General features: G+C 46.4%; 2 protein-coding genes across 3 annotated transcripts; one reads left to right on the top strand and one right to left on the bottom strand.

The window, feature by feature from the left end:
- The first annotated feature begins 12,555 nt into the window (after nt 1-12,555).
- Nucleotides 12,556-239,705, top strand: Med13l (mediator complex subunit 13L). 2 transcript variants are annotated; one of them, XM_059249610.1, is made up of 31 exons: nt 12,556-12,661; nt 52,758-52,995; nt 137,955-138,039; nt 148,071-148,154; nt 187,079-187,224; nt 190,110-190,304; nt 190,550-190,738; nt 194,059-194,224; nt 196,503-196,607; nt 199,878-200,609; nt 201,487-201,712; nt 202,613-202,718; nt 203,005-203,129; nt 205,823-205,922; nt 210,367-210,587; nt 210,887-211,092; nt 213,871-214,808; nt 218,511-218,690; nt 219,159-219,382; nt 221,203-221,395; nt 222,187-222,580; nt 223,201-223,420; nt 224,431-224,619; nt 225,108-225,331; nt 225,443-225,612; nt 228,092-228,250; nt 229,249-229,425; nt 230,365-230,522; nt 232,753-232,914; nt 235,449-235,561; nt 236,964-239,705. In XM_059249610.1, the coding sequence occupies exons 1-31, from the start codon at nt 12,590-12,592 to the stop codon at nt 237,094-237,096; spliced, it is 6,630 nt and encodes a 2,209-aa protein (XP_059105593.1). In that variant the 5' UTR covers nt 12,556-12,589; the 3' UTR covers nt 237,097-239,705. The 2 variants fall into 2 exon arrangements, with proteins under 2 accessions (XP_059105593.1, XP_059105594.1); XM_059249611.1 differs by having other exon boundaries at nt 225,470-225,612.
- LOC131898447 (NADH dehydrogenase [ubiquinone] 1 alpha subcomplex subunit 1-like) lies at nt 76,550-76,983 on the bottom strand. The gene has a single exon (XM_059249612.1). It carries the CDS (start codon nt 76,879-76,881, stop codon nt 76,561-76,563), a length of 321 nt encoding a protein of 106 aa, XP_059105595.1. The 5' UTR covers nt 76,882-76,983; the 3' UTR covers nt 76,550-76,560.
- Nucleotides 239,706-287,502: the final 47,797 nt, after the last annotated feature.

Raw genomic sequence — 287,502 nt, forward strand, 5'->3', positions numbered from 1 at the left:
GGTATTGGGGTGAACGCTGAAAGATCAGAGAAACAGAACCAGCCACAGCCAACCTTACCTCGCCAGTTCCTCAGCTGATCTCGTTTCCTCAAACTGGAAGCCTCTGTGTCCTTATCTGAATGGATCTCAGCTGAACTGCTGCTCAAAAGCCTAAAAGCTTAACAGACTCTAGTTCCTGGTCCTCACGCCTTATATACCTTTCTACTTCCTACCATCACTTCCTGGGATTAAAGGCATGAGTCACCATGCCTGGCTGTTTCCAGTGTGGCCTTGAACTCACAGAGATCCGAATGGATCTCTGCCTCCAGAATGCTAGGATTAAAGGTGTGTGTGCCACCATTTTCTGACCTCTATGTCTGTCTAGTGCCTGTTCTGTTCTCTGACCCCAGATAAGTTTATTAAGGTGCACAATATATTGGGGGACACAATATATCACCACAATGAGGACCTGAGTTTGGATCTCCAGAGCCCATGGGTGATGGTTGATATTAAATGGTATTAATTAATTGGTATTAATGGCCATCTTGACAGACTCTAGAATCATCTGGGAGAAGGGTCTTTGGGCACGCCACTGGAGGGATTATCTTGATTAAGTTAGTTGAGGTAGAAAGGTCTGCTCACTGTGGGTGACACCTTTTCCTTAGGCTAGGACCCAAAACTGTATGAAGAGGAGGAAATAAAGCTGAGTGAATGAACTCCTCACACCCTGCTTCCTGACTGGGAATGTACTGTGACCAGCCACTTCAAGCTCCCACCATCTTCATTACAAACTATAGCTGAAATGCCCTTTCTCCCCTGAGAAAGGTCTGTTGCATCTGATCACACGCAACAGAACGATCTACTAAGACACTACGTAAAAAGCCAAATATGGAGGTGTACTCTTACAAGCCCTGCTCTGGAGATTCGAAGCCTGGCTGATTCTCAGGGCCTGCTGGCAAGCTACCTTATGCTACACAGTGAGCTCCAGGCCAGTGGGAGTCCCTATTTCAAGAGAAAGATGGACGACACCCAACGTTGGCCTGTAGCCTCCAAACACACACACACACACACACACACACACACACACACACACACGCACACGCGCGCACACACACACACACACACACACACACACACACACACACGTGTATGTGCATACACACAGAAGAGTACCCACACAAGCATGTACGTGCATGCGCATGGAACTCTGCTAAATGTTTCTGAGTTATTGCATAGTTAACACAAAATAGACTCTGCTTGCTGGAGAATCATTTTAAGGGTCTCCTTTTTTAAAATAGGGGAGATGTTTATGGAGGGTTTTGTGTGTGTGGAATAAAGAAGGGGTTTGTCTATGCAGCAACCATTGTGAAACACTCACCGCCAATCCCCACACCGCAACTTGCTAACATTTACAGAGGCGGTTGTGATTAAGTGGGAAGCAAGCTACTGAAAAGCTACACACACACACACACACACACACACACACACAATCAGCCAAGTGAGATCAAGAGACTATAAAGTAAACAATCTATAGAGAACAAAATGTAATTTATTTCCTGGGGGAAGCCGTCTAAACCGACGGCAGCCACAGCAACTCTGTTCACAGACCCTGTCCCTCCCCCACGGTAGCCTGGCGCAGTCAGTGCGTCTGAGGATGGAGAAATCAGCAGACTTGACAGACAGAACCATCTGATGATGTAACTTGATGGTGGCCTCAGAGATGGGCACTGGTGCCCGTCGGAAAGGGGTGAGGAGTTACTTGCCTCACGCTGGCCGGGAACTTCTGTAACCCAGGTGGCGTCTGAAACCCAATGAGCCTGTCACCCAGGCAAAGTGGAGACAGGAGGATGACTTGAGTTTCACGTGGGCTGGTTTTTAATCACTGCCAAATTGCTGCCCCAGTAAAGCCTAGACTCCATCTAAAGGTTGCTTTTAAATGATCTGTCACAGAAAGTTAGGTCTGGCCCCAGGGCAGGGACCCAGCCAGCACACCTGTGCTTGAGAACAGGAAACATCTTTTCAGGCCTGGGTTCTGAAAGTGCCAGATAGCTAGGAGGGATCTGTTGGGGTCCCCCGGGGACGGGGGGCCTTTGTCTGACATGCTAGGACTTGGATGTGAGCACTCCAGGGCTGCATGGGCAGGTGCCGTGACTAGAGATCAGTTTACCTCCCCACCTGTCTGAACCACTCCTGAAGTCCCTAACTCAGGGCAACAGGGAAAAGATGTCGGTCTTCCTTATAGAACCTTCCAGGAGCCTGGCTGCTTTCACTGGGGCCTGGCCTGCAACACAGAAAAGTGTAATGGGCAAGGTGAGTTGGCAGGGCTGTGGGAGCGGTTGGCACCTCTCCTTCCAGAGTGCAGCCTGGCTCTGGGCCACCTGGGCAGGCCCCGAGTTCCTTTCTTCATGAGCCTTGAGTTCACACTTGGACAATCTGGACAGGAAAAGTTTTCAAGTGGTTAATGAGTTTTCCCTCTCTGTTACTGTTTGTTTGTTTCATGTAGCCCAGGCTGGCCTGGAACTCACTATGTAGTCAAAGATGAACTTAAACTCCTGGTCCTTCTGCCTCCACCCCCTGAGTGTGCACCACCATGCCCAGTGTAATACCTTTTAAAACTTTTTTTATTTATTTAGTTAATTATTTTGTGTGTGTAGGTCGCCTGAGTGTGCATGTATGTACTACCGGTTAAACCAGAAGAGGGCGCTGCATCCCCTGGAACTGGAGTTCCAGGCAGTTGTGAGTTTTCATGTGGGTGCTGGACCCAAAGCAGAGTCCTCGGCCAGAGCAGCCAGTGCTCTTAACTGCTGGGCTGTCTCGCCAGCCTTTTTTTTTTTTTTTTTTTTGGTTTTGGAGACAGGGTTTCTCTGTGTAGTTTTGGTGCCTGTCCTGGATCTCACTCTGTAGACCAGGCTGGCCTCAAACTTAGAGATCCACCTGGCTCTGCCTCCCGAGTGCTGGGATTAAAGGCATGCACCACCACCACCTGGCTGCCAGCCTCTTAACACACTTTAAAAACCTGGTTTTGCTCATTCAAAAGCTCAAGCTGTTCATATAAAATCATACAGCTTTCTCCATGTGTGTCTCTGTGTGTACTGTGCATGTATACGTGCGCTAAATGTGTATTGTATAAGTGTATACATTCGTATATTGTTGTGTGTGTGTGTGCATATATGTATACCATATGTGCTATTCCCTCGGGAAACAGAGGCAGGTGGATCTCTGTGAGTCTGAGGTCAGCCTGATTTTGCACAGTGAGTTCTAGGTCTGCCAGGGTTCCACAGTGAGACCCTGTCTCCAAAAGAAATGCAAAGATAATATATTATTTAGGGTTACTTTCACATCACAGTTCATCATCAAAGAAAGCCAGGACAGATCACCAAGCAGGGTAGGAACCCAGAGGCAGGAGCTGATGCAGAGGCCATGGAGGGGTGCTGCTCATTGGCTTGCTCCTCATGGCTTGCTCAGCCTGCTTTCTTATAGCACCCAGGACCACCAGCCCAGGGGCGGCCCCATCCCGATAAACTGTGTCCTCCTTCACCCATCACTAATTAAGAAAATGTCCTAGAGACTTGCCTGAACTCACAGAAACACTTTCTCAATTGAGGTTCCCTCCTCTCAGATGACTGTAGCTGGAGTTGACATAAAAGTAGCCAGCACAGGTATCATGCCACAAAATTCAGTTAATGTTACAGGGATTAAATATTATTTTATTTTATTTTATGTGTATGGGTGTGTGTCTGAGTTTAAGTGTTGCACCACACGCATGCAGTGCCTGTGGAGGCCAGAAGAGGGCATCAGAGCCTCTGGAACTAGGCTTATAGATGGTTGTGAGCTGATTTGTATGGGTGCTGGGAACCGAACCACGGTCCTCTGCAAGAGCAGGAAGTGCTCTTAACCGAGGGTCTCACGGGCCAGCCCTTCATTGCAATTTTTCTTATAATAGTTTTTTTAAGATTAATTAATTAATTAATTAATTAATTAATTAATTTTGTATACAGTGTGCCTGTGTGTCAGAAGAGGGCACCAGATCTCACTATTGATGGTTGTGAGCCACCATGTGGTTGCTGGGAATTGAACTCAGGACCTCTGGAAGAGCAGCCAGTGCTCTTAACCTCTGAGCCATCTCTCCAGCCCTTCATTGCAATTTTAAACAACTCAAATCATTACTAAATTATTTCTTTGGCAGAATTTCTTCAAGTTTAATTATTGCCTATGTTTCATTCAAAGGGAGGACCCCGGGGATTTCATGTTAATAGCTGACATTTATTGAGCACTTACTATGTGCCTGGCACTCACTGAGTGCACACAGTAGTTATGGTGAGCACACTTGCATATGCCCTTGCTTTCGCAGTGAGGAAACAGGAGCACAGAGAAGTCAGAGTTCAAGGTGGTCAGGAGTAGGTGGCGGAGCTGGGACTTGAACCGGGTGCCCAACTCCAAGGTTCATCCCTCAGTCCCACAGTTTTGACTCCACTGGTCATAAGAGAGAGGTTGGAATAATGAGGAAATCTTTTCCTGGTCATGAGCAAAGCTTCTATTGCCCCAAGAAGCATCGCTTGATTGGTATAGGGTCTAAAAATTGAATTGTGGAAGTGAAGGAATGAAGGCCGCCTCACGCAGGGAGCTCAGAGAATCTTTATGGAGCGATATCAACAAATTGTCTTGTCTGTGCCAGACTTCCGTGCCAAAGAGCAGTCACGGCCACCATGCAGATCTCATCATGGGGCTCCCTGGAGCCTCGGCTGCTCTGAGCTGCTGCCCGCAACAGCCAAGGACTCCCGAGGAACTGTGAGTGGCCACGATGGCCAAGAGAGGCTAAAAGAGATCAGCCTTGCTTGAGTTCTGGGAGCGCACACTCCAACAATGAGGCCATTTTTTCATCAGGTTGGCAAAAATGAAAAAGTTTGGCACCACGCAAAGGTTGGCAGGACTTGGAGGATCTGTAGGTGCTATCTCCCTTCCCCACCCCAGCCTCTGTGGGAAAGTCTTCTGGCCTTGTTTATCATCCATTGGTATGTAATTTTTCATTTCGAAGACAGGGTGCCATGTAGCCTAGGCTGGCCTCGAACTCATGATACAGCTGAGGATGCCCTTGAACCCCTGCAGCTTCCTCTTCTATTGCTTAAGAAGCGCTGAGATCACAGGTGTACATGGGGACTTTTTATTTGATGCTGAACCCAAGGCTTCCTGCAAGCTAGACCACCAGCTCTCTGCCAGCTGAACCATGTCCCTAGCTTCTGGATACATTTATGAATTCTTGCACCATATTTTATTCAGTAATAACACTAATAACAACAATAATAGTGTTATTGCAACTAGGGGCTGGAGCAACAGACCCATGGTTAAGAGCACTTCCTGCTATTATTATAATGTTATTATTGTTGTTGTTATTATTTGTTTTTCGAGACAAGGTTTCTCTGTGTAACAGCCCCGGCTGTCCTGAAACTCACTTTGTAGACCAGGCTGGCCTCGAACTCACAGAGATCTGCCTGCCTCTGTCTCTGGAGTACTGGGATTAAAGGCGTGCGCCATTATGCCTGGCTATTTAATATTATTATCCCCCACTCTTTCCCTCCTTCCTCCCTCTCCCTCTCCTTCACTGCCCCCCACCATGTTGTATGTCAGAGGACACAGGGTGAGTCCTCTCACTCCACCTTTTCTGGGGTTCCAGGATCGAACTCAGGCCACCAAGCTTATGCGGGGTGTGTGTTACCAGCTGAGCCATTTAACCAGCTCTCTCTTTTAGCAATACTAGGGATTGAACCCAGGACCTTTCATGCTCTAGGCAAGCACTCTGCTTCTGAGCCATACCCGGGATCCTGGCTGTATTTATGAACAATAAAAACATATATTTATTAACAATAAAAAAAGCAATCGTATTTGGGGAACTTGATTCTGAAGAAATAAAAGTGTCAGTCTGTAAGGATATATAGATAAAGGATATTTACAATACCCATTTCTTTAGAGTGGGGGAAAAAAACTGGAAACCTCACTGAATGTTAAGGAATAGGGGAATAATTGGATAAATTACGGCCCAGGTATTCTATGAGACATCACATAACTAACAAAACAGTGAGTTAGATGCAGATATATAGGCCTGGAAGTGTGTTTGTGATAAATGATTAAGTGGGAGGAAAAACTGATTGTAAAGTAGTATATGTGCCATGATCTCATTTTCACAAAAAGTAAAAACAAAACAGAAAACAAAACTCTAAACCTTAGAAAAAGAAATGTATCTTGAGGTTAGGCTGGTTGGTCTAAGTATGAAAGGAAGAGAGTCCAGATTCTTGGCAGGGAGTGAGCCTTGGGGTACAAAGGTTGGCATTCCCTTTCTAGGGAGTGGTGAGTTTGCTTTTTAAAAGGCTTGTTTTTTTTTTTTATTTTTTAAAATTATGTGTATGTGTGTGGGTATATGCACATGTGAGTGCAGTTGCCCCTGGAGACCAGAAGAGGGCGTCAGATCCCCTGTTGTTGAGTCACAGGCAGTTGTGAGCCTCTATGTGGGTGCTGGGAACTGGCCTGGGGTCCTCTGCCAGTGTGACAAGTGCTCTTAACTGCTGAGCCATCTCTCCAGTCTAGGAGTATGCTTTCAGAATCTTACTTTCAGTGTGTGTAGGGTGTGTGTGTGTTTGTTTTTGTGCATGTGTGCTTGTGGGCGTGCATGCACACCTATGCATATGCTTCTAGAGGCCCAACACTGTGCTGTGTCCTTTCCTGCTATTCTCTATATGTTTTGGGGTTTTGTTTGTTTTTATTTTTTGAGATAGATTTTCTCATAGAACCTAAACCTCCTAATGGGCTAAACTGGCTGGCCAGCATGCTCTGGGGCTACCCCTCTACCCTCTACCCTCTACCCCTTAGCATATAGGCTACAGGTGGTACTACCATACGTCACTCTTCTGGAGGTGCAGTGGCTCCTAACTTGGGTCCCTGGGCTTACACAGCAGATGCTTTACCCATTGAACTGTCTCTCTAGCCTGGAGTATACATTTCTACAGCAAGACTCACTGGAGTTGGCATTCTGCGCCTCCATAATTTGCCAAGTAATCTAACAAAGGCACAGTAAAGGAAGACAAAACAAATCAAAACAAACTAACCATCTCCAAATGATGTGACTGGGTGACACATTCTCTTGTCCGAGTAGGGACAAATGGCTGGTGATTGTAATTTATTGATTACTGCCTCTGCCCCCCCCCCCCCCCCCCCCCCCCCGCACTGTTCGAAGTGCTTTCCCTGGAGTTAGCACTCTGGGACGTGGAATGCTTGGGAATAAAGGTGGGTCACAGGGGTTAAGTGACCTGCACAGGGCTGAATAGCTAGGGCGTGGGCAGAGCTGAGGATTGGAGCCCAGGTCCCCAGGGGCTCACAGATGGCAGCGCCCCCCACCCCCCCAGCAGCTTCCTTCTCTTTTGTCTTTCTAACAGTCGCTTCCTCCTCTGGTCCTGTTTTTGTTTCCACTGTCTCTGACACTACATTTGGTAACTGTGAAAGGGAACTGATCTGGCCTCTGGCCTCCTCAGAATGAGACCCGGAGGTCTCTGCACACAGTGGGACTTTTATTTCCTGTCTGGGCAGCGACTTGTACTTGGGGAAACTAAGTCACCGGGTGCAGATGAGTTGCCAGCACCTAAGGAACCCGAGCCAAGTCCCAGCCCAGCTCCCTGCTACCTCCTAGGAGCCTGTGGCTGACTTGTGTTTTGCTTTGTGTTTATCTTATCTCCAGAGCTTTGCCGTCAGCTCCCCGCGCTTTCCCTCTTGAGTAAGAACGCGGAGGATTGTTATCACTAACCTCAGCTGTACAGAGAGGCCACGGAGTTCCCAGGTAGGGCTGACCTGAAGGCTACCCCGGTGCTTGTCCAAGGAAACAGGCTGCTCCCCGGTGCAGTCGAGACCAGTGCCCACTTCCTCCCGGCTCTCATTCTGAACACCTGTTGCCAGGACACGCACTGGCAGAGGTCTGAATGTTTTCCCTTCCTCTCTGGGGCCTCAGATTTGACAGACAAGAAAATCTCTTTGAGTTTGGCCTGCTCGTTTTTTTGGTCTCTCTCTCTCCTCTCTTTTTTTTTTTTTTTTTTTTTTTTTTTGACAGGGTTTCTCTGTGTAGCCCTGGCTGTCCTGGAACTCACTTTGTAGACCAGGCTGGCCTCGAACTCACAGAGATCCGCCTGCCTCTGCCTCCCGAGTGCTGGGATTAAAGGCATGTGCCGCCACCACCACCCGGCTTGGTCTTGTTTTTATTTCCCCTCCTCCTCCCACTCTTTTTTTCTCTCTCTGTTCTCTATTCTTCTCCCTCACATTTTTGAGATAAAGTCTTCCAGTATAGCCCAGGCTGACCCCAAACTCATGAACCTTCCACTTCAGCTCCCTCCTGTGTGTGTGTGTGTGTGTGTGTGTGTGTGTGTGTGTGTGTGTTGGGGGTGGGGGTGGGGTTCCACCGTGCTCAGCTTTATTTTGCTTTTTAATTTACCTTCATGGTGCCTTTGATTGCATTGTCTTCAATTTTGTTTATAGATGGACTTTTGTTGTTTGTTACTTATGGAATGGATAGGTGATATATGCACTTTGTATTTTAAAAGAAGGAAAAAGAAAACAAAATGATAAAGTGAAAAGTAATTTCTCTCTCTACCCCACCCCCCAGTCCTCTGGCTCCCCTCCCTAGAGGTGGCTGATGTTACTGGTAATGTCATGGTAACCTCCTAGGGACCATCTCAGTTAATCCACACGTCGGGTCGTTCTCTTTGAGAACACATAGCACCAACTCATTATTTTTAATGGCTGCACGGAATTAAATTATTTTGTTAGTTTTCCCTGATGGATGTACGTGGGGTTGCTTCTAGTTTCTGCCCTACAGGCAACACAGCAGCTCATAATGCTTACATTCCAGGCCTTTATACACCTGTGTACAAGTCGGGACTGCTCAAAGGAGGGTTACTGGGTCAAAGAGTGCATGCGTGTAAATGCCCATAATTCTTTTATTATTTGTAGTTGGAAGTTTTTCTGTGTCCTGGACGGCCGGTGGTCAGGACAAATCTCACCCACTTGCATCCCCTAAGTAAACACACAGAGGCTTATATTAATTATAACTGCTTGGCCATTAGCTCAGACTTATTACTGACTAGTTCTTACACTTGAATTAACCCATAATTCTTATTTATATTTAGCCACGTGGCTTGGGTACCTTTTTTCAGTTCTGCCTTCACATCTTGCTTTCTCTTGTGTCTGGCTGGCGACTCCTGACTCAGCCTTCCCCTTCCCAGAATTCTCCTTGTCTGCTTATCCCGCCTGTACTTCCTGCCTGGCTACTGGCCAATCAGCATTTTATTTATCAACCAATCAGAGCAATCACAGCATACAGAACGACATCCCACAACAATTATTTATTAAAAATTCTTCCAAATTTATTTTGTGTGTGTTTTGCCTCCATACACACACACACGCATATATATATATATGTGGAGGCAAAAGTTCATATATATATGTATATATATATCTCCTCCTTAGAGGCGGCTGATGTTACTGGTAGTGTCATGGTAACCTCCTAGGACCATCTCAGTTAACCCACACGTCAGGTCGTTCTCTTTGAGAACACATAGCACCGACTCATTATTTTTAATGGCTGCACGGAATTAAATTATTTCGTTAGTTATTCCCTGATGGATGTATACGGGGGAATATATGTTCATATATATGAACACACACACACACACACACACACATATATGAATGTGTATGTGTCTGGTGCCTGTGGAGGGCAGAAGAGGGGGTTGGAACCCCCAGAACTGGAGTTTCAGATGGTTACGGGTGCTGAGAACTGAACCTGGTCCTCTTCGAGAGGAGCAAGTGCTCTTAACCAGTGAGCCATCTCTCTAGCCCCTCTGGATAATTCTCGCCTGGACATCCACAGCCACTATGCTACTTTATATTCCCGCTCTTCATACTCGAGGGCTCTGCTTCCTGCTGTGTGTGTAAAACCTGAGAATACTGCCAGTACATATGGTTTTCATTTCTGGTTTTCTTCTGGGATACCTGAGTTTGAGCTGTTTGCACTACGTTTCTGTAGGCTGAATGTCTTAAAGAACGGAAATTTATTTTATACCGTTTTGGAAGCCTAAGCTGAAGGTACTGACCCATTTCAGTCCAGTTGGGGGTTCCCTTCCTGGTACCGTTTTCCTATGGCAGAGAGGAAAAACAAGTTTTCCTGGGTCTCTTCTGAGGGCACTGATCTCCACCGTCATGTTAATTACCCTCTCCAAACTCCATGACTGTCCTCTGTAGGCTTTCAATATGAATTGAGTGTGATTCAAACATCCAGTCCTGCAGCAAATGAAGCTGAAACTGAGCTTTTTTTTTTTTTTTTTTTTTTTGGTTTTTCTCTGTGTAGCCCTGGCTGTCCTGGAACTCACTCTGTAGACCAGGCTGGCCTTGAACTCACAGAGCTCACTCTGCTTCTGCTTCCCAAGTGCTGGCTGTGATTAAAGGCGTGCTATACCACCGCTGAGCATTTTTTTTTTTTTTTAAATCTGTAAACTGTCCATGCGTTTTTTTTGGTTCATGTTTCTGTTTGGTTTTGCTCCAGGACTGCACCCCATCACCTCCCTTCTTTTTCCTTCCCTTCTAACTATGACCAGCTAGTAGGCTGCAGTCTGTGTGATGAACATGTGTACACCGACTCTGGATGTCCTGCTGAGATTTCAGCAACACCACATACATGGCTGGTGTCTGGCTCCCCCTCCCTTCCCTCGATAGCATCATAACGGGAATTCGTGACCTTGGCTCGAGGTCAGCAGGTCAGCAATTAGGATTTGCTTTGGACAGATTAGGAAATGAGAGACAGAGTTAAACTTTGCTGAGCAGGGTCACAGCTCGGTATAGCAAAGCCAGTCTCTGGCATCCTTTTCAGAGCCTTCTGAATTCAGATACTCATGGTGTTGAGCCCCTGGGTAACTGAGACCTTGGGGACATCACTGCACCCCTCTGAGCCAGCTCACTTAAGGCAGTTCTGAGGATCCTGTGAAGTAACCTATGTGTATGAACCGCCTTCGTTTTGGGGTTTAAGGTTTGTGATAGTTTTTAAGCTTCATTGCTATGTCAGTTTTGTGTCCCCCTTTTTACATCCCCACCTGTCTCTCCTGCATTTTACCTTTCCTTTGTTTCTTTGAGACAGTGTGTAGCCCTGGCTGGCCTGGACCTGGCAGAGATCTGCTTGCCTCTGTCCCTGAGTGCTGGGATTACAGGTGTACACCACCATGTCCCGCTCATTCTACCTCTTTTCTAGCCAACTTTCCTTCCTCCCTATATTTTTGGGTCTGAAAACTGGAGGGTTGGAAGATAAGTGTCCAGTATCAGCACTTCTCCCATTACTCTGAAGAAGGAATGCTGGTTATTGAACGCTTAAGAGCTGGAGGAAGGGCCTGCTCCCCCATACAGCGCAGTGTGAATGTGGCACATAGCAAGAGCGCTGGGGACATTTATGCAAGGAATGCCTGCCCGCTCGCAGAGTGGGCGCCAAGGGCTCCAGAAGCATGTGTGCTTTAGGAGCTCAGCGCTCAATAGGCAGCGAACCAAGCCCTGGCTTCGCGGTGCCCGGGTTCGAATCCCGCGACCTCGGGCAAGCGCCTCGCTGTCTTTTGTGTCTCCGAGCCCCACTCCTCCGCCCGGTTCGCAGCGGCCGGTGGGCGTGAGGTTTCGAGGACACTCCTCAGCACGGTCGGACAGGCTCGCCCGGCCCATGCCGCGCCCCAGGCCCGGGCAGCTAAGCTACCGGGGGGCTCGGAGGCCAAGCCTGCAAGCCGCGGCCTCCTCGGCCCGCGCCCGACGCGCGCCCGCGCCCAGGGCGGGGCGTCCACGCAAGCCCCGCCGTCCCACGGCGGCCCGCACCTCTTTCTCTCCCTCCCTCGCTCCGTCCCCGCTCGGAGGAAGGCCGCGATCGGCTCAGCAGCGCCTCCCGCGAGCCGCCGCCGCTGCAGCCACGGCCGCCGCCGCCGCCGCCGCCGCCGCCGCCGCCAGGGCCGCCGCGGCCCCTCCCCCGCCCCCCGCGCGGCCGGCGCCCGTCACGTGACGCGCCGCAGCCAATGGCGGGCCGAGCCGCGGTCGGCGGCCGCCATTGCTGTCAGAGCGAGCGAGCCCGGGGAGGGAGGAGAAGCGCGGCCGACTGGGGAGGAGGGGGGGGTGGGGAGGAAGAGGAAGGAGGGGACGGCGCTCGGCTGCCGGGGTCGCCCGCTGGCTTCGTCCGCACCCCCCCCTTCGCGGGCTCGCGCGGCAGCGGCGGCGGCGGCGGCGGCGGCGGCTCGGGGGGCGGCTGCGGGGCTCGCGTGCCTCACGCGCCGGCGCGGCCGAGGGCGAGTCGCCCGCCGGCTGGAGAGATAAACAAGGCGGCCGACGAGGCGGCGAGGCGGAGGCGGAGGCGGCGGCCCTGCGCGACAGAGGCGGGCGGCGTTGCCGCGCCGCGCCCCCCGGCCGCCACCGCCGCCACCACCACCACCACCACCACCACCGCCGCCGCCGCCCTCGGGCCTCCCGCGCGGGCCTCGCGCCCCGGTGCCCGCGAGCCGCCGCCCGGCCCGGCCCGCTCCGACATGCCCCGCTCTGGCGGCCGGGCTCGCGGAGGACCATGACCGCCGCGGCGAACTGGGTGGCGAACGGGGCGAGCCTGGAGGATTGTCACTCCAACCTCTTCTCGCTGGTGAGTGGCGGGGCTGGGGGCCCGGGTGGGGGGCGCGACCTCCCCGCCGCGCAACTTTCTCCTCCCGGAGCCCTGGCGGCGTCGGCGAGCGCGGCGCCCGGCGTGGACGTGCGTGTGGAAGTCGGGGCGCTGCGGACGCCGGGGCGCGCTTCGGAGCGCCCACCTCCGTGGCAATCACACCCCCCTTCCCCTCCCCTTCCCCCTCTTTTTTTTTTTTTTTTTTTTTTCTTTCCTCCTTCCCGAAATGTGGAAGGGCTTAGAATTCTGCCTTGTGCAGCCGCCGGCGCCGGCGATCTGCAGGCTCGTCCTCTCTCCCGATCGGATCGGCCGCTCTCCCGCGTCTCAATTTTCTTTCTTTTCTTTTCTTTTCTTTTCTTTCTTTCTTTTAAATTCCACAATGACACCTGCGATTTCGCCCGAAAACAGTTGATGGAAAGGCGATTGTGTCAGGGAAAGGACTCTGGCGGCGGAAGCTCGCACGGTTGTAAACACGGACAGCCGCCCGCCTCTCGGGGCTTACTACGCCGGAGAGCGGGAGAGCTATTGCTCGGAGCCCACGGAAGGTGGAGGAAGCTGCTGCTTCTCGGCTCTCCTCCGCTGCCTTTAAAAACTGTTTTCTCTGCCCTAACAAGGAATACACACCACACACACACACACACACACACACACACACACACACACACACGAGAGCAACAAGCTGGGCGGTTTGATAACATCGCTTTTATCTTCCTTCGCCTCTCCTCTCTCCCGCTCTCGTCTCTCTGATAATTGACAACTTTTGCTTTGGAAGTGCAACGCCTGCCTTAATCTCGAAGCATTTAGGGTGTCAATTGTTCTCCTGGAAGCCTGGCACCCGGCGACGGCGGCTCGATTCATCGAAATTAAAAATGTATAGGGCTCCAGCAACTCTTTCCTGGCGGTGGCAGTGACATTTGGTGGTAAATGCCATCTTTGCTTTTTATTGGGTCGTATTACCTAGCTCTGAAAACATTCGCGTTGTTAAACCTGGCGCTTAGACTGATAATGGGAGTGCGTGGTCTTTAAATACGCGCTTTGTGCCTGAGTTACTGTATGTGGAGCTATGTGCCCGGGAGAGTACGAATTTGTTTAAATATTGAGCAAAGATTTGTAAACAGATGTAAGGCAATTACGTTTCAAGCGTAGAATATAATTGGAAAATTGGTTGAACGGCTTATTTAATTTGGCCTTAAAAACTAAACTTACTTAGAATCGTGTGTCCAATTTTTTTTGGGGGGGGGTTGTTGGGTAACTCTGCCTTTTGGAGAGCGTGCATTTATTGCAAATTATTTGCTGGAACCCCTGCTGTAGATCGGAGCTTTATTTCCTCTCAGTCCTTGTTTACACTGGATAAATAATTTAGTGTTGAAATTGTAATTAGTTACATTTAATTATGGGTGGCATAGATGCTTTTTTTCTCCCCTTGGAGACTAGTGGAGAAATAGAAATTCTTGCCAACTTTGGAAGTGTCATTTTATTTTCGTACAGATAAAGAGATCAAGCCTGATTTTGGCCTACAAAGACCTAGTGACATAGTGCTCCTGCTTCCACACATGTAACAGCAGGCTGATTTCCTCTCGCCCTGAATTTTATCTAGAGGCCAAGTCTTGAGGTTAAGTTGGAAGTTGGGGTTCTTCCCTTCACTACTGTGGTAATTCACCCTTGACCTTTTGATGTGAGGATAAAACTACTCCTCCCCCGCCCTTGTCTGTCATTTAGTATTAGATTCAGGGACCTTCATAGATCATCAAATGTATTGATTGGGGGTATTTAAAATGGTTTTGTTTGGCGTCTGGGTGACCACATTGACATATTTACAGGTAATTAAAATAACCAAGTCAACCCATATTAGTTCGGGAGAGCTCCCAAATTACCATACATCATGCTGACTAGTAATGGCTTGTGTGCATGTGGCTAATTTATACACAATGAATTGTGTGGGCACATGAAAGGCTGTTGGTGCACGGTCGAGCTGTGGGGTCATTCCTTATCTCTCCGAGCTTCAAGGGGGTGATAGTGTAGAGATGAGATGTTTGAAATTCTTTGTTGAAGATTCTGGACTGTGATTTTTTCCGGCCTAAGGATGCATTCTGGGTATTTCTCCCCTAAACATCTTTAAAACAAAGAGTTGACTTTTAAATGTAATTTAAACTACAGTTAACTTTTTGGGTAACCCCTTTGAAATGCAGAGATGCTTAGATTGGTTTAAAAATGTAGAATGTTTATATTTCCTGGTACCTGGAGATGGATAAATGCTGTTTATTCAAAATGACTTATTTATTCTTACTTTATGTGCATTGGTGTTTTGCCTACATAGATGTCTGTGCGAGGGTGTCAGATCTTTTGGAATTGGAATTACAGACCGATGTAAGCTGCCATGTGGGTGCTGGGAATTGAACCCAGGTCCTCTGGAAGAGCAGCCAGTGCTTTTAACCCCTGGGTCTCTCCAGCCCTAAAATTTATTAAAAAAAAAAAAAATCAAACTGCAAATTGTCCTTTTTTCTGAATCCAAATTGAGAACTTTTCCTGACCCTATCATGTTAAGAATACATTGCCTAAAGAACATAGTTGATTCCAAAGGGGATGCAACATTACCTTCTCAAAGTCATATATTATATCCGAAGAAGTAGGTACTTAGCATTTTGTACTTTTTGACGTTTTGGCCTGCAGTTTTGTTTGTGAGCAGAGAAGAGTTATTACTTTTAGAAAGTGTACCCACACGCTCAGGTTATCATAGATGGAATTGCAAGCTCAAGTAGAGCTGTGTGGAAACAGTGATCCACCACTTTCTGTTATCCTGAGGTCATCAGCATGGCTTAGCAAAAGTTGGTTGAGCAATCAGGCACCTTAGGATTTTTGTTTCTAGTCTTTTACTGGGTTTGTTTTCTGATACTACCCAAGTCCTCTTTCCTACACTTTCTTTCCCATTTCCACCTGGTTTCCTAACCTGTGAAAAGCATTGGATGTGTATGATGCGGGTCACTGCTCTTTCTTCCTCTCCGACTGTGAGGTTTGTAGCCATGGCAGTAAGTTCATGCCTCGCTGTGCCTTTGTGACACAAACTGTTTTCTCCTTCTGTCCATCAAGTTTTGGGGTGACTCTTGGTTTATTCACTCACCTCTAATGTAGTTAAGTGTTTAAATCTTCCTTTTTTGGAGAATGTAACAGTGTGCCCTGTGGCTGTGAACTCACCTTTGAGGGAAGACACATTATAACTTCCAGATGCCCAGTGTATCTTTTTGTTTTTTCTTTTGAGATAATGTGGAGAAAGTGACTTTGTGTCCTTTAGGCTAGACTTAAGTATGCTGGGTACTGGGACTTGAGGGAGCTATTTCTAATTCTTAGATGTTTGTTCCACATTCATGTTTGATTTGCTTAAAATCTCCCTGACTATAGATAATTGGGTAATGGTGTCAAATTCGCACTGAATTAAAACACATGTACACATATTAGTACTTCACTTCCTACTGAGGACCATTCATTTTGTATTTGAAGCTTTTAGGGTAAATTGTTGTAGACCTAATTTCCTTTTGTCTTATGAGAATTATTTTCCCCTCAAGACAAGGAAGGTAGTTGTAAATGTTGAAAATCTGAGATGTTGAAAACTTAGAAAATAAGTAGGGAGGACTGTCGGATGGAAGTGAGGAAAGAGGGAGATTTTTACTGTTTCAGAGTGCCCCAATACTGCACACAGTTGTTTTTTTCACCCCAGTTTGCAGTTTTAATATTTAAAATAAATATACATTTAGAGCATTTTTTTTCATGATGCTTCCTTTTCTTTAATGAAAATATTTATAATATGCCAATGTGTTTTCTGTTTAGCATTTGTTGTTAGTGGCACATGGCGTTATAGTATTTATATTTTTTTAATGGCAATAATTGCTACCCGGTAATGGTTGCCATATTAACCTCCAATTGCTAGTAAATATTTTTAAGTACATAATAGACAGCAATTTAAGGCATAGTGCAGCAGTTTACTGGACCGTTTTAAAGAGCCATTTGTACGTGTGATGGGTTCATAATTTAAAGAGAAATAATGTACCTGAGATCTGTATGTGCCAAAGGCTTTGACATGCTCATTGGGAAAGAAGGCTGGGCCCTTTCCTCTCTTTGTGAAGAGAGCGGGCAGGGTTGTGTTCAAGACAGGAAGCGTTGGGTGAGCATTTGCAGGTGCTTTTGTACCTGGTCATTTCTTTGGCCTGTCTGGTCATTTTGTCATGAATATGTTAGATGATTTATATTGAAACAAAGTCTCTCAAGGCATTTCTCTAAATATCATCGACTTAAAGTTGTGGCTTATATTAATTAGTATGGAAAATTGATCTTTTTTTGTTCACTAGCTAATTTAGCTTAGTTAATTGTGAGTTAATTGTATTCATCAAACACTTTCAGAGTTCTATACTGTGAGATGAATAAAGACAGAATTGAGATGAAACTCTGTCTCAGTGTGCACAGAGATGCCGTAGATTATCTGAATGTTTTTTATGAATAGTTAATTCAGCTATCAAAGTTTGATTCAGAGGTAGACTAGATATTTTTGAAGCTTTGACTTATTTTTCAAGAGAAGATAATGTTATTTAAGCTAGTACAAGTACTGATTTGCATTCCTGTGAAAGAGGATGATATGTTTATTTCACAGGAGCTAGCCAGTGAGAGAGATTAGATAAAGTTTATGAGAATAGGATGTGATTGGATAGTAGGTGTGATTGGTGAACTGTGCTTTATAATCATTTATTAGAAACACAGAGAGCAGACTCTCCTACATTGCTGTTAGTGTCCTTTAAGACTCACTGCATGTGGATGTGCCTGATAGACTGTGTGGAGCCATTTACCAGAATCTCTGTTTGGTCATTTTAAAATAATTTTGTTGTTGCAAAGAAATAACATTCAGTGCATTGCAAAGAGAGTTAATTAGATATCGTAAATTAGATAGCCTATGGGAGTAGCTTCCCCCTTCCCCCCCAAAAAAAAACAAGAAAATATGAAACATCAGCACACATTTGCCTCTTAGGACTTAGAGTTTTAGAATTAGAGACTCAATATTTGTAAGTGTTCTTGGAATGTCCGACTTTCCCTGCTGATGGAACTCATCCTTCTGATCAGGTCCAGATAGTTCCCTTTTCTGCTATATGCCTCTAGTGTTTATTTGAAAGCTTTGAAGGTGTTAGCTTTGTTCTGTTGAGAATTTACTTCATTACATAGGGGAGGTGATATTCCATTAATCTTGGTAAATATTAACATAAATGAGGAATTGTAACTTCAGACTCATTTGCATGAATGAAATATGCATGCTTGCCCATTTTTTTTAGTATAGGCATGTGTACATCAACATAGTTTTCTAGCTTTGCTTTAGTTGATTGAAAATAGTTGTGAAATTTTCTTAAAATGCTGTAGTCTGTTTATTTTATGTTACTGTATGTAAGGCAGTAGGAGAGGAGACCACTCCTTCCCAGCTGCTGTGGTGGCCTTCCATCTCTAGGGAGCCCTGCCTCTCTGTGTGATGTATTGGTGATGTTTGTTGGACAAGTCTCCTTATGAAGTGTCTTTTAGACTCCATTTGGGTTCTAGTCTTTCTAAAAACCCAAAGATGACTGCTTTCTTTCCAGAGGAGAGTTGGGAGTGTCAGTTTCCTTTACCGGTGTCTGTGGATGTTTATTTTCTCATTCTGGGGGAATTGTGGTAGGATGGTCTTCAAGCTGTATTTGTATTACTTCACAGTAAAGCATACAGCTTTCTACATTTTGTACCTTTTTCAAGGTAGTGAAATTCCATTCCTGTTAAAGGAACTTCCTGCTTATTATTTGGAAGTTTCACTTTGGCATTATTTTGTATAGCTTAAATTGTAGCTTTAACTTGCTGGATGAGGAACTTTGAGATCATTCATTCATTCATACATTCATACATTCATATTCTCTCTCCTTGTCCTTCCTTCTTCCACTCCCTCCTCCTCCTCCTCCTCCTCCTCCTCCTCCTCCTCCTCCTCCTTCTCTCCCTCTCTCTCTCTCTCTCTCTCTCTCTCTCTCTCGTTATTTTTGAGACAGGGTTTCATTTTGTATCCCAGGCTAGCCTGGAACTCACCAGAGATCCCAGGCTGGCTGCAAACTCAAGGTAATTAGAGGCCCTGGCAAAGGTACTTGACCCAAGTTCCACATCCAGAACTCTCACAGTGGGAAGGAGAAAACCAGCCCTTGTAAGTACTCTGACACAGAGTACATGTACACACACACACACACACACACACACACACACACAGGCACATAACGATCATACACCCACATAAATGTAATGCAAATCTTTGTTAGATTCTTTTGGCTATAATTTATTCTTAATTTATATAAAATCACTGCATTAATTGGACATTTGACATTTGATCTTAAAATTAAAAGTGAGGAAAACATTTGTTTCAAATAAAGTAGATAATTATGAAGAAGATTTTCATAATACTGTTGGAAATTTTAAAAAATGACACTCTAACAGCTTTTTAAACTTTATGAAGATGATTATTTGAGACAGGGCTGCACTGACTGGAGCTTGCCTGGGGCCTGCGTAGGCTTCCTGTCTCTGCCTCTGCCTCTGCCCACGAGTGCTAGGGTTCTAGTTGGCCACACCAGGTTACTCAGCTGTAAAAACTTTTGCAGTACTGCGTCCTCTCTAGATCTTTCCCTGGTTCCTACGGGTAGAACTAGTAGCTCAGATTCTTTTTTTTTTTTTTTTTTTTTTTTTTTTTAATTTTTATTTTGCAATACAATTCAGTTCTACATATCAGCCACAGATTCCCTTGTTCTCCCCCCTCCCGCCTCCCTCACCTTCCCCCCCCAGCCCGCCCCCATTCCAATCTCCTCCCGGGCAAAGCCTTCCCCACAGACTGAGATCAACCTGGTGGACTCAGTCCAGGTAGGTCCAGTCCCCTCCTCCCAGGCTGAGCCAAGGAACCCTGCATAGCTCATCTGCTTCTCAGAAGCGGATCAAGAATCTGAGCTACAGGTTGAAACCTGTAGCTCAGATTCTTGATCCGCTTCTGAGAAGCAGATGAGTTTTTTTAGGGCAGTGACCCTGTTGGAATCATCTTGGTGTCACTCACTTTAGACATTCCTTCCTTGCTGTTAAACAATTCCCCTCATTCCCAAAGGTGTCTGTGGTGCTTGTTTGGGTTCTGATTGGAAGGATGCTATTAAAGAGTTTGGAGTTGGGCCTGGTACCATATGCCTTTAATTTGACCACTCAGAAGGGAAAGGTAAGCAGATCTCTGTGAGCTTGAGGTCAGCCTGGTCTATATAGAGAGTTTCAGGATGCATAGAGAGACTCTGTCTCAAACACAAGTGTGTGTGTGTGTGTGTGTGTGTGTGTGTGTGTGTCTGTGTGTCTGTGTGTGTGTGCGCGCGCGCGCGCGCGCGCGCGCGCGTTCACACATCACCACCACCAGTAATAACAAAAAACCAAAAAACAAAAATATGAAGTAACTTAGTGGATGATTGTTCTGTTTTCTGAATTTTGTTAGTGAGACTGAATGCACTGTGATTGACGATATCCTGGATTGTCTAAGTTTGCTGACCTGGAGTTTTGTGACCCTTTGGGAATTAAGTCTGGGCTTTGACCCCAGAGTCCTTTGCTTTCGCTCTACAGGTTGTGCCTTTCGTTACATGGTCACTTTTCATGAGCCCAGTAAAATGGGCAGTGAACTGGAACGGGAGCTTGAACCAAATTTCATTTCTTTTTTCTCTAGTAATTAGGCAAATAGGTTGGGCACAATCTGTGAACTTAGTGGAAATACAGAAAGCAAGGTATGTGAAAAAAATCTGGAGTACATCTCATTTGTTTTAATAAACAGTTCTCTGGCTGCTTGGAACTCACTGTATGACTCAAAGAGCTTCTCTAGCTTCTGCCTGAGTGCTGGGATTTCAGGCGTGCCCTGGAGGTCTCAAGCACACAACCTGGCCCTAGTGGCTAGGCAGGCACCTGGGAGGCTGAGGACAAGCCTCAGTCTTGACTGTTGGTGAGGGAGCAGGTTGACTTGCTCCTGCCCGTGCTGTTCTTGAGGCTTCCTCACAAGTGAGCTGTTACTGAGAGGAGGGCTTTGAAATCCATCTTTGCACGTGGCTTTGCTTTTCTTTTTCTTTTTTTATTATTAAGACATTTTCTATTAATTTTACATACCGACCACAGATTCCCCTCTCTTTCCTCCTCCCGCCCCCCAGTGGCTTTTCTTTTCGTATGTAACTTCCCTGTGAACGAATTTAAAGTGCAGGAAGATTCTGCTCTGAGCTGTAACTGGTGAGACTAGGAATTGAACCCTGGTCTTACTTGTAGTTGATGGTTACTCCCTTGGCAGCTCCGGAGTGCCCTTTGACCTTACCAGCAAGTCTGTTACCATTTTGAGATTGGTCTCTGAGAACGTCAGAAACAATACCTGATAAATATATTGTTCTTCTACACACCACTCACAGTAGCCTGACAGGCCAGTTGTCCCTTTGCTGTTCTGTAGAGAGAGGAGTTAAGGGCTGCCTGGTTTCTGATTTTCCTTGAACCGCGCATCTCAGAGCATTCCGTTAGCACCGAAGGAAGGACCTCACAGATCTGTAGTCCCGCTGCCTGTGAAGGGTGCTGCCTGTGAAGGGTGCCGTCAGCTTTACTGTAGAACTTGAAATTGCTATGCAGGTGTGCGCCATAGTCTATCTACACTGTTAGGTAGGGCTCACTGGAGGTTTGTTTTCACAAAAAGCCCTCCCTGCCAGGGGCTGTTGCAGTTCTGCTGCTGCCTGCTGCTGCTGCTGCCTTGTGCTGCACTTAATGCTGCGCAGTAGAGAACACTCACTGCCTTTCCTAGCGTTCTCTTGGGACTGATCCCACAATGGGAGTGCCAGCAGCAGTTTCCCTTAGCCTGTTGTCTGGGCCTCCTCTGCCTTGGGCAGTGGGAGTGTGTGTCCGAAGTGGTGGGCCTGCCCTGCTCTAGGTCCAGGAGAGGATTGTCGGAGGATGCTTGAAGTGTGTGGAGAGGCCATGGGTGCAACAGAAAGAACAGAAGTTCTGCACCCTCCCCCTCCGTGTGGCTCTCCCTGCTGGCACCCTCTCATTAACATGTTGAGAACATTGGCAGGTTCTGTGATGTTATCAGGAGAAAAGATTTTTTCTTTACCTAAGCTCTTCTGTCCTTACACCGTTTGAAAGACAGGCTTTTTGCTTGCTGTTTTATGTGGTAAATGAGGACTTCTGAGACCCAAGGAGATGAAAGGGATTTGGAGGTGAGATTGGATGGGATAGCCAATAAACTAATATTTAGAAATGTTAATTTTTTGTATGCTGTGTTTGAGAAATTTAGGATATGTATAATTCATTTAGGAATAATGTACATCAGAAATGATTAAAATCTAGCTAGCACTTACCAAAGGGCTAAGGGTCTGACGCGTGGGGAAAAGACCTACATGTACGATTTAATTTCAGAGATGCTGTATGTCAGGCCCGGAGGGAGCTGCATGGCCTGTGTGATGCCTTGAAGCTGGAAGACCAGAGGGAGCTTTAAACTGGCCTTGGGAGGGGCAGAGCGTAGGCTGGGGCTCCTGGGGAGTGAGGAAGGCGGACTGTGGGGCGCAGTTCACAGCTCTTGAGTTTGCTGGGAGACTTTGCTGAGGTGGCATGCAGAACGCTCTAGTTTATGGCCCTGCTTCTTGGCTTCCTTTTAAAACAAAGCACCGAAACTTACTGAGGTGGAATTTTTATTAGGTGGAAAATTTGAAGTGTGGGCAGGCCAGTTTAGATTAAGAAACGGCGATGTTAAAATAATCTTCAGCTTTCTAAAATAATCCAGCTCTGAACTTTAAGGAAACAGAGCTGCATTGTGCAAAGTGCTAATGACTAAAGTGACAAATATTTCAGAAACTGGACAGACGTGAAATCTTAAATGAGCAGATGGGACACGAAATGAGAATGGGAGATAATCCAAGACAATATAGGAACTATTAAGAGAAAGGAATTGAGGAAAAGCAAGTGTGTTAATGGTATTACATGGGCTGTGTGTGTCTAAAAGCCTTTCTAGGACTGCTCCCTTCCAGAGACAAATCAGAGTTCTTGAACCACCCTCCTTCAGATTCTGCACTTTTCACACGGTAGTTTCTGGCTCCTGATTACTTCTCATGGAGTGACCCTGTTGCTGTGGGTGGATTTTAGTCTTGAGTGTGTGTGTTAGGTAGACAGTGAAATTTGTTTTCTCTGATGTGAAAGTAAACAAAGAGGGCAATCACAGTTTTTAAGGGCTGCCATGGATCTTGAATGGCAGGCAAGGCTTGCTGTCAGGCCGCTTAGTGGTTAGTGACAGTGAGGGTGGAGTCTGTGTCCTCATGGGCCAAGGGGATGGATGGACGGCCCTGAGCCAGCCTGAGTCTCGTGAGGGAGTAGGAAGAGCAAGCTCCCCAAAGGCAGGTTTGCTTTTGTAGATTAGGAGCAACAGAGGCAGGAAAGGTGGAGGGAGATGTCATCGGGTGGGTTGGCAAAATCTTGCTGGTGTGCCTGGGAAGGGGCCTCTTAGAGATAAGGATGTGAGACTATAAGAGAGGAGTAAGTGTGGGGGAGGCAGGCCGTCTCACTGCAGCGTGAGTGTGCCCTGAGCCCAAGGAGTTAGAGGATGGTCTTTTATTTTTATTTTGAACAAACAAAATCTTAAAATTTCTGCCTGTTAAAATTACGTGTGTGTGTGTGTGTGTGTGTGTGTGTGTGTGTGTGTGTGTGTGTGTAGAAGTGAGGATGGTAGCCACAGGTATGTGGAAGACACAGGACAACTTGTGAACAGCAGTTCTCTCCCACCTTTCAGGTCCTGGAGACCGGACTCAGGACCTAGCTTGGCAGCAAGTACCGTTCCTCACTGAGCCATCTCACTGACCCCCAAATAATTTATGAAATCATAGCTAAAACTTGGGCATTTCTATGTTACAGTGGTTCACAGCAACAATCTCTTTATTTTTTGTTGTTATTATTTATTTATTTATTTTTGGTTTTTCAAGACAGGGTTTCTCTGTGTAGGTTTGTGCCTTTCCTGGAACTCTGTAGCCCAGGCTGGCCTCGAACTCACAGAGATCCACATGCCTCTGCCTCCCAAGTGTTGGGATTAAAGGTGTGCGCCACCACCGCCCGGCTTGTTATTTTATTATTATTTGTTTGTTTATTTGTTTTTGAGACAGGGTCTCACTGTAGCTGTGGCTGTTATAGAACTCATATGTAGACCAGGTTGGCTTCGAACTCACAGAGATCTGCCTGCCTCTGCCTCCCAAATGCTGGGATGAAAGGTGTGTATCATTACACCCAGCTTAACAAGTACTTTCTTTAAAAATTTTCTTTTAATAAGTGATTTGGGCTTGAGTACAACCCCCAGGAGGAGCTTGGCTTTGGCATTGGCATGCAGCTGTGGGCGTTAGTAGTGAGGAATTCCTGCCTCAGACTGGTGGGATGGAAAGAGTGGATGGGCTCCAACATACTGAGGGCTGTCCTCAGGTCTCCACGTGTGTGGGGGCGTGCTTGTGCACGTGTGGAGGCGTGTGGATATGCATGCACATACACAAAATGAATGCATTCCAGGCCTGCTGGATGTTTTGTCCTCTCAAACCCTAAGTGGTACAGTGATCTTTGTGTTAAGTGGAGGTGGGCGGTGGTTGGCCTGGATAGTGAGTGCAAGTGTTGGCAGAAGACGCATCGGGATAATAAAATACCTCAGAAATAAAGATGTCCTTTGCATGGTGTTGCATGGCTTTAATCTTACCACTGGGAGGCAGATTCACAATGGATTTCTGTGAGTTCCAGGTCAGCCAGAGTGGCATGGTGAGACCCTGTTCAAAACAAAACAAAACAAAACAAAACAAAACAACATAATCCTCCATCCCCCCAATTTAAACATTTTCTCAATTTTAGGCGATGTAGATGGTTGTGTGTGTAGTTCTCCCTTTGAAAATACTTTTCATATTAAAACATGGAATTAAAGTCCTATAAAAATGTGATTTAATCCTAGAATAATTGACACTTTAAGGAAGTTTAGTTATATAATAATTACCCTAAACTAAGTTAGGTACTTTAAAATAAAAAAACATGTTTATCTATTTTGTATGTGTGCCTGCATGTGTGAGTGTGTGAAAATTAGAACTGGGAGTCAGTCTGTCCTTCCACCGTGCTTTTGGGGACTGAACTCAGGTCGTCAGACTTGCCAATAAGTGACTTTACCCCTGGAACCATCTTGCTAGCCTGTGGCAGTACTTAAAAAAAAATCAAATTCATGTAACACCTGAGCAGTTTATCATTTAGAATTTATGCCAGAGCACAGAGCTAAACAATGTATTTATCCTACCATTCAAAACTGCAGGTTCTTAGCTGATGCTTAAGGCACTCAAAACAAGGTGTGTTAGTTTTTATAGAGTAGACCCGTCTACACAGATTGAGCAATATTGGGTTCCCAGGTCTCCATTTATGGCCTTTGGGATGGCACAGATCTCAGGACACTTGCTGCACACACCTCATGATCTGAGTTCCAGCTCCTGGACCCCAAAATTATCCTCTGATCTATAGGTATGCATACACTCACATATGCTTGCGCGCGCGTGCGCGCGCGCGCGCGCGCGCGCGCACACACACACACACACACACACACACACTGGGCGGTGGTGGTGGTGGGGAGAGACTCAGTTCGTTGTGTATAAATTACTTGAGATACATGTTCAAAGTATAAGTTGTTGGTATTGGTGCTCTGATGGGGAATCTGGGCTTTGCCACCCTGACAGATGGTGCTATTTTTGAGTCTGTCTGTAGAATGAATCCTTTAACATTTAGTTACGTTGTAGATACTTGTGAGCATCCATGCTATGGGCTGTGAAAGCTAACAAACAGACTTTTTTAGTAAATTTTATAAATATGATTTGAAGTAGAATTGTTTACTTGTATTCGGGAGATTTTTTAATGAAGTTATTAAGATAAATGGCTTGTGTTGGTAGTTTATGTGGTAAACTCCAGTTACAGTCCACGTGGAAAGTGAGTGGGACTAAGACAGGTGTCTATATGCTAAAGTAACTGAATTATGCTGTCAAACTTTCTTACAAGGTAGGTGTGCGGCACTGTTAAGATCTAAAAGAGCTGACTTGACAGTTCCCAGGAAGTTATGAGGAACGGAATGGTAAATGTTAACATCTATTTTTAAAGATGCCTTAGATTTTAATATTGGCACAGAGCATAGAAATATTTTAAACAGCCCAGTCGAGTGTTAGTGTTCTGTGATGCAGCTTTATCTAGCTGTTTGTAAATGTTTGATCTCGATGATAATATTGTATGGTTTTGATGAATGAATTTGTCAGCTACACACATGTATAAATAGTATACTAGTTGGCTATAAAGCAGCATTTCTAGGCCTCATTGGAAATAATTTATTTTATTTAATGTCTGCTTTTGACTTGATGGCAGACAGGACTAAGAGATGAAGGTTGGATCCTAGGAAGGAGTTAAGTACATTCTGTGTTTCAGGAGGCAGTCTGAACAGTTTTAGAGACACAACAACAATGTGGCCAGACTTGTGTTTTAAAGAGAAAGCTCATACAGGTTGTAATAAAGGTGAAATAAAAGATGAGGGGAAAGGCCAGGCGGTGGTGGTGCACGCCTTTAATCCCAGCACTCGGGAGGCAGAGCCAGGCGGATCTCTGTGAGTTCGAGGCCAGCCTGGTCTCCAAAGAGAGTTCCAGGAAAGGCGCAAAGCTACACAGAGAAACCTTGTCTCGAAAAACCACAAAAAAAAAAAAAAAAAAAAAGATGAGGGGAAAGGCTTTTTTTTTGGTAGTAGTGGTGCACGTTAAACCTAGGACCTCACACATGCTATGCAGGCACCCTCTTACTGAACTGGACCCCCAACCCAGGGACGGCTCTTAAGAGGATTCTAGTCATAGGAAAATGCAGAACCAGCAGGAATGAAGAGAAGGGAATGGATTTAAGTAATATTTTAGAGGTAGAAGTGACAGGGTGAGGTGAGCAATTTCCTAGGGGTCAAGTGGTAAACAGATTGCGGTTTTATGCCATTTGCATTCCTGTGCATGCAAATGGAGGAGGCTCCGTTGGCAGCATCCCGGGTTCTGGGACTGCTGCTTTGAACACAGGTGTAGGAAGCACTTACCAACCCTGCCTTCCCAAGCCTCCCAGAACTGAAAGAACCCTCAGCTCGGGAGAGTGAGTGTGTGGAACATCAGTGCTTACCAGCTGCCTATTCCCAGAACAGTAAGACTTAGGAGGCAAGAGAAGAGATGGCAGGAAGGTGGGGGAAGGAGAATGCTGGATGGCTGGTGGGTACGTAGGGCCTTGGGCAGGAGGGGGGTGTTGGTGGAGTGTGGAGGCGTGAGTCAGACTGTTCTGGCAGAGGAAGAACTTAGGAAATTCAGTTATCAGAAATGGGCACAGAGAAGCCCTGACAGGAAGAGAGGAAGTAGGGGTAGGTGTGCTTCCAGCAATGGGCTCTCTCAGCCTGGGGCACCTAGTACTCTGCTGGGAGCAGGGCTAAGCTGGGCAGATCAGGTCCGTCCTTCCTGTGTGCAGCGGCTGTGGGATGTTTCTTACCAGCTTTGTCTGTACTGGCTCCCTGTGAACTTTAGGACCGTGTGGTTTGGCAGGAAGGTAACATAGACTGTCCTGCATTCTCTCATGCTGTAGTAGCGGGTTGCTTTGGGTCCCAGTAGACGGAGGAGAAGTGCATGTTGGTAAAGACTGTACACAGTTTATGTATATGGGCACCTAGTCCTCGTTCTGATCCCTTGACGTCTTCACTCCTACCATCCTAGTCTGCGCTGCCGTAGTTTATTTAGCACGTAGCTTTCTGATTGTACAGGTTTGGTGTAGTTACTTGGAGTGTCATTTTGCCATGCCAGTTTTGCCTCACATATTTGGAAATTTCTCTTCCTCCTTCTCTGCTCCCTCCTTCCTTCCCCGCTTGCCTGCCAGCCCCTTCCTTCTTCCTTTTTCAGCACACACCTGGCCTCCTTGTGCTCTGGAGCCTTCTGTGCACTACTGTGCTGTGACTTGGCAGCTCCTCGTCCCAGTCAGCACTGAGGTGTGCAGGCGTACTGCAGAGCTCCTGATGGAGCCCGTGGGTGGTGGGGCCTCTCCACTTGTCTCGAGTGCACTTCCTGGCACAGCGCGAACTAGCCCTTGTCACTGGCTGTGAACTCATTCAGCCTTCCCAGGTGGGCACCTGGAAGCGAGAGTTGGCTCTCCTGAAGTTGTCATGTTCCTTTAATTTCTCTCCAAGCGAGGCAGTACGAATGGAATACAGAATATTTTCACCAACTAAAACTTCCAGGAAACTGAAACTCTGAAGATGACGTGCGCCTGAGTCAGTCCATTAGCTGAGACCTCCCCAGCACTGTGTTCTCGTCAAGGGTGCGTTCCTCTGCACTCCAGCCACGGTGCACACAGCAGCCTTTATTCAGCTGTATTCACCAACATCTTCCATGTGCTTACAATTTTCCTAATTATAATTTTAATGGAAAAGTAATTTCTTTTATAAATTAAATAAAATATTACTTAATTACTCTCAGATTCAAGCAATACGGAAATGGCTAACATAAACTCATAAAGACCCTCTTCTCCCTGAGGAAGACACCAACCAGGAGTTTAATTTGTATTATTCCCCCCCCACACACACACCAAGTTCTCGTATATGTGTGTGCACTCCTGCTCGCGCAGTCTGATTGTCTTACTAGATTTCTAAAATCGCACATCGAAGTCACACGTGAACTGGAACATGTAGCAAGCTGCTCATTTTCAGCATGAGCGCCCCCAGCCCGCCCTGATGCTCTCTTCCTGCTCCCCTCAGAGTGACTCTGCCCCTGAGGCTTAGGTGTGTTCCACATGTTGGTAGGTAGTCATGCTGTGTTCTTCTCCTGCACAGAGATGCAGCTGTGAATCGGTCTGTGCCAGTTTCTGTGCTCTCTCCTGATGACGGGTGATTGTAGCTTTAAAAATTAGAGATGGGGGAGGATGACTGTCACCTTTTCCTGTAACATGCTTTTCCACTGTGTGTGTGTGTGTGGGGGGGGAGTGTAAATGTAGACGCACCTTTTCCTTTTCTGTTGTTTTGTTTAACAATAACATCCTTTCTCCTAAGATGATGTACTGTTGTGTGCTTAACCAGCAATTATGAGGAGCATTAAGACACTTTCATTTTTTTCTGCAATAATAGTTCAACAGTAGATTTTGATAGACACAACCACGAGCTCTTCAAGAACATGTATCAGTTTACATTTCTGCAGACAATGCATAATTCCCATTTTTCTATCTTAACTATCCTGGAAATTGCTCAATTCATGTTTTGCTTCCTTGAGCAAATGTAGTTCAATATTTTAAGTTTTGGTTTTTTGATTTCCAGTGAGATTCTGGACATCTTGTAAATATTTCTGTTGAAAGTGTTTAATCTCTACACAGGCCCCTTTCTTCCCTGAGCCTCTGACCTGCACTAGGTGGGACTCTGTATTCCAAGGCTACCCTCCCATGCCGCGCATTTCCCCAGCTTGAGTGCTTCTGAACAGGAGCAGTCACGGCCTGCTGCGGCAGCTGCTTGCCAGCCTGCACAGTCCGCTCACCCCACTCCCCTGAGCGAGGGGAAAGCCTAGGCAAGAACCTCAAGTGCCGGAGCTTTGTGAAGCCTGTCTCCCGTCCCAGGCCTGCCAGGACTTCTGGGACACCTCCTAGCTAGTCAGGTTTTTACTGCTGCCTGCCTTTTTTGAGCCCTTAAAAGTCAGCAGTGGAGACCCTATCGTTCAGGCAAGTCCGAGGGTAGGAATCACTGGGGCGGATAGATTTGCCTGAGATTAATGGGCTGATAATACAGTTTACATTTTTAAAACAGTTTCATCAGAGATTAATGGAGTAATAATGCAGCTTGAGGTTGATTCATACAGATAGGTAATAGTCTTTTTCTCTTAGACTTTATTCTGAACGGAATCATCTAGAAGAGGGAAAATTAGGATAGCTAATTGTTTTGTCATGGCGAGGAAGGTGAAAACCTATGTAACTGTATAATCTGGACACACCTCACCAGCAGTCTTTTAGTTTGTACAGTGAAGAGCCTGTCACTCAGCTCCTCACATCAGAAGTGACTTACTCCAGCCGCACACTCACGTGCTCATTTAAAGACACCTGACAGCCTGGACATGAGCAGGACACTTGGGGGCAGACATTTGTCCTTTGACTGTCACCCGTTGTATAAGGTCCAAGACGACCGTTCAGACTCTGCTCCTCATGGTGGCTCTGTGTCAAGGTAGTCCCTGTGGAAAACTTCTGAGCGAGGATGCTTGAGTGTGCATTGTTACCCTGAGCAGTGTGGAGGACCGTGTCTGCTCTCAGGAAAAGGAATGGATGTACTCAGGATGAGTCCTCACTGGAGAGCCACCCTGCAAGCTTAGTTCTCATGTGTCACAGAATTCTCTTTGAGCTAAGTTTAATAAAACAAACACTCAAACAAACAAAAACATTGTTGCTATATGTGGTCTCCTCTCAACACCCCTGTACATAGGGAGACCTTGTCTCAAAGGAAAAAATGAAAACACCTAATGATGAATTAAAAAAATGAAATATAACTTTACTATATATAGCCCAGGCTGGCCCCAAGCTTGTGGTCCTCCTGTTTTCTTCCCAAGTGCTGAGGTTACAGGGGAAGCCAGTGCTGACCTGTGGTTAGGCTCACAGGCACCTTAGAGGTGTACAGTCTTCTTTTTTTTCCCCCTCCCGGGAACAGGATTTCTCTGTGTAGCTCTGGAGCCTATCCTGGATCTCGCTCTGTAGACCAGGCTGGCCTCGAACTCACAGAGATTGCCTGGCTCTGCCTCCTGAGTGCTGGGATTAAAGGCATGAGCCACCACTGCCTGGTGGGGTGCTCCGTTTTTGAGATTGCTTACTTGGATTACTGTACCAACACATGAACTTTTGAATGTATTTATTTTTAATTTTTATAATATTATTTTTTTATACAGGAAATACACCATTTAAAAAGAGTACACTTTCACGCATACCAATACAACAGCACATGCTTTCTTGTGCATGTGAGGAGTGCGGTTCATGTGAGGTGAGAGGGGCTTCGGTGCTGCAGAAGGCCCCCACATGCCCTTGCAGCCAGGGCTCCGAGTGCCAGCTTTTCCCACCCTTAAACCACACATCTGCTGTTATAAGTCAATACTTTTGCCTTTTGGATTGTTTTTGAAACTGGAACAATATATAGTCTTTGTCTTTATACTATTGTTTAAGCACAGCATTCCTTTCTATTCTTTTCTTTTTTTTCCTGCACAGTTTCTGGAATGGATATACCACAGTTTATATTATGCATTTATTTATTGAAGGATGTGAAGGTTAGCATACTAATTTTAGTGTTTTTATTTCTGTGAGAAGCAGTTTCATTTGGTGAAGGACCGCCAAATTTAAAAATGGTCTGTTACTTGACATCCCTGCAGTTCTGCATATCCTGTACTCGACCTGCAGGCTCGCTTCGTAGAGCTTCTTACTGAGCTCCTAAGACCGTTACACAGTCTCTGGACCAGCGACATGGCTGGGCTCGGGCGTGGCCAAGCCTGATGACTTGAGTTTAATCCCCAGAACCCATCTAAAGGTGGAAGGATGGAACTTACTCCACAGAGTGGTCCTCTGCCCTCCACACACATGCTCGGCACACCCACCTCTCTCTCATACATACACACACTCACACACACACACCAGTGACAATAATAATATTTAAAAATTAGGCTCTTTAGAGGACAGTAACAGTAACTGATTTTAATTTGTAATTCACTAATAATTAATGAAATGTGATGTCTTCTTGTCTGCAAATTATGCCACTTACATATCTTTTGTGATTTGCGTATTGACAAATCACAAATCCCCCCCCCATTTAAAAACGAAGCCATTTTCTTGGATTGTAGGGATTCCTGAACTATCCTGTGTTCATGTCCATTGTCTGTGCTGCACGTATTTCTCCTGCTTTGATTTTTTATTTTTCACCTGTATTCTTTGAAGAACAAATCTCAAATTTTGAATGTAATTTATTATTTTCTTTTATAATTTATACTCACTTTGCTCTATTTAAGAAATCTTTGTTATAATAATAATAAAAATAGAAACATTAGTGTATGTAGAGTGGTCACCCAGTGAACCATGGATGCTCACTCCCATGGGGTGAGGACAGAGTTGAAGCTTCTCTGCCTCTCCCTAGGTCCCGTGGACGAATCTGATGGTCTCAGCATCATGGGGTAGAGGCTCCTGTTGCTGAGCCGCTCTTCCCTGGGCTGCAGGCTGGCCTCATCTCTCTGCCTCCCTCAGGTTGCTGTGACTGAGCTTCAGCCTGGAAGACCTTTGGAGACTTTACAGAGCGTGTAAGCCAGCAGACAGCATTATGGCTCTTTTCAACAGCGTGCGTTCCCCTCCTTCCTCTTCTCTCCTCCTCGTAGTGCCGCTCCCCCAGACGCCTTTACCCGAACACTTGTTGCGTGCGTGTGTGTGTGTGTGTGTGTGTGTGTGTGTGTGTGTGTGTGAGTGTTTGGGGGTCCTGGTCACCCCTTGACACTGTTGTGCTCCTTTCTGCTGTGCGCTGCACAAGTTCCTGTTGTACTCATTAGTGGAGATTTGTAGTGTTATCTTGATAGCAGGGTAAATGCCCCAGCTGTTCTTTTTAAACATTTTTTCTTTGTAATATTTTATTTTTAAAAAAATTAAGTGGCATTTTATATGAATTTCCTTTTGATCGATCCTCCTTCCCATCTCCCTGGCTGTTGGCCTGCTGTGCACTTCTTGTTTTGTTTTGTCTTAGGTGGATGGTATTTTCCTGCATTTATGTGTCTGTGTACCAGATGCATGCAATGCCCAAAAAGGCCAGAAGAGGGCATTGGATCCCCTGGGACTGAAGTTACAGACAGCTGTGAGCCACAGTGTGGGTGCTGGGAATTGAACCTGAGTCCTCTGGAAGGGCAGCCGGTGCTCTTAACCACTGAGCCATCTCTCTAGCCCTGCTGTACATTTTTGTCCTCAGTGGTCCCTCTTGCACTTGGTTCTGTTGTGTTCCCTACTCCCTTCCTTGAGCTCCCCTCCCTTTCCAATCTCATGGACCCTTTCTAGTTTCTGGCCTTTACCCACATTTATTCCCAGCTGGATACTCAGATTTTACAGGCTACAGAAGAGAGAACATGCTGTGTCTGTGTTTCTAAGCCCGGGCTGCCTTGTTTAATATAATGGTTTCTTCCTTCTATTTTCCTACAAATTTCCTTTTCCTTTTCCTTTTCTTTTTCTTTCCCTCCCTCCCTCCCTCCCTCTCTCCCTCCTCCTCTCTCCCCCTCCCTCCCCTTCCCTCCTCCTCTCTCTCCTTCCCTCCTCCTCCCTCCATCTCTCCCTCTCCCCCTCTATCTTTCTCTCTCTTTCCCTTTTTTATTTTCTAGACAGGGTTTCTCTGTGTAGCCCTGGCTGTCCTGGAACTCACTCTGTAGACCAGGCTGGCCTCAAACTCAGAGCTGCCTGCCTCTGCCTCCTGAGTGCTGGGACTAAAGGCGTTCGACACCACTGCCCAGCTTCATTTTTCTTTATGGCTGGATAAAATCACATTGTGGGGCCTAGAGAGGTTATCGCTGGTTAAAAGTATTGGCTCTTCTTCTAGAGAATCCAGGTTTGATTCTCAGCACCCATATAGCAGCTCTTAACTGTCTGTAAGTAGGGGATCTGATGTCCTCTTCTTGCCCCTGGGCACCAGGCATGTACATGGTGCACAGATGTACATGCAGGAACATACCTTTACACATACAATAATACAAAAATCCTGTCTCGCTGTGTGTGTTCCACAGTTTCTTATTCTTTTTTTTATTTGGTTTTCTGAGACAGGGTTTCTCTGTGTAGCTTTGTGCCTTTCCTAGAACTCACTTTGTAGCCCAGGCTGGCCTCAAACTCACAGAGATCCACCTGCCTCTCCCTCCCAAGTGCTAAGATTAAAGGCTGTTCATCTTTTGTTGGTCAGCTGGCTGATTCCATTTCATTGCTACTGTGAAGTGGAAATTATTTTGTCTGTTCTGTGTAGTTTGCCTTTCTGTGTGTGTGTGTGTGTGTGTGTGTGTGTGTGTGTGTGTGTGTGTAATGCATACACACATACACACTTTTTTTTAAAAGATATGTCTTTCTATATAGCCCTGACCATCTTGCCATCTAGCCTCGATATGGGATTTTATTTAATCACTCTTTAAAAGTTTGTGCTTGAGATTGAACCCTGGACCTTCTGTTAGGTAAGCACCCTACCGTTGAGCTGCCTTCTTAGCCATTTAGTATGCCTTCAAATCAGTCTGTTCATGTTTAAATGTCCTTTGTATATTTTGATTGGGATTATATTCAATATATAGGTCAAATCGATGAGACTGTATTTATAATAATAATTGAGACTTCATGAATATGATCTAGTTCTCTCTCTCTCTCTCTCTCTCTCTCTCTCTCTCTCTCTCTCTGTGTGTGTGTGTGTGTGTGTGTGTACGTGTACGTGTGCAGTGCACTTGTTGGAGCCAGAGGGCAACCTACTTAAGTTGCTTCTCTCCTAACACCATGTGCTCTAGGGATCAAACTCAGGTCATTAGGTCTGAAGCAAGCATCTTTACCCACTGAGCTAGCTTGCTGACCCCAGTTAAGTTTTTAAAAATTCTTAGTTTGTTTAGTTTTAAAAAAACATTCATGATTGTTGAATTCTGTTAATTTTGTGTGCGTGCGCATCTGTTGAGGTAGTTTTAGACTGAGTCCTATTGGTGGACTTTAATTCCCAGATAAACCTGAGTTCATGGTATATTGATTGCCATTGCTTTTTATGTTAGCTTTGATTTGCTAGTGTCTTAATGCTTTTTGTATTCATGCCCATGAAGGATATTGGCATACAGATTTTTTATGATATCTTTGTATGGCCCAGTGCCACAGGATTGTGAGTCTTAGGATTTGTGTAGAGCCTTCTTTCTTTATTTATTTGTGAGACGGGGTCTCACTCTATTGTAGACCCCGGCTGGTCTGCAACTTAGAGATCCACCTGCCTCTGCCTCCCAAATTCTGGGATTAAAGGTGTGCACTATCGCACTTGGCTGTTCTCTGAGTTTGTCTGCCATACATTTTTTTTAAATGGGAAAGTTTATTGTTAACTTTGTAAATATTGATTTATGTTTTTGTGTGTGGAGAAGACCCATGTGTGTACCATGGTGCATGTGTAACACTGGAAGACCACATGTGGAAGTCATTCTTTCCTTCTCCCAGATTTGTCCAGGGATTGAACTCTGGTTGCCATGGCTAGCAGCAAGTGCCTTCTACTGTGCCGTCTCTCTGGCCCCCCTGGGAAAGTTTGAAATTATGAATTTTGGGCTTTTCCTGTGTGTATGTGTGATAATTTTTTTCAAGAGTCTTGTTCACTTGACTGGCTGCCTTTATTGACATAAAGATTATCTGTAGTCAGCCCCACGTTTCAGTGTTTGAGTTGTGCAGTGATGTGCCTCCCCCCCCCCCCCCCCCCCCCCCCCGTCCAGAAGCTTGTCTTTCTATGCCCAGGATCTGTCTCATCTACAGCAGTGGTCCTCAACCTTCCTAGTGCTGCCACCCTTTGAGACACTTCCTCATGCCGGTGACCTAATTTTGCTACTGTTATGAATCATAATGTAAAGATCTGTGTTTTCTGATGGTCTTAGGTGACTCCTGTGACCACAGCATATGAGAACCATACTGGTTAGAGAAGATTTGTCTGGTTTATGAATCTTTCGAAAGAGCCAGCTTTTTATTTGGCTGCCTTTCTTTTTGGTCCATTTCTTACTTTCCATGTCATTCCTTCTCTTTACTCTTCTTAACACCTCTCCCTGTAAGTCCTGGTTATGTCTGTCCCTTTCCAGGGCGAGCATTGAAAGCTAGAGCTCTTTGCATACTCTTTAATCAGATTTTACACATTTGATGTAGTAGAATCCGTCATCAGCTCAAAGTTCTCTGTTCTTTGTCCCTTGAGGTATTTAGAAGTTTAAGTTCCGATTTGACAGAGAGTAAAGGAGTTCCAGATTTTTGTGTTGTTGTTAATTTCTAATTAATTTTGTTCAGAGTTTTCAGTTCTTAACAACATATGAGTGTGTGTTTGATGGTTCAGCACATGGTTCTTCTGGGTGAATGCACCATGTCATTTGAAAACGAGTGTGTTCCTCTGCTGTTGGTGGAATGTCATGAATGTCAGCGCAGCGTTGTTGTAACAGCACTGCTCACATCTCTCTCCACAGTGACTTTCTGTGTCTTGCTTTGTTGCTGAGGAGAGACCATTACAGTCTCTTCCTATGTGCGCGTCTCTCTCAGCTTTCTGCTTCCTGCCCACCTCTGTTAGGTGCTGGCTCACTTGAGGTTTTTTATTTCTTCTTGTAGTGGTGACTTTGTTATTTTGAGACAAGGAATCTCTAGGTAGACCAGGCTTGGCTTGATCTCCCTGTGTGGCCCGGATGACTTTGGACAGGGGCTCCTCCTGCCTTTCCCTACTGCTAGGCTTGGAGGCATGTGTCATCACCCCAGGCAGGAACTGACGTTTTTATTACTGCACAGTTTCCTCCTTTGTCCTAGTAATGGTCACTCTCTTGGAGGCACTTTCATGTCATTTAAGGAATTAAAGCTCTCTTACAATGAAGATTAATTTTTTTCTATCATTTTACTGTTTTTATGTTTATTGTCTCTTTAAATTTATGTGTTTATGTATCTGTCTTTCTGGTATTGGATGTTTTTATGTTTGTTTGTTTTTTTTTAACCTGAGGAACTTTTGAAAAAACATATTTATTCTAGTGTAGCCATATTAAATTTTGTTCATCAAAAAATTATTCTGTATTTTACCTTCACTAAAAATGTTTCATTTTATATTTTAATTATGTGTATGTGTGTATATCCTGGGAAGGGTATGCGCACGTGAGTCCAGGTGTCCAAGGGGGCCAGAAGAGGGCATTGGATCTCCTGGGGCTGCAGTTACAGGGTTTTGAGCTGCCTGATGTGTGTGCTGAGAACTGTAGGAGCAGAATGGACTTTTACCCACTGAGGCATCTCTCCAGCCCATTTACCTCCACTTTTTTTTTTTTTTTAAGGCAAGGTCTCACTAGGTAGTGCTGGCTGGAGATCCACCTGCCTCTGCCTCACGTGCTGGGATTCAAGGGATTTGTCACTACACTTGGCTCCATTTACCTTCATTTTTAAAGGAGATATATATTTCTTAATCTAGAATTACAAACTTGCAGGACTTGATTATTTATCTGTTTTTTCCTTTTTAGTATGCCTTTCTGGTTTTGTTGTCTCCCTGACCCCTTTCTTCTGGGAATGGACTCCAGGACCTCACCAGTCCAACTGCTCTCGTAACTGAGCCCCAGCCCTAGCCTCCAGCTTGTATATCTTCTCATTGCTCTGCATTTAATAATAGTATTTCTGTTTTCTCCTGTGCAAAATTTTCTTGGACAGCTTTTAAGAATTTTCATTTATCATTGTTTATTTTAGCCAGGCAGTGGTGGTGCACGCCTTTAATCGTAGCACTCAGGAGGCAGAGGCAGAGGCAGAGGCAGGAGGCTCTCTGAGTTCAAGGACAGCCTTGATTTCTATGACAATCAGGGATACACAGAGAAACCCTGTCTTGAAAAACAAAAAAAACAAAATAAAAAACAAAAGCAGTTTTCTTCATGTATGCTGCTTATGGTTCATTGACCTCCTTGAATTAGAGATTTGTTCTCATAAATTTGTAGCTAACCTGCTTCGTTCAGAAGTCTTGGGTGCAGTTTCCACTGCACCCCACATTCTGTGCCCTTGATTCCGTGCTGTGTTAGGGTGCTGGCTGCTGTTCCTAGGCTTTGCTCGGTAGTTTTGCAGTTTGGTAGATTCTCTAGTGTAGATAGTGGTGTCACAGGCTTTCAGGCTTCCTCGTGGCTGTCAGTACCTACCCAAGCTGCTGGGGTTTGAACCGAGGCCCTTCCGCACCCAGACAAGTGTCCCACACTGAACTCCATTCCTGTGCCCAGCCCCCTAACCGTCCATGCATACACACATTCTGTGAGTTTCTCATTTCAGACTTAGTGTGTTTGACCTTTAGACACTGAGTTTCCTGTCGTATGTTTATATTTTTCTTTAAATTCTTGACTATATTTATAATAGCTGTTTTTAAAGTGCATAGACAGCACTTTATAATTACTTTATTATTCTCATCTTTGGCTCTGTTCATTGATTTTATCCTAGTAATGGGTCCGCCCATTCGTCTGTCTGTCCTCCTTCCCTCCCTCTTTCCCTCCCTCCCTCTGACTGCTACACAGTGTGAATATTTGGCTCTTGTGAGTCTGTGCTGTCCTTTCCTTTGGTGACTACATTTGTGACTTACTGTTTTCTGAGGCTTGCCTGTTAGGGTACTATTAGTGTAGACTTTGTGCTAGGACTTCCAGCATATGACCCCTGCCCTTCTGAGTCTCTGGTCAGTGTGCACCGTGGTTAACTGTTAAAGCCCAGAGTGGCCTCTCTAGTCAGTCTTTGGCTTGTTGACTGTTGTAGTGCACAGCTCAGTGCTTAGGAAGTTTTTGGAGAATCTCTGTAATGTGGATTTCCTACATAATTATCTTCTTCCTGGTTATACTCCACATCACAGGGACTTCTCACTTGTTTGCCCTCTGTTAGGGAGCCTAGTTCTTCACTGCCTATTGGCCAAAGCCTGAATATGGAAATTTTATCTTTTTGCTCAGTTTTCTACTTATTTGTGGAAGGGAGCAATTCAGATTAATCTTACTTTAAATTTAATTAATTAATTATATATATGAGTGTTTTGCTTACATGTATCCTGTGCACCATGTGTGTACCCTTAGAAGCTAGAAGTGGGCATTCTATCTGGCTAGAACTGTCCTTACAGTTATAAGCTGCCATGTGGATGCTGGGAACTGAACTTGGGGCCTCTGCAAGAGAACCCAGTGCCCTTAGCTGCTAAGCTGTCCTTAGCCTATTTATATTGTAAATGATTCATTTCTTTGTGGATGTTATCTTAGTTCAAAGGTTAGCATAGAGTAATTATTTCAGGTTGTAGTCCGTTTGGTCTCAGTTACAGCACTGGCTGGAGCATGAAAGCAGCCAACAGCAATATGTGAATACATGAGCATAACTGTGTGCTAATAAAACTTTATTTACAACAATAGCAGTCAGCTGTATAGGCCACAGTTTGCTGTGGTGAGCAGATCTAGTTCATCTTCACATCAGTCTGTGGAACTTCAGAGTCATCTCAGCTATTTGTCGGGTTCACTCAACTCTTTCTTCAATTGTGATTTATTCTTTACTCTGCTGTCTTAATCTGCTGGAGAGGATTGCACTCAAGGACATGGAGCCTCTACCCGTAGAGAGCGCTTAGAGTCCTCACTAACACAGTCCTTCACTTAACAGCTTATTCCTTTTTGGCTATATTCTTTTCGAAGTGTGGAGCTAGGAGTTAGTAGTGTCTGGTAAGGTAGAAATGTTGTATAGAATCTAGACACTCTAGTTTATTAATGTAGTTTAAAATGACAGATTTTGGCCAGGTGAGGTGCTGTGCACATTTAATCCCAGCATTCAGGAGGCAGAGGCAGGCAGCTCTCTGAGTTGGAGGCCAGCCTGGTCTACACAATGAATTCTAGGACAGCCAGGGCTACATAGTAAGAGTCTGTACCCAAAAATAATTATTTTAAACCATTTTTTTAAAAGTAAGCTTTTAGTTAACAAAAAACCTTGTTTGGGCTAGAGAGATGGCTCAGTGTTGAGAACATACATTGCTTTCCCACAGGACCCAAGTTTAGTTCCGAACATCTTCCTTGGGCAGCTTAGAACTGTTGTAACTCCAGCTCCAGGGGAGCTGATGCCCTCTTCTGGCCTGTGTGAGCACTGTACATGTGTGCACAGATACACATACAAATTATTAGAAATGAAATCTTAAAATTTGTGTTGACAAACAAAACTTCTGAACTTACTTCATTTACTTATACTGCCATGAATCCAAGGCCAGCCTTAATTCAGGGCTCATTGGTAAAGTGTTTACTTTGCAAGCATAAAGAACCTTAGTTTGATCTCAATAACACACATAAAAAAGTCTGGCCGTGATGCAAATTTTTAATCCCAGCCTCACCTAACTGGTACCAATGTCAGGTTTCAGAAAGAAGAAAAAGAGATGGATGATGCCTGAGGCTAATCTCTGGCTTCTACACACATGTGCACACCACTTTGTGCATGCCCACACATACCTGCACACATGCAAGCACCTGACTACACATACATAAACCAAAACCAGACAAATTAGCCTTTTGGCTTTTAAACACAATTTATGGGACATTAAGTTGTTCTTAAGCTTAGGGATTTATCTATACTAAGTTTATAACTCTCCTTTTTAATCTTAAAAAATAACATTTTAATCTATTTATTTGTATGTATGTGTGTATGTGTGCGTGCACACACAAGTGTGTATAGAGATCAGTGGACAACTTGTGGGAGTCAGTTCTCTCATTCTGTGTGTTTATTTTCTGGCTCACACCTGGGTTATCGGGTTTGGTGACCAGCACGTCTACCTGTGAGTCCTTATATTATTATTATTTTGAATTACTATTGGCAAACTGAGGGATTAAAAAATTATAATGAAGGGAAAAGTTATAAATCAGTAAATGTATATGCTAGAAATCAGTTTTTCAGGCTGGAGAGATGGCTCAGGCGTTAAGGGGATTTTCTTGATTCCCTAGCACCCACATAGTGATTCACACCCATCTGTAATTCCAGTTTTAGGGAATCCAGTACACTTCTGGCATCCACAGGCACCAGGCATACACATGGTGCACAGACATACATGCAGGTATACATACATACATATATATACATACAGGCACTCAAACATGTATGAAGTTAAAAAAGACATGACTTCTTTTTTTAATGCCTAATTCCCTATTGTATGGAGCGATACATTGCATTCTCAGGAACTAACCAGTCAGATAGGAGCTAGCTGTCTTGTCGTCATATGCTCTGAACAGAGCGTCCTTGGCCAGCAGCAGTGGTATAGCTCCAAGTTTGAGCTTCTGCCTGGGAGGGAGCATGCAACTACCAGTGTCCGTTTGCCTGGGTGGGTTTTCAAAAGGCTCAAATGGAGGGAAATGGACAGCAGTATCATATGATGGATATACAATCTTTGAGGCCAGGAGTTTAAAGCACAGGCCTTTAAAATCAGTGTTCCAGAATCCAAGGGAGGAGGATCGCTGAGTCTGACAGTCACTTAGCGTACAGCGAGTTCCAGTCAGCCTGGGCTACTGAGATACCAAGGGCTGCAGCGATGACTTAGTAGTTCTGAGCACTTGCAGCTCTTGCAGAGGACTTGGGATTTGTTCAGATCTCCACACTCACATGGCTCATGTTTTTACACCCATATGTAACTGTAGTACCAGGGGATCTGATGTCTTCTTCTGGCACCAGGCACACCAGGGGTACACAGACATATATGCAGTCAAAATACCCATACAAATAAATCTTAAAATAATAGCAGTAAATTAGTACTTTTTTGGCTTTTGCATTACAATTTATGGGACACTAAATTATTCTGAAGTTTAAGGATTTGTGTAGAATAACTTTGTAAAATCTTCATGAACTAACATTAGTAACTTGGCATTAATTATATTTCATTATCACATTTTAATTATTTTTATGTAAATTTTATTTTCCTTGTTTCCAGGCAGAGTTAAATTTTTACATAACGATCAGACTGGGTGCACAGGTGCTTGACCGAGGCGGGAGGATTGAGGCATTCTAAGCTTGTGTGAGCTGCAGAGTGGTTCATGGCCAGCCCCAGCACTTGGCAAGAGCCTGCCTCGGAGTGCAGTCAATAGCTGCTGGAGTGTAGCTTCGTGGTGGGGTCTTGGTTGGCACGAGGTCTTAGGCTTGGCTCTCCAGATAGTTGTGTGAGGTGAAGACTTGCGTCCCAGCTCCCGGCCCTGTCTTACCTTCTTCTGAGGCAAATGCTTTTCTTCTGGTTCCTTAGTATTTCTAAGTACTAATTAATCCTCCATAATTTATCTCATTCTTTCTACTGTTTACAGAGAGACTTGCCCCTTTCCTCTTCCATCTTACCAACATACTTGCACAGTATTGGTTTAGCGTAGATTCAGTGTTAATGTTCTGTTCATGTCATTAGATGTCTGAACTATTTGCCTTTTGATTGATTGCTTTCCCCTTTCCCCTTTTCTGTGTCCCTTGAAGATGATAATTATCTTTTTTTTCTTTCTTTTCTTTTTGTTCTTGTTTGTTGTTTTGTCTAGACAGGGTCTCACTATGAAGTCCTGGCTGCCCTGGCACTCACTTTGTAGACCAGGCTGGCCTCCAATTCATAGAGATCTGCCAGCCTCTGCCTTCCAAGTGCACCACTACACCTGGCCTTTTTTTTCTTTTTAAAGTGTATCTCTATGTATCTTAACCCCAAGTTTTTAAAAATTTCCCCCTCTCAATTATATTTGCCAGAGAAACTTTTGCATGGCCCTGGGCCCATAGCTATGTAAGATAGGTATACAAGCCAGACATTTACTGGTAACTGTAAGAAACCTTAAAAACTACTTTAAAATAATTCTTTGGTATGCTTATAATTTTACTATTTATTAAAGATGGAAGCAAATTTCTATACTAATGAGGTGGAGTCTTTTTTTTTTAAAAACACAAAGACTTAAATCTTGGCTGAATCATTTGATAATGCAGGAGATTGAGTTGATTAATTTTTATTTTACAGTTGTCAATGCTGAGAATGCCACTTTGCATAAATATGTGGTACAAAATGGCAGAAGTATATTTAGGAGCATTTCAGAAACTGTTGAGAATTTCATCCTTAATCCCAAGACAACATTTGATGGAGGGAAACGGACATTAGCAGCACTGGACAGCTGGTGCAGCTGTGAAGGGCCAGTGAGTGCTGCCCGTGGAGGCCTGGAGTTCCAGTTCCAGCCCCAGGTCAGGTGGCTCCAGCGACCCCTGACTCCAGCTCAGGGTCCCACGGCTTCTCCCTTGCTCATACCCACACAGACACACATACACATAATTAGAAATTAAAAAAATTCAAAGCAAAAGAAACTCTGGGACTGTAACAGCAAGTTTTAAAGTCAAAACAATGTAACCTAGTACAATAGGGAGTGTCTTAGGGTTTCTGTTGCTGTGAAGAGACACCATGACCACAGCAACTTTTATAAAGGAAAACATTTAATTGGAGCTGGCTTACAGAGTCAGAGATTTAGTCCATTATCATCATGGGGAGAAGCATGGTGGCATGCAGGCAGACATGGTACTGGAGAAGGAGCTAAGAATTCTACATCTTGATCTGAAGGCAGAAGGAAGAGAGAGAGACAGACACTGGGCCTGACTTGAGCATTTGAAACCTCAAAGCCCATGCCCAGTGACTCACTTCCTCCACAAAGGCCACACACACCTCCTAATAGTGCCACTCTCTAGTGATTAAACATTCAAATATATGAGTCTCTGGGGGCATTCCTATACAAACTACCACAGGGAGGTAGACTGATTTGATGCATGTTGAGGAATGATGGCTAGACATCTTTGAAAGTGCTTGTTTCAATCGTCATGTGTCTGTGAGAGCAGAAAGGTTTGTGTGCACAGTTGGAACTGAGCTGAGGTGTTGTAGGTAGTGTTGGTTAATGTTGTGTGATGTGGCGTGTGCAGTGCCAAGTACACATGCCATGTAGTGTTCAGAACAAAGGCTGTGGTGAAGTCATGAGATACAGTGTGGTGAGGGTACCTGAAACACCTTGGACTCATACGATGTTGATTTAAAATTAATTTTTGATCGTTGCTTGTTCAGAAACCTTTTACCATTGACAATTCTTTCTCTACCCTACACGGTGTCATGTCCCACAGTAAGAAGCTGTCTTAACTGATCATCCTTCACCCTTCTTGTCCTCAGTTAGGTTGGGGATCTCACCAGTAGTTCTTTCTCTGAATCATCTGCCCCGATGTGGTCACGTGTGCAGACAGAAGTTTCTGTTCCATGTGGTCCTGCAGCTGCTCAGTCCCAAGTAAACACACAGAGGCTTATATTAATTATAAACTGTTTGGCCTCTTGCTCAGGCTTATTACTGACTAGCTCTTATGCTTAAATTAACCCATAATTCTTATCTATGTTTAGTCACATGGCTTGGTACCTTTTCTCAGTTTGGCATTCTCATCTTGCTACCTCTGCATCTGGCTGGCAACCCCGTCTTTCCTTTTTCTCTTCCCAGAATTTTCCTAGTCTGGTCACTCCATCTTTACTTCCTGCCTGGCTACTCAGCGTTTTATTAAACCAATACGAGTGACAAATCCTTACAGTATGTAAGAGCACACGTGATTCATACTTAGCCTGGAGCTGTCATCCCTGTGCTTGGAGCCTTCTGTTGCTCTCCCCAGTCTCCTAACTTCTCCCTCCTTTGTGGCACACACCCTGTGTGCACTGGAGAAGAGAGAGGCTTCTTCACCTGGGCAGAACTGAGTGTTTGCTGTGGCTTCCTCCTGCACTGTGTTGGTAGTTCTGTGCGGGAGTCTACTCTCGCTGTCGTCCTTCCCAATTGGTCTGAGACACTGGGAGGCATGGCACTTGACATCTTAATCACGGAAGCCAGGGATGCTCTCTGCACACCAAAGTTGAGGGGACCTTTTCATGAGTCTCTTTTAAATGCTTAGAGAGCTCTTTTCATCTAGTATTCCAATATTCTGGAAAGAAGTTTTCACGTATTACTGTATTAGTTAATTCCTCATTGTTTTATTTTTCTGAGAGCTTTTATTTCCATAGTGGAACCCAAGGCCATATGGTCACTGGGCACGTGCTCTGCATTGAGCTCTGGCCTCACCTCTAGGAGCCTCGTGTTGGTGTTTCTTGGTTAATTTAATTTCCATCTGTCCCTTCCTGCCCAGTTTTTATTTTGTCTATTTTTTTTGTGTGAGTTCCTGAACTTTATCTTCCATGTATTTTACCGAGTTTTCTTTTAATCTCTTTTCCTTCAGCCCCCTCCATTGTCCCCATCTCCACCATGGCCCCCGTCTCCACCATAGCCCCCGTCTCCTCCATAGCCCCCCGTCTCCACCATAGCCCCCCATCTCCTCCATAGTCCCCGTCTCCTCCATAGCCCCCCATCTCCTCCATAGCCCCCCATCTCCTCCATAGCCCCCCATCTCCTCCATAGCCCCCCATCTCCTCCATAGCCCCCCATCTCCTCCATAGCCTCCGTCTCCACCATAGCCCCCCATCTCCTCCATAGCCCCCCATCTCCTCCATAGTCCCCGTCTCCTCCATAGCCCCCCATCTCCTCCATAGCCCCCCATCTCCTCCATAGCCCCCCATCTCCTCCATAGCCCCCCATCTCCTCCATAGCCCCTCATCTCCTCCATAGCCTCCGTCTCCACCATAACCCCCCATCTCCTCCATAGCCCCCCATCTCCTCCATAGTCCCCGTCTCCTCCATAGCCCCCCATCTCCTCCATAGCCCCCCATCTCCTCCATAGCCTCCGTCTCCACCATAGCCCCCCATCTCCTCCATAGCCCCCCATCTCCTCCATAGCCTCCGTCTCCACCATAGCCCCCCATCTCCTCCATAGCCCCCCATCTCCTCCATAGCCCCCTGTCTCCACCATAGCCCCCCATCTCCTCCATAGCCCCCTGTCTCCACCATAGCCCCCCATCTCCTCCATAGCCCCCCGTCTCCTCCATAGCACCCCGTCTCCTCCATAGCCCCCCATCTCCTCCATAGCCCCCTGTCTCCACCATAGCCCCCCATCTCCTCCATAGCCCCCCGTCTCCTCCATAGCCCCCCATCTCCTCCATAGCCCCCCATCTCCTCCATAGTCCCCGTCTCCTCCATAGCCCCCCATCTCCTCCATAGCCCCCCATCTCCTCCATAGCCTCCGTCTCCACCATAGCCCCCCATCTCCTCCATAGCCCCCCATCTCCTCCATAGCCTCCGTCTCCACCATAGCCCCCCATCTCCTCCATAGCCCCCCATCTCCTCCATAGCCCCCCATCTCCTCCATAGCCCCCTGTCTCCACCATAGCCCCCCGTCTCCTCCATAGCCCCCATCTCCTCCATAGCCCCCCATCTCCTCCATAGCCCCCCGTCTCCTCCATAGCCCCCCGTCTCCTCCATAGCCCCCCGTCTCCTCCATAGCCCCCCTGTCTCCTCCATAGCCCCCCGTCTCCTCCATAGCCCCCCATCTCCTCCATAGCCCCCATCTCCTCCATAGCCCCCCATCTCCTCCATAGCCCCCCATCTCCTCCATAGCCCCCCGTCTCCTCCATAGCCCCCCTGTCTCCTCCATAGCCCCCCGTCTCCTCCATAGCCCCCCATCTCCTCCATAGCCCCCATCTCCTCCATAGCCCCCCATCTCCTCCATAGCCCCCCATCTCCTCCATAGCCCCCCATCTCCTCCATAGCCCCCCATCTCCTCCATAGCCCCCATCTCCTCCATAGCCCCCCATCTCCTCCATAGCCCCCCTGTCTCCTCCATAGCCCCCCATCTCCTCCATAGCCCCCCATCTCCTCCATAGCCCCCCATCTCCTCCATAGCCCCCGTCTCCTCCATAGCCCCCCTGTCTCCTCCATAGCCCCCCATCTCCTCCATAGCCCCCCATCTCCTCCATAGCCCCCGTCTCCTCCATAGCCCCCGTCTCCTCCATAGCCCCCGTCTCCTCCATAGCCCCCGTCTCCTCCATAGCCCCCGTCTCCTCCATAGCCCCCCATCTCCTCCATAGCCCCCCATCTCCTCCATAGCCCCCCATCTCCTCCATAGCCCCCGTCTCCTCCATAGCCCCCGTCTCCTCCATAGCCCCCGTCTCCTCCATAGCCCCCGTCTCCTCCATAGCCCCCCATCTCCTCCATAGCCCCCCATCTCCTCCATAGCCCCCCGTCTCCTCCATAGCCCCCGTCTCCTCCATAGCCCCCCATCTCCTCCATAGCCCCGTCTCCTCCATAGCCCCCGTCTCCACCATAGCCCCCCGTCTCCTCCATAGCCCCCCATCTCCTCCATAGCCCCCCGTCTCCTCCATAGCCCCCTGTCTCCACCATAGCCCCCCATCTCCTCCATAGCCCCGTCTCCTTCATTGCCTTGCCTTCTCCATTGCTTCTGCTTTATTGTCTTTGGAGAATTTCTTCCTGTTCTTTGCTGGGATGCAGAAGGACCAGCAACTAGCAGTGTGCAGTTAGCAGTGTGCAGTTAGCAGTGTGCAGTGGGAGCGTGTCTGGGTCTCTGGGCCTGGTGAGCAGGCTTCACCTGTTGCTTATTGTGTTCCTCCTCTTCTCACCCTCTCAGATGCTCCTGTCTACAGCTCCTAAGGCTAAGAGCACTCTTGCCAGTGCCTGTCCCTGGGGCTGCTTGCTCAGGCCCACGTCTCTGTCCTTGCTGAGCACTGGCTTCACAGCTTTTGAAACCCAGATGCTCTTTCTTATTCCCCCTACTGTTGTGACTTTCTATTTAAAGGAGAAATCAGCCCAAAGGAGCAGACCCCTTCACTGGCGCTTGGTGTGTTTACAGAGAGCAGAAGCAGACGTGTGTGATACTCGCCATTTTTGCCTGGAGTTGATTAGTTGTGCTAAACAGAAGCTTTCTCTTATATGTGCCATTTGTTTTTCCTTCCTGGGTTTGATCTGAGAGGTGATTTAATATGTTTACTGTATTTTCCTAGTCTGCTACAGTTGTAATTCTGTCACAGGAGGAAGAGGGCAAAGGCACACTGGAGACTTTCTAGGGCACTTAGGTTGGCGGTAAGAAATCAGTGTCCGCTCCCTCCACCATGGCCTTGCATGTGCTAGGCAAGTGCTGGACCACTGAGCTCTACCTCTACCTTAGCACAATACGTTTCCTAAATCTGAGAATCTTCTGGAAATATTTGTCACTGATGGTTCTGAGACATCTAAGGTTGTGTCAAGTTGCCTTTGTGAGTGAGGTGTAATTAGTTTGAGGCAGGAGACTTGAGCTCATTTATAGTATGTAGGTCAGCTGTAGCACTTTATAGCTCCTAAAGCTGAGGCACCCTGGGGTGGAGCAGGCTTCCTAACATCATGGAGTGCATTGTGGAGAAAGCAGGCCCACAACTGCATTTCTTACTGCTGCCGCTCTGGATGCTAAATCTCCTTCAGTCTTCCTGGCACCTCGATAGGTTTTATTCTCTTCAAGACCACTGAATCTAGTTTGAACTCGGGGGCCACGTTGTAAATTTATGGTGTTGGCCATGAACCACCTAGTGTGAAAAGCAAGAGTTATTTCTACACACAAGGAATAAGACTAAGAATCAGTAACCGATCTCCTGAATAAGGTGTCAGGAAGAGCATTTGTTTTGATTCTGTTTTAATTTACTTGTTTAGCATTGTTGTAAACTGACTGTAGTGGCCTTCTCTTCATGCGGGCAGTTCCTGCCAGATGAGTTCATTGTTCAGAGCACCCTGCCTGGTGTCTGACAGATGCCAGCCACTCTCGAATAACGTTCCTCCATCCCCTCCTGTTAGATAGAGTAGGTAGTTTCTTTCCAAAACATACATATCCTCCAAGAAGGATTGTGTAGATGGTCCAGTGGTGATGTGGAGATGCCTGTGGCAGTACATCCTGAGTCTCCTGACTCTGGGGATGGCCAGCCACTCTTAGGACCTAAGTTGTTTTTATTGTCCCAGGAAGACTACCGAAAGAGCCATGGACTTACTTAAATTAGAGAGCATGGCCGTGAGCTCTAGTCATTGCTAAATTGAGCCCATGACGGTTTCTTTGTGTGATATTGTAATCCTCCAGGGCTAATTTTTAACATTAGCCCTATAAAGGAGCATGGCAGAATGGAAAGAATTTATGTTTTAAATTCAGTTGTAGTTTAGATCTAGCTATGTTTGGGACCTTTCATTTGCCAGGTTTATGGTTATGGATGAATTATTTAACTGTTATGAGTCTTCTTTAGTTGTGTGGTTGAAAGGCTAGAGCCATGTGGGGAGAACTTTTGTGACCAGTGTTACTTAGTACACCATGAAGCTGGTGGTGGTTCAAAGGTGAATACTCTTTTTTGCTCCTTGAATATTAAAATTTTATCTTTTAAACTTGTATTTTTAGTACTTATATATAATTATGCATTTGTTTATTCTTTTTGACATAAATGCATATTTAGGATAATTTGAATATAGAAATACTTTGAAGGTTTGCTTCAAAATTTTTTTTTGGGAGAGTCGGGGGTTGAACCTCTGGCCACATATGCTAAGTGAGTGTTCTCAGCCGGCACTGTTTTCAGCTCTTGGCCCAGAGTTCCTGCCTCCACAGAGCTGCATTGTGTCGCTAGGCTCAGTGCCGATTTCAGAGTTGGAAATAAATCATTAGATAGACAAATTTGAGCCCTAGATTTATGCATTTGTTAGAAACAGGGAAAACAGGGCCAGCGAGATAGCTCAGCAGGTGAAAGTGGCTGAGCCTGAGAGCCTAGTTCAATTCCTAGGACCCCTGTGGGTGGAGGGAGAGAACTGCTCCTGTAGTCGTTGTTCTTTGCCTTCCCCAAGCATTCCTACACAGTAAACAAATACTAAATGACAGAGAGAAGGAAGGGAGGGAGGAGGAGGGGCTGGAGAGTTGTCTTAGCAGTTAGGAGCACTTGCTGACCCGTATGATCCAGGTGCCCTGCACCACGTGGTGGGTCAGAACTATTTATAACTCCAGTTCTAGGGGAAGCCGTGTCCGCTCTGGTTTCCGTAGGCACCGGGCTTGCAGGCAGTGCACTTCCATACACGCAGGCAAGGCAGTCATACACACAAAAATCTTAAAAAAAAAAAAAAAAAGGTAGGGAAACCAGAACTTAGAGTGGAGTTGACCTTTTTTTTTTTTTTTTTTGAGACTTTCTGATAGTCTTGCTGTATATCCTGGGCTAGCCTCAAACTTGTGATCCTCCTGCCTCAGTTTCTCCAGTGTTGGAATTGCAGGTGTATGCCACTGTGAGTTTTAAGTAGATGAGACATTTTTAATCTCCATTTGTGATAGTATTCCTGCCACCCTCCCGAGGGAAAGGTTTGTTTTGTTTCCTTTCTGAGGTTTCTTCATTTTGCTCCATTGCTTCAGGACTGAGGAGGCAGAACACTCCCGGCTTGGTGAGCAGAGCTGGCTTCTCCCTGCTCCTGGGGAGCAGGGAGGGGTTTTTATTTCCCCTTGGACAAAGTGTTTGAGTAACTTCAGCTTTCCTCTGAACAGACACTAACTCAAGATTTATAGCAAATTGGTTCTTCATTGCTAATGCTTTTCAATAAAGACTGGTATAATACTTAATTTTGGCTTTAAAGCAAAGGAACTCAATGTTTTAAAATCATTCGAAGTTTTCCAGTCCCTTTGGCTTAACTAGTTACAGTTTGTGATTGTGCTATGCAGAGCTAACACTCCACTGCTGGTCGGCAGCTTTGTAAAGAGCACAGCGGGTGACAGTGGCTTCCCTTTCCACCAGAGCAGAGACACAGGAGCTTAGTGCCAGGGCCAGGGTTAGAGAACCTTTCGGGATCAGCCAGTGTTTGCCTGCTGAACTGTGAGGACGCTGTAGATGCAAGTGCCTAGTGAGTGAACCGCTGTGCGTGGCTTTCCTGGGGACAGACTCAGCCAGTCCACAAACCTCTAACGTGTCTTAATTTTCTAACACTTGAAACATGGTTGCTGTCATCACAGTGATTGGTATTATTGTTGTGTTTGATGTTTTCCTTCTCTTCCCGCCTTCCCTGCCCAGGGTTCTTGGACACAAAACAGTGCTCTTGGCTTAAGTGATGAGTATTCTCTGTATCTTTTCTGATTTGAACTATTTTGTTTTTATTTTGCCTCCTTCTTTGACATTTATTTATAAATTAATTTGAGGCTTTCTGACTAGAGCACAGAGACATTACTTTACTAGAAGAAACAGAGGAAGTTGAACAGAAAACTAGACAAGGGGGTGGGCACAGCAGTGAGCCGATGAGAGCAGCCGTGGTGGTCACAGTCACTTCTGCAGGGGAGAGCCGGGAGCGCTCACACAGCTGTCCCCATCGTGTCATGCAGAGATTGCTTGCCTGCCTAGCCTCGGATACCCAGGCAAGGCCTTCCATAAGTGTTGTGTTTGCATCTACCTAAAATGACTTTCTCCTAATAGCCTAGCTTGTTCCCAGATTCCATCTGCCTGGTACAGTGTAAATACTATGTAAATAACGGTGAGACCATGTTGCTTAAGGAGAAATATTTCAGGTATGGTGTCCCATACCTGTAGTCCCAGTACTTAGGAGGCAGGTGGGTCTTTGTGTGTTAGAGGCTAGCCTGGCCTACATAGTGAGTTCAAGGCTACATAGTAAGACCCTGTCTCAAGCACAGGCTCTCTCGTGCCCCCCTCCCCCAGTTAGGAAAAGAAAAAACCCTCTTAAAAAGATTAGCTGTCCATATGTCTGTCATAGAATAACAGGTAGGTATCTGAACTTAAGACAGTAGTAGCGTGGTTATTGCTTTTGTAACCTTTCTTTTGAGTTTCTGTGTTTTGGGATAAAGAACTGTGTGTATAACCCCCTTGAATGTCAGTCTGCCCTGTAAGTATCCGATGAGTCCCTGCCGTGTTGCAGAGGAGATGGCTACTTTCCTGCCCTGGGTGCTTCTGTGATGAAAAAAATTTGTACATAAAAATGATTGACTTTGTGGGAGGAAATGAATGGTACGGTTGGGGACACATGACTGTTTGGTACAGGGCCATGGCTGCTCAGCTTTGCCCTGTCCAGTCCATGGTTCCAGTTTGTAGCTACCTTAGGCAGGAATCCTGCTCTCCTTTGTGTGGAAGGAAGTGTCTTTGATGTTCAGTTCGTCAGACCCAAACTTCTGAAAGTAGAAATGTGTGGAATGTGTAGCAGCATAGCCTCTGCTTGCTTCTTGAAAGTTCCCGAGTTTTAAAATGTGTTTAAAAACCAAGAGGCCTGCTAAGGAGTCAAGGTTCCGTGCTGCATGTTAAGTGACACAATCGGTTTTGGTAGCAGCTGCTTCCCCGAGGACCTCTGGGTTCTGTGCTGCCCCGGTAAACACTCTCACCTCTTGAACTAGCTGCAGAGGTGGGGGAGCGGGAAATTCCTTGGCAGAAACAATGTCTTCTATAGGCGGAGAAACTCTTGTTCCCAGTCCTTGGAACCAGATGTTTCTCAGTGTAGATCTCCAGATTTGGGACTGTTGGCAGATAATTCAGGGGCTTGCCATTCCTAATGTGAAGATGTGAAGTCTCGAACACTTCCAAGTGTGGATTTAGAAAGATTTTCAACGTTAGATTTTTGTGTTAGGAATGGTCAACTCCCCCCTCATCCCCCCTACCCCCCACCCCCGTTTTTTGAGAGAGTCCTTCTATGTAGCTCTAGTTGTCCGGGAATATAGACCAGTCTGGCCTCAAACTCACAAAGATCCACGTGCCTCTGCCTCTTGAGTGCTGGGATCAAAGGCATGCGCCGCCACACCTGGCCACTTATTTTTAAATCTTACTTGTTTTATTTATTTACATTAAAAATTTAAAAAAAAATTAAAAATGTGTATGAGAGTCTTGCCTGCATGTATGTATGTTACTGGGTGTGTCCTATGCCTGTGGATACAAAGAGGACACTGGTTCTCCAGGGATTGGAGTTAAGGAGGGTTGTAAGCCACCGTGTGGGTGCTGGGAATCCAACCTTGGTTCTTTCCAAGAGCAGCCGGTTCTCTTAACTGCTGAGTAATCTCTCTAGCCTCTTATTTGGTTTTAAAATAAGTATAATTTGTGAATTGAATAGGGAGTAATAATTGAAAATAGTTTTTAAAAAATATGGGTACTTTATAGTAAATGCTTAGGCAAATAAAAATTGTTTCAACAGCACATAATGATTGCCAGCTTGCTTTATTTTGGTATTTAACATGATTAGCTATGTAGAAGTCTTGATAGAAATTATTTCCACACCTCTGTCCCCAAACCCAGAAGGGCTGATGTGTATTCTTTATTTAAAGAAATCTTACAGTGTGAAATTGAGTATAAATGCTTATTTTATCAGCTTTCTTTTCTGTGGGAACTTGTTCTTAGTAGTCTATAAGTAAAAAGAAAAATCAAAACTATTGCAAATTTCTTGTTGTTTTCCAGGCTGAACTCACAGGAATCAAATGGCGTAGGTACAATTTTGGAGGGCACGGGGACTGTGGACCCATAATTTCAGCCCCAGCCCAAGATGATCCAATCCTGTTAAGTTTCATCCGATGTCTGCAAGCCAACCTGCTGTGTGTGTGGCGTCGTGACGTCAAGCCAGATTGCAAAGAGCTCTGGATATTCTGGTGGGGAGATGAGCCCAACCTAGTGGGAGTAATACATCATGAACTGCAGGGTAAGGATTTTGTTTTTCCTTGACAATTATTTGCATCATATGTTTTTAAACAAAGGTAAATTTTGAAAAGGTTTAAGAGTTGCTTAAAACAGATCATAAGTATTCAGTAAACAGTACTTTTGTCAAGTCACTTTCCTTTCTCCCTGCTTCTGTCCCTACATTTCCGTCCCCTAAAGTCTCTTGTTCTTCCCCAGGTCATGCTGAAAATTAGAGTCTTGTCAGATCACTTTAAAATTATTTACTATTATTTAAAGACAGGAAGTCACCATGTGGCCTTACACTTGCACTTCTTCTGGTTCAGCTTCTTGCATGCTGGGATACAGGTGTTTGTCACCTTGTCCTTCGGGCCTCTGAGATTGCTACTGTTAAAGCATTGTGTACACAGCCTGCTGTGTTGGGGTGGAGACAGCCTATGGCCACTGTATCTAAATAATAGTGAATTGTGAGTAATTAGGAAAACAGCTATATGAACAGAACTTTTTCCCCCTTGCACTTTGCCAGCTGAGCTCTTGGTTGGCCAATTGAAAACAGAAATTCAATGCAACCTTCATTGGACAAATTGCTTATTGACCTCCAGTAGTGTTTTAGAGAAAGATAACTTTCTATAAAGTGTCTCAGACTATTTTCCTCGAGTCATTTTTCATGGATTCCAGAAATGCTGATTTTTAACTTACTAATTTTTGACTTCATTTTGCATCTGACACCTGGAAACTGAATTAATACAAGGTATTCGTTAGTCTGAACTACTTTTTATATTTACCATACATTTACAGTAGCAGAAAACATTGTCAGTAACTTTTGAGTTCTGGCAGACATCTTCACTCTAGCCAACAGTTTCTAGTTTATATCCTACAGAATTTCCTAAGTCACGGGAGATTCCAGCATTTGTTTTGTTTTTGAGCCAGGCCTTTGGTGCTGCTCGAGCTGCCCTTGGACTCCCGAGTGCTGTGGTACAGATTGCTCACCGCGCTTGGCCAGCCCCCATGGCAGTGGAGAGTGCCGGCCCTCCTGACCTGAGCTCCTGCAGCCTGTGTAACCTAACTACTCTCTAGTTAATTTGTGGGTGAAAAATTGCAGGCATTGATGAGATGTTTTGTTAGTTTATGTTTTTATTATTTATTACAGGAAGACATAAAACAAACTTCAATGTATTCTTGTGGGTCTGTTTTTAAGGTTCCAAATTTGCCTAAAGGATTTCCTGCCAAATTCTTTTGAAACTTGTTGGCAGCCTTGTTTTTTTTGTTGGTGGCGTCTCCTGCCACAGCAGCTAGGGGGCAGTACAGCACAGTGGACTAATTGAGCTAACTCCTGGGCTGCAAGCCTCCTGCTGCTAGGGTGTCTGTTCTATGAACAGACTCTCTCTAGGCGAGACTGCTTACTAGTGGGCTCCGCAAGCAGAATCACAGAGTTTACATCCATCTCCGAACCTGGCGTCTCGGCACCTGGAGTAATCAATACAGGATGGAGGTGAAGTTAGATCTTACACCACCTCTGTCTTGGTTGTTCAAGTCTCTAAGAGAGCTTCTAGGTGATCCTTATTACTTTGTGTTTGTTTGAATATCAAAATATTGCATTAGTTTAATTTTTTTTACCTGTGGTTGAATATAGTTTTTTCTTGAAGTTTTCTCCTTTAGTTTTTATTTTTTAAAAATATTTTAAAGCAACATTGATTGATTGATAGGTCTATTGATCTATTGTGAGTGGACATGTACCCTGGGATATAGTTGTGGAGGTCAGAGGACAACTTTTGGGAGCTCACTCTGTCTGTCTGTCTGTCTGTCTGTCTGCCTGCCTGCCTGCCTGCCTGTCAGTCCTTCCACCATGAGTGCCCTAAAGCTTCAACTCAAGTAGCTTCACTTAGTGGCAAGTACCTCTAACTGCCGAGTCATCTCCCACCTCCTCCTTTATTTTTGGTGAATATTCTGGGTTTTCATCTTTTGTTCCTCCTTATGGACTGATCTCTTGATTCATTTTACAACAATTTGGAAAGCAAACCGACCTAATTATGGAGTTGTTTGTTCCTGACAGCAGAGTGAGTGCTGTTCTTGGAGATGACTTGGCTAGCCGCTGAACTGAAAGGTGGGCTGCTCACCTTCCCTAGGCTACTTCACATCTCACATGTAGTTCATTGCCTTGATAATTTTTTGGTAAAGAATTAAGAAAAGATTGATTTATTTCTAAATAGTTTTTTATTTTTATTTTTTTTAAACCGTAAAAACATTACTCTCCCCCCCCCCCCCAAAACCAAGGTCTCACTTTGTAGCTTTGGCTGATTTGGAAGTAGTTATGTAGACCAGGCTGGCCCCAAACTCAGAGATCTGCCTTCCTCTACCTCCCAAGTGTTGGGATAAAAAGTGTGCACCACCACTCCCTGTGAAAGCACTGCCTTAAAAACACCAGACCGTCAGGACAAACGGAATAGCAGATGAGCAGCTGGAGGAGTTGTCGTTTGTGTGTGCACGTGTGTGCTGTCTGAGCACCCTCGTCCTTCCCTTCCCGATGGGTCGCTTCCCTCCCCAGGGGAGTGGCAGCTTGTTTTCACACTCTTTCCTTTGGAAAACTGGGAAGTGTGTTCCCGTGCTAAGCAGCTGTGACATCCTTGAGTGTCCCCTTCGTCCAGCATACTGAATGTTGGGAAAGTTACTGGAGCCAGTCACACAAATTGTCCACTTTTGTATGTGTAAGTAGCGAAAGAGTACTGTTCTGTGCATCATGTGTTGGGAAATATTTGAAAGTCAGTTAGAAAAGCGAGTGACTAATGGCAGTGAAGGTGGCATGTAGAGTGGTCGGGAAAGCAAGCAACAGAGGGCTGAGAATATTTAAGACTCCCTTTTCCGGGGTATGTAAAAGTTACTTTACTTTAGGTAAAATAAGCTTTAGCAGAGTCCTGCTAGCAGATGTGAATCTTCTGCACAGGGTAGCAATGTTGTGACTTCACAGGGATATTGAAGCACAGTTGTGCTTTTTGGTTATGTTTTAGAGTTTTCCTGTCATAGTGTTATACTTTACAGCATCCTGCTGACAAACACAGCGAGTACCACGCTGCCCGCCTTGGTGTACACATGTCTACATTAGTAAAGGAGCCTCACAGAGTGAGAGGACTCCTCTAGGACACAGGTTGAACGTGTACCATTGCACTTAGAATGCCTGCAGTATGTGGAGCGAGCGGTGTGAGGGAAGATGAGGATACGCTCAGAGCCGTGGGGGCGTCGTGCGGCCCTGGATTGCCTGTGTAGTCACTTAACAGCTGGGAGTCTTTGGTCAGTTTATTTAACTGATCATTGTCTTAGTTCCCTCCCTGTCAATTGGATTATGAGGCTAAAGTTAATAAAGCCCTGAGCTAAGCACACACAGCAGTTAATCTATAGCCGTGGCTGTTGGCTGTTGCTACTGTGCTGACAACTGCGAGCTCATAGAGGAGAATTATGTTTTGGCATTTTCTAAATAATTGATTCTGTTCTGTGTAGCAGTTAGTGCTTGCTACTGCCAAGTATTAAAGTCTACTTTCAAGTTGACAAAATTGTATTTTCTAATTTTAATGTTTGGGTGGGGAAGTAGGGAATAACAAAAACATCACAGTAGCAAAGATAACACACTCATAGGAAATTTACTGGATTTTCCACAAATGTTTCTATTTGTGTATGGATGTGCATCGTCAGGGGCTTGCATGTGCCACTGTGGACATGTAGACTTAGAGGACAACCTTTGGAAGTCCTCTCCTCCCACTGTGGGTTCTGAGGCTTGGCTGCAGATCTTCAGGCTTGCATGCATGGCAGGTCTTTTCACCTGCTCAGTCATCCTGCTGGCCCCTTCTCCTCGTTTCCTACGAACCCCATTTAGGGTGTGAAGAGGACACTGGTTTGATTGTTGTGCCCTCTAAGTAGAGTCGTGACTGCTGCCACGTGTCAGAGCGGTACCTACCGCATGTGTGCAGTCACCTTTTCTGGCTGTCTGAGTGCTCCTGCCTGTGAGTCCAGTTAGAGGAGTTGAGAGTTGCACACCCTGGGCTGTGCTCAGAGCACTATTAAGAATATATGAGAGGGGGAGACCAGGATGGCCCTGGCCTCACAGGGATACCAGGAGCTGGCATTAAAGATAGCTGTCACTGTACCTGGCTTAAAACATATTTTTATTGCTATTCTAATTTCCTATATTTTGTTCTGAATGAGTTTGCCAAAGCTATGAAGTAGTAATAATTGCATGATGATTCTCTGTGTAAACATACATGCTCACTTAAATATTTGACTTAATAAATAATACATCCTTAGCAGATTTGACATTTAAAGACTTTAATGAGTAACAAATTCTTATTGTGAAATGATGGAAAGATATCGACTCAAATTCTTTCATATGAAGAATAGAAAAAGATTCAGTGAACTAGAATTATTAAGCTAAATGTGCTTGAAATTGAGAGAACAAGCTGAAGTCTAACTTTTCTACTGTAAATAACATCAGCGTGTTACTGCAGGCAACTTACTGAAGCGTGTAATTGGTTCCCCCCCCCCTTTTTTTTTTTAAGAAAAATGAGACATTTATGCTAAGATCATAGTGAGATAGAACCTTGTGAAGTGAAGGCTCATGTTTTGCTGATATAAAAATTAAGCAATTGGCAAAGTTATAAAGATTATTGCTTTAGGGAAAAGTCAAAGTTTTGATTTGGGTGTTATTTTTGGTAAGCTGAGGTATCATGGTCTAATTTTTTTTTATTGTTTGTTTTTTTGAGACAGGGTTTCTCTGTGTAGCTTTGTGCCTTTCTTGGAACTCGCTCTGTAACCTAGGCTGGCCTTGAACTCACAGAGATCCGCCTGCCTCTGGCATTAAAGGCGTGCGCCGCCGCCGCCGCCGCCACCACCACCCAGCTCATGGTCTAATTTTTTTGCACTGACATGAAAACCCTATTTATATATAGTGAACCCAAGTAAAAATCCTTTAAAAATTATTTCTGTTATTTTTAATTATATGTGTGCTTGTCTCTTTATGTGGGTTTGTGCACAGGAGTGCAGGTGCCCGAGGAGGCCTGAGGCCCTGGAGCGCTTAGAGAGAGTCCCAGGTGTTTGTGGGCTGCCTCATGTGGGCACTGGGAACCTTTGCAGGAGCAGCAGGCACTCGGAGCTGCTGAGCCATCTCTCCGGCCTGTCGTTTATTTTAATGAAGTGTTGTCTTTAGAACAGATTAGATGTCAATTGGCAGTAGGTAAACTCTATTTCATGTATGAGTGTGAATGATTTTGGGGAGGACTGTGCTTTGTGGGCACAGTCTTTGCCTGGCAGTTTTGAATATTACCATGTTTGACCCTCTCCCCTGCCCACTGTTTTCTACCCAAACAACTGTTTTTTGTTCTTTCAAAAGCTTGTCTGTCCATAGCAAACTTTAAGATTTAGTTGGGGTTGCTGTGCATTAAAAGGCCATAAAGATTTCTTTGCCCAGTAAAATTGTAGCTCTTATTCGGGGAGGCCAACTTAAGTATATGAGTGTGGAAAATTGGGAACTGTGTTACCAGAGCTAAAGGCCTAATTCAAGAAAGAATTGCTTATTTGATCACTGGATTTGGAAGGTGTTAGAGACACAGGTACACGTAGAGGACAAGCCTTGGCTTTATAAGCACGTCTTTGGCTGGCACAGTCAAATGATACCGTGTATGCTCTCACTGTTCCTTTGTGTAGGAGAGGGCATACGTCCCTGACGTAGAGTGGGGTTAAGGAAGGAGCTGAGATCTTGTGGGTGAGCACGGTCCCCACAGAAGATCCCTTGTGCTGTCAGTGCCCATCTTTGTGGTAATGTGGCTGACCCCGTTGGAGATGGAAGTGTAGAGGAAATTTCTGGTGCTGTCACTGGTCTAATGGTACTGGAGCTTAACCCAGTTAGTCTGGAATAACCCCGGAACTAGTAAATACCATGTTAACAACAGGAATGGGGCAAAAACAAAGTCATTTTGGGTCCGTAAAAACTTGACGTGAGTGTGTGATAGGCATTAGTGTCTGCCTGTGTAAATATCTTGTTGACGGGCTCGGTGCTGCTCTGGTCATTAGAGGGCTGGCTGCCTTTCCACTTCATCAGAGACCTGAAGCAAAGGTTTGGGTGAGGCAGGAGCTAGTTCCCTGGTCTCTGTGCTTAAAGGACAGATCGCTGACATGGCTTGTGAACCTCCAGGCTGGACTTACTGTCATAATTGTTAGAAAAATATTTCTAAGGACAGTTTCCATTTGATTTTGCTTTATGCTTTTGCAGTTGAAATGAGGACTGAATCCACTCATCTGTGAGTATCATTAGCAGCTGAGGTTTTTACAACTGGTCTCCAGTGTCAGGACTGTAGAGGACACACAGACAGGCTTCCTTGCAGATGTAGCTGATCTACACGTCTGGCACTCGCTGTAAACTCACAATGTTAGTTCAGCTGTGTTAAGCGTTTTCTGACTGAGCTGGTGTCCTCATGCTGCCTGAAGAGATTCAGGTATACCATTCTAGCTGGAGGTGAACAGCGATTTTCTTTAGAGTTTCATCTGTAATATGTTTGAACAATTTCCCACAAGTTCTGGGCCACATAACCTATTACAGACTCAGTGTTGGTGAGTGTGCTGTCCGTGTGGTTGGGTCTTGTTTTGACCCTGGCTCTTTCATTGTGATTTGGCAGTGAGTTCAGGGAATGCGCATTATCCTCGTGAGGCCCAGCTCTGGCTGAACTGAAGGTCTTCTGCATTGCTCACGTGGTGGTGCAGTTGGGCTCTGCTGTCACGGTAGTGGAGCTGAGTGTGAGCTGGCTGCCAGGGTCTCGTGGTGGCAGAACACCTTGCAGCCTGGACTTCATCACACAGCAGAACTGGCTTGACTGAGAAGAGAGGTACAGATGGGATAAGGAGAAGTATTTCTGTGTCGGAGCAGATTGTGTTCGCACAGTGCTAAAGCGGAGAGCGGAGCACCGGCAGGCTGTTGTCGTTAGCAGCCTCTCTGCCTTAAAATGAAAAGTACTTTCATTTGAAGAGGTTACTTTTACTCTGAGTTTTCCGGGATTGGAATCAAGATGCCTTGCTGCCTCAACTATGAAAGGCTTCCGTTTGGCAGGTTTACTTCCTGACACAGCAGTGTCCTGCTGGGACATATCTGGAGCGCCTCCCTGAGGAAGTGAGGCATGAAACTCGTAAAGGTGCCTCAGTCTCTCGCTAAGATGACTCCTTTTTTCACAGTTGATCTTGACCTTGTTTGCTGTTCATAAGGAAGTATGTTATTCTCATGGAGATAGAGCTAGCCTAAAGGAGGCAAGTTCAGGGCTTCTCTGCTGAGTTTCAGGTACTGTGTTTTTAGCTTATTTTAAAAAGTATCTTGGTAGATATTTACAATGAAATGCATGTCTGCATGGCATCCCTGGACAAATTACTCACAGTTCTTATTGTTGAGGGAGGAAGCAGCATTTGCCAACAACAACCCATTTGGTGGAAATGTTTGTCATAGTGTTTGCTGGTTTCATGAAGAGCGGAACAAAGGAGGGCTGGGCACCTGCCCTGTTGCCTCAGGAAAGGCTTCGTGACCTCAGCTCAGCTAGAGCCTGGGGTTCAAACACACCCCTGCAGGGTAAAACACTCTGTTAGAAGAAAAAGTTAAATGACTTAAATATGCCAGTGTGAGGGATTTGTACAGATCTATTTGTATGGAATCTGTTTAATTCTCATTGTATTGTGGCTCTAGCCGGGATCCCCTGGTGTAGGTGCCCATTCTGTTTAACCACACCCACGCTTAAAATTACAGTATTGATCTGTGAACGGGTGCTTTAAGAGCATTCTTTGAGCTTATAGATAGAAAATTTTACTGTTTAATAACCTTCCATATTGAAATTACCACTTTTATTTACTTATTGATGGATCTTATGTAGGGCAATGCAGAATATAGAAATGAATCTGAAACATTTTTGTCTCCCAGAAGCTGAAAACTAGGAATTGTTAAATGCAGAAAGCAGTTTCTTAGAGGACCTTTCATGTGGAAGGAGGCAGAGCTGTGAGGAAGAGCCAGTGATCTGGCCTTACTCAAGAGGCTTCTGTGGGAAAGCACCCATGTGAGCACACGGAAGGTGTGCTGGGAAATGGGTTGGGAAGGCATGTTGCCTCACAGGGACAGAGGGTAGCAGTGGTCTGTTATTGGTGAAATTATTAAGGTCACTCCACGTAGTTAAAAGGAGATTTATTTAATGGCGTAACTTACAAATTAAGGGATAGGTAGGTCGCGGGGTCTGGGGAAGGTGTATCACAGTCCAGCGGTGTTCTCTGGAGCTCTCCTCTGTCTACCTCCACCATCCAGCGTCCTGGAACCAAGAGAGCGTTCCCCGATCCGGATCTCGGGTCCCCAGGCGCCTCCCTTGGCCCCGCCTTGTAGGCGTGACAGTTGCCGAAGTCTCAATGGGGGTTGGAACTTCCAGAACAAAGCTGGAATGGCTACCCACTACAGTCTGTAGGTAAGTAAGGGGCAGGCCTGGATTTCCAGTAGAAGTACCTTATAGGTCTCAACACTGTAGGGGAAGACTCTATCTCTGTCCTCCCCCATTGTAACTGGGGCCAGCATGGAGCCGGCACACACTAGGGGTCCGCAGGCACATTGGAAGCTATGTCATGATGACTCCTGTAGTACTGGGGACTAGTACGTCCTGTCCTGGACTGCACAGCAAGGCAGGAGACAGGATTTAAGGAGAAAGCATGACTATGTTTCAAATCCATCCCCCTCTGTCTGTCGTGTGTGTACATGTGTATGCCAGTAGACATGCTCATGTGTGCTTCTGCATGTGGAGGCCAGAGGTCAAGATCATGGTGCCGTCCTAAATTGCTTTCACCTTTTTTTTTTTTTTTTTTTTTTTTTTTTTGAGACACTGTGTCTCACCGAACCTGGAGCCCACCTATTCGGCTAAGCTGGTCAATGAGCCCTGGGGATCTGCCTGCTGCTGGGGTCATAAGCAAAGCACTTTGCCACACCTAGAGTCTTATGTATGTGCTGGAGATCTGAACTCAAGCCTCATGTTTGTGCAGTAAGAAGTACTTTACTGACCAACCCCCCCCCCCCAGCCCCTCAAAGATTCCCTTGATTGTATATTGAAAAGACAGTTATGTAACTCTCCTTTTTTCATTAAGGAATAATTCTTCAAATTGTTACAAAGCAGTTTGAAACCATTGTTACTGGGACTTGTGGGAGATGTTTGCTTTTCTGCCACTTGCCTCACAGTCCCTTCTGGCTTTAACCAGTCTATTGAGCTGTGGATCCACCTTTCACCTGGAGAGCTCAACTGTTGTGGAATAGAATATTTGTTTAACTATGTAAAGATGTGTTGCATTTGTTTGTGTTGCAGAATAATTGTTTAACGATGTAAAGACATGTTGCATTTGTTTAACTATGTAAAGATGTATTGCTCTTTCACATTGCCTGCCTAAGGTACCTGGTTGGTCTAATGAAAAGCTGAATGGACAATAGTTAGGCAGAGGAGGGATAGGCAGGGCTGGCAGGCAGAGAGAAAAAGGCCCTGGGTGGGGTGGGGGGTGGGGTACAGCCAGCCAGGAGGAAGCAGCAGGGATTGTGACTTCCACGCTCATGTTGTGTGCCGTAAGGAGTGTTTCTTCTCATACTTTGTATTTGTCAAAGAATTTTTATGTGTGCTTACCATACTTAATTTTACAGTAGCAATAAACTAGGAAGAGATGATGGCTTGAAAAAGTCTGAGTTGAAAATTAGAAACTAGATACTCATCAGATACTTGTGGTTAATGTCTTGTGTGCCAGGTATTTAGTTTGTACTTAGTTTTTCTGTCTCTTACTTGGACTGACTTACAGAAAAATAGTCAAGGTTCTGCTGACTTGCCTTTACCTGTGGTGTTGAGGAAATAGTATGTGGGATAGATTTTGTAGCTACAGAATGAGTGGTGGCTTTGCCCTAGTGAGACTGTCACCTCAGCCAGTTGAGTACCGTGGGACTTCGAACAAGTCTCTAACTTAGTGCTGTCTCGGTTGACATGCTTTCTTTAAACAGTAGGGCACATTGTTTTTTTCCAGCTTCTAAGATGTTTTAAGTTTCAGTCATTCATTCGTTCATAGTGTGTGTATTTGTGTGCACATATGCATGCGTGCACACCACAGTGTGTATGTGGAGATGAGAAGACACCTTTGGGACTCTGCTCTCTCTGGCACTTGGGATGGAACTGGTTGTCCACCTTTGCAGCAAGCACCGTTTCCTGCTGAGCCACCTTGCTGGTTTGTCAGCAGTTTAGTTCACCATCATTGATGGCTTCCCGAGATGAGGAGAATCCTTTTCTCCCCGCTGGGACTCAAACCCAGGGCCTTGCACCTGCAAGCAAGTGCTCACTACTGAGCCAGTTAGTTATAAGCTTGAGAATCCAGAAGAATCTGGCTTTGTAATAGTGGTTTCCATCTAGAAGTCTGAGTACGGGGTAATTGAGTTGGAAGAGGCAAATATTGACTGAGAGTCTTATTCACATGATTAGGTTATGGCAGTTTCAGCTGATCCTGTGATTCTGTGCTAGGTGTTGATATGGAGAATCAGTCAGTCTGTACGGTACGGATAGAGCTGAGCTGCTCCGTTAGTCTGTGAAGGTGATGCTCAGATAGTGGGGCTGCTGCACTCTAAATGTGTTGGCTTAAATGCAGAGAACGGTATAGAATCCAGGCTTTACACAGTCAAAGATGAGATACCTCCCAAGTGTGGTGTTCTCCTGTAATTCCAGCATTGGTAGGAAGAGGCAGGAGAATTGCCATTAAGTTTGAGTTCCAGGCCAGCCAGTGTTGCATATCAAGACCTGTCAAAACAAAACAAATCAAAACAAATTGGAAGAATTTCCCAGTTTCTTTTCTTTTCTCAGAGTCCAGCTATAATGCCATTTTAAAACTGTGTTAAGCTTGAAGCTGCCTTCTTCCTCCTCCTCCTCCTTTTTTTTCTTTTCTTTTTTTTCTTTTTTTTTTTTAAAGATAGGGTTTCTCTGTATGACTTTGGTTGTCCTGGAACTCGCTTTGTAGACTAGGCTGGCCTCAAACTCACTGAGATCCACCGGCTTCTGCCTCCCGAGTGCTGGAATTAAAGATAATGCATCACCACTGCCTAGTGAAGCTGTTTTCTTAAGACTGCGTTTCTGGAAAGTGCCCAGAGTTTTGAGCTGTGAGCAGAGGCAGGCCAGGCATGCTGGATAGGAAGTATTGTGCTGTCACCGCTGGCTGATTGACCTAATAGATGGCATTGCAGGGACTTCGAGGTCACCCACCCTCCAGATTATAAGAAGCTTTATTATAAAAGGGAGGAGGAAAAAAACCAGTGGTACAGTTAGCCTGAATCTCCTGCTGGGAGTGACTGGTGTGCCTTTCAGAAATAGCCCTTCCTGCCTCTAGTTCCTAGCCACTGGATCCTATGTTTTGAAACTTCAGCTGATAGTGCTACCTGGGAAGATTCTCACGCCATCCATCCGTTCAGTCTGCATTTTGAATGGGAATTTCAGGCAAAGACACCAGAGGTACTGTGAGGAGCCTGGGAGAGGCCAGCCAGTGCTGAGATCTGGCCCATAAGCACAACTTTCTTTCTTTCTTTCCTTCTTTCTTTCTTTCCTTCTTTCTTTCTTTCTTTCTTTCTTTCTTTCTTTCTTTCTTTCTTTCTTTCTTTCTTTCTTTCTTTCTCTTTCTGTCTGTCTCTCTCTCTCTCTCTCTCTCTCTCTCTCTCTCTCTCTCTCTCTCTCTCTCTCTTCCTTTTTAGCTTTGCACAAAGGACAAAGATGATATTGATTTGCCAAGTGGCTTGGATCCATGGGACTGTACTGTCTTGTTTTGAGCAGACAGATAACTAACCTTGTCTTTCTTATATTTAGGAGGAGTGGGCCAGAATTACCAATATGTTAAATACTGTATCTAAGGCGAATTTCATTTATGTAACTGGAGTAAAGCTAATAACTGTTACGGAAGTTAAACTGGTTGTCTTTTTTTTTTTTTTTTTTAAAGTGTTTTGGCTTTAAAACCAGTATTGCTTAAAATACAACTTGATAATGGAATACCTCTAAGATTCATTTAGCAAAGATGTTCAGATGAGCTACTAGAGTAGTGGTTCTCAATGTGTGGGTCGTGACCCCTTTTATGGTTGGGGGGTCACCACAGCACGTGGAACTGTATTAAAGGGTAGCAGCTTTAGGAAGGTTGAGAGTTGCTGTGCTAGAGGCTCAGGAGCCAGCTCTCCTAGTCAGGTGGCGGTGGGATCTCTTAGCTGCAGGTCGGTAGGAAGTTGGAATTCAGTTCAGCCACTGGTCCTTGAATGCTAGGCAATGGGCTATGTTGAGGGAAGGACATGGCCACTGCCCACAGGAGCTAGAGGTGTAGGATTAATTCCATGTCCTTTCTAAAAATGGAATGAATTTAGGGCATCTCTTCCTACGTAGTCATGAGGTGTGCGTGGGCTTCCGTCATGATTCTTGTGTCCTCAGGCTTATCTGCTGTGGGGCTGCTGTGTGGGTGATGGGTAGGGGTGCTGGGTAGAGGTACTGGGTAGGGGTGCTGCTGTGTGGGTGCTGGGTAGGGGTGCTGCTGTGTGGGTGCCGCCATTCACTGGTGATCTGCACGGGGAGTGGGGTTCCTAGAGGAGTTACAGGAAAGCGCAGTGCAGTGTGGGAGATTCTGTGAGAGGGAAGCCTTCCATGCCTGGTCACAGCTCTGCCTCCCACAAGGCCTTGTTTATGCTTTCCCATCAGGGTGTGTTTTTGCACTTGAGAATGCAGAGCTAACTTCTGCTGTTAAATGTCTGTGCAGGAGAAAGATGAGCTAGATGTGAACTTTGGGGGAGGTGAGAATCATAGAGCTTTACTATTTTTATGCTTGGAATTCAAGGGTATAGCTAATTTGTAGACCCTCAACCAAGCCCCAATCCTTTCTCTCTTGTCTCTCCAGTCTTAAGCTCTCCGGTGTTCCAGTGTGGAACCCCCCAATTCACCACTTGTCTGCTGGGCTCTTGCTTCTCTGTTTCCACACAGCTCACCTTACCTTCTCTCACTTATTCATTCTTAATTTTTTTTTTTTTTGGTTTTTCGAGACAGGGTTTCTCTGTGTAGCTTTGCGCCTTTCCTGGAACTCACTTGGTAGTCCAGGCTAGCCTCGAACTCACAGAGATCCGCCTGGCTCTGCCTCCCGAGTGCTGGGATTAAAGGCGTGCGCCACCACCGCCCGGCATCATTCTTAATTTTTAAAAGATTTATTTTATCTGGATGATTGTATGTAGATTTTTGATGATTTTTAAAATGAAAGGCGGTCCAAAAATGGTGGTGGTACTCATGTGGGGCAGATTGATGGGTTTAAATTAAATAAGCAGCTGCCATGTAGCTCGCCACAGTCAGGCAAGAGTGCACTCTGTGGGGACAGAGGTGACTGTGCTGGAGGGTTTTTCCTTCTGCGATAGACACCCTTGCTGGCCTTCAGCACTTGGATGAAGTGATCTTGAGATTGTCACTTACTTAATCCCCGAATTGTTTGAAGGAGAGTCAAGAAAGGGAAAAGCAGTCAGAGAAGAGCACAGAAATGGCTGGTGCCCAGATTGGAGGACCGTTTGAAATAGTAGATATTTCATTTAAATTGAGGGTGGATATAAATAGGAGAGTGAGTTGATCAGGTTTGGTTTGTGTTTGAAAACATTTTCTCTGGCCTCACCTTTGAACTAGACATTCCGAAGGTTCAGTTTATTGTTTGATCTTTCCTTTCTTAGTCTGAAGGAAGAGAGGAGATTTCTTGATAAGTGATTTGCGTTTCATTAACTAGCTCTTGAATCTAATCATGGAGTTACTATTGCATGAGAAGCTCAGGGAAATGGCCCCAGAAAGCTCTCATTCCCTCCCTCACTCTGGGAGTTGATGGGGGAGGAAACCACAGGACTTTGCTTTATTGGAGAGCAAGAAGGACCGCCGCAAGTCCAAACTAAAATGCTCCTAAGGCCATGCACATTTGGAAGCAGTGAGTGTGACACTTCATTTATAAAGGACTTCTCTCCCAGCACCAGATTTATTTTAGATGCTAATATTGGAACTGTAATTGACAATAGTAGTTGATTTTCTCCTTTTTAGAATAAAGGTCTCTGGTTGCTATAGCAACATCCCAGAAGATGTCTGTTGGGTCTAGTGGCAGTGTGTCAGGGGTTACCTGGTTGCTGAGAGAGACTGGTGGGTTTTGAGCTCCAGAGAAAAATTGGCAATGTGTGTTTCAGTTCTCTGTGGCCTTTCTCCTGTGGACTTGTCCATAAGAACTGTGCGTATTTACGAATGGCTTGAGGTACCCAGTAGGTGTTAAGCCTACTGTCCTGTAAAATTTGATTATTAGGACAGAACATACTTCATTTTGTTTCCCTCATAATAATGTTTTTTTGGGGGTAGAGGTAGGGAGAAGGGGTTATGTTCCATACAGATTAACTTTGAATACCATAGACTGGAAAATAATTTATTTAACTACCCCCATATGATTTTATTTGTGAAATAATTATAAATGTGTAATTGTTTGGGCTTAAGAACAATCCTTCTAGAAAGGGCAGCTTGCAGGAGCTGTTGTTGTGCTCAGGGGAAAGGATGGAGGACTGACAGTTCTGATGCTCAGAACTTCTGATTTCATCCTTAGTTTCTTATATCCAAATAAAGCTGTGCTCCCAATCATTTACAGAAATTAGCTTATTTATCATTATCCCATAACTACTTTAAATCCCCCAGGATTCTAAAAGGATACTCTGTACTTGCTGAGTTCTAGTGGCAGACACAGCATTGGTGACGTGTGCACTTGGCCTCAAGGCATTGTTAAAAACTCCAGCAGGTACTTACTGAACTGCCCTTATGCTCCGGATCTCAGACTATCCCCGGGAAATGCTCCTTAACACACCTAGCCAGAACCAAATTTTATTTTAATTTTTTTGTTTGTAAGTATGTTTTACCTGCATTTGTATCTGTTTGCCACATGTGTGTCTGGTGCCTGCAGAAGCCAGAAAATGGCATTAGATCTCTTGGAGCTGGAGTTACAGATGGTTGTGAGCCACCTTGTGGGTGCTGGAAATTGAACCCAGCTCCTCTGGAAGAGCATCAAGTGCTCTTAACTGTTGAGCCATCTCTCCAGCCCCCAGGAACACATTTTCAACTGAGCAATAAAATGTAAGGTAGGCAGTCATCGAGAAGGGAAGGTTTTAACACTAATTGTGGAACAGAAGCCATTTGGTACTTGAGATGAGTGGTTGCTTTTATCAAGTTAAACAAAGCCTTGGAATGTTTTCTCCATTCTGTTCTTTAATCACATTCATTGATCTTGGATTTCACTAAATTTGAGTCCCTAAGTTTGATTGCTTTTAAGTATAAATGAGGCTATCTCCCATACTTTGGCAACTTAGAAGCTGGAGAGGGTGATGTTGGAGGTGGACTTCAAGAAAGGCTCTCTCTCCATTCCAGTTCTCCGACTCCTGCTGCCCTAGATGGACAGCCAGCATTTGCCCTTCCAAGGGCTTTGTCAGCAAGGCTGCCTGCAGACTAGACTGCCTGCAGCACTGGACCGTCCAGTCCGTTCTGACTCCATAGTCTGTTCCGTATGGCGGCCATATGCCACATGGCTATTCAAGTCAGTGTTCAGTATAATTAAACATGTAGTTCAGACCCTGGTAAAGTTCAAATCTCAGGTGTGACACATTTCAGTTGCTCAGAGGCCATATTTGGCTGATGGATACCCACCTGGACAGTGTAAATAAAACCATTTCTGTTGCTATAACGGTTGTGTTGCGGCACTGGTCCAGATTGGGTTCCATCCTAAGGAAGAGGCACTGGAGGTGTCTTCTGAACAGAAGGTTTCTGCTAGGTGTGCTGGCAGGGAAGGTGTCTTCTGACTGGGGCTCATTAAAAGTGTCAGAGGTTTCTCCTCCTTCCTTTTTCTCCCTCCTTTCTGAGATGGTAGTAAATGTACTTAAGAGGGCAGAGAACTAATTTTTTAGTGATTTTTTTAAGGCACCTCTTGGACTGCTCAGTGGGCAAACCACTTTGACATCCTGCCATTTCTAAATGGTGTGCCACCGCTGTTGGCTGTGTTAGGAAACTTTATTCTCATGAAATCACTTTACTGTGTACATTTTCTTAGACTCAGGCAGGGTTTGTGTGGCTTATTTTTGTACAGTTAGGCTTATGTGCCAAAGAAACTGCAGCAGATGAACTGGGCCAGTTTTTTTTAATTTTATTTTTTAAATTTATTTCTTTTTCTATTATCAGCTTGATACAGTATAAATTCTTATCTTAATAGTGAAATGTTTCATTGAGGCTTGATATATATATATATATATAGCCTCCGTGGTTCTGTGGGTTGCAGTCTAATTGTTCTTTGCTTTATATCTAGAATCCACTTTAGAGCCAGTTTTCGATGTCTGTGTCCTTGGTAGACATGATGGTTCGTTTTAATTGTCAACCTGACAAATCTCAGTGAGGGCTTGTCTAGGTTGGCTGGCTGTGGGGGATGGTTAAGGTAATGGGGGTGGGAAGACAGCCAGCTTGGGTGGCAGCATTCCTCCTCCTGGCTGGAGGGGATGGATCCTGGATTGTGTAGGAGGAGAGAAAGCAGGCAGAGCACTAGCTGTCTGCTCCTCACTCTGTGGCTGCTGTTGGATGACGTAGCCACAAGCCCCTGCTGCCTTGACTGCCCTGGGTGATGGCTGTGTCCTGGAGTTGGGAGTCAGTCAACCCCCTTTCCTCGAGGTTGTTCTGACAATAACAGGAAAGGTAGCTAAGACAGCTGGTGTGTGTGGTATGCTTGCACAGTTGCGTGTGCACGTACAATCCGAGCAATTTTTCTCAACATCACTGGGGCTACTTCAGAAGTTTGCCTCGGGGTTTTGTATTGGGGTAGTGTTTTAAAGAAATTTTTAGGACGATGGTGTGTAACGGATGAAATAGGCGATCTGTTCAACATTAATGCTCACAGAGAGTTGGGGGAGGTGAGTGCGCTCGGGTCATTTCCTCTGCAGTGTTCAGCAATGCGGACAGTGCCACGCTCGGGGCTCTGCTCTCCTTGAGTGTAGTTAGAGAGCTCTCCAGCCTGTATCAGACCCTGAACTGGTTCCACCTGAACACTGTCTTCCTCTGAGCACGGCCAGAGGACGTGTGTGCTGTTGTGGTGATTGGAATCATTTTCAGATGCCATGCTTTGAAATATACTCTGTTGAATTGTTTCCACTTCAGTTGGCTTAGTAGAGTTTGTGGCAGTTGATTGCTCAAAACATTAGAAAAAGTTAGGAGGAAATGATTAACTTATTAGGAGTGTTTAGAAGAATATTTCAGAAGAAAGCCCCATTTTGGTTAAACTGTGGTTAAATCCTATTAGAATTAAGACCCTAGCTCAGAGTAGGGCTCACTTGGAAAGACGGGCTCAGGCTGTGTGAAGTATCTGGGATACTACTGCTTTGTGCCATCTGAGAAGGTTCATCTTGGGTCTGTCTTGGCCTCGGGGCTATGTGAGAGGGCAGGTCTGGGCCCTAATAGCAATGTGAGACTCTCACCCCGTAGTTGGCAGAGAGCAGTGAGGCTGAGCGAGAAGAATACTTAAAAAGGAAAGATGAGCATGGCCGAGTGCATTGATTATGTGAACAGTGTTCCTCTTGTCGGTGTTCAGCAAAGTGTGGGATGGTCATGGTGAGCTGCATGGGCAGTAGAAAGGGCCAGGAGTGGTGGTGTTTCTTTAAAACAAAATGAAAACCCCAGTCCAAACCAAAGCTGTGAACGATAGCCTCCAGTTCCTTTTTTTCTCGTAGTGGAATCATTTGAAGAGGTTTCCTAATGTGATCATAGGTATCTCATTTCATTCAAAGTAGAATTTCTTAAAAGAAGCTGAACACAAGGCATACTGTACCGGTGTGTGGTCTCCTAGTGAAGCAAGCTCTTGTATATGCACTAATAAATGGGGTCTACAGGGCTGGCGGTTTAACCCATGAGGCTGGAGTAGTTCTCAGTCATTGAAAATTCACCAAGATGCACACTTGCGCGTCTTACCAGGAATGCCCCTCTGGTCTGTACTCAGGCTGTGCTGCATGTGGTGGCTCTTGCTGTGGGAGTGCTAACATGTCCAGTTTTTACTGTATTTTCAGTAGGTCACACTTGCTGTTTTTCTGATGCTTTATTCTTCATCTACAGTATTTGAGTTAGTATTGTTTTCTCATACCTATGATTAGAGAAATTGAATCTTGTTCCTGCAGTGACATGAGTAATGCTTGAAGAAAGCTTTCCACAAAAGACATGTCTGCCAGCCCTGCGGAGCAATAGCTGTTTCTGTGGATGACTGGGTTTCATATTTAAATATTGTCATGAACTCATGGATCCAAGCACACCATGTCTATCGCAGTTGTTACCCTCCTTGGTATCAAAATGACCCATTGTTCTCTGCAAGAGAACATCCCCACACTGAGAGAGGTGGTGCAGAGAATGGGCTCCAGCTCATGGCGCATGGCGTGGAACTTGAGTCTTCTCATGGGTAGTGTTGCAGGTTCACAGCCAGTGACTGTAGATGATAGCACTTGGAGTTTGGCGCCTCCCTCTCTTCCTGGCCATGCAGGGCTCCTGGTCAGCTGGAAATTACTGGTGCTGTGTGGCAAGTTAGTGTCTGTGAGGTTCTCTTCTCTCTCAAAGTCAACAGATTTAGATGATCCTGCTCCATAAAATCTTAATCTGTGCAGAAACTTGGAGTGAGATCGGCTTTTGGAAGCAGATCACAAGATGTGATATGGTATACCACTGACATGTGGAAGAGACGCATCTTGAAGCCTTCCAAGTCCCACTTTGCAAACACTATTACCACATGCTATTTTCCTTCATAAAAATAACATTTTTGCTCTGGATGTCTTACTCACCAAAAATATTTGTACTGTTTTGGGGGGACTGAGGATGGAACCTGGGCTTGTGCATGCTAGGCAAGCACCCTGGTCTCATTTGCAAGCATCTCAGAAATAGAACTCATGAAACTGGGTGAGACTGGGTCTTGGAAGAAACCTGAATACTTAGAGAGCAAAGAAACCCTTGCAACTCCTGCTTGATGATGGTGTGGACCTGGCTGTCCTAAGGCAAAGCACACATGCAGCCTGTAGTTCAAAGGGAGTGTTTGGAGGCCACTGTCTAGTCCAATCCCATAATGTTCTGCAGGAGAGGAAATGTTAAGAGGTTTTATAGTGAGCAGCTATGAAATAGGTGGAGAATCACTTCCCAGATGCTCAGCACTGGCCTTTCACCAGAGCCTAGCGCTGGCTGTGGGGAAGTTTCCCACTTCACTTTCATTTGCTTGGTGCTAAATTTCCCCACAGCTGGGAGAAGTTTCTGACTTGGCATTTACTCCTAACCCTGTTGATAGAAGAAAGGTTGAATTCTCCTGAAGCGTTAACATTGTCTTGTTGAAGAGGACCCAAATCTATCTGTGGGGAGATGCCAACAGTTTTAGATTATTAGGGTGGTCATGAGGGAGATGAGGTGTTTCTGGCCCTCATGGTTGTAGGCTGAAGTGGCTTTCATTGGCCTGTGTTATCCACAGAGCTGTCACATTGGAGTACAGAGATTCTATTTCTCAGGTTGATGATGCCTCACCCAGTAGTCAAGACTTAGGTCCAGTGAATTGATGACTTTGTTATATTTTTACATACTCAAGCTCTGTAAGGGGTTCTGCTTGAAGTGAAGGGTGCTTACATCTGCCAGAATCATTACTGAGCCTTTCTAGTAATTTAGTTTCTTGAAATTGAAATGAAACTTTCTGAACACAGCCTTACTGAATATGGATTTCAGAGCCGTGCTAATGCTTCTGTCTCTGCAGATTCTGAATTGATCTGAGTTTGGCAGTGAATTATGGATGTGTTATTTCAGGAATTTTGCACATGCTCTGCTTTAAAGCACTGATGATTTCTGTAGAACGCTGTTGTTTGCGTTGGCTCACTCAGTGACGCTGAACCCATCAGATGGCCGCATTGTCCTCTAGGACTGCGACCAGAATTGATGAGATGGAGCAGGCCACAGCTGCTTAGTTTCTCAAACTTCAGATTTTTCAAAATGAGTCTTGTAAATAGGGTGAGATACATTGTTTTGATGCCATAATTTTTTTTGTGCAGTTTGATAATAGTTCATGTAGTCTTTTTCTTAACATAATTACTTTTGTAATTCATTTTCTTCTCACATTGTTTATTTTGAAGGAAAAGCATGTTAGAAACAATGTAGATCTACTCCTCATACTGGGTTGCCTTGTCCAGCCTTAATACACAGGGAGATGCTTAGTCTTATTGCAATTTGATATGCCATGTTTTGTTGATATCCATGGGAGGCCTGTCCTTTCCTGAACAGAAATGGAGGGAGAGTGGATTGGGGGTGGGAACAGAGGGGGTGGGATGGGGAGGAGTGGGAGGAGAGGAGGGAGGGGAAACTAGGCTGGGATGTAAATAAATGAATAGATGAATTTAAAAAAAACCATAGATAACATCTCTGACTTTTAAGCCGTCTATCCATTTAAGATGCCAGAAAACACTGACTGCCCCTAGAAACTAGCAGGCCTGCGAGTGCTTCTTCGGCTGCTTGTGTGCTGACAAGGCACCCCAGGCGCTCGACCCTGCTGTCGCTGCCCTTCTTCCCACAGTGTTCACAGATCGTTGGATCACTGGTATATGATGCACTTTAGTTTTTCTGCATTACTATCTATTTTAATTACTTTTCCCTCATCCTTGAAAAGTTTTTCTGTCCAGTCGGGTATCCATCTTAGGGGGTCCTTGGTTTAGTGCCAGTTTTTTATTTGACACATGTGATTACTAAAATTTGTATAATAATTTTTGTTGTATTATATTCAGTGTATGTTTATGTCTCGGTTCTGTAAAGATCTTTCCTCTGTGCTTTTTCAGTGTACTATTTTCAAAGGCTAATTTTAGTTTGGGATACAGTACTGGAAAGGAAATAGAGATTGTGGTAGGGATGGGCCTTCCCACAGTGGCCTGGAGGCTGTGTCATGGCAATGGGTTTGGGGTAGTGCTTTCGTGCCCAGCATACTCTAGCTCTCTTGAGGTTTATTTATTTATTTATTTTTTGTTTTTTTTTTTGAGACAGGGTTTCTCTGTGTAGCTTTGTGCCTTTCCTGGAACTCACTTGGTAGCCCAGGCTGGCCTCGAACTCACAGAGATCCGCCTGGCTCTGCCTCCCGAGTGCTGGGATTAAAGGTGTGCGCCACCACCGCCCGGCAAGGTTTATTTTATCTCGTGTGTGTGAATGGTTTGCCTGCGTGTATATCTGTGTACCATGTGTGTGCCTGGTGCTCATGGATGCCAGAAGGGCATCAGATCCTGTAAAGCTGAGTGAAAGATGGTTGTGAGCCACCATGTGTGTGCTGGGATCTGAATCTGGATCTTCTGTGAAAGCAGCCAGTGTTCTTCGCCATTGAGCCATCTCTCCAGCCTCCTGTTCATTGCTCTTTTAGGTCTTGGAGGCTCGCCTGTGGCTTAAGGCTAGCCTTGGTGTTTTCTAAATAACACTGAGATGGCTCTTCTGTGACGCTCCCCCAGAGTTGGACGGTATGCATGCAGTCCAAGCCTGTTGGCTCCCCTGTACGTTAATGGTACCAAGCTGGATACATTCTATCCTTCTAACATTTTCCTTTAAAAGAAAAAGTAACTCGCTGACTTACTTACTTAGCAATTCTGTGATGCCTAAAGCAACTCAAGCTTCTTGGTTGGGGAGATGAGGGGCGTTGCTTTCTGTGAAGTGTGATTCATAGAGACTCACTTGTGTCATATTGACCCTGCTTGTTACTGTGTTTCCTTCTCTCATAGAGCTCCAGGCTCATTGAGGAGGCTGGCAGATGTGCTCTGCCTTTGGCCTGTTCATGTGAGGCGGCTCCAGGATACAGCAAGAGCTAATATGAGCGGCTTGAGTCGGGTGGTGGTGGGGCACGCCTTTAATCCCAGCACTCGGGGGGCAGAGCCAGGCGGATCTCTGTGAGTTCGAGGCCAGCCTGGGCTACCAAGTGAGTTCCAGGAAAGGCGCAAAGCTACACAGAGAAACCGTGTCTCGAAAAAACAAAAAACAACAAACAAAACAAAAAAAAAGAGCGGCTTGAGCGAATTCCCATGAGGTTCACAATTTCCACCTATCGGGGGACTTTTTCCCACCCATGTTTTATGTTTCCAATTATTTTGAACACAGATGTGATATTATAAATATAATGAATATTTTGATGTATCACTTATACTAATTAAAAGTTTTAATTATATTTATTTTGTACGCGCAGGCCCATGGAGTTCATAGGACAATCTGCAGGAGTCAGATTGTGTCGGGCTTAGTTTGATGGCAAGCATATTTACTGGCTAATTTTGCCACCTGTTCTCCCCCACCCCCTTTCTTTTTTGAAGACAGACTATCATATAGTCCAGGCTGGTCTGGAACTTACTCTGTAGCTGAGATTGGCCTTGAACTCCTGATCCTCCTGCCTCCAAATCCCAAGTGTTACATAAAAGAACAAAACAAAACAAAAAACAAAACCCAAGATTACTTAAAAGCATCTGCTACTGTATCTGGCCCCAAAATTATTAATAATTATAAAAAGTACAAAAGTGCTTTGGAAATACTGAGAGTCAGCCATGTGGCCATTTTCCTGGTCTAAGATGGGGTGGGGGCAGGCGGGCAAGTGTCATTGTATTAATTCTTACTTTGGTAAGTGAATTTAGTCATATTTTTGAAATTTTTGCTTTTCATGTATGTGCATATTTGCCTGAATGTGTGCCTGTGCACCATGTCCAGGCCTGGTGCCCACGGGGGTCAGAAGTGGGCATTGGATTCTCTGGAACTGGAATTACAGATGGTTGTGACCTGTGGGCGCTGGGGGCTGAACCTGGGTCCTCTGCAACCACTGAGCCAATTTCCGGCTCCAGTCACGCGTTTCCTTTTCCTTTTAAAATAGGCTACTTAGAATATGTTTTTCCCCATTATTTCAGCCATGACAGACTATTTTGGGGCTTCATGCAGATGAGCACAGAAAGTATGCCTGACACTCATTTTCATGTAAACTCTTGTGCCGCTTTTCTTAAGCAGAAATGGCTGAGAGTGGGTTTGTTCTGTAAAAATCAAAAGTTGCTTTTACTGCCTAGAGTAACATATTTACCTGGCTAGAGCTGTGTGACAAGGACCAGTCTACTGCTGTAAACACTGATGCAGGATTGGGGGTAGGGGATGGACACACATGACTCATTTGGTAGCCAGAGGATCCTTCTAGCAGGACAGGCAGAGAGGAAGTGAGGGGCAGCACTCACCCCGTGGCCAATGGATCCTTCAGCAGTGAGAAGGAATAGAGCTCAAAAGAATGTCATTTCCCCCACTCTGAATGGACCGGACAGTAGACTCTAAGACCTTAGTCCACTAATCAGTGTATACAACTTTTTGTGGTTTCTGGGCGTGGCAGGGCAGGGTGGGGTGGGGTGGCTGTGATGTAGGCCTTAAAATCTAGGCTTTAACTTTGTATGGTTTTGCTCTTTTTTTTGTTGTAGGGTTTTTTTTTTAAAATTTTTATTAAGCATTGCATAACATGCGCATAGTATATAATATGCTGCATTTGCCTTCTAGCAGGAATAGGTGACCATAGCTAAGTAATTTTTTTCATCAGCCAGGAAAGTGCTTCCTTCGTCAGTATTCTCCAAGCCCCTGGACTCATAGTAGCGATTGACTCCAGAGACCCGTCTATCTCTTCCCATCAAATACCACTGGTAACGAAGTCGAACAACTCTTTTTTCCTTGCCCCCGTTGGTGAACTTGTGGATGTACGCAGTGGATACCCCAGGAATGGCCAAGCACACGCCCATGATGGGGCCAGGGAGAATCTCGAACCACATCTCCTCACCGCTACTCACGCTCCAAACCGCCACCGGCTCCTCAGAGGTCATGGTTTTGCTCTTACAGAGACTTAATGTCCTCAGCTTGCTTACCGTCTCCACCCTTATCCAAACCCTTGCTGGAACTCATTTCCCGAGCTAGCTCTCCACTTCATTACTCACCAGGTTTACATGCTTGCTGTATGCAGGACAAGAGGTGGGAGCCGTGATTGTAAAAGTCTTGAGTCCTGTCCTTTAAAGTGCTCTTGGTGTGGAAGAGGTGTTGGGGCAGAATGTTAGAAACCAAGAAAAAACTGTGAGGTCATAAATTATGGCAACAATAGCTGCCATTCTGGAAACTTCCCAATTGAAACATTCCCCCTCTGCCCTTTGAGGAGTCTCAGTGGGAAGTGATAGGCGATAGTTAACTTCGGTCAAGGCCCAGAGAAGACACAGCAGTTTACCCTGTGTGTGACCCAGTCTGTGAAAGCAGATGAGGTCGGCACCTCCGAAGACAAGTGGGCCTCACGGAAGCAGGAGGAAAGGGCCCCTGAGTGGCTGTCACAACTCAAGGGAGGCCTGGGGTGTGTTGTAAATCAGGTGACACGTACAGGGCACATTAAACGTCGGACAGTCTGTGTCAACCTGAAGTTGAGATCAGGTTGTGATGTAAGGTTAAGGAGAGAAGAAAAGGTAAAGTCATTATTACTTTTTATTTTTACGTTGTAGTGCGCTCTCTCTCTCTCTCTCTCTCTCTCTCTCTCTCACACACACACACACACACACACACACACACCCTTAAGTGAGTAAAGATCTTTTGGGTCCTGGGAGGAGAAGCAGCAGAGCGAACAAGTCCTGCTTCTGTCCTGTGCCAGGCCTAGGAACGGCACTGGGCTGTGTCTTACTGTTTGTGAGTTGTGCTGTTGGGGCACTTTGTAAGGAAGTATTCTCCTGTATATGTAAACATGGCTCATCAAAGGGATTGCTTTGATGTGAGCATGTTAATGTTCTTAGGCTTTCTGTAAAAGAGGACGGATTTCTGGGTGGTAAATGCCAATTTAAAGTGGTAGACTCCTTGGATTAAAAACTCCTCAAGGTCTCTCTAATTCCACGGTTCCAGCCAGCAGCTGCTGAGGGCTGCTTTGGAGGCAGTTGAAGCTCCCAGTGTTGTCCAGAAGAGCATCCCACCGATAGGAGTGGAATAGTGCCTGTGCTGAAGAGTGGACAGAGAGTCCTTAGGGCAGGGAGCCAGAGGCCGCTTGAATTCACAGAGAGCCGAGGAGTCACGTGGTACTCCTTGCACCATCAGAAAGAGGCTGCAGAGTTCACTCTGCCCGTGCACAGGCCCCTGGGCTGCTCTGATTCTGCCCACTGTAGCTCAGTGGGGCAGATGGAGTGGGAACGTGCTACTGCTGCTCAGGGATTGAAACGGTACTTCTGTCCAGTTACACTCAGCAGGGACACTGAAGTGACATCGGATCCTAAGAGCTTCAGGTTTGGGCAGTTGCTCTTTGGATTGCCCTGCATTTATCAACGCTTTCTGTTGTCACTGCAGGTGATTACGTATTAAGCTACATCTGCAGATAGCTTAAACCAGTGGACTTACACTTTAGGAACTACTAAACACAACATTTTCAAGTAATTTGGAGACTTTCCCATTTCTAGTTTATCAGCCGTCTCAGAGACTGATGGGAAGGAAGGCCCCGTAGTACTCCTACTTACTCTGTTCTGGGTACTTGAGGTTTTAAAATATTTGGAGGGCTAGAAAGGTTGTTGATGTTTAGAAATGAAAAGGGGCGGACTGCTTTCTGCTTCCAGCAGCTCCAGGTGACATCCTTACCTGGGAGTGGCTTGTCTGTCCTGCCCCTCTGCCGTCAGGCAGCTCACTTCCGCCTTTCTGCTGTGGGCTGTAGGCAGCTGCTAGCTCCCACTCCTGGCTTCACATGATGTTTCCTCCTCAGGAGCCTCAGCTGTGACCTCCTGGGACTTCACTGACTGAGGAGTAGGAAGCAGCGGTTCTCAGCCTCAGGGAATAGAGCTTGTTGGGAGACCAAGGAACTGGTTTTTCCTGAGCAATTTCTACCTTGTTTTTTTACGTCTTCATCTAGACTAGATCTGACAAGGCGTTTAGGTAGCATAGCACTCTTATGAAGCTTTTGGTAGAAATACTGAAAAATAAGTAGGTCTCTCATATTGTAAGTGTGTCGTCCCCCCCCCCCCCCCCCCCCCCCCCGATTTTCTCTGTGTAGCTTTGGCACCTTTCCTGGAATGAACTCTGTAGCCCAGGCTGGCCTCAAACTCACAGAGATCCACCTGCCTCTGCCTCCTGAGCGCTGAGATTAAAGGTGTAAATTACTTTTAAAACAACAAATACTGTGAAGACCTGTGGTGTCTGTATTTAAAGCCATATCTCCAGGCAACCTGCATAACACACTCTCATGTTAAGAGTGGCATTATTTTCAATAAGGAAGTAAAAACCCCTCTTAACACTGAAGTATAAAGAGAAATCACTTCTCCTCAGTCTCTTAAGTTGTTCTTGTCATGACTGGGGGATGGAGAGTCTGGAACTTTGTGCTTCCCAGCCAGGTGTGGCCATTGAAGAACTCACATCCTCCTACACCTTGGTGATTCAGGAAGAGGAGCCCTGCATTCCTAGGCTAGGCCTCACAGAGTCAGAGACAGGGCCTTTGTATGAGGAAAGTGGCCTATTTTGGTTTCCTTTTTTGAAATACGCTTGATAAGATTTACTTCCAAGCTTCATTTCTGCTGTTTCTATCTTTGTATGTCCAGTTGATTTTAAACTTTCTTTTGATTATTGTAAAAATTGAAAGGTAGAAGTTCAACTTGCTGCATTTATCTTTAAGACAACTGACGCGATTACAAGAGAGTTGAGAGTTCTCAGCTATGGCAACAGTTTGCAGATTTTGGCATGATAGGTTAGAAACTCTTTAATGTTGCTCTGCCTGGCATTTGGGAGTCAAGTGCCTGTCTGGCTGGCGAAGATCAGGGGTGGGATTGCTTCTGAGATGGTGCTGTTTTCACAGGAGTAGCTGCTTCCCTCTCATGGTCCTGTGAGTTGAGTGTGGTCTGCCTGCCTTCCTAAGATTTGTAATTTATTTTGTATTTATGTATATGTATATGTATATGTATATCTGCCTTTGTGAATTTGTGTGCACTTTGTGTGTGTAGTGCCTGTGGAGGCCAGACAAGGCCATTGGAGCCATTGGAGCTGGAGAGACAGGTGGTTTTGACCGGCATCACATAGGTGCTGGGAAGTGAATTGAACCCGGGTCCTCTGGAAGAGCAGCTAGTGCTTTTCATCCCACTTTTGCTTATTTCCATTAGTTGTTTTAGTGAGTATTTAGCCTTTAAAAAAGTAACCATTTAATTGGCTCCCTAGCATTTTGAATATAACTATTTCTGCATACCCATTTATGCTACTTTTTCTTTTTTTTTAATTTATTTTTATTTTATGTGCATTGGTGTTTTGCTTACATGTAGGTCTGTGTGAAGGTGCCAGATCTCCTGGATCTAGAGTTATAGACAGCTGTGAGCTGCCATGTGGGTGCTGAGAATTGAACCCCGGACCTTTGGAAAAGTAGCCAGTGCTCTTTATCTCTGAGCCATCTCTCTAGCCCCAATGCTATCTTTTCTATTTGTTGTCCTTACTAAGAAAATGAATATGATTTTAGAATAAACATTATTAATAGTTTGGGTGCAGTTTATCTCTTTTGTCTTCTCTGTGGTGATCCCTTGGTGATTTGGAATAATTTTCTTTTTACTTTTGATGCTATAATATTTTTTAATTAAGCTTAGATTTCTATGTCTTTAGTTTGAAACAAACAAGTTTAAATTGAATGTTTAGTTAGTGTTATAATACTGACTTCAAAGAAAGGAGTGTGTGTGTATGTGCATGTGTGTGTACTCTCAAGTGCACATATATGTCTGCCTGTGGAGGCTGACTGTGGCTGTTTCCTTCCATCCATCCATCCATCCATCCATCCATCCATCCATCTCACTTTCCACCTTATTTTTTGAGACAGAGTTCTCACATTCAGTAGTGGCTGGCCAGAAGAGTCTGCAGGATCTACCCGACCCTGCCATTCCCTAGTGATGGGGGCTACAGGTGTGCACTGGCACACTGAGCTTTTACATGGTGCTAAGGTCCAGGCTCAGGTCTTCATGTTTGTACGACAAGCACTTTCCCCACGGAGTCATTCCCAAGCCTCACTGCTGACTTTTGAGAGCACTAATACACTCTGAGTTATATATATAGAGGGTGGGATTTTGCACAAGCATTGACAGGACATGACTTGGGACTGGAACAAGCCATGGCTTTCAGAGTGGCAGCAACAGAAACATCTTGGAACAGGATAGTCCCCCATATTTTGGTTGACAAGGTCAATTTGTATTGTTACCACACACTCAAAACAGTTTGATACATCATAATTTATGCTGTAATTACAACAAAGGGACTTTAAACATGGGATGGAAAAGAGGAGTTGATTTAGCACAGAGTATCATATTGTCTGAGAAACTGCTAGATTGTCTCCTGAAATAGACCTGGGAATGTTGGTGTTGGCACGTGTTTCGGAAGGAAGAGTGGCCCGCCTGTAGAGTTGCTGTAGCGAACTGCTCCCTGCACTCGTGTTCCCCGTGTGTCGTAAAGGAACAGGCTGATGGCTGCAGGATCTAGAGCGTGGACGGGTCAGTGCTCTCACCACTCAGTCAGTACAATGCAGGCCTTGGGCCAGAGGTCAGGATGCTATGCCAGCTGCAGGTAATAGGATAATTTAGATGGAAACCTCTAGAGTCTGTTTTTTAAAACACAAAACCTCTTACAACAACTGAGTTCAGCAACATTAACAGTGTACAAAATAACCACATAAAAGTTTATACAGATTAGGCAAGTTGGCACACACCTCTAACTCCAGTTCTCTGGAAGTGGAGGCAGAAAGATGGAAGCCCATGACCTACCTTACCTACATAGGAGTTCCAGGCCAGCCTGCCCAGAAAGCAACCAACAAAAGAATTTCTTCTTCTAGCCATGATCACATGGGCACCAAAATTGAAAGTACAGTACCATTTGTAATTGTTCAAAAGTATTTAGGTGTAAGTATAATAAAACATGTAATCCACACAGGTCTACACACTCACACTCCTGTTTAGAGTCATTGACTGAACGTCGGCTGCCCTTTCCCGAGGTGTTACCTTGGAGCAGAGTTAATTCCGAGCAAACCACAGAGCTGGATAGCCTCAGTCCTGTAATCCTGCTGGCATGTGGACGCTGGAGGGAGGAGGATCAGGAGTCCATAGCTGTGCTTGCTCCATAGTGAGTTCAGTGCTCTCTTGACCTACATGAGATCCTATCTCAAAAGACCCAAAAGCAATCAGAAAAAACAAACAAACAAACAAAAAACAAAACAAAAAAAGCCCCCAAACCACCAGAAAACAAACCTCAGAGTTTGAGTGTGGAAATATAAAACTATTTTTTTACATTGTATTTTAGGTGTGTTGTATGTGCCCGAGTGTATGTGTGTGCACCATGTGTGCAGGAGGTCAGAGAGGACATAGGACCTCCTGGAGCTGCAGTGACAGGCAGTCACAAGCTGCCTTGTGGGTGCTGGGAACTGAACCATGGTCCCAGGTGTGAGAGGCAAGTACCTCATCTGCTAAGCAGCCCCTGAAACTGAATTTACAAAACAAACTCCAGGGCTGGCAGGGTGACTCAGCTGGTAAAGATGGAAGGATAGAGCAGACCCACAGAACTGCCCTCTGACTCCCACAAGCAATGGCACCCCACCCCCACATTAACACAACAACAGCAACAATAAAGGAAATTGTCGGGGTTCAAGACTGAACTGTCCTTGAGGCTCTCAACCTCATGCCCAGGACCTGAATATAGGTTGTGCAAGACAGTCAGCCGAGGAGCCGGGCATGGTGGTGCACACCTGCAACTCCAGCACTCAGGAGCTCAAGGTCGTCGTCGTCGTCGTCGTCGTCGTCGTCGTCGTCGTCGTCGTCTCAGGTACGAAGGAGTTCTGGCTGGCGTGGGTTACAGGAGGCCCATGTTAACAACAGAATTCAAACAAAAATTCTTAAGACCCTGAGAACCCCCCAAAATTAAAAAGTAAAAACAGGTTACAGAGTGGGAAAAAAATCTTGCAGCGAAGCATCTGGAGAAGGACCAGGGCTGAGAAAATAGGAAGATCTCCCAGAGGTCAGAAGGAGAGAACCAGCAGCCCAGTTAGAAGAATGAACAGATGGAATTGCTGTGGACTGGGTGTTGAGCTCAGGAAGAGATTCCTCGTATTAGACACGAGGAGCCCAGCTTCCACCTACAGGGAGCTCTGCGGCTGTGCTGAGCAGCAGCAGCAGTAGCAGCAGCAGCAAGTACTTCGGAGGGTGGAGGGGCTGCATCGCTGGTGTGTAGGCACAGGGTCTATAAACCACTGTAGTCACTCCGTACCAGCTCTCAGTTCCTTGAAAGCAACTTTTCATCTACAATGCAGTCTAGCAGCTGTGCACTGATCATTTATCCCAGAACAATGAAGACGCCTTCACCTCAGTGTGTCGCAGTGGAATAAAACCAACTGACAGTGACTCTTGCTGGCCTTTAGCAGGACGAAAGCAAAACACAGTGTGTGTTCGTACACTGAGGTACAAGGTTTTAAAGCAGAGGATAAGCTCTCCATATGCACAATAGGTTGAATAAATCATCTCCAGGGGCATGTAACATTCTTGAAATGACGAAACGCAGACACAGGGAAGAGGCCATTGTTGTCAGGATTTGGGGGCAGTGAGCATGGGAAGGGAGTGGTGCGGTTGTAAAGGGGTTGTTTGTGTGGTGCAGGACACATGCACACTGCCCTGGCTGCGGTGCTGGGCCCTCCCTGGTTTTGCAAGCAGCCCCAGAGGTACCCTATCTGTCAGTGCTGTTTTGTGCACTTGACGTGCATCAGTGATTTTCTAAAATTGGAGGTAATTAAAGTGAATAGAAGTGAATGACTTTGCCTTTTACTAGGTCAGGGATCATCTTCTGTTTTGCTCTTGGCATCAGTTGTCCCCTAACCCCATATAAGTTTAGAGCTCAGATCAGCATCTGTTTCCTTGACTAGTTGTTGAAATTTGAGCATCTTCGAACAATGTAGTAGCCTTTAATTTGAGCATAGCAACCCTCTCCCCCCCCCTCCTCTCTTACTATTCACTAGATCTTGCTGTATAGACCAGGATGGCCCTGAACTTATTTCTTCTGCCCCAGCCCAGGCCTGCCCTCTCACTACCGTTTTTTTATGTGAGTCTTGAGCTCACACCAATCAGAAACAAGCGAGAAGCAGCTGCCTCTTCCCACCCCCACCCCCGGCCCCCGTGGTTTTAGAGATTTCTAATATAATGCACTCTTCATGTGTAGAGTTTCTATGGCTAATAATATCATCTGTGACATGACAATGGTTTTGTCATTTGTTAAATGTTATACAAAGTGTAGCACTGGAGAGGCCAGTGATGTTGCTCAGGTTATTGTAGTCCTGGAAAGACATGAATAAACGCAGTGAATGGGAAGAAAACTGACGCCATTGTTGGCACTCTGGAATTCCAGAGGGACTCACATTGTAGCTAAAACCAGCCCTGAATTCTCACTGTGTTCAAGAGGCTTTTCAGTGAATTCTGTTGAGAGGAAAAGCCCTATTTAACTTAAAAAGGAAAAAGGAAAAAGGGCAGTGCTCACCAGGCCCTGTGGAGTATTAGGATCTTTGAGCAGCAAGTTGTCCTTTCTCTGGGAAATTGCCTGTTAAAGTCAGGAAACTCCTCAGAGTGTGTATGGTGTTTTCTCAAACGGCACAGTAGGGTGAGCATAGAACCCAGATTTAATGGGGCACATGGTCACCTCTCCAGATGTATCATTAGCATAATTATTTTTCTGTACAATAGAAATATAATTTTAGGATGCATGTATGCGTTATAAAATGAAAGCAGCACACTAGAGAAAACCTGATAAACTGAGTAGTTTTTTGAAAGACTTAAAAGCATCTGAATTGCCGGGCAGTGGTGGTGCACACCTTTAATCCCAGCACTTGGGAGGCAGAGGCAGGTAGATCTCTGTGAGTTTGAGGCCAGCCTGATCTACAGAGCGAGATCTAGGACAGGCTCCAAAGCTGTACAGCAAAACCCTGTCTCGAAAAACAAACAAAAAAGCACCTGAATTAAATATAAGTTAGCAATAATCTGTGCTTACCATTGTGAATAGTTTATTCTGAGGGGATCAGATTAATTGTGACATGAGAAGAAATGACGTGACAGCCACTAACTTTGTAGTGATTTATGTGCTATACATTAGCAAACATGCCTTTTATCATCACTGAGGGGGGACTGTGCTGTGATTTCATGTTGAAGCTTGAACATGTAAGTCATTTTCCAAAGCAAAGGACACGGAGAGTGACAGTTGCGTTCCAGGCTCCAGTGGCTGAGGCCTTAGCAGTGGCTGTATTGACTTGTACAGACAGGTCAGACCACATGTAGTGCAGTAGTAGAACTCAGCAGTTCTAGCCAGAGGCTGTGAGCTGGGCTCAGTAAATTAGCGCTGGAGAGAGTACAACATGCGAATAAGTGGTGAGGAGACTCCAGCTGCTGAACACAGTGCCGGCTGTTAGTTCACAGCACCAGAAGACAGAGCTGTGAGGAGGACTTAGTTAAAGTGGATTTGGTTTGCCTTGCCATTGTAGAGTCTCTGTAGGGTGGAGTATGCCAGTGTGTTAAGTTGGGAGATTGGCTTTCTGGAGGGAGATAGGGCTGGGGAAAGCAAAGACCAGAACAACAGTGGACTGGTTATGGGGTAAAAGAGAGAGGATCTATTAGCATGCCTGGACAAGTGACCTGGGCCCCTGTTAACTGCTTGCTGTGACTATCTTGATTTTAAAGCTTGTTCTCCTCCAGGTTCAGTGGGTAGATCTCTGAGTCTGAGGCCAGCCTAGTCTATATAGGGAGTTCCAAGACAGCCAGGGCTATGAAGAGAGACCCTTTCTCAAAAAAAGAGAAGGGCAAGGGAGAAGGAAAAAAGAAATCTGGCTGGGCATGGAGGCAGTACCTGGGGAGACAGTGCTTCTTTATTGATTCTTGCCTTTGCTCCTGCTTGAGTTTCTGCTCTGCTGTCCCTCAGTGATGGACTATGATCTGACAATGTAAGCCAAATAAACCCTCTCCTCCCCAAGTTGTTTATGGCCATGGTGTTTCTTACCATAGCAACAGAAAAGTTACTAAACGTTATGGTGAGCAATCTTGTTGCTGTTCATAAAGTATTACCTAATAGCAATTGCTTATCTACAGTGGACACTGTAACAACCATGAAGTGTGTATGGGAGGTTACACGCCATGGCTGACTCAATCCCATTTCAACCTAAGGAGTAAACTGCATCGCAGTGGCCAGGAGAGTGCCCACTGGCCACAGTCTTGAAAAAAAGGGTGCTGCATTTTGTTCCTTCGCTTGCCCAGTGGCATTGCTTGTTGGGAAGTAAGAATTGTACAGCTTTCCTTATTTAGATTACAATAGTCCTAAGTGTCATTAGCTGTCAGTTTTTATTAATGATTTACTTCAAGAGTAAGGGTGGTTTGAAAGTTAAATTTTCTTGGTGTGTTTTTTCTTTTGAAATGAGCCTATGTGTGCCCCCTGGTTAGCATGCAGTTTGGATGGGTTTATGAGTTGTCTGGTATCTCTGAGACAAATGCTGCAGATGTGTTGTCCTTTCTGATTTACTTGTGCAGGAGACAAAAAAGCTATGTCTGAATGCTTTGCTTTAGAACTCACACCGCATCCTGTGAGGGAGTGATTCCCACCACCACACACAACTTCTGATGGATGTGGATCATAACTACGTGGTCATGATTGTCAGGGAAGCCTTGAGGTTCTAATAGGAGTGACTTTGAGTGAAACTGGGAATGCCAAGTCAGGTGGTAAATAGCTAATGGTCTTTAGATATGTGATTTAAATCAAAAGAGTGACTTTCATTGATTTTTTTTTTTTTTTTGCTGTGGATATTTGACATCACAAAACAGTCCAAACCTGCAGTTTATATAGAGTTCTAATAATTGACACCTTGAAAATGCTCAGATCCTAGGTTGGATAATGATGATGTATTGGTACTTTACTGATCTTTGGAGTATTTACTGCAATTTTTTTTCCTTAAGCTATTTTTCTTTAAAGACTAAAGTATTATTATTGTTTCCTGGGAAGCTGCATTTCAGTGACAGATCTGATTTGAAGTCAGACTGGCTTGTTGCCACACTGAACAAACAAAACCAAACAATCCTCTCCATTGTTAGATCTCTACGTTTCTTACAGGTGCAGTTTTCATCCATGCACTTCTGCAAACTGTTTCTCAGGGTTCGCACTGTGCAGCCGGTGATTCTTCGTTAGCTTTCCTTACCCGTTAGGTGATATTCCAGTGGAGTGTCATGTGCTGAATTTATTGAAGATTGATTATGATTATTAGAAAAGGTTAAGGCTTAACCACAAATGGTAGCACTCTTAGCAGAGGGGTCTGCTTCTCACACACTGAAGAGCCTTCCTCCGAGTGTTCTCCGTGGCTAATGAAGAGTGCATTTGTTGAAACCCCTCTGTTTGTTTAATCAGTTCAGTGGGCTCAACACTGAGGCAGTGGCACAGTGAAGTTAGGTTGTAGGCGGTAACCCTCCTTAAATGAGGCTTACGGGAAGCTGGCGTGTGTTGTTGCATAAGCTGTAGTTGGCACTTCGAAGGTTTCCACTCTGTCAGCGTTACCAACTGAGAATTTCTACCCAAGGTATCTCAGAGATGGCTGTTTGCCATTACAGCATCACTGTACAGCTTTTCTCTTGCTTTGCCATTATTGCCAACTCAACACACGGTGCATGCACTTGTAGCCACACGAGAACTTGTAGTCCTCCTCTTTGAGTCTAATAAATGGTAGCGCGCCTCAGACATTATGGACACATTGAGGTATTGATCCTCCTGTGGAAAGGTGACTTCTCCCTGAATGGGTGTTTTGCTTGTGTTGCTCGTTTCCAGAGCACGTTTGTTTGTAGGTGGTGGGAACTCACAGTCCAGGAGCTCCTAAAGAGACAGGTGGGAAATTCATCTGTGAGTACTGTGTTCACACCACTTGTGCACCTCCCCAAGGTGGTACAGTCAGGTGTCGTTGTGGTGGTCTGTAGGTATTTTGTTGTGGTGTGTGTGTGTGTTTGTGTCTTAAGTCAGTTCCACTGGCTGGCGTTGTAAAACCTTCTTTAAGATACAGGTGACAAGTGTCACTGAGTGTCACTAAACAGAACAAGCTGCTTACAGGCATTTCTTCACCTGCAAACCATAGAGTGCTTAGCTGCTGGTGGTGTAGTCCACAGAATCTTGAGGTGCCAGTGTGACATGCAGAGTGGCTTTAGTCACCATGAGCATCCTTCTCAGGAGCCTTGTCAAGCATTACCACATTTGAACCAATGTCTTCAAGTCTGCGTGATTCTCCTGAGAAGTTAGGCCTTCTAACCAGCCTTTCTTCACAAGAGAAGAGCATGGCCATCAGCTCCAGGAGGTAAAGCTAAGAGTAGGTTCTTTTGCTGAACGTTCACTATGCAGGACTTGCCTGCTGTGAGACAGGGTGTGTTTCTGTGTGTCTTCAACCGCAAGTAGCTGAAACCCTCAAGGGGATTAGCTTGCATACCTGTTGTGCTGCCTAGAGAGCAGCTTGCAATGGTTGATCTCAGGGTGCTGAACGTGCTCACTGGGGCTGGGGAGTGTCTTTGAACAGTGACTAGGAGTTTTGGAAGAGTAAATATGTACATATATTGAAGTCCCTTGGTTTCCAGAGTTTGGCTGTGACTCTCTAGTTTAACCCCTCTGTGTTTGTATTGAGAACTGTACTACAAGAGCAAGAAGCAGGCTTTGCCAGAGACTGGTAGCACTCAGGGAGCATTGCTCTTCCTTCAGTAAGTCCTAGGGAATGATTGGAGGGAGCGAGGTGCCCTGAGACAAGGGCAGGTGCTGAGTGGAGTAGGGAGCAGAGCCATCAATAGGAGCTAAGAAAGAGGAGGAGGGTCTGAGAAGTCGTGTGGGATCCAGTGGCTGGAGGGACTTGTCTAGTGTGATGTGATTCCGTCTCTGCACAGGGAGCCATTTGAGTAGAGATAGTGTGAGTTAAAGGCCTGGTTGCTTAGGTTTGTGTTTCCGTTCTAGTCACATTCCTGCCTGGGTTAGCCAGGTAGGCAGGCAGGCAGGTAGGTAGGTAGGCTGAGAGAGATGGATTGATAATTTTTTTTTAACCAAGATTATAAGTGATGATATGGATAAGGTTGGAAGGGGCATGGCTTACCACTACAGAAAAGTCCATTTTCAGGTTCTTTAGAAAATCCTTCCATAGCTAAACAGTGTAATTACATAGTAAGAATTTTGATCAGTATTTTAGATAGCCTACAATACATACTATACAAAATAAAGAAACAGTCTGAACTGTTTAGAGAATGTGCTTTTATTACACTGATGTCTAGCAGGGTGAGATGTGCTGTGTCTGTATCTTTACAGTGGAGTGAGTGAGCTGTAGCTTAGAGGGTAAGGGCTTAGACACTTAATTCTGCACCAGTGTTTCTTAATGTTGGCACTGTTGACATCAGAGTTCTTAGTGGCTTGTGGAGCTATCTATCCTGTGTATTGGTGGATGCTTAGCAGCATCCTTGGCCTTGTCCACTAGATGTTCCCTCCTGAGTCTGACCAGTGAAAAGTGTTGCCAGATGACCCCTGCAGGTCAGAATTGTCCCAGGTTGAACGCAGCCACTTAAGTTTATGTTGGTTAGCCCCCAAGGCCAGTAATAGTACTATACTGGATATACAGTTTGTTGTCATCTTTCAGAATGATTCTTCCTGTTACATCTTCTCTTAGGCCCAATGAACTTATAAAACAAAATGAAATAGCAAAACACAACAAAATACACATTTCTATTGTTTTTAGGCTTACCTTCTGGTTAGAGCTCTCTTGGCTTTATGCAGAGATGCAGCTGTATGACCTGAAATACCTTTACACAGTTGCCTGTTTTGATCCTGTGGCACACCATCTCTGTATTGAAGTGTAGATAGAACCAGTTGTAGATCTAATTCTGCATTGTAGCAAAAACCAGCTAGAGTGTAAAGGTGTTTTCAAGCTTCTCACACCAGCACACTTCCTTTCTAGAAGCTGTGTTACAAACACACAGGTAATTTGTAGATTGTTAAGTCTTCTGTTGGAAGAATATTTAAAAATTTTCAGTTTTATTTTCATTTATGTGCATGTGTGTGCATATGTCTGTGCGCATATGCAGATGTGTGGAGGTGTGGAGGCCAGAAGACAGTCCCCTGGATCCTAGAGAGCTGGAGTTACAGGTGGTTGTAAACTGAACTCAGGTCTCTGCAAGAGCAGTGCACACTCACTGCTGAGCCCAGAAGAGCTTTGAACAACTCTGCTCAGATTTACAAAGCATCACCAAAGCTGGGCACAGCGGTGCACGTCTGTAGTCCCTGCATTCCGGGACCAATGCAGGAAGAGTACCAGGAGTTCCTGACAGTCCTGGGCTGCCTCAGGACACCCTGTCTCAAAATAACAACAATAAACAAGACAGTAACTCAAAAAACAAACAAACAAACAAACAAAAAAAACCAAACATGGCTACACAGCCTTTCCAGGCTAGCGCTGTCAGGCGCTTGTCTTTCAGTTTGGGTTTTAGGTGATTACTTTGTTTATATAGCTTTAACATGTGGCTTCTGTGAAGAACTTGACAACACGTTATTGAAAATGGCAATGGAGAACATGAGTTCATGTGCAGGAGTTGGTTCTGATGGGAATGATTTGCTAACGGGTCATTCATACCAAGTTGGAGCCAATTTACCAGAGATGAGTCAGTTTCTCCAAAGTGTTATGTAGGCAGAATATTCTCAAGGTGAAAGTCCCATCTGATCCAGCAAAAACTTGGAGTTCTTAATGTGTGCTGGGTGTTGCTAAGTCCTTTGTCCCAAGGCCAGTGGGAGGAGAATAAGGCGCTGCTTTTACTATGACTGAAGACAGGGTATGTGGCTTGTGAGGACAGTGTGAACAGTCACAGGCAGTGTTCACATGGCTTTCTATAAGGACATGCGCATACTGTCCTTGCCAGGCCCTTGCATCATTAGCACCGAGGCTGACATGTCCTTCTGGATGTTTGCATGTCTTTTACATAGCTGAGCTCAGAGAATTTTGATCGTACATTTCAGAATGATCTAGAACACATTTTCGTAGTTCATTCTCAGAACAATTTGCTTTGCAAACCTTTAGTTCATTCTACCCATGCAAAAATTGGAGTAATTTGTAACACTGTATAAACAGATGTTTTGTCAAGATTTCCAATATAAAATGTACTGTTGCTGGTCTTCAGCTGAGTTTTATGCCCAGAAGCTGTGACCCGTGTTAAGAAGAAGTGTGTCTTGAAAATCCCAGAGCAGAAACTGACTTCTGGACTTCAGTTGCTGCTTGAAGTGCTTTCCCTCACAGTGACTTTAAATATTATAAGGAGCTTTTGTGATGTATTTTCTCTCATAGGAAAAAATTATTTTTTTTATGCTGGGAGAGAATTGATAATAAAGGAGGCTATTAAAACATTAATATACAAATACTGTGGTTAGGTACCAAGTGAATAATAACCAGACAAACTACAATTTGAAAGTGATAATAATAAATATAGTTACTGCTTGGAAACAGCCATGTGACACAACTGAGAACCGAGGTATTGGTGTGTAGATCCATAGGCAGAGCAGAACTCCTCCTGAAGAAGCTGCTGGCACAGAACAGGCAGAGAAGTCTGTCTTTTTTTTTTTTTTAAATTTATTTATTTATTATGTATATAGTGTTCTGTCTGCATGTATGCCTGTATGCCAGAAGAGGGCACCAGATCTCATTACAGATGGTTGTGAGCCACCATGTGGTTGCTGGGAATTGAACTTAGGACCTCTGGAAAAACAACCAGTGCTTTTAACCTCTGAGCCATCTCTCCAGCCCGAGAAGTCTGTCTTGACCTGATAGTTCACGTGTCTGAGACTGTCTGGGGCTCAGCCCTTAGGAAAAGTCACTGAGCAGCTGCAGTCAGCATGAGAATTGAGAATTGCTTTCTTTCCAGGTGATTTTGATTTCTCTTGCATGTTTAGACAGAAGCAAAGTGTACCTTAGGCAGCAGAAGGCTGACTTACTGAGGCCAGAAGTCAGTGAGGGTTTGGGGAGCTGTGGTCTGAGCTGTGGCTAGAGGGGGATTGTGGAGGACTGCTTGGTACCTGGGATGTGCTCACTTTGTGAGTACTAATTGAGAGGTACCTTAGCCTAGTTTCACTTGCATGTGTATTTTCTGACAATTTAGATAAAATTTACAAAAACATAGTAACAGCTAATTTCTAAAGCAATTCTGTTAATTCTTTGAGAATTTCATACAGTGTTTTTTGATCATATTCAGCGCCAACTCCTCACACCTCTACTGGCTGCGTGCACAGGGTGGTTCTTCATAGGCTGTGTGCAGAGGGTGGTACTCCTTAGGCTGCAGGTACTGAGGCCCTCAGCTTCTGTCTTCACAGAACTACTAAGAAAATGGATGCCCTCTCCTCTCTGCCCACATATCCTTGCCTTTGAAGGAGCTGGGACCTTTTTAATGTTACTGGTGTCCCACATTTTTCTCACCTTCATTGTGACCCTGTCAGCCTCTTTCTTATTTCCCATTATCCCTTGTCTAGAATTAGCCCTTTGGTCTTTCTCTTCTTTCTCCTAATCCAAACATTTTCATCTTTAACCATTTTTTTTTTTTTTCTGTGACTCTCACTGAACCTTAAGGCTGTCTGGTGCTTTCATTTCATTTCAGAATCCTCCAGAGACAACTTTTCTTGTCCCCTCCTTGCTAACTCATCCATCCATCCAGCCTGCCTGCCGCTCCCGCCTCCCCAGCTTCGACAGACTCTGCTCTCTGTGCAGAGGCCCTGTCTGGAGGGTTTGTCACACTCAGACTCTGCCTTCTGTGCAGAGGCCCTGTCCGGAGGGTTTGTCACACTCAGCTTGCATTTCCCTTTCCCCTCGATGCTGTCTCCCCAGTTCCTCAGAATTCCCTTTCCTTATTTTTTTTGGCAGAGTCTCAAGTTCCTCAGGCTAGCCTCAAAACTTGCTAGCTAAGGACTGAATTCTTGATCTCCCTTTTCCAAAGTGCTGGGTACATGTGTGCACCACCACACCCAGAAAACAGAATTCTCTTGATATATTTAGATACATTAGACACATACTTAGTTTTGTTGTTTAATAACTGTCTAAATTTGTTTTTCTAGTCAAAATGAGTTTCTTTGCGATCTGATCTATTTCATGTGTGCATATCTCCTGTAGAATGATTATAAACTTAGAAAAAAATTGTAAAAAGGTCAGGAAAATAATTAAAAACAGAATTTAAATATGAGCCAAGCCTTGTGTATGCACACTTTGTGTGTGTATATGTGTGTGTGTTGAGAGTAAATGTATTAACTTTGGAGTATTAATAGTCTATGTTTTTGAGATGGGGTCTTGCTGTGTGGCCCAGGTTGGCCTGGTACTCATCTTCAGCTTAGGCTCACCTCAGACTCATGATTCTCCTGTATTAGCTGTCTGTATGCTGGGGTTGCAGCTGCTGGCCAGCATGCCTAGTGTGCATGTTTGGTTTTGTTTCTGTCAGAAGCAACAGCTCACAGTCTCTCTCTGAAGATTTTTATACATTTTTATATGTGTAAGTATTCACTTGGTTCTGTGGGAGGTGAAATTAACTTGGAAAAGTGGAGAGACTAAATTAAATTTGTAGTCTATCCAGATAGGCATCACGATGAGTACATAACTCCTATCTCAGAGATGAGTATCAGATCTTGAATTGAGAAACTTAGTTGGATTTAACAGTTAGCAAAATTGAATATGCAAATGATTTGATTTTAGGTCACTTTGAGTCAGACTTTTTAAAAAAAAAGACATAGTCCCGTCTGCTGGCCTGGGACTCATGGAGACCAGGCTGACTGTGGAATCAAGCAAAGATTTCAGGTTACATAGCTAGATACACAGCCAAGGCCCACCCTCACTGTGCTGTGAGGTGCTAAGGTAAGGGCAGGACTCCAGGCACCTTTGGCCCTAGTAATTTTCAGTGTGCTGTCCTACCTGAAGGCAGATGCTTTCAGCATTCTAGATAAGAGGCCTAAAATCTATGAGATAAGCATTTTCATTTTATGCTTACCATTTAAAGAAAATAGGGTATTTGTCATTTCCAGAGAGTGAACCTGGAAGAGGCTGTGCATTTAGATACATCTGATCATCTGGGATGCATGTATGGCCCAAAGTGTCAGTCACAGTGACTTCCTAGACTGCCTGGAATAATGCAGCATCAGTTTGCTGGGGCTGGGGCTGTAGCCTGCCTCATATACAGTTTGCCAGCATGGCCTTTCTTAGTGTTAGTGGCTGTGAGGAATTCAGGGGCCGATGTTGTCACCTGACTGACTTTTTCTTAGTGATGGAATTGTGACCTTGTCGTGTTGTCAAGGAGCTGCTGGGAATGGTTCCAGATCCAGTGACTGGAGATAAACATCCAAGTGACAGCTGCTGTGAAGTTGAAGCCATGTGCTAAAGGGTTGTCCGCCAGGTGGACCTTTTTGTTTTTAAAAGGCAGAGTCTTATGTATTCCAGTCCAGCCTTGGCTTTGAACTCCTCCTGATCCTCCTGTTTCCTATCCTGAGTGCTGGGACTGTAGTACTCACAGCCCTGCCCAGTTCAGTGGTACTGGTTTGAAGGTAGGCTGGCACTCTGCCACTGTGCATGCAGCACCCCCAGCCCTCACAGTGGGCTCATGGTTTGTTTGAATGAAAAAGGAAGGCCATAGTTATAGATCTTGTCCTTATCAGTACTTGATGACTGAGAAACAGCTGGTGACTGATGAGAAAGACAACGTGCTTTAAAAATCAATACAGTTGATTAAAAAAAAATAAGGCTTCAAAGATTATCTTCAGTCTGTGAATCTAATTAACTGGGTGCAATTGATGAGCAATAAATACGAAGTCGTGCATTGTGGTTTAAAACACAGATTGGTGGAGAGGACAATGAGGAAAGGGGTCCGAGTACTGGGAGTGAAAAAGAGGCTGGGATTTGGTTGCTGCTAGTAATGTTAGGTGCTGTCTAGCTGTGTAGAAGCGTTGGGCCTCACTCCCTCACTCAGGGTAACTAATTAACACGTTGACTGCTCTCTGCCTTCCCAGATAGCTGCAGTGGAGTGCTCACTCTGCAGTGCTCAAAAACTACAGACCTGGAGCCTTGCAGAAAGAGTGGCCAGAGTGGGCCAACCCCGGGGAACATATCGTATGAGGGGCTGGTTATAGCAATTGGAAGTATCTAGTTGGGGGGGGGGGCACATGATAGTTTAGATGTTTAAAAAAGATTTATTTTATGTGTATGGGTATTTTGCATGCATATATATATATATATATATATATATATATATATATATATATATGCATATGTGTGTCACATGCATGCCTGGTGCTATTGATCCCCTGGAGCTGGAGTTACAGACAGTTCTGAGTTGCCATGTGGGTGCTGGGAATTGAACCCGCCCCTCTAGAGGAATAGCCAGTGCTCTAATGATGGAGTCATCTCTCCAGCCCCGATAGTTTAGAGATTGAGACCTATAAAGTATTTTCACTGAAGGCAAAGGTTCATTTTATGCTATTCCACAAGAAGTAAATGTAAACCCAGTGTGGGGCGGTTTATATAAGTCTCATTATGTATATCAATGTATATATATTTTTAATTTTTTAAAAATAAATGTAGTCGTTCCTTTGTTTCCTAAGTAGGAAGCCTCCTCCCAACTAAGAACAGCCTCTGTGATTGGAACTGACTATCAGGAAGACTGTCCATGGCAGGGCTTGTGCCCCACAGCAGCACCGTAGGCCAGTACTTTTAGTAGTGTGGTCTGTGGCCACCATGGTTGGCCTAGGTGAAGGACCCTGTAGACCCTTGCAGAGAGTCTCCAGTCTGAGCTGTGTTTTGACACTGAGACATTATTTCCCTTCCCCACTGGGTTGACATTTGACTGACGGTGCAGCAGCACTGGTGAGTGACTGGCGTGTGAGTGCTCTCTCCAAGTCAGTGCTTCACGGCGCTACACCTCCTGTGGAATTCCTCCGCAAACAAAACCCAGATGGTACTCAGGAATATGGTTCATGAAGGAGTTTATTTGTATTTTATGTCTACAGCTGTTTTCCCTGCATGTATGTCTGTGCACGATGTGTGTGCAGTGCCTGTGGAAACCAGAAGAATATTGAGTCCCCAGACTAGAGTGACAGCCACCTGTGAGCAGGTGTGTGGGTGCTGAGTACTGAACCCCGGTCCTCTGGAGGAGCAGCCAGTACTCTTATCTGCTGAGCCATCTCTCTAGCTCAGAGGTTTAGCTTTTCAAGCAGCAAATAGGTTTTTAATATTTGGAGAGAAAATGCCCACTAAGGCCCTTGTGCCACAGATTGTGGTTGTCCAAAGGAAAGTGTGGCTCAGCCTCAAGTGACACCTTGAACCATCTTCTTTTGGGGTGGGAAAGTGTTTGAACTTGAGCATGCGTGGTGACCTGTACCACCCAGACTTAGGTGTTCAGTGGGTACCCTCTCCACCATGAACAAAACAACTGTGTCAAGGAGACTAGCAATGCATGGGCTTGAGATAGAGCTGCGGCTTATGAAGACGACTTCAAAAGTGGAATTTGTTGCTGTGAGTTGATGGCCTCTCACTTCCCACGTTCTGGGGAGTTGGGGTGTAGCTCAGTGATAGAATGCTTCCAAAGCCTGTGTGAAGGCAAGTATTTGATTATACAGCTGCAGAAGAGAACAAAGGAAAAATCCTTTTTTTCCTGTTGAGTTCAGTGATGCTATGAATAAATATGGTTTTAAAAATCAGAATAAAAACCATGCTGCTCTGTAACCCTTAGGATACACACCTCTAATATCTGTCTGTTGTGTCTACTGTGTTGGGCACTTTTAATGACTTGGACAAATTTTCTTTTAACTTCTTTAAAATAGTGTGTCATTGGCTATCAGTATTTTACTTTTAATACTTAGGGCCTCAGTGTCTCACCGTGCTCAGCACATAGGTTGTAGTGTGTTGCCCTGGTGTGACTGTGTGCACTGCAGGTCAGTTCTGTCATACTCTGGAAGGCTCCTTCAGTCTTTCTTCTAGCTTGTGCCTTCTTCATGGCTCCTTCCTCAGAGCGTGTTTCCTTTGTTTCCTCTGACCTGTCTGTACACAGCAGCTGAGGGCCTTCGGTTGTGGACCGTATTCTTTCAACAGATACGTGGGTGCCTTAGTCTCTGTATGCCTTCCGCTACTGTTTTCCTGGGGCTGCTCTGTAGTGAGGGAGCTGTGCTGTGCCTGTACTGTTCTTGTGTAGTGTCGTCATGAAGTCTGACGTGGAGGGTCCTGTGTAATGAGTTCTCTTGTCTTTAGTCTCGAGAGCAGCGTTCTCATCCTGCACTGTGACACGCTTCTGACACACCCAGAAGTAGACCGATTAACGACAGAGTGCTCATGCGGTCGGTGCACGTAGCTTAGACATTATATGACAATTAAGTTGTTTATGGAGATTGGATGCAGGGTATTATTGTAAAGCATCACAATTATTTTTGTAAGTGTATCTTTATAAACTCGTATTTTACTTTTAATACTTTTTAAGTGTGGTGAAGTGCTGTTTCTTTGGAAAACATTATTGAATAATCTTGTTTGTCAGCTCATGGACTTTTTTCTACAACACAGTTCATCATTGCAAGCATGAAGGAAGCATTACAGCTGTTAGCTTCTCAGTGCATTCCAGGGGAAACAGCTCTGAGGAACCACAAGAGGAAAGTGCCATGAGCAGCGTGCTGGCATGTCCTGGGTGCTGGTTAACTGTGTCTTACTCCTGTCCATCGACGTGCCTTGCCCCTGAGGACAGGGTCTGTACACTCACTCACTTCCTTGTAAGTGATGGGGCTACATGAAGGACAAGGTTTAAAGTATAAATGGTACGGGGGAAACCCAAGCCTTCCATCTGTATCACGTAAAATCTCAAGGGAAGCAGAAGACTCCTGCCTTGTTGACGAAGGTTGTTATTTTAAAGGAAGTATATAGGTCCTCCACAGCTGCATTGAAAACCCATAGCTGCTTCCTGCTCTATCTCAGGGTCCTTTTCGTGTATAAACATGCTCCAGTCTTCCTCGCCACCAGCCCTGCCCTGGCAACTTTCCATCCCCACAGTAAGTTCAAGTCTTCTCCTGTCCAGCAACCTTCCATTCCTGTCAGGAGTTTCTCTACTGTCTGAATCTTCTTTTGGAGTCTTTTTTTTTTTTTTTCTACTTTTACAAACTGGTCTTTACTCTTTTGTGTGTTTAGAGATAGTCTGTTTTGAAAGATTTAAGTCTTTCTGACAGATCCACTGGGTCCATGCACGAAGAATTTTGTCTTCGTTCTTGAAGTCATAGGATGTAAAATTTGATCCTTTCATGGTTCCTTTCAAGGATTTCCAGTTCATTGGCAAGGAGGAATTCCTTAGGGTTGCCCTGAGCCGTGCTGGGGGAGCTTTGCACTGGGAGGCATGTTAGTGTCGGAAGTCCCTGCTCACTCTCCGTCCTGTGTGTGCAGCCGCCACACTCCACACCACACCACTCTGGAGACATAGGCCCGCCTGCAAACAAGCTTGGTTTGTTCCCTCTGAGTCTGGGATGTTGGTGAAAGAGAGGGACAGACAGACGTTGGTACACTCAGACCCGTGAAGCTGCAGCAGCGTACAGCTGAGACAGTGCGCGCTGAGCGGGGAGGCAGCTGTCGGAAGCGGCTGGGCTGAGGAAGTGTGCCGTTCTAAGTGGGGAGTTAGTTAGTTAGTGTACGATTTGATGTTGCTTTGGAGATTGAACACAGGGACCTCACCCATGCCAGGCACACGCCGGCATTGGGCCAAGATTGGAGAAGCAGGAAAGAGGCGAAGTGGATGAAGGGACAGTATTAGTGGCAGAAAGGACAGCGGTCTTTGGTGTGTGTGTGGGGGATGCAGCATGTTTCAGGACTGAGGGGCAGCGTGGCTCTAGAGGAAGGGATGTGCAGGGCTGTGGAGCCAGCTGAGCCCATCCCGAGGGCAGAGCTGTGGAGAAAGGAGGGGTCTTCACCTTCACAACAAGGATCATCTCCACAGGCAGCAGGGATTGGAGATGAGGTGACTGGGAATCAGTGTAGTACTGACAGTCTACCCTGCAGAGGGGAGCCGTCATGGATGTAGCCAGAGTGTGTTCAGGAGCTCTGCTCAGACAGTTCCTGCAGTACTTGAAAGAAACGAGTCTCTCTTGAAGCCCTTCCTCAGCCTTGGGAAGGCCCCAGAGTGGGTCTCAATCCTGCCTTGAAGACAGGTCCAGAGCTGTTGTGTCGGGAGGGTGAAGGCAGTTCCCCACAAGGGATCCCTGCAGCCTTCCTGTGGTTGACACTGGTTCACAGGTCACAGACTGGTACAGGAAGTCTAGTGTTCCCAACCAGGCATTGGGCTGTGCTTTTGAGAGACTGCTTTAAACAGTGCCGTAGATGACCCTTAGCTCTTTCTAGCTACACTTCTTGCTAGTTAGTACACTGGAGTGCAAGAAAGTTGTGACACAAGTGTCTCAAAGCAGACACAACTGGAAATTGTTGTTAGTGCAGAGGCTTCTGGCCTGTGCACTAGCCCCAGCTGCGTTTCCGGCTTCAAGGTGATCCTGCCCAGGCCTCTGCATTCTGCTCCTGGTGTGCTGTATTTAGCTCTGCTCTTCCAGAGGTGCCCATGGCTAACAGACAGATGACTAACTGGTCAGTGCCTCCTCGCTGGTGGTCATGTGTGTAGCAACTGTCTGTCTGTGAGCGTGCCTCTGCTGAAGCAAATGTGACTAGGTGTGAGAGAGATGCCTGGAGTCTCTGAGTCTGTTTGAAGTGCCTGTTTTCCATGTAGGTCTCATGTCACACCAGCCAGAAGAGGCCCTTGTAAGCTGTGGTTGCCTGTTTGCTTCAGCAGACAGCAAAGTGTGTCTTTTTCATACTTCATTGCTCTATATTCCTGTCTCTTTTTGTTATTGGCTTTGTTCTTTCCTCCATGCAGGATTTTGGTCAAGGCAAATGGACTGTTTACCAGCAAATGGGATTCGTCCCAGGAGTTAATGGTTCTGTTTTCATGCCTATCTGTGCAGTAGTAAAGGAAGCCACGTGGGGGTGCTCCTTTTTGGAAGTACATTCTCAGGTCTTGATATGTAAGTGTCAGTGGGAGAAGAAGGAAGTAGGTGCCAGGAGGTCGTTTGCTGGAGGAGCAGCCACTAGGTATCCAGGCTAAGTGTGCACAGGCATGGGACCAGGCGATTCGGAGGCCTGTGCTTCCCCTTGTAAATACCAACATCCTGACGGTGTCAGCTGCCTCTTGCTGCACTCAGACTGTGCTCTGTTCTTGGAAGGATGCTTCCCATTCCTTTGGTGATGTGACACCAGTAGTTAGTGTGTCATTAAATCATTGCTTTTGTAGATACTGCAATATTGGCAGTTCAGTATTGGCTCCAATGGTGGTGTGGGAAGCAGAGGCAGGGGAATCACTGCAAGTCTGAGTACTGCCTAGCTTGCCCAGTTAATTCTGTGTCAGCCAGGGCTCAATTGTGAGGCCTTGTCTCAAAATAAAGGAAGAAAAGAAGGGAAGGAAGGAAGGAAGGAAGGAAGGAAGGAAGGAAGGAAGGAAGGAAGGAAGGAAGAAAATAGTGTTGAATTTGGTTGCAGGGAGGCGGTGTCAGGTATGGACTTCTCTGCAGAGTAGTTAGGCTCCACCTGTGCTCTAATGGAAGACTCGCACTGTGAGCGGCTTCTGTAACACCATTCCCAGGAGGTTCTACTGCAGAGGGAATGCCCTTACCGACCCTTCATCACGTGTCTCTGCCTTTCTTTCTTAATTAAGAAGGATATTGTAAGTGGCCTCTTGGTTCACGCCTGCTTTCTTGCCTTCCTCTACACTGGAAACTGCTTGTGTAAGTATGGGAGGTGCTTTGCCTGTGCCCCACCCTATGTGTGCCCTGCCCCCATGTGAGGGGAAGTCACTGAGAGTCCCAAGTCACAAAGAAATGCTGAAATGCTGTGTTTGTGTTAAAATGTTCCCAGCTTCTTAAATGGCCAGTTGAACTTGACTTTTTATTCATTACAAAGTTAAGGGACACAGTTGAAGAAAAGCAGAAGAATTGGTCCCCAAGTATAACCAGGAAGGAATTGTATACATGAAGTTAGTCAGGTAAAGGCTGGGGTGCAGCCAAGTGGCAGAGGTCGCTCAGCCTGCACAAGGCCCTGGGTCCAGTCCTCAGCATCAGGAAAAATCAGTAGTTGCTTTTATTTCTGTGATAGATTTACCTGGACTTACACAGCAGACTTGCACAACTCCTGATGGTCACTGGTACACGTACATACGTATTTCAGACTAGTGATTGAAGCATTCCTCAGTCAAGGTGAGGACATTCCTGAGATGAGGACACTGATGGGATGCAGTCATTCATTGTAGCTTTGGGGCATCAGGTTACAGCACACCCCAAGGCCTCCCTTCCATACCTCTGCTGCTCCAAGACAGTCAACTCTCCTTGTAGCCCTGCCGCTTTCACTCACTCTTGCCTCGAAAGACAGGGTTAAAACAAATTCAGTTAGAGAGCTAAGTGGCTTTTCTTGTGATTCATGAATCAGGGCAGGCTCCATTCTGTGTGCAGATGGGAGCTCCTGTTGGTGGTGGAATAGTGACTTTGTAAGGAGGGAGAGTGCCGACTGGCTGGTAGGGGTGAGGTTGCTTCCTACTGCACTGCCGCAGGGAGACCGGAGCCTCTTGTTTTTGGGAAAGACCTTGAGGCCTGTCTTCTTTCTGAAAATTTCCCTGTAATATATGACATTTTATGTGAATATTATGCAACAGTTAGCGGGACTGACTTCATTTTGTTTTATACCTAAAGGTTTTGTTTTCCTTTTTGTATGGGACATTGTTAGTTATACCAAGAACAGTTGTAGTCTGTGGGTATGTGGGTCCCCATTTGGTGTCGCAAGGACAAGGAGGGCCTATAATAAATACTGAATCATTTTGGGGGGTCTGTGGTTAGAAAAGAGGGAATTTGCTCAGGTTTAGACACTGATGTTTGCTGGGCTGCTGTAGCTTTTTGGGGGAAGGCTTTGTTGGCCTCCTGTGTCTCTTGTACATTTTATTTTTAACCATGTTCATGTGGGTGCTTCTCAGAGACTAGGCAATTGTTAGCCTCTGGAAGTGGGTGCTGGGAATCAGACTTGGGTCCGCATACATGTGCTCTAACCACAGAACCTCTTGTTTAGCAGTTGTTGGAACAGTGCTTCTGCTTGGCTAGCCCACACTAATTTTCCTTGTTAGCATCATAGTTGGTTAAATTTGTCTCCCCTATAGTTTGGAGGCTCTTTTTGAGGGATGAAGTTTGTCTTGTTTTCATTAATGCTTAGGTTCCAGTATCTCATCAATAAATACCCGGTGAAACCTTTGTTGATTTTAATTGCTTTATGGGCCTGTGAGATGGCTTAGTCAGTAAAGTGCTTGCCACTGCACTCCGGTGACCTGAGTTACATCTCCACCCTTTGCATGGGGGAAGGGGAGAACTGACTTTTATCTCGTCTCATACATACTCATTGGAAAAAAAAAAGAATTTGTTTTACTTAGTCTTGAGGTGATATTTTTGGGAACAGCAATTTGGAGTTCTTTATGTTATTTATTGCCCAAAGAATTTGGGGGCTTTGTACTATGAGTTTTCCAAGAAGTTGAGTGTATGTTTTCAGAGTCTGCTCCCTAAATCACATGTGCCCCCAGCACTGCTGTAGGAACTGCTTGCGAAGCGAGGCAGTCCAGACTCACCTTCATCTGTTTCAGACGGAGGCCGGATTGTGAGTCCAGTCTGCTGGAGTCAGCGTCTGAAGGTGCTGAGGGCCTTGCCCAGCTTCACACAGCCACTGAAGTACGGGGAACAGGGGCAGCTGGGGGTTCCCTCTGCTCTCCTCTGTACCCTTTTTTTTTTGCCAGGCATGGCTTGGGGTGACTGGTGTCCTCTCCAGCCTCTTGATGCAGCACAGCCGTTGGCTAAGTTGGGGATGCATCTTGGCTCACAAAAATGGTTTCCTGTTGACTAAGTTTACCACATCAGTCGTGTGGAAATGGATATTGAAGAAAGTCCTAAGTTACACAACTTACTGCTTGCCCAGTAGTTACTACTTTTAAGTTAAACACCTATTTGAAACTTTTAAAGTCTTTCCAAAAGGTTTGAAATTTGTTATGGGATTTGATTTGAAATGTATTGATAATTTGAATGTAGGATTATTAGAGAACTCAGCTATAAATGTGGTTTAAATTCTTTGTTTTGCTTTCTTTTTGGAGGATAAGACAGGGTCTCAAATGCAGCTACATCTGTTGTAGAATTCTATGTTGGCCAGGCTGACCTTGAACTTGGAGACACACCTGTGTCTGGCTCCTGAGTGTTGGGATTAAAGAAATTTGACGCTATGCCTGTGAACAATTTCTTTGTTTATGTGTATGTATATGTCTTTGGTTTTGTGCAAGAGATGGAGTTTATGGAGAAGGAATCACAGTGTGAGTAACTGATCCTCTATGGCCTGAGCATGGAGCAAGCCCTTAAATGGGACAGAGATGGCTGTCAGTCAAATGTACTGTGAGTGTCAGGACCACACCAGGTCCATTGTGCCTCGCCACTGCTCTGAAAGAAAGCACAGGATGGCACACTTTGGATTCCTGGGATGCCGTTAGTGGAGGTTGGAGGTTTCCTTTAGAAAGCAAGGGAAGCTGTTATATGTGGCTATTAAATATATGGATGCTGCGCACATGCTATAGAATTAACTTTCTTCACAGGAATAGTGCTCCTCTCCAACTCTGTCAGACCTTCAGAATGAAGCCTGTAATATTAAATTCTTTCCCAGACACCACCTCCCACATACCAGCATTGTAGTTTAGTACATTTCCTTCAAGTGCCCAAAATTCAATTAAACTGTAAATTGCAAGTACACAGAATTGTGAACTTTAAGGTAAAGCAATAAATGAATTATGAAATTTTATTTTTTAAGAGTATCTGTTCACCTCTCTTAATCTAATTTTGTGTAAAAGTGGTGAGAGAAAATTGTGTTGTGTTATTTAAGTCATAGTAGATTTAAATTGAGTTCAAATCCATTCTACTTTCTTTTCTACCCCTTTGGTTAAAATATAGTTTGGCATTCTCTGGGCAGCCAGCCAGTTCTAAAATAACTGCTTTTATTGAAACAGTTTTGTGATGTCTACATAAGCTGCGAGATTGGAATCTTCATATGTTGGACATAATAATCTTAGGACTTCTAAGTACTTTGACCCATAGGGTTTGATGACACAGGAGAACTAACCTCCCTCTCTCCCTCCCTCCCTCCCTCCTTCCCTCCTTCCTTCTTTCTTAGCTCCCAAATGAACTAGGTTGTTCTTTTCAAACTTAGAAAAAGCTCTTTGCAGAAAATCTTTTTGTAGAAATTGGTAGTGGTGATTAAAAAAATTATACATACACATAATTCTTGTTGAGGGAAGGTAGACTCCATTTTCTCTGTTCTAGGAATAAGATGCTAGGATGTCAGCTGCTAGCTGATAGGAACTTTTGATTTTGTTTCTAGTTTGTCACAGAAGAGAAATACGGTTAAATATAAAGGAATCTGCCAGCTGCTGCCTCTTTGGCTTAATGCCTCTCAGCCCTTTGATCTGACATGGAGGTGTTCTTAGTGCCTGTCTTGGAAGGTCACAGCAGTTACCAAATAAGGTGATTTTAAAGTGGCTGATGTAGTAAAATCCAGGGCTTGTTAATTATTATCAGCATTATCAAAGCGTAGGCTATGCGCATGGGCTCTTACTCTTTACCCCTCCCCTCCTCCGCTTCACTCACCCTTGCATAGGTGTTCCTGTCTGTTGCTAGAAGCCACTGCTGTTCCCTCCTGGAGTACACCCTGCACTGCATTTCCCTCTTCTTGCAGAGTAACAGTTCATACACACCTTTGCCCATTACTTCTTCAGATGTGACCGTATAATCTCTAGACTGTCACCACAAACAGGCAGGACTGTGTGGAAATGGGCTCTGTGATTAAATGTTGATTTTCTCAAAGGTTTCTCTGTGTACTTTTTGTACAGAAGTAATCTTCAGGTGGAATTCTTAGAATGAGTTCATTTCTTGCGATATCGAAATACATTTCCGTTTTTTACCCCTTTGTCCCCTGCACCTCCTATACCTCCTTGTTTGATGTGTAAGTCAGCCCAGAATTTGAGGTGAAGTTTGGCATTATAGTGTATAGGATGTAGGTGGCTGTGGTCTGTCTCCCAGATTTCATCCTTCCTTTTGCAGCTTTGACTGGACCCACGTAGTTAGTGTCCTGCTTGGGTTTAGGGTCTCTGCAGCTTTCACGCAGAGGCTTCCCATCCCTGCACTCTCGTAACAGGCAGCTCTGACAACCATCAGCTCAGCCAGCGACTTTCACTGTGGTCCCATGTGTCACACAAGCTCTGCGCCCAGGGTATCTGCTTCATGCTTGGCCGCTGAGGGCCCAGTGTTGACGGTCTGTGGGAGCACAGGCTGATGTCTGAAGATGTGGGATCTGAAGTGGACGGTCATTCTCTGCTTGCACTGAAGGCCATACTGTGGGAACACTGACTTACCTTGTTGAGAGCATTGCCTGAACGCTCGATGTCACATTGATACTGGGGTGTTCATGTTCTTGTGCTTCAGGAGTTTATTTACTTTGCAGAACGGAAGAATCCTGAACCCACGTTGGGCTTGTTTAGGGGATGAAACACAGATCTTTTAGGAGTCAAGAAAGACGAAGGTTAGCAGGGCTGGAGTGCAGGCAGAGCCTCCTCACTGGGCTCTCTTTTCTCACATGTGCAGTAGATCCTGGCAGGGGCTGGGATGGATCTGGGATGGATGTGTGAACCTCTCGGGATGAGTCAAGTCCGTACTTTTGAGTGTGTCAAAGGGCCAGCAAGGCTGCTAATGAACAGAACATTAGGGAGAGAGGTGGAGGTAAGGATGGAAAGCATGTCCATTTGACTTACGTTGTAGTAAGTGCTGAGGCTGGGCAGCCTGGGTTCTTAGGCTGCATCTTCCATACTGGGGATAACAGTCCCCAAGCTGATGGAGCTCTTTTTCTGACCCAGCCTGACTAGGCTCCTGGGTGTCCTCAGCCTTGGAGCTCATACCACATGTCCCCATCTCAGCTACTGGGAGAGGGACAAGGGCTACTTCCTCTCATACTGCTGTGCTCAGTAGAGGCATCTGATAACTAAGGAACACTTGCTAGTTATTTATATTCCAGCCTGGAGGGAACATTTGAGGTAAGATATGCTAATTGTGTTTTCAAAAGACTTCACTTAACTGTTCCTATACAATAAGCACAGGACCCTTCCTGGGTCATGCTGCAGCCCACTGTAGTGTGCTGCCTACCTCATGTGATGGTACCACCAGCCAACCAGCTATCCAACCTACGCAACTACCCATAAACACTTGAGTGTGTTGAAGTTTTTGTGTCTTGAAGGAGAATAAACAAGCAGTGCAACGGTTCCGTGAGTGGATGCTGAAAGAGCACTTCCCGTCGTCGTTTGAAGAGTCTGGTGGTTGTTATGTTGAAGCCAGCCTGACTTAGAGTTTGGAACAGTTAGTTCTCCAGCCTCGACCTTCTGAGTGCTGGGATTACAAGTGTGTTCTCCTGCCAGGCGGTGCTGGCACATACCTTTAATCCCAGCACTCGGGAGGCAGAGCCAGGCGGATCTCTGTGAGTTCGAGGCCAGCCTGGGCTGCAGAGTGAGTTCCAGGAAAGGTGCAAAGCTACACAGAGAAACCCTGTCTCAAAAAACAAACAAACCAACAAACAAACAAAAGTGTGTTCTCCCTTGAATTCGTGAGCATTGCTTTTTAAACTTTTCTTAGTTGTCCCTTTGATGTTGTGATACTTAAAAATCTGGAAAGTCCTTCAGCTTGACACTGACCCATGACTTGGAATAAACACTTCTGACAAACACCACTTCCTCTCAGATGTGCTGGATTTTATTTGGACCTTTGGAAGTTTTTTCCTAAGAAATCTGAGCTTCTGTGTTGATCCTGCACTGCCTTCCATTAGTTACATTGGAGTTAAAATGACGCCTTGATGGATGTGCTCATGCCTTACATGCTTCAGTGAAAAACCGCACGTCATAGTTGATCCTTGCTGGAGACAGTCATCAGATGGGGTGGAGAACTATTTAGTCTCGTTGCATACATTTACAGAAGTTGCTAACTGAACCATGGCATGTTGCTAATAGCAACACAGAGTTTAAGAATGCCACATTTTTGGAGAATAAAATCATCACATTTATAATAGAATGAAGAAAAATAAAGGTTTAGGAAAAACTGTGGTAGAATGACTTGTCTATAGAAGCTGCCAAGTGAGTTCAGAGATTTCTCACCATTGAGTTGTGTGAGAACTAACTGGAGCGTGAGTTTACATGTGTGGCGTGGAAATGGTACTTCACTTCCAACCCCATACAGTTGTGCTCCTCATTAAGGGAGGTGATGTGGGCTTAGCTCAGTGGCAGAGTGCTTGCTCAGGCCCCAGGTTCAGTCCTCAGTGGGAGTGAGGAAGTCAAAGTAGGTGGTCCTTCTATAATTAGGCATCTTCAGTCATTTACTGTGTGAGAGAATGGCTGCCAGGAAGCTAGAATTACTTGGGTCTCCATTTTCTCTTTGGGTTCTGCTTCCCCGGATTCAATCAAGTATGAGGAAAACATTGTTAAAAATACAATATTTGCCCAGCAGTGATGGCACACCTTTAATCCCAGCACTAAGGAGGCAGAGGCAAGTGGATTTCTAAGTTCCAGGCTAGCCTGGTCTACAGAGTGAGTTCCAGGACGGCCAGGGCTCTTACACAGCTCTCTACCCTGTCTCGGGGAGTTGGGGGAGGGGAAGCCTTACATCAAAGCTAGAGAGAAGAGAGGGACATGTGGGGAGAAAGGGTAAGAGAAGCAAGGGCTGAGAGCAGTTGTGCTCAAGGTCCATGATAACACATGTATGAAATGTTCTTGTATTACATAGCATCAAGTGTGATGGACGGAGACCAGTGATAGCAGAGCACACTCTGCATGTCCCTCCCCACATCCCTTTGTCCCTCTTCTTCCCTTAGAGCTGAGTGTGAGCCGGAAACTTTGGAGAGATGTGCTGTAGCAAATGTTTTGCATGGTATTTTTTTCTGCAAACAAACAAGCGAGGCTATTTCTAGTCTGTCCAGGCATGAGTCCCTTAACAGGTTATCTATCCAACACCAGTTGATCAGCCTTGAAATTACATGCGATTGTATAGGAAATTAGATAGAGGGTAACACTCAATGGGCTGAGCAGGTTGTATTTATATACTTAGGCATTGTGTGTGTGTGTGTGTGTGTGTGTGTGTGTGTGTGAATATGTGTGTGAATATGTGTGTAAAACCAATAAAAAGAGGCCATGAATTTAAGAGGGAGCAAAGGAGGAGAGCAAGGGAATCCATGCTAAAGGAGATGTTGGAAGTAGGAAAGAAAAGGGACAGGAAATGATGTAATTATATGATGTAATTATATTTTAATGCCAAAAAGTAAAAATTTTCCGTATTTAAAATAACCAACTAGCAATAACTTTAATGCTGCATGTTTGATAGTGGGCAACAGAATCTGATTTGTCACTAACAACATCGTAGCCCCGAGCATATTGCAGCTGTGAGACTCCATTGGTGAGAGAGAGGATCGATCATTCAGGAGTTACCATCATGGGCTTTGGGGCTCAACCAGGGCTACAGTCTTTTCTCCAGGGTACTTAGCTGTAGTCACCATGCTTCATTAGAGCCACAGTACTGCATTGAGTGTGAGTGAGGGTTCCATGAGTTTACACATAGACTTAGTTCCATCACTTCACGCAGCACTTAGCTCCTAGGCAGGTCAGTACCTGTAAGTACCTATAGCTGTTAATGAGATCACAGTTCTGCCCCTGCTGCCAGAGCAGCTATGGCCTTTGCCCTTAGAGCTCCTGTGCAGGAGCTCCCCCACATACACGGAGGTTGACATGTCTGCAAGTATTAGGGCCTTCTTTACTTCCTTTTTTTTTTTTTGTTTTGTTTGTTTGTTTTGGTTTTGGTTTTTTGGTTTTTTGAGACAAGGTTTCTCTGTGTAGTTTTGGAGCCTGTCCTGGATCTCGCTCTGTAGACCAGGCTGGCCTGGAACTCACAGAGATCCTCCTGCCTCTGCCTCCCTAGTACTGGGATTAAAGGCATATGCCACCACCACCCAGCTACTTCCTATTTTTAATAAAAGAATTATTTGTGTCTTTTTATCTTAATGTTGTCAACTTGGAAAGAGAAGAAACTCTAAGGCTGCTATGTAAGTAAACCCTCAGTATGCTTATGGGGAAGCACGTCCTAAGCTCAGAAGGAAAAATGAAGCCAGATGCTGTCTTTGCATGTTAAGGTTAGAAGGTTTCTCTTTGGTTCTGAAATCTCTTGCAGGAAGGCTGTGCTGAAGCCTGAAGCAGATGTATGTGCTGTCACTTGTATCCTGTGGGGGACACTCTTGAGTACTAGCCGTCACTTCTAGGAGAATGCCTGTAACTTGCTCTGACCTTTTACTCTGTGTCGCAGCAGCTCATGTTTGGTGGCATGCCAGCTGTGTGAATTGCTTGTTCTGGTTGGCTTCCCCTGGCTCTGGTGATGGTAGTGGTGATGCTGATGGTCGGGATTCTGGTGTGTAGTCTGTGTGCTGCACAGGCTCTCGAGGAAGCCACACTCGGAGTGCCTTTGTTTGCTCCCACTGGGCACATGCTGGTCTAGAAAGGCCAGTGTTCTGGGCCTCCAGTCAGACAGCTAGCTCCCTGGCCTTTTCCCGTGGACACTTTGATCCAGTTCTTCTCCCTTCCCCAGCCGAGTGTTACTAATAGCTAGTGTCCATTGTTCCTGCTATGTGACGCTGCTGTCCTTAACACATTGTAGACAACGTCAAGGGCGGGGGAGCCTGTGTTATTGTCAGTGTGTTGTTGTGTTTTAACACAATGATATGACTTTTATGATGAAATTTAATAAAAATAATTAAACTACTAACCAACTAACCAACACCAAAAGGAGCAAGGCTTACTCGTGTCCACACAGTGTAGGTTCCACCGAATCAAAACCTTCACTGTTCCTCGACACTTCCTTCATGGAAAACGTCATGTTCCTGCAGAGCTCCACACACCGTGCACATCTCACCTCTAACAGTTCATCCTTCACTGTGCTTGCTTGCTTTGCTTTCCTTGAAAGTTTTAAAACAAAGCCTATAAACTGCTGTTTTAGTGTTCATCTTTTAAAAAAGAAGGGGGAGGCTGGAGGGGGGGCTCAGAGGTTTCCTCACAGAGAACCAGAGCTTGGTTACCAGAACCCATGTCAGGTGTCAGGTGGTTTACAGCGCGCGCACACACACACACACACACACACACACACACACACACACACACACACACACGCTACTTTGATGCATCCTACTTCAGTATATACCTTCGGCAACAGGACAGTCCCCAGTATGATCCTCACACTTCCATTTAGTTAAGTTGGCTGAGCTGCCTTTATTTCTTTCCTCTCCCGTGTTTTTTCATTTCAGTTGGGTTTCTGATTTAAAAATGAGTGTGTGTGTAGGCCAAAGGTCAGCTTTGGTTGTCATTCCTCAAGATGTTGTCCATCACTCACTGTGCTCAAAGGATGACCTTGAACTCTTGCCCACATGACCTGGATTATAGGTGTGCCTACTGTACTTGATTTATTGGGGCAGCAGGAGCGTGGGGAGACCAGGTCCTGTGATTGATCTTTCCCATCAAGCCCCTGTGCCGAGGAGCCTGTGAAGGTAGAGCACAGCCGAGCACCAGTAAGCAGGAGCCATCTGTGTCTCATGCAAACTGCATGGAAGTGTAGCTTGGCCTTTTAGGGGATGTGCACTTGGAGTTGAGGAGACTACCTGCAGACAGGATTTGACACTGCCTGTCTCCAAGCAAAGCAAAATCTGGGAATAATATGTTTTTAATATATCTTGTTAGCAGGCTGTGAGACATTGCTGCTATTAAAGTTTGTTTAGAAATGGAAACAATAACATAATTAGACTATACCATAATTATGTTAAAATAATTTCAAACTGTGCCGAAATTATATATCCTTTCATTCATTCGGTTTTTAGCAAGTATTCACTCTTCACAGAAGTGTTTTGAGGCTTTATATGACAGTTCTGTCTGCAGGGAGTTTTAAATTCAGTGAGTAGAGAAGAAGGGAGAGGAAGAGATCTCCTGTATGAAGCAAATGTATAACTCCATAATGTGGAAGCAACCAGCCCTACAGGCCAAGGACAGCACAAACAAGGAGGGCCTGGGGAGGGGAGGCCGATGCTGACCCAATGCACGGGCAGCCAGAGGAGGTGTTGAGGGTCCAGGTAAGTGAGATTGGGTGTCTTGGGCTGACTAGAGCTGGAAGTGGGAACTGAGAAAGAGAAGAGTGTAGAGGTGGATTGTTAACGTGCCAAATGCCCTAACCAGGAGCGGGACTCTACAGAAGTGTTTACCCATGTTTCCTCTCTGTTAGCCACATTCACCCTGGGAATGTGACTGACAAGGCTTACATTGCTGCCATGATCATTTTACCCCTGAAATAATGCTTCCATCTGACTGTCTTAACTCTGCTGTAGATTTATTCCTGCACTTAGGTTGGCTGCAACGTGGCTTCCTGTTGCTCTGTGTCAGCTATTTCTTCCTGTTGCTCTGTGTCAGTAGGATTCATCCTAACTTCATTTTTCTGAAGGCCATGCATAAAAGAGTTGACAAAGGAGTACAATTCCAGTCAGCGAGACAAAGGAGTTCCGGTACACATACTCATTATTAGATCTAGTATGGCCATTCTGACCTTTGCTGATAGAATTTCTTGATGGTACCTTTTTTAATTTTTTTTTTTAGAAAGGGTTTCACTTTGAAAAAAGGTTTCCAGATCTGGCTGTCTTGGAACTTGCTGTATAGATCAGGCTGCCTTGGAACTCACAGAGGGCGCTACCTCTGCCTCCCAAGCACTGAGATTAAAGGTGTGCATCATCATGCCTGGATTTAAAATACCTTTTCATCAAGGAAGCAATGGAAAGATAGAACATGAAATGTTTTTATTACAGCACTTCACAGTTCTGACATTTCTACGTTAAGATATCTTTGATCTGAACCAATTATCTTTGAAAATGGACTTCTTCATGAAGACCTTAAACACATTTCTTTTCAGTAGCTAAATACTTCCCTTCAGAGATTTTCGTTGTTGCAGACCTGGTTAAGCTGAAGCTGAAACAGAGGCCTCTGAGCTCCTCTGCAACTCTAGTTTTCTCTTAACAGTGGGTGATAAGATAAACCTGAGGGGGGTGAGATAGAGGCCACAGTGCTGAGGGAGATGGCTGCTGCTTCCCACTGGGGGAGACGCTGCACTTGCTCTACCCCTCAGAACTGAGATCCAGTAGGTCCCCTTGGGAAGAAGGACCAGGGAGTGTATTACAGAATTGGGGGTGGGGTAGCCGGAGATCCCATGACTAGGAACAGGAGGCCTCCATTGACAGTTCAGGGCTTATCTTTCTCCAGCCTCAGAGCTTCCGGCAGGAATGATGGAATCCCACAGATTTCAGGTAGTGTGTTGCAAATGGAAGACAGCACAGGTCAGGAAAGGAATACCCAGGCTCAGAAATGTGTACCTGAGCTGTGTGGAGGTCATGGCCAGGTACCACAGGATTCCGGTGGAGCGGCAGGTAGCATCTAGCAGGGGAGCTCGGGTCTGATGGTGGGAGATTGGGAATGCCAGTTTGGAGAGTTGAAGGCTTCCTTACTCAGTTCTTTCTAGAAATGTGGCTTTCCAAAATGATGACAAGATCTAGATGTTAACTGGAAGGAAGGGTAGAAATAGTGTGTTTTCTGCTGGCTTGAATTTACCTTCCGAGACTCTGTTGTAATTAAATGTATTTTGATGCGCTGGCCAACTGCAAGGGAAGGTAAGTTCTGGCCTTAGGCAGACAGGAGAGGACTAGACACTTGGTGGCTTGTTGCACGACATGTGAAGTTAATGTCCGGTGACACAGGCTGCATGGTCAGCCAGAAAAGAGACTTGGCTTAGGGCCATATTGGTATCGCGGCGATCTCCATGTCAGCTCTGATTCCAATTAAGTCTCTGCAGAGTTTCTTGCAGTTGGAGCTGCCCTTTTGACATGTGTGCCTTTCTTAAACACATGCACTTGGGCACAGCTTAATATGAGGGAATGGAGCCGTCCATTCCATAACTTCTGTCGTCAGTCTGTTCTAACTTGTCAATTACTACCTTTATTTGTCTGTGTGTGCATGCATGCCCCACCATGCATGTTGAGATAGGGAATGTGTGTGGGAGCTGGTGCTCTTTCCTCTTCGGTGTTCCCTGTAATAGTTCCAGTTTCCATGTCTAGTTCAAGTGTTCTCGGTGCCTTTGTGATTGCTGTTTGTTCTGGATTTGTCACCTGTGTCCCTCAGCATTCCTTAGCTCCCCTTCCTGTCCCTGATACTTAGGCACTTCTCATGGCCTGGTCACGCTGCAGGACTGGGCAGTGAGGTGGAAAACTTCTCACAGATGCCAATGGACATCTTCTTTATGTTAATTGCTTGTTGAGTACAAGCTGACCTTTTGGCCACAGCCCAGGCTGGTATTTATGAGGCCCAGTCCTCCTTGTAAATGAGAATTAGAAAGTAAAAGTAAACAAGGCCCAAAGATGTGCAAGGTAAAGCTAATCACCCATTTGTTGACTACTTTAAGCCAACAGAAATAATAGAGCTCTTCAGACACAGGCGAGTCAGAAGTGAGTGAGGGTTAACTCACCTCTAACCATGGACTCTGAGGAGAGTTCTGGAAAACGTGGTGGAGTGGACACTGGGTGGGGGCTGGGCAGCTCCTCCACACATGCCGCACAGTTGACAGCAAAGTCAGAATATAGGGTGTGGGGTGAAGCGCCGCAGAGGTCAGGTTGCTGGGTGGGAGCACAGAGAAAAGACAAGTGTTCAGAGAGCACTCCACACACACTCAGGGTAAAGGGTACAAGTGTGGAACCCCCTTTCACCGTTCTTCTTTCAAAAGACACAAAAATCAAAGTAAGGGACTTTCCCCGACATAGACAAGTTAACAAGTTTTCAGCATAGAGGGTCAGCTGTGACACACCTCCCTGGGATTTTGTCATGGGTGGTCACTATAGAAACGGTGCCTTTCCAGACAGACTCTTTCCTCTTTCTGAGCCAGTTGGTCTCTTCATTTGATAATGTAGTAATACGGTTATGAAGACCAGCAGCAGTTCTGTAATTAATTTTAAATGTGATTTTGTATACTTCCACAATGATCTGTAAACTAGAGCAGTAGTGAGAATGTTTGAGAATTGTTTGCATGCAATGAAAATTCAAGAATTATTGGATTTCACTAAAATTTTATTCTTCTGAACTTTGATATGAATGAATGAGTATATGCTCACATTGTAGTGTGTATGAACACATGGAAACATGGGACTAACATTCAGATTATTGTTAGCTGCTTAAAATAAGCCCATCTTTTAATAGTCCATTTAATAATTCCTTTATCTCAAACTACTACTACTAGTAAGATAGTTTCTTCCATCAAGGAATCACATTTTTTAAAAAAAATTTATAACTACAAAATCAGTGCATACTCAAAGTATGAAAACACTTAGACATTATAAGAATTCATATAAGAAATAGAAGTTCTTCATTATTTTTGCAAAAGCATAGCCTTGTAGTTTGGCTGTTTTGCAGATAGGATTTTGTAGAGAAAGAACTGTTGGAGTTTATGGCTGGTGCCGTCAAGGCATGCTGTGGCAGAGTTGCTCGCCAGCAGCTGCCTTCTTGTGGTACGCTGGAAGCCAGGGACAGCTTTGGCCTGCAGGCGTCTTTATGGGTATAGTATGAACACACCCTTTAAAAGTGATTGCTTCTTGGCAAGGCTAATAACAACTGAATCAGTTGTTTTACTTTTTATTGTTACTGATAAGTTATGCTGTGAAGACTATAATGGTATGGAGCTACTTGGTGATTTCTCTGTGTTTCAGACTCAATATTATATTTATTTGGCACAGAACAGGAGATTCTTAGTTTGGATATGATCCTGCTAGGATGTTGCCAAGTGTAGCAAGCCAAGTCATATTTTTTTTTAGTATTAAAAGAAATGCTATCAGTGTTTTATAGCGCAGCTTTCCCTCTTGGAACAGAAGAGCAAAGCTTTGATGCATCTTGAGTTGATGATCTTCGGAGTTTTCATCATAACCAAGCTAACTAGTACACTGGACTAGTGACGCTTAGAAGCTCGGAGTTTGCATTGTCAGTCCTTTTCGTCTGTCAGTTAAATGAACGTGTACTCATTCTTGGTACTGCAGGGTGCTCCAGGATGCCCACGTGAACACCCAAACCCAAGAATGCCCAAGACGCTGGTCTGAGATGGCGCAGCATCCAGCCTGCTGTTCTGTGTACTTGATTATCTCTGTGTGACTTCAGATCCCCGATGCAGTGCAAATGCTGTGCAGATGATCGTACCGCAGGCTTGGTACAACCCCATCTGAGTCTTTTTGAGTTTGCAGTTGATGGACTGCTTACGTGGGCAGGTCCATGCATGTCTTCTCTGGCCTTGAGCTGTGTTTATTCTCACGTCTCTAGTACCTCCTCACACATAGTCATCCTAACAGAAGCATTTGAAAGGTACTTGTCTTTCTTGTATCAAAAAATATTTGTTTCCCTTTTTGTCTACATTTAGACTTTCCCATTTTTCTTGAGCCAAGACTATTTAGAGCATGCTATCAAGATTTTAAAATTTTATTACCAGCCAAGTTTTAAAGCTTTCTTTCCAGAAATAGAAAATAATTCTGTTTTTTTAAAAAAATATTATTTAGGGATGGCACAGTGTGTGGAACATGCCGATAAAACGTTTTACTTTATGTAGAGAAGTGGTATTTTTGTAACCTGAGTCTGCATAGACTAACACAGGAGCTACTGTATGCCATAACCTACAGCAGCCATGGAGCAGAAGGACAGAGCACGGTCCTCGGACTGGAGTGGACTTTATAAGTGGGCAGTGGTGGCACACACCTTTAATCCCAGCACTCAGGAGGCAGAGGCAGGCAGATCTCTGAGTTCAGGCCAGCCTGGTCTATAGAGTGAGTTCCAGGAAAGGCACAGAGCTACAAAGAGAAACCCTGTCTTGAAAAGCAAAACAACAACAAAAAGAGTGTACAGTGATGTGTATGGAGATCAATATCACCACTATGTGTTCAGGGTACCAACGTGCCATGTAGAATTGCCATGAGTCTGGTTGACAGTGACAGTGTCTGTTAAACATCAGGCGTAGACAAGCTGAACCCTCTGTCTCCTCTGGGTGGCAGTGTGTCTCTTAGAAGCCTGGCTGCCCTGTTGGATGTCACACCCATCTCAAGGGAGGGATGCTGAGAAACCTTGACAGGGAAAGGAGCTGAATTAGGAAGTGATGTACTGTGACAGTCGTGTTCCTTGGGAAGAGGCATAAAGTCAGTGGAGTAGCCATGGTACGGGAAGGCTGCTGTGGTGCTGGGGGCAGCTGGAAGCCTTAGGGTGGAGACGCCGATGGTTTGTGTGGTGAGTTACCAGACCTTAGCTGTGTGAACATATGCAGAGAGACCACTGCAGGCTCAGTGCACAGACTATTTAGTTTAAGAAAAGCAAAGCCCACGAGCTCCCATGGAACATTTACTTCTGCCAGAGACACTGCTTTGAAGCGCCTCTGCTAGTGAGTAAGCCTTTGTTAATCCTTGAAAATCTTCCAGGAAGCAACTAGGGCTTCAGAGACCCAACTGTTGTCCTCTCTTTACTGCGTGTTCCTGACTTTCCAGTCACCTTTGGCTAACTGTAGTCTTAAAGTTATTAAGTGTATCATTCTAGAAATAGATGTTTGCTAAGTTTGTTGTTGTTGTTATTATTATTATTGGTTTTTTGAGACAGGATTTCTCTGTGTAGCCCTGGCTGTCCTGGAACTCACTCTGTAGACCAGGCTGGCCTTGAATTCAGAGATCTGCCTGCCTCTGCCTCCTGAGTGCTGGGATTAAAGGTGCCTCCACCTGGCCATGTTTTGTAGTGGGAAGTTTCTCTGTTTCTGCCCTGCCCCGCGGTCCGGACAGATCTCTCCCACCCGCTGTCCTGAAGCCACTTGTAAAATAATCACTGAGTGGCTTATATTAATTACAAATTGTGTGGCCTATGGATTCAGCTTCTTGTTAGCTAGCTCTTTTGTCTTAAATTAACCCATTCCTATTCATCTATATGTTGCTATATGGTGTGGTGTTACCTGTCTGCCGGCATCTTGTTGCTTCTTCTGCAGTGGGCTGGCGTCTCCCTCGACTCCACCCTTCTTCTCTCTCTGTCTCTGCTTGGATTTCCCACCTGGCTGCAAGCTTTCTTGCCATAGGCCAAAACAGGTTTATTTATTATCCAATGGGAGCCACACATATTCACAGCGTACAGAAAGACACCCCCAGCAATGTTTGCTGGTTGTCCTGAGTAGGGTGATGAGATCCTGTGTTGCCAATGATAGATCACCTTTTGCTGAGTGTAATCATATTGTATGTATTATCTGCTCACTATTCAACTATTCAACTTAGAAGGTATTGAAATGCTTATGTTCAAATGACTCAATTTTATTTAATAATGGCCCTAAAAGGTGCTATAGTTGTATTTTATTACAGGTTGAGCATCCCTAATCTGATGAACTCTAGAGGTGTTCAGCATGTAAAATCTATGTACATATCCATAAAACTCTGAAATCAGAAACACTTGTATTTCCAAGCATTTCTGATAAAGGATAGGCAACCTATTTAGTTTTTGTTTGTAATCTGTTCTTAATTATAAATTTTACACACAGGCCCACGCCCATGTGAGTGTGCTCTAGCATGAAACAGACTTTATTGTGTTTGTGAATGTACTTGAACTGTGAACCGTCTCTTAGATAGTTTGTATCCTCTTCAAATAAGGGGACTACTGCAGTGTTCATTCTTGGTGAAAGATGTCCTAGTTGAGTGTTTAGTTAAATTCGATACTAGCACAGAGAATTTATATTGAAGATAGATGCTTTGAACAAAACTCCCGTGTTTTGGGATAGGTGCTTTCATTATGGGAAACTTTGTGTTAGGAAATAGATTTGGGACAAAGATAATCACCCAGGATTCCAGAAGAAAGGGCAGCTGAAGTCACCACCAGTGTTTCTGTGACAGTGAGGGACAGCAGAGGGAAATGTAGGTGACTGGGCCACTGGGTCTGCATTCTCAGCAGGTAAGACTGTGATGGTCCTTGGTGTTGCTGCCTCTGGTTTACGTGTCAGGAAGGTTAGTGCTAGGCATTATTTTAGAGGCAGCCCTGGAGTGTTGGTATGAGCATGGCTGAGTGGAGCGTGGAACCCTTGTGGCAACGAGCTACCAAGAGCATCAAACAGGCATCTTTGTGTGCTGTGCTTGGAACCCAGCAGCAGAGGGAGAGCAGCAAAGATGACCTCGTGTGTGCAGGCTCCCCTGCTCTATGCAGCCACCTGGCTTCTATTAACTTTGGCAGCATTGGCTAAATAATTGGGAGTTGAAAGGAGGTATATGTGTGTGGTCTCTGTGAACCAATTAATAACCGTTTTTTATAAAGGTACAAGTCACTCTGATTCTTTTCGTGCTTGAAAATGGTCTTTGTATAGGCACACACAGTTTAGTATTTTTAACTTTAAAAAACCATTTGTGGCCAGCCCCCAAGAGAGACAAGAGAACCAACGTGTCCTGGCCTCTCCTTGCCCTGTCTGCCTGTAGTTTGTTTTCCCTGCCTCCAACCCTTCTCTCTGTGTATGATGATGTTTATGAATCTTAACGGAGGCCACAGAAATCACTTAATGCATCACTTGGCTAAGTATTTTAGAGGAAATGTGTCCCAGAGAATCATGCACATGAATCAGTCCCAAGGGGGAAGTGTAAACTGTGTTAACACCATCAGCTGCTGAGGACACACGGAAGCCTGAACAGGCTGACTTAGAGCATGGTTCTGGTGGTAGAGCAGAGTTCTGAGTTCCAGTTGGTGACTACAGATGAGGTGTTGGGGTGCACCCATTTATAGCCATCCACAGAGACGCTCAGGAAAGGAGCATGCCGGCTTCCTCTGCGCTGCTCATCATTGCCTTTTATTTACCCTGTGACCAAGAAGCAGTTCTAGGTTGTATTTCATGCCTCATATGCATGAAGCAAGGCATGATGGCTTTACTTGAAGTGTACATTGGTGTGGCAGAGGACTTCTTGGCCTTCCTCATTTGACACCAGAAAAGAAGAAAAACAGCCTTCATTAAGTTTATCTTCAGTCTCTAGTCTTGGAAATGGTAGCTCAGTTGGTAGAGGGTTTGCCGGTGTGCACAGGGTCCTGGGTTCCAGTCTTAGTTAACAGAAACCAGGCATGCTGGTGCACACACAGAATCTTTCCAGCACTCTGGAGGGAGATGCCGGACTAGGTTAAAATGTCATCTTCAGTTGGATAGGGAGTATGAGACCAGCCTGGGCTACACGAGACCCTCCTCCACAGACAGACGAACCCCAGTAAAGACACTGAAAAGATAGTTCTTATTTCAGAAAACAGACTATTCCAGCATGTGATGAACACATTATCAGGCTTGATTCAAATGAACATTGACTTGGAAGTGTCGTTTTGTTTTTACGTACACACATGTCTGAATTGTGCATACTTGACCTTAAAAAAAGGCAACAAGTTAATACTGGTTGGGACTTTTGGTTTTTTGCCCCTTGAAGCAGGGTCTTGCTTTGAAGCTCTGACCACTCTTGAACTAACTCCTGCAGCCATGTGTCTGGCTAGCCTCAAGCAACTGCAGCCCTATTTCTATATGTATTTGTTTGATAAGAGGAAATATTTGAGTGCCACTGTTTATCAGGCACTGTTTAAAGAAAATCTGGACCTGATTTGTGGATTTTAAGGTCTAGTAAGGAAGATAATAAAGAAATCAGCCATAGGGTATGAAGTATGTCATGTGTTGGCTGGTGATGTGGAGAGTGAAGCGCAGGGGAGTGTGGTTCCTGTTCTGAATGTTCGAGTAGCCAGAGAACGTCACCTTCAAGGTAGACACAAAGCACTCGTAAGCGCTTCAGGAAGAGGACTGCAGCTGTAGAGGCTGTGGGAAGGCGAGGGACCTCACTCGGACTGTCTGTCTAACTTAGGGAGCATAAGGGGCAAAGGGGGATGGGCTGGGTGTCCGGAGATAGTTGTGAGTAGAGGAATGCAGAAGCCCTCTGTCTCCCACACTGAGATCAGCTGGGAAGAACCGGTATTGAAGCGGGAAGAGCAGGCACGATGGTGTTAGTAAGGGACATGTGGCCTCCGTGAGGGTGCATGTGTCAGGGACGAGAAGCAGTTGTGTTCTCATCTTGAAGGGGGAGCTGTTAGCTTTGTACAGTCAGAGAGTAAGGCTGAAGCAAAACTTGGAGAAGTGCACAGAAAATTTGCCACACTTACTGGTACTCTTCAGTCATTTTTTTCTTTTTATAGAAATTATAGTGTGGAAAACCTGGTTACTAAGGGATAATTTTATTTATATATTTTGTTTTCATGTCATGCCATTTGTATTTTTATATGTAAAGCTATTTGTGTATCCTATTTTTATAGGTCAAATTTCTACAAATAAAAAAATGAGGAATATAATATAGTGTCCTACTGCCACCTAATGTTTGCAGCCTTTCATGTGTGTGATTACAGCTGGCCATCCAGCCTTGATAGTGGCTTGAATACAGAATGTTAACAAATTAATTGAGGTTTATTTAATTGCCTTCATGTTAGGCTCCTGTATGGATACTTAACATGTTAATTGAATTGTATAGAAATAGGGTTGTGAGTTGAAGATTAATTTTATTGCCATCTTGATCTCTATTAGATTAAACTCAATGGATATGTATTTGTTTTGATCAGTCCTATTGTCCCTCTATTCTCATGGTTATTATGTTCTGATGGGTAGAGGACAGAATTAAAACAACACATAGTAAACAAGCAAACAGCAGACGAGGGAAGCAAATAGGACAGCAGGCCTTGCTGTCTGTAAACAGAGCCTGTGGCTTAACAGCAGAGCAGCGTCTGGAGGGGACGGGCTGGACTGTGGTGACTGCCAGAGCTGCATTCCCGTGGAAATGTAGCGGAAGGTCTCTAGCACTGTGTGGGAGATGCCTCTCTGGAGGGAAGACTGATTGCTCTCGAGGGGTACATTCTGGACTGCCTTTTGTGCTTGTCTGTTTCTGTGTCCTTTTACCAGTAGGTTAGTGTTGAATGGGAGGGTTTGCTATCCATCTCAAGACATGCCCTTTCACAGGAAGCTGATCTAATATTATCTAAAGCCACATTTTAGAGGGACGAACCTGTACCACATGCCTGCCAGTGACACTCTCACTCTCTAGTTAGTTCTAAATCACTTGTGGGTTTTTTGTTTTGTTTCGGTTTATTTCATTTTTTTGAGACAGGATTTCTCTTTTTATAGCCCCGACTGTCCTGGAACTCACTCTGTAGACCAGGCTGGCCTTGAACTCACAGAGATCTGCCTGCTCTGCCTTCTGAGTGCTGGGACTAAAGGTGCACACCATCACTCCTGGCTTAAATGTAACTTGTATAAGAAGCAAGAATGCCAGCCCAAGCCTGCAGAAGGGTTCAGTAGAGCCTCACGAGGTGCCCTGTGTGCCTTGAGGAACATTCTGGACACTTGGCATGCAGCTTTGAAATGAAGCAGGAAACCCTTTTCTTCAGTTACTGCCGTCTAAGCTACACTGTGAGCAGTGATAGGGACCAGACTGTCAGTGCTCTGGCGAGGACACTGGGGAGTAGGCAGAGTTACTCACAGTGTGCAGGTTTTCCTTTGCAAGCTCATTTTGTTTCCAGTGGAATTGGAAAGTATACTTCAGCTGGGCATGGTGTGACATGATCCCAGTACTCTGGAAGCAGAGGCAAGAGGGTCTCTGAATGCAAGGCCAAGCTAGCTTGGTTTATATAGAGAGACCCTGTCTCAAAAAACAAACAGCAGCCGGGTGGTGGGGGCACACGCCTATGATCCCAGCACTCGGAAGGCAGAGCCAGACGGATCTCTGTGAGTTTGAGGCCAGCCTGGTCACTCGGGAGGCAGAGCCAGACGGATCTCTGTGAGTTTGAGGCCAGCCTGGTCTACAGAGCCAGATCCAGAACAGGCACCAAAACTACACAGAGAAACCCTGTCTTGAAACTCACCCCCTCAAAACAAACAAACAAACAAACAAACAAACAAATAAACAAAACACACACAGAAAAAGCAACAAAACATCACCAAAAAAGCATATATAGAAAAGCCATAGATACCTTCTTTGCCAGTGAAGGCTGTCAGGGTTTAAGGTCTGTCTATTTAGCAAATAGTCAGAACATACTCACCAAATTTAATACTCTTTCCTGGTCCCTCGTGAAATAAAACAAAACAAACGGAAGACATTTTTCCTATTACTAAAGAGTTTAATATCAGTTTGGAAAATATTTTTCAGAATAACATTTCATAACAACTGTACAAGAATCATTTAATCTTTAAATTTTTTTGTTGTTGATTTTTGGTTTTTTGAGACAAGGTTTCTCTATGTAACAGGCTGTCCTGGAATTCACTTTTGTAGACCAGGCTGGTCTTGAACTCTCAGAGATCTTCCTGCTTCTGACTCCTAAATGCTGAGATTAAAGGCATGTGCTACCACCACCCAACTTTTTCATTTTTTTAAATTTTATTTTATACATATGGATGCTTTGCTTACATACATACACACACACACACACACACACACACACACACACACACACACACACACATATGCATGCATGCATATGCATTGCGTGCATGCGTGGTGCCTGTGGAGGCCAAAAGAGGGCTCTGAGGCCCCTGGATTGGAGTGAAGGATAGTTGTGAGCTGCCGTGTGTGTGTGTGTGTGTGTGTGTGTGTGTGTGTGTGTGTGTGTGAACTAGGGAATCAAACTAGGGTCCTCTGTAAGAACAGCCAGTGCTTTTAACTGCAGAACATCTCTCCAGCCTCAGCCCCTCATCCTTTGTCTTAATAAACAGGTACTAGGTCAGGCTTGGTGGTATATACCTTTGATCTCAATATTGGGAGACAGAAAAACAGAAGAGGTAAATATAACAGCTTTTTGGTTCTGAGGTTAGGTGATGAATTTGACGAGCCCTGTTTGTGTTACTGTACCGAATTTTGAAAGGCAGTGTTTTCTCTAGAGAATGTGATAACCCCTATTTTCAAGATGGAGCATCTGCATTAAAACTGTTTGTTGCTAAGTACAGTCTGCCTCCAGATCGTCATCATTATCACCAAATTCCCTTAGGAGTCCATGCGTGCCAACAGGGCAGTGAAAGACACTGTACATTTATTTATGTTTTTTTTTTTTTTTTATCCCAAACCTTTGAGATGTTGTCATAGTTGGAGAAATATGCTCTAGGGATATGTTCTTGATACTCGGTTTTCCTGATGAAAGGTCCATGTTTCAACCTGAAGCCGTGGCTGCCTGTCCTTGTGATTAGGTGGAAGTCACTGTGGCTGCATCTCTACTTACACAATAGTTTCTGGTGCTGCCCTTAACCTCATGTGTTAGTGGCTTGGAATTCTTGCAGTTAAGGGTAGAAGAAACTTTCAGAGATGATCTGATTTTAAAACACCTCTCTCCACTTTTAAATACTAAGGAAACATCTGGAGTCAGAGATGACTCCAGAGATGTGATTTATGGCAAAGTCCCTCCATCTCTGGTTCAGAATTCTTGTTTAAGTGAAACAGAACAGAATGTGCTGCTTCATCCTGTTCACTGCCATCTAGTCAGCTTTCCTTGACATTTTCTGCTCTACTGGTCACAGTATGGCAGATGATTTCAGGGAGTTATGGCTTTCCTAAGGTCAGATTTACCTTACTTGAGCTTCCCCAGAGCTGACCTGATGGCCACAAACAGTATTGTGGGAAATCAGCTCCACTCGCCACCCACTGAAGTCATAAAACTCCAGAGCTGGATGGAACAAGTTGAAAGACAAGCAGCTTGGTGTGCTTTCCAGCTCCCCTCTGCTTCTCCTGGACCAGAGTTTGCAGGGAGACTCCCAGGGACCACCCAGGAGATCCTTGGGTCCTTCCTGTTCCTGTTCCTGTCGGGCTTCAGCACCACTCCACTCTCTCCTGTAGGGTGGACTGCATCAGCTCCCAATAAGTGATGGTAGTATTTCTAAGTTTAGGCTGTAAATAGCTAGAGAATTAGTGTTTTAGAAAATTTATTTTGTGGATTAATTAGACCATTCTATCTTTTAACATGTAGAGAATTTAAATAATATTTGTGTTTATTTGCCCTACCTTCATAGTTTGGCATCCAGCATTTTTCAGGCTTTTATTTAAAGGTCAGTTACCTTTGGACAAGGAAGCCTGTAGGAGCTTCCCACGGCTGGAGAATTCATCCTTTGACCCCAGTGGAGGCGGAGCAGCCCCACTGGGTGCAGGCTTGTCTCTCCGTCTCCATTGCACTCAACAGTAGCCTGGGGTGGAGGTGGGGTTTACTAACAGGTTCTTGAGTTCTTCTCCTTGTTTTTTTTTTTTTTTTTTTTTTTAACTGGGGTTTGGGGTTCCTGAGAACTACCTAGAAGCAGATGTTTCATTTTGTCCTGGCTGTTGTACTGTTGCTCGCGTGCATTGGTCAGTGTAGACACTGAAGCTGTGGTTGTATTCAGTTGTGAGGAAGTCATTCTGATGAGCTTACTTTGTAGCAACACAACATGTAAGTGCTTTGGAGGAGCAGTGCATGTATGCATCCTAGTGTGGCAGCCTCGTTGAGTGTCAGGGAGCCACAGCAGCCAGGCGTCTCTGAAAAACTGACCGAAGCATAGCAAGGGCTCTCCGGGCGGTGAAAATCATTTCTAAATAGCTCAGAAGGCTTCTGAATTCATAGCAGCTGGTGTGCAGAGTTCCTTTCTGCCTCGGACCTTGCTCTTGATGCTTTCCACTTTAGGCGGCCTTTCCCATCCACCTAGCTCGTGGTAGCATTGAGTCTCAGAACCAGAGATACTTCTCCATAATGATCTTCCTCTGAGTATGTTTCATTGATAAACAACAAGTTGCTTCAGACTTAGTGGCACAAGTCACAACCATTTGATGATGTTCTTAGATGTCAGATGAGGAAAGGGTCGAGAAGATAGTCTTGTCTTATCTTGTGGAACAAGTGCTGTTGAATGTCTGGATGTTAAAACTACTCAGAGATGCTTTTAGTCACAGACTGGAGTGAGCTAGCATTGTGGCTGGGAGTCCTGTAAGTGGTCTCTTCATGTGCTGGATTCATTTCAGGGTAGTGGCCCCAGAGTGATTACACATATTATTAGGACTCTAGGATAGCCTTTGTAACCCAGCTTAGAGTTGACAAGGTGTGACTTTTACCCTGCTGCTTGGTTGAAGCCTCCATGAATCCCGTTTTCAGCGGAAAGAGACAGAAGCCTGTTGCTGAGTAGGAGTGCTGTTGAGGAATTTGAGGTAGGTCTTTAAACGACCTTATCTAGTAGTGTCTCAGGCTGTCACTGCTCACCTTCCTACGTCTAATACAGGTGCAGTGTGTGTCGGTAAAGGTGTTACTGCTACTATTGTAGTTAAACGTGAAATGTGCTGGTTTGAAAGAAAATGGACCCCCAAAGGGAGTGGCACTATTAGAGGTGTGGCCTTGTTGGAGGAAGTGTGTCACTGTAGGGGTGGGCTTTGAGGTCTCCTGTACTCAAGTTATGCGCCTAGTTCAGTTCACTTCCTTTTGCCTGGGGATCACAATGTAGGACTCAGCTTCTTCTCCAGCACCATGACTGCCTACATGCCACCATGTCCCACCATGATGACAATGGACTGAATCTCTCAACTGTCAGCCGCCCAGTGAAATGGTTTTCTTTTTAAGAGTTGTGGTGGTGATGACGTCTCTTCACAGCAACAGAACCCTGACTAAGACAACTAACCCTGTTTTATGTGAAGATGCTTCTTGTTCTGTGCTGGTGTTTTAGTCCCTGGAGTAGAGGTGTGTGAATTAAGGCCCAGTTAGTATCAGAGCTGATATCCCAGTATCTTGTCTATTGTGATATTTCTCATGAAGATGTCTTGGGTCATATTGTGTAATTACTGAGCGCCTGTGTCTTTGTCTACATTATGCTCAGCAATGGAACTGTGTATGTTTAAAAGGTGCAGCCATCCAACTGCCACTTGTTACTTCTGTCTCAGTGATTTGTCACCAGAGATAAACCCTTGTGCTAAATGAGTGTCATCTAATGTGGACACTGAGTAGCAAGCACAGTTACTCTGTTATGCTCTTCAGATAGGCATTGCAGACCATCTCAGACCATCTCCGCTCCACCAGACAGACTCCATGGCTGGGTCTGGCCTCTTTGGAAGGTGTCCTCACTTACACGGTTAGTAGTTGGTGGAACTGTTGCCTGGGATGTCAGCTGAACCAGCTCAGGGATTCAGCACATGCTGCTTCTCCATGTGGTCTCAGTCTCTTTTTGCATGGCTGTGTTCCAGGAGTGAACCTCCTGACAGTTTTTTAGGTTCCCGACTTGAAGACTGCTACTGTCAAATCCGTTATACTCTTTCTTGTTGAGGCAGTCACATGGAGCCACCTAGACTCAGGAGCAGGAATCTGTTAGCACTTGATATGAGAGAGTGACAGTGCTGTATTATAAGCAGCAGCATACAGAGTGAGTTGAGTGCCTAGGTATCCAGGGAGCCAGGGCTCCACAGGCACTGTGGACTAGCTTAGTCTGCAGTCATGCCGTGGGCACAGGGGGTCTTGACTGCTAGGATCTGGGCTCCACAGTGACCAAGGTTTAGTCTTTGTTGTCCTAATGATGAGAAGAGAGGGATGCTCAGCCATGGCTGACAAGGTAGAACTGTGTTTATAGATACACCGTGGACACCTGAAATTAAAGGCTGCTCATGTGCTAAAAGAGAGACAGATATTGTGGAACCTGCCAGAAACTAGTTATGGCTTTGAATGCTTGTTGCCTCTCAGTTGTGAGAATTTATGCTACTTTCACATGCTCTTTTCTGTGAGATTTGCAGGGATTCTGCTCTTTATGCGTGGATGATCAGTGGAAATCACACTTATGGATGCTTTTCAAGCATTTCTAGTTGAAGTTTTTTCCTAGTTGCAACTGTGTAGCAGCCCATCCCTTCAAGCGTGGTTACTCTCCCCTTCTCTCTTGGCAGGTAATGCAGCCCAGACAAAGCTGGCTGCAAGAAACCACATTTCTCTGTGTAAATAGCATGTTTAGTTTGACTACAGGGCATCTCAAAATGCTACTGCTATATGATATCCTAAAAGAGCATTTTTTTTTCCAGAGATTTTGTGTTTTGGACTTTCATAGTAGCATTACACCAGATATACTGCAAAATGACAGATGGAGCCTCTCCAGTGCCATGAGTGAATTTGGCAGTTCTAGAGACATGTGAATAAAGGAACACGCCTGAATGAAAGAACAGGATAATACTTGTTTTGGTGCTGATCTTTCTAAATGTGACATCGGGACTTTGAGTGAACACATGCATATGTACTAATCTGTACATGTAGAAGAATGAAGTTCTTAACCTTAAACCCCACAGTTTCAAAGTGTTTGTTAATGTTGATAATTACATAATGCAGTGCCCAGCTCAAGGCAGTCTGTCTGATGAGGATTTTGTGGACGTGACATCAGCCCGCTTGTACACAGTGCTGTGGCAGAGCCCTGCATTTTTCTGTGTGGGAGAGTGAAGCTTATTTGCTTAGGCTAATGGTGGTTACCTTTCTAGTTCCCTATGCAGCCTGCAGGTATGGCCATGGGATTTTGAGATAGCATCTTTCTTTTGCAAGTAATATGCTTTTAGCTGGTGCATATATACAGATTATGTTTATTTTATGGATAATTTCCACCAAGAAAAAAATTCTCTTTCCTACTAATTCCTCTTTTCCTCTAAAATGACCAGTAGGATTGAGTGTCCCGGGGACACTTGGCATTGTCTGCAGACATTTTGGGGGATGACAGCGGGAGAGTGGATGCTTTTGTCATTTGGTGTGCAGTCAGGTGCACAGGGCAACCGCACTTTCAGCGTTGCTGGGGTTGTAAGACCTGCAAAGGGGACCCCCAAGGGATGCTTTTTAAGTGTTTGTGTAAGCCTCCAGCATTGGATAATACATGTTTTAGGTTAAGTGAAAAATTACATGTTAAGTATCAGGTGCATTTACTCTTTCCTGTTTATTTTTCTGGTTATTTCTTGCCTTGCCTAGTTTGTGAGTTTTTAAAAATGGCTTAGATACTTAGAGAGCTTGTGTTGTGAAGCAGTCCTCATACATTCAGCAACTCTAGACTGGAAAAGGACTGTGTGCAGGCACACTGAATGAATGCCCCTGTGGCTTGCATTGTCTGCTGGAGGACTTAAGTAAGCACTCACTGGTGGTCAGTGTTATGTCCTGCCCCGCAACTAGCCCACTAGTGCCAAGCAGGGAGCTTCCATCTGCTGCCACGCCCGCCCAGTGCTCTGGCTCAGTGTGAGAACCAGGCTTCCAAGCTGTCATTTTATCATTTATCATTCTTTCTAGAAACACCTCTCTGGCCTTTTGACAATCTTGACTTGTTTTGTTTTGTTTTCAAGACAAGGCTTCTCTTTGTAACAGCCCTGGCTCTCCTGGAACTCACTCTGTAGACCAGGCTGGCCTTGAGCTCACAGAGATTCACTTGCCTCTGCTTCCCTAGTGCTGCGATTAAAGGCATGAGGCACCTGGCAATAATCTTGACTTTTAAAATGGCCTTTCAGTTTTAATAACATTACCTGCTTGTTGATAATTTCAGAAAAAGTAGATGTGTTATCAGAGGTACTTATTTTCTGAGAATGAGGTTTCAGAGTATCAAAACATCCTGGCACCTGGAAAATTTTGGTCAGGTTGTTTCAAAGACATTCAAAGATTGATTGAGTTTTATAATTAATAAAAGGTGTTTGGACTTTTTTTGTGAATTAAGAAGGAAACAGCTGTTACATTGGAAAAGCAGTGTTGCCCATGATACCAGAATCTCTCATGATGTCTCTAAGATCCTATGGAGAAAGCACTACTCTGGTGCTTAATGGGCTTTGAGCTTTGGGTAAGGACCCTGAAGGTAATGTCTTTTCTGTCTGTTTATGCAGAACTGCCTGTGGGAGGGGCAGTTTCTGGCTTCCAGGGTGAATTGGGGCGGGGTGGGGCAGGGCAGATGGAAGAATATGGTGTGAGGGCAGCCGGGGTCTTTCAGTTTCATCTCCTCACCTTTTTAAAGCAGTTCTAATAAAAGGGGAGGGCTTGCAGTCTACCTCCAAAGTGTCCTATTCAGAATGTTGTCCAGTCCAGAAAGTGAATCTTTAAATACTGCCAAAGGAGAGTTTAGAGTCGACTCGGATGTGTCTAAACTATGCTGGATTAAAGACCACAAATTCAGTTTTTAAAATTATTGGAGAGTCACAAACATTTAATGTAAATGAATAAGCTCGAGATATTTGAGGATAATTACTGATGCTAATTGGGAAGACAGTTAGGTAAACTGCAGAAATTCTTGGGTTATGATTCTACAGTGTTTCCCTGTCAGTCGGTCTGTCATCCATCCATCCATCCATCCATCCATCCATCCATCCATCCATCCATCCATCTTATCTCTTTCCCCTCCACCCCAACCCCAAAAAAGGAGAATTCAAAGGTTCTGAACTTTGGTGGATGTGGCTTGTAGCAAATGCTTTGGCCTTAGGTTTGTTACCTCACAGGAGGGGACAGGCACATACCTGTCCTTACTAATACAATGTCACAGCAGCGTGGAGTATGGATTGAAATCTCATCAGCCAACACTACTGATGTTTTCCAACCATGATGACCAAGATTGATGGGACATTGTGAATCGATACTGACACTGTATCCTCATTGATAGAGTGATCGCCCATAGAGTTGATAACTAGAGTCAGTAATGTGTAGCGGAGAGGGTGAAGAGTTAGTGGCTCCACTCAGAAAAGTGTCTTCTTGGAATTGAAACCTCATCATCTAAAGTTGTCTGTTTAGGAGACTCACTCAGGAGATGTAGCTCTGTGGTAGAGCGTGTGTTGAGCTCCTCCTGGCCCAGCACATGGACATGCACACTTTTGTGCATACAGCTTGAATAACACGGATCTGATCTTCTTGCTTTTGTTCTCTTTGAGTGTTTTTTGGGGACACAGTATTTTTCTTAGTGGAAGATTTTGTGTCAACACAGATTGACTTGTCCCTTTCGGATAGTGAGAAGAGTGGACACATAGTTCTCACCATTGTTTGTGGCAAAGCCATTAGTGAGAAAGTGAGTGAAGGTGAAGGGCTGCTGAGAGGGGATTGGGTTAGGCGTGTGCATGTGCGTGATTGGAACCAGTCAGCAGGGGGAGTAGAAGTCCAACTGTGGTCCAGGGAGGCAGGCCCGGTCCCAAGTGTCCGCCTTCTTGTTTATTGCGTTCCTTCCTCTCCTTTCTTGTCTGCTTGCTTTGTCGTTGAAGTGAGTGAGCGCCGTGGACGAGCCGTGTTGTAGTCAGGGGACTGTAGCTAAGGGCTTAGAGCAGTTGTGTTGGCGCTGTGGCTGACGGCCAGTGCAGTTAGGGGGCAGGCAGCTTGGTGGGCAGCTTGGCAGCTCTGCACTTGCAGGTTGGATTCCCCGGTTGGAGTTCTTTGCTTTTTGAAGTACAGTTGATTAAAGTTTAAAAATTTAAGGAAAGTTGTATGCAAAATAAATGAATTATTCACCAACCTGATCTGGTCCCTATTACATATTATCGTGAACTTAAAAGCTTCCTGATTGGTTCAGGTAAAATAGTCAGCACTAATGAGGTACTTCTTGATTGGTGTACTTTATAATAGCTAGTTTTTAAATCATGGAATGAAGAATTAATGTCATATATCAGTTGACAGAGAATTTCATCATGTGATTGACAGGATAATAATGAACTAATTATTTGGTAAATACATTTTTTTCTGCATGAAAAATCCATTTTAAATGATATGTAGATTCAAGGCTAGCCCATCAAATACCAATTTAACTGTAGTATTGGTTTGTGTTGTGTTTGATGAGATTGTCTGGAACTAGCCCTGAAACACTGGAAATCATTGGGTCTGTCCTAAAAGCTGACAACACAGTGCAGCCCTTATTTATAGCCATGCCTGTTGGAGCTAGAAAGACTCACAGTGCGCATGACTCCAACAGAAGAGTAGAGCCGGCAGTGCGGCCTCTCAGTCTGCTTTCTGGTCCTGGCTTTTCCAGTGCCTGGTAGATCCACTGCTTGTACACTCTTAATGTCTTTTCGAGTAAATCCTCTATGGGTGCCTTGTTAGGGTGATAGGCAGTGGTTAGTCCTTATAAACCTCTGTAGAATTTCATGATTTGTAATGGATGAAGCTGTAACTGAGGGCACACTTGGCTGCACAGAGCCTGTAATCCAGTACTATGGAGGGTGAGGCAGGATTTTGAGTTTGGGCTAGCCTGAGCCACTGAGAGAGGAAAAAGAAGAGAAACTACAGGGCTTGTTTTGAAGATGTGTGCATGGAGGTTGGATCTGCTGAGTGCAGGCTAAGCGTTCCTGTATTGGAGTGTGGTCCTTGCTATGGTAGTATGAGGTGTGCTGGGTGTAGTGGGAGGCGGTTAGGTGACCATCCCCTTCCAGGAGAACAGGTCTCAGGGCCTCAGCTCTTGAAAGGAAGGCATTGTGAAGGAGCAAGACTCGGATCTCTTTGGCTACTGTTCTCTCCTCATCCTTGTCTCTGCCTCCTTGACATGATGAAGTCAAGAGGACTTTCTGCCTCAAAATCTATGAGGTAAGGAAACCATCTTCTTCGTAAGTATTCAACTCAAGGTATTTTGTTCTGATAACAGAAAATAGACTAACTCAATGGGAGATCTACACACTCTGCGCTTTGAAGGTGAAGAAGAAGAATTGGATTCTGCTAAGAGTTTTGATAGTAACCAGAGTACACATGGAAGCCAAACACCCAGGATTCAGGTTGCTAGAATACGTGTAAACTGAAGTATTTTGAGAGAGAGAGAGAGAGAGAGAGAGAGAGAGAGAGAGAGAGAGAGAGAGAGAGAGAATGCTGTGGCATCATATTAGATTACTGATAATTGATTTTATTTTTCTCAAACAAGCCTATAAAAATAATTTGATTAGTTTTTTTTTTTGGGGGGGGAGATGTTCATGATTGTATACAGTACAAAGGGACAAAGTAAAGGAGAGGAGTCTTGGATGTATAAAGAGTATAAATTGTGTTGTCTTGGTTGATTCTGGGTATTAATAGCACTTAGGCCCCCTCAGCGTTGACTTTAAGTCCATTTAACAGCTCGTTAGAGATAGGCTGTGGTGCTTTAGTCTCTGACCTTGGTGGGCTCATGTCCAAAACAATGTAACAGTGTGAAGTTGTTCAAACATTTTGCTGGATTGTCAGAAACAGCAGTGTTTGGTTTTTCTTACCCTTTATCCCCTTCCTCCCTCCATGAAACTTTTTAGTGTGTGTGCTGGGGACGAGGGAGGAGGGACGAGGGAGGAGGGAAGAGGGAGGAGGGAAGAGGGAGGAGGGAAGAGGGAGGAGGGAAGAGGTCAAGCACTGGTAGTTGAACCAGGGCCCGGCGCCTGCTTCCTTAGTACTCCATTACAGCTTTACCAATCTGTTTTTACAGTTGATTGTTAGTAATACTTGGTTTTAGATTTATTGATGTGTATAAATACGCACTGCATGAGTGTCAGGGAGCTGTAGATGGTTGTGAATGGCCATGTGGTTCTGGGGAGCCATCCTGGGTCCTCTGCAAGGACAGCAAGCACTCTTAACCACTGCACTGACTCGCCCGCTCCTGAAGTTGTCTCACGTATTTGCTTATCTTCTTTCTCTTCTCTTTCCAGGATCTGTTTTGTGTTCTCTGCACTCTTCACACGTGTGAACTCTTTTTACTGTATAGCACATTCTTAATGGAAACTACAATAATGTTATAGAAGGCCTAAAGAAAGAGACTAGAGTGTTTTTAAAATGCTCCTTTCCACTATTTTAGCTATACTCATTTCTACACCTGACTAATGCTTTTTTCTTAACTACTGATCTTTGTACAAATTATGGCTGCCACCGTGCACACTTGGTCTCACAGAGGGTGCAGCCCCATGAGTGGGAGGGATGTTCACTTCTGGAAGTGCTGTGGCAGACAGAATGGCCTGCACTTGCTGTCAGGGCCTCTGCTCTCACAGCTGGAACCTTTGCTAGTGATTGCACGCTGGGCCAAGTCATGGAGTTATTCTGCACTCTTGGTTTTCTTCAAAAGAGTATTTTTAAAAACTACATTAAAATAGGAAGCTTGGAGCAGTGTGTTACAAATGAGAACTAGCTGAAAGAAAGTGCAGAGAAAGAATCTTATAGTAGGGGGAGATGAAGGAGCTTAGCACTGCTGTCAGTGTCCTAGACTGTTGGGGAGAGAAGCAGAAAAAGAAAGGCCAGCAGTAATTAGCTAAAAAGCGACCAAGAAATGAACACATAGGGTGTGTGTACTTCATGAGACTGCCACAGTGCCATCTGTCAGGTGGAGGAGACAAGACATGTAGAGCAAGCAGACTGAGGTCTCAGAGAACCTTCTGTGTGGAGTTCAAGTTGTCTGTCTGTCTTTCTCTTTCCCTCTCCCTTTTCTTCTCTCTTCTTCCTGCTCTGCTCCCCCCCCCCCCCGTGGTGTTATTTTTACTACATTTGCTGTTTTAACCTGTCAGTTACAAAATAATTACTATGTCACTGTGGCTGGCGGCTCATAGAGGAAAATCTGCTGTCTCTTAATCAAAGGTGATTACAGTTTCCCCTGTCTGTAAACGTGCTTGGTGAGTAACGAGAATGCATTAGTCTCAGGCTGATGTGCGAAATGAAAGGCAGCAAGAAGCGGCGGCACCATTGTTGTCACCCCAGACGTGTCTAATGAATCGTGTTTCCATGTTCTCGTGGTCACGCCAGAGAGTGCCCTCTGCCAGGGCTAAGCCTCCTGTAAAACGCTCTGTAAGGTTATTGCAGCAAGAACAGAAATGCTGGCTGAGTGGGGGCTGGGGGAGAATGCCAAGAAGACAGCTGCATTTCAAACAGTTGCAGCTGGGAGGATTACTCACAGAGATAGCAGTGACAGACAACTGTTGGGGCTTTAGTGTAAGGGGCAGTTGGGGGCCTGTCCCGTCAGAATTTTAGTAGCATGCCGGGAGTGTATGTTTACGTTTCAAAACAGGTTGCCTCTCAAGAGTGGAAGGGAATAAATAGTTTTAATTTTTTTACTGTTTAGTTGAGAACAGCATTGAAACCCAAAGGTTGAGTCTTCTTGACTAACATGAGACCATCTTAGAGGAAGTTTATATAAAGCATTGATGGATTTAAGTGAAAATGCCATAACTGAATCATATGTGTGTGTATCATGTACATGTATGTGCTATATAATATGTGTGTATGTTTCATGTGTGCATCATACATCAGCCATATGTATGATTTTTGTTAACATCGAACATTTCTTGGTGCCTAGAACAATAGCTCATACCTGTTATCCTAGAATTCTGGAAGCTGAAGCCAGAGGGTTGTCATGAGTTTCAGGCTACTCTGGGCTGTACTGTGAGACTCTGCTCAAAAATAAAAATAAAAAACCCACATTTACTTTATATCTCATGATCATCCTTTGTGATTTTGGAACATGTAGCTGTTTAATAAATACCAGCCTTACTTAAGAGTTTCAGTAACAGTAATGTGTGCTCACAAAGGAAGCCTGGAGTTTACAGTGAGGTGAAGACCACTTTCCCAGGAGCCAGAGATCACTGCCAAGCTGGAGATGCCCTTCCAGACCTTTGTCCATTTATTTTTGAGTATATTAAGAGCATAGGAATAAAATGGTAATTGTCACTCTAAAATGCTTGAGAAGAGTGGTGAATGGGGTGAGCTTGGATTTGGGAAGTCAGTGCCACACTTGATGATTTCTCTTTCAGTGTGAGCGATCACAGCACCATGGGGCTGTTCTCTGCACTGCTGTCTTCGGAAGGTCTTGCTCAGTGTATCCAGAAATCGAATTCTCTGACCTCCTTAGTAGAAAATTTACTGGCTTTACATGAGTCCTGTGATCCATTGAAATGCTAACGTGGGTCATGTCTCAGCTGCCAGTGCTGAGCAGAAACCTTCATTAAAATTCTGGTTATCCTGCAACTGGCAGAGGACTCATGCTGTTAGAGACTCCTTAGGAAAACGTTAGCCTGGTAAAAATGGCATGTCACAGCCATGCTTCTGTCTGCTGAGCATTGTCAGGGTTGCAGTCCTTTAACGTTGTAAATAGGTCAAAGCAAACAGCAGTTCTGTGTCTGTGTTCTGATACTTTATCCTCTGGTCCTTAGTTGGCTGATGAATCAACAGTGGAAAAGCTAAATGCATTTCTGATATAGATTTGCTAAGTCAAACCAAATGTTCTACAGCCATGAGCAGTTCAAGAGAGCAGTGTACTGAGTGCGTTGGATTTGATATAAATAAGTCCATTTAGTTATTAATGACTTCCAATAGATTTTACAAGGCAATCAATGACAGCAAAATGGTGATCAGTCAATGATACTGTGTGTAATTGGATTTTTTATGGGTATGATGCTATATTTCAGAATTAATGTGACATTATGCTACTTTGTTACTCAATTTTTTGTTAAGTCAATTTTTTAAGAAATCAGATATGTCAGAAATTTTCTATCTCAAGTATTATTTGGTACAGTCCATCGTGAAATTGATGCTGTCTTATTGCAGTGTCTGCTTATTTTACCGTTGTCAGGGAGTAGAGGTGAGAATTGGAAAGTTTTAGTTTTTAATTACAGTTTTATGCATTGAACAGCACAGTTGAAAACAAAGACAAGGGGGGCCTCCCTTTAGATCCGTGTCTCCTTAGCCGTGTGTCACAGCCAATCTAACAAGAGACAGTCCTCTCCTGAGCCTTGCTTCTTAGTCTGTTTGCGTTTGTGGGGTTTGAACAAAATTTCCTTTTCAGTAGTTGTAGTGGCTGAATGAGGATTTCTATTTCCCCCCAGTGCCCCTCCCCTCCAGTGTTCGCAGCGGCCAGTGTGCTCACTGAACTTAGTGTTCTAGATAATAGGTTTCAGTAGTTCTGATGCCTGAGGTTAAAAAGCAGTAGGGGAGGAAGAGGTGTTTCTGATGTGTAGATGTTCATTTCAGCTGTGGCTGCAGTGTGATACATTAAAGAGACGTACGTATCACAGCTCAGAGGGAACCTGTATTCTTTGAAAGCATTCTGGTTTAGGCTGCGTGGGGTGAGGATGGATGCAGGACCTGAGTGCTGCTGTCTGTCTGTCTTCCCCACCCTCTCCAGCATCTCCCCATCATTAGTTTTGCTTATGGAACAGATCAGTGTCTGCTGAGAAACTCCAAGCCACTGAGTGTTTGCTACTTTGATATTTTGTCACATGGACACTTTTTTTTGTCACATTTTGTCACATGGCCTTTCTTTTAAAGAAGCATATTAATTCTGCAAGATGCAATGTTTTAAAAGTTGGAAAAAGTTATAAACTGAAGATCTTGAATATTTGGACACTAAGCAGTGATTATTGCTATTTAAAATTTCCTTTATAGAATAATTTCTTGTAAAAACCATCTAGTACTTTTACAGTTTATCTGAATGAGGATATTAAAGGAGCTAAGCGACAGCACTTTAAACAGATTCTGGATTTAGCTTTACAACCCCAATGAGGTGACCCTGTGCCAAGAGTGTGTGTCTGCACACAGTAGCTGTGGCAGCGCTTACTTTAGTTGCCGTTCTTAATTTGACTGTAACACTTCAAATAGCAGGAGGGGAGTGTTTGCATCTAGGAATTCTTTGATTGACACTTTCCACTCATTTACTCTACAGATCTATTTGGTTTCTTATGCCTTATCTTCTGATACCAAAAGAGTTTAAATTGATAAAGATAGCCTATGAACCAGTTTTCCTCCTATTTTTCTATTCATACCGAACTAATGTTTAACTGGGAAGCTTGGGGTCTAGATTTAAAATGTTGTATTTATCAATGAATGGTTTGTAGGGCTTATGAAGAGAAAGCCTAGTACCTGCAGGTGTTCCTACCCACTTTGTGACCATTGCCGTGGTCCTCAGTCTGTAGGTTTCCCTCTCATTCATGAGAACCCAAACCCACTCCATAGTCTAGCTGCCTCACCACATCCAACACTGCCGTGAACCTCAGCATCAAATAGGATGAAGCGCTCGCTGCTGCCTTGAGTCTCAAAGAGATTCTACCTGCCTCTGCCTCCCAAGTGCCTGTCCTCTTTTTCCCCTATCTTAAGTCAAGCTAATTTAACTTCAGAGGAAATGATCTCTTTTGGTCTCCTGTGCCCCCAATATACAGTTAGGAAAAGAAAAAGAATTTTAGGACTTAATGGGCATTGGATTCTTTTGGAGTTACTTGTGGGTCCATGGCATAACTTACTTCAAAGCAAGCATGCTGTTTTTCTCAGATGTTAAGTGTCTATAAAATTATAAGTCCAGGAAGCAATTTAATAGTGTAGCAAGAATTAATTTTTAGCAATCTGTCCAAATTCTTTATAATCTCATCTAGATATATTTTCATTAAACAACTGTGTATAATTCAGATCCTTTTGGGAATGGCCTCCTTGGTCTAGCTGTTAACTTTATGACACCTTTGTTATTTTTAAGTAGAAATGCCTCACAGTTAATCCTGGAGACCTAGGAAAGTTGCTTTGAGAGTGTTAACAGTGGCTCAGTTCTGAAGGACGGAGTGAGGGCTGATGGGAGTGCCGTGGCTCCATGGCCATTCTCTTTTCCTTCATTCCCACCTTAGCCTATGGTGGGACAGCAGTTACCTTCCCCTTTCGGTTCCCTCTGCGATTGAGATGAAATCCGTTGAATTAGTTCATTAACTTTGCATTAGAAAAATGTGTCAAAATTTCTTTTTATTTGGATGTCCTTTTTACTGGTTCTTTTTTTTTTCTTTTTTCTTGTTTCTTTTCAGTTGTGGAAGAAGGACTCTGGGAAAATGGCCTTTCCTATGAATGTAGGACGCTGCTCTTCAAAGCAATCCACAATCTGTTAGAAAGGTAAGAAAGGGGGCAGTGGCGTGGCTTTGCGCTCAGGATTGCCCGAGTCCACTGGGCTTTAGAGACAAGGGGTCGTTTGCAGCATGAGAGTTGTGTGTGTGTGAAGCTCCTTTTGTGTTTCTGTTGATAGAAAAGCTTTAGGGACTGTATAGAGAACTCTGTGTCCCCTCCCAGTCCAACATGTTTCTTGTTTGGTTCCTGCCGTTCATTTCCGGAATCATTCACAGACTCACTGTCATGGTTCTTTCTACTCTGAATGCTGAGGTGTACGCTTCCTAAGGTCAAATCTGTCCTCATGGAAGCCTAGAATCCCTATGAAAGTCACAGGGTAGTCTAACTCTCTGTAATAGAGGCCACCAGGTTCTGCAGTTATGGTTCTTGCAACAAGATAATATATTTAGGTTTCATAGCTCTCCAAATCTAGGAAAGTTCTCTCTCTCTTAATGTTCTTGCTGACACTACCATTTTTGATAAGTTAGGCCTTAGCTTGGCTCCTCAGTTTGAGGCAGTTTCTCATGATTTGATTAGACGTATTCTTTTTAGTAGGAATACTACAAAAGTGAAGCTGTATCCACTCCGACTGTCATGGCAGCTGACACATGTCGTGTTGTTAATGACGTTAGAATCTGCAGTCACTTGGTTGGAGTGATGTTCTCTGTCAGGTTTCTTCACTCTGAATTAGAGTTTTGCCAGCTGTGATCATGGTCAGCCCCATTCCTGTTGTAATTTGTAGCAGACCAGCGGGACTGTGGAAGCTTCCTCTCTTCTAAACCCCACTCACTTACTTTAGCATCTGCTGGTGATCCATGCTGGAATCATTATTGCCGTTATGACTGGAATATTGATTTGAAATGTCACCGTTTCTTTTCTTACTAGTTGGCAGTCTATTAGGAAGAAGAGCTTTTCACAGTTCTTCCTAGTCAGTCCCTCCACCTCTTCCTTCTGTCTCTCCTCCGCTCCATCTCCTCCTTCCTCCCTGCCCCACAGACCTACTCACATACATAAATAAGTCTGGGTTCTCTGAGCTGGTCTGGTGGCACACAACTGTAATTATATGACTTCAGAAGCAGAAGCCAGAGGATCAGGAGTTGAAGGCCAAGCTGGGCCTCTTAGAGTTTTTAGAATACATATCGTGAGCTGTTCTTAGAACAGACATTCCTATCCATCGATTACACTTCACTGCTGGTATTTAGATGGACGCCCACATTCTTGCAGAGTTGACTGAAAAGTGTTGAGGCAGGTTGTCCTTTGACAGAGGCATTATTGGAGTGCCTCCTTCCCTTCTCAGCCGAAGAAGGGCGGCTTAGTTAAGAGCTTCAGTGGGAACCATTGTCCCTTCCCTTCTGGAGTCTGTAGATGGTGCCCTGAGGTCATCAAAGCTGGAAGGGCAGTGTAGTACTGTTAAATTCATATTCCAGCTGCTGGCTAGGATGGTCTAGGAGGACTACCACTGCATCAAGCATCACCATCTGAGTCATTTCAAAAGACTCTAGTTGGGGCTGGAGAGATGGCTCAGAGGTTAAGAGCTCATGCTGCTCTTCAACAGGACCTGAGTTCAATTCCCAGCAACCACATGGCAGCTCACAGCCATCTATTATGACATCTGGTGCCCTCTTCTGGCCTGCATGCATATATGCAGGCTGAACACTATACATAATAAATAAATCTTAAAAAAAAAAAAAAAGAATACTCTAGTTCCTGTGAAATGTCTCTGCTTCTTCCAAACTTTGGACCCTAGCACTACTTTGTTCCGTACTTTTCTGTGAAGGTGTCACGTGTATGAAGAAGCATTGATTTGAAGATGAGATATTCATGAATTAAGTATTTCACAATTCTTCCCCCTGCCCCAAGTAAACAAGAACAAAAGTACACCCGAACTCATTCAGGAAAACAGGAAGAACTTACTGTTTGCACACTTCTCTGTCAAGTAAATGGTTCATCAAGAATGTACCTTTAAATGGGATTCTGTAGTATGTAGGACAAAGCATATTTTTAATATTGTAACTCACTGGATTTTAAAATCATGATTGATTCCTTCTAGAAAACAAAATCTTTTCTCAGTCCTGTGTTTTAGCATTTTTCTTTGTTGGAAAAAATTAGAAGACTAGAAAAACCGAGTGGAAAGACATGTATGTAAGTTCCTTATTCAGGGAACTTATGAATTTGTAATTTATAATGGAAACTATAGCCTGGGCCTAGTTGAACCATTATTTTTATGAAAATTAATTGTGATATATAATAAAATTTGGGTATTAGTTTTGCTCAGAGTCGGCAGCCTGCTATTTAGGTGTGGGGAGCCGGGGCCTTCGGTTTCTGTTAATGTGGTACTGTAATTCACCTACTCTGTCGATAATTATTATTTTCCTATAACTTTCATTATTTTGTACTATTTGACAGTCCCAGGATAGCCTGTTTGAATTCTCTGGGAATCAGTTTTGAGACAGTGAGCAGAGCAGCTTTTACCTTAGGAAACACTTCATGACCAAGCTTTCTCACTGTGATTCTTGGGTAATTTAAGGCCTTTTGAAAAATGTGTGGCCTTGGTCCTGTAAAAGAGTCCCTCAGTGTCCTTCAGACTTGAAGTGGCTGCATTTATTTGCAATGAAAACCACTCTGCTTGTGAGGCAGGGAAGCATTGTAAACGGTGGTTCCCGGTTCCCTTCATTGACTGCCAACAGACTCTGGGTGACAAATCCATACTTTACCTTTGCTGTGTTTCCGTCATTCAGATCACTCGCTGTAACTTTCTCCGAGTCTGTGATGTAGTTGGGTGTCTGTTTCCTGCTGTACTTTTTTTCTTTCTGCCTGTGGAAGGTCAGCCGGATTTCTGGTGTGAGTTCTGGGAGTTCCTGGCGTGAAAACTGATGACCAGCTCAGTAGCAGGGCTTGTGGGATTTCTAAATCTTTTTGTTTAGTTAGTCTATTTTCAAAGCTTGAGAAGTGATTCATTCTGTGTTTTATTTTTTAAGTATAAAGATGCTTAATTAAAAGGAAATTCCACTTACTAACTTGAAAAGCTCTTGCTTAGGTCTGAAGAGTTGTGTACATTGATCTTTATGAGAGGCTAACAGAATGCTGTCACTGCAGTGACTCATTAAGGACTGTTTCACTACAGGAGTTAAGTAATACTGTCGTTTGTACACAAGAGCATTGCATTCGGGACTCCTATCGACTGGTCCTGAAGCACCGCTCTATTGACGTTCTGGAGGCAATTTTAAATTGTAAGCAGTGTGACTTCTTCAGATACTCGTTTCTCTTGTCACTCTTCAGTGTGTGCCTGCCCTGTATTTGCACTTCCAGCTAGAGTCATTTGTCCATTTAGAAACCAACCAACCAACCTGCTGCTCCTGGGAACATTTGCATAAAGGCATCAGACTGGAGAGAACATCTCTGGCTGTGGTTTTCTTCTTCTAGGCGCTCATTCCTAGAAATCTTCTTCCTTAATTACCTGTAGAGGATGGAGGTGTTTTGGGTTTCAGCTTCATCACCTAACCAACTGTGGACATGGGCCTCGGCCCCGCCCATCGCCCTTCTCAGTGTGAACTCTGGCTGCACTCACAGCTCAGAGGACAGCAAGGATCACTGCTCTTAGAGTGCACTTAGCTCCCTCCTGGGATTCTGGTCTGCAGCATCCTTCTGTGGTCCCCTTCCTTGAGGACTTCCTGTCATGTGAGCAGGTTCTGAAGGAGCTTGTCTCATCTTCAGAGAGTGCTTAGTGTTAGAAGAGGATTTGCACTGAGCAGAGCAGAAGTCTCTTTTCCTGTTACTTTCATGGTTTCATTTTGAAAGCTATCCTTTGGAGCTATATTCCGTCATCTTTAAAAATATTATAGTAGAGATTTAAAATTTTTTGTTTTAGACTTATTTATCTTGTTTGTATGAGTGTTTCGCCTGCATGTATGTCTGTGCACCAAGTGCATTCCTGGTGCCTTCAGAAGCCACAGGAGGGCATCCACCCCCCCACCGCCACTTGTGAACTGGAATTACCCACAGTTGTGAGCCACTCTGAGTGGTAGGAGCCAAACCCAGGATCTCTGGAAGTGCAGCAAGTGCTCTGAACCTCTCATACAGCCACTATCCAATCTTCTTCCATGTAATTGCTTGTTTGGTAATCAGAGCCAAGTTCCCACCCTGGTGTTTGCGGTTCTTAGAAAATTGCTCTCCCCTCCTCTTCCTTGTCGCTCTCGCTTCGGCCCCATTCTTTTCCTTGTGGTGGCCACTGGCCTGCGGTAAATGTATTGCTGTTGCCTCTTTCTCCATCCAAGTTAGGCTCAAAGATGCAACATTATTGGAAGTCAAAACCTCCTTCTCCTTCACAGAGAGGTAGGCTCCTCATGCTGTCTGCCTGCTGTCCCAGCCCAGTACTGCCAGGCAGCCCCTGCCTCTCCTTGCTGGCCTCCTGGTAGAGAGCAGAGAGCCACGGAGCTCTCAGGAATGGAGAGCCTGTGCTGAAGTGATGCATACCGTGTCTGCCCACACATCATCAGCTAAGACCCTGGCCACAAGCTTAAGTAGTGGAAACTACCAGGGAGAGAGGTCGAAGTTGTGTGACCATGCTTGGTGTCAGTGAATGGGCAGAAACATGTCTAATTGTCTGTCTTCCAGTTAGCTGTTTGTGGCATGGGAACAGAACATGTTTCTGGAGAGAGAGAGAGAGAGAGAGGAGAGAGAGAGAATTTTGAGCTCTCTTTGCTTATTTAGGTATTGTATTTGTGACTTCTTAGAACTCGAGAAGCAGAGACTTCCAGAATTTTCTGTTTTAGATCATGCCGTTATGCTTATTTTTCTTGTCTTTTGAGAAAGTAAACATGCTTCTCTCTTTTTTTTAAACCAATTATCTTTTTGGCTAAATGCCCAGGGTGATAAACTAGCATTAATTTGGTTTTTATTTATCTAGAATCCGTTGTCACTGAGCTTATTCCCACCTCTCTTTTACACACCTCTTCCCTCGCCTGCCTCACTCACCACGTGAATGTCTGAGTATAGGTTGTCTTGCAGTCTCCAGCCAAGGGCCGCTCCACCCCTGTCCATCCTGTCTGTCCCGTTCGTCCTGGCAGCAGTTAGGCCGAGTGTCATGCTGAGACAGTTTCCTCCTCGTCACGGAGAACAAAGTGTGCAGTCACTCTTGGGGAGTTTGTTGGTGCGATCATTTTCAGTACTTCAGGCACCTTGACTGTTTCCCGTATTACAGTTGACGGGACTTTTCATGATACAGCAAATCCTGTTACCTGTCTGTGATAATGAAGTAACACTTTTTGAACAGTCCAGAAAATGTGTGTAGTTGAAGACTCGGAGTGTTTTTGTACTGGAGCGCCTTGCCTTTGCAAACCCAGAACATCTGGCACACTGCCTGGTTGGCATTAGGTTTGTTATTCTGATTTTAGTTTGTAACTCTCTGAAGGCTTTGGAATAAAATACACTTGCTGATTTTCATGGGGGCTTATTGCTGTCCCCAGAGGTCAGCTCACCACTGCTTTGCACACAGTGGAAGATTATTGGAGCCTGTGAAGCAGTGTGCTCAGGCGTGCCGTGCAGGCAGAGGGGAACTTGGCAGTGTGGATTTTGACACCCGAGAAGTGTGGTTGGTGCTCTACCTGGTAGGGCACTGCTGCTGTTTGACTAATGGCTGCTAGGCTTCCCTGTGCCGGACACAGCAGCAGCGGAAACACGGGAGAATAACGTGCGGATTAAAACTGCACCCACACCAACAGCATGCCCACACACTCCTGGGCTCAGTGTCCGATGGGTGGGGTAGAGACTGCAGCATTGTTCTTGTATTCACTGGGAGTACAGTGACAGGTGCAGCTGTAGTTGAAGAAATGGTTATACCACATGGAAATATCTGGTGCCCTTGGGAATCACGTAAGAGTGCAAGAAACAAGTCAATTCCCATTTTATGGAAATGTCACATAGGAAAATGAGTCTTTTTTTTTTTTTTTTTTGTCTTTTTGAGACAAGGTTTCTCTGTGTAGCTTGGAACCTATCCTGGAACTCACTCTGTAGACTAGGCTGGCCTCAAACTCACCGAGACCCGCCTGCCTCTGCCTCCCAAGTGCTGGAATTAAAGGTGTGCGTCACCATGCCCGGCGAACATGAGTCTTTAGATTGGGGCCACACTCTGTAATGGGAGGACAGAAGTAAAAGACTGGAAAGCAGTGGTTGAAAACACTAATTGTCAGTGTCTGGAAAGGAATCTTGTCTTCTGAGGCACATCAGTCAAGCTGTTCACTCAATAATTCTTAGCACAGAGAAGGGGTGAAGATGTTGACAGCTGCTTGTTTTTGTAGTAACTAAAGAATGACATTAGACACTGAATGGACCGAGGAGAGAGGTGTATTTCTTTGGATATGCATTAGGTAGAATGGACATTTCAGGTGAGGCCAGTCCTGTAGAAGGACCTAAGGCTGTAGTCATTTTACAGAGGACGTGAAGTAGAGAGGCCTTGCCTGGCTGTACCTTCCTGCAAGAGCAGCACCCACCAGGGCACAAGAGAAGCCAGTCCACAGACAGTGAGGATATGGGGTCAGCTGGGAAGGGGTCTGTCATCTCCTCCACTGGATATGTTGTAGTCTCCTTAACAGAAACTCATTTCTTCCATCTGATGAAGGTTGAGGAGATGATGGCGGCACCGAGGATGCTTGGTATGCAAGTGGGTAGGATGTAGTCTGTGGGCAGCTCTGAAAACAGAGGGTGAAATCAGGTGTCATTGAGTGAAGCTGTAGGGGAGGAACATGGAGTTTGGACTTGAGTCTCTGTCCAAAGTGCTAGCGAGGTGGGCTTCCCCTGCTCCTCCCAGCCGTTCCTTCGGGGAAGTGACCCACTGGTTAGTCTGTGGCTGCTGCCTAGGCTTCCGGAGTAGAGATGGGAACTTGCACATTGAGGTTCATTGTTCAGAACCATGTAGCACAACACAGGAACCGTACATGCTCACACACATGGAACTTCCCTTGGTTTTTCAGCACCACTGCATTTCTCTTGAAATGTTGCCCTTGAAGGTGCTGACACATGGAAGAGATAATCTCTGCTGTTGCCTAACATTTTCGAACTCTGGCCTTGCCCAATTGCCTTTGAAAGTGGTATCAGTCTGTCTTAGGGAAGGTTGGCACTTCAAAAGTGCCTTTGAAAATGTTGGTGATACCCAGGGTGACTATAATACCACTACATACCTGTTAGTGATTGGGGTTGTGTTCTGAAACAGTTTTTGTCAGAGAGAATTGTTTGCAAGAATGAGTTGTAAAATTAAATACAAATTTTGATGCGCTCCCCCCCCCCCACCAAAAGAGCAAAGAATGGTAGAGTGGATATTTTATTTCTGATTTTTGTTTTGTTTTGTTTTTTTCTGAGATGGTTTCTCTGTGTATCCCTGACTGTCCTGGAACTTGCTCTGTAGACCAGGCTGACATCGAACTCACAGAGATCCGCCTGCTGATATGTTTTACATCTTGAAACTACTTTTCTTTAAAACATTTGTCTAGTTATGTTCTTCAACTATAATTAACGCATGTAAGTAGTGTTGGTTTTCCTGTAGGCATCTTAGCAGCCACACGACCCCTTCAGTGTGATTTGAGGCCACACTCGGAAGGGACGAGCTGTGAAGAAGTGAAGTCAGTAGGTTTCTCTCCCTGTCACCGAGTGCCTCATGGTAAGAATGCGCACACGGCAGACACGGCTCGAAGAGTGCCTTTCTTATAAACAGGAAAGTAGTCTTCAGTATGTATAACACCCATGCCAGCTGTTTAATGGAGCAGTGCAGAGCAGGACTCGGAAGGTGCCACATCACAGGCGTTCAAATACCCATTGAAGAGGCATAGTCACAACCCTTCCATGGAGAGTTTCATAGAAATGAGTCATCGTAACTGGGTAGTGAAACCCTGACTATGAATACAAGAGAAGCCACGGGCTTCATCAGAGACAGGAACACTCTTTGGAGCTTAAACAGGAGGAGAGGGAGCATGGAACAGTAAAGGGAATCCTGGCTCACAGGCTGTGCGGCTGTTTAAGATGGCAACTCTGGGACTCAGGTCTGTGTCAGAGAGCGGACGTACGTACCTTGCGCTGCATGGCTGCTGTCCTTTTCGTTCCCTTTCCTCTTGGTTTCTTTTCAGGCTGCACATGTGCTTCATTGGAGTCTCCTGTCCAATCAGCTCCCCTAGGTGCTAGTGTAGCCACAGAACTGTCTTCCATTTTCTCACAGGGCTTAAAGTTGACAGCATCATGTTCATGTCCTTTCTGTTGGGCATCACCTCAGAGGAGGTGTTTGTGTATCCCCACCCCAAGCCCAACACGACTTTATCCAGTGCAGTTCTCTACATGGAAGTGTTTGCTGTTGAACGTGATCCCATGACTGGTACCACTGCTCTTATTCTGTGCATTGTGGATTTTAAGGTAGACTTTCTAACAGCTTTTATAAAGTGAAGAAATGCTTTCCTGTTAACTCAGTCATGAGATGGACCTGGGCTGAAGACAAGAAGGGATTAAGGAGATATTATGGGGTAGTCACTTATGTCCTGGCCATGTGCACAGGTGCGTCTGGGCTTCCATGACCTTGCTAGGAGACATTTCCTCTCTTCTCTGCCTTAGCTTCCTCGGCTCCAGCAGTGAGCACTGTGGCACTCCTCTGCACTCACGCTGGTGACTGCAGTCAGGTTTTAGTAGCTATTGGCAGTGTTACTGGACTGGGAGCCGCGGCGCTCAGCTCTACACTCTTTGTGACAGTGTCTGCCCAGGAGAGATGGAGTCTGGCTGGGAAAGAACCTGGTGATGCTTTCCGGTTTGACTATTTATGATCCTTTTCTTAGGTGGCTGCTCCATATTTTCTATTCAAAATTTATTGTATTCATAATCTTTATCACAAAAGCATGCTTATTTAATGTAGAAATGTGAAGTCAGATTGAGTTACTCTGGAAATGATTTTCTCTTCACTGTGAACAACGGAGATTGTTCACTTTCAAAATAAATCCAGTGATATTTTGATGTAATCCTGTTCCAGATTGAGTCTGCCCAAAGGGAGTTATATTGTGACCAGAAACTGTAGCTTGCCATTTACTAACTTGTTTAGCCTGTGATGAGCAGGTGAGGGTTTGAATTGTTCGGCTAGTCCTTGATGGTGTGGGAACAACAGAGACAAAAACCAAGTACAGATCTGCCTGAATATTGAGATAAGAATTGCTGTATAGCTTTCCATAGGCACTTGAACAAAAGGAATTCTGACAGCTTGACTTCAAAATGTAGATTGTTTCAGTGACTGAAATTGAGAGATCATCAAGTTCAGAATGTCCATTTTATTTCACATTTTGTATTTTTTTAAATCAAGGGTACTTGTTAGAGTCTGCAGAATCTCCTCCATTGTCCAGAGGGCAGTTACGATAGGGTTGTCTGAATTTGTCCTAACTGTATTGTCACTTCAGTTGAATTGTTGCACTATTGGAGTTCTGTGTGGTGGGTTCAATTACTGCTACCATGGCCTTTAAAGAATACCTGTGACGTGACGGGAAAAACGAACGCAAACAGCGTGGGGACAGAAGCCAGGCCCAGCCAGGAGAGAGAGAAGCAGACACCCTTGCATGGAAGGCTAAGGCCAAATCTTTCTTTCTTGTAAAGGGTCTCTGTGCCCGCAGAAAGAACACATCAGGGTAGATTTGGGCTGTGGTAAGGTATTGTTATTGGCATCCATGCTAAAGGATGGGTCACTTGTCACAAACAAACCCTAAACCCAGCTTGCAGGAGGAGTTGCGGTGGATTGAAAGTGTCCATAAGGTCCCTGCACTCTGCCCTTGGTAATACAGGAACTTAGGTCATGCAGACCTGGGACCTGAAATTCCAGGTTTGGAAACACTCCAGCTCTTCTTGCTTGTTTTTCCCGTGGGCATTAACACATGCCAGAGTTCTGAGTTCTCTGAGTGTAAGAAAACATGTTGGCAGTTGCACTGGCGGAACTGTGTTTGCATTGGTGCCTCTCCTCTGGGTTGTTAGAGAACTGAGCTCATTCGTTCCTGAGTCTGTGAAGGTAATTCCTGATGTGCTTATTGTAGGTGCCTAATGGATAAGAACTTCGTGAGGATCGGGAAGTGGTTTGTGCGGCCCTATGACAAGGATGAAAAGCCAGTCAACAAAAGGTCAGTCTTCAGGGTGCTTTCTCTTCCTTGACCATGCCTCTCTTTGCACTGAGGTCGAAGGGGTTGGTGGAGTTGTCTCTTCACGTTGTTCTTGGGCCACTGTGCTGTCTGTCACAGACTGAACGCCTGTGGTTGAATATTAAGATGAGATAGCCATGTGGTCAGCAGGGAGGCCATGGCTAAGCTACTCTTCACTATATGGTTTGGTTGAGACACTCTAGCATGTTCTTTTTGTATTCTTTCTAATTTTTCTTCCTTAAACTGATAAGGCATGACTTAAGAATAAAGTGAATTAAACAGTGAAAATTTGTACAGTGCTTTCCCAGTGCTCCTTACCATAGATGACAGTCAAGAGCAGGACTGTGGCTTATGTCCTCAGGACCCTGAACGCTAGCCATAACCCTCATTTGCAATGGGGATAAACTTCGCTGCTAAATAGGCATCCTTCTCTCTGACCATAGTCTAGTCATATTTGGTTGACAGAGAAAGCACTTAATTTTTACAAAACAGGGTATACAGCACCCTGCCCCCAATTATTACAATCTTTTTCTTTTTGTACGCTAGGGACGAAGCATGGACATTCTTGCCCTTTCCCACTGAGCTCTGTACCCAGGACACACCACCTCAATTCTGTTTTATTGTCTAGGTCCCCACCCTAAGGTAGGGACTTAGCTGCTGGCTGTAGGTTGCAGTCCAATAAGATGAAGCTTGTGTCTCTAGTCGCTGCTGGCAATACCTGGCAGTCTCTTGGTGTTAGAGATTCCACTAGTAGGTTCCCCCAGTGCATCTAACTTTAGTGAAGTGGTTGTTGGAAGGTCTCAGATTGGGGCTTAGAGGGACCCTGATAAATTGCTGGGGTATGGAGTTCATTCAAAGAGTTATTTTGAACAACAGCATGGCAGAGACTTTAGGGAGTCTAACATATATATATATGTGGGATATATATGTGGGATGGATACACATACACACACACACATATATGACACACATACACACATACATATATATGTGTATACACACACACACACACACACACACACACACACACACACACACACATTTCCCCTTAGCTTCTATGTATTTCTACAAACATAGTTTTAGGGAGACTTCAGGCCCCATCATCAGACAGACAGCATGGCAGGTCTCTGAAGAGTTGAATTAGAACCCATGTGCAGAATTGGGAGACTCTTCTTCTATTTGCCTGAGGTTGGTGGTGGATTCCCAGCACAGACCTGTAGCCAGGGAAGTGAGGGGGAGCAGGATTTGTGCAGCCCCCACCTGCTTTGCTATAAGCTCAGTCCCTAGTCCTGCCACCACCTGGGAGTCTGTAAACTAAAGACTCAAGTGTCTCAGCAGGTCACCTGTCTGTCCTTGAAGAGGGGAAGGAAAAGCTGCTGCAGATACAGTGGCGTGTATGTGATAAATGTATATACACACACAAACACGCACAAAATGTCACTTTGACTGTGTTTGGTTTTGTTAGAAGGGGGTTGATGGCTCTTCTCAAGGCCGTATCTGGAGATAAGGCCAAGGGTAGCATCAGCAGTGATGTTGACAATCCATCAGGAAGGAGAGAGAAACTGAGGAACCAAGTGGGCATTGAGGAGGCTGTGGCCCAGAGCACAGCTGCTTCGCTTACTGTTTTCTGAGCAGTGTGTTCAGTCGCTTGGGGAGCGGTTGGCTGGAAGATGGATGCACAGATAAAGCATGCTTTTTAGGGAGAACTCTGGACCACTTGTGGCGCTTCCTTGACTGCCAATTAGTGAGATTGGTCAGTGTGCAGTTGAGTTACATTTAAAGAGGAATGATTATACATCTCTCATTTTTTAGATACAGTTTAATATAGTAGTTTTTGCTGAAGTATGTGAGTATTTTAAAAACAAAATATATTTGCCTTCAAGTCCATTTCTACTTGTTACTTTTCAAAGCCTCTGTAAACACAAGAGGTTCTTACAAGTTAAACATCAGCATGTCTAAGGAAATAATTTCTTATTTTTTTAGACATTGCTATTTTCTCATTTGCACATGTATTTAATGTGTGCTTATTTACAAAATGATGCCCCAGAATCCATCTGTCAAAATATAAGGAACACTTTCTTTATTTTTAGGTGAAAATTAGGCAGGTATAAATTAATTTCCTAGCCTAGCTAAAAAAGTTAAGGATTAAGGTTATTGTTTATATGTATAATTTCTAGTTAAAAGCTACCATGTGTCTCTGCAACCTAGATTGTTGGTTCTAAATGGAATAATTTTATTATGACACATTCAAAGTGAGTCAGTTTCTAATACCAGCTATCTAACACTCTTGCTTAGAAAGAACTAAACTTACGTTTGTTTTTTTATTTGTACAATTACAGTAAAAGTTTAATTAAGACCACTGTAGCATTGGCATACAAGAAGTGCTTAGTGCAAAAGGACTAAGATTTAAAAAAATTGGTAAGTATACATATATATATACACACACACATATATATATGAAACCATTTTAATTCCCATTTATCCGCTACGAGCACACACTTTCCTTTATGTCTTTAAGTATGGTTAAAAAATAGTATAATAATGCTGGCTATGGAGTAAAATACACATGCCATCTCCATTGGCTGACTTTTCTCTTTGGAATGGGCTGGCTTTTCAAAATTCTTCATTCTGAGTCATCTTGAATTATGGAAAGTGTACATGGTGTAAACTCTGTTCTCTGAAGGCTGGTCTCGGCACCTTCCCAATCCCCTTCCTGTCTTGTCTTTGTTTGAGTAAGCAGTTAACTGACAGACTCCTCATCTCCTTTTGCCTAGAGTCTTCAGCCTTAGCACTGTTTTCCAGGGGTTGAAGGAGTGTTCATTGTTGGGTGCTATGGGATGCTTAACTGCACCCTTGGCTTCTCCCTATGTCTTCCACTAGGCACGACAGCCACAGATGACTGTGGACACTGTCACAAGTCTCCTGGGAGGCAGAGGACCTGATTAAGAAGGAGAGTTGGCCCTGTGTGCACAGTTCCAGAGGCACCAGAAGCCGAGTTGATGGCCCTGTTTCCTCCCCCACTCCCCTCTCCCTCCCCTCCCCCTCCCTCCTCCCCTCCCCCTCCCTTTCCCTCCTCCCTCCCCTCTCCCTCTCCTCCCCTCTCCTCCCTTCCCCTTCCCTCCTCTCCCCTCCCCTCCCTTCCCATTTTCAGCAGCTGTGGTCTTTCTGACTTCACGAGTCTAGTGCTTCAAGCTACTTGAAAAGAACAACAAGAAGCCTCAGGAGGTTTCTGTCAGTGCTGTCTGGTGTGGTTTAGTCTACCCTGGCCCTGGGTGCTGTTTAATAAGGAGTAGGAGGGTTTCAGGACACATGGGACAGATGGCCCTTGCTCACTTGCTCCTCCAGTAGCTTCCTCTTGTGCTGCACAGTTTAGCTTTTGGCAGATGTGGATGTTTCCTTCAGATCTTTGGTGGTTTTAGGGACAGAGTGCTCTAGAAGGTACTCCTTGTCAATGCCGAGAGTAGACATAAGCAGCATTGTGCGTTGTCCTCTCAGAGGCGGGTCTCAGACTGAGCCACCCCGGTAGGAGACATTCGCAGGAGCATTGTACCTGATTAGAGAAACGTCGTGGATTCTGTGAGCTGTTCTGTTGATGATGATGTGGCTCCCTAGCTTACTGTCTTGTGCCTTCTCCTTCTGGGAAGGTGTCAGTGTGTAGTCAAGAAGCCCTTTGTGTCGCCCTCCTCTGTGCTGCAAATGTTCCTGACAGTCCTAACAATCCTCTAGAGAGTGAGGTAGGATGGCAGAGCAGTTAGAAGAGGGGGTCCCAGTGGAGATGAACTGAGGGGAGTCAGGGGCGGCCTGTTTGGTCTGTTCCTAATGGAGCCCTTTTTAGAAAGATGTGACCAAGCTCTGGTGGGTGTTTTCAGTGGCAGTTTTCCAACAAGGCTGCACCTGGGAAAGCGTTAAAGCGTTGGGTGTCCCGGCAGTGCTGGAGTGTTCCTTCCTGAAGAGACTGAGAACACAGCTGGAAATGGGTGCTTTTGTAACTTTCTCCCCAGTATCCCCCCCCCCCATTACAATGAAAAGGTTAAGGAAAAGGTGTATGACTAAGTACCTTGGATTACTGAGCTGAGGCTTGCCTTTTGTGGGAGAAGGGGATTATTTGAGGATCGAGTGACAAAGTGTGTGACGCAGGACTGGAGTGACCGAGTGTCAGTAATGCCCAGTGTGGGGGAGTGTTGGGAAAAAGTGCTTTCTGATTTTGGTACTTTCTTACACCACAGGCAGATTGCCCTATAAGTATTTGAGTTTCTTACCATGTATTTCTACACTGGATCTTGGTTGTCTTTGTTTTTGAGGCAAGGTCTCACTGTGTAGCCCTGGCTAGCCTAAAACTTGTTATATAGACCAGGCTAGCCTCAGACTCAGAGATCCACCTGCCTCTGCATCCTGAGTGTTAGGATTAAAGATGCGCACTATTTTCCAGCCTCAAAGAACTCTTCTTCACTAAATATTTGAAATTCTCCTGCGTCTTTCATGTGTGAATTTTTAAAGTGTATCTATTAGTACTGTAATTATCTTGCCAACATTTATGAGCTCAAAAGGTTTTGAAAGTGCATTGTGCATTCTAATAATCTTGCTTGTTTGTTTGGCATAGTTATGGTACTAAAGATTATGAAAATAACATCCCTAAATGTGATCTTGGCCGTCAGACATAGCTCTGAGCACTCGCCAGTACTCAGTCCCATTGAGTTTGTGGTCATGTGGTTCTGGAATGTTCTGGCTTGGGCCTTTGAGGTAGCTCAGTGCTAAAGCTGCTTGCTGTTGTGTTTGATCCTGTCAAGTTGGCCCTGACTCCACACATGTCACACACATGTAAAAACAATAAATGCTATGAATATGAGGGTGTGGCTTGTCTGCTCTGCCCTTGGGCCTTCTTCACCCTAGCCTTGTGTGTGCCTCTATTAGACAGGTCAGTCCCACTCGTGCAGAGCACACGCGGGTTCTGCATGTTGCCTGACCTTCTTTATCTGGCAGGCCACCCTGCACAGTTGCTGGTGTGGTTTCAGGTTCTTCATGGTCATGTTTGTCTGTCACATGCCAGCTTCCCTTCAACTCAAGTTAACACAGCTCTTTTTCCAGCTGTTCCCTTGAGGCAGCTTCCCAAGTTGTTTCTTTGGCTATTTTACTTCTCAGTTTCTCTTCAGCATGATTTGACTGCTCTGTGTATATTTAATTTTCAATTTGTAGGATGGAAGTTAAGAATTTGGGGTCCTTTTTGCCCTCCACATTCCTATATTGTTCTTGAGTTGAGTTGCTAGGACAGAATCCTTCCTGTCTGTGGGTCTCCAGTGTGCACCATCACTTTTCTTTTTATTCAGCAGAGTCCAGAATTCTCTGAAGGTTGATTTGAATGAGTGGAATATACGTAAACTTCCCTTCATAAATCTAGGATAAAGCCTATAAATGGAGTCTGCAGAGTCACCTTGCATAGCATCATCAAACAGAGACACAGGCTTCTTGGCTCTTACTATTTTGATGTTAAAAGATAAATTTTGAAGTGTTTACATTTTATAAGTGGGTGACAGTCCTTATGTTCTTATAACAGCTGGGTCTGTGTTTGTGCAGCGTCTGTCTCTGTTAGGATTTATTAGTGCGTAGGTGTTGAAGTCCAAGCAGCCTCTCTTAGTGGCATGCTTAATTCTGGGGTCTCCACTGGGACATAGATAGTTGTGGCTCCCTGTGTTTTTGGGTCCTGCACTGTAGTTGGTCTTAGAAACAGAACACACTGCAAGGTCTTAACATCTCACAGCATAAAGAAGGGAGCCTTCTGAAGAGGGGCTGTTGCTGGCTAGTGTTTGAAGGGCTATCTATGTATGACTGAAACTAGGTAGTGCTGCTCCTATTGGCACTTGGACATGCACGTGCAAGAAAATGGGGATTTCTTACTGTGCATAGTTGGGGACAGTGAGCTAAATATTTCTGATAGCTGAGATCTTAACAACTAGTACATATGGGAGACAGGCTTTTCTGAAAGAGAAAACTGGATTTACTGGAGAATTTGGACTTTGTCTCTGTGTTCTTAAAGCATTAAGGTTTTGAGTAAAGCATGGCATTGCCATACCTTTGTTTCTTATTGGAAATTACAAAATCTAGAATTGATGTGGTATCTTGAAGAGCAGGTCACCTGTCTGTAGCTAGAGTTTTCCTGCCTGGCCCACAGTCAGGACAAATCTCTGTCACCCACCAGTCCCACAGCCGCTCAGACCCAACCAAGTAAACACAGAGACTTATATGTATGGCAGTGGCAGGCTACTTGCTAACTGTTCTTATATCTTAAATTAATCCATTTCTATAAATCTGTACCTTGCCACGTGGCTCGTGGCTTACCGGCATCTTCACATGTGGCTTGTCATGGTGGCGGCTGGCAGTGTCTCCTCCTCAGCTTTCCACTTCCCAGAATTCTCTCAATTCTCCTCTCTGTTAATCCTGCCTATACTTCCTGCCTGGCCACTGGCCAATCAGTGTTTTATTTATTGACCTATCAGAGCAATTTGACATACAGACCATCCCACAGCACCTGTCAGCTGTCTCACTTTCCTACAGATGATTTGGGGTCCCCCCCTCCAGGTGAGTTAGTGCTTCACTGCAGAGGAGCTCTGCACTTCAGGCCTCCTTGTGAGGGCATGAGTGCCAAGCAGCCCTCAGCAATGTGCTTGCAGCTGTCCTGAGTCCTGCTGGCCAAGAGCTGACAGGACTGACTCAGGTAGGCTGTGTGTGGCTGTCTTAGGATATTCCTGGAGCATTTCAGGCATGTTTAGTTAGCACAGAATGGTAAATTACCAAAGAACAAGCCTTTCATACTGCTGTGGTGCTTCTTAGCTCCAATTTGTGGAGGTGTAGCCCAGAAAACACCTGCTCGTAGGCTTGGAATCCTTCATTCCTCCAAGTGGGTTCTCTAGTCATAGGGAAGCACTGATGTGTCTGGGCATGGCTCAGGGCTTCATGCACAGGATGAGCAGTGCCTTGTGGATGTTATGGAGCCAAGAAATTAGATTTGAGCTTCATGTGCAATTGTATATGAATGCAAATGGAAGTGTATGCATTTCTGTTTTCTAATCATAATTTATCAAATGGTGCACATTCTGTATTGTTCCATTGCCATATTTTACTTAATAAATAGTGCTGAGCTGTTTGAGATCAGTCCTCATGTTGGGGGATATTCAATCACACTGTGAACCTGAGTTTGCATTTGTTTTAATTAAATAAAATTAACCTTGGGTCAGGAGGCTGCATTAGCAACTAGTTGACAGGAAGTAATCATAGAGCCCCAGAGGGCAGCTGGGAGAGACAGACACAGGAAGTAGTAGGGTGAGGTTTGGAGTGGCACAGCTTTGTGTGGTCTGGCTAAGTGGAAACACGGCTCTTCTGTGGATGCCAGCAAGGAGAGAGGTTAGCTAGTTGCTACTCAGCCTCTCTGAGCTCTCAGGTTTTCACCCCAGCCTTTGAACCTAGAGTCTTATTCATAATTAGAACGATAGAGATTTAGTTAAAGGTACCTTTAGTGGCAGCTACAGGGCTGGTGCCTGCAGGAACAGAGTTCTCACTAGGCTGTGGCCTGAGTGGCCAGGCTGTTGCTGGATAAGCAGGCTGGTAACTGCAGAGTTGCAGTTGCTGGCTGAGATAGCAGTAGATCAAGGCGCAGCCATAGATAAAACAACAGCCCTGTTTTGCATGTAAGCCTGTCAGGTTTTAGAAAACTGCGTATTTCTGATTCACACCCCACACTTGTTCCTGTCTCACTCACCACTTTCAGAGTGTATGTACATTGTTAGTCTGTGTCAAGCTTTCTTCACAGTACTTACACTACCAACAAAATGATCTAATCTTGGATGAGTGGGTATGAGCAAGATGATGTCCCAAAGCCTTTCTGAGGAAGATAAAGCAGTTGGAGGTTAGAAACCTTGTAATCATTGTCTTGGGTTATGCAATGGTGATAAGATCTGAAGGTGCCAACAAGAGAGTTCATGTGGGTGAAGAGTTGAAGGTCTGCATTGGCCCTTGTACAGTTTATGTGGCTTGTGGTAGTCACAAAAAAGGAAACCAAGGTGATAAGACACCTGCCATCATGTCTTCAGCAAAGGCAGAGGATGCACTGTCAAAACCAAGACGCTTTTAGGGTAGAGATGGAGTGATTCACAGAGTGAGGGAGACCTTCCATGGCTGGCCATCTCTGCTCTGTCTGTGGGCCCAGGTACATGAAAGATGATGAATTACTTGCAGGGTCAGTATGTGGCCGAAACTGTGAGCCTATGCTGGGTCTGCCTTCAGCCTGCAATTCATTCCCAGTGACCCTCACGCCCAGACTGTTCCGTCCCACAGTGGTAGATTACAGAGGGTTTGTTTAGAGATGGTTGTGAGCAAATATGAGCAAATATGTGTTTTTTAATCTAAAGCCTGGAGCACACATAGAGCAAGTTTAGAAACTTGGGCAGATGTCAAAACTGGCTCGTGGAGTCATTGTGCAGTTGGTGAGGCTCGAGGCAGAGCGGTATCGAGGCCAGAGGCATCAGTTGGCAGGCGGGCCTCAAGAGCTATGGATTTTAAAAGCTTTAGGCAAAACCAGGGTGCCCTTCAGATCCGACCTGGTATTCCCATGATTCATTAACTTCCCCAGTTGCTCTCGACTCCTTCCTTCTGCAGATTTTATTAACCTGGCCGGTCGGTGTCTTAGGGTTTCTGTTGCAGTGACAAACCCATGACCCAGGCAACCAAGAAAAAAACCTGTTTAATTGGGCTTAATTTCAAAGGGCTAGAGTCCATGATGGCCGAGCAAAGCCATGGAGGCAGGAGCAGCCAGAACTCGAAAGAGGCAGGCAGACACTAACTCAAAATAGTCTTTGGAAACCTCAAAGTCTGCCCCAGTGTCACGCCTCCTCATAATCCCTCCCAGACAGATTCCCCAACTGGGATCAAGCATTCAAACTTACAAACTTGTAGGTGCTATTGTCATTCAAACCCACAGCCTGTTTCCGTGGGTTCCTTTTGTATCCTCTTATTTTGTCTGCTGTCAAAGCATTAGCCGAGACAGTCTTTAGTTTGCTGTGTCACGTGCTAATCTTTGAGGTTAGGGCATATCTCAGGCACTTGAGCAACGGGTAATTAAAGTCTATTTCAGACAGCATCAAGGTGTAGATACTTAGCTCCTCCTCCAGCGCTTTGTGTGCAGCTGCTAACAGCAGAAAAGGCGCAGTCCTGGAGTCTACAGCCCGGGCGGACTTGTCTGCGTGCTAAAGGGCAAACTCAGATCCATAGCACAGCCTCGCCTCGGACACAGACAGCTGGCGTGTAGCACCAGCACTTGTTGAGATGCTTTCTAAGATCTACACACATTACTTCCCTTCTTCCTGCACTCCTGGACCTTCTGCTCTGGAAACAGAGGACTGGAATTCTGTCTCACAGCTCTGCACTTAGAGAGGGCAGGACCTCTATCCAGTCTAGTTTGCACGGACTTTGTGTCTCCTCCCAGGCAGCTGCAGTGTGATAGGCTCTGAATCTTGTTAGAGGAATTGAGATAAGGAGGGAAAAGAGCATTTAAGAACATACTGCTAGTAAGAGGCAACCAGAGCAGTGTGTGGCAAGAGCCCTAATCCTACTGAACAAATCATAAATACCGTGTCTTCCTCCTAAAATGAAAAAGACTCCCTCACCCCAGCAAAGAAGTGTGTGATGACTTAGAAAGTCTAACCGGAGACCCTGGAAGTGCTTGGGAACCCAGACAGGACAGCAGTGCGCAGAGAGCAGCCTTGCAGGAGGGTCTCAGTCACACCTCCTGTGAACCTGCTTGGTAACTCCAAGGCCCCCATCCTCACGTGATCTCAGTTAACAGTCAGTGAGCCTTCATTTGCCCCAAGGAGCTGAGAGGATGCTGCTCTGTCAGGGCTCTTGTGCTGGTTACCTGACCTGTGCCTTTCTCCAGAGAAGTGGAGCTCCTTAGTGTAGTCAAGTATGTCTGTCAGTTTGAATCTTCTGGTCAAGTGTTGAGAGGCCAGACATTCTGTTTGCTGAGTGTAGGCTTGCCTGTACATTCTGGGCTGAGTGACACAGTAAATTAAAGTACATCAGTGGTTTGGGAGGACAGACAAGTTCATCATTTAGCCAGAAGGTTAGGGAGAAATGTTATTTTTCCTCTTTATTAATTTTACCTATTGCATGTGAGGTATAAGAAAGACTTTTTTAAAACCCAGACTTGAGCATAATTTCAAAGCTAAAGGAGACTCTAAGTTTTAATATTTAATAATATGATTATTTAAAAACCATGAAATGTGAAGAAAACTACATATTAATGAATCATGAAGAAAACTGCTTTGATAACCACATGACTCTGTTATCAGCTGGGAGAAAAGTGTAGTGACACCTTGTTCTTTCTGCTCTCGGGTGAACAGTATGCCGAGAATAACGCCACACATTGAGACCCAGGAGCCAGAGCTTGAGCACCGGGTTGACCGACACTTGAGAAAGAAAAACTTGTGCATGCATTTTCCAGAGGGTTTTAGCGTACCTGACTGCAGGACAGCCTCAGGCTCAGATGCTGCAGCACAGTGTCAGTGCAGAGCTCAAGTTACCAGAGTGCTGGGCGATGTTTGCCAGGGAGAGGACAAGGATCTCTGAGATGAGACAGCTCCTGCACTGGTTAATATGAGGCTAAGGTGCTTCCTATGCTCCACAGCGCTCGATTCTTCGGAGATTCCAGTCTGGGGATTGAGAGGACAGAGGCAGCTGGAGCTCATGAGTTGAGACTCGGGTTATGTGAAGATGTTGACACTGTGATTGCAAAAAGGACCCTTAACATGAATGTCTGCAGATGAGCTAGCCTGCTGATTCTTCACATAGCAAATCAAGAAACTTGCCTAAAATCTCCTTGAGTGTATGAAAAAAACCAGTGTAACTTGTCAGTAACATTAAGGAAGCAGTGCAGAGTCTGAGGACTGCCTGAGGTGTGGGTCCCCGTTTCTCCAAGCTAACCAGCTTTAATGAGGGTGCTGAGTACTGTTACCATGCATTGGGGAATATGCAGATTCCACATGGGAACAGCACTCACTTTGTGGAAAATCTCTGTAAGGATTATTGTCCCTGGTTTCAAGCAGTAGGTACATGCATGGATATAGATATACATCAGGGTAAAATAAGGTAATAGCAGATGAGCCCTGGGTTGAGAGGAATGAGGGACAGGGCCTTGGCTTTCTCTCTGAGCTTGGACTTTGGCGTTGGTCTTTGGAGAAATCAGTGCTAATACAGTCCTTTAGTTATCTTTATTTAATGAGGAATCTTTTAGATAGTGTTGATTTTTCCTGAAAGTTCATTTTATTTTACAGCTACTTGTAAATTTTATATTTACTTGCTTGGGTACTTGTGTCTATACTTAAGCCTGGAAGTTTGAGGACAGTGTGTGGGAGTTGGTTCTCTCCACCATGTGGGTTCTGCCACTGAGCAGCTCTCTTTTCAGGCTTAGCAGCAGGCTCCTGTGCCCACAGGTCATCTCCCTAGCCCTGCCTTGTAGGGTCTGCTTTCTCCTTCCATGTGTTGGCCTGTCTTTCCCTGGTGGCTGAAGGCCTTTGACGGTTTACTTTAATTATAGGACACTGGTTTAGAAAAACAAAGGTCATCTTTTTGTTTCCGTTTGTTGGGTATATCTAGAACCAAGCTAAGCCCAGGAGGTGCTTATTAAATTAGGAGTTAGCTCCATTATCAATTACTTATCTATTTCTAAACATATTAGTGTTGTTCACTCAAAATTGTTTAAATTATTTTAAAAACTATCTGTTGTGACAGATTGGGCTTAATTATTGAAGCATAAGAAGTGGAGAAAATACTTCTTGAGGACATTTTCATCGAGGTTACTATGTTTCAGCTACTTGGAGAACATTTCTTTGCTGAGTATCCTTTTTTGTTTGTTTGTTAAGGGCTTTCTATGTAGCCCAGGTGAGTCTGGGGCTTAAGTTCTACATGAGTGAAGGAGTAACAGGCGAGCCTAAACTTTGGAGCATCTTAACAGTAATTTCATTGGTTCATGAAATTTCATTTGTTTTCAGGATTAAAAGAAACTGTCATTGTCCAAAAATTAAATGCCTCAAAATACATTGAAAATAAGCAGGGCTGTGGCAGCTCACGCCTTTAATTCCAGCACTCGGTAGGCAAAGGCAGGTGGATCACTGAGTTCAAGGTCAGCCTGGTGTACAGAGTGAGTTCCAGGACATCCAGGGCTACCCAGAGGAACCTGTGTGTATGGGGAGGTGGTAGTGATGAGAAGAAGGCGCTGTGCCCACTGTGGGGTGCTCAGGGCGCCGTTTCTCTTCACCTCTCAGAAGGTGAAGACGGGCTCGAGAGCCTGTTGTTTTACTTCCGTGTCTTTCAGTTTGACTACAAACATGGAATTACTAGTTTTCTAAATGATTTCTTCAGGAGGCAAATTGTAAATCATCCTGTGACTTTTTATGTTAAAGTACATTTGAAGTTGGTAATGTTTACTAGCATGAGCTTTGAGGCCAGACTACCTAAATTCACAGCACTTGTTGCTCTTGCCAGAGGATGAGTGTTTGATGCCCAGCACCACATGCTGCTCACAGCCACCTGTAACTCCAGTCTCAGGGAGTCCAGAACTCTCTTCTGACCTCCTTGGGTACCAGGCATGCCTGTGGTTCACAGACATAGATGCAGACAAAGTATAAAGTAAGTAACTTAATAAATTACCAAGAAAAGTCACTCTTCCCACCTTACAGACTTAGGATGAGGATGGAATGACTTATAGCCTGCAAGTATGGAGAGCGTGCCCGATCTAGTTGGTGTCTGCTAATTAAATCAACATCTCGTTCAAGTCTCATAAGGCCTTCAGAGACTGCTGTTACATTCCCATTTTACAGGTACTGAAAGTAAAGGAACTTGCTTAAGGCCATGTAGCTAGTTCTGTGGCTCTGGAAATGGAGTTTTGTACCATCAGACATGAATTGGGATTGTGATTCCCCACCCTAATGGCTTCTACACTTCCACTCGTCCCGGCAGTCACTTGAGCTATTCCATCTCTTACATTGCATCTTGTCAGGGGAGACTGGTGTGCTTATTGAAGCAGACATAATTATAGTCAAGTATGTGGAGTACAGAAATCAGACACCATTCTAAGTATGTTTTGTATGTATTTATTTTATGTATATGAATGTTTTGTCTGCATGCCTGTCTGTGCATGCTTACTGCCTGTTACAGGATTTTGTATTCAATTAAAAGATAATGCTTTTATATCATTCATACCAACTATACAGGGTTCTTAGATTTTCTTTAGAAATGCGATGGTATAGGAGTGTGGAGAACAGACTCCTGCTGCCTCTGAAGGCACACGCTGAACCTGGGTGAGCAGCTACTCTTCAGACAGAACAGCTGGCTGATGACGCTCACCACAGAGGGTGAAGACAACTTGAATGGCTTGTTCTTGCCTTCTGCTTGTGCAAGCTATGAAGTGCCTTTTCCCTGCACACTGAGTTCTCTCTTAGGTACTGGTCATTGAAAGAAATGTCCCGTTTCCCGTAACGCGTCCTCAGGAACGTTAGTGTGCTGATAGCTGCATCCAGGTGGGTTTGATTTGCTGTTGGTGCCTCGCTGGTGCTGTCTGGGGTAGAAGAGAATGACAGTGGTGGTGTACTGACTGAGCCCAGCTTGAGGTGGCTTTCACGGGTGGGCCTGCACCCTCCCCGTCTGTCACCTCTCTCCTGCTTGTGCATCTACCAGCAGAGCCTGCAGAGTCCTGTGCCTGGACAGCTGCTGTTCATACAGGAGAGAGAGAGATCTGCAGCTGCTGCACTGTTCCTGTCCCTTATGTATGTGTACGCTGCAGGACAGAGCAACTGCCATTGTTTGCGCACAGTTCTATTACACCCATAACTGCTGGGGCACTTTTGTCCGTACTTTATCACTCAAGGCCTTGTAAGCAGCAGAGTAGCATGTCTGAGTGCTCAGTGGCCTGACATGGCACCCTTTAGAGACGCATCCAAGTTGAAGCCACCTTTGACTTTTCCCCTTCGCTGACTGTGCAACCTTAGGCCTGGAGGGACATGTCCCTGACTGCTGCCAGGATGTGGGAACACATTCTACTCTATTGTAATCTTGCTTTCTTTGGATTCTTACAGACTCTTTATAAGTACATCTCAGATCTGGTCAGAAGTAATATTAAATGTTCTGTATGAAATCTTGCCTGGTAGGGAAATTTATTAATACAACATCTCAGCTTAACATAATCTTTGAACTTTATCTTGAGGTTATATTATAAAAACCAATATGACATTGTAAGGGTGTGAGTGAAGAAGCAGATGCGTGGTTCCCACCACCGTTAAGCCTACTGTACAGTAAGTATGTTTAGAAGCTTTTATTTATTATGCATTGTAAGTGTGTATAGGCACGATTTTAAAAGTGTGTTGCATTGCACGCATACTTGATGCTGGGTAGTAACTGTGGACATTAGTGTGATGAGGTCAGTGCCGTATCGGAGTTGGGAGCTCTGAGGAGGGGAGCTGCTCAGCAGCCTGACCCTATGAGAGACCCCTGTGCTTGGTTGTGTGTCAAGCACCCTGCCTTTCCAGTGTACCCAAGCAGTCTGGGAGACATGCTCAGTAATCCTGTGACCCTGGGCTCCTTCTCTGTCTAAGGTACTAGCAAGCATTCCCAGAGCCTCTGCTTCCCTCAGGACATCAGAGTTCCAAGTTGTGAGGAATGTCTTTTCCTGAAGAGAGTCCTACTGTGTGCCTGTGTGCACTTCAGTGTTAGTATTGTCATAGTTGAATGGGTAGTGGCATTGCATATTCCAAAGCTGCAGCTTTGGGTAATTGTTTTCCCTAGAGAGGTGGTGTTTAAAAAAGACATTAGCCTGGTCGGTTCAGGCCTCATGATGGCTATCTGTTCAGGCCAGGGAGAGTTTGGGAAGCAAGTGGACCATGACCATTTATACAAAGAGGGCCGGTACTTAGTTTAAATGGTCACCTCCCTTTCCTTCCCTCAAGCCAGCCATGGTCTTTTCTCAGTATTGGAATACACAAGGTGGTTTGCTGGGCTCCTCTGAGGGTTGATCAGAAGCCAGCACAGATGATGCTCTCAGGGGTTGAGACTAGGTGGGAAGACAGACAGACACCTTATGCACTGTGACACCAGGTAGCATGGTGCTGACCTGAGAAGTCCCGAGTGTGCTGTAGTTGAGAGTGGGCTGAGGTTGCTGTGGCTGGGTTCCTGTAGACTCCAGGATCTACAATGTAGAGCCTCCAGAAATAATCCAGAACACATTTCCAAAACAAAGTGGTGGTGGTGTGGGATGTTACTTTGGAAGAGGACAGCAAAAAGCACAAATACTTTACACAAGAGATCTTGGGCATGGATTTGATTGGCTGAGACCAAGTAGCCCTTAGAACTTAGAGTGCTGAACTCTGTGGAGTGCTGAACTCTGTGGAGTGTTAAGGTTTGTAGAAATAGCCTTCACTACAACCTGGGCTTCTGGGGGACTTTCCCCTTGTGTTTACAATATATATTGAGATACTGTGTTAAATTTCTCAAGAAAGGGAGGACAGGATGGCTGAAAGCGTTTGAAAAGCAGACTTGGCTAGACTATTTCCATGGAGTGGAATTCTTTTCCTAGAAACTTCAATATTAGCAGCATACCTCTGAAGGAAAGTTCTTTCACATCTGCTGGTGGTCTTCAGGAAAGCCATAGAAAACAGAGATTGTGCATTAATGTGTCTTTCCATGTTAGAGATTACAAAGTAGAAGTCTTATTGCTAGCTCATGCTCTAGTACAGGCTTCTTTGATACTTGTAATAATCTTAGATTTCTTTGTTCACATTTGGATGTACTGGTATAAATTTACCACTATAGCAATTTTACATCTTTATGTCCAAAATATATCTTGGGGAAACAACAGTCTGAATTATAGATGTTTAATATAGTTTAGGGTAATGGAAACAAAAGAAGATAGTTTTAGAGTGGCCTTGGCATTTTCCAAGTCATCTCTCATCTATAAAATTCATTAGTTTGTGATTCTGATTGGGAGGGCCATCTGGGAGGGTGTTTACTGTGTGAGAAACTAACTTGGGGCCGACTCTGGCCCTTCCCACCTCCAGGTGAGTGTGCTCCCTTTCCTATCTGGAATGAGCATTTTGAAATCACTTACTGGAATTATTTTAAATCTTTTTATTCAAGTCTTATAGCACGAACGTACCCTCATGTCCCTTTGTGCCTCCTCCTGGCCACTCCTGTCCTGATAACACCGTAGAGAAGGCAGGGCTAGACTTGACCAAGGAGGATCATGACGTTCATCCAGTCTTTCCCTGTACTGGAGTGCGTGTGATCGCATGCGTGGTGGGTGAGCACAGCGCCGTGGGTTCTAGCCGCTCTCGCCTAACCCTTGTTGGAGCTTTGCCGCTATTGGGAGTACTGCTGCTGAGAGGATTCTTGTGGATTGCAGGTTGGGCATGTCCCCAGGAGTAGGCCAGCAAACATTAGACACATGGCCAGCTGTATGTACACTGTTGAGCAGCTTTGCAAGTCAGTGGCACCTGGGTGGACTCCCATCAGCAGTGTGTGATGGCTTTGTTGCACTTCACCCTTGGCCCCTCTTGAAATGACTGGTTTTAGCCATTTCGGTACTCAAGTGTTTTCCTGATACAGTTTCAATTTAAAAGGGTTTCATAATCATTATAAAATGTCTAGTTATTAGTGTTTATGTGCAAAATACTCCTTTCTGACCATGACTGAGAGTGAGACAGTTAGAGAGCCATGTAAACAAGCAAATGCAGTGTCCCCAGTGCCATTGGGTAGGGTTTTGGAGTGCTCACTAAAGACCCAAGTGTTAGAGGTATCAGCAGCCTGAGTTGCCACTGAACAGAGTGGAACCTGTGAGAGGGGGAGTGGAATGGATGGGAGGGACATTCTCTTTAAGAAGATCCTGGGACCCTGCAACCTTCCTGACTTACATGGGGTGAATGCACTGTACCACTGTGATGGCCAGTCTTGGTCATCAACTTGACAATGTCTGGAATCGATTAAAACCACAGCAGCTGGGCATGCCTGTGAGGGATTGTCTTGATTGGCTTGTCCGAGGTGGGAAGGTAACTTGTGGTGGCAGCTCACAAGAAAGGGCTTGGGAGACGGCAGCTTTTGCTCTCTGCCTGCTTGTCCTCACCCTCACTGGCAAGTCCACCCCTCTTGCGGAGGCCTTCCCTTGCTGATGTGAGAACCCACTTCTTCAGGATGCCATGGAGATGGAAGGCCAGCAGCTCCAGGAGTCCTCTGGGACTCCATCACCAGACTGAGACCGCTGAGACATCCTGTCTCCTGAACTGAACAACTCCAGGACGTTCTGAGCCATTGTTAGACCAAAGCCTGTAAGCCATTCTGAGAAATCTACCTTTTTTTTTTTTTTAATTTATTGTTTGAGACAGGGTTTCTCTGTGTTGCCCCAGATATTCCAGAACTCGGACCAGGCTGGCCTCAAATCCTGAGATCTGACTGCCTCTGCCTTCCATGTGCTGCCACTGCCTGGCTGATAAATCAATCTGCTTTGTATATATTTCATTCTATAGGTTCTGTTCCTTTAGAGAACTCTCACCAATAAAATTACCGCAGCCCCAAAGCACCTGAGCTGAGCAGCTGCTGGAGCCCCTAAACCTGCTCCCCAGCCCTTCCTCCTTCCAGGCTGCTGGTCTCAGGTCTGTGGGACATGACAGGGAGGTGGCTCACGGGGCAGCCGGTGGAGTGGTGGGGGATGAGGAGCTGCTGCAGACTGGTGCTCTGGGCTGTCTCCCATCTGGGTTTGTTCTGCATGTGCCCTGCTTTCTCACAGTGAAGCAAGGGTGTGGACACTGCTGTGTGGGATCGACTCCGGGCATGCAGTAGATGACGGACATGTGGAAAGGGGCTGGACAAGTTTGCATGTGAGCCTGTGCACACAACATTCTCGGCTGTCTTGTGGTGTTTGCCCTGGTTTTCCCAAGTGCACTCTGGGGTAGTTTGTATTAGGGTGCTATGGAAAGGAGAGGGTGGGAAGCTTCCTGTGGTGGACTGTGATGATCTTCCGACACACTTTAGCACTGTTCATCTGCTAAGGCAGGGCTGGATGTGAGGTAGCACCTGCCTTGCCACTGGAGCTAGGAACTGACCCTTGTTCTTCCCTTGCTCTGTGACCTGGGCACATCTTTACCTTTGTGAGCTGTGCAGTTATATAGACCTAGAATACAGACAAAGCTTGACCCAGCTTGGTAGAGAGCTAACACAAACTGGTGTAAGATGAGAACCTCCAGCCTCTGGAGTGAGATGTACCAGTTTTTGTAGACCACTGAGGCAGCTTGTGCAGCTTGGTGCCCTGAGAGTGCGTCATCTGTCTGATAGACCTGGATTTGGCTCCTCACAGGCTGTGTGAGAGTGAGTGAGCAAGAGTCTCTTTTCCTCTCTCTATCCTCGCCCCCCCCATTTCCCTCCCTCCCCTCCCTCCCTCCCTCCCTTACTATGGCACAGCAGTGAAATGCCCCCTTAGGGTATTATAAAAATGTGCACAGGGAATATATTTAAGGCTCCCAGCCTGGCCAGCAGAGGGAGCACCAGCCCTGCTGCTGCCTCTCAGGAGCATGCTCCTTCCTCTGCTCTTGCCTCACAGATTGGAATTCTAAAACATCCCCAGGCCCAGCTTTATCCCAGCTCCTCCCTAAAGCCTGATCCTCACACTTTCTAGAAATACCAACTTGCCCTGTGACATTATCTGTATCTTGTGTGCGTATCTCTAGCCATATTTTATATGTTCTCTAGACTGTAAAGTTCTTAAAGGTGGGATTGTGTTTAATTCATGTTTCCGAGAACCTAGAGTCCACTTAGTGAAACAGAAAATTTGCTTTTTAGTGACAACTGTGATTTGTACTCCGACTGCCTGAATGCATAGACAGTGAATAGTATACAGCTGCCCTGATGTGCACACAGTGCAGGACACATAACTGTCCTGATGCTCACACAAACAGTGACGCGACCCAGAGAAAACAGTTCTTAAACATTCTTCCTACTTATTTCTTTCACATCTGGTTTACTTATCGGAGTCACCCAGCACCCTAGTCAACTGCCCTCCAGCCTCTCAGTACGCCTCAGAGACTGACCACAGGCAGGCTAGGATGTGGTGCAAACCAGAGTCCATCAGGTAACCGAAAGCTCTTGGTCTTCAACAGCTGACCTGTGTGGCCAGTGGCGCGTCCTAGCCAGCCTTTTCTCTCAGAGATCACAGCAGATTAAAATCCATCTACAATGGATTTTAATGACAGTAACTCCCGTTCCTTCCTGGATTTTGAGTAGTTAGTTTGTAAAACATTGCTTGGTGAAATACTGGCACAGTTTCCCCATCAGTCAATGCTTTCAGGCCCAGAGTTCATGGGACCAGAGCCGTAAGCGCTACTGGAACTTTTGGCCTAGAGACTCAGGCACTGCAGTACCTGACCTCAGCACTGTCCATCTTTGATGCTGTTTTTGTTTGTTCTGCATCCCCTGAGTCATCATGTCTGAGCTGACAAGGGTGCTCCTGCCTCTGAATTCTGGTCCTTCATCTCTAATGCTTCCTTCCCATCATACAAGCCCCTTGACCCTAGAAAGCCATCTCAGCTCCTCCTCCTCGTGCTTCAAGAGCTCAGCTCAGCACATCATAAACAGAAGCAGCCTGGACACCACTGCTCTTGTGAAAAAGAGGCTGGCCAGGCCTGGGGGCTTTTCCTGGTGCACGCTGGGCTTTGGTGGTGCAGCCTCTCCCTTGCTTGCACCTTGATGTGTGGGGTCCCCACGCGGCTCTGTTCATGTACTGGGCTGCCATATGCTGTTGTCTTTGCAGGGTCCTGTAGCCAACTCCTCCTCCTCAGAGTTGACATCATGTTGATAAGAAAGCAGTTTCCAGCTTGAGTGCCCATCCATTTACTCCTTAGGAGAATGTGGCCACATCACCAGTCTTAGAAAAAGAATTGAAATGCTGAATAACTGATGTTTTTGATTCATCTTAGAAAGTATGTCTTTTTAAAATATATAGCATTCTTTAATTTATTAATTCTCTGGAAATTGCTCATTATCTAGGATAATCTCTAAAAAACTCCTTCTTAGGGTTTGACTTATTTATAAAATTTTGGCCTCTCAGTGTAGACTTTTTAAGGAGATTGACTTTTGGTTATGTGTATGTGTGCCTGTGTGTGCAGGTGACAATGTGAGGAATCCAGAAGAGGGCATTGAGTTCTCTGTAGCTGGACTTACAGACAGTTGTAAGCAGCCATGTGGGTGCTGGGAAGGAACTGGGTCCTCTGCAAGAGCAGCCAGCGCTCTTTACCACTGAGCCAGCTCTCCATCATTTTTGAGATGTTTTTATGTGTGTGTTTTATGTTGTCTACAGTATACATTTTTCAGGTATATTGTTGACTGTTTGGGAAGGAAGCACTCCCATCCTTTGAAGAATAAAGAGCTGTAAGCAGATGTGAATGACTCTTGGTATTTAAGAATGGAGCCTGTATGCTGCTGTTCAGCTTAGCAGAAAGCATTTTTCAGTGGCACTTGCTCTAAACATAAGGGGAGACGTTGAGTTCTTCCCCCACTTTTGTGGAATCCCAGCTTGGCTTGCTTCTCTTGCTTATTAGAATGTCTTGGTGTGCTCACTCTTTTTTCCCTCCCCCGGCATCATATTTTTATTGATTATTTGGGAATTTCACATCATGCACCCTGATCATACTCAGTTCCCAGTCCTCCCAAGTCTGCCCCCTCCCCCCCAAGAAAAAAAAGAAAAAAAATCCAATTTGTGTCAAAGACCAAAAGATGTCCTTGATGTATGCATTCTTATTTCATGTGCAGTTGATGATTCTAGCTCATAGAAAGTAGAAACTTTGGTCCATGTCTACATGGAGAAAGTGTATTGTGAACAGACATGTCTAATTCAGATTCAGTGAATTAAGAGTGTGTGTGCATGAGTGTGCATGTGGATGTTTCCTGAGTATGTGTGTTCTGGGCTTGCTACAGTACCTACCATCACTGCCAAGCTGTGTTACACTTTGGACATAAAGGACCTCATTCTCCTCTCAACATCCCAGTCTGTTTCCATGGGGCTGTAACCTGGAGAATATAGTTATGGATTATGGCCTGGGCTTTAACTAATGATTTTAAAAGGCCAGTGTAATGAAAATTCTCAGTTCATTAAATTGAGGTTTACCACAATATTTATCTTTCAAAGAATTTAAATAATTTTTCTTGACTGCATTCAGTTTTCAAAGGAATGGATCTTAGACCCATATATCTATTTGTATATTTTTCTGTTAAAGGAAATTTGAGTTTTTAAATACGTTTCCTATTCTATTTGATTAAAATGCTGGCTGAAATTCATGAAGTTTATGGAATGCCCCTGGCCATTCAAAAGATGCTCCTTGGAATTTTAGTTCTGTCTTTTCATAGTCCATGTCCAGTAATATTGGTTTGGGAGACTTCAGTGTTCAGCAGATCAACCTTCCTAAACTTTTTGAGAATTTGGGGCAAAAGAAGATGTCCACGTGTGATGTGCTTTTTAGACCCATCTTCTACTAGCAGAGAAGAGATGGCAAGATGTGAATGTGTGTGAACTTGTAAAAATTCTTGGGCAAATAGCATTTCTTAGAAGCTCGAGTTGGAGGTTTGGCCAGTGTGTGGGGAGAACCCCCACACTTCATGTCATCTTTTCCTCCCCCCTAACTGATTCATAGTTTACCAGTTCTGTTTTACACCAGCATTTTACATACGTTCTCTGCAAAAGGCCGGGCAGAGGATTGAACTGAACACTATAGAAAGTATGCGATACAGTCAAGATTGATGCCTTCTTTTTGCTAAGAACAAACATGGAAAATTTAATAATCTTGTAATCATTTAAATTTCAAGTCATTTGGTCATGAGAAACCGCCCACCTGTAGTGGTCTCCACCCAGACTTTAACAACAGTGACTTCACACTGAGCTCTTTCATACGAAGAGGCTATTGCCACTGTCCAGAAGTCTAGTGCATTCAGTCGTGTCCTTTGGTGAATGGCCACTTTCTGTGCAGGAAAAACATGTTAATACTACAGCCTTCCAGTCAGCTGGAGTGTCAGTACAAAGTGCCAGTCCTGGGTGGGAACGGAGACTTGTTCCTGGTGTCACAGTGAAGGACAAGCTGGGCATTTCCGTCCTGCTGGAGTGCAGCTGTCACTGTGGCATGCTTCCTTTTTAGTCAGTGATCATGCAGGGCCTGATAGCAGGACTGTTGTTGCCTTGGGAACAACACAAGAACACTGGAATATATATCATCTCTCGTCAGTTTTAAAATAGCATAAAAACACAGATTTTAAAATCAGAAATCATTAGTGGCAACAGCTATTTGTAACTTAAGGTACTTCCTCACCTTCCAGCTAATTGGTGTGAGAGATTACCAGTAAAATAAGGAAAACTCAGCCCATTTGCCTTCATTAAAAGAAAAAGCTTTATGGATATTTAAAAAACTGCTTTCTGATTATTAGTATCTTGTCACCTGAAGAGTGTATCTATACATACTGTCATGAGCTATCCTTCTGTACATGCTGTCATGAGTTGTCCTTCTGTACATGCTGTCATGAGCTGTCCTTCTGTACATGCTGTCATGAGTTGTCCTTCTGTACATGCTGTCATGAGCTGTCCTTCTGTATATGCTGTCATGAGTTGTTCTTCTACACATGCTGTCATGAGCTGTCCTATACATGCTGTGTCATGAGTTGTACTTTCTGGTTCAATTATTTGTAAAATGCGGAGTTTTCTTTCTACATTGTGTTCTTTTTAACATTTTTGTAAAGATTTACTTTTGTGTGCATGTGTGTCTTGCCTGTGTATGTATACCACTCGTGTGCAGGGCTGCAGAGGTGTTGGATCCCCTAGCACTCGAGTTATAGAAGGTGCTGAGTTGCCATGTGGGTGTTGGGAACAGAACTCGGGTCCGGGCAGCACCCACTTTTACTCTCTGGCCATCTCACCAGCTTTTGTAGTGTTCTGTGGAAGCTGGTCTGTCACTGTCCTTTGAGCTTCTGGCTTGGCCCTAGCATTTAGACAATCTTCCCTGCCCTGTATGTTGTCTCACTGACTCACCTTGGATGTGTTGTGTCAGGGACTGCTCCCAGGGGCTGCACACACTCTAAGTACACCCTCCCTGGGGCTGGAGAGATGACTCAGCAGTTAAGAACACTGGTTGTTCTTCCAGAGGTCCTGAGTTCAATTCCCAGCAACTACATGGTGGCTCACAACCATCTTTAAAGAGATCTGGCGCTCTCTTCTGGCCTGCAGGGACACACGCAGGCAGAACACTGTATACATAATAAATCTTAAAAAAAAAAAAAAGTACAACCTCCCCTACTGAGCACATAGCCTGACTGCTGGCAATGTGCTCTGCTCACCCATGGTGCTCGCAGTGAGTCAGAACATTAGCATTTCCCTCTTGGGATTCACTGTCTGAGAGGCTCCCAGCATGTGAGTGGGGTACCCCTAAACTAAGCCATAGAGGTTGTTGTTCGCTTATTTATTCATTGCTTTGCATTTCACTCCTTATAGATCACATAGGAGTTTTGCAGTGATTTGTAGGGACTCTTCCTGTCTCTGTGTCTGCACTTGACCCCTGTAAGTCTTGCATAACATTTGACAGATTCTTCTAAAGGGAAAACCAGACAGAGGAGAATAAACCCATGTTATTCACATACACTTAGTACAGTCACCAGGAAACCACACAAAACCTGTTTTGTGGCTGGTAGCTTGTTGGCTGTGATGACTTCATATCAGGATGAGATCATGGTTTCCATCATGAAATTTGGTTCACTTGTTTGATCTTGATTAGTGGTGTTGGGTTTTATTGAAATTAGAAACAGACAAATATTTCTTTGCTGTGATCTTGGGAGGATTAGTGTTTCTACCCATCATTGTTTGTAAGCCATAGTTGTTGACCAGATTCTCACATTGTCATAAGTCACATGTCCAGAGAAATGGTCTTTCAGTGACAGCTCTTGTAGTCAGACTCTGAGTCTCAGTCTTTGGATACACTGATGCTCCAGAGAGCAGTCACCTCACAGCTCCCCTGCTCTGCACTCACTCTCCCTGGTGTCATAGAGCTTGTCAGCACTGTGGGGTTTCTTCCCCAGGTGGCAGGGCTCTCCACATGGACAGACTCTATGTCTTTTCTACATAGAAATTTACTTGGTTAAATTAAAAAATAAAAGGACAGCACTTAATCAGATAACATGCTTTATTTTGTTTTGAAATCTCTGACCCTACATCAGGCCTTGGTAAAGAAGGTGTAGCCACCTGGGTACAAAGTTGCCTGCTCTCGTGCTGATGGAGAGCCAGGCACAAAATAGGAAGCTGCCTCCTTTTTTAGCTCCTCACATGGAGAATGGCATTTCCAGGAGCGCTGTCATTCTGAGTCTCGTGAACTCGATGCAGTACGTGGCAAGTTTGTCCAAACAAAGTAGTCTTAAATGTGGGCATCTGTTTTGCATGCAGTAGTTAGGCTCTGTAGATTACCCATGGACGTCACGTGGAATTAACCCTATCAATTAGACTTTGGAGTCGTTCAAGTAAAAGGACACAGTCTTGTGGCAAAGTGCCACACACATGCCACTTGGAATAAAATATATGCCTTTCTGTTACTCCTCCCGCCCACTGTCTGAGCATCACGTCACTCTGCTTTAAGTGGGGATGGGAGGAAGGGCTCTGCAAATAGAATATCAAGTGAGGACAGTAGTTTTGTTCCTGGATGTATATTTTATACAAAGCCAAAATAAGCGCGCGCGCACACACACACACACACACACACACACACACACACACACACACATCCCGCCATGAAAAGGCAGCTGAAGGATGCGCCATTGGCTTCATGTTGAGTTGGCCTGGTTTAATTAAGTAAACCGTTAGCATTTAGGCGTCTGTACTGGCCTGCCCTTAGCATCCTGAGAGGATATAGCTCAGCTGCAGCCACTAAGAGCATCTCCTGTGCACATTCACTGTGTTGCCTTATAAAAGGCAGGCCTTGCCCACCTCTTGTCTCTTTTTCTTCCTTCGCTCTCATCCCCAGGGACTGGTCTCTGCCCCTTCTCTGCCCTCCCTTCAATAAACCTCCCACGAGGACCCTGTTGGGTGGTGTGACTCCTTCCCACCGTTTTTAAAACACAGCAGACACGATGGCACAGACACTGTGTGCTTACATGGTTTAGTGCGTCCGCTGGTTCTGTGTGAGACTTCTGATAATGTATTCTGTTTCCAAATGGGGTTAATGTGCCACATAGGGTTAACTCTACTCTCTCCCTAAAAACATCAAATGGGAAGCAGCATGTAAAAGCTAAGTTATTCGGAGAGGATCAGTGACTGATTTAAATATAAAAGGATTAATTGGTCCCTGAACCAGACTATTAAACTACTGTGATCTTGACTGAAAATGGAACAATTACAAATGCATTGCAAAGAATAAATTATTAACCCTTTTCTTCTGCGTTGCTTTTTGTGGTTTTAAGTACTACACTCTGTTGCATGCTTGTTTGATGCAGAGGGGTTTGATGTGGGTACTGATGGGATAGGATGCAGGACAGAACATCACTAAGTTCAAGGGAGATGGGGGAATGCCCACAGACTGGGCTTTCCAGGAACTCTGTCTGCGTAGAAGTCAACTGCTACTGAATGAGAATCTGAAGTTCTTATTCTGTGGGACATTGTTAAAGAGGACCAGGGAGTGAATGGAGCCCTTTATCCCTTGCATAACTACATTGAGGGTTCTGCTCTGGAGGAGAAGTGGTGTAAGGACACCATAGCCACAGAAACAAAACAACCTCATTAGTTCTAAGCAAACAGTATTGCCTTTTCTGATTCTGTCTCACAGGTAGGCACTTGAGCTAGGCATGTGCTTCTTTTTGAGGCATCTTGCTCTTTTCTCCTTTGCAGGGAGAGAAAGCATGTTTGCCCACTTTGTGTTGGGATTCTTGTGTGCCTTGCTCTTCCATGGTGGTCTGGGTGACAGACAAGTGGTCGTTTCATTGGTGTTTGAAACCCAGGTCTTGTGTGGGTTTACCAATAATGTCACTCCCAGGTTTCAGAATGGAGCCTCCAGATGGTTCCCTTTGCCTTGCCTCATCATCTTGTCATAGGTGTTAGCTGTCAGCGTGCCCGCCTCTACCGCTGCTCCTAGGGACTCTATTAAATCAAGCACAGTAGAGAACTAACTGGCCCGGAAGGGTCTTCAGGGTCATCCCTTCCTCTGTCTGCCTTCACAGTGTGCTGCTTTTCCCTGGGAAGAACCCGGGGGCACAGGGGGCAGGGAGGTTAGTCTTGGCTGTGTGTTTTCTGTAGTGTCTGTATCCTCACTGGGGCTTGAACTCCCTGGTGTCCCCTGGGGTATTGAGTATGTAAAAGAGAGGACAGAATGGATTGCATTCCAGTGATAACTGTGGTGTGCTCTGCTTCACATCCTGTGGACTTGAGGATGGGTTATACATTAAGTGATAGTTTAAAAACTCATTTCCCTTAGATGACTCATCTCTTGGTTAAATATATACACTTCTTTCAGTTGTCACATTGGTTGGTTTTAAGCTCTTTGGTCATTTAAAAAAAATCATGTCCCCGATTACTTCATATGCTTCTGGCTATGGCATGCAGAATCAAACTGGACATGCCAAGGTAGAGTTGGAGCAGACATAATGCCTCAGAGTGATTTTTAACACTTTCTGCCCCAGCCAGACTGATATATGGGACACATGTTCTTAAGTAACTCTACATGTAGTTTTTCTGAGGCCCCCAAGAGCACCTCTCCAGCTGTCAGGGTCCTCCGGCTGTCCTTTAGGGGAGTTGTAAGCTCACACAAGCTGTGGTTGAACTTTAGGCTTGTTACCTGCGTTTACCTGTGTTGAACAGTTTTCTTCTAAGTTGATGTTGTTTCATTTAGCCTAAAATTCAGTAATGAAAGAGTCACGTGGGACCCAGGAAAGGGCTCAGTTAGCAACATGCCTGCTGCCAAGGCAGGAAGACCTGACTGAGCTCAGGTCCTTGTCCTCATATGATTCTGAGTAGAATACTCTGCATGTAACCACAGGGTTTGGGCTGTGGAGACAGGTCAGTCCTTAGAGCACAGTGGCCAGCCAGCCTAGCTGAATTGATGAGCTCTGGGTTCAGTGAGAGACCGTGTCTCAAAAAAATAATGGATGAGCAATTGAATAAGACACCTGATGTCAAATTCTGGCTTTTTTTTTTTTTTTTTTTTTTTTGGTTTTTCGAGACAGGGTTTCTCTGTGTAGCTTTTTTGCGCCTTTCCTGGATCTCGCTCTGTAGACCAGGCTGGCCTCGAACTAACAGAGATCCGCCTGACTCTGCCTCCCGAGTGCTGGGGAATTCTGGCTTCTATATGCACCTATGTACATATATACCCACATGCACCTGGATGCACATACACTCACATGTACACACTGACATGCTCATATACTAACATGCACACATAGGTGTGGTCGATCACTTGATTCAGGTTTTTTTTTTAAGACATTGTATCTTGAAAATTCCAGCAAACATCGTCTTTGTTCATCTCTGACTCTGGCATCATTAGCATCAGGTCCTTTTCTGTTTTCTTTTTTTCTTTTTCTTTTTTTTTTTTTTTAATTGAGACCAGGTTTCTCTATGTAGCCCTGGTTGTCCTGGAACTCAGAGATCTGCCTGCCTCTGCCTCCCGAATGCTGGGACTAAAAGCATGTGCCAACACTGCCTGGCATCAGGTCCGATTTTAAATGGGACGTCATGTGGCTAGTTGCTGAGGTCACCCATTGATCCACCTTCTATTGTGCTTTTAACTGTTATTGGATTGGGACAGAATGGTCTTCTCCTTCCCGAGCAGTTCGGTTACTGAGGTTTTGCACACTAGAGGGATGGGATTCAGGTGGTCTCTAGTGCAGGTACTGCCAGTTGCTTGGTGAAATCTGGCAAGCTTGTGACATCTCTGGAAATGGCCAGGTTGTGCTGTTCTTAGCACTTAGCAGTCAAGAGGGAATATCTGAACTTAATATAAGTGACTGGTGGGATGCCCTCAGCTATTGCTATTATTAATAAAGCTGGTGGGTATGAGTGCTGATTCCAAAATGGTGTTGATTCAGATGCTTTGATTTCAGCAGTGTTTTGTAATTGCATTGTTTTCAATTATGGCCAATTTTACTTTGTAGAAAAATAATCTTTAAAGACAGATACCTGAATGGAGTAGTCTGGTTTGACTAAGTTTAGTGAATTTCAAATGGAATTGTGTGCACAGGATGGAGAAATCGTCTGCTGCAATAACAGAGATAATTAAGGGGAAAATGTATCTCACTTCTTCTCTCTGCCCACTGGAGGGGCAATGTTGACCCTTAAGGGTCCCATGCCATCCTACTGAGACGCACTAAGTTCTTCTTCTCTGTCTCCTTTTGAGACCAAGGGAGGAGCTCAATCTATGCTATGGCTTCTCTTTGCTCTGCTCCTCAGGGTTCATGCTCCTCACCTGGCTTCCAGTGTGGCTCAAAGCGGCAGTTCTTGATGCTGGTGTCTTTCCTTGACCGCATTCCTTAATTCCATATTCATGTGTCTGACTTTTCAATGATGTTACAGCTGCCGTGTCCTGCCCGCCTCTTTTGGAGGTACATCACCCGGGCCCTGCCTGCCTGCCTGCTGCTGCTGCCACCTAGCAGTGCCATTCTCTCTTGTGGCATGCCATCGTACCTCCTGGCTGCTCTGCCTGTTTCTCTTCTTACCTTGCACAATGCTGTTGAGAAGGATAACCTTTGCCGAATGTGGATGAGACCATGGCAGTTCCTCAGATTTTAGGCCAGAGTGTTGAGAATAAAAGTCACCCCCATGCCATTGTTTACACTGTGACAGTCTTAGAGTGTGTGCACTTGCCCAGCTCTGTCGTCCCATTTTTACCCTTTCCTGCCAGTTTCTAAGATCCTGTTTCCGAAAAGCATTCAACATGGCTCTGTATGAAGGTCTCTGGACTGCCTTGCCTGCCTCTGCCTCTTCCTAATGCTCTCTTGCTGCTGTCCACTGTCCCTCTGAACTCTCCAGTATGTCATCTTGGTTTGTTCATGTCATAATCCCCTCCCTCTACTGCACATGGGCACTGATTTTCTGAATGCCTTTGCTCTGGCTCTACTTCCTCCCTAGACTGCAACTCCTACAAGCCAGGACTGTGGGCTTCTGGCAGTGTAGGCCCCTGGGCAGTGTCTGCACGCTGGCACTCAGGATGCATACTGGTGGGATGAACTAGAAGTTGCCTGAGCTACAGGAAATCTTTGGTTAGAGCCTATTTTCTGAAAACACTTTGCAGGACAGTACTCTCAAAAGTTTAAATGTTAATCATTTTAAGCATTCTCCTTTTTTGTTTTGTAGCAACTAGATACTGATTGTGTGTGTGTGTGTATAAATGAATACTGCCGTACATTCACTTTCTAGGTTGGTATGCCTAAGGGATTGCATGTTTCCTGTTTCTTTACTTCAATGCTGATGTTGTCTGTGTGTTGAATAACTGTCCTTTAGTCAGCTCTGTCCCCAACATTCCTTTTTTCTTTTTTCTCAGTTGAATTTTCCCTCCCTATGAAAAACTTCACGAGCTACAAATCAGCCACTGTTTTGAGCATTGAGCACTTGCAATGTGTAGCAGTCTTTGGCCTTCTGACACTGTTACTCTGCCGAAGGAAAGAAAGTACCTTGTTTATCTCTGGTGGTTTTAGCTGATACAGCTACGTTATGGATGAGAGAATATCATGGGCACTGCTGCCCGCTAAAGCTAGAGGAAGCCATGTGACTGGTGCAGCCGTCTGGCACTGGAAGAGTGTGGGAGAGAAATGTTTGGTGATGATAGCACACTACCAAATAAGTGTCTGCTCCTGTTTTATTTTCCTTTTGCTGGAAAACTGTGGCCTCCTTTGAGTACTGGTGAGGGAGATTTTGCAGCATTGCTGAGTATGAGGCCCTGTTCTCTGGCAGGCAAATGCCGGCTGTTAGAACACTTTTAAAGGACTTGCTACACCACACTGAGTGTCAGCTACTAGCTAGCTCGGAGAGATCTCAGAAGGCAGAAAGTGCATCCTAGCATTTTTGCTTTCTTTCTCTGTTGCAAGTAATGTATTTAGAAACCTAACCAGTATCATTACTTTGAATAGGGACGGAAAGTAATCTCATGATATTGTATTGGTTCATATATACACTGGCTTCCACTAAGTAAATGATAGAAAATAGTAGTCAAATGAGGGGTTCTCTGGATCCTTCCCTCGTCATTTTCATGCTTCCTCTGATTCTCAGAGTACCTGAGAAAGCCGATGCATAGTCTGAGGCTGAAGAAGTAGATGAGGTCATCTGAGCAGAAGGGACAGTGGGACGGATAGGAGAGCAGTGTAGAGAAACCCCTGCTAGGGAAGCAGAGGTCCCCATGTAGCTGGTCTCGTTAGGTTTCTTTTGTGTGGTGGTTGGCTGTGCGGTGGCTTCCTGCTTGCTGTTGTTCACCTGAGTGATGGCAGCATCTTGCAGCTCCCATCTGCTTTGGCTTTCTTGGCAGATCACCTGCGCTGCTTGCTGGGTGTGCGAGTCGAGGCAGATGTCAGAGGCCTGAGCTCCACCCTGGCTGCCACTTAGACTCCCCGTGAGTGTCAGAACCTGTCATAAGGGTAGGGTGTTTTTGAAAACTGTAAGCACACATTTTATGATTTTCAAATATTCTATAAAATAGATCTTGTAACTTGGCATACACGTACACTCTAGTAGTGGGGTGCCATGCAGGCAGGCAGCCAGACCTGCAAAGCCTTACCTGTTGGTCCTTAATAATGCATAAGGCATTGGCGTTGAGTGAGGAGCGGTAATGAGAAGTATCTTTGGTTCCTTGTGACAGTCTTTCTCTCCTTTCTTCTTTTCATAGTGACCCAGAAACTTCGGAGAGTCACTGCTTTAGACTTCTGGGGGGAAATCTAAGCTTGTGCATCTATTTATTTGTTCTTTGGACATGTTGCCACTTTGAAGCTCTGACTGACCTGGAACTCACTGTGTAGACCAGACTGGCTTCAAACTCATAAAGCCACCTGTCCACCTCCTGAGCACTGGAATTAAATAGCTAGTGTTAGCCACCAGGCCTCTAAGCGTGACTATGAGGCTCTATGACAAATGTCACTTCAGGGTGTATGTTCTCCCATTGAATATTTAATGAGCTGTTTAGAGACTGTGGACAGGTAATCTGGCCTAGTGGTAACCTCTGGAGAAATTCGAATTCAGAACTTTGGTAAGTCTTGTTGGATTCTGTGTGCCAACGTCTGTTGATAAGCACACGGTACTGACGAGAGCAGACCTTGTACCTTTTTTGCTGTCTTAAAAACAGTCTTATATTGCTTTGCCCATCAAACTCTTGCAACCATTGGACCAAAGACAATTGAGTTATAGCCCTGTTACGTGAGGCCCCAGGTAGGAAACTTCGTCCTTTAGGCCACTATGACACTGCCCTTGCTTTGACACAGATGTGTGCTGCTCTAGTGCCAGTCCAGGAGCCCTGCAGTCTCAGAGAACTGATATGCCACCAAAGGGACAGTTTCTTGCTTAGGAACAGCTTAGCACTACAGATAGGATGGTAGAAAGAAAGCTCATTTTGCACGTGTGTGTGTGTGTGTGTGTGTGTGTGTGTGTGTGTGTGTGTTATGTGAATTAACAATGTCCATGAGACCTCACTGTATTAGAACAATGTACTTGGGAACCTTTTTAGTGGAGTAATTCTTTATTGAATTCCAATGGTGATTTAAGAGTTATAGTTCTGCACCATCTCTCATAACAAAAGCATTTGCCCTTGGGGCCTCTGAGGTGATTCAGTAGCAGAGGCTCTTCCTGCCAAGCCTGAGGATCTGAGTTTGAGCCCAGGCCCGGGAGGGGGGGAGGGAGCTGCCTCCTGCTTGTTGTCTTCCATGTGAGTTGTGGTGTTACTGCGGGCACACACACAGATACAATTAATTTTACAATTTAAGAAAAATAAATATGCATGGTGACATTTTCATTGCCTTATTACAGGAAGAGGTAAGAGTTACTAAGGCCATCTCAGACTTGTGTGGAGTAATGTGCCCCGGCACTGCCCTCCAATAAAGGCAAGGCCTGACAGCAAGAGACACCGGAAGCAAAGGGGGCCACCTTTCTCAGGGAGACCATAAAGTACCAATGAGGACTATAGACTGAGGCAGCTCAGAAAATTCCCAAATGATCAGTCGATTACGCAGAAAGCATTTAGATAAAATTACCTGCATGCAGTCTACACTGTGACTCTGTTACCGCAACACTTTACACTGTAAGAAGAATAGGGGTTTATTAATATTCATAGTGCATTGTGTAAGCACATGGAATAGCTGCATTCTGAAAATCAGTGCAAGATGTGAAAATACCCTTGAAAAATACTGCAAGAGTGAAATGATCGTGAGTGCTGCACTTTTCTCCTTTACAATTCTGCATCTCCTTCCCAGATGCCTCAGCTGCAAGGCAGGCCAGTCCCTCGTGCTTTTTAAGTAAACAATATTCAAAGGTGCCTTTTTGGTTAAAAAACAAAATTTACTTTAATAGGAAATCTTAAAAAAAAAACCTCTTTCAAGGTAGACTTGGCTATCTTACACCGCACTGTACTCAAGCAGCTTGGTTTGTATTTTGTTTTGTGTTTTGTTTTGTTTTAGTTTCTCACTAAGTAACTCAGGCTAGTCTGAAACTCACCCAAAGTCCAGGCTGACCTCAGTGTGCCATGCCCCCCCCCCATACCTGCCCCCACGCTTTGTAAGCATTACATTTACTTCTGTGGAGGTCAGAGGGCAGCAGCTGAGCTGCTGAGCTGAGCAGCTGAGCTCCTTTCCTTGCTGAGCTGCTTCCCAGCTGTCTGCCTTCAACTCTTACCTCCTGCCTTAGCCTCAAATGTCAGCCCGAACGCTCTGCTCCTGAGCAGCCTTTTCCGTAAGTGACAAGAACTCAAGCAAAGACCTGGTCCTCGGGCATGAGGGAAGGGCTAGACAGATGTTTTTCCTATCATTTATAAAATATTGTATTGTCTATCACTGAATTAAACTCAGATCTGAACTCTAAACCTAGAGCTGGGTGTGGTAGCACAGGCTTGTAATCCCAGCTATTCTGGAAACTCCAGTAGGAAGATGGCAGGTCCAAAAGCCAGCCTGGGCTGAAAAGCCCTGGGATGTGGTTGCAGAAGAGCATGTGTACAGCACACCACAACACTGGGCTCCACTCCTGGCGCTGCGCACCCCAGACTGTCCTCCAGCAAGGAAGGGGTTTGTTTTCATCCGATGCTTAGACTCCATCTCTCCTAGTGGGTCCATTCATCCAGGGCTTCCACCCTCCAGCCGTCTTCCTTCCTAGGGCTCACTGAGGTCGCAAGGGTCTGCTGTAGTCTTGCACACTGCCATCCTGTAAACTCCCTGTAGAAAAGAGCCATGTTTCATGTCCTCATCTCCCGACAGGGAGTTGTCCACAGCACTAGTGCTTTGACTGGACGGCCACGTGTTCTAGTTCCATGTGGGGACTCCCTGAAAGAACAGCTGGTGCAGCAGTGGACATGTGTAAAGAGGGAAGTCAATTGTGGGAGGGGCGGGCGGGTAAATGTCATCACCAGCTATTCCAAACCGTGTTTCCTATTAAAGCATCTTTTCCAAAAGTTTGCATATATTTAACTCTAGAACTCTAGCTGTCTTAGTGTCCTAGAAAAATGGTAGAAAGTTTTAGAAGAAAAGCAAACATTTTAGAGAAAAATATCACAAACAAATTAAATATTTATTTAGTTTCTGCCCATATCAAGCCCATCTAAGTACAGCCCATGACAAGTGTGACCTGCTCAAAACTCACTCAGATAGATGGGACATCTCAAAATGGAGGCCCTGTGGTTGGGGCACACAGAAATACTGGACCAAAATGGAAAAGATGAAGAGTAGAAGGACAGATGTTTCTTCTACAAAAGAGCAGCAGAGCTGACCCCAGGTGTGATGCCTTGTGGCACCAGCAGTGAGCACACAGCCCAGGAGTGTGCAGTGGGCCTGGAGCTGGAGAGGAGGCTGGGTGGTGGAGTGCCAGGCTTCCTTTTCATCCTCCTGCTGGGGAGGAGGGGACCTGCTGAGCTAGTGAGCACCTGAGTGGATGGGTTTCCTGACACCATTCCCTCGGTATTTACACACCTGTGCACTGGTCCCTCTGAGACAGGTGAGCGTGTTATTTAAACCACTGATCTCTAGGGACACACTGCAGTGTATAGAGGGGTGAGGGCTTTAGAGACACACGGCCCCATTTACCCAGGAGTCCTTTGAAACAAACCGTTTTGAGGGCAGCTCCTTTGCAGCTTGGAATAAAGCGAAGCTCTGAGGGCAGGGCCCGGCTGCACATGAAGTTTAGCGCCTACGTTGAAAACAGTTCAAGAAATTGTCTCAATAGCATCAAGGCACTTAAAATGACATTTGATGAACAATTCCAGGTAATTATTACATTTCTTGCTTTTACTTTTCCAACATGACACAACTTTTATTTTCTTAAAACAGATGGAAAATACAAAGAACAAACCTTATGAGGACTTTGTTATTATGAGCTCTTCCCGGTGGTCATTGTTTTTCTTGAATGAGACTTAAAAAATAAAGCTCAGGGATCCAAGAGGTAGCTCAGTGGTCCAGAGAGCTCACTGCACAACCTTGAAGACCTGAGGTGGGGTTCCAGCAGCAAAAGAATAAGCTGGTGTGGTCTTATACTCAGTTGTAACCCCAGTGTGTGTTGGGTGTGTGTGTGTGGGGGGCAGACAGGAGGATGGACAGGTGGGGCTTGCTAGCTGCCAGCCTAGCTGAAAAACACGAGATCCAGCTTTGGAGGGAGAACAGAGAACAGTGTGTAATGGAGGGTAAACAACACTCCCCTCTGTTCACCGTGCACACGTAGGTGTACATACGCCTTTAATCCCAGCACTTGGGAGGCAGAGCCAGGTGGATCTCTGTGAGTTCGAGGCCAGCCTGGGCTACAGAGTGAGATCCAGGACAGACACCAAAACTACACAGAGAAACCCTGTCTGGAAAAACAAAACAAGCAAACAAAAAAAGAAACAGAACTAAAATGGTAACTGAGTCACGCAGATGAGACCTCTCCTCCCCACCATCGTTCCTGTCTGCTGCCCTCCTTCCTTGTTTCCTTTTCTCGCCTGCTCCCTTCTTCCTCTCTTCTCACCTTCTTGGAGCTTGTTAGGAATACCAACCCACTGAAGAGCAGAGAGATGGCTCCAAAGTTCATCTTTTTTAAAGATGTGTTTATGTTTGCCTTATGTGCACTGGTGTTTTGCCATGGGTGTTGGGTCCCCTGGAACTGGAGTTACAGACAGTTGTGAGCTGCCATGTGGGTGCTGGGAATTGAACCTGGGTCCTCTGGAAGAGCAGCCAGTGATCTTAACCACTGAGCCAGCTCTCCAGCCCTAAAGCTAATCTTGTTGCTCTTTGGTTTGGTTCCAAGCTCCTACACAGAGGCTTACAACCCTGCTACTCCAAACTCCAGGGATCAGTACCTTCTTCTGGTCTCCTCGGACCCATGCGCATACATAGTGTGCATAAACTCATGTAGGCAAACACACATAAAACAAATAAAAGAGAATGTTCAACCCTAAAATACTTCCGTATACATCATGTGCATCATGTGTATTGGTACAGTCCTGTTTTCACTGTTGACTTACAAATCTGATCTCATGTTACATACATAATACACCAGATGGTAGGGATCCAAGTGAACGGCCATGTTTGCATGAGCTAGCTAATGGGAACAGCACTGATTTCAAGCCTGATTACAGCTGTGCCTCTGTGAATGCCTTATAACCCAGATAGTCTCACCCTGTCCTCTCTGGAGGACAGTGCCTGGATTGTACTGGAGTGCCTGAGAGAAGTACAGAGACTGCCGTGTCTGTGAGTCTTTGGAGACAAGGGTGAGTGGGCAATAGCACACCAGTGGATTATGACTTGGATTAACTGATGAAATGACAGACTTTTGTCAGTGCGGCCCTTCCTACCATTTTAGCAGGGCCGTGACCAAATTCTCAGAATGTTGTATATGGCATCTGGGTCACTGGCAATCATCAGAGCCAAATGGGACAGAATGAAGTGTCATGGACAATGATATATATATACAACAGGAACTAGAGGCAGGACCTGTCTGATCTTACCTCAGTTGCTTTCTGTGTGACATACGGCCAGCATCCACAGATAGAATTGCCTTTCACTCAGCTCACGGCTAGGCTCTAAGTGTGTTGTCCCACGGGAATTTTATGGCAGTATAAGCAAACTATGTGTGCATGTACTTCCCCGCTTTCAATTGGTAGAATCCAGTACACTATTCACACTATTTCGAAACCTGGTTCTCGCTCCTAACAGTTTCCCCTGAGTGTGCCTGAGTCTGTCTGAGCATCTAAGCAGTGGCAGAGCGGAGCCTCTGGAGGCAGCCGTCTGCGCTTACCATGGCTCCGCAGATGACAGAAGTCCTCAGAGATGCAGTGAGCTGCCAGCAGAGCTCAGCCACTGTCACTTCAGGATCCCCCCCACACACACACACACACACACACTTTGTTCTTGTTCTTACACTTTTCTTGCCTTATTTTAATCCTCTTTTCTAAAAAGACATTTTGCTTTTAAAGTAGTCAATGGTAAAAGTAAGTGATTGATTCAGTTCTTTTTCTTTTTTAATTCATGCCTCTCCATTCTTTGTAGGGTATGTGAGAAATGCAAATGAATACTGTTTGACATTCACCTAACAGTTCTTTTTAGTCAGCTAACGTTTTACAAACATACATCACCTCTCTGCTATTTTGCACACACTAAACCTTTTGTTGAGTCAAGTGCTTTGCCTTTTTAAAAAAGTCTCCTCTTTGGCTCTTCACACCGTTCCTCCGTGTACAGTTTGCAAACTCCGCTCTGCTCTCACCACATCTGCTCCTTGTTTTGTTCCCCCTCGCTTGCCTTTGCGTTCTGCTTCTGAGCTGCTCTGTTCACATCCCTCTCCCTGGAGGGCTGCATTGGAGTTTGGACTGTACTTGCTTCTGTGCTTGCGTGTAGCATGGCTTTCATTCCTGTACTTCTCTTCTCATCTCTCCTAGGGTGACGACCACCAGCCCATTAACTCTGCACACATGCTTTGCACTTAGTGGCTGGTAACTGGTCACCTTCATTTTTGTGCAGAGTTGGTAGCAGAGCTGTACTGCACACCCATGATTCCCGACAGTTTTTATAAACTATGGTCCACTGAGAATGGTGGGTGCGTACACAGGATGAGTCAGGCCAGCCTCTTGGCTGAAAGAGAGCCAGTCCACAGTCAGTAAAACTATGTTTTGGCTCTGTTGTGTGCTAGATATGGTTCATGTTTCGAATTACCATTTTTGTAAAGGACAGCCTATATTTACAATTGTTTTATGTCTGTATGGCTTTAAACATGTTCTTTTTTGTGAACTTGAAATTTAGATGTATGATTATCAATAAGCCTTTAAGTGTTTTTTTTTTTTAAATTCTCCCCAAATAAGCCACATTTTTGTAGTGTCATGTTGAACATTTACTTCCAAGACCAAATGCATCCATCCTTTGACCAAACTTCATATTCTTGGTAAAGCACAAAACGCCGCTTTGCAAGAACAAGATCATCAGCCAGGGACATGTGTGCTTCCCCTGTGGTAATGATGGGCTTAGCTCGTTTTCTGTAAAGTCATTGTGATTTTATACTAGAAACAAGATTTCAGGGGTTTATTTTTTTGAGGAGTGTTTTGAATATGCCCTGTAATATTTCAAAGACATGGTGAACAGGAGCTGCTTTCCAGAGGTGGCTGCGTTAGTGGCATGATACTGGTTTTTAGGTAAATGTTCTTGGGAGAGCTTTGAGAAATGAGGGTATAACTGGTGCTAGCTCAGGGCCAAAGTTAGCAACTTAGAAAGAATATGCCACTGTAGTAAGTTTTCCCTCCACGACACTTTGTTTTTAAAAGTCAGTTTTTTTCTCATTGTGTGTGAAATGGAGAAGTGGATTGTTTCAGCAGAATTTTATGACCTGAGATAATATAAGTGAGACATAGTGGCACACACCTGTGGTCCCAGCTACTTGTGAGGCTGAGGCAGGAGGATTTTAAGTTCAAGGCTAGTCTGAGCAACATAGCAGGACCTCATGTCAATAAGTAAGTACACAAAGAAATGGAATGTAAATTGTAAAACTAGGTTCTGTTTTACCCTAATATCCTGTGGCGACTGCATCATCAAGTCATGGTATAAGCACAGCTCCCTCCATTCCTGCTTTGTTGTTCTTCTGAAGTAGTCTCCACTTGTAGTCCAAGCTGCCCCAGGACCTGGATATAGCTTCCTGCCTCAGACTCCCATGTGTGTGCTCGGATGACAGGCTTATGCCAGCCTGTCACTAAAGTTACTAAGCCAGTAACTCTGACCCTATAGTAGTGCTGTAAGCTGTAAATGTGACATTTTTATTATATTGTACCCCAAATAAGCAAAACCATTTTGTTGTCTCTGAAATGGGATAAAATCTTAACTCCATTGCTTTTTGAACTTGTTCATAATCCACTTTTCCAAAGTAATTTGTAAAAACTTCGTTTCCTCCTTTATTGCCCTAACAGGGTTTTGAGTGTTTGCTGTTCAGGAGGCCTGGGGGGTGCTCCTGTCTCTAGCAGACAAGGGAGCTTCATGTGCCCATAAGGGACATTCTGCAGATCACCTGTGCGGGTTAGGAACTAACACCTGTTTGTATCATGGCAGCACCATCAACTGAGGCTGCTGTTTGTCTCTCGCAGGTGAGAGGTAGCTTGGCTCGGTGGTCAGGAGGGCAGAGCCATGCACGCGTGCCCAGGTGCTGCCCGGCACTGCTTCCTGCCAAACATGAAACAAGTCTCTGGTTCTTTTTCTTTCAGTGAGCATTTGTCCTGTGCTTTCACATTCTTTCTTCACGGAGAAAGTAACGTGTGCACGAGTGTGGAGATTGCTCAGCACCAGCCAATCTATTTGATCAGCGAGGAGCATTTACACATGGCGCAGTCTTCACCTGCACCATTTCAAGGTCAGTCAGAGGCTTGCTCTTTCCCTGCACCAGCAGCACCACCAAATGGGTAGCTGCCTTGCCCAGTGGGCTGTTGTGGGGTGGGGTGGGAATGTTGTGAGGAGGGCTCGGTATAGTAGGAGGGGCTTGAATGGGTGATTGAAAGATAAGCATGATCAGTTAATGACAGAAAAGACCCACTCCTATTTCTCAGGTGAACACATGTATGACATATGACATATAAAGCTGTGTAAGTCTCTTCAGAACAAAGTAAGATTGACAAGCATTGAAGGCCATGGTCCCTGGGCCACTGGACGCAGAAGCCAAAGGGCTGTCATTGTGTCTGCTGTTCTGCAGTGAGATAACTGACAGAGATGGCCGCTTGCCAGTGATAACTGACTTTCCAGAGTCTACACTAGTTTACAGTTTCTTCAGTGATGTTAGTGTCGGTATTCTTTTCTTTTAATTACACACTGTGGATAAGTATCTAGCTATAACTTGACTTTATACACTGGTATCTTCATCATTTATTATCTTCATCATCTTGCTGTCCCGAAATAACTGTCTTTTTGATTTCACTAAGCATTCTAAATATGTATCTTAATCTTAGGAATTCAGGATTTTCTGTGGATAATAGTTTTTAACTGTTAAAAACTATGAAAGGGCTCATTCTAATTTATCATTTCTAGAGATGTCTGGATGAAAAGGTATGACATGCAGAATATAATTAGCCCCTCCCCATACGTTCTGATTTATTAAAGAAATAATAAAGATCAGTCCACCTTAAGTGGGGAATGTAAGTTCACCTTAAGTGGGGAGAAGCCTTGAGTTTTTTTTAACCTGGTTCTAAGTCTTACCAAGAGACACCCCTGCCACCATTCTTCATCATCATTTACATCTCATTAAACCATACACTTGAGACAGCTGGGTGGTCTTTAATCCCAGCACTTGGGAGGCAGAGCTAGGCAGATCTCTGTGAGTTTGAGGCCAGCCTGGTCTACAGAATGAGATCCAGGACAGGCACCAAAACTACACAGAGAAACCCTGTCTCGAAAAACAAAGAGGGGGAAAAACTATAAAATTTATACAAAATTTAAAACAACCCAATTCTCAAAATTGTACTGTTTATTTGAAAATTTGGAGGACCACCTCACGTCATCTTCAATATTATCACTCAGAATAGAAGAATGTATGATGACATCAAGGTCACAGCAGAAGATAAGTCATTTTCTAACCATGGGAGTTAGGAGAGGTAGTATTAGGAATATAGGTCCCCAGAGTTGAGGCATTTTAAGTGACTGTCCCTCTTCCCTCGTGCGCTCGCTCCATCATTCAACTGCTTGGAAAAAATGACTGGGTGACTGTGGCACACTTAGAAATTGTCTTTATGAAGTTCAGCAATATGGGCAAAGAGGAAACACCAAGAGAGAAATTCTTTAAAGTTTTAAAAGATGACCCCCCAAAAATGACACCCCAAGCCAGGTGTGGTGGCACATGCTGGTAATCCCAGCTTTGGGAGATGGATGGAGGTAGGAGGGAGAGGAATTCCAGATCCAGCTCAGCTACATATTGAGTGAAGTCTAACTTGGCTATGTGAGATTTGTCTCAAAAAGCCAAAAGGTGTGTGTGTGGGGGGGTGGCTCAGTCAGTAAAGTGCTTGCTGCACAGGCATCAGGGCTGGAGTTGATTTCTAGCATCGGGGAAGAGCTGGGTGTGACAGACTACATCCCCAGCTCTGGGGTGCCGAGCACGGCTGGTTCCTGGAGCTTGCTGGCCAACAGCTAGTCTAGCCGGATCAGGAGGAGACCTTGTCTCTCAAAGTAATGATGGAGATGTAGTAAGGGGTCTTAGCGGGTGAGTCTATCCCTGGGACCCATGCAATAGAGGAGAGAACAAACACCTTTGTCACCTCCATATTTGAACATATGAATTAACTTAGAAGACAGAACTGTGGAGAGGAAGACTTCTGACATTGTCTCTGGTGTCCAGGATCATGGGCACACACAGGTGTACACACAAGGCTGCACACATACATGCAGTGCATACGAAAAGCCAAAGGGGAGGGGGTACTTCCTACCCATGGACACACACAGGTATACATGTAAGGTTGCACATGTACATGCAGTGCATACACAAAGCCAAGGGGGAAAGGGGTACTTCCACTCAAGGGCACACACGTGTATACACACAAGGCTGCACGTGTACATGCAGTGTATACGCAAAGCCAGGGTCGGGGGGATGCTTCCCACTACTTGAATTTTCTGAGTCTCCTGGAAAGGATTATTTGGGAGACCTGTTCACAGAGTCATAGTGTAAATACCATGATGACTGCCGTTTGTTTCTGACTCCACCAGAACAGAACTGTTGTCAGCTCCATACTGGAGTTGAACGTGAGAGTGTTTATCACAGACCCCCTTGAACAGTCACACTGAACTCACAAGTAAGCTGTACGCTTCAGGCTCTGTGCATTAAGACCCGCCATCAGGAGCTTTATTGTTGTTAAGGTATCATATATTCTATACATCCTCTATTATTCTTTGATTATGACATACATAGTGGGTCTCAGGATCTCCATCAGTGTTCAAGTGCCAGACAGCCTGGGTATCCATGCCAAATGTGGTGTTCATGTTGAACAGCCATTATTGCATAGACAGGCATGGATTTAGTGTGCAGATGGTTGATATCATATATATTGATAGAATTGAAAGTGTAATGCTATCCCTACTTGATTTCCTCCAAAAATGGATGTAATTAAAATGCACATAAATAATTCTAAAATAAACTTAAAAACCACACTGTGAAAGACTATAGGATATAAAACAAAGGACATGAAGTAGTGCTCTGTTTTAACCTAAAATGACCAAATGTGTAGGATTATATGTAATAATTATTTCTCCTTTTCTTAGTACTGGTGAGTCCTTATGGCTTAAATGGCACGCTAACAGGGCATGCATACAAGATGTCAGACCCAGCCACCCGTAAGCTGATTGAGGAATGGCAGTACTTCTACCCAATGGTGCTGAGGAAGAAGGAGGAATCCCGAGAGGAAGCTGAGCTGGGATATGACGATGACTTCCCTGTAGCAGTTGAAGTCATTGTTGGTAAGAAAGCCTTTACGTGAAGAACTTTATTCTAGCTCCATGGTTAATTTAAAGAGATGACCACTCAGATAGACTCTTCAGATTGTCGCGTCTGTGCCCTGTGCTCCATGTGCTGTCATGGTGACACAGTTCAGGCAGGTGTGCTCATGGTGTACTTTCTTCTTCTGTTGACCTGCTCACTGTGACAGTGGACTTGAGTGTGCAGACACTCTCTCAGGCCTGCTCTTTGCTCTCTTTCCTCACAGGTGGTGTCCGGATGGTCTACCCGTCAGCTTTTGTGTTGATCTCTCAGAATGACATCCCGGTTCCTCAGAGTGCTGCCAGTGTCGGAGGCCAGGTCCCAGTGGCGCAGCAGGGGCTTGGTAGTGTGAAAGACCCCAGTAACTGTGGGATGCCTCTGACACCTCCCACTTCTCCAGAGCAGGTGGTTCTAGGTGAGTGCAGCCGAGCATGCTCCTGGGAAGAATTCCTAGAGCTTCAGCAGCATGGCAGACTTCCTGCTGAACATGGTGGAGACCGGAGAAGAGCAGAATGTGTGGGTCTCAGAGTTGGACCTGTGCCATCTGAGTCTCTACTCTAAGAACAGTGTTGGCTTCTGCACACGCACTTCCCCAGTATGCTTATAACCACGTTTCTACCCTAGGACAGGAAACTCTATGTGGGTTGATTTGTTTCTGTTTGTTTTAAACAAACGGCAAATACTGTGTTAGCTTTGTTTGTGTCATGTGACCTAACACCTGAGAGAAGCACTTCGGGAGAACGGGATTGTCTGGTTCCACTTGTACAGGGTCAGTTCTCCACTGCTGGCCTGCATTCATTCTGACAGCATTATGGTGAGACTTTGTTGGATAAGAAGTGAAAGGAACGTAGAGCAAGTGGCCAGGGCCAGATTGTAGTCCCAAGGACACACCCTCAGTCTTCCATTTCCCCCAGCCAGGTCCCACCTGCTACCTGTCACCACCTCCCAGTGATTCCACCCCTCTGTGAGCTTGGAGAGATTAGTCCTTACAGATCCCCCACCCCACCCGCAGGTGTTTCCTGGTCCAGTCCAGCTGACAGTCAGAGTTAACTAACCATAACAAGAACTGACTGGGCCAGGAATGATTGGAACCTTGGCCCAGCTGACAGCGGCTACCGAAGGACAAGTATGCAGTGCTTCTCTCTCTACCATGACAGAGTTGGGCTAGCATGAGGGCCTCTGAGTAGGTGCTAGGTCCTGTAGTGGTCTGCCGCCTGATGCAGACACTTGGCAGTTCACACCCTCATTCATGGAAACAGAGAGATTGCTTGAATTGAGACCGGTTTGCCCACTGTTGAGTAGGAGACTTCCTGTACTAGTACTCTTGGCTAGAATCAGCTTGTTTTAATTGGTGATCACCAGCACTTGTGTTATGTGTTATATGTAATTCAGAGATGGCTTACAATATACAGGAAGATGTACATAGATTAAATGCAACCATTTCATGTGCAGCACTCACGGGTCAGCACATCCCTCCCCAGCCTTGGGTGAGGCTGCACACAGGATCATAGAGCAGAGCATTTGTGTGACCCTTCTTGAAGAGGTTAGCCATTGACCAACTTTTATTATAACTAAATGGAAAAAGGAAATACTTCCTTATATTTTGTAGTGATCCTCATAGTCAAGCTTTCTTGATATAAAGACCCTATCTGTCAGTATGTTGAGTAGTTCAAAATTTACTTAAAAATTTTTATTCTTAACAATTGGACTACTTCAAATTTTCATCATTTTAGTTTATCTGATTGTTTATCAGCTTGTTTCCAGATACTTAGTGAAGTTTGTGTTAACTTCAAAATGAGCCTTGACTTCCAGTCACTTCAGAACTTTGAAGTTCACAGTTCAAAAGCAAGAGGCTCTGTCCATGATGAGTTTTGTTGTGGTGTCTGTAACTCTGGATCATCGCACGTCTTCCCCATAGCTCTATCATCACTGCACTGGTCCTTGGGGAAGTGCTCTCCCCTATTCCTCATTCTCTAAAATAACCTACACCAAGGGTTCTGGTGTCTTTGTAGTCAAATGACCTAGTCCAGATGTCCCAGGATATAGTGCTGAGCTATGGATTGGCATTGTCTGTTGGCCACTCCCTTAGAGAGAAGGTTGCCTTGTTCTTGACTGCCAAAAGCTCTTCTGATAGGCCAGCCGGGCTGTCGGGCTGGCTAGTGCTGCTGAGATCATCCTGTCCTTCCGGACAGCTAGCTCTTTTCTCTTTTAGAGGCCTTGAAAACCAGAGACAGCAACTTTCAGACCGTGAAGAGTGTTCCCCGGCCACTCACAGCATTGCCATGGATGTTTGAGGGAGGCTTGTTATCTGCCTCGATGATTCCTTTGTCTAGTTCTTTGGACAGACACCTGAGAACTAGTTGGAAAATAAATTATTTTGCACAGTGAACCACGTCTGAAAATGAAAAAGGAGAACAAGGAGGAGGAGAAGGAGGAGGAGAAGGAGGAGGAGGAGGAGGAGGAGGAGGAGGAGGAGGAGGAGGAGGAGGAGAAAGTAGTGAAGTGCAGGGTCTCCTGACTCCTGTGCTCTGTTCATCGGCAGTGTTAGTGCTTTGGGGGAGAGAAGGCTTCAGCTGTTGAAAGTGTGGGTGTTGCCGGGTTTGTTTTGTTGTTCTTAATGGGGACAGGCCTAAACATCCCACAAAGCAAAATCCATGATGCAGTCGTCATGGAGAGTATTTGTATTAGAAAGGAAACTTCAGATATTTTCAAGAGAACAGTGCAGCTTTTCCAGAGTCTGTACATTGACTTTTTTTGGTCAAGGTGTTTTGTACTTTTGTGTGTTGACGACAGAGCTCACAGTACATTTATTAAATCAAATAAGAGAAAGCCAAGAGCTTCAGCAACCAGTGCCATTGCAGTGGGTGTGGCCAGAAGGATGGGCCATCCATCAACGGGCTTGAGGGCCTAATGAGGCACATTTGACAGAAGCCATGAGTCCCCCCACCCCGCCCCCAACAGCCTGTGGAGAGGCCCCCTTCAGGATTTTAGCACTAAGCTTGGGTAACTGGTGTTAGGAATAAGGCAAGTGGTTCCACACAAGAAGCTGTGTGCTAATAAATTCTTTTTCTTTCTTGGGTATTGTGTGCTTTTATTACACAGCTGTTTAGCTGGATGAGCATGGAGCTGCCTGTGCTGCTGTCTGCTCTGAAATGTACTGATTGCCTTTAGTTTCTGAACTCATACTCAGTAATGTGTGCTTGCATTTTTTTTTTTGTTTGTTTTTTTTTTGTTTTTCGAGACAAGGTTTCTCTGTGTAGCTTTGCACCTTTCCTGGAGCTCACTTTGGAGACCAGGCTGGCCTCGAACTTACAGAGATCTGCCTGGCTCTGCCTCCTGAGTGCTGGGATTAAAGGCGTGCGCCACCACCGCCCAGCGTGTGCTTGCTTTTTTAATATTACAATTATGACCCCTTCCTTACAAGTTAAGTTGCATCTAAAACATATGGGATAAGATGTTGCTGCGTGTCTTCCCAGGTGCCATGTACATGTTTATCAGGTCTGCTGCTTTAGAGAGAACACAGAAAATCATACAGACCTGGGGCAAGTTGGCAGTTGGTTGTTAGCGGTGTGTGTGTGGCGGGGGCCAGATTTCCTCATTCCCATAGATGGTGTGATTGCCAGAGGGTAGGAGACAAAGCCTCACAGATGTGAGTTTGGCAGTGAAACTCTGCAGCAGTCTGTGCACCACAGGCACCTGTGGCAGTCCTGATGTTGTAATTGTGCTTCTTTCCAGGTGAGAGTGGAGGCGTGCAAAGTGCTGCCAGTCACCTTGGTTCCCAAGATGGGGGCATGATAACTATGCACAGTCCAAAGAGATCGAGGAAGATCCCTCCTAAACTCCACAATCATATGGTCCATCGAGTCTGGAAGGAATGCATCCTCAACAGAGCCCAGTCTAAGTATGTGTGCGTCACCGTTAGTCACATCTGCTTGACTGCAGGGTGATGAGGGCAAGTCAGGCACATGTACAGCTGTGTGACCAAACCCGAAGGTCTTCAGATTGTCATTTTTATGATGAAACTCAGTGGAATGTGCTATAAAACAAAGAGTTGAAAAACAAAACATCTCTTTATCTGATGTGATTATTGTGGAAAATTCTCAGGTTCTAGAGCATCTGAAGATTGGCATGGTGTTGATGGGACATTTGCTGGCAGGGACAGCTCAGATTTACCCTAATTGTCAGAATGGCCGTCAGGATTTGGCTTCTTTGTGTGCTGCGTATGAATGGTTCCCAGGTACAAAGGGAAGCAAACTTCTTGGACAGTGGTTGCATGGGTTGGCCTTGTTTTCATGGCCAGTGCACACCTGGGTGATGCTGCACACCTGAGGTTGCTTTGAGGGCACTGTGTTCCCTTTGCCAGCTGTTCTGCTCCTGCCTGCTCTATTTAACATGTTACGTGTGTGTGTGTGTGTGTGTGTGTGTGTGTGTGTGTGTGTGTGTAGTATGTGTGTATGTCTCTAGAGAGAGAGGTATAGATACACATACATGTATATTATTTTTACCTCTCTTTTATGTATGTGTGTGTTTTGTCTGCATGTCTGTCAGTGCACCACTTGCATGCCTGGTACCCACAGAGGTCAGAAGAGGATGTGGGATCCCCTGGAACTGGAGTTGTGGACGGTTGTGAACTGCCATATCACTGCTGGGAACCAAAAACCCGGAGTCTTCTCCAAGAGCAGCCAGTGTTCACAACCCCTTTGCCAACCATCTCTCTAGCCTCTATTATTACTATTCATAAGAAGCAGTGCCACCTGGGAAGTGGTGGCTCATGCCTATAATCCCAGCACTCAGGAGGCAGAGGCAGGCAGATCTCTGCGTTCCAGACCAGCCTGGTCTACAGAACAAGTTCCAGGGCAGCCAGGGCTACCCAGGGAAATCTAGTCTCAAAAAACAAACAAAAAACCAGAAGCAGTCCCTCTCTGAGGCCAGAGAGGTGTTGGATCCCAGGACATGGAGTCATAAGCAGTTTTGAGCTCCCAGACATGGGTCCTGGGAACCAAACTCAGGTGCCCTGGCACAGAGCAAGCAGTGTTAAGCACTGAACCACCTATCTGGCTTGTCGTGTGGATGCTCTTGTTGATAACTAATAACTGCTCACCTAGAAGTGACTTAAATGCTTCTGAAGAGAATGCTGTTCCAAGTTCTGTGTGCAGGGTAATACCTGACCTTTGGACCAGGCTTTAGCACATTGATGCTAAATAGTTTACTTTTGGACAATTTGATTCTCCAATAGGCCATTGAAAGTGTGCTAGATAAATAAACTCTAAAATAATTGTACAGAAGATCATAGTCTAGGACTTGGAGACTATCCCCAATCACTTAGAAATGATCTTTCCTTCATAATAATTGGTGCAAATTTGTTTACTTCTATCTTCAATGCCTTTTCCAGTCACCTTTCTTTCTCACTACCTTCCGTTTTTATTCAAAACTAGCCTTAGACCTCTGCTATTTCTGACAGACCATGGTCCTCTCTTCCTAGCACAGAGTAGGGAGCCAAGACACCCAGGGAGGTAGGAAAGGCCGTATCTCAGGAGTGAGTCTGCGGCACAGCCACTGGGAAACAAGTCCCCAAGCACTGCCTGTGGTCTGCTTCCATTGGTTCATTACTAAGGACATGGGGGTGTGGGAGATAGTTTGGATTTCCGCTTTTTAGTTCACATTACACGTTCTAGAATATTGTCTTTAGATGCTGTTAAATAGTGCAGACGTTTTGAGAGTGATTTAACAACACATCAGAGTATATATAATATGTAGATGTTATCAAACAGTAATTTAAAAATTCTTTCACAATATTAGATGACTTTGTATGTACCATGTATGGGGAGATGGAGGGTGCGGTGTAAGTGTACGTTACTGAAGCCAGGCCTTGCTCCTGCCAGGCAGAAGTGACTTTCTAAAAGAAAATGACAGTGAATGATCCTGGGTGTTGGTCCACTGCTGTAAATACTAAATGTCAATACTAAATCCATGCTAATGTAAGGTGATCTTACAAGGAGGGACATTTTGAACCCTGCTTCTGTGTGTATAGCAGATAGGTCATTTACCTCTTTAATAGCTGGAGTAATTTATCAGCAGGATCCATTACTGTGTAAAATGTATTCACACCTTAAGAGAAAAAAAAAAGACTTTTTTTCTATAGAGGAATGAGTTATCATGTTTGTTTTCACCCTTTCCAGGAGGAGCCAGGTGTCAACTCCCACTCGGGAAGAAGAGCCTGCTCACAGTCCTGCTGCTTGGGATTTTGTGGACCCAACCCAAAGAGTCAACTGTTCCTGTTCCAGGTGGGTGCAGACAGGCAAGCAGCAACCACGGAGAGCCTGGTCCACGCTGTTGGCCAGCCATGGGCCTCACAGACCACTGCATCGCAATCTTTATTTGCCAGTAAAGAAGGAAATAGCTTTGTCTGATCTGCAGAAGATAATTCTGTTCAGGATTCAGTGTTTGAAAACAGGGTGGCTGAAATCAGTAGAACTGATAAGGCGACCTCTCAGATCCTTTCTGTTGGTGATTTTTGTTAGCATTAGAGGTGCTGAAAGCTGAAGTTACTGTAGTCGTGGAGTGTTTTGACGGCCCCTAGAGGTTCGCCTTTCGTCCCTTGACTTACCAATCACTGTGTGACAGTTCAGGGTCTCATTGCCATGGATTTTAAAGTTTTAAGAGGAGACACACTTCATCTCCGAGTTCACTGATGGTTAGAACAGGCCTTGCATTTTCACTCAGTGTCTAGAGTTTCTAAAGCATAGGTCTCTCGTGTGGCTTTCATTAGCCATCTAGAAACGTCACTGGAGATGGTCTGTTCAAAAGATGACCATCATTTCTCAATTCAGGGCTTTTACTGGGGTGTTAGTGGATTGACTTGGAAAAGGGAACACAGACCCTTTCCATCATCTCTGATAGAGTAATGTTGGCCCTGTTCCGGTCTCCCTGACCCAGTGCTCTTAGCGAGCACTGACTCAGTGGGCAGCCACCTCTTCGAGGAGGTTCAGCCCAGTCACACTCATGGTTGACTTGCTGTGGAGGAGGTTTGTAAAGGATGTGTTGGCTCACTAGGTGTCCTCTCTGAGCACACGCTGCTCTCCCTCCTGTCTTGGGGCAGATGTGGTTTGCAGTAGCTGAATATATATGTATGTTGTTTTTGACTCTTGACTATTGGAAATGGGGGTGTATCTTTAGCAGGTATGTGTGGTATACACTTTGGCAGGTTTAACTTGAGCCTATTCTTTTTCCTGATCTTTTCTATGATCTGAATTTTCACTTAAAACATTCTTTTACTGATTAGTATCACATTAAAAGAAAACCAGCTACCATACATCATTGTGGGTGCGTTTCAAGTATATATATATATATATAGTGTGTGTGTGTGTGTGTGTGTGTGTGTGTGTGTGTGTGTGTGTATATATATGTAAATGAATAATGTTTTACTTTTTGTGCTCTGGGATTACCACACTAGCCAAACTCTTATTCCCAAGGCTTTTCCTAGCAGCCACTGCGCTGCCTCCTGCACGCTTCCCGGCCTTCTCAAACCCTGGGCTCTTGTCTTTCATTGTTGGGGGGCCTTTGAGAAGCATCCTTGCGTCAGGCAAATGGCTTTGTGATAGAAGACGTTCCTAACTCTTTTATACAGGCCGCCTTGGGTCTAAGCCCCAGCCGGCCCTCAGAAAAGAAAGACAGACTTTACAACATTGTTTCCCCACAGACCTGCTCACTGTTGTGGTGTTTCCCTTGGTCACCTGGATCCGGTCCGTCACAGACACTTGCTCTGAGATGTCCACTGTAGCCTTTCATTGCAGCCACCAGTGTCCCTCCGCTGTGTGGCTCTGCTCTCCACATCACTCAGGCTGTAGCTATGGTGCCTGGGGCTTTGGCACCCGCTCTTGGTACAGGGTACATTCCTGCTCTTGAACAGTGTGCAGCTGAGTCATTTGATGGAGTGGAAGAGCTGGCTTCAGAAAGCTTACACACGTTACAGCAAATCCTTTCTCTGAAGAGTCTGCCTAAGAATCCTGCAGAAGGCCTGGAGAGATGGCTCAGAGGTTAAGAGCACCGACTGCTCCTCCAGAGGTCCTGAGTTCAATTCTCAGCAACCACATGGTGGCTCATAACCATCTGTAATGAGATCTGGCGCCCTCTTCTGTGTACATAATAAATAAATAAATCTTAAACAAAAAGAATCCTGCAGAAGACAGGTGGAGCTCACCCTCCCAGGCAGAGTCCAGGTCTGTGTGTAGAAAGGGTTAGAAATGAGCACCTGGAAGACAGCGAGACCTGAGGTGTTGCTCACTGATTACTGTGCCCTTGTCGCATAAAACACACCTCCCCTGTACTTTCCTTGATAGCCTTTTTCCAAGTCAGGGTTTCTGGTTTGTTTGCTTGTTTGTTTAAGAGTAGTTCTTTAGAGTAGTGAAGAGTTGACCAGAGTGTTTGCAGATGATCTGCTGTAGGACTGCCAGACCTATGGAATGGTCCACTCCTCTCACTGTTTCACAGCTGAATGGAGTGGGCTGTCCGTTCTGTTGTCCCACTAAACCATCCCATTATGCCACACAAATCCCTTTTACTGCCCACAAGGGCATCATTTGGTTCAATGCAGCAGTAATTTAATGCCACCCAAGTGGCCTCGGAGTCACCGCTGCACCACAGGAGAGCTTGCAGTCTTCTCTTGGAGTGATTTACAGACGGAGAAGCTGGCTGACCTGCTGTGGAACTTGGCTGAGCAGAGTAAACTTGGCATCATTTAGTGGCCTGATCGAGCCATTCCTCAGGCCTGTGGTTGCCAAGAAGTGTGGGCAAATGTGGCATTTTTGCTGAGATGAGATGGGTGTGCAAATGTGGCATTTTTGCTGAGATGAGATGGGTGTGCAGATGTGGCATTCTTGCTGAGATGAGGTGGGTGTGCAGATGTGGCATTCTTGCTGAGATGAGGTGGGGCTTAGGTGCATTTGTTCATGTGTTCTGTCTCCCAGCCTTTGACCTCTTTCATGAGTGTCTGAAATTCACAGTTTTCTCACATTTCCTCCCCAGATAGAGTCGGGGGCAAGGCTATACATACATTTATCCCGCTAAGTGATCTCGTTTATCTTAGTTTCACACTTTGGAGGGTGGAGCACAGTAATTTTATTCCTAGTTTGCAACATTGCAAGTCCTTTAAGCCATGTGTATTACAGGTAGAGTGTTGAAAAATAGAAATTGAATTTTTGTTTTTTGGACTTTTCTAGTCATTTAATATTATAGTCTTCAGATGCAGTGTGAGTAGGTTATCTGAAGCTCTTGTCTAATTAGCAAGATTTGGGATTAGCAGGATATTCATTTGTATTTCACGTTAAATCCACTTTTTATCTGCTTGACCTTACATACGACTGGTTCTTGGCTTCCTATCGGTACTTGTATTTTGGTGATTATAAGTGTAGTTGAGTTGGGAGCTCTTTCAGATGTCTGTCATCACACATGCCCAGGAAGACAGGCACTATTCAGAGACCTGCTTTGGTGCCGTTGCAGTCATGCTGTTACCTGCATCTGAGTGTCTGTTGACTTTGCTGTAACTCTCCTTGTAGGCATAAACTCTTAAAGCGGTGTACAGTAGGACCCAGCCGACCGTCTGCAGCGGCTCAGCCAGGCTTCAGTGCGGGACCCCCGTCATCCTCCTCCTTACCACCTCCTGCTTCTTCTAAGCACAAAACAGCAGAAAGACAAGAAAAAGGAGACAAGTTGCAAAAGAGACCCTTGGTGCCCTTTCACCACAGGCCCTCTGTGGCCGAAGAGTTATGCATGGAGCAGGATGCGCCTGGACAGAAGCTAGGGCTGCCAGGGATAGACGCCTCCTTAGAGGTGTCAAGCAGTCGGAAGTATGAGAAGCAAATGGCCGTGCCTTCCAGAAACACAAGCAAGCAAATGAATCTGAATCCTATGGATTCACCTCATTCCCCCATTTCCCCTCTGCCACCCACACTCAGTCCTCAGCCACGAGGTCAGGAAGCAGAGAGTTTGGACCCCCCTTCTGTCCCTGTGACTCCAGCCCTCTATGGAAATGGGCTAGAACTTCAGCAGCTGTCCACGCTGGATGACAGAACTGTCCTCGTAGGCCAAAGACTGCCTCTGATGGCAGAGGTCAGTGAGACAGCCTTGTACAGTGGGATTAGGCCCTCCTACAGGGAGTCATCAGATAAGTGGTGGCAGAGTTTTCGCCTCCCACCCGGTGAAGATGCTGAGTTCCGGCCTCCAGAGCTCCAAGGGGAGAGATTTGATACCAAACTGGACGTGAACCCAGAGAGCACTGCACTGCAAAGGTGAGGTGACCCTTGGGTGGAACCCTGGACATCCATGCTCTCCTGTCCCTTTGCTAAGCCTTCAGTGACTTGTAGACTCTGTACATGGGGAGTGTCTCAGAATCCAAACCCCTGTTCTCCAGGAGACTTACCAATGTGGTGCTATTTAAATACATGGCATGTAAAGGTTTTGCTGTGGCACTCTAGGACATACAGTGTGTGTTCATTTATTTGTTAGTCAAGAATGTGACTTTAACATTAGACTTCCCATGTGGCACACTGGGCTCTGTCATCTCAGCCCTTGGTGTAGGCGACCTCACACGAGCGGTGCTGCAGCCTCTTCTCTGTCTGGCTGATGTGCTGACCGAGGAGCCAGGACTGCGCACTTGGGAGTCTGACCTGGGATTGGGTGCTGATACCCTGTGTTTTCTGTAGAATCTGGGCTCAGACACAGCATGGACTAACAAAGCTGCCTTAGTTCTGTCTAACAGTGCTTTTAAGATCACGAAAAACAAAAATCTGGTACTGGAGACTTACTAGGCTTTTTCAGTGTTCAGTTTAAATTTTCTTTTAAATCCTAAATACTGGGCTGGTAAGATGACTCAGCAGGCAAGCACACTTAGAACCAGGCCTGGCGACCGAGGCTTTCTCTTTTCTATGAAGTGCTTGTGTTCAGCAAACTGAGTACTGTGCTGAGTCGGAATCAGTACTGCCCAAGCCTGATGACCTCATTTAATCCCCAGAAAGGAGAGAGCTGACTCTCTGACCTTCACATGGTACATGTGCATGCACATACACAAATTAAATAATAAAACATTGAAAAATCATAATAGTGCTTTGAAAACAAAGCATCATTTTACCTTCTCTTACTCAAACTGTCACTTATTTTCCCTTTTAGACTCTTAGCACAACCTAACAAGCGGTTCAAAATCTGGCAGGATGAGCAGCCGCAGGTGCCGTCCCTTCCCTTCCTCGACCCATCACCTCTGTCACAGCAGCCTGGAGACACTTTGGGAGAAGTCAATGACCCGTATACCTTTGAGGATGGGGACATAAAATACATCTTCACAGCAAATAAGAAATGCAAGCAGGGAACGGAGAAGGACTCCCTAAAGAAGAACAAGGTACCATTTACTGCAGAGGGAGTCCAGCTGGTTGTGGGTTTGGGTGTCTATTCACTGTGTGTGGGAGTCTCCTGAGGCAGAATGTCTGAGGTAGTCCTGCCTGGTTGCTCTGTCCTCATACTCATGCTCTTGGTACTATTGTACGGAACAGCGTTTTGTTCCTTTTGTGTCATGGCTCACCTTTGTTCCAAAGGAAGCTGCATATCTTCCAGGCTGTAGCTTGTACCGCATGCCTCCTCTCATATGCTAATTATTGTTGGCCTGTGCTCCCTGCTTATTTCTTTTAAAATATTTTCCAAAATACTTAAAACGTAAAGCAAAAAATGTTGAGAGCAGTGTCTCTTTTTATGAAGAGCTTATGTTCACTGTGCAAGAGCTGTGCCTGTATGTTCTCTGAATCCATGTCAGTACTGCCCATAGACTGTCAGCGTGAGCTGGTCTGGTTCCATTGCCATGATAGAGAGTCCTGGGTGTGCCTGCCAGCTTTAGCCATTTAAGGAGGTGTTCTGGAGAGAGTAGGGAAGTTTGCAGTTAAAGAGGCCAGTAGAGTCGAGGGGACAATGGACAGGATCTGTGTAGATCCAGAGGCTTGCTCTGTCATTTAACATCGGCACAATTACTTAAGACAGTGTTTGATAGCATGACAGGTCTGTGGTCAAACGCCACTAGAACCACTGAGTCACTGAGACCACCTGGAGGGTCAGAGAGAAACGGGGGTTCTTGGTTCTGTGCAGTGCAGAGCAAGGGCACGCCTTTGATTCCCTTTGGTTGCATAGACCATGGTTTTTCACACTGCTCATAACAGGTTCCATTCGACGCGCTAATTCTTTGTGTTCTCCCTCATATCCCACACTTTGGGTTGCTGTTCATGTGTTTTGTTTGGCTGACTTTATTACACAGTCAGAGGATGGATTTGGTACCAAGGATGTCACTACACCAGGTCATTCCACGCCGGTGCCTGATGGGAAAAATGCCATGTCTATTTTCAGTTCTGCTACTAAAACAGGTGTGTACATTGTTATTTGACTCACTTGGATTGTTGCTAAAGTAAAATGCAAAGGAGATTCTTCTCAATTTAAAATTAAATTCTTATTGCTATAGCAGTAATTTGATCTCAACTTTAATGTTTTTCAGTTCTGATAAGCATATTTGGAAATAATTGTGTCTAAATTTAAGTAGGACCTAGGAAGGAACTCCCCAGCAGACCTTGTTCACTGAGGTCCAGTCCATGTCCTTCCCTCTTCCTCAGCTGAGGAGCCTGCTCACTCTGTGTCCTTCCTCCTTTCCCGCAGATGTCCGGCAGGACAATGCTGCTGGCAGAGCTGGCTCCGGGAGCCTTACCCAGGTGACAGATTTGGCACCTTCCCTGCACGACTTAGACAACATCTTTGATAACTCTGATGACGATGAGCTTGGGGTGAGTCTGCTGAGGCTGCATGTGGGAGACCCGCCGCCGCCGCCGCCATGTGGTGGCTGGACCAGCATTTCAGGATTTCGTTGTCGTTTTCTTCACTGGACTCAGGACTCTCACTGTAGGCAGTGGTTCTCAGCCTTCCTAACTCTGCAGCCCTCCAATACAGTTCCTCATGCTGTGCTGACCCCCAACCATAACATTCTTTCTGTTGCTACTTCATAACTGTAATTTTGCTACAGTTATGAATCCTAATGTAAATATATCTGATATTCAGGATCCCTGATATGCGACCCCTGTGAAAGGGTCGTTTGCACTCAAAGGAGTTGCTACCCACAGCTTGAGAACCACTGTGCTAAACAAACTCCAAAGGCTCCTGTACTTTGAACCTTTTGAGTCCCATTTACTGGTGCTTTTGTTTGTTTTACATCGTTATTCTTAGAGTTGTAAATATTAAAATCTTTCACATTTTAATAAATCATCCTGAATATTAAGGGCCCATAGACATATGCATGTTTCAGATAATACGCACCACTTCTCTGTCTAATAGCTGAGCAGCCAGTGTGCGTTTGGGGAGCTACACACACGTGCTGTGTGCTGTTGAGAGTTAGGGTGCTGTGGTGGGAAGTGGAGTGTAGGCACGTGATTGCAGTGATGGAGAAGAATTAGAAGTCTTTGGAATGGCCTGAGGAAGAGTCAGGAAGTCCGTGTGCTCACCCTCTTCATCTTTGTGCTCTTGGGCACACACCAGCGCTGTTATTTCTGGGGAAGCTAGAGCTGAATAAGACACACTCACTTTTCAAAGAACTTTTTTTTCCTTTGGTTTACTTAATCTTCCTTCCTCTCCATCCATTTTATATAAACTTTTAAAATAATTTGATGATTAGTTCCTTTGTGACAGGAAACTGACGCAGTTATCAAACTTACATATTTGATTAAATTGCCAGCTTTATACTGGAAACAGACACTTCAGGTAAAACAGCCTGTAAATATGCACTGCTGTGAGTCCAGCCACAGAGCAGCATCTAAGGATGCTGAGCGTTGAAGTGCAGAGAGGGGGCAGGGCAGCGGGGCTTCAGTTAAGGCTCCAGGTCAAGTAGGGATCAGATTTCTAACTTTAAACTCTAATGGAGCTACTTAACAGATCTTATGCTTTGTGGAGCTGCACATGCCTACATGAGGATGAGATCATAAGTCTTGAAGAATGGGTTTGACTTGAGAGGTGGAAACTGGGGTCATTGAGGGGCGGGGCATTAGGTGCCTGTGGAATGAGCCCTGATTGGACAGCAGAGAGAAGCAGCTAAGCACTGGGGCCTGTTGGTCTGCCTCTTGAGAACCATCAGAGAGGGATGGGCTCAGGAGACTCCCTCAGCCTTCCCACCTGGACTCTGGAGTGTGGAGCTGGTGGAAGCACATGCATTTTTTCAGTCAGTTTAAGACGAGAAAATAAAAATCCTGTTTGTTGTTTTGTTACATTGGGATGCGGGGGTGGGGGTGGGGGGGTGTCTTAATTCAAACAGTTGACACCCGAAAGAAAAGGGTGCCGCTAGGAGAAGTGGCGGCTAGGAGAAGTGGCGGCTGATCTCCTGGCCGTTGCTCCGAGTCTTGGAGAGTTCCCCTGTAAATCTGATGGTCAGGAAGATGAACACAGCCGGGCTGGGGTGGAGGGGCGTGAGCACCATGGTAGGTGCTTCTGGTGCTGATGAGAGGGAAGCATTGAAAGGAAGATGAGTCAAGTCAGCCAAGGAGAAGGAGCAGGAAGAACAGGACAGAGAGGGAAGAGCAGGAGCTGTGGAGGGCTCCAGCCTGTTAGTGGCCACAGTTGACAGTGCCAGCGCTGTCTACTCTGGACCTGTGACTTATTTATTCCCTGTGCACGTTATAACTTACTGTTGGGCTTACTGAAGAAGTGGTTCTTTGGGGAGTATGTTGTAAGCAATATTAAACACAAAGGAGACCGGATATTTTCAATTGCATTTTTAGTTCTTTGTGATAAGAGTTTCCTCTTTGGTTTCAACTCCAGCATTTATTTGATAAAACTAGTTTATCTGGTGAGTAGAGGTGGGAGGCTGCTGTTGAACACTCAGATGTGTTTGAATTTAATTGTACCCTCAACTGTATATTAAGTAAGTGTAAAGAAAAGGCATTCTATCTGCAAGACCTTTTTTTACTTTATTATGTTGGGTGTACTTTATTTTGTGGCCAGCCCATTTGAGTTCTTAAAGATACTTTTTGCTAGTAAGGAAGTCATCTTGTTCTCAATAACTGACCAGTTGTCTGTGCATTTAGAGAGGTTCTTGGATGAAGCTGCCCTTGTGATACAGGAGATTATCTGTTAAATGGGATGGTAGCTCATAAAACGATAGCTTTGGGGAGCACAGGACCACTGTTTTAGCTGCCTTGTCCCACGGAAGGAAAACCCGCTCCACAGCCAGTCACTGCTGGATACCGCCGGCCAGCTACTGTGTTGGCAAAGCTGCACTGGTACCCACCTGAAGTAGTGTCACTGGAGGCCTGTGCGGTCTGCCCACCAGGCTCCAGGAAACAGACTCCCTTGCTCTCTCTTCCCGAGAACTTGTTAGCGTGTCGCTGGTGTCGTTGCCTGCAGGTGTTGTAGGAGCTGCATAAAGTACTGCTTTATTCTTGAGCGTCAGCAGGCCTGCACCCCAAGCCTTCTAACGGTACCACTCTGTTCTCAGGCTGTGTCCCCTGCTCTGCGCTCATCCAAGATGCCGGCTGTTGGGACGGAGGAGCGGCCCCCTGGGAAGGACGGAAGAGCTGCTGGCCCTTACCCACCAAGTAGGTGCAGGCGCCTGAACTGACACGGTTGTCATTGAGTATTCAAACTTCAGAAGTTAGAGCTTCTGAGAAGGCAAGAAGCTGGTCAGAGACAGAACCCACCCGCATTTGAAACTACAGGGTTTTGTTGTCAAACTAAGAGTGGAGCCCCAGTTTACAGGGCAGGAGGCCTGTTGGGGTTGCTTCTCCGGTAGGTCACAGCTGCACACTTAGCGTCAGAGCTTGGCACTGTGACAATTTACAGCCTGTAATTGATTGTGGACAGTGAATGCTTGTCAGGAGTCACTGTACAGTTCTGTTCCTTTTGAAGCAATTGATGTTAGTGCTGTGCACACGGGAGAACAGGGTAGTGTAGTCTCTACCTGAAGAAAGTGGGGGCCCTGCAGACTCTGGGCAGACACCTCGCATTGCAAATCCCCCCGTGATTTCTGCTCGTTCCCTCCAGCTGCTAATGAGAACAAATGGAGGGGAACCACCATGTCACAGGATGAGTCCGAAGTTTTATGAACCCCTAAGTGTAGAAGTGGGGCATATACAGAGATTGGATTGTGACAGTCTAAGTAGATGTATAGCTTTTAAAATAGCAAAGCTTTCTCCAGCATGACATGGATGGAAATGAACAGTTGCTGTACTTCTTAAAAATTAAACATTTTTCTTTTTTTTTATGACTCTGCACTGTAGAATTTTACCAACATGGAATTTCATATGAAAGACACATGTACATATAGGTAGGTCAGGTGAGGGCGGACTTTGCGTGTGCAAAGGGCACACACAGGAGACATTGCAGAGTCTGGAGATGTAGCCGAGGCTATCCCCTTACTGCAACCCTCCTACAGTGTTATGGTTAGACTACATGCTAGCGTTTTATTTTTACTTAAAAGGCGATGCTTTTAGAAAAAAGTGGACTCAGAATCTGATGGTAAAGTACAGGTTGTAAAAATGAGTTAAAATGTAGCCCAGAAGTGAAGGGCCAGAAAGATCACGGACAAGACACATGTGCCTGTACCAGTGCGGGGAGGGCAGAGCAGACACGGGCCTAAACACACGCATTTACCCTCAGCAGTGGCAGTGCAGGCAGTGTGCTCTGTTCTGTTTCACTCAGCTTTCCTGACTGCCGGGCAGTTTGTGAAATAGTGTCCGCAGGGGCACCACCCAGCGGAGTACAAAGAAGGGGAAGCCAGGGCCACGTTTGCGCATCCTCAGAAGGAATTTTGTTAATGATTTCTGCTGAGCTTAATGGGTCAAGTGTCCTTTTAAATGTAACCAAGTATGAGAAGTCATTGAACACTTCCTGGGGGGCTCTCTGGAACTGCATGTTTTACGCATACGGCTTGTCTCCGTTTGGTCCAGTTCTGTTCTGTTCTGAATGACCAGTAGCCGCTTTTGGCTGATGCGGACAGGTGGAAGATCCACTAGTACTCATTTGTGTGTGTAACAATGAAGAATCAATACACCGAACAGACCAGTTGCCTATGAGTTTCTTTGAAATTATATCTTTTGGAAGAATGAGTCCTAGAGAAGGCAAAAAGAAAGAATTGGACCATTCAGTTCAGTTCTCAAGGAGTGCTTATTGTACACTGGCTTCTGCTCTGTGCTCTGGGGCAGAGGGATCCTGAGAAAGAAGCCAGTGGTTTGGGGTGAGGTTGGAGGGTGCAGGGCAGCTGGGAGGAAAGGCAGGGCACAGCCCCTCCAGTCCTTCATGTAGCTCTTGTTCCTTTTTTAGGAACGGCATTTTGCCAGCCAGTTCTCTGTATGGAGGCCTGGTGTTCGTTTCTCAGGCTTTTTGCTTTCTCCCCTGGGCCTCCTCTTAGAGCGTGTCTAGGTGTGTTTCCATGGCAGTGGAGCCCAGTTGGGAGGTGGACATCAGTGTGCCGGCCTCACTCCCTGTGTTGAGGTGCACCTGGTGAAGTACTCATTTGGCCCTGTGTTCTCCCATTAGTGTGCAGTGTGAGGGGTACTTAGTTAGGTACGGGTGGGGACCGAGGGTCGTCTCTCTTAGAACTCTCTGATGCTAAGAATGGTGGAGAGTGTTTTGTCAAGTGGGCTTGTGGCCGATGAAGTTGTATTTTGCCTTTATGAAAATGAGCAGGGTACCAGAGGCTTTGAACACAGGGCTGTGACTTTAGTAGGTAGCATTAGTAAGGCAGGTGGCCTCAGCACAAATAAACTTACCATGTTTCTTACAGGAAATTTAAAACAAAGCTATTTATGTATTTTAACTTTTAATAAGATTTTATTTTTACTATTTTTAATTGTTTGTGTGTGTACATACATGACTACAGGTGACCTTGGAGGCCAGAGGTATTGGATCCCCTGAAGCTGAAATTACAGACAGTTGTGAGTTTCTGTGTGGGTGCTGGGAACTGAACCTGGGTCCTCTGCAAGAGCAGCCAGTTCTCTTAACCACTGAGCCATCTCTTCAGCCTCTAATTTTGTTTGTTTAGAGGGTCTCACTGTGTAACCCTGGCTGCTCGGGAACTTGCTGTGTAGACCAGAATGGCTTTGAACTCAGAGATCTTCCAGCCCCTGCCTCCTGAGGCCTCAGCAGTGTTGGGATTAAAGGCTTGGCCACCATTCAGTTTTAAAGTTAGTGTACAGAGAAACGAGCTCCGTTGTGGAAATACACACACATTGGTCTACTTTCCCTCACAGCCCTTCCCATCCATCCTGCCCTCCTCTCACTGGTCTCTATCTCTCCCCAAATAGAGACTCCTTCTCTCTGTAGCCATTTTGGGTGGAGGGAGGTAGAAATCTTTTATTATAGTCAGAAACGTAATATTGTGACTCTTAAGAGTTACTGCTCGGGCTGGAGAGATGGCTCAGAGGTTAAGAGCACTGGCTGTTCTTCCAGAGGTCCTGAGTTCAATTCCCAGCAACCACATGGTGGCTCACAATCATCAAGAATGAGATCTGGTGCCCTCTTCTGGCTTTCAGGGGTACACGCAGGCAGAACATTGTATACATAATAAATAAATGTTAAAAAAAAAAAAAAGAGTTACTGCTCTTTGGCGTGGGGAATGGTAGAGGTGTGGGTAATTTCTCAAGTTAGCCTAACCCTGCAGTCACCTTCCCTTGTGTTTGAATACAGTGCATTGACTTTGTTGGAGGCCTTTCTCCTGCTTTAGGTTAATAACTTGTATACAGGGTTTCACATAGTTGGCTTGGCTGGCCTCCTTACTTGTAAACATTTTTAAGTTCCTTACAAGTGGAGCATTGTTAAGATAGAAAGTACCTTGGTCATCAACTTGGGGAGCTTTTTCCTTCACTGGAGCAGGCACCATATCAAATCTTATGTAAATTTTACTATAGACAGCAAGTAGAGCTAAAGGTTCTGGTGGGTAGCTCACAACCACCTGTGACTCTTGCTCCAGGGTGTCCATTTTCTGCCTCTACGTACTGAAGCTATTGGAAGCTCCCTTGTCTCAACGGCAAGCAAGCAAGCCTGTTAAAACTTACACATCTATAAAAACATTATGTGTGTGGGGGGGGAGGGGAGGGCAACTCACACATCTAAGGGAGGCTGAGGCTGGTTGGTGGGTGAGACCCCAAGAGAGAATGTGTCTCAGACATAGTTGAGCTCTGTCTGGAGAGTATGGATCCAGCTCTGCCAGATGCTGCAGCCAGGGCATAGTCAAGTTCATTGTTCCCTGTTAATTCCTTCTTAAGGGCTAGGTTCCAGATAATAGCTTAGTTAAATGTTGGGGCTTCAAGAAAGACAATAGCATAGGAAATGGGGACATCAAAAGTGCTAACAAGTCACATACTCCAGCTTGCAAATACAGGACACCACCTAGTGGCCATGCTTTGTAAGCACACTTGTATTAGGCGCAGCTTGCTTTGGGGAATCAGAACCTAACAAGCCCATTAGTGAGCTGTTGTAGATACTCTGATACTGTGAAGACATGGGAAATGGGTACTGTGCATCCTTCCTTTCCTGCTGGGGACAGAGCCCAGGGATGTGCACAAGCTTGGGAAGCACTGACTGTAAACTGCTTTCCGGCCCCTAAGTGTTTCTTAAACTGTGTGCCCTGCCCTGTTGACAGTATCTTTGGAGCCTGGGTAGTATTACTAATCCTAAGTGTAAAACTTTAATATCACTCTAGAAAGACAGTGTGGGATCAGTGCCCCAGAAGAGCAGGACTGTGGGATTCAATTACACCAAACCCCATCCTGCCTCTAAATAGTCTGGAAACAGTTTTTCATAATGTAGCTGAATTGCTTCCACTTTCTGCTTAACTTGTCTCTTTTAGTGTTTTCAGAGAATCCGTTATTGAGGAAAACTTAGAAGACCTTGTTCACTTCATTGTCATGATACCATGTCGTGCAGCACTGGGAAAAGGGTGGCAAAGTCCCAGGGAAGTGTGGCTGCCCGAGGGTGACCTGTGTTGACGTCCCTTGTGCCTGGAGTCTTGCTGTTGAGATGCACTTGTAATTTTGTTCTTAGCAGTCGCAGACTTACAGAGGATGTTCCCCACCCCTCCATCATTGGAGCAGCATCCTGCCTTTTCTCCTGTGATGAATTATAAAGACGGAGTAAGTTCAGAGACGGTGACTGCACTGGGCATGATGGAGAGTCCTGTGGTCAGTATGGTACCCACACACCTCACAGAGTTCAGGATGGAAGTGGAAGATGGCTTAGGAAGTCCCAAGCCAGAGGAGATAAAGGTAATAATCAGTACATTAACTCCCCAAATGCAGGCTGGCTTCCAAGTGGGCCCCGTACGACCTTTAAAGCCGTGCTGTGTGTGCCGCACACAAGTTCATGAGGACTCTGAACCTGGAGCACATCACTAGCATAGTCACTCTGTGACCACTGCTTCAGTAACAGTGTTGGCAGGAGGTTGTTTTTCTATCACTGTAGAGAACTGTTGAACGACGTAGATTCTGTGTTTTATGAAGTACTGAGCAACTATGGCTGGTCCCAGTGTGTCAGCATTAATACCAGCTCCATTCTGTTGTCACAGGACTTTTCATACGTGCACAGAGTGCCACAGTTCCAGCCTTTTGTGGGGTCCTCCATGTTTGCTCCACTGAAGACGCTACCGAGCCATTGCCTCCTGCCTCTGAAGACACCTGATGCCTGTCTGTTCCGGCCTTCCTGGGCAGTCCCTCCTAAAATGGAACAGCTGCCCATGCCCCCTGCAGCCGCTTCCATTAGAGACGGTTACAAGTACGTGGGGGACCCTGCCAGTTACTGTATGTGATGTCACCTTACCGTTTCTAAGTACTTATCACAGGGCAACCGTAGCTTACCCTCGGAGACTGCTGTCTTGGCCACTCCTGCTTTTTGCGCTTGTTGTCTTGTATGGGAAAATGTGTGTTTATTTTTAAATGAAATTTCCTATAGATAGACAAACTAAGATTATTTCAGAGAGCTACATGTCAGGCTAAGCTGGTGTTTGCCGTAGAACTGGCACTTGCTGATATTTTTTGGTGGTGAGAGGGGCTTTGATTTGTGTAAGGTAATGATTTCAGTGTGATATTTTTAAAGACAGTTTAAAATTGGGGAAAGCAGGAACAGATTGAGGTGTGATATGGGGAAAGTGAAGGGAGACATTTATGGAGCCTTGGACGTCTCGTGTTGCCCAGAGAAATAGTATTTGTATCAGCAGTGCAGACTCTGCTTTCTCTGAGATAAGTAACTCCTTAGTCAGAGAAAGCAGAATTTACAAATGCTAGTGTGAGCCCCGGCCAGGTCCCGTGTGGACAGATGAGCAGGTGAGTGCTGGTTGCTTGCTCGGTCTCAGTGCAGAGGCTGTAGAGGGCTGTGGGCTCCAGCACATGCCCTTCTCAGGGACCGTTGTCAGGAGGGAGACTTAGTATGTAACGTCTTATCACAAAATGTTAGCAGCTAATTCTACGATAAGCCTTAGGAGCCAGTGAAACAAATTTGTGGTTCAGGACTCCTCTGTAGGCCACAGCTGTGATTCAGTGACAGACCCCAGCAGTTATGTGACAGAAGGACTCTGGACTTGGAAGCCAGAGCCCCCATGCCATACGACAGTCCTGCCTTTTGGAAAGTCTTTGTGTGGACTTAAGGGACCCCTGTATCTGGATCTTCCACTCTTTAAAATGGGACTCTTCTGCCCTGACTCGACCCAGCGCTTGGGAAAGCTCCAGCAGCTGACGGCTGTGGACTGGGGAGGGAGAGAACTGTGGAGCTGCCCTGCCAGTGGCTGGCCTGGGCTGCTGCCCGGCTCCAGTTGGCTCTGGCTTCTGAACGAGGCCTGGGGCACCAGCACCAGACACCCCAGGCACTCCTGGGTTCTCCTGTACTCACAGGTTCCCAGGACAGGCTCTGACGGTTTTCAGTCTGGGTCATCGTTTCCACCCATTGCATGTGTCTTCTGAACCAGAGATGGGGCTGGCGGTGCTGCAGAGCACTGTCATGCAGTGAGGTGCTTTATTGCACCCAGTCCAATGGTACGGCTGTGGGCCGGCCCTGGCCACTTCCCATGTGCCTGTGGGTTCTTTGTGCGCTTCGTCCAGACCCAGCACTACTGAGCAGCACGGCTCTGCACTGTCCTGTTCCTGCTGGGCCCCCAATGTCCACCACGCGGGGCTCGTTTGGTACACCCAATACACTTGCTGACACTTGCTTCGGGTCTGCTGTGTGTCGTGCAACTTTTCTTTTTCTCTGCTGACTGTCCCACTTCTCACACAGGGTTGGGTTTAGTCCCTTCTTAATGAACAGGGGAAAATGAGGCTGCTAAGTAAGATGAAGTATTTGCTGTCTAGGGAACAACGGAATTATTTAGATTTTCAGTTAGCAGTCATGGTTCCTTTTTGATCCAAACCTGCAGAATCATTTTAGAATTTTGTTGAACAGGAAAACTTAAAAGGAGCCTGATGAATATGCAGATGGGTATTAATTGCACTGTTCAATTTCTATGTCAGCTTTTGTCTGTACCCAGGATACCCCTGTGTGTCAGGGTTTACACACTGTCTGATTTAGAGACCTGGGCCAGCGGTGTAGGTTCTAAAAGATTACAGGGAAGTGACTTGTGTAAGTGAGTGGGTGGATGGGTAACTCACCAAGGAGCATCATGGTAAGCACTGGGTTCATGTGTCGAAAAGAGTCATTAGGGCTGGAAAACTTGCTGTCTGATGCCTTCCAAGTGCAGAGCAGGCTTGTATGCTGTCTCCGGGTCTGGGGGCCTGTTGAGGATGTGCTCTATAGTGGTGCAGACATGGTCTTGTTTCCTGCCTGCCTGCTCTCCCCCAAGCCAGTGCTTATGAGATAAACAGTCCTGTCCGTCTCAGGAACAAGAGTGATTGTATGTAAGACATAACATTGAAAGATGAAGGTGACTGAAAGGAAACCCAAGGAATCTCTCTGTGCCTGGGACCAGAATCTGTGCCTCCTCCCCAGTGACTGCTGAATGACACTGACCCCTCCCCAGAACGGGCAGATGGGCAGAGCAGCCTCACGGTACTGGGAACACGCAAGCCTGACTAGCCTGGCTAGGGCTGCCTTCTTCCCGTTAGGAGAGCCCGCATTTGAATGTGTGTTTGCTTACAGCTGCTTCAGCACCATTACAGAGTGACAGCCTCAGAGGGAAGTGCACAGGCAGGCTCTCACTTTCCGAACGGACGGGGATGCCGCCCTGAAGCCGTTCAGCCCACTCTCACATCGTCTTATAAAAAGACTAAAGAGGAGCACTGTCTAGTCTGGGTTATGTGGAAAGGAAGTGCCGTGTGTGTGTGTGTGTGTGTGTGTGTGTGTGTGTGTGTGTGTGTGTGTGTGTGTGCGCGCACGCGCGCGCGCGGGTTGGGTCTCATGTTCTTCTGCCACTCCTCTCCTCTTCCTTCCCTCCCTCCCTCCCTCTTTTTTCTTTTGTTTTTGAAAAGAAAATTGCACACCCAGATGCTCAGTGCAGGGCCGTGGTATGGGCTGTGAAGGCTATGAAGGCTGTCCTTCCTCACTGCTACTTTGTATCTGTTGCAGTAATGTGCCTAGTGTCGGGAGCCTCGCAGATCCGGACTATCTGAACACACCACAGATGAACACGCCTGTGACGCTGAACAGCACCGCCCCTGCCAGCAACAGTGGGGCCGGAGTCCTCCCATCTCCAGCAACCCCTCGATTCTCTGTCCCCACACCACGAACCCCCAGGACTCCAAGAACTCCCAGAGGTGGGGGCACTGCTAGTGGCCAAGGGTCTGTGAAATACGACAGCACTGACCAGGGGTCACCAGCTTCCACCCCCTCTACCACGAGGCCCCTTAACTCCGTGGAGCCTGCCACCATGCAGCCGATTCCTGAGGCCCACAGTCTCTACGTCACCCTGATTCTGTCGGATTCCGTGATGAACGTCTTCAAGGACAGGAACTTTGACAGCTGCTGTATCTGCGCCTGCAACATGAACATCAAAGGCGCAGACGTCGGGCTCTACATCCCCGACTCCTCCAAGGAGGACCAGTACCGCTGCACCTGTGGCTTCAGTGCCATCATGAACCGGAAACTTGGCTACAATTCAGGACTCTTCCTTGAAGATGAGTTGGATATTTTTGGGAAGAATTCTGATATTGGCCAAGCTGCAGAGAGGCGCTTAATGATGTGTCAGTCCACCATTCTTCCTCAGATGGAGGGAGCCCGAAAGTCCCCAGAGCCCCCCATAAGCCTCCTCCTTCTCCTCCAGAATCAGCACACGCAGCCCTTCGCTTCTCTCAGCTTCCTGGATTACATCGCCTCCAACAGTCGCCACGCACTCCCCTGTGTGAGCTGGACTTATGACCGGGTGCAGGCAGACAACAATGATTACTGGACAGAGTGCTTCAATGCACTGGAGCAGGGGAGGCAGTATGTGGATAATCCCACAGGCGGGAAAGTGGACGAGGCCCTGGTGAGAAGTGCCACCGTACACTGTTGGCCTCACAGCAATGGTAGGTGTCCCCGAATGCCGATTTGCATCAGAAGTTATCTTGGTGCCAATGATAACTTAAAAGCTTTCTTGACTACATCACAACAATGTAAGATTTCAATCTAAAGGACTGGAAGTGAGGGGTATGCTGATTTCCTTTACATTGGAGGGTGGGGGTATCTTCTGCTGAAGCTTTTGGAGAGAAGTAATTGCCTCCTGAAACTTTTCAGTTACATTAAATTACAAACAGGCAGTGTATGTCAGCAGCCCGTGGCTGCTGAGTATCAAAGTGGCCAAGGATATAAAACTGATGATCAGTGTTCCTGCATCCTGGTACCCAGTCATCCTTCTCTTCCATGAAACCGGCCACACATGTCCTGAGTACTTTTTTCTTCTGGTTTCTCAGTGTGGTGATCTCTTAGGACAGTGACCACATCTGATTTTATTGTAGTTCCTGGGGCACATCCCAGGGGCGTGTGCTAATTAAAAGTGTCCATTGGCCCATAGTCTAGCTTAGTGGTAGAAGCCCATGCTTCAGTCCCTAGCACTTGGGTAGAAGGGAGACCTACCTCCAGCTGACAAGCATTTCTTGGAGCTGGGCTCTACAGAGGCTGAGGAGTACCCCTCTACTCTGTGACAGACACATGGGACATGAAATGGTGACTGAGAGAGGAGGTCACCTGCCTTCGTGGACTTTGTGATCTGTTTGGAAAAGTGAACATTGCGTATTAAATAACCACACAGGAAACACGAACAGAGCCCTCCCACCCCCTGACCCTGTGGGGCGTTTGGGGCTCCACTTGAAGAGGCAGCAGCAATTGCACTGAGGTCTCACCGTGGCACTGAGCTCTGTGAAGCTTGTGCCCCACAGGGGACTGAGAGGAGGTGAGAAGGAAGGGCCACAGCTGGGTGGAGGCTCGATCCAAAGAGTAAGAAAGATAACCAGTCATGGAAAGTATTTTTAAAAAGATAACAAAGCTCTACATTCTGGCCATAATGTTGGATGAGGATGAGAAAACACCAAGGACAGATGTGGGAAAACCAAATGGAAACCAGTTGGTTGGGGCCAGAGGGAAAGGCAGGGAGATCTCTGTGAGTTTCAGGCCAGCCTGGTCCACATAGCAAGTTCCAGGCTAGTAGGGCTATATAGTGAGACCCTGCCTCAGAAAATCTTTAAAAAGAGGGCGGCAGGGAGAGCCTGTACTCCCCAGGTAAAGGACCTGAGTTCAGTTCTCATCACCTACATAAAGATACCCACAAATGCCTGTGACTGTAGCTCCAGGGGATCTGATACCCTCATGTGCCCTCTCTGGACACCTCCACCCTTGTGCTGGTACCCACATATAGGCACACTTGTATGCACGTAATACAATTTTTCCATTTAAATTTTTATATAGGGACATTTTGCCTACATGTGTATCTGTGCACCGTGTCCATGCCTGGCGCCCACAGAGGTCAGAAGAGGGTGTTGGATCCCCTGGAGCTGTAGTTATAGATGTCATTGCTGGGACTTGAGCCCCATCCTCTCCAAGAAAAGTGCTCTTAACTGCTGAACCATCTGTCTAGCTCCAATTTTAAAATATTTTAATAAAAGAAATAGAGAATAAAGAGAAAAGAAGTAGTAGCTTGCTTTAGGAAAGAAGTAGGCACACTTCAGAGCTGTCTAGGGAGTAGTGCGGGACATGCAGCCTGGGGCTAAGCATAGGCAGGTGTTCATGAGGATTCCTGGGGTTGGACCCTGAAGGAAGGCCAGCCTGGGAAAAACAGCCATGAGTGGAGCTTTAAGGATTCCTTGTGAGTAGTCTGGGTGGAAGTGTCAGGACTTGGGGCTGAAGTCCCAGAAGGCTAAGGTTGGCATGTGGTGATGACTGCAGCCAGGTGCACGGGAGCCCCTGTGCAGGAAGAAGGCTTAGGGGAGCCCTGGGCATTGAGCATAGTGGGTCTGGAAAGGCTGGGGCCAGGGGCCAACCAGCAGTCCAGAATACCTAAGTAATTAACTGTGGCTTCTGAGCACACTAGAGTAGAGGGAAGAGGTCAACGTGGAGGGTGGGAATGAGCATTACCACCCTGTCTTTGGACAACTCGCAGTGTTGCAGGAGTGAAGGGTGTAGCTAACTCCTAGATACAGACTGGAGTGTGGAAGACAGTCTGACAGGAGGGCAGAACGCGGAGGACTAGGGGCCCATGCATCTGAGGAATAGACAAGCAGTAGCACTTCCTGGAGGCAGAGCCTCAAGAGTTCGCTCTTTACTTGGCAGGCCCTCCATTAATATCTCCTGAATGAATTTAAAAAGTAAAGATCTGAAGTGCTGCATGGTCAGCTTAGGGGTGGGTGGGGCTAGGAGGTGTCTGTCCACACAGTGTGGCCTTCCATGGGAGGAATTGTCTCTCTTACTGCAGAGCAAGTCTGGGAGGCTAAGATGACTAAAAGTAGCTGGTTTGCTGCAGATGAGTGAGGCAGACACAGACTTGCAGAAAGTGATGCCTGAAGTTGGATTTTGTCAAAACACCATGCTTTACACACTCAGGCAGTGTTTACAGGAGACGCTTGTGCTCCTGTGGCCTCGAATCTGTGCCCACTCTGTCCCTCCCTGCCCACTTTGGGTGGAGGCTCTGATTCGGGAAGTGCTTGATGTGGTTCTTTACTGTGAGCAGAAAAGAGACAAGCAGAAAGGTCAAGGTAGTTAGCACCACCTTGTCAGTCCTGGGCAGGTCCTGGGTGAGGAGAAGTCTGAGGGCACACGTGCTACTTGACTGGGCTCGGCTCTAGCAAGCCATGGCCATGCCAGCAAACAAGGCTCTTGCTTCTGCTCTGCCAGATCTTTCAGTTTTTAGGAAACACTGGGCATCCATGTTTGTGTATGGAATTTTCTGGATTGTTTTATTCCAAAATGAAGAAACCAAGCAAAACTCTGCTGGATGACCAGTGTGAAGCTGTGGACATACCTATAAATGTCCTAAGAATCGTGAGTGCCTCCGGTTTCTAATATAGTTGGTAGCTACATCTTAGATTACTGGCCAGCCTCTTTTCTAATCAGCCGGAGAAGAGGCCTGAGGGTCCTGCCTGGTGGAGTCACAGTCTGACCTTTCCGAGACTGAGGAATGTTGTGGACCCTCCTCTGGCCAAGAAGCGGCAGCCACAGCTACACTGTGGATGCACAGCTGTAGATGGCTTTGGCTCAGGGCCTTCAAATTCTAGGTTGAAAACACTTGACAGGGTGAGCGTCAGCGAAAGGATGCTCCTCTCAGGCCGTGAGCGCTGTCCCCTCCTGTCTCTATACAGATGTTCTGTGGTGCTGTGGCAAAGGTCCTCTTCTCTATGCATTCAGAGTTTTATGAGGATATTTGACGAGTTTTGCAAGGTCTCTTCCTTTCTGTCCCCATGTCCTCAAGACATCGATGTGTGGAAAAGAAAGGAACATGGTAACAAAGGAACCTTTGTGCCTCTGTCTTCTGGAAGATCTTGGAAACAGGTTTCCATGATTGGAGAAATGAGACTTCTCTTCTTCCTCCTTTTATACAGTTTTTCTCTTGAACCCTTCCATATAGTGTGACCCACTTCCCTCTTCACCCTCTTAACAAGTTCTTGTTGTTTTCTTCATTGGGAAGACCTTTCCTCTTGACTCCCAGGTTGTCCATCTCTTGTAACGGAGACCCAGGATGGCATCTAGGAGGGAGAGTGCTGCCCTCACCTCCTGTCGTCTGCTCTTCTCTCCTCCCACAGTGCTGGACACGAGCATGCTCTCATCCCAAGATGTGGTGCGCATGCTGCTGTCCCTGCAGCCCTTTCTACAGGATGCTATCCAGAAGAAGCGCACAGGCAGGACCTGGGAGAACATCCAGCATGTGCAGGGACCGCTCACCTGGCAGCAGTTCCATAAGATGGCAGGACGCGGGACCTATGGTGAGTCTTGACTGCTCCTGACCTCCTTATGCTTCTGGGCTTTGCTTGCTGTAAGACCTGCCCACCCATCCTACCCCACCCCCGACCCCTGTCAGGGGGAGCCTTTGCCTCAGGCACTCTTAGGTTCCCTAAAGGAGCTCTGCCTGGTGCCTGCCGCCTGGGCTTGTGCGTCTGCTCTGCCTCCTGCTCCACGGCGAGGATTGCATGCTGTGCTGAAGCACACTGAAGCAGCGCTGCCTGCAGAGTAAACCGGGCTTGCTGCCTTCTGGCCTGCTCTCCTTGGACCTTCTGAGACGTTCTGATTCTTGTGAGGCTCTTCATTGGAGCCCACTTTAGTGAGCTGATTGTGGGAACACTGAAGAAGAGCATGTAAAAGGCCCCCATGGCTCAGAACATCAGAACTGCCACACTGTCTAGTGTGGAAAGAGAGAGACCCATGTTCCTTCCTCAATAGCAATGTCATTGCAGGTTCAGAAGAGTCACCTGAGCCGTTGCCCATCCCCACTCTGCTGGTGGGCTACGACAAGGAGTTCCTCACCATCTCGCCCTTCTCCTTGCCCTTCTGGGAGAGGCTGCTCTTGGAGCCCTATGGGGGCCACCGTGATGTTGCTTATATTGTGGTGTGTCCAGAAAATGAGGCCTTGCTCGAAGGAGCCAAAACTTTCTTCAGGGACTTGAGTGCTGTATATGAGGTGAGCAGGTTGTGGGGGCTACCTCCTTGACGTGGGGCCTGCATCTGGCTGTACTGCAGGACTGAACCTGGAGGGGATCTCAAAGAGCATTTATAAAGAAGGATGAAGTGTAGAGTTAGTCTGTTGTCTTCTGTCTTTGTTTTGCTGTCTGGAGGAGCATTGCTTCCCCAAGACTTTGTATTTATTAGATTGAGAAGGGCTGCCTTCTTACACACCTAAAACGCCACCCAAGGGCTTCCACTTACCCGCTCCGAGTCTGCAGGCATATGCTGACTGGGGAGGGAGAGAGGGAGGGAGGCAGGCAGGGCGGGCCTTAACCACAGGAGGCAGCACGTGCTTTCTGCTCTCTGCTCGTGTGGGCTGGAGGAGTTCCTGGAAGTAGTACTAAAACACTTACCTTGGAATTGTCTGAATGAAGGATAAATGTAATGGATCATGCTTCTGTTGAGTTTTAACACTACATCCATCCTAATACTAAAATTTTGATATAGATTAAAAATATGGTACTATATTAATATGGAAACCAGCAACATAGTTTTGCGTCTTTAGTATAAGTTCCTTTAGTTCTGAAAAGTTTTGGCTCCTGGATCTTTGAATGGCAGGTACGTGTATGTTTGCTGCTGAAGTGCACACGCCCTGCACTTGTAGTCCCAGTGCTTGTGTGTTGGCAATGTGAAGTGAAACCAGTACTGGCTAAAATGCTTAGAATGCTGGCAGGCACCTATGAGCACTGCAGAAGTGTTCGTAAATAAGATACATAGCTGAACTTCAGATGTATTCTAGAACAGGATTCACTATCTGTGAGTGTCTTGGTGAACTGAGAAGATGCCAGCATACAATGCATTGGCACCTGTTCATCCATGGAAGAAACCCTTGGACATGTCCATTTTGACCATTGCCTGGTCTGTGGGTGAAAAGCCCTGTGAAGTCATAATTAAGCTATCACCGACAGCTTGACTGGCCCTGGACTTGTTCCAAAGCTTGCATCTTGCTGGGTCTGATTATCAGTGTGGCTGTGCCACCCCTGCTCTTAAGGAGCCTGCAGACAGTAGTCCCTTCCTGCATGGAGGTGTCCTCTGGGAGGATTGGACCGCTCAGCTCTCCTAGTCTGCTTTCTGTTGCTGTGATAAAACACTGTCCAAAAGCAGCATTGGGAGGAAAGGGTTTATTTCAGCTTACAGGTTAGAGTCCATCCTGGAGGGAAGTCAGGGCAGGAACCTGGAGGCAGGAACTGAAGCAGAGACCATGGAGGAGTGCTGCTTGCTGGTTCGCTTTCTCTGGCTTGCTCAGCTGCCTTTTTATGCAGCCCCCACAGTGGGCTGGGCCCTCACACATCCATCATTAGCAAGAAAATGCCCCACAGGCCACTCTGATGGAGGCAATTCCTCTGTTGAGATCCCCTCTTCCCAGACATGTCTAGGTTTGTGTCAAAACTAGCCAGCATGGGGAGCCTTCACCTCAGCAGCTCTAGTAAGGGAAACACCTTGGCCAAGCAGAAAGCTTACTTCTCCCTTCTCATAGTTGATTCTGTGACCCAACACGCCCCCCCCCCCCCCCCCCCGTGAGTCTCCTGGAGAGAAGTGTCTCTACTTCTGAATCTTAGAAAGTGGTCAGCATGCATGCTGGAGCAGCAGCTCGGTCTCTTTAAAGGGTCTCCCCAGGGTTGGAAGGACGGAGCAGTTTCAGGGGACAGTGTCTGCCAGGGAAGGCCAGCTGCTATTGCTGGTTGCTTGCATGTGGTGACCCAAGAGGAAAAGGGAAGTGCTCACATGCATCTGTGAAGGGTGGCTGCTGTCAGTGACCGTCTTGTGTGCTGACAGATGTGTCGGCTGGGACAGCACAAGCCCATCTGCAAAGTGCTCCGCGACGGGATCATGCGTGTGGGGAAGACTGTGGCCCAGAAGCTGACAGAGGAGCTTGTGAGCGAGTGGTTTAACCAGCCTTGGAGCAGCGAGGAGAGTGACAATCATTCCAGACTCAAACTTTATGCTCAAGTTTGCCGCCATCACCTAGGTGAGTGGAAAGTGTTTGGCACAGGCGAGTTGGAGATAAAGTAGGACAGTCCTTTCCCTTACCTGCCCAGCAAGTCCAGCATTCTGTTTCTTGGCTCTTGATGTTAGGTTCTTGTGTTCTGGGTAGGGTCTCTCTGTATAGCCCTGGCTCACCTGGAACTCGCTATACAGACCTGCCTCTGCCTTCTGAGTGTTGGCGCTAAAGTGTGTGCCACCATGCCTGGCTAAATCCTGATTTTTATGTGTCGTATATTCTTTAAAGTTGCTTACTGGGGTTATATGTGTTTATAGCCATTTGGAAAACTGCAGCATTACTTGGTATTAGATGCTTAAGCTTGAAGAAAACCTCAGTGCTTGTGAAGCTGCATGTCCATGGAGCACTATGTGACTGTGGGGCCCATATCCACGGAGCACTGTGTGACTGTGGGGCCCATATCCATGGAGCACTGTGTGACTGTGGGGCCCATATCCATGGAGCACTGTGTGACTGTGGGGCCCATATCCATGGAGCACTGTGTGACTGTGGGGCCCATATGCATGGAGCACTGTGTGACTATGGGATACATGGCACAGCAAAGCGGTCCAGTTCTCAGTGACATCAGATAGGAAACATGTTATGGGTGATTTCTTTTCTGTCTCTTCCAATAAGCTGAGTGTAGAATTGGCAGGTCGCTTCATGTGCATTTAGCCGTGTGCAAGCATAGGAGTTTATATTCAAATGTGGTGGCAGTATTCAAGGTGTGCAGTGTGACACTGCTGGGGGTCACTAAGATCATGTTTGTCTTCTTCCAGCACCTTATTTAGCCACTCTGCAGCTCGACAGTGGCCTGCTGATGCCGCCTAAGCACCAGAGCCCACCAGCAGAAGCACAGGGACAAGCCACGCCTGGGAATGCTGGGTCTTTACCTTCAAATTCAGGCTCAGTAGCACCCCCAGCTGGCAGTGCATTCACCTCCAACAGCTCTGCAAACCCTTCAGCAAGTAGTTCATCTGCCCCCTCTGGGCCACCGGGCTCAACTGCCTCTGCTCCAGGCATCACTCAGATGAACACTACCTCTTCCTCAGGATTCAGTGGTGGTGTGGGGGGGCAGAACCCCAGTGCTGGGGGCAGCTCCACAGAGCGAACTCCAGGAGACACTGAGTCCGGGCAGAGCTCCACCCAGCCTTCACAGGATGGACAAGACAGGTATGTTTGTTCCTCACCAACCCAGAGTGAGGCTTTAGCTTGGACACCCTCCCTCCACATCCACCCCTCGCCCACACACTTCAGGAGTCTCAGAATCCAGTAGAGTGTTCCTTTCCTTCTCGCTAATAAATGTGACATGTGTTAATCTGTGGGTACGTTAAGAACTGGAACTTCTAATTAACATGCTCATTATTGAGTTCGTTAGCTAGTATTGTTATAAGACCTTTGTGTGCAACATTAACACAGAAAACAAAGGAGTAGAAGAAGAAAAGTCCTGTTTTAGAGTAACATGGACTGAGTACCCTGCTCTGAAGTGCTCGGACCAAGCACGTTTGAACAGTTTTGAATTTAGGGATATGTGCACAGTCTCTACTAGCCAGCACCTCTTACCTGGCAATCCAGAACCCAAGATCCAAAAGTTCTGGGCAGTGCAGCAGCTTTTGGTTTTTGTGCTGCTGTTTCCCGTCTTGTCTTGAAGATGTTGGGCCCAATGTGTGACACACCCACACCATTGTATTAGATCTGAGATCGTTGTCTGGGGAGTCAGGGTGCTCTGTAATTGATTTGTGTGATAGAGTTTCTCTTTGCTGTGAGAGCCTCACACCTGACTCTCTCTCCAGTGTTACAGAAAGAGAGAGGATAGGAATCCCCACAGAGCCTGACTCTGCAGACAGCCATGCCTACCCTCCAGCGGTCGTCATTTACATGGTGGACCCCTTCACCTACACTGCGGAGGAGGACTCCAGCTCTGGGAACTTCTGGCTGTTGAGCTTGATGCGCTGCTACACGGAGATGCTGGACCACTTGCCCGAGCACATGAGAAGCTCGTTCATTCTCCAGGTTGCTGTCCACAGGCTTGTTCTCTATGCTGCTGTTTCTGTGAGATGGAGTTCACAGTTCTTTGACTTGCAAGTCCATGAGCCTCTAAGAACTGTGCTCCTCCAGGACTTTGTCTTTTACATTCAGTTACCATTCCCATCCTGGTGTGTTCTGCCCCTTGTCTCGGTCTCATTATTACAAGGTCAGGGTTCTTCTTCCCGTTCACATAGGCTGCTTGTCATAGGAAACACTTTCTCACTATGGCACCGAGGTTAGCCTCCCACTTCTAATGGCCCAGCCTCTCCAGTGCCGGGACTGTGGGCCTGTGCCACACAGCTTAGCGTATGGTCCATGTCTGGCCGTTCTCACAGAGGTCAGCTTTTGGTGCGCGCTTACTTTTTCCACCGGTGTAAGCGAAACCTAGTAGGCATGCCGGTACATTGTTTGACAGTCTTACGTCATGTTTAAAAGTGGATACTTAAATGTAGACACTGGTGAATGTCATTTTCCAAAAAGCTTGTTCTTGTTTCTCAGCAGTGAGTGAGCATGCCCATTTCCCTGCACCTTGCTAGCTCTAAAATGAAGTGTTTTATACAGTTGAAATGGGTCATCATCATTTTATTAAAAGCTGTCATGTAGAATGAAAGGATTGAGGTGAAGGTGGACAGAAGAGATTGTGGATAGTTTTTTATCGTCTCTGAGTCTGAGTCCCACGTGATCAGCCACTACTGCAGCATGCTATGTCAACTTTTGTACAGATGGGCATACATTAAGGTGTAAGTTTAAAGTATGAGGGCCGTGGAACAGTTCCAAGGACACCGGCATACTGACACTACCCTTCTCCAATGGCGGGTGGACATTTGAGGTGCAGCTTTTATTTCACTGGGAGGAATTAGGATACAATTATATTTGACATCTACGTGTTTGGAGTCAAGAGTCCATCTCTCTACTCCAGCCATAAACCTGTGCCATCTCCTTTTCCAGCTCTCTGGTTTGTGGGGTTGGAACTAACTGTTGCTTGCCTCTTGTAGATTGTGCCTTGCCAGTACATGCTGCAGACAATGAAGGATGAACATGTTTTCTATATTCAATACTTGAAGTCCATGGCGTTTTCAGTGTACTGCCAGTGCAGGCGACCTCTGCCTACACAGATCCACATTAAATCCCTCACGGGCTTTGGGCCTGCAGCCAGCATTGAGATGACCCTCAAGAACCCGGAGGTGAGTCTGGGAGGCAGAGATCTCTAAAGAGAGCCATCTTCTGCTGCAGTACAAACCAGAGCAACTCTCCCACCTCCCAGCCTAGAGCCATGGCTCAACATCTCGCCAGTCCCTCAAGTGTGCTGCCTGTGACTCCAGACCCTCCCGGGGCTGTGTATAATGGATTGCGTTGTGGCTTCGGTTTCTATTTCCTAGTGTCTGTTGGCATGGGGCAAGCTGCTTTCTAATATAGTAGTTTCTTTTAATCAAACATTGGTTGATGGCTTATAGATGGGTGTTTTATTAAACAACTAAACCACAGGGCCCCATAGTTCATGAATTTAATGAATACTTTTGCTGTCTGTGTCCTATTTAGTCCTGGAGGGAGGGGGTAGGGCTGCCTGTTGTCATTAATCCGTGTTTCTTTCCCTCATCGTTGGCTCTGGGTGTTACTGTAAACGTTGTCTTGGTTGGCCTTGTGCTGATACTGACCTTGATTCTTATTTCAGCGGCCCAGCCCAATCCAGCTTTATTCCCCGCCCTTTATATTGGCCCCAATCAAAGACAAGCAGACAGAGCCTGGAGAGACTTTTGGTGAGGCGAGCCAGAAATACAATGTACTCTTTGTGGGCTATTGTCTGTCTCATGACCAGCGCTGGCTCTTGGCATCCTGCACTGACCTCCATGGGGAATTACTGGAGACCTGTGTTGTAAACATTGCTTTACCAAGCAGGTGAGAAGCCTTGCTGTTTGTGCTCACTTGTGTTAACTCTGTGGTGATGGCATGCATGTGTACTTTGGAAATGGACTGTCTGCCTTACCGAGTGACAACTGATTCGTGTAGGACCCTCCCTGTTTCTCTGTCTGCCAGGTCACGGAAGAGTAAAGTGTCTGCGCGTAAGATCGGGCTGCAGAAGTTATGGGAATGGTGCCTAGGGATTGTTCAGATGACATCTCTGCCCTGGAGAGTCGTCATCGGCCGCTTGGGGCGGCTTGGCCACGGGGAGCTTAAAGGTGAGCGAGCGGTCCTTGAAGCAGGTGCAGGGACAGAGGAGACTGACTGATGATGGCAGCTGAGCAGAGCAGGGAGGGCCTTCAGGTCGCCCCGAGACTGACACTGATGCCAGGGATGGTTTCACACGGAAGGGAGAAGCCAGGGGTTTAAAAACTCATCTGTGGTCCCCATCGTTACACAGATACTACTTGAAATGTAAATCAGAAAACGTATTTTATTAGTACAAAATGATAGTTTAATTTTGATACTGTTACATATGAAGACAGTCAAAGGAGGAGGTGCTAGCGATTGGCGGTGGTCGTTCAAGTCCTATGTGAGAATAGCCGCCAGGGCTTTGGAGATGGCTCAGTGGGTCAGGTGCTTGCTGTGTAAGCATGAGGCCCTGGCTTGTTCTCCAGCAGGTTCCTGACATGTGGGTGCAGCTTCTGACATGACTAGGAGACGCAGTCAGTCTCCTCTCTGGTTCCCAGAGCCACCCCCTCTTCCACAGTGTTCCCTGAGCCTTAGCTGAAGGAATCGTTTGTAGATTAAAGCCTCACCAACATGACTGCGTGAACATTTGCTGAACCAGGCCAGCAATAGACATGCTAAAGTCGATGTGGAAAAGACCAGGAGGCCTGAGCCATACACAGAGAACCACAGGCATCTAAGGGATGCTGGGAGGGGGAAAACAGTCCTCCCCAGGGAAGAGCACACCAAGTGACTGTCCACTACCAAATGGTCAGCCCAGAAAACACGCATGTGAGTAATATTGCACAGGCTGAGCAGAGTGTAGTTCGGGTTGTATATGTATGTATATACACAAATGCGTGTAACAACAACCACTGAAAGAAGAGACTATGAATTTGAAAGAGAGCAAGGGGGCGTATATGGAAGGGTTTGGAGGGAGGAGAGGGAAGGGGAAAATAATCTAATTATTATAATCTCCAAAAGTGGAATTAATTACAGAAGAAGACATCCATTGCAAAATAGCCCGTGGTTACCAGAGTAGAGTGGACAGTGTCCTTGCCAAGGTCCTGAGAGTACAGCCTCTTTTGGCAAAGCAGAGGAGCACTTCGTGGCTCTTCTTTAGTTCTGCCAGTGTGAACAGCCGTAAGGCAATACCTACATGTGGCTGCTGGGACCAGCATCTGTTCACAAAAGCAGGTGGTGGTGGGCAGGATTTGGCCCCAGACTGTGCTTCACACCAGCCCCTGTGTTAGAGTGTGTGCACTGTTTGACTACAGGAAGTGCAGCCAGGTACCATGGGATCCCTGGAATGGAACCGTTGAGAGAGCTCACAGACAAGCTGCTGCCTGTGAGGCAGATCTGCACTCAAGGTTTCAGACTCACAGCCGTGTGTGCATGTCTTCTAGTCACACTTGATACTGTGAACTGGGAGAAGATGGGGTCTTTTCATTTAAAACAGCATCTCACGTAGACGTACGAGTCTGGTGTCAGTAGCCTGGAGGTTACTCCACTGGGGTCCCTCCTTTCATTTCCGTCAGATTGCCTCCCTTCCTCCTGCTCTGCTGCTTAGTCCGTCGTCGTTCTTACAGGCGGTCAGTGTTCATGACCCTGGGGAAGGGAGGGGATAACAGAAAAGAAGCAGGGGGTGAACGTGTTGTCTGGCGTGTGGCGTTGTAGAAAATGATGAAGGCCTTCTCTGGATGACTGTGGAAGGGTCACACTCTCCTTCCTTGCCCCTTGATGGGAGAGCCTGGGTGTGGCTGGAGGAGCCACGGTGGACAGAGGAAGTACCTAGTCACCTCCCTGCTGGCCTAGGGTTCCTCCTTTGGGAGCCATGGTCTGAATGAGGGCGTACAGAAGACCCAGCTTCCTGGTGGCCTTAGTGTCTGCTGTTTAGCTGCCAGTGCTTGTCAGGGAGAGCATCTTCCTGATGCCTTATGGCACTCAGGCCTTTCTGACATCCTGCCGTTTTAAGATGTTTTCTTCATATTTGAGCTACTTTTCTTATGCCCACTTAGCAAGAATGTCATTAGAAATAGAAAGCACGCTGCCCTGCACTCTCCCTGTGAGGAAGATCTGTGTGGGTGTAGAGATGCCTGTGCTGAGCGCCCTGTGCGCACAAGAGTGCACAGTGACAGCAGAAGCTACGCAGGAAGAGCATGTTCCAGGACTCAGCAGTGCTTAGACACAGTGCTTCTACTTAGGGCAGTGAGCAGGTATCAGACCCTGAAAAAAGGATGGCTAGCACAGGCTAGCCCAGCCAACAGAGACCTCAGCATTCAAAGTGTTTTAGAACCTGAATCTGCCAGGGTCCGTTGCAGGCCCTCAGAAGGTGCTCTAGACAGGATGGCAGCCTACAGAGAGCAGGCCTTTGTTTCTACGTTGACACAGTGAGGTAGAAGCCAGGTGACAAAGGAGGGACTAAAGGGACTAGAGGGGAAGGCCCACTCCCTTTAGGGCTGGGTCAAAATGGTGACATCGCCAAGCATGTGAACTTCTAAAGACTGTGTTTGTGATCTCTGACTTTAGACTGGAGTATCCTCCTTGGAGAATGTTCGCTACAGACAATCAGCAAACAGCTCAAGGATGTGTGCCGGATGTGTGGGATCTCCGCTGCAGACTCTCCTTCTATCCTTAGTGCCTGCCTGGTTGCCATGGAGCCCCAGGGGTCCTTTGTAGTGATGCCAGGTAAATTGTCTCTTGGCAGTCTAGGCCATTTAAACTTAAATCCAAAGATAAATGTAGTCCATAAGTCTTGCGTCTCTAAGAGAAGCTTGGTTTTGACCTAGAAAACGGAACCATCTGATACCTTCCTAGGGAGGACTTAATTATTGTTGTTGACCACAGGTTGGGAGAGAGAGGTACCAGTGTGGTACCTCAAAAAGGGTTTTAGAATCTCTGCTGTCGTTGAGGATGAATAGTGGTGGAGAGAGACGAACAGTTAGCACAGGGCCAGACATAAGCAAGCTCTCGGTGACCGTCAGGACATCGGCCACAGAAGCTTTATAGATGCGCTGTCTTGTGGGAAACAGTCGCTGCTTTCTGACTGTGTTACACTGTGAGTTACAAAGGACACTGTGAGGTCTGTCTCACATTCAGATACAGGGTGCTCTTGAACCCTGTGGGAAGTCAGCAGAGTGACTGAGGACAGCCTTCAGTGCAGGGCAATGGCTGGACTGTGCTCCTTAGGCCTCAGGTCACCTTGGCCATCAGTACCCACGGAAGTTTACATGCCTTTTAGATGTTGCAGTCATCGTTTATAAGTAGAGACAGTTGCTGCTAGCTCAGGGTGGGTGTGCTGAGCCAGCGAGACACGTGAATGGAGCGGGCCAGTGTGTGGAAGGCATTGCCTAGAGTTGTTAGAGCATTAGCTGCTGTCATTTAGAACAGTGTTTTTATAAATTGTGAGACCACAGAGGGAACAATGCTGGGAGGTCAGTTTCAGGGTCTTAGATTACTTCTTAGGTGAGGCATCTACAAAATACTTGGTGGATGCCATCTGGGTTTATCTTCACATTTCCAGTGTGAGGTGAGGGTCAGGCCGTCATCACTGGTGTTCTGTCGGGTTCTTTAAAGACACTTTAGGAAGTGGGGCGGGTAGCCTTGAATGTCTGACCCATGAGACTTTGGATCCTCCTGCGGCTGTTGGTCTGCAGAGCCCACTGACACAGCTCTGCTCTTCCCAGATGCCGTCACGATGGGCTCCGTGTTCGGCCGGAGCACTGCACTCAACATGCAGTCGTCTCAGCTGAACACACCTCAGGATGCTTCCTGCACCCACATCCTGGTGTTCCCGACATCATCAACCATCCAAGTGGCTCCAGCCAACTACCCCAATGAAGACGGCTTTAGCCCCAACAACGGTGAGTGGAAGGCACAGTAGTAGGCAGAGTGAGAGTATCCACTGCCGGCTGCTGTGTGTTGCAGTAGTGTCGTAGAAAGCATGGAGAGGAGATGCAGAGTCTGAGGCCCGCCAGGGCTAGCTGCTCTGCAGTGTCACCATGTTAGTGCTCCTGTGTCTCTGCAAATCCCCAAGTGGAAGGTTTGGTTGCCTCCTGGTTTCAGTCCACAACACTGAAGCGGTGGCAGCGCCAGCAGCCCACACAGCTTCAGGAAGTGGGGCCACCCGAGCTGTTCTTCTCCCTTTCCCTACTTTCTGCATCTAAGCCTCCACCCACAGTTGGCATTGCCACGTTCAGGGTGGCCTCCCACCAGTTGGTCCTTAATAGTGCTCACAGGAGACACACAGCAGAGTGTGTCTCTGTTGCTTACTAGCTCGGTCAAGTTGACAATCCAAACCAGCCACCAAGACCAGAGTAGGGAGGGTTAACTTCACCTGCTTTCTGTCTGCTCTTGTCCCTCACCCATCACTGTCCCCCCAGTGTGTGGCTCTTCTGGTCTGAGTGTGGAGGACATGACCATGGGAGGAAGCAGCCTTTCAAGATCACCATGGAGATGCGGTTTCCTGGAGAGTAGCTCCATATCCGATCATTCTTAATGGAATTCTGTTTGAATACTTTCATAGGATTGAAAAATTGTCATATTTCTGTAAAATGCTCAATTATTGTGCATCTGTTTGTGCTGTTCTTAAATTTTTAACATCTACCAGTATTTATTCATGTGAAATGGGGGCTTTCTGCACGGCCGTGGTTTCTCCATTGTGTGTTCCTGGTCAGGAGGTCACTGGGGAGGGAACAAGGACATCTTATAGCACTTGCGTGCAGTTGAAGATTAGCAGAGCGTACCATGGTAAAGTGCAGTGTGCTTCTTGTTTAACTTTCCTGTGTTTCTCTTCCCTCTAGACGATATGTTTGTAGACCTTCCATTCCCAGACGATATGGACAATGACATTGGCATCTTAATGACTGGGAACCTCCATTCCTCTCCCAACTCCTCCCCGGTTCCCTCCCCAGGCTCTCCCTCTGGAATCGGTGTGGGCTCTCACTTCCAGCACAGTCGGGTAAGGACTGTTGGAAGGAGTTGCTGAGAACAGCCACAGCCTCAGGAAACTCGTCACCACCGGCAGCCATGCTTTGACTGCATGTTCCTCTCTCCCCAGAGGTCGGGGTCTCTGTGGGCCACAGCCCTCCAGCACATTTTGGAGAGCAGGGATTTGGAAGGCGACGTTCAGACCTTCTTAGTCTACCCTTTATTAGAAAGTCAGTCCTGTGGTGTGCAAGGCTCTTGGTGGTACTCCTGCCTGCGGCCCTGCTTGGTTTCTGATGGCAAAGGAAGTTGGCAGGCTGAGAAGCTGCAGACGCATGCTGTTCATCCCTGCCTCCCCAAAAAGGGTTTGAATGATTTTGTTTTTGAACAAAAACTTTTCATCTTCCCAGATAGTGGCTTGTAATAAGAAGCAGGTGGGCAGAACTGGTGCTCAGCATGTGCACTGTCCTGAGCTGAGGAACTCCCCGCAGCATGTGACTGAGGAGCGGCTATGGCCTGTGTCCACTCAGTTTCCCTTGGACAGTCCTGGTCTTGCTGGCCACAGCCTGGGGGTGTCGAGAGCCAGCCAGTGCATAGTTTACAGCTCTCTCCACCTCACTGCTGCAAGCTAGTGAAGAAGTCAGAGCTCAGCATTAGCTCAGTCTTCAAATGCCCTGGACTAACAGGTTTCAAGTCAAAGGCTGTCCCAGAGCTCCCGTCAACTTTGTCCCAACCCGTGACTCAGGCCTCACGGTTGTATTGTGCTTCTAAAGGTTCTTAGGGGAGTAAGACACTGAGAAGCTGTTGTCTGGTGTCAGCCCCTGAGCAAGTACAGCAGCCTTGCATGCACTGACTCCTAGAGGGGACCGTGTTCTGAGGGAGTGCGGCAGCCTTGCATGCACTGACTCCTAGAGGGGACCATGCTGCCAGCACTACAGTCACTTAGGGGTGATCAGGAGAAGGGCGGCTTGGCACCCAGTGGAGCAGCTGAAGGGACAGGACCAGGCAGAGCCCTCAGTCACCACCTGCCCCATGCCCCCTTGGGGAGGAAGAGATGGTAAATGTCTGGGTTTCCTTTATGGCTACTGGCCAGGGACTGACAAGCAGTTTGTTCCCTGGAGGTTATTTTGACAGAAACTGGAACCACAGATTTTATACTGAGCAGTTGGAATGAATATTCCTGTGACTTGGTGCACCTGGCCCGCAGCAAGCCCCAGTCATGTGCTAAGCCTTACCTGTTGATGGTAGCAATCTTTCTGAAGGAGGTGCATGCATTTTCTTCCTCTCTTAGAGTCTGAATGTTGCAGTTTAAACAGCTCTGTTCTGAAACTAATCAGGGGCCCTTTTTCAGTCCTGAGCCCTTCAGCCTGGTGACTCCAAGAGGCTTTTCCTTTTTCTAAACTGTTTATCTCTAGTTAAGTCATTACCTAGAACTGTGTGTTCAAGGTGGCAGCAAAGGTCATTGTTTGTTTTACAGCAGGCCTCAAGTAGGCTGGCCTTGAAGTCTGAGCCTCCTGCCTTAACCTCCTTTCCTCCTGAGAGTATGGACTGCGTGCACATGTATGTGTGTGCGTGTGCTACTGTGTCCCAACTTCGCTTTTTTTCTTTGGCCATCATAATTTTATTTTTTAGTCTGTCCAGAATCAGAATTGGTAAGATTTGATGTATTAAGTAATTAAGGATCATTTTCTTCCCTAAATAGGAGGCATTCAGAAACACACTGATCACTTACTATTACTTGTGCTAAAGGCACCTTTTAAGTTGTGGAAGGCACTGGAAGGTGGGAAGTACTACAGTATGCACTCTAGACTCTGAGAGGTGCATGGTGTACTCGTGCAGCACCACCAGAGTGGCAGGAGCATCGCCGCCCGTGGACTCCGGTGTGTGGTGCTTAGTTCTAATCCAGGTTAGGTGATGGTGGAGAGAGGTGCCCTCCAGGGCTCCTGGGGACTGTTAGTGAGGAGCGCCTGAGGACGCTGGGCTCTTCCGTTTCAGTGTGCAGTGGATGAAGCCCCAGGACAGGTGGCTTGTGCTGTCAGCACCAGCGCATCCATCGCCAGGACCTTCGTCTGCTCCGTAGTTTCTGTCGCGGCCCGGGTTTGCTGCAGAGACTTGTGTATTTCATGGCACAGTTCTCAGCACCAAGGGCTTTGGTGGGAGCTGCTGCAGGCAGGAGACCCGACGCTAGTGTGCAGTCTAGAGGAGGGGGCTGGCCACACTCAGATCCTGACAATGCTCATTGTGCTTTGGGCCTTGTTTTTCAGAGCCAGGGCGAGCGGCTTCTGTCTCGGGAGGCCCCGGAGGAGCTCAAGCAGCAGCCACTGGCCCTTGGGTATTTTGTGTCAACTGCCAAAGCTGAGAACCTCCCCCAGTGGTTCTGGTCATCGTGCCCCCAGGCCCGGAACCAGTGCCCCCTCTTCCTGAAGGTTGGTTGGTGCTCTCTGACGTTTAAGAGGAATCGTTGGCTCGTGTTTTTATTTGGTTTGAACTGGAAATCTCCTGCTAGCTGCTTCAGTCTCTTTCTATTCATTTCCCTCGTGTCACTTATACTCTGAGGAGATTATAGTTACAGGAGAGTGGAGTTTGGGAGAGGGACGGAAACCTTAATAAGAAGTGAGTCTATGTTAACCTCAGGAGGCGATCAGGGCCGTAAGTGCAGGAGCGATGTGTGACTCAGCCTGACACTCTCCCAGTCAGTACTGACAGCTGCCCGTGACCTGCAGCACAGGCCTGCCCGGCTGCACATAAAGCAGAGCTGGGTCAGTCAAGCCTTCCACTAACATGCTTGTTCTCCTTGCATGGCTTGTGGAACCCATCAGCTCCAAACTTGAAGAGTTGAAAGAGTCTAGAATGGAATCCATTCCTCACCCTCAGGCTGGCAAGAGACACAGGTTTGATAGTGTACCCTGGTGACAGAGCCATGGGAAGGCAGACTCCTGGCATGAGCTGTGCCGGGGGTACTGAGTAATAACAGCCTCAAACTCTCCCTGGGCCCAGCACACCCACTTCCAGCCGTCTGTATTTGGCAGAAGTGAAGAATGGCATATGTACTTGGTACATGTCCATGCCCAGATATGAAAGGGGCTGAGGTGGGAGAGTCATGTGAGTTGTGAGTTGAAGCAAACTTGAATAGACAGCAACATTGACTCAGAATGAGCAGACAAAATGGCCGTGTAAAAGATGAGGAAAAGCTAAGGACCCATCAGGAAGGCCGACCAAGCCAACTCTGCAGCCTCGCCACACAGTGTAGTGTGGGATGTCTACCACACAGTGAGGACAGCTTTGTGTGCCTGTTCTGCAGAGTGGAGGGGAGCCTGCGGTAGCCTGTAAGGTGCTCCATCTCCCAGAGACAAGGGAGATGGGACTCAAACACTTGGGAGCTGAAGCTGCCTTCCTAATGACTTGGGGGAATACCACAAGTCATGGAAAGCTGTAGTCTTTAGAAATTGGACTCAGGAGGCCTAGATTGTTCTTCTGTAAAACTTAGGAGCAATGAATGACAGCTTAGGACAATAAACACCCATGTTGCAATGATTGTGGTTCCTAATTATTATTTATTGCTCCAAACACTTGAGGCCGTTGAAGAACTAACTGATTCCAGACCCAAAGTGAGAAATAGTCAGGGTGTAGCTGATAACATTGCAGTCCATCAAAGCAAGGAATGTCCCCAGGACTGTTAGGTGGCATCCAGACCAGAGGTGCCAGGCACAGTGTGAGTCCAGCAGACAGTGAGTCACTCTTTAAGAAAGGTCAGACATACAGTCATGGGAGGTTGTGCTGGAGCAGTTTGCTCATCTGAAGATCAAGCATGAAAGGGATGGACTGTCCCCTCACAGACTTTAGTCTCTCTTTCACATCACTGCATTGGGACAGCAGACAGGGCCTTTTGTTGCGCTCTGACTGCAGTCTTCAGCTCTCACGTAGAAGGAAGTGTTACTGCCTGCCCACCCTGGAGATGCACCCTTAATTGAACCTCTGGATCAAACAATTGGTTTATGAGAAATCTGGAAGGTAGAAAGTATTTAAAAGAACCACGATACAGACCAGCCACATCCGACTGCCGAGCCTTTGACACTCTTTAATCATTTCCAACGTACACCAGGTTGGCCCACGACTGGAGGAGGGAAGAGAAAGTGTCGAGATTATCAAGGGAGTTGACTATAGCCTATCAGTTGATACAAAGGAATCAAGCTTTTTTGTGTGTATGGTGCTTATTACTAAGTTCTTATCTGTAAGCTTTACCTCCTAAATTTACAAGGGAAATGGTACAACAGTTGGTTTTGCTTTAAAATATTTCAAAGGGAAAAGTACTTGAAACAGAGTGACAAGTAGTGGCCATTGTTCCAGCTTTGGTGGCAGGGCACACAGCCTTAGGTAGGAACAAGTATTCTGTGTGCTTGACTGTCATGCTAAAGAAGCAGGGTGAGTGAGCCGGCTCAGTAGGTCAAGGGACTTGTGAGCTCAGTCCTGGGTTCCCCCGTGATGGAAGGGGAGAACTGACTCCAGCAGGCTGTCTTCTGACCCCCACATGTGTGTTTTGGTGTGTGCACACACAAAATAACTATCTTTTCTTTTTTTTAATTGGTGTTTTTGCCATGGGTGTGGGGGTCCCCTGAAACTGGAGTTACAGACAGGTGTGAGCTGCCATGTGGGTGCTGGGAATTGAACTCTGGTCCTCTGGAAGAAGAGTCAGCGCTCTTAACCCCTGAGCCGTCTCTCCAGCCCCCAAATAACTATTTTTTAAGGAAGCAAACGAAGTAGGTTAAAGCAGGAAGAGAGGCCCCTGAAATGGCTTTGATCTTAACTCTAGGATGTGGTGCAGCGTCCCAGGAGGTGACTGAGCACTTGAAGCTCTTGGGCACATAGTAGCCTGACTGCAAGACCAAGGAGCTGGGGCCTCCGTCACTCTTCATGGTGCTGCTCTGTACCTGGACATGAATGGCCTTTGTTCTTCCCACAGGCTTCACTCCATCACCACATCTCTGTAGCACAGACTGATGAGCTCCTTCCTGCCAGGAACTCTCAGCGGGCTCCACACCCTCTGGACTCCAAGACCACGTCTGATGTGTTAAGGTAGTTTCCAAGTGAGGCGGCACTGCCGTCCATCGGGAGGTGATGCTCCTTCCTCTTGGTTGCCCTCGGTGTGCCAGTGAGGGCGATGCTCAGAGACGCTGTTGTCTGCAGAGCAGCGCTGTCCGGTCACCCCCGAGAGCTGGGACAGACGTGTGTGCACTTCATTCACTAGACAGTGAAGTGCATGGGACACTTCCCTTCCTGTTCCAAGGAGGTGATGAGAGTGTCAGACCTGAGGTGGAGGGACAGTCAGAAGACAGTGTCTGGAAACTGCCTTGCATGGAAAACACTTTGGAACCTTCCCTGCCATAGATAGATACGTGTGGTTGACTGGAACACAAGTTCTGTGTTGTGAAATGCATCCCAGAAGCATGAGTTCTCTTATGCTGTTTTTAGCACTACATAAAATTTTGTCTGTGGGTCTGATATAATGATGCATGCCTGTAATCCCAGAACTTGGAAGGAGAAGGCAAAAGAACCAGGAGTTCAAAGTTATCCTCAGCTACTTACTAAGTTCAAGGCCAGAGTCTAGCCTGGGCTACACAAGACACTGTCAGTGGATTTGTACACGTGGGTGCATGTGGGTGCACATGCCCAAGGTCAGCCAGTGTCTTCCTCCACTCTGCACTTGACTCTTTGAGACAGAGCCTGAGCCTGGAGCTCAGCAGCTGGCCAGTGAGCTCCCGGGACTCACCTGTGTCCACCTCACCCCACCCCACTGTTGGCTGATAGATGTGTACTCTTGCCCTCTGCTTCACACAGATTCTGGGGCCTGAACTCAAGTCCTGGGTCACTAACGGAGCCCTCTCCAGATCCCAGACTGGATCTTAAAAACAAAACAAAAACCAGCCAACAAAAACTGTCAGGTGACTTGAGGAAATACCCAAGCTTCTCCTAGTACTCTCTCACGTACAGTGGTTTGGAAATGGGAGGTAGGCAGGAGCCTCCTCAGTAAGCCCTTGGTTCCTGGGCTCTCTGGCAGTGGGTGAAGTGTGTGCTGCATACCCAGGATCCCAGTGCTCCAGCAGCGAAGGCTGTGATCAGGAGTTTCAGGCCGGGTACTAAATATCTGAAACAGATAGGGAGACCCTGTACACCTTCGTTTTCTTTCAAGAGACCACAACAGATTAACATGAGAAACTGGTATGGCCAAGTGTTGGTAGAATATTTGGTATATTCTGTTCAATTCAGTATTGCCAGTGTATTCTTATTTTGGCATTTAGCCAACATGAAACAGTCTCCATTCAGACTTGCTTCATCTTAGTGGTCAGTGGCCTCATGACCCTGGTGGCCCTCGTAGTTGGACCGTGCAGTGTGAAGGAGTGCAGGTGGGCTGAACTGGCCTCGAGGCGCACCCTGAGCCCTGTGGTCCAGAAGCTGACCTCTGTGTTCTCCCTGGCAGGTTTGTGCTGGAGCAGTACAATGCCCTCTCGTGGCTCACGTGCAATCCGGCCACCCAGGACCGCACTTCCTGCCTTCCTGTCCACTTTGTGGTGCTCACGCAGTTGTACAATGCCGTCATGAACATGCTCTAACCGGGAAGCGCTTGTCCCTCCCTCTGCCTCAGCCGAGGAGGAGCGGGCTCCACTCTCCAAAGGCCGGCCTTTTTCAGAGCACTCCCTCAGCCCTGCACTGTGACGCCTTCTGAGCAGGCACATGCTCACTCTGCAGTGTTTATTGTCACAGGGACTCCTGGACGTGTCTCAGAGGACCCAGAAATCTCCTGAAGAAGTGACTTGAGCCAGTGTGTGATGTGTGCAGCCTGCAGTCGCCAGGAAGTGGTGGCTGTCGGTGCCGTAAGAGGGAAGCAGAAGAGACACTGTCCTTTTGCACAAGAGTCTGCTCTCAGCCTCTGTTAGGATCAGGCCGGCCAGCCCTCTGGATGCAATCCTCTAGCCGATGGTGGGTGCCTGTGGGTCACCTGGACTCCATAACCTGGGACGTGTCACAACTAAGAGCCAGCTCCATCCAGTACAGGATTTGGTACTGGGGTCTCCACCTCCCCAGCCTGTCAGCAGGGCTTTGCTTGGCCATACACCTTTGTAGACACAGGAAGTCTGGAGACAGCTGCATTTTGTTTATTTATTTTTAAGTTTGATGTAAGGTTTTTGCGACTTCGTTTTTTCTAATCTTGAGGACCAGGTAAGGTAGCTGAAACCCACTGAGACCCACCATAGGATTCTCTGACTACATACCTCTGTCCTAGAAGCCAGAGAGGAGTAAGAACAAACGGGGAGGTCATGCCTGAACAGTAATGTAGTCATAACCACCCAGCAGTAGAGGGGTAAAAACCATCAGGGTTCCGAGTGCCCTGCTGTGCTGGGTGGCCTGCATCTTGGGCGGATTACACTTGTATATGGTGGCAGTCAGGCTCAGCTCCAAGCTGGAGGCGGCAAGGACCTTAATCGCTTCTCTATACTGTCACAGGAAATACCTTTTCTAGAGAATTCTTAAAGAAAGCCAGGTCTCTCCTTTCATTAGATCAAAAGGGACTCGTGTACATATCCAACCCCAAGTGTTTGCTCACAAAACCAGTTACAAACACGGTGGAATTTTTTCTGGACCATAGGAATATTGTTTCAGAGAAATAGTACAACTCAACCATTAAACCAGTACTTGAAGCTGAGCCTCTTTGTGGGACTTTAACAAAATGCCTTTTTAAAGCATTAACAGCTGATTGAAGTATTTTTGACTCCCCCTCCCAGACCTTAGGGTTGACTTTGAAGCCCTGTTTCTAGCCCTTACATTATATCTGTCTCTGTCTGCGGGTGGTGGGTGTGGACCGGCTTCCCAGAGCCTCCTGACAGGCAGCGAGCCCGGCTTCCCTGGAGAATCATGCAACTAAGTTCTTCCAAGAGACTTTTCATGTCCTGGTTATTAACAAAGAAAGAAAGGAAAAAAATGTAATAATTGATATGATTTTGTAAAAGTATTTTTCTTGAGATAATCTAACGTTTAAAACATTATATTAATAACACATGGTGGGAATGTGAAAGCAGAGAAATAACTTGTAAATGGGTGATTGTTCTCTGTCCCACCAGCTGTGGGGGGGGGGGTGACTTTCCAATGTATAGCTTAAAAAATCTGATATATCAAACCATTTGTATCTAACGTGTACAGTGTAAAATTGACTTAAATATCGCAGTGCTATTTTTTCTTATCAGAGAGGAAACCCTCAAGGCCTTTTGAGAACGTAAGATGATGGGGATGTAAACTTGTATAAAGCCACCCCGGGAGGACGGACTGTAAAGTAGATGTTTGTAATCTTTTACCACGGGATTACTTTTTCTCAGAATTCATCGGAACTTTGAATCTTTCTCTCTCTCTCTCTTTTTTTAAATGGGCTGTTTTTACTGCAGGGGCTTTTCTTCTCTAGAAACCCAACTCTACACAGAAAAAGAAAAAAGGAAAAAAAAAAACACAAAAAACAGAAAAACACTATAAAAAATTTTAAAAGAAGGCAGCAAAGGGTAGTTTTCATCTGGTGTCTTTTATTTAAGTTTTTTAAGTTAAGAAAAGCTGGTGACATATTTATACGTTTTTGTGCAAAAATAAATGAATGGCAATAGATTTAAAAAAATCTTATTATGTACTTCTGTGTGAAAAAGTCTGTATAATATTTCCCTTAAATATGCATTATTTTACTTGTGAGTTTTTTACAGAATTAATCTGAAATGTACAAGCCCTGGATTTGCTACAGAGTGAGAAGTTATTTTATTTTTTTTTTTATTTTTAATTTTGAAAATTCAGCCGAAATCAGAACTCCTACCATGGTTTGAAACGGGGAGGAGGGAGGGGAACAGGGAGGGCTTGTCCGGCATGCCTGTATGTATATTTCAGAGCCTTTTTTAATTGTAAAAGCTGTACATTTCTGGGAAGTTCTGATTTTTTTGTTTCCTTTTTCCTTCAAGCATTTTTGCAGTGAGCTTCTTTTCTATATAGCAGGCGATTGGGAAGAATACAGAAATATGTGACGTTCATTTGAGAACTGCAGCGTGGCGCTGCTTCAGTACACTAAAGACTTTGATAAAAAGAGACAATGCTAAAGGCCTCCATTTTAAATGTCATTCATATATACCTTGTGGATGAGAGCTATATACTTTTACACACTTTTTTAGAGGAATAAATTATTGAATTACTGAAACCTGGAGTGTCTTTCTTCCCTCCCATCCTGTCTCTGTACTGAGCTCACACTGCTGAAGTCTATGTGGTGTCGGCATCACAGACCGAACAGCGCCGGCCTGGGACGGGCGTGTGCTACCAGCGCTGTTCCCAAGCCCTGCTGTGTCGTCATCCCTGGGTCAGGTTTCAGATGCTGCCACCACAGAGGCCAGCACGGGTGCCCTTTTAGGCCCTTGGCTGTCTTGAGCAGGTCAGGTCTGATGGTGTTTTGTCCTGGGACATTTGTGAGTAGCCCTAGGACAAGTTACAAGTCCGTTCGCATTTCCCTGTGCTCTCCTGACTCACAGGCAGATGACAGTAGTTTGCTATTTGTCGTGCCACATGCAAGCAAGTCCTGCTAAGCACACACCAGCCACTGTGATTTTTTTTCCCTCCACTAGGAAAAGCCACTTACTCTAGAGGAGTCTTGGGGATTTATTCACTGTCCTGTCCCATTTGAAATCTTACTCAAAATGGGCGAGCCCCGGGCCTTGGCAACACTTACGGTAAAAGTTAGAATAAATTTGAAGGAACTTGCTTTTCATTGTCCTCCATCGACTTCAAGCTCTATCCTCAGTGTAACCATCTCTGAATTTAGACAGCAATTTACTGGGATGCCTCCACAGACCCCCTTCCCCGTCACTTCATTTGCAGTGAAGGGTGAGGGGAGTCCCAGGAGAAGTGCCTTGCAAACCAGAAAGCTGGTTTGTGCTCCCTGGAGGGCAGAGGAAAGCAAGGCCAGCGTTTTGGTTAGAGCCGTGGCCACCATGGATGTACATAGTACACAGTTTGCGGTACTAGCCCACACAACACGCTCCCCAGATCTCTCTAACCCAGGCTCACCACACTAATCAGAACCGGGTGGGTTGTGACAGGCATTCATGTGTGCCTTCCTCAGCTCACACATCCAGTCATGAGTTAGCCTGATCTGATCACTGCTGACTATTCCTGTGGGAAGTGAGAGATCATTCCGCCTGTGGCTAAGTCCGAGGTAGCAGAAAGGTGTGTTGACTGCGTTGAGACATCTTGACGAGCAGCCATCGATCCAGCCATCTGCACTGATCAGGTGCAGTTCCCCCCACCCCTTCCACTTTACCTGTGTGATGGCCTGACTCTATATTCCTGCCTTCGGGATGTCACGGGGCAAGGGATTTCTTACCAACTGGAACCAAAGAGGAAAACTCCCTTGGAAACTGCTCTTCATCAATAAAAGGATTCAAGAGCAGATGAACCGCAAGATCTGCTCCTGAAGCCAAAGCCACATACTGAGCTCAGCCTGCTGTGGCCATGACAGGTCACTGTGAAAAGTAGTTTGATTCTCTTTGTGCCGGAGTCCTACCAAGGTGGTGTTTCTAATGTGTCTGACTAGGTGTTGCGGGGGTCTCATTTACATCTACTCCACAGAAAGTCACTCATAGTTACTGTTTCGTGTTATTAATGACAGGCACTAAAGGGAGCCCTGTGGTCCCAGGTCGTTGCAAGAATGTGAACTAGGCCTCCAGCTTTGCTTCCTAACCAGATTAACCAGTCTCACTTCACTTTGCCTAAAAGTCTTGAGTTTTAAAACTTTTTTTTTTTGGACTCAGCTTCTGGCTACAACTCTAACAAAGCCAGTCAGAAGCCGGTGAAGAACACTGTCTAGCCTCCAGGAGGCAGGCTGAAGAGGGCTATGTATGTGCTTTCTCTTTGAAATGAGTCAGCCCGGTGAGTTGCATCGTTACTCGGTGATCAGATTCCAGATGCAGACACCCGTGGTTACTAGGCGATGGGAATCCTGGATGCAGACACCAGCCATGATCTCATTTCATTCTTTTCTTTTCTTTTCTTTTTCTTTTCTTTTTTTTTTTTTTTGAGACAGGGTTTTTCTGTGTAATTTTGGTGCCTGTCCTGGAACTCACTCTGTAGATCAGGCTGACCTTGAACTCACAGAGATCCGCCTGCCTGTGCCTCTGCCTTCCGAGTGCTGGGATTAAAGGCGTGTGCCACCACTGCCTGGCTCTCTCTTTATTCTTAAATAAAAGGAAAGAGCAGAGCACACTAGGCCTTTGTGGTTGGCTAACATTACCTGCTTTGGGCTGATACCAACATGGGCTCCTAAGTACCTGAAGTCACCAGGGACTCACCGCTGATTGATCACCACCCTGCTTTTATGCCCTCATGGCCCTGCCATTGATCAGGCTTATTCCCATGTCACTGCCCCAGGAAGGTGGATGACACTCAAGAACATTGGTCACCCCAGGTTAACACTAGAAGCTCTGAAGAGATCCATACTGGAGGGCTTCTCTAGTCGCCTAGGGAAAGCCATGGTAAGCAATTAAACATGTAAAATATCAACCACTGTCCCCTTACTATGAGGGCAGCTCTGACTTTGTTCACCCAGGGCTCTTGGTGTGTTGTTTTCATGAATGTCCTGTCTGGCCCTCTCAAGTGCAAGACTTGACCGTGAAGAAGGCGGTATCTGCATGGTTGAGACAGGCCTGCTGCCTCTGGCCTGATCATGGATCACTGCAAAGCTAAGAAAGTCCTGCAGCATCAACTTGTGACTACTGTCCGGTCACTTATGACAGAAGAGAGAGTGTCCTTACCTTGGACCAAGACTACATACTCAACTGAGAATAGCCCCCACCCCAAATATCTGAACATTGGGAACAACATAGACCACCATGCACCTCAAAACTTAGCAGCGATTTACCAGACAACCCATCAGCTCCTGGCACTTCTGGAGGAGGCTCGGAAAAGGAGAGAAATTCAATTGGTTCTTCTTTTTTTTTTTTAAAATATATTCTTTATTTTTATTTTATGTGCATTGGTATTTTGTCTGCATGTATGGCTGTGTGAAGGTGTCAGAAGCCCTGGAACTGGAGTTACAGACAGGTATGAGCTGCCGTGTGGGTGCTGAGAACCGAACCCGGGTTAAGAGCCAGCATTCTTAACTGCTGAGTCATCTCTTCAGCCCCCCTGTTTATGTTTCCTATTTGACAATTTTGCTTGGAATTTAAGGGGGGGGGGCGGGTTTGTCCAGCGTCTTTCTCTGCAATTGTGTGGCACCTCAATGCTGAGCCTCTGCTTTGGGGCGGAGAGCACACTTGCATGCACCTAATCTGATGTGTGCATTTTTTTTCTTTCATCGATTTCTCTAGCAGGTCCCCGTTTTTTTTAGCTTTGAGTTTTTCCACATAGCTGCATCCTAAGACACGACTTTCCTGCATGGTCTCCGTGTCTGCCCTGCTCTTCTCTCCAGTTTCATGCTTAAGGGTTTTGTCTCCTGTGTCTTGAATCTTAATTGCCTGCTCAATTGTCACTTTCCATATACAGGCATTTGTAGCCTGAGGCTTCAGGGTGGGGGGGGGGCGCCATCTTCAGACTAAATTCAGTATTCTTGAGTTCTTCAAGAGGCTTTCATGTCACCGTCTTTGTGCCGATTCCCAGAGGTGTTGCAAGGGGGGGAATTAGACATGTGTTTAAATTGATCTTACCAGTAAATTGATCTTACCAGGTTACACTGAATTCTTTTGTATCCCTCGTTAAGGATAGTTGTCTTTGGGCTTAAAGCATAAAGCCTGTTGAACCAGAATATTCTCTCACCACACTATAATCTGTCAATGATAGGTTTTTACAGGCATCCCCTCTCAAAGGCCCCTTGTGTCCTAATTTGGGGACAGTTGTCAATAGAGATGTGAGTTTACAGTTCCTAGTAGCTATCTTTAAAAAGTAAAGAGAAATAGGTAAAATTTACTTAACAATGTATTTTATTCCACCCAATGAAGCCAAATTCTCTGTTTCTACGTGACGTCGATGTAAAGCTCAGAAGCATCTAACATCCCTTCTTGAGCAGCAGGCCTTCAAAGGGCTCTGTCGTCACAGCGCTCTCAGGGTTGGTGACTGATTTGAGTAAGCCAGGGGACGCTATACTGCTCGTTTTTAATTTAAATTGTAACCCAGTAGTCCTCGGTTGCATGCCCACTTCAAAAGGCTTGGTACCCACCCTGGGCCAATGGCCGCCTCTGGGGCTGTGGGGCCTGCTGTAGGGCCGCAGACCCCTAGCTCTGGGGTAGCTAGAGGACGGCATCTCCTACTGTGACTGCATCTGGGCCTTCTCCTCTCCACACTTGCTTATTGGTGCGTGCAGGTTTAATGATGTGTCCGTTACAACCACACAAGGGCCCTTTGTTCTGCAGACGCCTTGGTAGCTGTCAGCCCTCTCTGCCTTGACTTAGAGCCCGGTATTCTGCCTTGACCGCCTTGTGCGTCTGCCTCTGGCTTTTGTGTTGGGTGAGCTGCATCGTGCAGGTTGCTGAGTTTTATTTTTTAATGTTTCTGTTGGACGGGATCATTTTGGCCATGTACAGTTAGTCCAGAAGTTTCTATCACTAAGAATGCCTACTGGCTTCCATGCCTGTGTGGACTCTGTAGACTCCGCTATTAACTCATCTTCTAGAACATTGTGGAAAGAAGTCTACTTTCCGGGGTTGGGTATTTAGCTCAGTGGTAGAGCGCTTGCCTAGGCCCTGGGTTCGGTCCTCAGCTCTGGGGGGAAAAAAAAAGTCTACTTTCTGCTAGTGTTGACCTGCAACCCATCCACAAATGCGACCGTGCTCTTAGGCTGTTGGCAGCCACTCTGATGAAAACACTATTGTTGCCCCCGCCTGTTCCCCGACCCTGGGATTTAATGGATGGGTACTCAACTGCTGTGTCCAGGAATGTGCTGGTGAGGGCTAGGCTCCGCCACTGCCCTTTTCCTTGGACATAGGTCATCGGGTTGCAGGCCAACCCCTGACAAAGGCTGAAGAGAGTGTTCCCCGGGAACTGCATCCATCAGCAGCCCTCTCTTCCTCTCGCCCAGGTCGTATGAGTAGGAGTAATGTGCCTCGAGGTACCAGTTCCAATTCTGACCCCACTTTTAAGGTAGGGAATCATTGTGGGTAGCCGTGGGCAGCTCTGACTGGGTGGTGTCCCTATCTAGCGCCGTCTGCTTGCCTCTGTTATGGGGTACACTTCCCATGCCCGGCTCTCCCCTTCTCCTCTGCAGCTCCCTCCCCTATCAGTTGATCCTCCTTCACTGCCCCTGGCCAAGTCTCTGTCCTTGATTTCCTGGGGCTGACCACAGGGGTCCCAGAGACCCCAGACTTTCATCCAGGCAGTGCATGGGGCCTGGGGATCTGCATTAAATGCCTCCCCTCCCCCAAGGTGACTCACACCCCAGGTGACTAGAAACTTTTGCTAGTGCTGTTCAGGCAGGTAGGCAATACAGGGACCCTGCAGTCTCCATGGTCATGTGAACCGGGGTTGTCTTCGTTGCGTGGAGACTGAAGGACTGCATCATCCCCTGATACTACAAGTCTCTAGTAGCGCTTCCTACCAGAAACCTCTCCCAGAGTCCTGCCCTGAGCCCACTGTTCCTTCAAACCTTGTCCTCACTCTGGAAATCTGCTACTGAGAAGTCAGCCCACTGGAGAGATGGCTCAGAGGTTAAGATCACTGGCTGCTCTTCCAGAGGTCCTGAGTTCAATTCCCAGCAACCACATGGTGGCTCACAACCATCTGTAATGAGATCTGGTGCCCTCTTCTGTATACATAATAAGTAAATAAATCTTTAGCTGGGCAGTGGTGGCAAACGCCTTTAATCCCAGCACTCGGGAGGCAGAGCCAGGCGGATCTCTGTGAGTTCAAGGCCAGCCTGGTCTCCAAAGCGAGTTCCAGGAAAGGCGCAAAGCTACACAGAGAAACCCTGTCTCAAAAAACCAAAAAAAAAACAACAAAAAAAAGTCAGCCCATGTTACCTTCCTCGTCCACATATCCTGCTGCCTACTGATTCTACTTTCTGAAGGTTCTGAAGTCTCTGGCCAGGCACTGAGATGTCACAAGAAACCCCCCACCCTACCTTGAAGCCCAATGCAGCTTCAGTTCTGTGAGGTTAGTAGGCGAGGCAACCATGCAGGCCCAACCTGGCATGAGTACTACCAGAACAGGGCAGCTGTGGCCAGGTCACATATGGAAGAGCCTTCTGTCGATGTGAGGCGGTGAGGTTTCCATGTTACCCACAGAACCGATAGAAAGTGGGGATGCTGGCAGACTCGGAGTGCAGGATCTGTTTTAAGGCAGAGGCACAGCATGTGGAGGCCAGAACAGGCTACTGCTGTCCAGTTCAGATTGCCAGTAAGGGGGGATGGAGATGAAGGATGAAACGGTCTGTGTAAGCAAGGACCAGCCTTTCTGACTATGTGGCTGTGGGAGAAAAGTGGCAGCCATGGAAGCTCCTGTCCCAGCGTAGGGAGGGAGCGGCAAGCCTGAGGACCACTGTGATGGTGCCAGTGACGTGGGGATGGACATGACAGGTGTCAGGGATGGAGAAGGTTGTTTGTGCCCTGCCACTGCAGTGGGGCAGGGGACCCTGCAGTGGCTAGAGAGGTGGAGATATCAGTCCCGGCTGAGCACAGCATTGTTGTTTGTTTCTGCTCTTTTGGGGGGCCCACTATCCAGCTCCCAAATAAATCACACACGGAGGCTTATTCTTAATTATAAATACCCGGCCTTAGCTTGGCTTGTTGCTAACCAGCTTTCTTAACTTTAAATTATCCCATCTACCTTTTGCCTCTGGGCTCTTCCCGTGCTCTTACTTCTGTAAGTCTGTGGCTTGCTGTGTAGTTGGGTGGCTGGCCCTGGGATCCTCCTCCTTCTCTGGCTAGTTCTTCTCCTTCTCTCCCTCTTTCTTTTCTCCTCCCAGATTTCTCCTTCTGTTTATTCTCTTTGCCTGCCAGCCCTGCCTGTCCTTTCTTCTGCCTTGCTATTGGCCGTTCAGTTCTTTATGAGACCATCAGGTGTTTTAGACAGGCACAGTAACACAGCTTCACAGAGTTAAACAAATGCAACATAAACAAAAGTAACACACCTTAATATTCTACAACAGCACAGATTCAGAGGACAAGGCAGGCACAGAGGCCAAGCTCCGAAGCAGGAGGGACCACAGATAGCAGGTAGCCAGGGAAGGGCACAGGAAGCTGGGTAGGCTGGCTCTTTTGTGCGGTTAGAATCTTGAGCAGACAGGGTTAGGGAGTGGGTGACTGTGAGGGAAAAATAAAAGACTCAGAGAGAAAAGGGCCGGAGCTTTGGCTGGTGGCTGTATGGTTATGTGAAGGAAGAGGCCAAAGGGTACCCGACAGAGGAGGGCAGGACCCTTGGTGCAGATGGGGTGAGAAACCAAGACAGTGAGCAGCCCACAGGCCAGTATGTAAAGAGGACAGAAGAAAAGACCCCAGTAGGTCCTCTGCTGCACCGCAATGTGAGTGTGAACCTGCAGATCCTATGGCTCCGAATAACCTGCGGTAGCCTTAGCTTTGCTCCCTAGAGAAGCTTCTAGACGGTAGGTTCCTGTTCCAGGGAGGGTGAGAGGCTGCAGGAAGCAGCTGACAGGAACGATGAGCAACACTGTTGCTTCTACCCTTGGCTCCTCCTAACGTGAGCATCCCGACCTTGTGCCTTTGCCCTGGTGCTGATGGACCTGGACCCTCCTGGTTCTGCCTGGGCCTGCTAGATCCAGGACCTAGGACTCTCATGTGGTCAGGCAGCCTCTGCGGAAACTTGGGACTTCATCCCTGTACCCTGGAGCTCATGGAGGTAATTCTCACTAAGCATTTCTGCAGGACGGGCAGGCTCTGGAGAGAAGTTCTGAGCTTGAACTTTCTTATTGTGGGTGTGCTTGTGATGCGAACAGGCTAGACTCCAGAGGAGGACATGCGCACAGTGCTCAAGACGTCAGTGCCAAGCTCAGCAGCTGCCATCTCCTGATCTCTCACCTTGATATCATGCGACAGCCTCAGCTTCCCACAAACCTGCTTGTAGCAAGGCCCCTCCTGAACCTCAAGATCGTGGGTCTCCTGGATGGCAGATGGTTCCTCCAGGCATCGGAGATCCTCTCAGAGCTCACCCCTGTGCCCTGACTCTCCAGAGGGCTTTTCATTCCCTGCTGCCCCTTGACTTGAACCCGTGGAGTGAGTCATGGTCCCTTGGCTGAGGGCTCCAGGTTGCTACCTAAGGAGCCTTTTGAATCTGTTGTCTTCTGGGTGTGGTTGGCTTCTGCTTCTGTCTGTCTTCCTTGGGGCCTCTGGGTGGCGCCTGCACCCACACAAAATGTTCCAGATGCTTCTGCCACCACCACAGATGGCAGCTGTCATGTTCCTGGGAGGTACAGTCCACTGAGGCTCTCAGACCTGCCCCTCTTGTGTCCAGTGAACACCCAACTCCATCTTGTAGTTGGCTCACATCTAGAAACTTCTCCCAGCTTGAGGGTCTTGGACCAGACCAAACCTGGGCCTCCCAGGCCTCTGGAGAGCACAGGTGGCTTTGGGTGGTGCCCTCCTGTCTGGATCCTCCAAGAGTGGCCACTGTCCTATCCTGGCACCGACCACCAGAGTCGTGGACCCTCCTGCCTCCTGCAGGGTCTTCAGAAAAACCAAAGTACAGGGCAGGAGGGACCAATGCCCTTCAGTCCAGCTTTCCAACCTACTTGCAGACTATGAGGTTTTTTTGTTTTTTGTTTTTGTTTTTTGAGACAGGGTTTCTCTGTGTAGCCCTGGCTGTCCTGGAACTCACTCTGTAGACCAGGCTGCCTCAACCTCACAGAAATCCGCCTGCCTGCCTCTGCCTCCCAAGTGCTAGGATTAAAGGTGTGGGCCACCACCGCCACCTCAGACTTTGAGTTTTTAAAGCAACGCTTGTTTCTTATTTTTAATTACATTTATGTGTGAGTGCAGGTGACTGGGAAGGCCAGAGACATCGGATCCCCTGGAGCTGGAGTTACAGCTGTTGTGAACCGTCCTACTTGAGAGCTGGGAATTGAATTTTCATCCTCTGTAAGAGCAACATGGGCTCCTAAACAGAGCCATCTCTCCAGCCTGAGATGTGTATTCTTGTCTCTCTCCTTAAAACTGGGTGCATCCCTGTTTCTACTACAGGGTTGTGCTTTTCTGGCCTCCGGCCTCCAGCCTGCTCCTCCTTATTCCACATCCCAGCCCCATCGCCCAGGGCAGACATAGCTGCTTGGTCTGTGTGTCCTCACCTAGAACACAGACCCATAAGGGTGAGAACTGTGTCCCCAGCATTGATGACAGTGGAGGAAAGTGTTGTAGAATATTATTATTATTATTTTATTTATTATTTTTGTATTACTATTATTATTTTGGTTTTTCGAGACAGGGCTTCTCTGTATAGCTTTGTGCCTTTCCTGGAACTCACTCTGTAGCCCAGGCTGGCCTTGAACTCACAGAGATCCTCCTGGCTCTGCCTCTCGAGTGCTGGGATTAAAGGCATGCACCATCACCACCCGGCTGTAGAATATTTTTTTTTTTAAAGGTCTTTTTTTTTTTTTTTTTTCCGGTTTTTCGAGACAGGGTTTCTCTGTGTAGCTTTGCGCCTTTCCTGGAACTCACTTGGTAGCCCAGGCTGGCCTCGAACTCACAGAGATCCGCCTGGCTCTGCCTCCCGAGTGCTGGGATTAAAGGCGTGCGCCACCACCGCCCGGCAGAATATTATTTTAAGATGTGTTACATTTGTTTATGCTGTGGAACGTTTGTTTAATGATGCAAAGATGTGTTGCGTTCTTTTATGTTGCATTTGTTTAACTCTGAAGCTGTATTACTCTGCCTGTCTAAGACACCTGATTGGTCTAATAAAGAGCTGAACAGCCAATAACCTGGCAGGAGAAAGGATAGGCGGGGCTGGCAGGCAGAATAAATAGGAGGAGAAATCTGGGAGAAAGAGGAGAAGAAGACATCAGGGGCCAGCCACCCAGCTACACAGCCAGCCACTGAGTAAGTAATAAAGAACGATATATAGAATAGAGAAAGATAAAAGCCCAGAGGCCAAAGGTAGATAGGATAACTTAAGAAAAGCTGGCTAGAGCCGGGTGGTGGTGGTGGTGGTGGTGGTGGTGGTGGTGGTGGTGGTGATGACGACGACGACGCACGCCTTTAATCCCAGCACTCGGGAGGCAGAGCCAGGTGGATCTCTGTGAGTTCAAGGCCAGCCTGGTCTACAAAGTGAGTTCCAGGAGAGGCTTCAAAAGCTACACAGAGAAACCCTGTCTCGAAAAACCAAAAAAAAAAAAAAAAGAAAAAAAGAAAGAAAGAAAGAAAGAAAGAAAGAAAGAAAGAAAGAAAGAAAGAAAAGCTGGCTAGAAACAAACCAAGCTAAGGCCAGGCATTCGTAAGTAAGAATAAGTCTCCATGTGATTTCTTTGGTAGCGGGGTGGAGGGCCCCCCAAAGAGTAAAAAGAATCAACAACAAGAAAGCTCACTAATGTTTTAAAATTTCTTTTGAAGTGATTCTAGATTTACAGAGGAGCCACGTTCTCACCCTACCCCAACGTTACCACATGCGTGTGCTGTGAGCAGCGCCCGCCCGTCCTGTGCCTTGCTCGGATTTCCCCACAGGTCCTTGGTATGGCCCAGAGTCCAATTCAGGACCTCATGTGAGCCGCACTCCCCCGTCTCCTCTGATCGGCGCTGTTTCTCAGTTTTACATTTGTTTTGTGACCTTGAGCCAAGCCAGTTATTTTTAATTGTGGTTTTTTTCCCTTCGTTTGGATTGGCCACCGCCGTTTTCTTGTGATTAAATTGCATTTCGCGGGAAAGCTAGTGCAAAAGTGAGCGGTATGACTCTTCTCAACAGCGTCACAGGGTGGGGATGATGTTTATGAGTTGTCGCAGGTGATGGTCACCTTAACTTGTTAAGGAGGCATTTTCCGGCTCTCTCCTCCACACTGTTGATGCCCCCCCACCCCTCAATACTTTGAATTGAATAGCATCTACCAGGGAAAAGCAGGCAGTGTCCCAGACTGTCCACCAGATGGCAGCCTTCACCACTGTATCTACATGGGCAAAGTCCAGGTGTTAGAAAGCAGGTCCTGAGGGTGGAGAGCGAGACATTGTGGGACTGATGGGAAGCCACTAGAGGAGCCCCGGCTTGGGTGGACAGCCTGAGGTGACAGACCCCTGCAGGGGTGGCTTTGAGGAGCAACGTGGCTTGGTAAATCTATAGCCTGCAGTAGACTTTGTGAGCAAACTGGGTTGCTATGGGGTGGAGGGTGTGTGTGCGTGAGCGTGTGCGTGTATGTGTGTGTGTGTGTGTGTGTGGCAGCAGAATGGGAGGTTTCCACTGCTATTTCAGTACCTAGCAATCTACTCAGAAACATATCCTACCTATGGTCACCTGCTGCCTGCCACCACCTGCCTTGGAAAAGGCCTGTGCTCAGGCATGGGGTGGGAAAGGGACCCCCAGTGTGAAAGAACATTGGTAGTCATAGAGATTACAGGCTTGGGCCAAACCAGGCATGGAGGATAGCCTTCATGTTTGACTGAAGTGTAATTCAGGGACTGTTAGCATTGTGTGCACTTCAGGGGGCATGAGAGGGCGAGACGACCATACTCCTGCTGGGTTGTGTTTGTCAAAGCACAAGGAACTCTACATTTAAAATGAGCACACGTGAAAAATGTAATTCTGTGTGTGTGTGTGGGGGGGGTTGTACACGGGCCAAGGGTCAACCTCAGGCGGTCATCCACCTTGTATTATGAGACAGGGCTTCTGTTTTGGCCTGGAGCTCACCAAGTAAGCTAGGCTAACTAGCTGGTAAGCCCCGGAATTCTGCTTGCCTTGGCCTCCCCAGTTCTGGGATTATATGGATGCAACCATATGCCTTTAATGGCACTGAGGTCCCCTCACTTGTATGGCACGTACCTTACCACTAAACCATCTCCCCAGCCTTCTAAAACTCACTTTTGCTTCTGGTCAAAGCACATGGCATACGCGATTTACCATCTTAATGGTTTTTTTAAAAATGCATTAATTGTGTGTGTCTGTGTGAGTGCAGGGGTGTGCCGGTGTCATCCTGGGCCCTCTCGGCCTGGCCTGATGTCTCATGGACAGAGGATCACCTTGAACTGGGGCCCTGCCCTGCAGCTTAGCCACCTTCCTAAACATCAGTTTCCACAGGTGGAGAGCAGCATGACCGTACCGATCTCTCAGGGAGGCGGAGAGCACGTAAGCAAGCTCCGGGAAGGCTGAGAAGCTGGGTGGATGACAGAATGTTGGGGATTTGCTTTCACGCCTTTGCAGGGAACTGAGTGAAACGAACAGGTAGGTGAGAGAGGGCAGGCAATGGGCGAGAAGAACGACTACAGTGTGGTCACGGACACTGGCCTAGGGTGGGGCTGGCTCTCCTCTGGATCCTGGTGTGAGGTTTTGATATTGTGTGTGCATGCGTGTGTACACATATCTGTGTGTGTCCATGTGTTTTCAGATGCATAGCTCTTTCCTGTGGGGTTGTATGACATGCCAGGCCTTAGTGACGGGATGTGACCCTTACCTGAACGGGCTCCGTTTCCCATCTCCCCCTAATTCTCTTGGTTGGAGCCCTGGACCTACTCATTTTTCTTTTTCTTTCTGTTTTCCTTTTTGTTCACTCAAACCCTACCTCTTTTCCTTCTTGTCCTCCCTCCTTCCTCCATGAAAGTCTCCCTATCTATCACCTACCCTTGGCTCACTCACTTTCACCCCCCCTTTTTTAGACTTATTTATTATGTATACAGTGTTATGCCTGCATGTACGCCTGCAGGTTAGAAGAGGGCACCAGATCTCATCACAGATAGTTGTGAGCCATCATGTGGTTGCTGGGAATTGAACTCAGGTTCCTCTGGAAGAGCAGCCAGTGCTCTTAACCTCTGAACCTCAGAACTATCTCTCCAGCTCTCTAACTATCCTTTTATGAGGTCAGTGTTGTATGATATTTTGTTTGTGTTCTGACAAATAAAGTTTGCCTGGAGATCAGAGGGTGGAGCTAGCCACCAGTAAACCATAGAGGCCAAGCAGTGATGGCACACACCTTTAATCACAGCACTTGGGAGGAGGAAGCAGGAAGATCAGGAGTTCAAGGCCACCCTAGGCTACACGAGATTGAACCAATGTAAAAGAGAAACAGAGCCGGGTGGTGGTGGCTCACACCTTTGATCCCAGCACTTAGGATCTCATGCCTTTGATCCCAGTGCTTGGGAGGCTCAGGCTTTTAATCCTAGCACAATCAGGAGGTGGAGACAGGAATATAAGGCGGGTGGAGACAGTATCTTGGCACCCATTCAGTCTGAGGATTCTAGAGACAGGATGCCCTATTCCATCTGAGATTTCGTAGAGGTAAGACATCTCTGGTGGCTTGCTACTCTGCTTCTCTGATCTCCAGGCAAGCATTATTTTTCAGAACACAAAATATCATACAACAGGTCAGTGATGGAGGCATTGACCTTCATTCAAGTCTCCTAAGTCAGACACTTCGGGACCACACAAAAATCTACTTTTTTTCTGGCTCATCTCCTCAGCAAGCCCAGGTCCAGGCCGTTGACTGCTTCTCTGTCTCCTCACACCTTCCCGTCACTTGCCATAGAAGCCTCTCCCCCAGGTTGCCAGATACAGGGAGCAAATACAGAGAATGTCCCAGGAATTTGAGTTTCGGATAATAAGTGGGTTTCGAGTAAGTACATCTCCTGCCTCACTTTTGGATACATTAAAAAGTGCAGTCTAGCCAGGCGGTGGTGGCGCACGCCTTTAATCCCAGCACTCGGGAGGCAGAGAGAGGAGGATCTCTGTGAGTTCGAGGCCAGCCTGGGCTACCAAGTGAGTTCCAGGACAGGCACCAGAACTACACAGAGAAACCCTGTCTCGGAAAAAAAGAAAGTGCAGTCTAATTGAAATTGAAATCTAGCTCAGCCTTTTATTAATTATTTCATGTGAGCATCCTCTGTATATATGGTGCTTGCCAGCTGGGGACTCCTAACTGCCTACAAAGACCTCCCCGTACTGCCCCAGTAGCCAGTCATAGCCAGTGAGTGGGAAGCCTGAGCAATGTGTCAAGGGCAGAAATCCTATGTGGCCCCAAGGAATGTGGGTGCTTTGGGGGAGATGGGCTGGACATAGTGGCAGGTATCTCTGAGCCACGGCACTGGTTCCCCATAATTAAAGGGGGCATTGTTAGTCTGCTCTGAGGGTACAACCAGTTTGCAAACAATAAAGCAGTTTTCATATATCGACGTCTGGAAACTCGTGGGCACACAAGTCAAATGAACTTCTCCTAGGTTGGTGAGATGACTCTGTGGATAAAAGCCCTGCCACCAAGCTTGATGGTCTGAGTTCCATCCCTGGGACCCACGTGGTGGGAGGAGAGAACAGACTCCTGCAAGTTGTCCTTGCAGGACGCCACATGTGTGCTATGGCATGCAGTCACCCACCCAAAATAAATAAAAATGTAACAAGTTGGCTCTCTCCAGGATTAGAATGTGAGCTCTCCTAAGGAAGTACTGTAAATGGCCATTGCTCTGCACATGACCGAGCTGGGCGTGTGGCCACTGGCCAGCCTCTGAGCCCCTGAGTCCTCGAGCTTTCTTTCCTCACCCCAATCATGGAGAAAATGTATTCCCATCCCTTCAGTTCCTTTCAACTGCTGTTTATCATTATTCCAGTCGTCTGCACCCGTGGTCCGTTCTCTGCCTTCAACAGCACAGTAACACCAAGAAAACATGCAATACGGGAGAAGCTGACAATGTCACTGCTCTGGTCGAGGTCTGCGGATCGCCTTGCACGGTGAAAAAGAGGGTGCAGGTAAGAAACCAGCTGGTCATTGTAACAGACCCACTCTCCAGATAATAATCCATGGGTATATGAGTACAACGTATGGATCAAGCCTTTCGTAAGGACAGAGCCCTAGGTACTTCCTTAAAGGCTCCACCTAGTCTCCTCTCAATATTTTGTAATGGGGGTTGCAGAGTGCTCCATGACTCCAGGGATGGACCTGACTCGGCTTGGTGAGAGAATAAAGAAAAGACACACACACAGAGAGAAAAGTTAGGATCCAGTGGACTGGGTTCTCTGATGGAGAAACTGCAGCTCTGAGGGACCGAGGTGCCTGTTTTAATGGGTGGTGGAGTCACTGCATACAGCTGAGCAAGGAGGCAGGGTCACTGCATACAGCTGAGCAAGGAGGCAGGGTCACTGCATACAGCTGAGCAAGGAGGCAGGGTCACTGCATACAGCTGAGCAAGGAGGCAGGGTCACTGCATACAGTTGAGCAAGGAGGCAGGGTCACTGCATACAGCTGAGCAAGGAGGCAGGGTCACTGCATACAGCTGAGCAAGGAGGCAGGGTCACTGCATACACCTGAACAAGGAGGCGGGGTTACTGCATACAGCTGAGCAAGGAGGCGGGGTTACTGCATACAGCTGAGCAAGGAGGCGGGGTCACTGCATACACCTGAACAAGGAGGCGGGGTTACTGCATACAGCTGAGCAAGGAGGCGGGGTTACTGCATACAGCTGAGCAAGGAGGCGGGGCTACTGCATACAGCTGAACAAGGAGGCGGGGTTACTGCATACAGCTGAACAAGGAGGCGGGGTTACTGCATACAGCTGAATAAGGAGGCGGGGTTACTGCATACAGCTGAACAAGGAGGCGGGGTTACTGCATACAGCTGAATAAGGAGGCGGGGTTACTGCATACAGCTGAACAAGGAGGCGGAGTTATTGCATACAGCTAAGAAAGTAGGCGGGGTTACTGCATACAGTGAACAAGGAGGCGGGGTTACTGCATACAGTGAACAAGGAGGCGGGGTTACTGCATACAGCTGAGCAAGGAGACAGGTTTAGCTACTCTAGGTAGGAGCAATCCCTGTAGGGGAACAGTCTTCAATCTGTGAACACAGGGAAAAGCTATGGTGGACATTTTCTGCACATACTGCCCGTGTCCACATGTGGACCAGGGGAAGGCTCTGCCATCCCTCTGAGCCTCACTCTGTGGGGAGGGGACTTTGCTGTTTTCCCATGGGTCTGAGGTGATGATGTCCTTGGCATGGCTGTGCCCGAGCAACAACATGCATTCCCTCAGGACTTTGTCCCTCAGCGCTTCCTCCGTTCCCTACATTTCTGTCTGTTTTATGTCTTAGGTGTTTGCGGTGGATTGTTAGTCCAGCTGCAGTTGGCTGCAGTGCTCAACATCAGACCAGAAGAGGATGATGGAGGTCGAGATCATAGCAGCTGCTGTGCCCAAAGAAAAACAAAAGGAGCGTTCTAGCCAGTTCCAAGGGATGGAAGCTCACTGGGGATCGTTTTTTTGCAGTATCGTCCATCAGCAGGCAAAACCATCTGATGGTAAGCCATCTGGGATGTACTGGTGTGACTGGCCTCACCCACATCATCATCTCATCCACACCATCATTATTTTGGATCCATACACCCAGGAGGCGGATCCCAATTAATTCCCAGTTATCCGATCTAAGTCACAGGGCTGTAATGCGCTCTGAATAGTTGATCAGCACTCATTGGGACTCCAGGTGTTTAGAGCAAAAGAAAGGACTCATAAAAAGGTACGGGAGGATGTAACCAAGCCACTGGATAAAAGGGCACTGGCCCAGGAGACCTCTCCCCCTGACTAGTCTTACATGCATGACTATAATTAGTAGACACAAAATGGGTAGTTCTGAAAGAGCCAAGAATTTTCCCTTTGGCTGCTCATCCCACCCTCCCACTCCCACCCTGCTGGTTTGGGCCACATTCTTGACCTCAGTTTGATTCTTGGGGCCTGCATGGTGGAAGGAGAGAGCCATTTCCTGGAGACTGTCCTCTGGCCTCCCCACAGGCATCATGGCACAAGCACCCCCCCTCCCATACGATAATAAATGTCATAGAACATTTGGACATAAAACAAAATTTAGCAGTAGATGTAACAACAACTCATACTTTGAAGTAAACAAGACACACAGCCAGGTGGTGAACTACAAGACAAATGTGAGAAAAATTCCAGAATACTACTCATGGAGACAGGAGACGCGCAACAAGGTTAAGAGCGTCTGTGAGGGGCAGCGGGATAGTAGGCGTTTTAGCAGGAATGGGAGAGATAATTGGTCAGAGATGCTATATAGAGGTTTTTTTTTTTTTGTAATAAATGAAAGATATGAATCCTGAGGCTTGAGATATATTTCTACCCCCTGACCATGAACCCATGAGACAATGCAACCACAGGACACACACACACACACACACACACACACACACACACACACACACAAGCCAGGCAAAAACTAAGTGCAGATGACTATATTATTATGGATGGGGGGCGGGGCGGGCGGGGGGAGACTTTAAGGCAAATGGTACTTTTAGGAATAAAGAGGCATACAACACAATGTTAAAAGATTCAATTCACAAGGGAGCTAGAATAATTTTAAACTTGTATGCACTTAACACATGCCCAAACCCACAATTACAGTGGGATATTTTAACATACCTTTCTCGGTAATTGAGAGCTGAAACACACAAAAAAAGTAATGAAGAAAGGAGAAAGATGGGGACAGATAATTAACAGCCGAGATCTAATGGACATGCCGAGAAGCCACAATTAGAGGCGATGTGCCTTCTCAGGATTTGGAAAATATAATCACAGCCTTGGGGCTGCGGAGTCAGCCTCACCGGTTACCAAGGCACTGATGAGGGCCATAGAGCAGAGGATTTTGGGAACATGGCTGCCTGGCAGTTTTCCATCCCCCAGACTCCCACTCCCAAGTTCTTTGCCTCTCCTGGCAGCTGGGTAGAGCTTACGTGAGTGGGTATGGCCCAGGCCTCAGACTATGTTAGAATCCATCCAACAGGCAGATGCCTGGCATTGTCTTCCATCAAACAAGCCAGTAGTGAACAGACACATGGAGAGGGGCCAAGGTCATGCTTTGGATCCTGGGAGTCTCCTCATGGGCTGTCAATCTGCTTTGGGGACAGGCTAGTGGGTGTGGGGGCTGAGAGCTTCCTGCCCATCAGCACTCAGACACTCTGATAAGTCAAGAGACTGACGCATGTGTAAGTGTTAGAGCTCCGATGGAGAGGTATCCTGGCAGTTGGGAGCCAAGGGATACCACCAAGTCACTGCAAGCGTTGCAGCTTAAGGCTCTGCTCTGGGGGAAGGTTCCCCCAAAAGCGAGTGTAACAACTCCGCTCTGGCAGGAAAGCGTTACAGTTCTGCTACCTTCTAACAAAGTTGTTACAGCTGGACTCTGCTCCCCAAAGCGTCATAGCTGGGCTCCGGTCTGGCCAAAGTGTCACACTGCACAACAAACCTCACTCGAGAGATTTATTGGGAAGGGAAAAATCCAGGAGGGTGGCTGATTCTAGGATGAGCAGCAGCAGTAAACTGAACAGGGGACAGAGCTTATATAGGGTTGGGGGTGGGGTGGAGCTTTTGAAGGGTGGCCTGGGATTGGTGGGGTTTTATAGCCTGATTCTGGGGCAAGTTCAAGGATTGGTGGGATTTCAAGCCCTGGTCCTGGGATCAAGTCAGGGTCAGGGTGTTTTTCCTTGGCCCTTTTTACTCTACACCATGGAACCCAGAGCATTTGTGAGGTCATCAGAACTCACGTGTATGCAATGGGGACATTCGTGCATGTGTGTGTGTATGTAGCCATATCCCTGTGGGACTAAATCCAGCCTGTCACATGGTTTTGCATGGTTTTGGAAGTTTTGGTTTTTATATTTAAACAGAATTTTAAGGTTCACAGAAGAATCGAGAGATTTCCTATTTATGCCACTCCCTCCACACACACAGTCTCTGCCATCGTTAGCATCCGGGCCAGAGTGGCAGTCTGTCATAGGGATGAGCCCTTCCTGACATACACACACACACCATGACTTCCTGCTGTGGAGAGGGCATATGTCAGCTTACAGTTTGAGGGAACAGCTCTTCATGGCGGAAAAATCACGGTGACAGGAGCGTGAGATGGCTGGTCATGTGGCATCCGCAGTCAGGGAGCAGAGAGAGATGAGCTCTGGGGCTCAGCTCGCTTTCTGCTTTGTACTCAGTCCAGGACCCCAGCTCTAGGGATGATGCTGTCCACGGTTAGGGTGGAGCTTCCTGCCTCAGTTTACCGAGCCTAAAAATGTCCTCATGGCGGTGCCCAGAGGGTTGTCCTCTGTGATTCTTGGTCCCCTCAAGTTGACAAGGCTACCATGCAGGAACTTTTTTTTTTTCGAGACAGGGTTTCTCTGTGTAGCTTTGCGCCTTGCCTGGATCTTGCTCTGTAGCCCAGGCTGGCCTCAAACTTACAAAGATCCGCCTGCCTCTGCCTCCTGAGTGCTGGGATTAAAGGCGTGCACCACCACCACCTGGTTAGGAACCTTTTTATCTCCATGCATCTGCCTTTTCTAGAACATTCAAGAGTCGGAACCATATGCTGTGCAGCCTTCCACAGGGGCTTCCTGTAGTTGGGGCCACTTGACTTCCTTTCTGCGTCTTCTCACACCTGGGCAGCTCATTTCTTTTTAGTGCTGAATGAGGACCGTCCCTGCTAGACTGTCCCAGCTCACTCACGCCTTTACTACCTGAAGAACCTCTTGGTTGCCTCAGTGTTTGGCAGTTATGAGGAAGACTGTTATAGGCATCCACACGAAGGGTTTCTGTGGGCGGAGGTATGGGTTTTTACTTATGGGCTGGCAAAGGGGCTCAGGGAAATGTTGATTGCCTCTAAGTGTGACAACTTGAGTGTGATCCCCGGAACCCATATGGAGGAAGTTGCCCTCTGACCCCTACATGAGTGCCAAAGTAGGTGCCCACTCTAAATATAAATTTAAATATGTATTTATTTGCTTATTTATGAGGCAGGGTCTCATGTATCCCAGGCTAGTCTCCAGCTCCCTGTATGGCAAAGGTGACCTTGAACTTTGACCCTCTTCCCTACACCTTCTGGGGTCACAGACATGTGTCACCACGAGTAGTACCGAGGATGGACCTTGGGGCTCTTTGCATGCTGGGCAAGCCTCCACCAATTGAGCTGAGTCCTGGGAAGTATTCAACTGCTTGGTCTAAGAGCAGGTGTAGCAGATGCTAGACTGTGCGGGAGGTCTCCGCTTAGCCTTAGAGAAACCACTCGGCTGTCTCTCAAGGAGGCTGTGCCATTTCGAATCCACCAGCAGTGACCAAGTGTCCTTGTGGATCCACAACCTTACCACCATCTACGGTGGTGTTCTGACAAGTGTGGATCACTCCCTCATTAATTTGCATATTTCCCTGGTGACCTAAGGCACGGCACATCTTCATGAGCCCCGCTGTCTGTTTGTTTTCGTTAGTGATGTTTCTATTAATGTCTTTGGTTCATGGATTGACTTAACAACTTAGCGCACAGGTGTGGGGGAGGGAGGGTCGGGTATTTTGGCTCCTGGTTTCGGAGGGCTCAGTGCATCACGATGGGGAAGGAGGTGGAGTGGGTCCATCTTCAGTGGTGGGAGCTGTGACTGGGATAGTGAGGAAGACTTCTCACGTGGCTGCAGTCCGGGTAGTGGAGCGTTTAGATCGGAAGCAAAAATGGGCAGAACCTTCAAGCCCGCCCATCTTGAGCTACTTCTGCCAATGAGAAGCCACATCCCTGAAACTTCCACACTCCCCAAACAGTGCTACCAGCTGGGACCTCGTGTTCAAATGAGGTGTTCACATTCAAACTGCAGCCCCGAGCTTGGGGTGAGCTGTGTGCATTCTGACAACATTCCATGGTCCTTTGCAGATATTCTTGCCCCCCCCCCCCCCCCGCCAGTCTGTGTTGCATCTTCTTGTTCCCTTGACAACACCTTTGGCGGAGCACAGATATTTTATCTGAGTGATACATAGGTAAGAGAACACAGAGACCGGTCTTGAGCCTCCTGCCCCCACCTCTGGATTACAGCCTGAGACGTGTCTGAACTCTAGGGAGAGAGACCTTCTCAGATCCTCTTAGTCTGGTTGGGTGGCCTCACGGGAACAGAGAACCCCAAGGACTTTGTCCCTTGCTGACACACATTATAGGCCCAGCATGGTTCTTATTGATTAGTAAATTCTTGGACACTAATGGCAGGCACCTGGCACTAAATAGGTTTGGTATTTTCTAGGTCTTTCACCACCTCACTGGGGGAGGTGGTCTGCCCCGTCTCAGTTTCCATGGTAGCAGTCACCTTGGAGGGCATCTTCCTCTTCTAGTCTCTTCCTAGGTGTCCCACTGCCCTCCAGTTTTTCCAACCCCAGGGCCTTTGCACCTACATTCCAGCACCGTGGCTCTGCATTCTTACATTCCTGGAGTCTTCTCGCTCAGAAACTATCTGCTGGGGAAGCTGGAACAGAGCCAGACCCATGCTGGTCCAGGAGCAATGTGACCTCAAGTCGGTGAGTCCCAGGACAGGGGCCTGTGGATCCTGCACTGGGTGGGTGTTGCACTGGCATCAGGTGCATCCCTTTCAAGCGGAAGTCCTAGCCGAGCTCATGTCCTTCCACACATGGCCAGCAGGTGTCGCCACAGACCGGGCAGCGGCCGAGCTCGGGCCCTGAATCACCTGGGCAGCTGGAGCCTGGGATGGGGATGAGAGGGAGGGCTGAGGTAGCCCAGGTGAGGCTGAAAGAGCCTCACCTGGGGCAGATCCCATGTGCAAGGCCCTTTTTGCTCCAGTGGGGTCATAAGGCCCTTGGGATGCATCCCCAAGGACCCTGAGCTATGGCAAGGTTACCCCCACCCTGTCCCAGACAAGCAGGTCTCCTACCTCCATTCACAGAGGTGACTAGAGAGAATCAGAGAGGCAAAGCCATCTGCTCCGGGCCACACAGCACTCAGCAAGCAAGAGGCAAGGTGGGTGAGCTGATGCCCAGAGAGGGAAAGAGACTTACCCAGGGTCACATTGCCTGTTTGTGGTGAAGCCAAGGCCTGAACACAGTCTGGGTTTGTATTACTGTTTGGACTGCATGAAAATGTATTTTTATTATTTATTATTTTTTAAGATATTTATTTTATTTTATGTGTATAAGTGTTCCTATGACTGCATATATGCCTGGGTATCACGTGTGTCCCTGGTGCCCTGGGATATCAGAGAAGGGCATCAGATCCCCCTGAAACTGGAATTATAGATGTTCTTGTCAAAAAAGCAGATTAAAGAAGGTGGCTGAGGTCCTGGGATGCCACCAACATCTGGAAGGTGCTGCCCCAATGAGCTCCAGTTCCACAGACCCTTCCAGAAGGAAAACCTGTCGCCTGTCACCCAACTGCTTCAGTGTGAGGCCTGACTTACTTCATTTTGCTTTTGAGAAAACAGAGGCCCGTTGGGCTGAGTAGCCAGGGTCACAAGCTTGTCGACTCCCTCAAGCCCCTCTGTCTTCAGTACTGGGCAGCTGCACCCCTCATGCGTGGGTGTGGGGGCAAATGAGACCTCTCGGGGAACAGCTGAAAGCCAGCAGGCCTGATTCCTGTGTGTGTCCATTGCCATGGTATGACTACCTCTGCCTCCCACGGTCCCATGGTATTTACCATTCCATTGTACCTGCTGACACTTAACCACCTACCCATAAACCTCTGACTACTGGGCCTAGCCCTGGCCGTGTCCTACACCAGCTTCCACAAGGACGGATGGCCATTTGCTTGCTTACTAGCTGTCCACATCTGTGGTTTTTGTGTCTGTGGGTGCAACTGTGGATTGGAAATAGAAAATTAAAAAGCTGCATCTACACTGGACACAGACTATGTTCCTTTCAGTCGCTGCAGCATATTTAGGCCACCGAGAGGGGAGTTAAGTACTTGGAAAGCTTGCATGCAGGTTCTCTTTGAACACTGCACTCTTGTGATCATAGACTTGGGCCCACACTATCTGCATGGTACCCTGGAGCCAACCCCTGTGGATACCGAGGGGCACTATGATGTCGCCTGCTGTCCCTTGGAGACTTGGCATCTCAAGTGAGACCAACCACCCTGGCCTCTCTCTTGTCCGTGGTCCTGGCCTTGGCAGCTGGAGAGGGTGCGTTTCTTCCCCGGCGTGGATCTGAGTTGCCAGGGAGACAAGATCAGTGGTGGGGATGCTTTTCCAGCTGGAAGCTTCCATGGTGATTGTCTGAATTCTGAGAGATGGGAAGTGAACACAGAAGAGCAGGGTTCACGGCGTTTGGAGGGCCTGGCCTGCATGGGTTTGAACAGGGAGGACGGCCCTAATCATTTCTTTGTATTTGTTTGAGGACCAAGGAGTTTCGCACTTTGGACTGGGGCTGTTTGCTGGGAAGCCGCTCAAGTCACAACACTCCTCCCAAGTCCCCACCGCCAGCCCCAAGCGTCTCAGGCCCTGGTTTCCCTCAGCTGAGGTATCCCAGCTGAGCCCTTTGGGAGTCAAATGGGAACTGAGCGCCGCGCACACTGTGTGAGGACCCGCTGGGTACCTGCTAGGCTCCTGGAGAACAAGGATGGCCAGGTGGCCGAGCCACATTTGAAGCATGGCTTTGCTCCTCAGTGCCAGGCATCCCTGGGCAAGTCATTTGGCTACTCGGAGGTTCCGTTCCTTCCTTTGTCAAGTGAGACATGGAATATCTACTCTGTACGGCTACTCCACAGGCCTTTTAAGTACCTGGTAATATTTTCTCTGCTTTTTTTCCTCCTCTCTCCTCTCTTCCATTCACCACCTCTTTTTTTCCTCTTCCTTCTTCCTCCCCTCTCTCTCTTAGCCTAGGCTGGCATCAAATTCTCTGCACTTCAAATCCTGATCCCCCTGCCTCCACCTCCTAGATACTGGGATTACAGAGCTGAACCACTGTGCCAGCTAGTTTCTTTTCTTCTTCTTTTTTTTTTTTGTAATAAATTAATTCAAGAAATGTCTACTCATTTAAGCACACTCTTCTTGGAGGCCTTACAAGGAGGCAGGGAGGTAGCTAGAAACGTCATGCTTGGATCCTGAATTGTCCTAGCTTCACCTAGGGAAATCAACACTGGAAATTGCTGAGTTCCCTGGTGTGTGGGCATGCCCAAAACAGCGTGACCACACAACTGCCATGCCAGGCTTAGAGGCCCAGACACAGCTTCTGTGACAGGCTTACTGGCAGGCAACACTTGGATCCAGGAAAGGCCATAAACTGACACCACCCAGGAATCCACCCAGGGATGGGCCAGCATCTAAGGGGAAGTACCTGACATCCCACAATGTTCCCAACCCTTAGATAATATTCACCAGATACTAGATAAGTTCACCAGATGTCCCTGAGCCTAGCACACACCTATTTCCCTTTTACAGATATCCCTAGACAAATGTCAGCCAATCAGGGTCCTGAACCCTAGAAATCCCCTCACCCCAACCTCTGCTATGATTTTTTTTTAAAGCCCCACCTGGGCTTAGGGCTCTCTGCTCTCAGCGCTGTGTCGGACAGAGAGTTCAAGCTCCTACCTTGAAAATAAAGGCTCTTTACTTTTACATATGAGATTCAGTCTCTGTGGTGGTCTTTTGGGGGTCTCTGCAATCTGGGTATAACACCTGGTTCTCCCCATTCATGGCAAAAAATTATCTATTTGAGATAGTCTTGGTATAGCCCAGGCTAGCCTTCAGCTCAGGACATGTCCTGCATGCTAGGATGGCAACAGCACACCTGGCCAGGCAAGAATGGATGATTGCTGACCGTCCACTGTCACCCATCATTGTCACCACCACCCACTGCCACCCACTAGACCCCCAGGTAAGGGTTTAGTCTGCAAAATAAAAGTTTGGTTTCTACATTTGAATAAAATAGAAAGTAGGGTGGTGCCTTTCATCATCTCCCACCCAGTCTGGAGCTGCTTCTGATGAGGCGGTATCATTCAGGACTCACCAGAGGAACAGAAACTACAGAATGAGTGTCTATTAAAGGGATGGATGTATAGACTGTCTTAGTTGGTGCTCTATTGCTGTGAAGAGACACCATGACCATAGCAATGCATAAAAGAGAAAGCATTTAACTGGGACTGGCTTCTGGTTTCCTTCTCCTGCACCATGGCAAGCATGCAGGCAGACATGGTGCAGGAGAAGGAGCTAAGAGTTCTACATCTGGATCCACAGGAAGCAGGAAGAGAGAGACACTGGGCCTGGCTTGGGCTTTTGAAACCTCAAAGCCCCCACCCCCAGGGACATGCTTCCTCCAACAAGGCCACACCTCCTAATCCCTCTCAAGTAGTACCACTCCCTGATGACCAAGCATTCAGATCTATGAGATATGGAAGCTGTTCTTATTGAAACCACCACATAGACTGTACACAATGCAGTCTGGGTAGTTGAATGGTGGCTGCCTTCACCCTGCAGGGGCTGAGACCCTGGCAGCTGCTCAGTCCGGGAGCTTCCTATGTCAGCCGTCCCTCTCTGGAGGGTTCCTGGGGAGGTGCTGCCTTCCTGTCAGAAGCGGGAAGAACTGGGTTCTGACATCAGCAATGCAGCAGCTGCTGCTGGTCATATGAACTGGCCAGCAAGGTGAGAAAGGAAGCAGGCAAGGGATGAAGCTGTTCCTGGGGACCTCAAGGTGCTGCCCACAGTTAGGGTAGCTCTTCCTGCTTCAGATAACCTGATCAGGACAATCCCTCAAGTGTGTGTGTGTGTGTGTGTGTGTGTGTGTGTGTGTGTGTGTGTGTGTGTGACTGAAGGCGTTTATCTCCAAGGAGTTGTTTCTAGATCCAGACACGTTCACAACCAAGATTGTGAAGGTTTGAATGAGAATGGCTTCCACACACACGTTTAATGCTTGTTCCCCAGCTGGTGGAACTGCTTGGGAAGGATTAGAAGGTGTCACTGGGGGTGGGCTTTGAGGTTTCAAAAGCCTGTGCCAATCCTACCACTTTTCTTTTCTTTTCTTTTCTTTTCTTTTCTTTTCTTTTCTTTTCTTTTCTTTTTTCTTCCTTCCTCTCTCCCTCTCTCTCTCTCTCCCCCCCTCTCCCCCTTCCCTCTGCTCTCTCTCTCCCCCTCATGCTTGTGGGTCAGTTGTGAGCTCTCAGCTCTGCTCCAGCACCACTTACTCCCCACCATGATGGTCACGGACTCACCCTCTGAAATGGCAAGCCCAATAAACTCTCCTCTCTGAGTTGCCTTGGTCATGGTGTCTCTTCACAGCAATAGAATGGTAACTAAGACAGGGATTAACCATCCGGTCGGTTCCCTTGGCAACCAGCAAATGTCCTTCAGCTCATGGGGAGACAGCGATGAGGGTTTTCAGGGTGTGCCATCAGGGCTGGCGCAGTGAGAGGGACTCATCTCCAGCCCCTGCTCCTCAGGCACCAGCACCATCCCTGAAGGGGGTGAAACAGCTGCTACTTCTCCAGGCTCCCGACCTTGCTGTGGGAAGGGGCTCACCTACTTCCCTGGGGGGAGAATTGGGTCTTGGGCACAGGTGGTCTTAGACAGATGGAAGATAGCGAATGGGCTGGACACAGAGTTCGTGGGCATCTACATGACAACCCTGTCCCCACCCCTCTTCTCTCCACCAAAGCAGTACCCTGAAGTTCCCTGTGAGGGACTGACTGTCCCTGTGGAGAGGCTCCCACATGCCCATTGAGTGCCCTCTGATGAAGGAGTTGGCATACCACCATGTGGTCCTTGATACAGCTGATGAATGAAAGGCTCTACCAAGATGTGCTGAATTTGAATCCGTCTCCAAGCAGCTCAATCTTCAAGTGACAGGTAGTGTGCAAAAATCACCAGAGTGGAAGAGAAACGGAGTTCTAGGTGAATTTTTGGGGAAAAGATGGCCTTTGACTATGAGGGAGATGTTTTCATCCCAGGCGGGCTTAACTCAGGAGTTGAGCTGCTCACTGCCATGGGAGCTTCTGTGGAGTCAGTGGCTCTAGATCCTAGTGAACTGGAGGAGTGAGTTTCGTAGGCAGTGAAGGGCAAGATGAGATTATGGGAAGGCAAAGCCAGCATCAGCAGCTGCTGGTGCCCATGATGCTCCCTTCCCTGAGACACACCCAGGGGAGTATGGCTCTTTCACACATCCTCTTTATTTTATTTTTAAATTTTTAACTATGTATGTATCTGCATGGGAGTATGTGCTTGTGAGTGCAGTACCCAAGGATACCAGAAGAGGGCATCACATCTTGGGAAGCTGGAGTTTCAGGAGGTTGTAAACCATCTGATATGGTCGCTGGGAACTGAACGGGGGTCTTCTGCAAGAGCCATCTCTTTAGGCCCATATTCTGCCTTCTAATGCAACTATTGGAACAGATGAAGTTGTCAGAACAGCCTCTGAGAGGCCTCCACCTGTTTAAGGAGGGAGAATCTCACCTCCAAACAGCTGTGGATATCTGTATGCTGTAAATGTGTTGCTATGATAGATTGATAAATAAAATGCTGATTAGCCAGTAGCCAGGCAGGAAGTATAGGCGGGACAAAGAGAGAGGAGAATTCTGGGAAGTGGAAGGCTGAGTCAGGAGACGCTGCCAGCTGCTGCCACCATGAGAATTAAGATGTAAAGATACTGGTAAGCCATGAGCCATGTGGCAAGGTATAGATTTATAGAAATGGGTTAATTTAAGATATAAGAACTAGATAACAAAAAGCCTGTCACGGCCATACAGTTTATAAGTAATGTAGGTCTCTGTGTGTTTACTTGGGTCCAAGCAGCTGCAGGACTAGCAGGTGAGAGAGATTTGTCCTGACCACCAGCAGGCTGGGACACAGGAAAACTCTAGCTACACTGAAGACCCACCCTGAACCCCAACCTTCAGTTCTTAGATTCTTCTCAGCTCCTCTTCTGGCTTTTCTTGCTGTGCCCAAGTGTCTGTGTTGAATATCATCATTCAGGACTCGACTTCCATGTCACTTCTAGAGAAGACAGGCCTTTCTTGGGTTCCTGTGCTGGATAGTTTTATGTCAGCTTGACACAAGCTAAAGTCATCTGAGAGGAGACAACTTCAACTGAGAAAATGCCTCCATAAGATCCAGCTCTAAGGCATTTTCTTAATTAGTGATTAATGGGGTAGGGTCCTGCCCATGGTGGATGGTACCACCCCTGGGCTGGTGGTCCTGGGTTCTACCAGAAAGCAGGCTGAGCAAGCCACAGGGAATGAGCCAGTAAGTAGCACCCCTCCATGGCCTCTGTATCAGCTCCTGCCTCCAGATTCTTGCCCTGCTTGAGTTCCTGTCCTGACTTTCTTTAACCATAGAGTACAATGTAGAAGTGTAAACCAAATAAACCCTTTCTTCCCCAACTTGCTTTGGTTATGGTGTTTCACTGGAACACCGGAAACCCTAACTACGACAGCTCCCAGCCGGTTAATGTCCCCAGTTTGCTTTCCTAGTCTCACTCTGGCCAAAGCATTGACTAAATGCATCTCGAATCTCCTTTAGCTAATTTAAAACTTCTATTTATTTTCATCATTCCACACACATCTATAATGTACTTGGATCATATCCCACCATTGTTCTCTCTCCCCCTCTTTTCCCTCCTACAGAACCTCCATTCCTTACAATGAACCCCCCTCCTTGTCTTTCCTCCTCGATGAACCCCCAATTCTGTTTCTTGCTGTCTTGGTTGTTTCTCTGCAAACCGAGCCCAGACAGGGCTGCTACTCAAGGGGGCATGTGAGGGGAACACGGAGGGACAGAGAAAGAAGAGCTAAACAAGAATATGATCTTCAGAGGAAACAGATCCATGGAACAGGATCCAGGGTCTGGAAATAGACTCACCCATGGGCAGTCAACAAGCCTGGTGTCCTCCACAGGAGGGCAGTCTTCTCAGCCCGTGGCACTGAGTGACCCAGTGATTGAATGTATGATACCCCCCCCACTTCATCTTACAGGACAGGGAAAAAACCCTGAGTGGGACCACCACCCTACATGCGAGACCTACAGCATGCAGCTTGTAGAAGAAAGTGCTGGAGGGTGTCATGGCAAACTTGGGGGTAAGCAAAAGACTTGGATGTTGAGAACAGATCAAATATTTCTCAGAAAACACACAAATATGTTTTTAATGTATTTTTGTAATGATTTTAGTGTATATAGTTGCTCATCTGTGAGAACTACATGCACGTATACATTGTATTTTGATCATATCCACCTCCACTCCCCCCCACCCCACCCCACCCCTGCAAACACCTTCCAGTGCCCCTCAATACCTCCCAGTCCCCACCCCCACCACTCCCTTCTCCCAGCCTCATGTCCCCTTTCCATGTCCCACTGAGTCCAATCAGTGCTGTCCCTATGTGCATGGGTGTGGGGCCACCAGCAAGGGTAACCTACCAGGGGCCACTTCCCTGAAGAAAACAGACTCCTCCCTCCACCGAGGAGCCAGAGCTCCTCAGCTAGGAATGGGGCTTCACAAGCACCCCCTCCCCACGCTGGACCATTCATTGGCTTGATCTTATGCAAGTCTTGTGCCGACAACCCCAGCTGCTGGGAGTTCACCAGTACGACAGTCCTGTCCCGTCCAGAAGATGGTATTCCATGGCACTTCACCCGACCCTCTGGCTCTTCACACTCTTTCTGTCCCCTCTTCCATAATGTCTAGCCATGTGGGGGAGGGGTTGTACAACACGCGTCTCATTTATGGCTGAGCACTCCACCGTGACTCGTTCTCAGAACTCTGATGAGTTAGTTGTGGGTCTCTGCATTAATCTACTGCAAAAAGAAGTTTCTTTGATGAGGGTTGAAGTTGCACTTATAAACATCAGTGTTTAGAAGGTTACTGTGCCCATTTAACAAAATAATGGGTTTCCCCCTAGGACCCATGTGCTCATTTAAATGAGGTGTTCCCTCATGTCCTGGCATTTGAATGCTTGGTTCCCAGTTGGTGGCACCATTTTCATGGAGGCTTAGGATGTGTGTCCTTGTTGGGGAAGAAACTTGAGATCTTAAAGACTCAGCATTTTAAATTCTCTCTCTCTCTCTCTCTCTCTCTCTCTCTCTCTCTCTCTCTCTTTCTCTCTCTCTGCTTCATGTTTGGGGTTCAGGATGTGAACTCTCAGCTTGATGCTCCAGCTGCCATGTTACTACTTCCCCATGATGGTGATGGACTATTACCCTCTGGAACCTTAAGCCCAAATAAACCCTACCTTCCATTAGTTATCATGGTCATGGTGTTTTATCACAGCAATGGGAAAGTGACTAATACAGAGAATGACCCACCTCGCCACAGGTTCTAGGCCGGGTTTACAATACCAGATATGAGTTCTGTCCTGTGGAGTGAGCCGCCTTAAATCCAATCAGAAAGTGAGTGGTTACTCCCAACACATTCATGCCATTATTCCAGTGGACATATCTTAGAAGGCTGGTCATTGTAAGATGAATTGCTAAATGGTCTTATTAATAAAAGCCCAGAGCCAGATATTGGGGTGAAAAACTGAGAGATCAGAGGAATAGGACAAGCCACAGACAACCTCACCTCACCAATTCCTCAGCTTCTTATATACCCATGCCTATATGCCTTTCTGTTCTGCATCTCACTTCCTCTCTTCGCCCAGCTACATCACTTCCTGTCTGTCTGTACAGACCTCCAGATCTTTATGGTTAACTAGTGTTGGAATTTAAGGCATGTACCACCACGCCTGGCTCTGTCCCCAGTGTGGCCTTGAACTCACAGAGATCCAGATGGATTCCTGCCTCCCGAGTGAAAGGATTAAAGCCATGTGCTACCATTGCCTGACCTCTAGTTTTACTATAGCAGTTGGCTTTTTCCTCTGACCCTCAGATAAGCTTTATTAGGGTGCACAATATATTGGGAGACGCAATACATCACCACAGGTCATGATTCTAGTTCACAGGGTCACAGCTGAGTAAGACTGAAGGTGGTTTCTCCCCCAGCAGCCCAGACAACACCTCCCAGAAACAACTGATGTGAGGGAAGCTTCCAGCTCAGAGCCAGCTTGATTTCTCCATGTCCTGTGGCCACAGTGTATGGTGCCTTCAAGCAATAAGGTCTCACCATCTGGTTCTTGTGGGCAACCAAGAACAATGACAGCAGCCTGTTTAAAACACATACAATTTCCAACTGTCAGGAAACCATACTTTGAATTTGAAAGCTGTGTCCTCTGCCCCTGACTGTGATGGCCAGTCTTGGTCATCAACTTGACAACATCAATTAAAACCCCAGCAGCTGGGCATGCCTGTGAGGGATTGTCTTGATTGGCTTGTCTGAGGTGGGAAGGTACCTTGTGGTGGCAGCTCACAAGAAAGGATTTGGGAGAAGGCAGCTTTTGCTCTCTGCCTGCTTGTCCTCACCCTCGCTGGCAAGTCCACCCCTCTTGCGGAGGCCTTCCCTTGCTGGTGTGAGAACCCACTTCTTCAGGATGCCATGGAGATGGAAGGCCAGCAGCTCCAGGAGTCCTCTGGGACTCCATCACCAGACTGAGACCGCTGAGACATCCGGTCTCCTGAACTGAACAACTCCAGGACATTCTGCCCTTCTGTCGGGAGACAGCCAACAGGAGGCACTGGAGTGCACACTGGCAGGTGGTCTGTGGCTGCTCCTACCTCTCTTCTAGGTTCCCCTTCTGGACCGATGGTCATGCAGCTGGCTGGGTGAGGCATTTATGACTGTTCCTAGGCATGGGGGTTCCCAGAGAACACCCAAGCTCCACGCAACAGGCACTTATGGGTATGCTGCAGCTTGGTGTCCTTGTGATTGCCCGGGAACCTACATTTGCTAGGGTGAGAACTACTTTATTTTTGCCTTTTGGCCAACTGGCACAAGTTGTTCGAAGTGACCACGGGCTAGTCACCACTCTGAGTTGAGTGCTGCGGCACCCTGCATCAGTCATTTGGAACGTCCAGCAATTCTCCAAGTGGGTGCTCCGTTTCCCACCGATGGTGCCGGGGCGTTCCAGTTGCTCTGCATTCTCGTCAACACTTGCTATTGTCAGATTTCTAATTTGACCCATCTAGCCGATCTGTATCTATTCTCCTTCCAGGTCCTGGGACCACCAGACCCACAGGGCAGCGAACTGGAGGGATAGAAAACAAATCCCCCAGAAGTCCCTGGGGGCTGATCAGAGCCACGCCCACTCTCTATGCCTGAGCTCAGCTCCTCTCCAGCACCTGGCAACACTAAGCCCCCAGCAAGCGCTTATGGAGATCCAGAAGCTGGGAAAGGCTTCTAGACTTCGGTTGAGGAATCTCAAATAATATCAGCATTCGGTTTATTTTTGTGATAACAGAGTTAGATATATTCATTATGGGGGATTTAAAATACGGAAGAAGGGGCTGGCTCTGGCCCTGGGGGCAAAGAAAGGTGCTTGGCACCAATCTTGAGGACCTGTGATCATCCCTGGGGCCACATGGTGGAGGAAGGATCGAACTGACCCCGAAGTTGTCCCCAGACACCCTCCACATGCTCTCTCTGCCCACAAATAAATAAATGTAAACATTAAAAAAAATTTTAAACACTGAAAAAGTAGGAGAAAATGAAATTCATTAGGAGCCAGCCTCAGTTTCCCCAAATGATACTATCCACAAACGAAGTCTACACAGCTGTCTCCCAGCACCCTCCTGGCACTGCGCATGCACATTTTGGAAAAGGTGCTGAGTTCTTCTGAGAATCAAAAAGGCAGTGATCTTTCCCAGGACCCCCTTTAGCAGCTTTATTTCAGTTTTGTTTGGAGCAAAAAAAAAAAAAAAAAGGTGGGGTGGGGGTTGCAGCAAACGCTCCCAAACAGCAGAACCACGAGTGTCTGCTCGGGGTGAGGGTGGGGGCTCTGGTGGGGTCAGCTCAGCCCAGGGCCAAGCATCATCTTTGATAACCTGAGCAGGGGAGCTGGGGTTTCCTATCACGCGTGGCAGCTGCTGGCTGGGCACCAGGCAGTGTGGACGTCCTTTCTCCTAAGAGCAGAGAGAGCGGGGCAGACGCCAGGGAGTCCTTTAACTTCAAGAAACCAGATGTCGCCGGCTGAAAGGGACCAGCGGTGGTTGAAGACAAAACGATGGAGGAGTCATGTTCAACCTTCTCACACGGACATAAAAAATACAGAAGAGATTAGTGCAGGAGGGGATTGATGCCAGTCTGGGCTGTCTTGAACGTGACTCGGATGAAAAGAAAGAAAAAGAAAGAAAAAAAAACATCTAGAGACATCTGGAGCGCTGTAGTGTGCCTGGCTTCATTGCTTTACCCGAGGACACCACGCAGGATGAGGTGCCGGAGGCTGCGTGGAGGAACTGGCCTGGTATGGGAGCCTCTGAAACACCCATGAGCAATGGCCGCTGCCCCGGGCTTCCTTTGGTGTGGGAGAACGTAGCTGATGTTGCCCCTCGTTCCTGGTTCCTGATAAAGAAACCCATTCGTACCCATTCTTACCAACCAAATGCTGTTGTCTGGTGTTGTCTTTGCAGCCATGCTGGTGAACACACAGTACTTACTGCCCCCTTCTAGTTGAGACCAGCTTCTCCATAGCAAGTAATGGTGAACATGGCTTTATGCATTTATTGGTCATTTAGAGAAGTTCGTTGCAGTATGCTGTTGACTCAAGTTATCTATTGAAATGGAACGTGGAGGGAAATGACATCATGATTGTGCTACGGAATACAATACAGCAACGAAAAATGAACTTGGGTAACCCCTCCCCCTACAATTATACACTCCCACCTCGCCATATATAATGCATAAGATAAAATAGATATTCTGTATGTTCTACAGAAAATGTATTTAAAATCCAGAAATAGGCCAAACTAAGTAAGGGTTATAACTCTGGTTAGATAAAATGCTAGCTAAGGGCAATAGTGCGTGGGAGGTGTGTGTGTGTGTGGGGGGTTGTCTCTGTTCTTTCTTGTCCCGGGTATTTGCCTTGTCATAGTTTATTGCCCTGAACATAGTGATTTGTTTATTTTCCTTTGCACATTATATTCCACAAGAAACTAAAGACGGAGGGAGAGAAAGAGACCCAGCTCTGTAGCCAGGGAGGAACCCCTGGAGGCAGGCCCAGGCTGGAGTGGGCTGGGGTCCCCTCTTTGTCTTCTCTGTATGGGTCAAGGCTCACACCCTCTCTAGCCTGTCCTGCCTGGTGTCCTGGAAGTAGCCAGCTATGATGGAGCTTGCTCCCCAGGGTGTTTATGATGGGAGCTTTGCTCAGGGGACCAGGAAAGGAAGCAGCCAGGCTGTGATGGAGGCCCAGTGTCAGCTGGGTGGGGAGGGTGGGGCTGAACAGCCATGTGCCAGCTGCCCCATGCTGGCTGGAGACTGGGGGTCCAGGCCTTGTGTCCCACGTGGACTGGTTTTTGGACCTGGCCTTTGGGGATCAAATGTGCTTCTGGATTCTCAGGACTTGACATCTGGGACCTTTTCTTCCATGGGTGAGAGACTTCTTTGGTGGCCATGGAATTCTAGAGATAATAGAGGAATTGAGTGCAAGGGCACTTTTCATAAGCAAAGCAACCAATGCAGAGCCCTCAGGCACCCACCTCCAGCTCCCACACCCTCAACCACTGTCCCCACCTGTGGGGCGTTTACCCACCACCCCACAGCTCCCCAGAGTTTTCTTGTGTGTGAGCAGCAGGAAATATCAGATAGAAGGATTTATTGCGGAGAATCTTGCAGAGATAAACAGATAGAAAATAAAGGATAGCCTCAAGAGGGCCTGGAACCTTTTCCAATGGGCCCCGACTGTCTCTGCCCCAGGGTTTTTATAGAGATGCCAAGGGGTGGCGCAAAAGACCTCCTCCCCCAGCACAGCCAAGTGCAGACCATCTAAGACACCTGCACTGAGGCCCGTGGTCCTAATCATCCTCTGCGGACCTGCTGGGTAAAGCCACGAGGAACCCGAGAACGGGCTCCCACACCCACCCCAATCCACTGGGACAGGGTGCCAGAGAGTACCAGAAACAACCTGTGCTCTAGAATATTCAAAATGGCCAGTTTCTACCTGTAGAGGTGGCCCTGGCCTGCCATCCCAGCCTCTAGGGAGGCTGAGGCAGGAGGATCACAGGTTCAAGGCCCGGCTGGGCAACTTAGTGAGGCCCTGTCTCAACACAAAAACTTAAAAGATGTCTGAGGACAGAGCTCACTGAGAGAACTCTTTGCCTAGCGTGTGTGTGTGTGTGTGTGTGTGTGTGTGTGTGTGTGTGTGTGTACCAAGGTTCCATCTCGAGGCCTGCAAAGCAAACAAGCCAGGTTCATTCACCTTGCCTGGCACTTGGGTACGTCTTCTGTCAGCTTCCACCTACCCCGGGGCTTCTGTGGCTCTGTGGAGCACAGCAGGTTCCCTTCAGTGGCCTCTGTACATAGCCCGCTATCATTTTAATGGCACTGCCCTGACCTGCTGTTTTTGCCAACTCTGAACAGCAAAACTTATGTTTGGGGTCAGGGTCATCACCCCGTTTGTCAAGCTAGTAAGGCCCTGGGCTCAAAGTCCAGCCATTCATAAACCGGGCTCAGTGGTGCATACTGGCGACCCAGCACCAGGAAGCAGAGGCGGGAGGATTGGAAGTTGAAGGTCATCTTTGGCTGCATAGTAAGTTCAAGACCAGCCTGGATTACATGCGATCCTGTCTCAGAATAAAACTCGAAACCATCAAAACAGCAAAACCCAGCTTCCTCCTGGGAAGGTATATGGCCCGTCTGGGCCGGGACAGTACACAGGCTTGGGTACCCCGACACTGGGGCCTCCCTAGGTTTGGTTTTTGATACACTTCTCTCTTGCCTCACCCTACTCCACCCTCAAGCCTTTCTCTTGTCCACCCATCATTCAAAGCAACCCTGGTCCTTGCTCAAATATCACCTCTTCCTTTGTCTCCTAGTATACATAGCACCTCCCCCCACAACACGTCCAGTCCTCCTCCTTGCTTTATCTTGTCCGTATAATATACCACGTACTTGGCTGTTATTTCACTTAATGTCCGTTCTCCCTCACTTTGACATAAAAAGCCACAGAGAGATGGTGGGGGGCTCTGGTTTGTTGCCTGCTGGGTGTTCATGGTCCAACGAAGGTGAGGCCGCTGGGGTGAAAACACATCCCCTGACTAAGGCCCAACTCTATGTCACCACCCCATGGCGGGGGCAATTAAAGATGCATCTTAATGTGGCCATCTCAGCCCTCTCATTCTGTTCTTTCATGTCCCCCCCCAACACACACCCCATCTCCCCCTTCATATCCATTTTCCTTCTCTCTCCCCCGCTCCTTCCCGCGTTTTGGTACTTGATGGAATTACATTAAGCTAATAACCCTTTCATTACTCGATTGCGGCTGTAATTCCCCTCGCTGAGAGCTTGTTTTGATTTCCCGTGGACTTGGGCCTCTGTGCTTTTGAACGGTTGCTTTCATTTTCTCGGCTGCCACTTGACCCCCCCCCCCCCCACGCCCTGTTTTAAAAAGGGATGAAAAGCTTAGAAAAACATCAGACGTATGCTTTTATTATTTTCTTTCCCCTCTCACAATTGACTTGGATGGTTTTGTTTTGATTTTTTTTTTCCTCTTGCAAACTGTGGGTGTTACAAAGACTCAAAACCGCACGCTTCCAGACCTGACAACCAAGAAGAGTGGGTTTCCATGCATTTTGAAGACTCCAGAGTGTGGGGGAGCACCCTGGCCTCTGATGAGGCTTGGGGGGAGTCTTGGCTAGCAAGGAAACTAGCTGGAGAATCCCTGTAGAGGCTGTGCTGTGTGTCCTAGGCATTAGCAGGCAATGTCTCTGGTCTCTATTTGTTAGACCCTAACAGCATCTCCGTTATCTATAATACAATTATAAAATAAATATCTCCAGTGGGCCAGAGAGAGCACTCGGTTGGCGACATGCTCACCTGGAGCATGACGCCTTCCACCTTGCTGGAGACAGGGTCCTTGCTTGCTGCTGGCCTGGGAGCTTTGGAGGACCCCTTGTGGCTCTACCTCCCACGTGGCCACAGAAGCCCTGGGGTTACCGAGGTGCCAGGCAATCTGGTTTACATGGGTTCTGGGGATCAGAACTCAGGTCCTCATGCTTACATGATGTTTCATCCACTGGGCCGCTTCCCGGGCCCTAAGAGGGTCTGGTTCAGTTTCTCTTTTAACACGAGAGTAGCTTAAATGACAGCCGCTTTTGCTCACAGATCTGATTTGTAGAGAACCTCAGGGATCCTGTTGTCCTTAGAGGTCTTCAGTGACAGAATTTTAATCACCTTTGGTCATGACCCACTACCTTTTCTCCCTCCCCCTCCCTCCCTTTTTTCCTTCCTCTCTTCCTCCCTCTCCCTCCCTTCCTTCCCCTTCCTTCCTTCCTTCCTTCCTTCCTTCCTTCCTTCCTTCCTTCCTTCCTTCCTTCCTTCCTTCCTCTTTCCTGCTTTCCTTCCTTCCCTCTTTGCTTACTCCCACCTTCATCCCCCCCCTCCATCACCGCCCCCTCATCTCACTCCAGGTCTCATATAGCCCAGGCTAGCCTTGAACTCACTGTGTAGCTGGGGATTCCCCTACCTCACCCTGACCTGTCAAGTGCTGGATGACAGGCCCGTGCACCCCATCCGTCAGTGGGATCCTGGGTGTCCTGGCTGGTTTTATGTCACCTTGACACAAGCTAGAGTCATCGGAAAGGAAGGAGCCTCAACTGAGAAGATGCCCCCATAAGATCCCGCTGTGGCAAGCCTGTAGGGCATTTTCTTAATGAGGGTGGGTGGGGCCATCCCCGGGCTGCTGGTCCTGGGTTCTATAAGAAAGCAGGCTGAGCAAGCCATGGTGAGTAAGCCAGTAAGCTGCACCCCTCCACAGCCTCTGTATCAGCTCCTGCCTCCAGGTTCCTGCCCTGCTTGAGTTCCTGTCCTGACTTCCTTTGATGATGAACTGTGATGTGGAAGTGTAAGCCAAATAAACCCTTTCCTACCCAGGTTGCTTTGGTCATGGTGTTTCATCACAGCAATAGAAACCCCAACTAAGACAAGTTGGTACCAGGATAGTAGGGTGTTGCTGTGACAGACCTGACCATGTGGTTTTGGGAGGATTGTGGAAGGACCTTGCAGCTTTGGGCTGGAAAAGTGAGCTGTTCTTCAGGAGCTTGGAAGATAAGAATGTTGAGAGCAGTGTGGATGATGGAGGCCTGGCTTGTGCTGTTTCAGAGGGAAGCAAAGACTCTATGGCGCCATTTGTGTGAAGAATCTGTGATTCTGGTCAGCTGGGGCTAAAGAATCAGCAGTAACCAGAATCGCTAAAGTAAAACCTTTGCTTTGCTGGGACAATGGATGCTGGTCAGCTGGGGCTGAGAAATTAGCGATGATTAAGAGACCAGCATCCCTGAGGTGAAGTCTTCTGGGAAGGGTTCCCTCAGAGTCAGCATACAGAAGCTGTGTTCCAGAGACAGCCAAGGTTACACCTCATGCTGGCAGCTGAACTTGGTAGTGTTAAGAGTCACCCAGGTGTTTTGAAGGCATGAGGGGTCATGGAGAGCAGCTGAGACTTGGCACTGTGTGGTGGGGCTGGCGTCCCTGAAGAGAGCCCAGGAGAGGCTATGGGTGAAAGGGCAGCCCAATGTCTGCAGAAGACCCCAGCAGTTTTGGAGATCCAGTACCATGGGATGACCACCAAGAACAGCAGCAGGTGTGGTGGAGTGGAGCCAGCCGGGAGCCTAGAAGACAAGCTGTGTGTGCTGCAGAGGGCGGAGCCAGAGAAGTGACCCAAGCCCTTTGGAGGACTCCAAAAAATCGTGAGTGAATCCCAGATATTAAATGTTGAATTATTTATACTGTTGGAGGTTGGTTCTGCTTTGTTTGGATTGTGCCTGTGTCCTGATTCTTCCCTCTTGAAGTGAGAAAGTATTTATTTCTGATTTGACAGTAGCCCACAGCTGAGAGGCTGAATTTTAAAGGAGATTTCAGGTTTTTAGAAGTTTTTGAATTTTGAAATCGGCTGAATTTTTGAACTGAATTTGTAAATGCTGTTTATGAAATGGCTTGTATTGTGACATTTATATTGATGTTTCATCCTGAGGATGGACAAGAAAGGAAAGGTTGTGGCTTAACAATGATGCGTGTGTCAAGTTGACAAGGGGTCAGTTGTGCGGGCTAGTTTTATGTCAACTTAACACAAACTTGACTTATCAGAGAGGAGGGAACCTCAGTTGAGAAAAATGCCTCCATGAGATCCAGCTGTAAGGCATTTTAATTAGTGATTGCTGGGGGAGGGCCCAGCCCGTGGTGAGTGGAGCCACCCCTGGGCTGGTGGTCCTGGGTTCCCGAAGAAAGCAGGCTGAGCAAGCCATGGGGAGCAAGCTAGTCAGCAGCACACGTCCACGGCCTCTGCATCAGCTCCTGCCTCCAGGTTCCTGCTCTGCTTGAGTTCCTGACCCCCCCCCCCCTGCATTTGATGATGAGCTGTTATATGGAATCCTGAGCTAAACAAACCCCTCCCTCCACCAGTTCCTTTGGTCGTGGTGTTCCGTCACAGCAGTACTGACCCTGACTAAGACACAGGAGACAGAAACCCAGAACCCAGGCTTGGTGCATTACCAGTAGAATGTTCTAGTCACTGAGTTATACCCCTGCCTCTCTTGGCACCTTTACAAATATAAACACAGAAAGAAAACACAGGCAGGAGAAGAGGGTTGAAGTCTCTGGAGGGCTGGTGCTGCCCTTGGGCTTACTGATGAGACTCAGAACCAATTTCCTGAGCAAAACCGGAGCTCGAAGACACCCAGTGGCATTGTCTGTTATGGAAGTGGGGGACACTGGCCTCAGCTGTGTGGTGGCCTTTGGAGTGGTGGTCTTTTGTGGGGGGGACACTGTCTGCTGAGTTTATCACCTTTATTTAGCATTTAGCAGGGGGAGATGCATCTGAGCTCCATGGCTGAGAGTGGGGGTCCCATGGGGGTGTGCACTCGGGCTCTCCATCCTCTCTCATTGCTAGTCCCTCCCATTCTGCAGGTGTCAAGGTGACAAGCTCTCCACTGGATACTGAACCAAATGGCCTAGGGTACAGGGCAGAAGTAAGACCCAAGAGGCTCTAAGCCCTCCCGATTGATTTATTTGGTATTGTTGAGTTTCTTAGATGTATCCTAGGCCCCACATTTATTTGCTTACTGATCGATTGGGTAATTGACTGACGTGTGCATTCGTGCGCATGTGTGTGGTGTGTTCCCAAGTAGAGTAGATCAGGCTAGCTGGCGAGCAAGCCCCACGGATCCTCCTCTTTCTTCCTCCCCAGAGCTGGTGTGTGTGCACAGAGCTTGTGTTTTTGTTTGCTTTTTCATTTTGGGGACGGAACTCGGGTCCTCGGGCTTGAGGAGCAAGGCCTCTGCTGAGCGAGCTGCTCCCAGCTCCCATGCTCTCACATCTCCATCCACTTTTTCTCGTTGAAGAGTGAGGTTTAGAACAAGCTGCCGGCTACCAGGGATCTTGGTGTGATTCCCAGCTGATTTGGTCCAGACAGTGAGACTGAAGAGCGAGGATATTCTGGGCCGCTCTGGGTCTGGTTTCCTCCGAGGTGGGAGATGGTTCTATGAGGCCATGAGGCTGACTCTACCTACGTTGAACGTGTGACTCCAGGTGACACAGTTGTCTCACCTCTGGGAGCCCTTGAGCTGTGCTGGTCCCAGTGAGCTGCTTGGGAATCCAGAATCAGTTCATTGTGGGATCTTGTGGCACCATGATCCCCACCCCGACACTCTGAAATGCCTTACCAGGCACTGGTTCACAGGAGACATTTGACAAGCACTGCCGCTGGGCCTCTCATCCCCGCTGTCCCCTCGGTATGGCCACCCGGGAGCCTCTGGTCTCAGCACAGGTGTGATTTCGGTGCCAGGAAGATACAGACATTTGTATTGGTCAGTTTTTGGTGACTGTGACAAAAATCCCCAAGACAACTTGAAAGACAGAAGGTTAAGGAGGAGGGAGGGCAGGAGAGGGGGAGGGCAGGAGAGGGGGAGGGCAGGAGAGGGGGAGGGCAGGGGTGAGGCAGAGCTGCAGTGGAGGAGGAGGAGGCTGCTCACCTCACAGGGACAGGGGTGGGGTGGGGGTGGAGGAAGAGGATGAGAGAGAAGAGAGGAAGAGAAAGATGGGAGAGAGAGGAAGAAGATGAGTGAGATTGAGAGAAGGGGAAGGAAAAGAGAAAGGAGGAGGGGAGAAGGGGGAGGGGAGAGAGGAGGAGGGGAGAGAGTGTGGGGGAGGATGGAGAAGGGGAGGAGGAGGGGGAAGAAGAGGAGGGGGAAAGGGAGGGGGGAGGAGGGAAGGGGAGGGGAGGAGAAAAGGAGGAATAGGGGAGAAGGGAGAGGAGGAGGAGAGAGGAGGGGAAAAGGGAGGAGAGAGGAAGACGGAAGGAGGAGGAGAAAAGGAGGGGAAGGGGATGGGGGGATTGGGAGAGGGAAAGCTGCTGGAAGAAGAAGAGGAGCTGTGTTCAGGACAAGACCGCCCTTCAGGCTCCAGTGAGTGCCTTCCTTTAGCCAGGCACATCCCTTAATGCTGCCACTTCCCACTTAGCACCAACCAATTCTGGGTCCATCCAGGGGCAAACCAGTGACACATGAGGGCAGAGCTCTCCTGACTCAGTTTCCCTCCTGACTCAGTTCCCCGAGCCCCGTCACTCCCCAAGCCTCAGCACCTGAGCCTCTAGGACCATTTAGAGTTGAAGGCAACACCGCTCAGAGTCTCTGAGGATCGCTTGCTGAGGGTAACCTTGGTGGGCTTTTCCGCTCTTAGGACTCAGTGAGGTCTGTGTCTGTGAAACGGCACAATGCTGTGGGCTGCTTCCTGCCTGCTCTCCACCCCCTGTCTCTGCTCTCTCTTCTCCCTCCCCTGCTGCTCTGGGACTCTAGGAGCCGAACTGTGTGTGCCTGGCAAGCGGCAATTGCTCATGGCCTTGGTGGCAGTCGCTTTGTGTCTCTATATAACTAAAAACTCAAGTTCCTTTAAGGGAGAGACCCAGGGTGAGAGAGGGTGACCTTGAACTTCTAATCCTCCTGCCTCCACCTCTGGATTACAGGTGTGTGCCACCATACCGGGTTGATGCGGTACTGGGGATCGAACCCAGGGCTTCATGCATGCTAGGCGAGCTCTCTACCCACTGAGCTACAGGCCCAGAGTGACATGCCTTTTGTCTGTCATGCTTCAAGAATATCGCCTGCTCTGTTTGTTGAATCACTGAATGAATTTCTTCAATGGAGGACAGCTTCCTTTCCTCCCTGCCCAGTTGGGGAGCTCCCTGGAGGATGAGGCAGTCTCTCACTTCTCCAGATGGCTTTGTTAACTCCACCGCAGAGATGAACAAAGCTGGGACTGTTGACCAAAGGGTTTTGCTGCTGGAGGTTGAAGGTCACCAAGGCAGGGCCTCAGCTGTGGAGACTGGTTGGTGATCACCATCCTCTCTAGGAATGTTTCACAGCCTTGGAGAAAGAAGTTGGCTCCCATCCAGTCTCCAGCCAGAATCCCTGGGGGCCTAGGATGGAAAAGCATCCTTCACCCTAATGTCACCCAGATTCCCAATTCAAATTAACGGGGCTTGTCTTAGTTAGGGTTTCTATTGCTGAGATGAAAAACCATGACCCAAAGCAAGTTGGGGAGGAAAGGGTTTGTTTGGCTTACACTTCCACGTTGCAGTCCATCACTGAAGGGAGTCAGGACAAGAACTCAAGCGGGGCAGGATCCTGGAGGCAGGAGCTGATGCAGAGGCCATGGAAGGGTACTGCTTACTGGCTTGCTCAACCTGCTTTCTTACAGAACCCGGGACCACCAGCCCAGGGATGGCATCACCCACAGTGGGCTGGGCCCTCCCTCACCAATCACTAATTAAGAAAATGCCCTACAGCAGCATTTTCTCAACATGTGGGTCACGACTCTTTCAGAGAAGTCACATATCATGTGTATCCGATATTTGCATTACATTTTGTAACAGTAGCAAAATTACAGTTATGAAGTAGCAACAAAATAATTTTATGGCGGCAGGGGGCAGCGGCGGCAGCTTGGGGGGGGGTGTCACCACAACATGAGGAACTTTATTAAAGGGTCGCAGCATTAGGAAGGCCGAGAAGCACGGCTCTCAGTCTTGCCTACAGCCAGCTCTTGTGGACGCATTTTCTCAGTTGAGGGTGCCTCTTTTCGGATAACTCTAGCTGACGTCAAGTTGACATAAAACTAGCCAGCGCAGGAGTCTCGGACGAGCCAAATGTCTTCGGTAACAAAATTAGCCAGCGGGACCAGCCCCTTCCAATGGTGGTCGCTCCCTCAGGAAGGCTGCGCTGTAATTACTCAGAGAGAAAGCAGGCTACCTACAGGACAGGCTCTGAGCTGTCCTGTGAGATCCTGGCTCTTTCCCGAGAGCCGTCCTGCAGATGTGGGCTTGGGGGGGGGGGCAGAAATAAGAGGTCCTAGATTACTGCTCCTGCTCCGCCGCCGCCCCTGTGTGGCCCCAGGTGCAAGGGGCCGTCACATCCTCTTACCTCCAGGCCACAATCAATGCGACAGGCAGGAAATGAGAGGAAATTAATTTTTCCCTCCTCTCCTCCTTCCCTCCCCTGCCATCCTCCTGTTTTTACACAAGAGCCTTTTAAAATGTTGGTGACTCTGATTACTGCGCCATAGAAGCTCACAACAGCCTCTTTTTGACTATAAACTCTTTCTGCTCTCAGCCAGAATGATGGCCTGGTTGCCTTGGTAATGGCTCCCATTCTCCTCGCAGAAGCCGCAATTATGAAGGGTTTCTGGGCACTGATCCTCTTAGAGCCCCTTTTTCTTAGAAGTTCATGACAAGACAGGACAAAGAGAATCTAATAGATTTTATTGCCTCAACTCTTTATAATACCCAGAAGCCCATGTTGCAGGGACAGGGGCCCTAAGTGCCATTTAAATTGGTTGGTTTTGCCCAGAGAGCATTTTTTTTTTTTTCTTTTCCGCTCAGGAGAGTGGTTGAAGTTCTATTAGCTGGAAGGCCAGAGAACGCACCCGCAGGCCCAGCTCCTGCCTCCTTCATAATGGAGACCAATGGGCTGTGCGGGGTGGCATCTGGGGCTGAGGGCCAAGGCACTTAACCTTTTGCAGATAACCGAAGGAAATGGACCTGTAACTGCTCTCTTGAAACTCAGGCCTGATTCGAGTTCAAGGGAGGCAAGGTCTGTGGGCTGCTGAGCTACCAGGCTGGGAATGTTTGGGGGCAGAGGCAGCTCTCCACTCTCTAAAGAGAAACAGGGCTCCATTAGCAGGGGTAATTGCACAGAAGAATAAAGACGTGATGACGTTGGTAACCCTGGCCACAATAATCATATAATTTGTCTGTAGAGGGTACAAGATGATCAGTCATTACCTCAGCCCATCCTCACAATAGTCCCTGGGGGTTGGTTAGTTCTTCTTTTTAGATGGGGAAACTGAGGCACGAGGAAGGTAGAGGGACTTCTCCAGGCAGGAAAATGGCAAAGTTAGATTAGTAGAATGTTCTGAGTATCAAGCATGTCTTTCCTTCACCAAGACAGAACCAGGCCTAAGGTCTGTTGGGGAGAAATGGCATTGTGCCAGACCCTGGTGTTGTAGGTGTGGTCTCCATCCCCATGAGACTGACTGTCTGAAGGTAAATACAGTAAAATCAGTGCACAGAGGAGAAGAGGCTCCTCTAACAGACTAACATCTAAACCACGTCGCCAAAGCTGGGTGGGAAGAATTGAGGGAGGAATGGGGTGTTTCTTGGAGAAGAAAGCAAGGGCGACGTCCTGGAGGAGGTGCCCATAGCTGGTAATCAGGCGTGGATGGGAAGGTTGAGAAGAACAGAGGCATCTTGGGTGGAAACAACAGTATAGAAACAGCCTAAGTAAAAAGCAGGGCATTGTGGGAATGCACTGAAGGTTACAAGCAATGTCTAGTCACCTGTCCTAGCTGCCCTGGTCACCACTTGCCATCTGTGGCTTAAGAACCATGGATGGAGGAAGCTGAGAACTTCTCTCGAGTCCAAGAAACAAACCCCCCTGGACATCAGTCAAGATCTTCATTCTTGTGGTTTGGTCTTGCAGGTGGGCGCCATTTCGGCAGTGAGTCTACCTAGCCAGGAAGTGACCCAGCACTTCTCTGAAGCCTTGGGCCGATTGTCTCTGGTACCTTGTCACGCAGAAACACCCTGAGGGTACACAGTGTGCCAGCTACCATTCTGGTCACTGGGACCAAAGCTTCAAATGGAACAGAGAAACCCCTGGGCTATAGAGAGCATGTATTCTGCTAATGTAATTTATAAGTTGGTTTTTTTTTGCACATTTGCATGTGTGATGTATGTCCACATTTGCATGACTGTGTACACACACATTCACATGAGTGAAGGTATGCATGCATGTATACACCAACATTTGGAGACTAGAGGTTGACATTAGTGTCTTCTTCGATTGCCAAGGCTGGCTTTAAAATCCTGGTCCTCCACTCTCAAGCACTGGGATTCTCTGTGTGCATCCACCTTAGCTTTTGAGACAAGATCTCTCACAGAATCTGGAGCAAACTGGTTCAGTTAGAATGGATGTCTAGCGACGCCTTCCCCCCAGCCCCCCAGGATCCTCCTAACCCTGCCTCTGTAGCGCAGCATCACAGCTTCATGCCACTCTTCCTGGCTTGAAAAAAAAAAAAAATGAAAGAACTGTGTGCGTGTGTCTGCATGTGGGAATGTGTACATAGGTCCATGGAAGCCAGAAGGTGTCAGGTCCCTTGGAGCTGGAATTATAGGCATTTGTGATCTGCCTGATGTGGGGGCATAGGAAACACACTTGTGTCTTCTGTAAGAACAGCATATGCTCTTAATTGTTGAATCATCTCTCCAGCCCTATGGGCAGGGCCCTTTTGTGTGGGTGTGGGGCTCCAAACTCAGGTCCCCTGACTTGCTTGACTCTACTGATCAGGAGCTATCACCCCAACTCCTTAATTCATAATCTCAATCACAAATTTATCTATATCTATCTATCTATCTATCTATCTATCTATCTATCTATCTATCTATCTATCTATCTATCTATCTATCTATCTTTTCGAGACTGGGTTTCTGTGTAGTTTTGATGCCTGTCTTGGATCTTGCTCTGTAGACCAGGCTGGCCTTGAACCCACAGAGATCCTCCTGGCTCTGCCTCCCGAGTGCTGGGATTAAAGGCACAAATTTATTTTTAACATTACTATTTCCTTTGTAATTGGCAAAGAGAATTTGAAGGGCTCTCTGTTTTGAGTACAAATGTCCAGGTAAGTAGTAAAATGCAGTGTGCAGGGATCCGGAGTCTAACCTGGAGGAGCCCAATCCTTGCCGTGTGCCTCAGTCTCTCCATTTGTCAAGTGAACTGGCTCAGTTAGGCCTTTAAGGCCCTCGAGCCGCAGGGTCTTAAAGTCTATGAAGTGGAAGGGCAGATGCATGTCGGAAGTTCTGAGTTGGCACGTCTGCATGAACATGGTCCTTAACCATCTATGTTCACACTCCAAAACCAACGTGAAGAGCCCTCTGTCTACCCTGCCTTTGTGATTGAGTCACACGTTCTGAGTGTCAGGCATGTTAGTGAAGGAAAGGTCACCTGGAGCTGACGTCCATTCTAGGGGCTCAGATGCCGTGCTGTTTAGACTGCTGTGTGTATGCGTCAGCCCTGATGAGGGGCTTGGGGACTGTGTCCTGCAAAGACTTTCCTTCAGGGGTCCACGGAGTGGCTTCTGCAGGGGTTGGGGGAAGCTCATCCATGGAGGCCTTGATGCAGATGCTCATGAGAAGAGCATTCGTTTTCACTGCTGCAGCAGCAGCACTTCAGGCAACGGAAAGAAAATTCCAGAGGACACAAGCAATGCAAAACTAAGATTAAAACCGGACAAGAGCTGTCTGCTCATTAAATTGGGCCATGAGGTTTCCTCCATCAGAAGATTGTCTCCAAGCTCTCTGGGAGGCCCTGACACCACCTGCAGTCACTGCTTGCCCATTATCTCATTAACTTCTCCCAGCATCCCTGCATCTGTGCACCCCATCATCCAAACATTCTTGAAAAATAGTTTGTCGTTGTCTCTGTTTCACAGCGGAGACCCCATGGCTTCTCAAGCGCCACTCTGGGATGCCCTCCCTTGGCATTGGTGGCACCCAGGGCAAGAGTAATCGGGGAGTCCACACTGCACACCTGGAATTTAAAGATGGCATGCATCAAATCATCCTCCTTTTAAGTAAAACATGTCCTGGATTCCACTCTTCCACATTTCATAGCAACAATAACGGAGATTTTCATAACTCAGGTTTAGCAAAACATCCAAGTGACCGCCCCGAGTCGTGGTACACGGTGACGTTTGCTTCATGATGACAATGACAGATGAATGTCAACATGAACAGCACGTGTAACTCACAAATGGCTGTGGGTCATAATTGACCCGTTCGTTCTCTGCATCTCATTTTGGTATGATCGCGAGCTGTGCAGTCACAGCCAACATTTTCGGATGATTGTGGCTTATGATTGTAACATTGACTTAGGAAGCTTTTAGGGTGCGTTGCCTTAGTTTTCTTCTGAAATTAAATTAAATTTCCCCCCATTTTGTATGTTTTATTACATATATATGTATGTATAAGTGTATAAATTATATAAATATATAAAATATGTATGTATATATTACATAAGTATATATAAACACACACATATATACATATATATGTATGTATACACATATATGTATACATACAATAAGGCTCGAATTATTGCACTTCAGTAAGGTGTGACAGATGTCTATACACATGTGATGACCATTTCAATTAAGGTTTCCATAGTTTTTTCTTTGTGTTCATACAAGTGTATGTTCATACAAGTGTACGTGTTTGTGTGTGTGTGTATGTATGTGTGTGCATGTGGAGAAAAGGACTAAAGTCACTGTCTTCCTCCGTCACTCTCTACCTTAGGTTTTGAGACAGGGTCTCTCACGGACCCTGGAGTTCATCGACTAGGGGAGGCTGGCTGGCCAATGGGCTCCAGGGATCTGCTCCACAGCACTAGGGTTAGAGGCACATGCCATGCTTGGGTGTTTTTCCATGGGTGCTGGGGTTTGAATTTGGGTCCTCATGATTGTACGATACATACTTCACTGACTGAGTCATTTCCTCAGCCCTGAGATGTTCATGGTATAAAATTCATTTTAGTTTGGAAATACTGTGCTCTGCT

The sequence above is a fragment of the Peromyscus eremicus genome, chromosome 23, assembly GCF_949786415.1.
Source record: "Peromyscus eremicus chromosome 23, PerEre_H2_v1, whole genome shotgun sequence".
Taxonomy (NCBI): Eukaryota; Metazoa; Chordata; class Mammalia; order Rodentia; family Cricetidae; genus Peromyscus; species Peromyscus eremicus.

Excerpts from the sequence above, each read along its gene's own strand:
- Med13l (XM_059249610.1), top strand. The coding sequence starts at position 12,590 with ATGACCGCCGCGGCGAACTGGGTGGCGAACGGGGCGAGCCTGGAGGAT. Across the intron at positions 190,305-190,549 it reads AGCAGTTGAAGTCATTGTTG|GTGGTGTCCGGATGGTCTAC; the intron begins GTAAGAAAGCCT and ends CTTTCCTCACAG. Across the intron at positions 229,426-230,364 it reads CGGCTTTAGCCCCAACAACG|ACGATATGTTTGTAGACCTT; the intron begins GTGAGTGGAAGG and ends TCTTCCCTCTAG.
- LOC131898447 (XM_059249612.1), bottom strand. The coding sequence starts at position 76,881 with ATGACCTCTGAGGAGCCGGTGGCGGTTTGGAGCGTGAGTAGCGGTGAG.